At 37.3% G+C, this 243,793-nt stretch overlaps 5 protein-coding genes and 1 long non-coding RNA gene across 13 annotated transcripts; 3 read left to right on the top strand and 3 right to left on the bottom strand.

The window, feature by feature from the left end:
* Window positions 1-1,826: 1,826 nt before the first annotated feature.
* PLEKHH2 (pleckstrin homology, MyTH4 and FERM domain containing H2) lies at window positions 1,827-59,244 on the top strand. The gene is made up of 30 exons (XM_075146928.1): window positions 1,827-1,903; window positions 6,314-6,443; window positions 21,042-21,104; window positions 22,153-22,302; window positions 22,753-22,836; window positions 24,338-24,419; window positions 26,257-26,439; window positions 28,189-29,177; window positions 30,701-30,776; window positions 31,249-31,343; window positions 31,978-32,122; window positions 34,327-34,463; window positions 35,519-35,629; window positions 35,892-35,978; window positions 36,495-36,653; window positions 37,333-37,413; window positions 40,989-41,168; window positions 41,981-42,089; window positions 42,193-42,305; window positions 44,561-44,740; window positions 46,568-46,665; window positions 47,140-47,317; window positions 49,001-49,156; window positions 50,587-50,684; window positions 51,076-51,217; window positions 51,949-52,094; window positions 53,471-53,600; window positions 55,087-55,173; window positions 56,890-57,027; window positions 58,123-59,244. Exons 2-30 carry the CDS (start codon window positions 6,321-6,323, stop codon window positions 58,303-58,305), a joined length of 4,503 nt encoding a protein of 1,500 aa, XP_075003029.1. The 5' UTR covers window positions 1,827-1,903; window positions 6,314-6,320; the 3' UTR covers window positions 58,306-59,244.
* Window positions 59,245-63,645: 4,401 nt separating this feature from the next.
* DYNC2LI1 (dynein cytoplasmic 2 light intermediate chain 1) lies at window positions 63,646-88,339 on the top strand. Of its 5 annotated transcripts, none has more exons than XM_075146924.1 (13): window positions 63,646-64,130; window positions 64,835-64,955; window positions 66,198-66,232; window positions 66,624-66,693; window positions 67,714-67,802; window positions 70,013-70,199; window positions 72,683-72,751; window positions 74,121-74,198; window positions 75,750-75,826; window positions 76,185-76,255; window positions 76,678-76,775; window positions 78,715-78,807; window positions 86,529-88,339. In XM_075146924.1, the coding sequence occupies exons 1-13, from the start codon at window positions 64,117-64,119 to the stop codon at window positions 86,592-86,594; spliced, it is 1,068 nt and encodes a 355-aa protein (XP_075003025.1). In that variant the 5' UTR covers window positions 63,646-64,116; the 3' UTR covers window positions 86,595-88,339. The 5 variants fall into 5 exon arrangements, with proteins under 5 accessions (XP_075003025.1, XP_075003022.1, XP_075003027.1 ...); XM_075146921.1 differs by having other exon boundaries at window positions 63,898-64,130; window positions 78,715-78,843; XM_075146926.1 differs by lacking the exon at window positions 86,529-88,339 and adding an exon at window positions 79,045-79,188 and having other exon boundaries at window positions 63,898-64,130.
* Window positions 76,277-76,693, bottom strand: LOC142080837 (uncharacterized). Its single transcript, XR_012673133.1, has 3 exons — window positions 76,654-76,693; window positions 76,508-76,566; window positions 76,277-76,298 (listed from the first exon to the last, which is right to left on the bottom strand). It is a non-coding gene; the product is annotated as an uncharacterized LOC142080837 (long non-coding RNA).
* A 455-nt stretch (window positions 88,340-88,794) lies between the features above and the next one.
* ABCG5 (ATP binding cassette subfamily G member 5) lies at window positions 88,795-107,755 on the bottom strand. The gene is made up of 13 exons (XM_075146927.1): window positions 107,634-107,755; window positions 106,770-106,891; window positions 106,176-106,312; window positions 105,854-105,952; window positions 104,696-104,828; window positions 102,985-103,124; window positions 101,700-101,829; window positions 98,797-99,010; window positions 98,336-98,541; window positions 97,299-97,437; window positions 94,262-94,447; window positions 92,496-92,608; window positions 88,795-89,016 (listed from the first exon to the last, which is right to left on the bottom strand). The coding sequence occupies exons 1-13, from the start codon at window positions 107,753-107,755 to the stop codon at window positions 88,820-88,822; spliced, it is 1,938 nt and encodes a 645-aa protein (XP_075003028.1). The 3' UTR covers window positions 88,795-88,819.
* A 352-nt stretch (window positions 107,756-108,107) lies between these two features.
* On the top strand, window positions 108,108-122,907 carry ABCG8 (ATP binding cassette subfamily G member 8). Its single transcript, XM_075148154.1, has 13 exons — window positions 108,108-108,290; window positions 109,702-109,806; window positions 110,574-110,730; window positions 112,718-112,956; window positions 113,372-113,504; window positions 115,208-115,477; window positions 117,401-117,566; window positions 117,655-117,747; window positions 118,595-118,794; window positions 118,921-118,997; window positions 120,362-120,629; window positions 121,178-121,305; window positions 121,790-122,907. Exons 1-13 carry the CDS (start codon window positions 108,219-108,221, stop codon window positions 121,925-121,927), a joined length of 2,046 nt encoding a protein of 681 aa, XP_075004255.1. The 5' UTR covers window positions 108,108-108,218; the 3' UTR covers window positions 121,928-122,907.
* Window positions 122,908-133,807: 10,900 nt separating this feature from the next.
* Window positions 133,808-227,533, bottom strand: LRPPRC (leucine rich pentatricopeptide repeat containing). 4 transcript variants are annotated; one of them, XM_075146929.1, is made up of 38 exons: window positions 227,380-227,533; window positions 216,868-217,073; window positions 213,785-213,907; window positions 212,961-213,082; window positions 212,812-212,870; window positions 211,982-212,068; window positions 211,371-211,497; window positions 210,188-210,332; window positions 209,260-209,402; window positions 208,867-208,972; window positions 208,681-208,788; window positions 202,647-202,765; window positions 202,024-202,117; window positions 198,184-198,253; window positions 194,383-194,410; window positions 192,025-192,082; window positions 190,788-190,894; window positions 190,498-190,575; window positions 190,099-190,152; window positions 189,273-189,386; window positions 187,944-188,074; window positions 186,423-186,508; window positions 184,590-184,794; window positions 176,398-176,522; window positions 175,650-175,756; window positions 162,297-162,365; window positions 161,942-162,032; window positions 158,562-158,704; window positions 158,359-158,446; window positions 153,805-153,928; window positions 150,295-150,383; window positions 146,695-146,899; window positions 144,337-144,476; window positions 144,059-144,174; window positions 141,065-141,139; window positions 139,425-139,509; window positions 135,626-135,768; window positions 133,808-134,317 (listed from the first exon to the last, which is right to left on the bottom strand). In XM_075146929.1, the coding sequence occupies exons 1-38, from the start codon at window positions 227,484-227,486 to the stop codon at window positions 134,261-134,263; spliced, it is 4,134 nt and encodes a 1,377-aa protein (XP_075003030.1). In that variant the 5' UTR covers window positions 227,487-227,533; the 3' UTR covers window positions 133,808-134,260. The 4 variants fall into 4 exon arrangements, 3 of the variants coding, with proteins under 3 accessions (XP_075003030.1, XP_075003032.1, XP_075003033.1); XM_075146931.1 differs by having other exon boundaries at window positions 216,868-217,070; window positions 227,380-227,525; XM_075146932.1 differs by lacking the exon at window positions 141,065-141,139 and having other exon boundaries at window positions 134,189-134,317.
* Window positions 227,534-243,793: the final 16,260 nt, after the last annotated feature.

Genomic DNA, 243,793 nt, shown 5'->3' with positions numbered 1-243,793 from the left:
TCTTGCGGTCTAAGCACGTCATTCACGTAGCCTTCGCTTCTCCTTAGCTCAGCGCACTCCGAATTCAAACGCTCTCCGCAATCTTGGGTGTATCTAGAGGGAACGTGTCACTACTCAAGGAAACGATATGGCCAAAGTTTTCATTAAACACCAACGCTAAATCATTTAGGATTAGGAACCGAATGATGATTTTTATTCTTTTGGCTAAATCTTTTAAGCTAGAAAATTTTTTTTTCAGTTAATTTGTTTTTAATGTAGCTAGAACACTAGACAGGAGGTATTAGGTAGAAAACAATTCACTTCTTGCTATACCAGCAATCATGTTTTTAATACATTTTTAATCGACGAGTGTTTAAAAAATACATGAGGCACTTAGGAAAGTATCAGCAAATGAAGCAGTTTCAGTGAAGTTGTTTGGATACTTTAAGGTCACTGCAAGTGAATGGAAAATTGGAGGCTGTACTGAACTGAACAGGAAAAAATGAAATTGTATGTATAACCAGATGGGGAATATTTGAGCTTTTTAGACCTTTTTTTTGCAAACAACAACAAAAAATTGCACTTTCACTGACTCACAGATGATTGTGAAAGAGCAGTTTACACAAGATGACTCTGCACACCTATGTTAGAAACAAACCCCAGGAGAAGGGTGAAGTGCAGTGTGTTTATGCGCCAGAAGAATCTGTAAAACACCTTGCCTCTCTAAATCATAATCCAAACAAAATACAATCCCCAAGTCTCAGTCCGAATCAGTGTGTATGAGGAAGATCCCTGTACGTCTCAGCCAAGCAACATACGAATTACTTTTTCCAAATCCTTTTTAATACTTCGGGCAGTTTTTTAGAAGGGACCGAGATGGCTGGTTACCCGAGATGTACTCACAGCTCTTTTCAGCCGGAGGGGACGAAGAGCCTGCTGCCAACATGACTCACCAGCACGTGCACCTGCTGCTTCACCCCGGTTAGTACTAAAATGCAAAGTGTGTCGTTACCTATTAGACACGGTAGCTCTGCAAGACCCGTTCATCCCATAATATCCCCACCATTGCCCCGGTGACTGCACGGTTCCAACCCTCGGGTTTACACTTGACAAATGACCTTCCACAAAAGGTGAAATTTAAATCGCTCTAAGCCCCAACGCTGGAGCTGACGAACATCAGGACAAGCGGATGCATCTGCTGAACGTAGTCTCCCCTTCAGGAGCACACACAAAGTCAGAGGAAGAGTTCCTAATTCACAAAGGAACTTAAAAACCTGGGTGAGGAAGGGAGTAAAGGCAGGCCGTCCCTTCCGACGAGGGGCGCGGAAGGAGGCAGAGGCTGGCGTGCGGCCGATCCCGTGCTGCACACACTCGGACCCCCTCTGTACGGGAGAGCCGCCAGCCTCCCGCCACCCTTCCCCGCACAGATCAGGCCGTGCCGTGGTTCGGAAGGGTGGCCCGGCGGCTCCAGCCAGCCTCCATCCGCCCTCCGACCGGGCGCTCCCTCCCCGGCACGCCGTCGGGGCCAGAGCACGCGGGTGAGGCGGTGGCCCGCCACCAGCGGCCGCCTGAGAAAGAAGCGGCGGGGCAGAGTCCCCGGGAGCCCACCCCGCCGGCAGGACGACGAGGCCGGGCCGGGCCGGCCCGCGCCGCCCGTCCGCATCCCGGGAAAGGCCCCCCGCCGCCGAACGGCCCCCCCACGCCGGCTCCCGCCGCCGCCGAGTCGCGCAGGCCCCGCCCGGGCGCCCCGCCGGGGGCGGCCCCCCGCTCCTCAGTGGCCGTCGCGGCCGTCGCTCAGGCGCCCGCGCCGCTCGCCGCGGGGATGGTGGGGCGGGCGCCGAGGGGCGCGGGCAGCCGCGGCCCCGCAGCGCCCACAGCCCGGACGGCGCCCGGCGCGGCAGCGCGGCGAGCCACGGCCGGCCAGGTTTGACCTCCCTTTCGTTGCCCCCTTCCCTCCCTTTGCGAGCGGGGCCGCGCCGGGCGGGCGGCAGCGTCCGGGCCGGCCCCCGGCTTTCCCCGGCGCGGTGTCGCTCCCCGGCGGCGGGGCGCGGCGGGACAGCCGACGCGGTGTCCCCGGGCGGCTCCGTCTCGGGCGTTGGATGGCGTCATGTTGCGGCGTCACAGTGGAGGGTGACGTTGTGTTAGGTCACCGCGGTGTCACTGACTGCAGTGCCCCGGGGGTGCGTCAAGCGGTGTCCCCACGGCAGGAGACTGACGAGCTTGAGGTCGCTCTAGGTCCCTTAAGGTCCAGGCTCCTCTCGTCCAGTTCGCAGTGCCGTTGCTGTATCCCTGCTATCCCCCCAAAAAGGAAAGCGAGAAGAACACAACTTCCAAACTAACATGCAAAATGAAGTTCTTTTTAAAATACCTACACCGTCAGCTTTCAGAATTTCGCATAAAGAGTAAACATTCGTACCTAGTGTGATGTCACACCACGACCTTAAAAATTGCTGTTGTCGGGAAAAGGACGTAAAACGATCTTCTGTGCTTTAATGCTGTTTGCTACCCGCATTTGACAGCGCTCTGCGGGTGCGCCATCGGTTGTGCCATTTCCCTGGGAAGGCGAGCAGGCAGTGGCTCAGTAATGAGCTGGGAAGGGGCAGCCTGGCCCGTGAAATTGGGAAGGCTATCGGGGTCTGTGCCCGGTCCTGGAGTGGGAGAGCGCTGGCTGACGTGTTGCTTCACGGGAACAGCCTCGTCAATATCTAGGAAGCAGCAGAAAAAACGTTTGTAAATCAGATTTTGAAGGAAGTTTTAAATAGCTTAGGCTACAGTTTGAGTGCAGAATTATGCAAAATGAGTCAAATGGAAAATAAAGTTACCAGTGTTTCAACATGAGTAAGGGCTCTGGCCAGCAACAAACCTGAGAATGACTTCCTTGATTCCCAAACAGGTCCACTTTGTGTCTCATCATTTCCTTTCTCCAGTCCAACCTTTACGACTCCAAAAATATTTGAAAGTGCCGAGTTTGGGTGAAAAGGGTGGAAGAAAGGGGCCTGAAATTCGAGACATATGGCCCAAATGCATTTGGGCTGGTGTAGGGAACCCACCATGTACTGCGCAAACCCACTCCTATGGAAACAGAAGGACTTGTCAAGCTTTCTCCAGAGAAAGGACATGCAGAACATACGGACAGAATATGAAGTGTTTTGTTAAACACAGCGTTTTGTTAAAAACAGAGGAAAACACTGACAGTGCGATAAGGAATATGTAAATTTTTAACGTGCTTCAAAAAGCTAGAACGTTGTTCCCTCCTTCCCCCTGAAATGTATTTTGATAATTTCCAAGCAGACGGCAAAGAAAAGGAAATTATATCCATCCCTTTGGGGAGAATGTGACATTCTGACTTCTTGAAGCCTATGAAGAGGTTTATAAACTTAAAAAATGAAAAAGACAAATTTAATCTTTCCAGACTTGTCAAACTTGTCTCAATTAATTTTTGATGACATAATTAGAACTTACTGCTTTAATGTGCGCTTTTTTAGTTTACTTCTCAAAAGATTTTATTTTTAAAGACTCGGGAAAACGGAGGGCTTTGCGGTGGGAACTGGAGCAGGAAGAAGGGGAGGACTCTGTGTAGGTTCGACTGCTGATTCAGAGTACTCCATTAAGCCAAGAGAGATGAACTCATTTTTTTCCTCCCTTGGGGAATCAAACAAACAGGAAGTCATTGATTCAAAGTAAGATCATTCACTCTGCAATTGTAAACAGCGCATTATGTGCCTGTAAATATTTCCAGAACCCATTGGCTTGTTGGAAAATATGAAGTAAATTATTATAATCTCTAGCAAGCATCCCACAATAAAAAGAGTTATTTTCAAACTTTTTATCTGTAATGTTTATACAGTGGAATATTAATTAGCTTGGACATTGAGAAACGACTTGGCTGAACGCATTGTTCGCTGCCAGAAATCCATCTACTCAAATGTTTTGTCTGTTGAAAGACAAACATTTTTAACTCCACCCTGTAATATTGCGCCCTACGAAAAAAAAGCAAAAATTCTTTCACTGCTTGATCCGTTTGTGTTTTCACTACCACAAACACTGAAATATCCCACTGTTAACCAGATGTTGGCTGAGTTTATCTGTGTCTTATCTAGCTGTAATTAGTCAATAAGGAAAAACATTATAAAAAATCCTAAACAGACAGTCTAATAGGAAATTGTCATTCCTCGTTACTTAGGACAGCAGAATCCAGGCTGCCTGTCCAAATCAATCTGCAGCTGAAACTTCTGCTTCCTCCGTGAAGTAGGAGAAGCTGCTGCTTGGAAGTGCCACCTTCTCCCCTTGAACGTGGGCGGGGGGACTCTGCACAAGGAGAGAGGAGCGAAAATTAGGGACAGGACAGCGGTGAGCAACCTGGTTCCCTGACAGTCCAGGGAGTTTTCTGCCAAGCTTAAAAGAAGGGGGGAAACGGTAAAAGACAGGGGTCACCCAGGCGGCTTGCGGTCGAAATGATTGTGTGCTTGAAGTTTAGAATTCGGGTGTTGTAGGATCGGCTCAGGAAACTATTTTAATAACGTGCTTAAATCCCAGCGATTCCATGGAGATTCCTGAATGGGGGATTCCTGAATAGGGATGGTTGTAACCTCAGGCTTAACAGCTTGAATCATAGCCTGCAGGACCAAGAGGAAGAGAGAGTCAAGAATGGAGCAGCTACCTTCAGACAAGTGATTGTGGTGATCCTCTTCTTCCTTTTCCCTTAAGATACAGAATGAAGGGAACAAAGCTTCGGGGTATGTGAAAGGAAGGAAAGTTTTGAGACAGTGAGAGTTTTTCACCTGCTTAGCTATGATGAACTTGAGAGTAATTTGAGACATGGAAAATTTAGAAGAGAACTAGAAAATATTAATGTATCAAGGAAAAGTTAGGACTTTTTGGAATCCTGCTTATTACTTTGATCTCTCTTGCGATGCTTTGCCTTTTCCTTTTTTCTTCCTGGTGTCAGGAGCAGTGGAAAAGATAAATCCATAGGTCCTTCCCATCTAGCTGATGAGAGCTTGGGGAAGGAGGGGAACTGGGGCTGCCTCCTTCGACAGTGGGAGGAAGGGGAGTGCTTGAACCCAGGCTTCTGAAGGACTAGAGTAGTCATGGGGAGGGGGGCTCTGAAAGACATCGCTTATTAATCCATGCTAACTAGGTCAGGAGTTGCAATATAGAAATCTATATGATTTTCCTGTGCCAGCCTCTTTCGTCACACTGAAAACGGTTGCTACTTGACTTTCCTTGTCAGTGTCTCATTGTCCATCGTCCAAAGGTGACGAACATGCAGCATAACCTCATGACTGGTAATTTTTTGTTTGTTGTGATCTTTCAGCTGCCTTCCACTGAATGGTGTTTTTATGGCTGTTTGTTATTTCGGAGATAAATTGAATACTTAGGGGGAATTCAAGCTTTATTTTCAAAGCCAAACCTATGTGTTCAGAGCCCTGCAAAGGCCAGGGCCTTTGCTCGCAAGGGACCTTCTCGGACTGAATGGTTACATTCAGCCATCCACTTACTCTCTATTAAGCCATCTACAAATAGTTGGAATACAACAGAGCCCAGTCCTTCTGCTTACACACAGATGATTTTCTTGGCTTCTCGGGCTCAAACCATGATGAGCCAGCTCTCATCCTGAATAATTTTTCCAGCAGTGCTTGTCCAAAAGGGCACTGAGTTTAATTTCCAGAAGTTAAATGTAGATAAAAGCACAGATTTGAACCTGAAACATGCATGAATCAGCATGTCCTGAGATCTGCAACAGCTGATATAAAGGGATTGTTTTTCCTGTGGGAGACCCATTAGGGACTGTTTGCTCACCTGCCTTTACATTTGGAACCATAAACTCCCCTCTGCATCTCATTAAGAATGTTAAATTTTAAAGGCAATTTGATTAAGCATAAGAATTTTAAAACACTTTTTAAAGAGTCATCTGCCAAACATTAAACTTGCGTAAAACCAAATGTGCTACTAACTCACAGGTAGTTACACCTATATAAGGCATTTTCTTAGCAAAAGCTCAGTTCGCTACAAGCCTCTTCTATGTAAGAAAGGATATATACAGTAACTGAAGATTATAACGGGATGTGTCTCTGCTTATCAAGGAAAACATATTGCAGCCCCAAAATAATTGAAGAAATTAAATTACGATAAGCCTAAATATCTTCCAGTTATGATAAGGGCCTTTGTAGATTAATGTACTTTTACTAAGTTTTATGGAGCTGTACATGTACAAAATTTGGGGGCATTCTTGAGGTTTATATGAAATAAGGTAGTATGTTTATTAAAAAAAAGTCAGACATTAAATACAGACTCAATTTGATGTGGGGATTTTTTCCCTTTCTTTTTACAGCATAAATATGGCTGAACTTTCAGAGCCAGAAGGTACTGTAAACTGGAAGGAAAGATGTTTAACTCTGGAGTCACAGTTAATGAAATTTCGTCTCCAGGCAAGCAAGATCAGAGAATTGTTAGCAGAAAAGGTAGGTCTCATGGTATGAATTTTAATGCTGTGTAAATGATTTTATTTGATGGTGAGGGCTGATCACATGTCATGGTTTGAGATTACAAGTACTGGTATTTTTTCAGGGGGGAAAAAAATAATTTAAAAACAAAATATATGGAAAACAGGTATGTTTTAATGCTGTGAAAGAATTTCACACATTCGATTTGCCAGCAAGAAATGTTCATTTTCAAATAAGAACACACTGGCAACTCCTGCAGAGGAAAATATGTATCCATAGTCACTTTTACAACATTGAAGTTAACATTTAACACATTTTCCTAAGTATTTAACATCTGATTTAAGACACAGAAATCATTGGGGAGAAAATCCAGAAGTATTATTTTCCCCAGTATTCCTTACCAAATCATATAATTTACCAGACTTGTTTTTCCTATAATAAGACATCTCCAGCTATGGCTCATCATATTTGAAATATAAAAAAAACACCATTGTATTTACCTGGCAACATTTTCACAGAACAAAGCAACTAAAAGAGTATAAGGGACAAAACATTCTAGATAATCTTTGGGACTCTTGTTATCATTAATATTGACTTCAGTGAATTTCTAGTCAAAAAGTTATTTTGTCAAAACTACTCTATTCTCCCTAGAGCTAAATTTTCCATCAATTGCTCCCCCAAAAAAGAAAAATAAAATTCAGATCCTTTTATAGTATGTTAGAGTGACGATACTTTTATTTCATACATTTATGTTAATGCTTCTCTTTTCTGAACTTACCCAATCTCCTTTTGAAGCCATAAATACGTATAGCATCCACATTTAGCCCTCTTTGAATCATTCCGATGTTACTATATTTTGGTGGGGCCAAGAACTAAATAGTATTCAAGCAGGAAGAACATGTATTCTTGTATTTGTGAAGAACCGTGGATAATGTACACAGTTATGTGCTCCATTCCTTTCCTTATAATGCTTAACATTTTGTTTTCTTTGACAGCTAAATTAACCGTCGAGTATATTTTCATGGAGATGTCTATCTTAATTCCAGGATCTTACTCAAAGTCCTTCAGATTTCTATGTTATGCATCATTTGTTACTTTATTGACCAGTCAGTAAATTTGGTAAGGACCTTCTTGTAAGTCTTTCTAGTCAGAAAGCTTCTATTATCCTGAATAACAAAATACCATCAAGAAACTTGGTCACTTCACTGCCCAGTGCCCATTTCCGAATGTCTGTGATTATGCTGAACAGGATACGCCCTGAACAAATCTCTGCAGATCTGCACTGATAGCCGCCGGTCGCTGTGGGAGGTAACCAATCACCTACTATTTTTATTGTTGAGCCATTTTTTTAATTCATGGAGGGACATTCCCTCTTACCCTGTGGCTGTTTGCTTCCTTTAAACACTTTCCAAAATCGAAATAATTATATAGACTAGATCTCCCCTATCTGCAGCCTTGCTGATCCCCTCAAAGAACTTCAATAGCTTTGTGAGCCAACACTCCTTTTTATAAGGGCCACTTTGACTCTTCCCTCATCTATCATGCTTATCCACATGCCCCCTAATTCTGCTCTTACAGTTTTCACTAATTTGCTCACTACAGACATCAGACTTCTAGATCAATAGTTGGTTCAACTATATCATCCAGTCGTTGACTGAGTATTGTTTGGCAGTTTGTTACTATTCATTTTATCTATTCGGGCCTTATGTCTTCTATGGAGGTACAAAACCTCAATTTGAGATGGAAAAAAATTGAATAAAGGAACTTAGTATTTTCTAGATTAGACTTTTTTCATTAAGCAGGTCTTTTTTATTAAATTGAGCATGAAAATTTACACCGATGTAAAATCATTGTATAATAATACTGACTTCCACTGGAATTGTGTTTTTACAGTCAGTACTCCAAATATCTCTGCTTTGGCATGACTAAAACTATTGCTGTTAGAAAACAGTGTAGTTGAAAACTCTTAATTTTTTACCCAGTCCTCCAATTTTTTCTGTATTGCAAACTCTCATTGAACAGGTATTGCAGAATATTGGGTTTTGAAGGTGTGACCAGGTGTACAAATGCCATCCTTTGACATTTCATTTAAAAATTAAAAAAAAAAAGGAAAACTACTTGTGTCCTTCCAGTTAGCAAAGCCCACAGATGAGTTAATAAACCATTATCATTAGCCTTGGAAGAGAACATCCATCAAAGAGTACAATACTGTCTGGTGCAACACTCAACAGATTATTGGATGCTTACGCAGTTGGGGCTGTTACATGTTATATCTCTCTTCTGTCTCTTTACCCCATTTGGATCACTGCCGTTCAGGATGAAAGTCAAGTGGCCAAACACTGGGCATGATTTTTCTAGGGACTTTCCAGCAGCCATAACTACCATGTTTTATGCAGCTGCTGCTGATTATAGTTTTGGCAACCAGAAAGTTAACATTCATGAACAGCACTTCCCAAAACTATCTGGGTTTAAAAAAAAAGATTTTAGAAGTTTGATTGCTTTTTATTTGACTTTTCACTTTGTTCCTTTACTAGTTTGCATTTATAGGCTCTTAACTGCTAGAAATGTCCTCTTAAATTAATAGAAATGTATGGATAATCATATAATTTCAGAAGTCAACGTTTAAAAAAAACAGTAAGAGGGATAAAATCACAAATCTTCAGCACTGTGCCTGAAACAAAGCATTCGAAGGAAAATTACTTATTCTCTCTCATCTGTGAGAAACGTGACTCCAAAATAGATTAAAAAATCTTACGAACTTTTCATGTTACTGCCCTCTTGTTTTAGTTTGCCTTAGCTTTCTCAGAAAGCTTAGAAAAAGTGAAGTGTTTACAGGAGGTAAAAATGGGAGAAATACTTTCTGTTGAAGACCACGGGTCCAACACGTATTCAGTTGGGATAATTTGATGTATTACTCTCCAGAGCAGAGCATTAGCAGACTTCATGAAAAATGATCCTTCTCCTCACTTTGTCACTTTGACTTTTTAATATGAATCTTTCATTCATAAACTGGAATTCAGTTGGGACATGCATCAAAGACTGGTTAGCGCTCAACAAAATTAGACCATATTCATCTGCAGATTTATCAGTCTTGCACAATTCAAAACCAACAATTTTCAAAATGGGCACTAAAACCTTAGCTGTATTTATTTGTATGTTGGTTTCATTTGTAACAATCCAGTGGTTATTTTTCACATATTTTTATTTTTAAAATTCCGAATTATACAAACAATTCTCGGTATTTGTAAAGGGAAGAATACTCTCGCACTTGTTTGAGATTAAACTGCATGGAATTGTTACTCAAAAATATGTTTGGGAAATAGCAAAGTAAATAACGAAGACCTGATCAGCCAATACTTGATGGGCATCCTGATGCTAATGACAAGAGGAGAATACAGTTGATGTCAGTCTTTATAGGTACTTTCTAGATTTGTTACCTGTTATAGAGTGAACCAAATTTGCAAAGCACACAAATATTTCTCATTCTTACTTTGATTAGCACAGGCCTTTATTTGTGGTTTTGTTTACAATCATCTCTATGCTATGAAATGTGTACTAAAACATTGAACAGTAGCACCAGACAGTGTTCGACTTCCAAATAGCAACAGAAATCACAGTACTACGGCAGGACAGACATAAAAAACCCTCATGGGTATGAAAATATGTAAACGTTGTAGAAAACAGAGTGATACTATGACAAAACAGGTGGTCTCTGCAGGAAGGTGAGAGAAGTGAATTGGTGGTAATTCTCCCGTCTTCCTCCTCTGTGTGTATTTGAGAGGTATCTCTTCAAGACAGTGAATCAAGAAAAGGAGTTTACGTCCTATTACACTGTGTGTATGACTTGTCAGAAACTGCCATTGGGTTTTTCCCCATATATTTGTTCTATAACTTAGTCTAAAACCAGATTTTAATAAGGGTTTGCTTGGATCTGTCCTTTTTCAATATTTGTGTCTGTGACCTATGTGCTTCTGTAAATATATTCGGGCAATGGATTAATTGAGATACTTTCCTTATACACTGGAAATCAAATACCTTTGCAAAGTTCTTTTATTTAATAGTGCCCCTGCAAATAAATGAACGATCAACATGGGAAGTCTTCAGTATATTCTTCTAATAGATGTGTTCTAATTTAAAAAACCAAACTATTTACTGGGTTTTGTAGTCCAGCAAATACTCATCCTTGAACCTTAGTGGTTGAAGAAATTTGCATTATAAGTGCATTTCAGCAGTATGGCTACCAGAACTTTAATTTTGTAGTAAATTTGGGGAGAAGAAGAGAGGGGAGCAAAGGAATATACAATGTTTTCAGAAGACTAATCCATTCCTGTTGTTTATTTGTTTGGGTTTTTTATTTGTTTTGATTTTGCCAAGTGAAGAGTCTATATTTATAAATCTAACATGCAAAGAAAGAGACCTTGTTGGAGTTTTAAGCAGAAGCTGCTACTGTAAGTGGGAGAGGTCTTTACAGGAATTTAAGGAATGATGTAGAAAGTATCCCTAGTACGCCAAATTTAGGATGGCTGTGGAACTGAGTTTTAAGTAGAAGCATTTATTTTAATGCATCTTGAGTCTTACGCATATGAAGAGTTTACTAAAAAAAACTTCGCTGAATAAACGATTAGAGTATTCTACTGCAAGTTTAGCTCCTAGCTAGCATTTCATGTCACAGGAAAAGTTGGTGACCCTCATCTCTTCATAGTGAGTACATTTTTCACCTAAAATGTGTGTGCAACATCAGGTATAAAGTTAATGTTTTTCCTATCACTAAAAAATCATTTTAGTTGAAGAACTACATAGCTATGTTATATTTCCTCTTGGGCAGCCTCCACTGAATTTCTTTGTCATCAGACCCCGTAAGGACTGAATATGGCACTATCCCAAATGTTGCATTATGGGCTCAACAGTAATGCTCAACATTCACATGAGTGTCTCCAAGTTTGTTTCCTTCAGTGCTGAAGATCATTATTTTATGCTTTGAATGATTTTCAACAAATATAAATGATTAAGAGAGAGGATTATTTTCTTTGTTTGCTTTTAACCTTCCATTTGGATATTCTCTGTATACATGCTCAGCTGGCAACCGAGTGTGTACATGACAAATGCAATAATATTTATACTTTATGTACAGATTATGAAAATTGAATGATAACTGATTTTTAGGCCAAATACTATTTCCGGTATATTCCAAAGCTTAACATATTCCTGACTTTGTCTTACAAACCAACAGCTAAATCCATGTCCCACTGTATTTTTATTCATTTCGTAGGCATATTTATGGTATGCCATTGACATTTCAAAGTGAAGCAGATGCTTCAGCAGTGTGTTTTGTTATCTGTGGCACGACAATTTCAAGATTAATGTTTTCAGAGGAAAAGTCCGTAATGCATTTGACTTGTGCAGTGATTGCCAATATGAAAATTGTAAAAAAGCACAATGAGTATTTCCATTTGCATTCAAAGGATTATGAAGGGTAAAGTTAAAAGGAGCAAAGTACCATAGTACCAAAATAATTAAAATGAAGGTTATTTTTCAGTATTTCAGTTGCTCTTAAAAAACTTCTTGTCATGGAAAATAATTCAGATGCAATTAGGAACTTAAAACAGGAGAAAGTGAGGAGAGTTAAGGAGAATAAAAGTTAAAAGTTTATATTGTTAGAGTCTTAGGTTTGTTTATGCCTTTTTAATACCTATACCTTTTTCCCTATAACTCTATTTTTATTGCTTGTCTAAAAGTTTATGCTATGCCTTTTTATAACAGTGGGGGGTTTTTTTTTGCTTTACTGTTTTTCTACGTCTTAAACCTACATTCTTTCTAGGGAGGGTGAAGATGGGGGGGGGGGGGGAAGAAAAAAGAACTGAGGAAGCAATAAATTAGCTGTTCTTGTAGAGGCCAGGCTGGGTAATGGCATGAAAGAGCACAGCCCTTGCCGTGAGGCCAGAGGGTGAATATCTTCCCTCTGGGGGTACGGAGACGAGGGCATCCGTACTGTTCCAGCCCACCTGAGATGGGTAAGTTGATGGAAGTTGTGGAAGCTGTGATAGTGGGCAGGCACCTGTGCAGATTCTTAGCTCATCTAGTATTTGTTTAGCATTTCACTTGTAGGAGCTACAAGGTGTTTTTTCTCCATTTTTTGTGGAGGGAACTCTTTTTGCACTTAGAAATTATGCATTTACTTTTCATTCCCTCAGAAAGTATTTTCAGGCTTAAGTATCTGTTGTCATGTCTTCAAACTGCATTATGCTGCCTTACATATATTTCTGGAATCTCTTGCTCCTTTACCCTCTGTGTTTCCTAGGTGTCCTATACACTTTAATTTCATTAATAAATTCAGTGGCAGTCAGTGGTACCTTTGGTTCTGATTCTCTCAGGCAGTGGCATGGAAAAAAGGCCTCCTATTTCAGATGTTCATGTTGCGGCTCTAATCAGAACTCACAATTCAGTGAGACAGAAGTAGCAGAGTTTCCACAATTGCACTACAACGTTCAAAACAAAACAAAGCAGGCAGCTGCCTTTTAATACAGATGAACAACCAGTTGTTGATACATTCCTCTTTTCATTTTAAGCACTTTGTGAGACTTCTTTTTCCTTGCCTGCCAAAGTGCTTTGGTACATTCTTCCACCTTGCTAAAGAGTATCTTCACTTCTTTCAAGATTTTGAATGTTATAGTAATGTCTGTTAGTGCTAGAGTGGCGGTCTATATAATTTGTATTTGATTGTGTCTCTGCAGCTTAACTATCAAGACAAAATGTGAGTTGGAAAAGACGACAGCCAGAAAGAGTGAATGTTCCGAGTATTTTACCAGGCTTAGGAAAGTCCTGTGACTGCTATTGGGAAAAGCACAATTATTCAGCCAACATTACGTGCTGCTCATTTGACCTTTACTATACTGCCTCCCCAAATCCCACTGCTGAATTTAACTTTTTTAAGTCTGTATATTTACTGGCAGCTGTCCTAAACTACTAATTCTGGGAGAGTTCCCTCCGCGGGCTTTTCTGTTTCATATTTTTAATTTATAATAGTTTCCAGAAGAAATCATTAATTTTACTATGAGGAACTCAGCTGAAATGTGAAAGACTGCTTTTTCATACGTACTTCTCACACATTTAACGAGCAGTCGGAAAACCTTTTGAGCTAAATAATTATTCTTAAAATCATGTTCAAATATTGAAAAGAACTTGAAAGAAGTAAAATGAGACCAGTTTTACCACTGAGTTGTATGTCATGGAGACTGATAAAAATTTTGAGCCTGATCATTTTGGAAACTGAGCAGATGGAGACTGATAATTTTTGTAGGTTTCATTTTGTTCCAAGGAAAGGCTTTTGTGCTAAACATAGTTCATGCAAATGAGCTGAAGAGCTAAAAAGGAGAGCGAAGAGAGACTTGCAATTAAGAAGTGCCTTTTGCCTAACTAGGAGAGCAGTGCCAGAATTTGCTGTAGTTAGAAGTGGACAGGATTGTGATTCTGCACATCAAGACTGTAGAACTACTAGCCATCTTCAGAAGAAGCAGGAGGAGTGTATATATGTGTGCGTATACATACATACATATATATAAAGTTGGCATCAAAGACCCAAATTGCTTTTACACTCCGTATTTCTGACCACGATTGAGGCAGAGAAAAGAGATAATCCCTGTGGTGAACAGTCTGAACAGGGAAAGAGATAAAATGAAGAGGAGGAGTTGGTTAGATGGCAAATTTGCAGAGGCATAGTTGACACTGCTTTGTTCATGCGAAGAATTGTAGCCTTTTACTTTTTAATTGGTATTAAAAATGAAGAAGACGGGAGAAGGGAAGCACTAAACTGAGTTTTGCAGTAGTCATAACCTAGGTGGGCATTCAGGTGGGATTTGAAGGAAAAATAAGGCTGTAGCTTTTGGGTTTTAAGCCAGATAACTAATTCTTTCATCTTAAGATTTTTTTTCATGTAGGAAATAATAACAAACAGTAAAATTCCATATACTATGAACCAATAAAATAGTAAAGAAAATTCACCATGCTTGATCTGTGAGTAGCCTAAAGAACATTTGAGCCCCATTAAGACTTAGCCTTTAGCATTAGCCCTTTCGGGGAGATCTACGACGAAAAGAAGATTGGGTTCAGAAAGCAGTTCTTCATGACTAAATCCACACCATTGAGAAATCTTTTTATACGCTTCATCTTGTTCTAGGGAAAAGCTTTTGTGCCAAAGTATTCAATTTCATTTTTTACTGAAGGCATATTTAATTTTATAAATATAGGTAGGTCTGAAGTATCACTTCCTGGATTTATGAGACAAGATGGATTTCTATTAATTAGATAAAATGTAAAGCTGTTCTATAAAAGATAAGTCTTTCTAATTATTGTGTTGCCTTTGGGATAAAAAAACCATCCAGTAAAGAACGAAGTGTATCTTGCCCAAGGCATGTGCTAATTCCTTCTTCACAAATTATCTTCTTGTTTATTTTTCCTGTGAAATATTAATATCTTGATTTTACATCTCTATTCTTTAGGTGTTTTGTCTGTGGCTTAATTGGTCAGGCCATATTTTAAAGTTTGTTGTAGTTTATAAAGATTTAGCACTGTCCTTACGGAAGATACATAATACGTAGAAGAGAAATCAGTGGCAAGACAGAAAGAGTAATGTTTGAAAATATGGATGGAACATACCCAGTCAGCTTTTTAATAAATGAGTTACAGAAGTAGGAGGAATATTACTGTGTCTTCCTACGCTAAACCACCAGAAGACAGACCTTTTTGTAAAAAGAGTAAATCATGCTTCTAAAACAGTTTTACCATTGCTTTTAACTAACAAATGTATGCAAGGCTTTATACATGTATAGATTGGGCATAGCATATTTTAAATCTTGAAAACTGGTGCTCATCAAAGCCACTGACAAACAGATGACTTGCTTTTAAGCAGTACTGGCTCTTTCCCTAAGGAAATGCAGAGATTTGTTGAAATATTTGGGTTTAAACATAGGAATACAGAAACAAAAGGGGCAATCTTGGTCCCATGCAGTGCTCTGGAATAGCTGGCAGGCAGATTCTTCAGACCGTTTATAAACTTATCAAGCACCACATAAAAAGTCAGATCTTTTGCATTTATTGCTTCTATTAGAAGGCAGTTCCAAAATCTTTTTCAGTCAATGTGGAAAATGAGGGTCTTCTAATTTCCAGCCTATGTTTTTTCATCACCTGTTTATATCTGCTTGCACCTTTGAAAGACAGTTTTAGGTGTGTTTATCCCTCACTTGCTTCTCCTATTTGTTTATTTATGGAAGAAACCATATCCCCATGTTTCTTCAGTTTTGGTAAGTCTGATGTGGTGTGAGGACTGATAGTTCACTAAATCTAAAAATGGACAAATTTACTACTTTTTATGTGGAATATTATTTTTCAACCACAGATGGTTTGGGCCTTTTTTCAGATGAGGAAGAATTGAAAAACTGAAATGCAAGGAAAAAAGCAGACTCTAAACATACCATTCTCAAGTCACTGGAAGTTCTGCACTTAATCAATAGACAGGCTGTATTTCTGCTTCAGAAGGTTGTAACTCCTTTTTCCTTTTTGAAAACTCTGACCTATTATCAGCACGCTTTGAAAGGCTTACAGAGAAGTGATGCTTTTCGTTCATTAATGGTTGTATTTTTTCCTGTATTTATGTCAAAAAGATTTCCAAAAAGTCTACGTGACACAACTGTGTTATTTATAATATTAAAAATTAGGAGACAGTGTATTATGCACTGTTTATAATGTAAATTTTAAATGTGAATGGGACAAGTTATTATGTTGAAAATTGACTTGGATAAAAAATTAGGTTTTTGTTCCCATAAATAACATACATTTTCAGATCTCAACAATTTTTATTTTTAAAATAAAAGATTTCCTTTAAAATTATTAAATAATTATTTCAAATATCGGGAAAATTATCAATTTAGTGCTGTAATTTCTCTCTAATGCGCATTACACGATCAATGATCTGTGTATATATATATAAATGAAAGTATGTATACACACATAGGCATACAAATGGAGTATTTTTTGAAATTTATGAGTGATGACTTTTGAGTTTATACCCTTTGGTGCAAAAATAGATGTGATTTCATGCAATACATGTTTTAATAAAATGAAAATTTCTTGCACAAAAATGTACGTTGAACATTTCTGAATACAGTCAAGAAACTTCCAATTGAACTTCGAAAAAGAACCCCTATATGATTTGCTTTTGTATTGTAAAAAATTCCCAATGACTGTGTGTTGTGCTTCAATGTCCAGACCTCCGAGGCAGTACACCTCTCTGTTTTTATTGCTGCCATGTTTCTTCAAAGCATTCAGTATTTATTCACATGTGGCATTTCTCTGTTCATTGTTTGAACAAAAATAGCTCAATTTGATGACTGTCAGATGTAGAGTGGTTATTTCCTTACTAAGTTTAAAAACAAATCTGTTTCTAACAACAGATATTATTCTCCTTAATTCATTAACATGTTTTCTGGAAATTATAAGAGGATTTTTACACTCAAAAAGAGGAGAAGAAAGTGAAGGTTAAAGTAGCAGTCTGTTCTTCTGTACCTATGTTGATATTGTTCTTTAGCCAGTATGCGTGTATTTTTTGTTCATGGGCCTAAAACATTTATTCTTTATACTTAAGACTGTAAAACGAAAACCAGTATAGATTATGACAGGACACTTCTGAATCCTTAATAAATTTTGGAAAGAGTCTGAATCAATCATAGATGTGCGTGACAAGAATATTCCTTACAAGAGGTTTGTTGAACTGGGGCGTTATTTCAAGTTACCTAATTCAGGACATGATAGAAAATTAAGCTTAAATATACTTCATGTGCCAAATGTTATCAATGACATGCTGGTCCTCCATGTTTCTCCTGGGAAGCCAACTTTATGTCTGTTGATACTTCACAGGCTACAGTTCATTCAAGAAATGTCTAGCCTACCAGCTGATACATACCATTTAATTCCAGTGATAGTCGTGATTTGCATAGATGTATATAGAAAGAAGCTGGTGGGACAGAAATCTAATTCAACAGACTTTTCTGTTTTTCTAATCACTTTCTGTATAAAGTCAGAGTTGGTCATCAATATTCAAGTTGCAGCCATAGGTAAGACTTCTTTTCTTCTGTGTCTGTAAAGCACACTGACCTTTGCCTCCAAATGTGGATATGGCTACAGTTACCTGCCACTTCCATCATGAGTTAAGTTTAGGTATCATTTGCGTGTTGTTTTTTTTTTTTTTTTAATAATTTGAGGATCTTAAGCTATCTATCCGTGGTCTGAAATGGTTTTCATAGTCGCTGGGTAAAGAGAATTCACTGCTGCATTTTATTCCTGAGGAGTTCAAAGTATGACGTTTGCTTTAAACAATTAGCTACTAGTCCAGTCACATATTTTCACCTTCTCTCGCTCCTCTCTCTCGCTCGCTCTCTCAGTAATGCTGTGCTCATTGTTATGAAAACTCTTACTAACTTAAGAAGAAGGTTTAAGGTTAGGTTTTCTTTGTGAAGAGAAATCCTTCCCTTGGAACTAGTTACAATCTTTTGCCCAACAAGTTTGATAGCCTTCAGAGTATCCTAAAGCAATCATTTTTTCTCTTTAACTTCACAGGCCTATAAAGTAGCAAAGCAGTCAGAGTATACGTGTAAATCTCATTTTTCAGGCAAAACCATTTTGTGGGTTGGCTTGGGATTATTTATACAAATGGGAAAAAATTATATATTTTTAAAGTTTCATCATTGTTACAATAGACACCGCAAAACAAACCTATATAAACTCTAAATAAAGGGAAAATCAAGACTTATTTAGTAATTGTTATGTAGCATCAAATTATTGAAATGCTGGCCAATTTAACTGTAATAGGAGTGTTCATGTTTGGTAACTATGGTATTCCATTCTTGCTAAATAACATAGATGATTGCTTTTTTTTTTAACAGGAGCCTCCTAAAATAAATTGAAGACCCTTTAGAAATTTTCCAAATAAAATATCACATTTAGTTGTTGCCGGGAAACTGACTGACGTGTCTGTATTGTGAGATCACCCAAAGCATACCTTCTTGAACTAGTTAAATCTTACAGAAGCAAAAGTAAACCTTGTACTTCCATTTTTAATCTCTGAATGCTGTTTTTCTTGGTAATATTCTCTCAGCTCCTTTGGCTCCTAGCTTTACATTCATCTTAGCAACTGCTTTATTCAAACCATATTCTGTGTCCCAGTAGTCTACATGAACATATTATGATGTTCCTGGTCCTGTGCAACAGTATATATTCCTAGCAAGAGGTGCACTGTACAGTTTCAGTGCAGAAACGCGGAGGGAGCGTAGGTCTGTAGTGCACTGTATTATCCAGAACTCAAACTGTTGTGTAGAAGAGCAGCACTACTGCTTAATGCTTGTACGGTGGTTCAGTGGTCACTAGATACTGCTAGAGAGACTACTTGTTTTCAGGTTTAAGCTGAGTCAGAGCTAGTTGAGCTGCACTGGCAGCTATGTGGACCTGGCAAGCAGAATTTTCAGGTTCTATTTCCATTTACTAAATCTGCCAGGTTTCTGATACAACCTTGCAGCTGAACTGAATTTTATTTATGGAACACAAAGAAATTTCCAATTACTGCCATGGCAATCGCGTGCATTTACAAATTGTTTGACTGTGAAAATGGATTAACAACTTGCTACTCATCAACAGTGAATTTCACATTAGGAGTATCTGAAGGAGTTTTCTGTCAATGTCATAGAGTATTAACAATGTTCATTATTGATACAATAGCTGCACGTTTATTTGGTTTAGCATAGTGCTTTTACTACAGTGAAATTTTAGCTGACCATATATTCAGAAATAACCTCAATTTCTGAATTGCCAACTCACTAAAAAAGAAATGTCTTTAAAACTATATTAAGGGAGTCTTGTAAACCAAACTTCTATTTGAACATAAAACCAAAAAGACAGATAGAAAGTAACTTTAGAATTCAAAATTCTAAAAATTAAATTCAAAGTTAAAATCTCAACATGAAGTTGTACAAATATAAAATTAAATACACGTGACCAGAGAGGAACAACGAAGATTCATCTCCTCCTGTCCGTCCGTCCAGACTGTTAGTACATGAATGACTGGGATGATCATTTCCTTAGAACTGTTCTTGCAAAACAACTCACTGGGGACCCGACCGTAACTGTGCGTATTGTGAAATGTTTGTCGCTCTTGTATCAACAGTGTGTTGTGGTATTATGATGTAGACTTTGGGTTTTTATATCATATGAGAAAGTACTAGAAGGTCAGTCACAGCTTTTTTGTATGTTAGTGAAAACTCATTTTCTCTGTTTTCAGTTTTTGATTGATAGAAAATGATGACTCGCTGTCCTTGTCTGGATGAGGTGCTAAAAGTACACAAAACTGATTCATGTGATTGACAACATAATTGCGGAGAAAAAAAAAAGAAGCATCGAAAAAGAAACTGAAAGAGTACAAACAGGACAGAATGATTATTTTAAAACCAAGCAGTAAACTGGAAAAGGAATAAATTATTTTCATTTGCATTATTTCTATCATATGCTTTTCTATGAACAATTTTGAAGCTGAATATTGAGTATTCCGATGTTAAGTATTTGATATTTCATCCTCTTCAGATGAACGGAGGTCTTAGCTAGGTATTTCCTGAGAACCAATAAGTCCTTAAGTGAAGAAATAATATATTAATTTCCTTAGGTACTTTCTAGTATGATTTCAAACCTCAGTTTACTTTTTAAAGAGTCATAATGGTATCGTTCATCAAAATCAGACTAGAGAGCTCTTACCAAAATGTAACAACGTGTTTTTAAAAAGTTTCTTTCTGGCCTCCTCTGTTCCACATTGTTGGAAAAGCCTTCAAAATAAATCATGTGAAATGCAGGGGTTCTCTGAGGCACGGGGCAAAGGTTAAGCCTTTGATTTATTAGGCATCGTTATAGTGCAACAGATCAGGGTCTCTCACCTCTCAAAGGGGACCTGCGCTCACTCCTCATGTTGTGCTGGGCTCTTTATCCGTTTCTACTGTGACTTTTCACATTTTTTTTCTGCGTAGCGCTTGAATCCACCATGTCTCTTCTGCCACATAGCTCCTTCTTTCATGCAGAGGGTGGAGGAGTCTGGGACAGGCCTCGTAGCACAATTCCTCCCAAAAGCTAAATTTGCCGACTTCAGAAGAATTAGTGGCCAAATTGTATAATGTGCCGAGTACCCTTTACTCTTGCCAGTTTTGGAAGGACATGAAGGAAGTTAGCACTTTCTAAGACTATGAGCCTGCATGAGGAAAGTTTCAGGGCTATTGTCAAAGGAATTTCTACTCTTGGTAGCAGGGAGAAAAAGCAGTATGTCATATAGCAGCCACAAAATTGTACTATGTAGAAAAGTTGTTTTTTTTTTTTTTCTGTAGAAGAATCTTAACAATGTTTTAATACAGTCATAATGGTGAATTTTCTTCCCAGTCTGACATGCTGTTTATCATTTTATTTATTTTTATGCTCCTGCCAACAACCTGTCTTTTTCTTTTTCAAAACAGACCATGAAAATATGTTTCACTGTGGTATTTCTGGCGATGGGCAGAAGGCATGGCCATTTTACTATATGTTTTTATGTATCTGCAGATGCAGCAGCTTGAGAAACAAGTTATAGATGCTGATCGCCAAGCAGAGAGAGCTTTTCAGCAGGTATATATATAAGTTGAAAAATAACTCCACTAGCTATGTGCGTGTTACTGTAATGAAGGGAAATTCAGAAAATTGCTATTTTTCTTAAGTATTGCTCAAAAGGGAGAAGACACTTCTTTTTACATCTATTGATTTGTCTTACCAGAGATGTTCTAACACCTTTCTCTGCTCACTATCCAGTTCAGTTCAATAAAGTCAAAGGTAACAGCACAAATCAAAAATAGATACATGTAAGGAGCATGCATCATTGATGCATCACGAGTCTTTGATACATGAAGCACATGGAAACAAAAGGGAGAGGAAACAGTGACCTATTTTAGAAAATCGGTAAGAAGATAAAACGAGGCTGTCAAATACAGTCTCTAAATAGGATTATTCTACGTTGTTTGTTCTTCTTGTAAAAGTTACATTATCTAAAGAATGAGATCCTGGCTAAATATTTAACCAAAGTTGCCTTTTGATTCCAAATGGCAGATACAGCTACAGCAGACATTTTATGAACATATCTGGTATTCCCTAAAAACCCTTCGTATCCTACTGTGAGACAGATAGAAACTGAAAATTGTAAGAACAAAAATGTTCATGTACTAATTTGGAGTTAGAAAACGTTCCTGACTACAAGCCAAGTACTTTTTAGCCATTTTTTAGAACGCTTCTGATAATTTGTTGGGGTTTTTTTACACTGTGCAATTGTTTATTTATTACGACGTCATTTATTAAGCCCAACAACAGCTCCCTATACATAAATTGCATTCTTCCCATACTGGTGTTTCTAACAGCTTGTGTGTTGCAAACCTAGAAGCCTCTCACTAATACTAACAAAATCTGTATAAGGTCTATCAATGTTTTGCCAGTCCCATTGGTATTAGATGCATAGGGAGACATAACGAACTGTGGAATTTCTTCTCAAATAGGCTTCAGAACTTTGCAGGGTTATCTTGAATCTTAAGTGTGGGGGCAATATTAACAGTCCATTTTGTGGTTAAATTACTGCCTTTAGCTTCGAGTATTATGTTTTTTAAAGTCTTATGTTTGACCTTCCAAATAGGTGCAGGTCATGGAAGAAAAATTAAAAGCAGCTAACGTTCAAACGAGCGAATCAGAAACCAGGTTGTATAAGAGATGTCAAGATCTGGAGATCCTGATACAAGATAAAAATGACATAATACAAAAATTGGAGCAACAACTTGAAGAACAGGTCAGAAATAATGGTGTTACAAAAGATGAGCATCAAGTCTACTCTTAATTACACAAAAGGAAAATAAAAATTAAGATCAATAGAGGACAGAAAAATTTAGCATTATTTCTATTGTTTGATTAAAGAGGTTCCCATTAGAAGTATATAATTTGAATAAGGTTTATTTACTTGCAAATTATGCACTGGCTTCCTTTGAAAGAACACCTAACTTTTAAGAGGGGAAAGATATTCATCCTCCTCACTGTCTCCTCAGAAGAGCTTTCATTCTTCCTAGAGGAAAGAGGAACAGCAGCCTCTGTGAAGGGCCTATTCATCATCTTTTAAAAAATCACCATATATTGCCCAGGATACTGAATTACTTCAAGCAATCTTAGGATTTGTGTCTGAAGATACTACTCAGGCAGACTATAATACTCAGTGGAAAATATGCTTATGTCATTTTTTTTCCAGAAGCAAATAAGACTGCAAGAAGCAAAAATCATAGAAGAAAAAGCAGCTAAAATAAAAGAATGGGTGACAGTCAAGCTCCATGAGGTATAACTCTTGCTACAATACTTATATAGAAAATATAATGGTGTGACTGGATATCCCTTAGGCTTTTTGGCTCTTAAAGGGCTTTGTGCTATAGTAAAAAAAAATGCTTCCCAGTTTCATTGATCTATATAGTTATTTGCTTGAAAGAGGAAAAATGAAAACAACAGCACAGAGGGCAGATATGCATGTCACTTAAATTCTGATGTCTGATTTGGTCAGCTAGTATATCTGGGTCCTCTTTATGGAGGAAAGGCCCAGAACTGCTCTCTGGAAGGTGTACTTATCTCCACTAATTGAGAGAGATTAGCTGGCAAACTGAGCTTGCTCAAGCAGATGCCTGAAGTGTGAATAATCCCCAGAAAGCCGACCAAGTCTGCTGGGGCCTGGCAGAAAGAAGGACTTGATCATTTTTTATTTTCCAATGCCCACAGTACTCTTAGTCATGAATAGTTTCGGGGGCACCAGGTCTATTCCCAAAAGAGACTAGTTGTCTCCCATGTTTCTCTGCTGCGGTGAGATAACCATGTCTTTGCCCTGCCTACGGCTGCCAGTTTTGGTGTGCAGCTGTGCTTTCTCCTCCTTGCGTGTATAAAATCTGAAGTTGTCTGTAAAAGTTAAAATCCTACTCTGTTGTGGTTAACTGGAAATTATACTCACTCCAGTTGAAAAACAATTGAATTATTATTTTAAAGTAGGAAACCAGAAGTAACATTTACTATTAGTCTGCGAGGGGAGTTTTTGAAATCTTTTAATAAAAATGCAATTAAGTTTAGCTAAAAATATCTTGAAAAAGTTTGGACAAAATCAAATATGACTCAAACTATTTACTTAGTTTGAAATATGGAGAATCTCAAGCCAATTTCACAGAGGTGGCTAGGTGTCACCCAATGGGAAGCGGAATTGCTGGCTCCCCTCTGTGTGATACGGGATACTCCGATTCACATCTTCTCTTTGCCTAATTCGGAGCAGGAGTTTGAACCAACATGTTTTACCTCCTCGTAGTGGGCTACAGCAATGAGTTGTTGGGTTTTTTCTTCCTGTAGAGGTCTTCTGCTCTGTATAAAGTTTTTTGGTACCTATTTTTTTAATTTTTGCTGTGGGATGGTAGGAGGCATTAGCACCCTCATTCCCTCTAATTCCACTGCTTGCCTTTGGGTTTGCCAAGTGGTGCAAAAGTTTGTAATTCTAGTCCTCTGCTTTTATTAAAAATGCCAATGCAGATTTCTTTTTTCATAATTATTAAGGCTTTTTAAAGCAGTCTTGGGTTTGCTTGGTTAGGGGAGTGGTTTTAACAGAAGTTGAGCAAATAATCATCGCAGCGAGTTTCATTGTTCAGAATAAACAAATGCCTAGACTGGCATTAAGAGAAGTAGCAGAGAGGAGCTTACCATTTGAACTAGCTTTATCCTTAGATAGGTAGAAATTCAGAGAAAATCTAAATGATGTAATGACTTTAAAAATTGCTTCACCGATGGATGAAATTACATTTATATGCTTTTAGTTAGAGGTGGAAAATCAGAACCTTCGCTTGATCAACCAAAAGCAAACCAAAGAGATGAAAACAGTACAATCTAAACTGCAAGGTAAATGTACAAATCTTTTAAAAACTTCTCTATATGTGGCATACTTCTTTCTATTCCCTGTTTAATTTGTGCATCCACATAATTGAAATATTCTGTGAAATCACAAAGATTTCAGTTAGTATGAATTGACATCAGAGTGACTGTACATGAAGGTGCTAGGCAAGCAATAATTTAATTTTTATTAAAAAGACACGCAGACAAACCACAGCTGGTTTTTTTTGGGTCAACAGGTATCTCTGTTATTTAAGAGGTTCTGCAAATAGTAAGAATTAACTGGATTTACGTCAGATCTTTGCTTTTACTTCTTTATAGCATAGGTAGTCCTAGCACTGTTAAGGAATAGATGAATGTCAGTCTGCATCTGCTTTTTCTAGCAAATGCTCAGCTGGGAAGCAGAATTCTGATCAGATTTTTTTAATTACTACATTTGAATACAGTGATCCCAAAACCTTAATTCAGCCACAGTATCATGAGGTTCCTCTCCAAGTGGATATAGTTAATTTAAAAATCATAAAATGTAAATATGGGAAAGAGGAATATCCCCTCCAAAGAGCATTATTTCACATTAATCAAAGTTGAATTTTATTTGCCACCGTGTTGTCTGTTCACCAACTTTATTAAGATTCTCTGAAGGTTCCCACAGTCCTCTCCATACTTGGTTGACCTGACAACTTACTGTCATCTGAAAATCTTGCTGGTTTGCTACCCAGCCCTCATTTCTTGATAATGTATCTCATGTATATATGTACATACACAGACAATTAGAAATGTGTGTATATGTGTGCATATATATGTGTGTGTACACATGTAATATGCATAATATATGAAAATATAAATATTTACAAAATACATACATACACAATATGAAGCTTTTAAACTAAGATGCACCTCTCTGTTAATGAGGAAACTGGATTGATTTGTTTCTTTGCTATTTTTTGATCAGTAGCAATTCTATATACTTCAGCACTTAACAGCTTTAGTCATCCTCTTCTGAGAGATCTTTTCAAAGGCTTTTTGAGACACTAAGAATTTGTCAGCTGGTTTTCAACACACATTTACTGATATGCTTAAAAATATTAAGAAACTTATTACCATTTGCAGTGTCCATGCTGGCAACAGTCTATAAATTATGATCATGTGGTACTGTTTTAAACAGTTTACAGGTATGGATAAAGGGCCTTTTGTTCCTGGATCTGCCACAGAACTTTTTATAAACAGGAATGGACAGCATTCTTTCATATCAGTTTCTGGCAGAATAGCTGTCCCTAAGGACGGATTTCATATTCTCGAGGCAGTTAATCATTTTATGCTTTCACCTTCTCTTGAAGCCCTCCATATATACCTTCTAAGCCTGGTAACTTACTCCTTTATATTTGCTGTAGCACCTATTACAGATTCTCGTAATATTTTTCTCTGAAGGGAAGGCTGCCACATATTTTAATACTATTGTTCTACAGTCTTTCCCATATTATATATCCTAGACCAATCTGTAGGTTTAAGTTCAGCCACAGCAGAATAAAATCAGGTATTTGCACTAGGCTTTCATTCTGTGTTATGTGCATGTTTTATATCTTACTGCTGTGAAATTGTTAAAAGAGATTTTTTTTCTTTCTATACTAAAAAATCAATCTTTAAGAACTAGAAATGCAGCTCTGGGTTTCTTTTGATATGAGGAGGTATCAGGTAGATTTTTATTCTTATAATAAATTTTTTATTATCTTTTGGCTAAATTTTAGTTATCTTAAAAAAAAACCAACTTTACACTGCAGAGTAAAGAGACAGTAGCGTAGCTTGCTGTATCCCATTAACACAAGATTTCTGAATTACTATTCTTCAGAAGCTACGGGCAAGAAATCTGTTACTTCAACACAAAAACCTGGAGAGTGTCAGCGACTGAGCAGTTTGACTTTTGGATGCTTTTCAAATAGAGCAAGAAGTCCTCAGCCATCTCCTAAGTTTGAAGAAATAAGCAAGTCTTCATCTAAAGACTCAGACTACACTGAAGGCAAAAACATGCTAGGTACTTAGTCACCAGAACTGCCATGTTATTCTGACACAGGTGGAAAACTAAAATCGACAACTATGTCAGTGTATCCAAACCAGCTGTTTTCAAAGTACATAGCAGTACTCTCTCCCTCTTTAATGCTAGTCTCTATTAGTAGGAGGAAATCCTGTTGAGCACTAGAGTCTCCATAATACCACTAACATATTGTTTGGTATCATGCAATGGCTGACGGGTGCTTTGGCTGCAAAGGAAAGAATTTGTTGTAGCCCAGGTTTGCTCCACAGTAGCGTAAGGAGTTTAAGGCTGCCAGTTCCCCAGGACATTTTTATGCCTGTGTAGAGTCTCACCTAAGTCCGGTTTCTGTGTATTTTATCTATGTTATCATCACTGGTGTCCCAGTGTTCGTTTTATGCCCTAACTCAACAAGATCAGCTCCGTAATCTTTCATTAGTATGATCAAGGTCAGAAAAAACAGAAGAGTCTCAGGCATCTTTTTGCACCATTGTTTCCTGTCCAAGGAGGGAGAAAACTCCCTGATCAGTTCATACGATTTCCCCAGCAAGCCCTGAAATCTGGCAATGCCAGCAAAGTGGCGTGCTGTTATGCTATTATAATCGTGAGCAAGTCCGTTGCAGCTTGCTGCCTCCCTTAAGCGATACCAAGCCCAGGAAGCAGACTGTTGCTCTCGTCCTTCGCTTGAGTCCCACAGGGCTATTCATGACTTCAGCATTTTCTCCACAGTTAATCATGGTACCCAAAATTGCAAGTTGAGATCTGTAGAAAATCAGAAACTGAACTAGTTCCTATTAATATTTTGTATATTTATATGACACCAAGTTCATTATAAAGGTGGGTATATATTATTATTTCCATTTTTATAGATGAGGAAATCGATGTAAGAATTTTTTTTCAAGGGAAAGGATAAGAAGTAGAACCTAGATGGAAACAGATCAACTTTTGTTGATTATGTGGACTAAATTAAAATCTTGGCTTATCCAATCCACTTTAACTTCATACAGCTATTGAACATTAACTTTTCCAAGTGTCTGTGTAGAAGAGCCCTAGTTCTTGCATCTGTTTTAACTCAGGGGGAGCACATAGGCCTCACTGACACACTGCAAGCTATAGCTCTCCCTTGCAAAACCAGGTAAAAGCAAACAGCGTAAGCAAAGCTATTTTTAATACAGTGTCTTTCCCTAAGCATTTTTCATAAGCCTGTCTTGTGTATCTTAAGCATTCACACTGGGAATACAATAATAGCTTGCAGAAGAAATTTCCGTATATAAACACTGTAGAAATGCTCAGAATACCTGATCTGTTAATGTAAATCTCTTCTGGCAAGCCTTTTACTAAACTTTGATTTTCCTTAGATTTAATAAAGCAGCTAAATTTATATGCTCTCTTGAGCCTTTTTTTGGTTTTTTGTTTTGGGGTTGGTTTTTGTTTTCATACATCTCTGGTTTACTTTAAAATATGGCTTCACTCTGCTCATCTTTACATTTATTGCTGTTTTTAGTTTGGCTCAAACTTTGAGTAATGTCTGTTACAGCTTTTTGGCAAACATCATTGCAACGTCAGTTGCATTCAAATATTTATAATAATTTTCTTAAGTTTTATTATTTACAATATTCAAAAAACTTAAATGTGCTTACACATTTGAAATGATTACCTACTTACTGTTTGCACGCGTACATGATGACAAAATCCTTCAGCAGTCAAGTTTGCTAAAGTAATTTTCTCATGTTCATTGTATTTCTCCTCTAGAGAAGGATATCCTGGAAACTACCTTTACTGGTCCTGCACATGAGAGCAATACAGGTCAGAAGTCATTGCAACAAAGTTCCTCTGGATCAGGGCAGAACAAAAATGTGAGAACAAGCTGTTCATCCAAAGACATAGACAGCGACATGTCAAAGAACTCCTGCACTACCGGCAGTGACTGGAGCTCAGACGAGGATGGAGGAGAGAATAAAGGACTGAAATCCAGGTGTGCATCGACTCTCTCAAGCCACACATCTGAAGAGAATGCACGGTACAGTAGAATGGGGAGTGAAATGTATTTGACAGCATCTGATGACAGTAGTTCTCTGTTTGAAGAAGAGGGTTTTGGTGTTCAGAGGACTCAGCACAAGAAGTTATACTCCTGGCAGCAAGGGTCCCAAAGAAAAGGCCAGAACAATCCAGGTGGAAAGTGCAACTCTGATTTCACAAGTAAAAAGAAAGACCAAGATAGTTCTTCAGATGAACTGAATAAGAAATTTCAATCTCAGAGGCTAGATTATTCATCCTCATCCAGTGAGGCAAATACCCCAAGTCCAATTTTAACCCCTGCTCTGACACCCAAACATCCAATTCTAGCAACTTCTGCAGGTTCTCAATGCACAACGCCGTCAGATTCTCCCTCAAATTTGCCACCTCCGAAGTTACGGACTCCTAATGTGTTTAGTATAAATTCAGCATTAGCAAAGAAACATCTAAGCCAGCCCCAGCTGAGTTCTGACAGAATGTTTGGTAGAAATAGAAATGCCATAAGCATGATACGTCCGTGGAGACCTCAGGAAACAGACATCGATCTGGTGGATGGAGAAGATACTGATATTTTAGAGAAAATGGAGATTGGCTGTGGTGAAGGAGTGTTTACCTATGACTGCACTGAAGCACAAAATGCTGAAGCCCAGGAACCTTGTGATACGACAAAAAAGGGCGCTAGCAACAAACCTCCAACCCCCCCATTACATCGGTTTCCTTCCTGGGTAAGTGTAATGATAGATATTTTTTCTGCTGGTGAAACGAACTCATTTTTGTGCTTCTCTTCTATGATTTTTGTTGCTTCTACCTTTCTCATTCTATTTTTGATGACAAGATGGAACATTACCTTAACTGCAGCTAGGAGGACAAACTCAGAAGCAAGTTTGATTTGAAGAACAGCATTTCTGCTGTTGAAAAACATGGTCACTATTTTTGTAGATAAGATCAATGTCACATCTAAGTTATGTATGTCTTTCTGAGTATACCCAATGAGGTAATGCTTGCGACTGCATTTATTTATTTATCTTAACACCAATGAAGCCTAAGAGTGCTGGTGTCAGTGCCTTTGCTATAACCACTCACAACCTATACAATTAAGTCGCCAGAAGACAGCTACAGACCATGGAAGTTATCGATCACGTTTCCAAGTAAAATTTTAAAGCCATTGTTGTGGTTTAACCTGGCAGGCAGCCAAGCACCACGCAGCTGCTCACTCACTCCCCCCCTCCCAGTGGGACAGGGAGAGAATCGGAAGGGTAAGAGTGAGAAAAACTTGTGGGTTGAGATAAAGACAGTTTAATAGAACAGAAAAGGGAAAATAATAATAATAATGATAGACTATACAAAATGAGTGATGCACAATGCAGTTGCTCACCACTCGCGCTGACTGATAACCAAGTAGCAATTGCTACTTCCTGGAACACACCTACCATTCATATACTGAGCATGACGTCACATGGTATGGAATACCCCGTTGGCCAGCTGGGCTAGCTGTCCTGGCTGTGCTCCCTCCCAACGTTTGTTTTGTTTTGTTTTGTTTTGTTTTTCTTGAACTGAATGTCCTTGACTAGCAGGGTACTTAGCAACAACTGAAAACATCAGTGTGTTACCAACATTCTTCTCGTACTAAATCCAAAACACAGCACTAGGAAGAAATTTAACTCTATCCCAGCCGAAACCAGGACAGCCATCAATCAGGGAACTAAAGTAGATATTAATACTTCTTAGACAAAATCCAAAATTAACTGTGTCTAGACTCACTGATTCTGTAGTTCCACAGTCAGAGATTTATTAATGATTCAGAGATGAATAATGCGTTAATGTAACAGCTTTTCTATGTATATATTTTAGTGCATATTTTTTCATTATAGATTTTCTTAATGTGGCATACAAAACTGTTGAAAAGTTGCCTCCATAATGGCATTTCTCTGTTCTTAACATGCAATCTTCCATTAAAAAATATTCTCGCTATAGCTTCTTTGGCCCCTGATAATAGCATTTTTAAAAAGAAGTTGCCTATAAGGGCAAGCATTGTGTGAAAAAAGGTTGAAACAGACTATGGGTGTAGTGGGTATGGCATATAAAAGAAGGATGCATTTTTGAGCTGCTACTGATGACACCATTTTATCACCACTTCATCCCATGGTTGTGCTAAAACAAAGACTGGGAGGCTATGGGGAGGCTAAACAGAAGAAAAGCAATTGTTGTGTTTTAATTATCTACCATCAAATCCATTCTGCTTATATAGGAAAGCAGAATTTATGCTGTAGCCAAATCTGGTTTAAGGATGTCTGAAGCTTTCACCACGGAATCTCTTAACAAAAGTAAGTGGTTTAGCTGTTCATTGTCTCATGAACAAAAATTCTCTTTTTATGGTGATTTGTAAGCAAGAACCAAATGTCCCACGTTCCTCTAAGATACTAAGGAGATTTAGTTATCTGCTATTTAACACCTAGACGATCATTGGTTATCTTTCCATTGTCTTCTATTACCTTGCCTCTTGACTTTGTGCTGAATTTGTACTTTGTTTACTCCAGTTTTCTTTGCAATTCACTTTGAAGATTCTATACCAGGTACCAAGGTAAGAGATTTTACTTTCAATTTTAAAAGGGTTAGTGGTCATGACTACAATTTACTTATACTCCTTAAAACCATTGTAAATTTCAAAAAGCTATAAATCTCATGTCCAAAACAGTTCAGGAGTTAGTTTGTGTTTCATAGCAGTTATACAATTAGAATTGGGTTAATTGAGGGGTAAATTAGGAAGGTCATTTATACAATATGTTGCTTTTTTAGGTGCTGTTTCACTAACTTCGTACTCCATATCTGGATTATATACATCTCTGATATATAAGAACATGACCACTCCTGTTTACACCACTTTGAAAGGGGTAACTGTATTACTATTAAAAGGAAATTTTTAAATACCGTTAGGCTTCACATCCAGGAACTTGCTGTTTCACATTTGATGCTACCATGCCAAATATGTCATAAGATGATGTTTAGAGATCACAGAACCCCAGAAGTAATGGAAATGTCAAATAGCTGGAAAAAAATTATTGCTGCTTATAAAATGTTACTAGCCCAGGTCAGTTCTTCTTAGGTTCCTTGCTGATGTTTTCCAAAGGCTTGTTAATTATTAAACAGAGCCACATGGTGTTCAATGCCATAATTAAAAGTGTGTGTGTGTGTAGAAATGTTTTTGTGTCTGTGCCAAAGCTGTTTATAGTCAGATAGCCAGCAGTAACTAATCACAGCATTGTTTGTTTTCTGGCAGCCTTTTGTGATTTGGAAAGACCCATGCCTTGAGCTACCTCAGGTTTCTGTTTTAAAGTGTGGGGGTGGTTGAGGATACAGAGGGCAGAGGGAATTCAGTTTTACCTTGATATTTGTGTGCCAAAACTCACAACCCAAGTAAGAACAGCTTTGAACATTAAGAAGCTAGCAGAGCTCTGCTACAGTATGAAGGAAATGGCTGATACCCTTTATGCAAGGTATCAAAGAATGTTGTGTTAATTTCTGCAGAAAGCAACTCAAATAAGCAACAGCCCATTTATAGATGAGTCATCAGGATCTGAGGAAGAAGACAGCTCTCGGTCCAGCTCAAGGACTTCTGAGTCTGATTCTCGAAGCAGAATTGGTCCGGGTAGTCCTCGGGCTATGAAACGAGGTAGGCAAAAACCGTAAGAAGGAGTAACTTCCGGGAAGTTTGGAAAACTAGGCAGTTTACATGATCTTCTTAGAAATTGATTTCTTCCTTAAACAGCATGGACATCTTAAATCTAGGCTTTTATATCAGCTATCAAAGCCTAGATCTATTATTCAAGCAGGAAAAAGGGCTGTTGCACATGGCTTCCTTTTTATTGCTGTTATTATAGATACTTTTTTAAGGCATTAATCAGGTAGCTGGTTGTTGTCAGGAGGGAAGAGTGACTTGTACATCTAAAGCAAGAAGCTCTATTCTATCTATACTGTGTCATGCCAAGGACTTCCTATGACCTTTAACTGTAGGTAGGTAAAAATGACCCAGAAAAAAGTAATTGCCGTCAGAAGAAAAACCCACATATATTAAGTGTATAAAACAAAGTAACAGTTTCATGTGATCAGAATGCAAGTGGAAAAGTTCCCACAACAGAGTATTTGGTTCTGTCATCTCATGCAGTAAAGGATTTCTTTCATTTTTACAGTGATTGTCTCAAGGTCCTGTTCAAAGATTTAGTTAAAACACTTGAATCCAGTAATGTTCTGTCTTTTTGTGGAAGACAATCTCACAGCTGTAGGTAATTGTGTGTTTTCCATCTGCAGAATGAAAATAATATGCTTCATAACATTGAAAGATACAATGCTTCCTCATGGGGTGACAGTATCAGTGTTATATCCCTGTGAGTATTTCTTCACTGGGTAAACCAAGTGAGACTAAGATCAAAGATCCCAGTGTGGCTGAGTGTTAAGATCCTTTGCTATACGTTGCTTTAGAAATGCAAAATGACGTTATTCAGTAGTCTCCGTTATACATGTTAAAATCCCTGTTAGCAGGAGCTCCACTCTGTCACGCTTGAGCAGGTAGATAGAGCCACTGGTTCACTAGCAGTTTTCCAGTGCCAGCCACACATGGCGTCGAGTCCTCTTTCCAGTGATGCAGTTACAGTTTTGCTAAATTAGTGTGAAAAGCACCCATAGTTCCTGCTTCCCAGCAGCTCCATCTTGCTGAGCAAAAACCAGTGCCGTGGCTGCAGATGCATCTCATGTTACATGCTTGCACAACAGGAAAGATAAATTAGCTAATTTAATAGCTGGTTTCACCTACAATTTATATCCGTGTCTGTAAAATGGAACCATTCCTTTTGTTCGTGCTTTCTTCTCATAAAATTGTCCTTGCATTGTTTCATGCATGGAAACCTTTCTTAGCCACAAAACACATATGTACCTATCTTTGTTGAGATCACATTGTTTAAAAATCTAGGCCGACACAAATTTCACTAGGCGCATAATTAGCTTGCTGCATATTTGTTATTAAAGATCCTACATGAGAAGAGAAAAACCCACTCTGAAAGCCCAGGTGGCTTTCAAAAGCAATAAATGAGAAAAGCTTTTTTTTTTTAAATAAAATTGGCAAATGAGTTTGGAGATTAATGAAACAAAGGAAAAAAGGCATCTTCATTTCAATCTTGGAGAGTAACCTTTCAGAGTAGAACATTAGTCCTTACAAAAGGACATGTTCACATGTTTGAAAATCATTATTTCAATGATGAATAAGGGAGGAGTTTTAATTTTTATTGCTGATTCACTAGAATTGAAAACAGGGTACCTTTTTTCTCAGGATTAAAGCTAATAAACTCTAAAAAAAATACTGAAATCTGGAATTCAGATTTTCAGAAAACATCAGTATAACAATTCATACTAATTGCAAAATAAGGACAGTCACCTACAGCTTCAACATTTAGCAGATCTTGAGCATAGCTTCTTAGTACACAAGCAGTTGCATGAGAAATCCAGATACCAGAACGAATGATAGAAAGGGGAAGGGGAAAGTTGCTTAGTTTAATTAAAGATCCTGTATTCATTTTCTAGGGAATGAGTATGATGCATGGCACTAACTCCCTCCTTAAAAAAGCTGTAGTAATATAACAGAAGACATTTATTTGTTGTTTCATTCACTTCATTCACAGACTTAAACTCTGTTTAATTACGAAGAAAATGGGGTTCAGATATTAGCACTGTGCTAATAGTTCGATATGTTGATATTGGTTCCTGATGGATTTATGTTGATACTTGTGTTTGCCTGGAGATCCTACTCAGATATTCTTTCTGCATGGATATTCTGATCTCATTTTTTTCTAATGTAATAAAAAAATATTTCTTCTTTTAACGCAGGTGTGTCTCTGTCTTCTGTGACCTCAGAAAGTGATTATGCTATTCCTCCAGATGCATATTCTGTAGATACAGACTATTCAGAGCCAGAGCAGAAACTTCCTAAGACCTCTTCCTCATCTAGCGATAATGGAAAAAATGTGAGTACTGAAGTTCTGTGAAGAAGAAGTGTACCTGTGGTGCTGTATGTATATTTATGTTCAAAGACTGCTACCAAATCTCTATATTCAGTCTTGCTGACTCAGAGACTGCCTTAGGAGCACAAATAGCAAAATATACCAACAGTAAGTTAGCCGTGTAAGACTATAACAATTGAAGGAAAGTGGAGGATAATTCTGAGCTTTCTATATAGTGAATGGAAAGAGGTAGACAACTCCAGAAGACAATTCAAAGCACTTACGAATTTCCTTTCTTGAAACCATAATCAGCTTAAAATTATTATTTGAATATTCAGGGAATAGAAGGGCATTCCACTGAAGGAGTTGGAGGCATCAGTAGAAATCTATGTGCGTTTCTACAGTTTCCTCATACAGGGAAAACTTGACGCGTCGGAGAAATCATAAGTAGAGCAACATGCGAGGACAGGTCAAAGAAACCAAACCATTATGGGGTATTGGTCTGTCTCTGGGAGTTTTTTAATGGCCTGTGTTAGTGTCTTAACATTCAAGTGGATTGACTGCCTGGTGATGAAGATAGTTTATTTTAAGGTTTCTTCAGAGGGCAAAACTGTGAACTCTGTTTAGTGTACATACTAAAAGTATGTCTGTGTGGAGCTCTGAATTACACTGCCCTGTATTTGGTCTGCAGGTTAGGCCCTGAAGTTAGGAAAAAAACTATATTTACGTTGTACTCATTTTGTTCCTTGTTTAATATAAATAATCAGAAAATAAAATCAGGAATCATCATATTCTTCATTCTTTTGTATAGTTCTGGGCAAATCACTTAATCTCCTTCATGTACTATAACTGTAAGTAGGGATATTAATTAGTTATCCCATGTGCATGGCATTTGTCTTAATTGATGCTTGTAAAAACTTTGTCATTGGACTAAAAGTCTCATGAAATACTGTAATTATTATTTAGCATGCTTTTAAGTCATTAAAGTATCTCTGTGTGTGTATATTTATACATATCTCTGAGGGGTATAGGTATATATTTGTACCTAACTACTTTTTATCTAACTTCTAAATAATCAGGAACCTTTGGAAAAATCTGGATATCTGTTAAAAATGGGTGGTAAAGTAAAGACCTGGAAACGACGGTGGTTTGTGCTTAAAGGAGGCGAATTACTATACTACAAATCTCCAGTAAGTACATGTAACTTATATGCTCTTTAATATTAGATTGTTTTTACTGAGAATGTAGGGCTGCTAGAAGGAAGAGAAATGCATTCCTGATGTCTGAGCTGTTAGAGAGTGATTCATGACTCAGTTCCTCAAGAGGTATACAAGGTACTCAATGTCTAACTAGGAAGTATTTATCAAGATTAATGTTTAAATGACTTCTATAGTTAGTTATTGCTATTGGTTGGTAGATTTAAAATATTTTTTTCCCATTCTTTCCATACAGAGTGATGTAATTCGAAAACCTCAAGGTCAAATTGAGCTAAATGCATCTAGCCACATTGAAAAGGGTGATGGAAAACAAACAATTCAGGTGCCTGCTTTTCTCATCTGTGTTTCAGTGGGTATTTATTTTCTCCATCCCTAAAACCGACCCCCTGTTCCAGTCCCTATTGGACTGGAAGTTCAAGTGTGGACTTGGAATTAATCAGTGCCCTTTGTTTGAAATCGAAGGATCATTTCAGTTATAGAAACTATAGAAAGGACGACACGTAGTCTTGTTGCATTGCTGCAAAGGTCAGATCGTCACATATGAGATATAAATAAAGAGAGTAGTCTTGGGGCCAGCCATTAAGAGTTGAGAGAAGTTGTTTGAAAGGAGATAAATCGAGTTTTCTCAACTCTGCTGTCCTGGAACTTTTCAGATAAAGCCTTAGAAGGCATGAGTCTGTCTGCTCTGCCTGGCCACCGCATGTTTCATTAATGAAAAGTGATTTGGGAAAAATAAATCCCTTAAAGCTGTGACACTACACTGGGTACTATATGTTACAACCCCCACGGTCGAATGTATAATGTTCTTAAAGCTCAAGACTCTTCTGTTACTACATAGCTGACCACAGAAAAACGAACATACTACTTGACTGCAGATTCTCCCAACATCTTAGAAGAATGGATCAAAGTACTACAGAATGTTCTTAAAATACAGGCTGCCAGTCCACTTTTCATACAGTCTGAAATCAAGCCAACCATGAAAGGATTACTTACAAAGGTAGGAACACTTTTCTTCCCCCAAACTGCTTTATTCCATATTTCTTAAGAATAGTATCTAGATGAAAATGGCTCTGCAATAAAATAAATACAAGCAAAACAGATGTGTATTCACTTTCCCAGTACTTTACAATGTGAACAATCCAGAAGGACTACCAACTCACCTACTTCGGGCAATATTTTTATTCTGGTTGTTTGATTTGATTTTTCTCTTTGTCTTTTTAATTCATTAGTTCCTGTGTTGAGTTCTCCATTTGCGCTTCAGTGGTATTCTAGTTCAGCATGGTTCTTTGACATATGCATAAGTTTCAGTATTATTTCAGTGGAGTGCTCTCTTTTTCAGTATTATTCACTGGGACAGATTATTTCAAGAAAATAAAAATACTGTATAAAAGGAATTTTTGTCTTTCAGTTCTTTATTTTCCTCAGCTTCCATTACCTTAGGCCTGAGCCAAAGCCAAATGAAAAACTCACGTTGGCTTTACTGGGCTTTGGACCAGCATCTAATGCTTTAATTCTTATGCCCTTAATGGAGTTATGCAGTTTTAATTATTTGTCTAGTAATGTGGAAAAGAATTTGAGCCAAGACATTTATTCCCAACATCACCGAAGTTCAGAGATGGTGAAATGTAGTCTCTGTTTCTCTGGCTATACTTGTTCCTAATGTTCTGTAATTTCAGGTGAAACATGGATATTCCAAAAGAGTTTGGTGTACCCTAATTGGAAAAATTCTGTATTATTTCCGTAATCAAGAAGACAAGGTAGGTCCCTTACTTGTTTCCTCAGTGAATGGAAGATAACATACTGAAGTAGATTTTAAACCATAAGTTACAGCTTTATTAAGGTACAGTTGGCCTGGGTAGTTGTCATGGTTTAACCCCAGCTGGCAACTAAGCCCCACACAGCTGCTCGCTCACTCCCCCCTGGTGGGATGGGGGAGAGAATCAGAAGGGTAAAAGTGAGAAAACTCGTGGGTTGAGATAAAGACAGTTTAATAGGCAAAGCAAAAGCCGCGCACGCAACCAAAGCAAACCAAGGAATTCATTCACCACTTCCCATCGGCAGGCAGGCAGGCCATCTCCAGGAAAGCAGGGCTCCATCACGCGTAACGATGACTTGGGAAGACAAATGCCATCACTCCGAACGTCTCCCCCTTCCTCCTTCTTCCCCCAGCTTTATGTGCTGAGCATGATGTTATATGGTATGGAATATCCCTTTGGTCAGTTGGGGTCAGCTGTCCCAGCTGTGTCCCCTCCCAACTTCTTGTGCACCCCCAGCCTGCTCCCTGGTGGGGTGGGGTGAGAAGCAGAAGAGGCCTTGACTCTGTGTCAGCACTGCTCAGCAGTGACGAAAACATCCCTGTGTTACCAACACTGTTTCCAGCACAAATCCAAAACATAGCCCCATACCAGCTACTGTGAAGAAAATTAACTCTACCCCAGCCAAATCCAGCACAGTAGTATATGCCCATTTTATCTTGATTACCAAACATTTAAACTTGACAGATTGTCAACTTGGAAGGTTCCTATCTAATAGACAGTAATCCAGGGCACGCTCATTGGTCTCCTTCTCCTACGGGACATGATATATATTCTGCATCTTCTTATCCCTAGCCGAAGAGGGTCGCTGATTTGCTGACAGTCAAGTCTCCCTTTCTGACAGGCGTGAGACTCATCAGGAAAGACCTGGCTGTCATTTACTTCTGGAAGCTGACCCTTTCTAATGTATGTTTGCAATGGGCAGTGACTGCAAGTTTCAAGAAATTAAATGTTCTTTTTATCCCTCAAATGATTTCCAAATCCTGTTCTTCGGTATGTCAAAGTGCCTCCACAGTCCTGCAAGGAAAAAAAAAAAAAAAAAAAGGCTAGCAGGATGCAGAGTTTGCTGCTTTGCAGATGTGTGTCTGTGGGGGGGATCTCTTCCTGCTCCCCATGAGAATTATGGAAAAGGAGCTCACTGTCTACAACTGATGAGGTGCACAGAAATGGAGATGGAGGATGGCAAGAGAAAGGGAAGAGAAAATTAATTCTGAACTTTAGGGAAAATACTGTTTGAGAAAGAAAAGGAAGAAATGGGGTCTAATCAGCTTTAAGTTAACCTCCCAACATCCCATACCCTGTAGGATACAAGGAGCTGAGAAAGAGCAAGACCTGACTCTTCCACATTGGGCCTGACCTTTAGTTCTCTGCCCACACTTCTGAATATTGTCGATCCTAATATTTCCAGTCATATATATGCACAGAGACAGGACAAAGGACACCTCCCAGTCATACTTTTCACCTGTCCTTTTGCTTCCAAGGCATTGCATTTTGCCATCAAGAAACATCTTTTTAATGGAGGTGGGTCAGGAACAAGATTTTGGAAACGTCTACAAGAATTCTTGTTAATACTGCTGAGGTTATGAATATTTGATTCATAACCTTATTACTTAGCCCTAGTAAGACTGCTGACACTTGACAAAATGGTAACAGTCCGCTGAGCCATTATAACCCATAACAGTTCAAAAAAATACAGAAAATCTCATTTATTACTTCTAATCTAGCCAAATAATCATACTGGATCCAGTAATTTATAGTCTCTGTATAAAGCTAGTTATTCCCTTTGTTATCCTTTCCTTTTTTAGCCATTTTTTAAACATTCAACTAAACCTTGTTTCTAGAACTATATGAGTAAGAGAGTAGTAATGATCCATCAAAAATTTTTATTTTAATTACTCTTTAAAAGTGTAATACAGGGCTGGGGAATCAAATTACTAGAGTATTAATCTCTAGCTCATCTTACAGAGACATTAAAATTAACTTGCATTTGCTCCTATGAAGATACCTTTTTTACCATTGAAGATTTTGGGGTTTTAGAACACCCTTTAGAAGCATCTAAGAAGTTTGCTGGATTCTTGTGAATAATTCCCTCACATTTGGAACAAGTTTTGCTTCCCTTTTAAAGCAAAATTGAAACTAATTTGCCAGCTTGTAATAGAATAAGAATTTCGCTTTTGTAAGCAGAATAGGTATGAAAAGTTTTCCAAAGCTAGTTCATTTCTAATGTTCAACAATTTGCTAATTAAAAACATGTTTGCTGTAGCTGAATGTGACTGTGCAGAAACAAATTACACAATCTGCAGTGGTTAATACAGTAATAGAGTCTATTTAATTGGCCTCCTTTCAAAATGGAACTCAAATTAAAAAATCAGCCAACTGTGTTTTAGTTAAACTTAGTGAATAAATCAGTCTTGGCTATTTGTATATGAAATGACATCTCTTAATTCTCAGAATCTTATCTTGTTCAAAAAGTTGAATGCTTCAGAAGCACCACAGAAAATACAAATCACCACATGCATCTTTAAGCCTTTCTAGTGAGAGCACTGGAATAAAGAGCCACCACTATGTGATGTTTCCTTCAAAATGATTATATTATTAACTGCTCACTTTATCGAATCACTATTCAAGAAACCCACCCTAGATTGAGTCAAACTTGCCAGCTACTCTCGAGTATCGTATTTTCAATTTTTAAACAGTATTATAGAGAAGCTAAGAGTCAGCCTCATATAATTTTCACCGTTGTTGGTATTTCTTCAGGCTTACACTTTAATGTGGCACAAATAAGATGCTAGTTACTGTAGTGCCCTTCCATCCTCCTACTAAAGGGAAACATCCCTCTCTTTCTGCTGAATCACTAAGCATTGCTAGACATCACAAACAATACAGAAACAATAGCATGCTGTATTTGTGTTCGTTGTGCCTTCCTGTTGATAATGACTATGAAATAATTACTTCTGTGAAAATTTCCTTTTGAATGGCTTTTCGTATAAAATATTTCCTGATAAATGATCATTATACTACATATACAACTTAACACTCAAGTACTGTGATCTATCAGACTGAAGAATGAAACCAGCTGAGAAGGTCTACCACACAAAAAATTTACCTTGTGAATTTATAGCATGAACAAAATAGCTACATCAACACTACGCTGCTGTCCTTTGAAATGACAAGATTATTCTAGGCTTGACCCAGGGAAGTTTTGCTTGGAGCCAGGTGTGGAAACTCTGAAGAACTACTCTTCTTGCCCTAACAGACATTTATTGCATTAACTAGGTACAGAAGCACACCTGGAAAAGAATTTCTTACTTTCAGACTTTGGTACATATCATTCTCCTGCTGCTGTCTGCAATAGCTGGCTTATCTGACATTATTTGGCTGGACTGAAAATTAATAAATACAAATGGGTATTGATGGTAGTTCACGTTTTTCTTTCTATTTGTAGAATAAGAAATATAAAATTAGTGTGCACTGAAGCAAATATTTGCTCCCTCACCACTTCTGATACTTACTTCTAGTTTCCCCTTGGTCAAATCAAGCTTTTTGAGGCGAAGGTTGAAGAAGTTGATAGATCATGTGATTCTGATGAAGATTACGAGGCTAGTGGTCGCAGTTTATTATCAACACATTACACTGTTGTTATCCACCCCAAAGATCAAGGACCCACTTATCTTCTTATAGGATCCAAACATGAGAAGGTAACAAAAGAACTTTTTTATTGAGTTTCAGTAACACATCTATGAGTATGGTGCTGTGATATGAATATTTCTTAAAGAGGAGGAGGAGGGGGACCTACAAGTCATCTGGCTTGTAGTTTGATATAATAAGCAAGGAGGCGGTCCTGCTTCATTACCATCAATCAGAGTTTGTCTGCAAACTAATGCTACCGAGGCTATTCCTTTTTAAAATAGATGAAAATAAGCAGGCTTGCCTACAGAAGGAGATGGTGCAGAATATCAAATATGCTGTAACTGGAGGATTTTGCTCACAATACACTAACTTGTAGACAGACCTGTAGCAGACCTTCTTGAGACGTTTTGGGATACTGTTACCCATTTTCACTGATAAGACTAACAGTAGGGAAGACTGCCCTACTGAAGTGAAGGAGAAATGAGAAGTATGGTTAAACCATTTTTATTATTACTACTTTATTGTTCTCAAGGAATCTTGTAGACCTCGTTTTGCTTTCTGGCCTTATCCCCAGGTTAGCAGGATCTGGCAGTGATAAAAAGGCACTTACGTTAGCCTTCTGAAGAGGAAAGGAAGAATGCCCTGATAATTAGCCATGATTTCTGAGGGTAAAAGACTTCTGATGAGAGTCAGAATGTCCAATATTCCTTGCTTAGTATTTGTAACATAGAGACCATAAATATAGGTGTATTCAAACAACGGCAAACTCCTTTGGGCTTCAACGGGAGCGTATGGCAGTTTTAAATTGAGAGCAAAATCTTGATGAAGCAGCTCCTTCCAACACAGAATGAGTGAGCTGCTGTGTGTTTTTCTGCTTTAGGACATGTGGCTTTATCATCTGACAGTTGCAGCTGGAAGTACCAGTGTAAATGTTGGATCTGAGTTTGAACAACTTATTTGCAAATTATTAAATATGGAAGGCGATACCAGTAAGTTTGTTTTTGTTTCAGCATACTAATCTTCTAATACTTATTTACTGAATGTACTTATGAACTGAATTAATTGCAAAACCTACATATTTTATTTGCTTAGCTTCTCAGATTTGGAGACATCCTACCCTTTGCCACAGCAAAGAAGGAATAGCTTCCCCTCTTACAACATTGCCATCAGAAGCCTTGCAAACTGAAGCAATTAAATTATTTAAGGTAAAACCATAGCAGATACCTTTTTTATTAACTGACTTACTATTTTAACTCTTAGCTAAAGAATGGCTATTAGTTGGCTTACTGGAGATGTTCAACAGATAAGGAAAAAGAAAAAAGAAGTTTACTCCTATCTTTAGTGGAGGTAACTAATGGACAGTAGCAGAATGTCCCCATATTATTTCACCAAAAAGTATCACTTCCAATGTAAAGAGATCACTTCTAGCTGTGAGGGAGCAGTTTAGGCTTCAACTTTTGCCCTTTCTACTGAGGTTATTGATAAAGTGCAAGTTAGTAGAAAAATCCATGGCCATCATGGATGATAATAATTTCATCATGAAGTTCATAAACCCCAGCGAACCTAACAGCATGGATGGATCTCTGTATTCAGAGAACTGTATCTGAAATACTATTTTTTCAATTCAATTTCAGGAAGAACAAATGGTAGGCAAAAGTTTTGTTGTAGATATATTTAAATCAGCTAGAAGACATTTTAAAAATCTGAAGAAAAACAAAGCAAAGTTGAAGTTTAATCAGGTCATGGATTATTTCAAATTGAGATAGAAGGCAGAAATTCTACTGCTCTTTTTGATAAAAAAATCTTTTCTTCATATAAAGTAGCTATTCTTAAAAGACTGATTAGGTATTCTAGTAATGTAAATAGAGAAAATATTACAGAGCAAAATTATTGAAACTATTTCACAACAGTTTTTGTAATTCACTTTTAAAGATTTTCATACACCTTTAAAAATACACATATGTATATCTCCCAGTAGCAGTGAAAAGGCTTTATGATTAAGAGATACATAATGGTTCATAACTGCTGTGCCGCAGCTAGTTTCTTGAGAATTTTTGTATGGCAGTAAGACCTTATATCTTTCCCAGTGAAAGGCCAGATAGGTGGTTGATATCTATGAGAGGGAGTATGCTGCAATGCCATTAATCTTTGTGCTCTCTCCCACCCTCACCCAGGTAAAACTACTCCTGAATGTGAACTAATAGCCAGGCTATAAAGTCTATTTCAGAGGCAAAATAAAATCTTGCTGTTCCTCTTTCTGTACGTTGTGAAACAAATTACAAGTTGGAAGGCATGGAGCTTGAATAAAGGAACTTTCTCCACAGAACTTATACAAGTCTAAAGATCAAATTTCGTGAAGCGTCAACTATCTGGAGAATTTTGATGCGCAGACCTAGAAAGGAATTCAAGACAAGCACCATATGCTCAGTCACAGCCACTTGTAGGCAAACTTTCCAGCTTGTTTCTCTGAAATGTTTGAAGCACTTTAAAGAAGTACATCCATCTTATTTTCTGCAATCTTGCAGCATGAAAATTTAAAAGGGAATGTACTTCTCTGATAAAAATAAATTTACATCTATTTGGAAGTCACTTCCTGAAATATATTTCAGACCTAATTCAAATCACAGACACTTGCCTAAAATAAATAAATAAGAGATTACTTGTATGACCTTTATTGAAACTTTGTATAAATAAGTTTAAAAGTCAGGTAGGGAATTGATTTAGAAGCAGATGAAGTCATGTTTCAGTTATTCCATTGCTGATAAAAATTAGTCCTGTGCATCCACATATTTTCAGATAGAGTATAAATAGATTGGGCTTCCATCCATTTCTTGTATTTTGCTTATATACCTTGAAAATTCATCAACTATTATATAGAGTAAATGCAATGAGCGATACGTAAGCTTTCTTGTAATACAGCACAATGAATTCTTAACACCTGGCTTTCCTAAGACGGTACTGGGAATAGGAACGGTTATACTTACCCACAGTAAAAATACTAGTAAAAGCCAAGACATAAAACAAATGGCTCTGAGTTATGGTTTTCTTATCTGTGTATATTCTGCCGTGTTGTGCTCACTACTTGCACAAGCATTTTACACTAGCTGCCACTGAGAGCTGTACACCTTGCATTTTAAAGTCCTGTACAGGGATAAGCTATGTTCAGCATGTCCTTAAACTTGCCTACCACCACAACTGTTGCAACTCCTGCTAGAGCTCACTCCATTAGATATGGAGTGAAAATTTTAAGAGGTGTTTTTATCTTGTCTCTCTACATAGCTTTTCATCCATTCTGGCCCCTTTTCACGCCTTTTTGCAGGGCCAGCTGGGTTTCCTTAGTCTACCGGTAAACTGACTAATTGTGACCTCAACTATAGCACACTTTAGTTATACAGAACGTCTAAAAGATTTGTTGGAGCTTTTTGTATGTAAACTCACTTGTTTATTATTTTGTATCTAGACCTGCCAGTTGTTTATAAATGCTGCAGTTGACTCTCCTGCCATCGATTACCATGTATCTTTGGCCCAAAGTGCTTTGCAGATCTGCCTCACACATCCTGAACTTCAAAATGAGATCTGTTGTCAGCTTATTAAACAGACTAGACGTCGACATCCACAAAACCAGGCAGGACCGATACAGGTAACCAGTATTTATTTTAATGGTATCTATTTCAACAGCACAGACTGTTTAGAGTGGTAAAGGGGCTCCACACTTTTGTAGCATTTGCTTACTTAAAATCAGATAAAAACCTGAAATAACATCTTATTACTACTGTGTCTTCTTGAAACAGTGCTGATGCTATCCTCCATCTAAGTACTTATATCTGATGACAGGGTGTATCTGTGCCTGTGCTGTTTTTAAAGGCTGGACATACAATGGGCTGTCTGCAAGTAAAGTGTTAAGTAAGACATCATGTATAGAACCTAGTTCTCTTTTACTGCATCTTTTCTAAGAGAGGTGTTGCATCAGGAAGCTTGGTGGGCTAAACCGCATGGCAGATGTCTCTATAGCATGAGCGTGAAGAAAAGCTGTAGAGCCATGTTGTGGAATCTCAGATAGGCTCAGGGTTTCAGTAGGTCACCTCTTGTATGTTATGCTGTTCTGCATGCACCCTGCATGCTAGATTATAAATACATACTTAAAATTCTTCACCTTTGTCCATTGCCAGCTATTCACTGGTATCAAAATTTGTAACTATTAAATGATCTGAAATTGAAAGGAAAGCTAGTACTTACAGTTTGTGTAGATTTAACAGAACTGGAACAATAGTGCATATAATGGAGGAATACCTACAGGACTATGAGATGGATCAGAAAATGAGAAAGGAAATTACCACATTAAGGCTTTTGTAATAGACACATTTTTCTCTTGCCATAGAAAGTAGAACATGACCAGCAGACATAACTATTATCTAGAAACAGCCCGTATCTGGGATACGGCCAGTATGTGTGCATCACTAAAACATCCACAAAGCTTTTATAACAGATGTAGCACATTCATGTCAATTAGCACACACTGAAGATACATACGGCTAATGAAATTTAAACTAACCATAATCCTTCTTTGGTACTTTTGTACCACTGGCAAGGCCTTCCCTCTGATACAGATAAATAAATTATTGCTATCATAATCCACTGGCATGATTTTTAAGCATTAACATGTTCAGTAAAATGTTTGTGATGTCACACTAATTTTTTTAAGTCCTAAATTCATGCTGTAGTCTCCCACACTTGCTTCTACTGCAGTGTCTTCCTGAAACAGAGCCAATGCTATCCTCCATCAAAGTACAGGTATTTAATGAAAGGGAAATCTCTGCCTGTGCTGTCAATTTTCTATTTAATACCAGGCAAGTCAGATAAATCAAGATAGAGAAACCCCGTTTTCTAAATTTCAGTATGATGCATTTATACAATTGTGAGAAAAGTACTTGCAACGTTAGTAAGTGTAAATCCAGAGTACATGAGAGCAGTCTGTATTATGTGAAGCCTATGGATACATATTGAGTAATGAAAATATACCAAAATATTGAATAATTGTTTTTTCAATTGTTACTATCTACTTGGTAGGAGGAAAATGTCTTATGGATTGCTTCATTATATATATAACAGGAGAGGTGAATTAAAATTGTACAGGCTTCTCCTCATTTCTTAGTGCTTGGCCTTGCAGCCTTAGGTTTTTTTTTCCCGTGTATTAACTGCTTTTTATAAAAACTGATCTACTTTCCCATTTCCAGCCCCGAAAGAAACTTGCTGTACACAAGTAAATAGAAAGAAAGCATTTTGGCCTTCCGATGAGGTGCCGTGCTTATTTACTCAGCTTTTTCTCTGTGTTTTGGGTTTTTTACTCCTATTTAGAGTTGTCTGTTACTCGACTTGGCATAGTAAGCTGCACTGCTGGCCAGCAGCTGCAGCAGGAAGTTTTACTTTGTAAGATGTTTAAAACAGTGAATGTCTTCCTTTTGTCCAGGGCTTGCAGCTCTTGGCTCTCTGCGTTGGACTCTTTCTGCCCCAGCACCCATTCCTTTGGCTTCTTAAACTTCATTTAAAGAAGAATGCAGATTCCAGGTGTGCCTCCAGAGTATTACCCAGCTAGTCGACTAGTCTTTCTGAAGTATCTTATTTCCAATCTTCCATTTAATATTTCAGATATTTTGACATATATTTTAAAATAAATTTGAGTAGAATTGTGCTCCACTGCTACTAAAATGTAGTACACATTACTTCTATACATCACTTGGGAAAGTTGTCCTTTGTTTTGAAAAATACTCTGCAGTGGAACTCTGACTGTATGTTGCAAAACCATGAAAACCAAAATATGGCAGTTACACAAAACACTGAGTTGTGTTCATCTTTGGCACAATTCTGTTGGTCTCGGTGGACTAATTCTCTTTATAATTCCACATGGAAAAATGTGTTGGAAATCTCGCGGAGTGAAATCTGAGTGCTGCTCCCATTTGGCACCCCCAGAGAGATTTACTCACGGTTTACTATCCTTTCAGTCAGTCCCCAAGAATTGCCTTATTTCTCTTTTTGACACAGGACTGAATTTGGGAAATATGCAATATATTGTCAGCGATGTGTAGAGCGTACCCAGCAGAACGGAGACCGAGAAGCCAGACCTTCCAGAATGGAAATCCTTTCCACTCTTTTAAGAAACCCCTACCACCATTCGCTGCCCTTCAGTATTCCAGTTCATTTCATGAACGGCATATATCAGGTAATGTCAGGTAGACCACTAAATCTAACTTCCCAACCCCTTGCTATTAGCATATATATGAAGTAGTATATCAGAAATAGAACTGTAATTGTTAAAGTAAACATGGTTCAAGTTTCATCCTGTGTCAGTGCTAGCAATGGCAGGCACAAGGTAATTGAATCAGATTTGATCAACAAAGAGTAAAGGTTTAGGGAAAAATCTTTAAAAGAAGAAAAAAAAACCTAAAACCTCTTAAGAATGAGAAATGCTAAAGTTCTGTTTCTTATTTAACCTGACCACCAGATGAATGAATTAGACTGAAGAATAGGGAAAGGTATTAAATTCCACTTCCTTTCATCAGACTTGAAAGTTAAATATCTCACTGAAGGCCTGGAAGCACAGCTGTAACTCCCATTATCAGTCATGAAGGATAACCATATTTGTTACAGAACAAACACAGCTTCATTCTTAACTCTTTTGGGACTTCATCAATCAAAGCCTGTAGGAAACTCCCCATGGGCTTCCATGCATACTGCTTCACATCCTGGTTTGTGTTTCTAACCGTGAGAGCTGGCTGAAAAAGTTTTATAACAATTCACAGTATTCCTAGACAGAAAGCAAGTTTTTATATGAAATCAAAACTGTATCAAATAAACTTTTCATTTCAGGTCGCAGAACACCTCTGCTTTTTTTCCCCTCTGTTTCTTAATTGCTTGCTGCTTGCCCAGTAAAACAGAAAAAACAACATGTATTTAAATCATCCTAAAAGGTTTCAAAATTGAAATTTGAAGAAGAAGAAGAGTAACTGCTCATGTAACTTAAGGGTTATGAAAATTGTAATTAAATAAATAAATTACTTCAGTGGGATCAGCAAATAACCAATTATAGTGGTATTGAAAATTCTTGTATTCATCTCTAAAGCTAGATTCAACAGATTTTTTTTTTTAATTCCAACCACTGAGAATCCCAAAATAGAAGTCCAAGATCCTTTTTCAAGGTATTTCTTTACAAGAAACAGGTAAGGGGCCTTCTTCAACATATCAAATACAGGAAAACATCCTCCAAGTAGGTAAAGGTGAACATCAGCAGCTAGTATCTATATAAAAGCCATCTCCCATCTCTTGTTAAAATGCTTTACTACTAGTAACAACAGACAAAAATTCATATATTACTGGCCTATGTAGTACTGACAGAGCAGCATTTGTAAAATATTTCGGATCTGCCAATGTAGATCTGCCAGTAAATACCCCTCTGAAGTTGCACATGATGAAAAATGATTAATTGATCTCATTTGTTTCACTACCATCTTGAAAAGTGTAGGAAATTACAGTTTTCTTCATTTTTCAAGTAGTATCTGTCACAAAAAGCTCAGCTACTAGACTGCTTTCTATTATATAAATTCTGTAACAGAAATTCAAGTGTAGCAAGTGCAAAGAAAAGAAAACCAAAAATACTACATTTGGAAGTTTTTTGGTTGACTTCCCATGTGGAGATCTTGAATCTTTTCCAAACCCTTTATGGAATTTTTTTATTTCCAATGACAGTAAGTTATTCACAGGTGATGGAATGGGTCTTATATTGCCACTGTTATTCTAGAGATACTATCTTTCAATATCTTAGATTTTTTTGGGGGGGTGGGGAGGGCAAGGGGGTGGGGTTTTTTAATAAGTTTAATAGCAAAATACATTTTGGCTGCTTTTTTAGGTTGTTGGGTTTGATGCCTCTACCACAGTGGAGGAATTTCTGAACACCCTCAACCAGGATACAGGAATGAGGAAACCAGCTCAGTCAGGATTTGCACTGTTTTCTGATGATCCCTCTGGCAAGGATATTGAGCACTGTCTTCAAGGAAACATCAAGGTAAACAAAAACCTTTAATGAGCTCTGCATATAAAACAAAAAATATCTTCGTTTTACAGAGCTCTCTTCAGACAATGTAAAGGAGAACATTTTTCAGGCCGAAAACTGTCTTTAGGGTTTTTTCCTCATAATGTAAAAGGAAAGATTAAAAAAAAAAAATCCCTTTTTCAATTGCTGAAATTCATTCAGTGAACTATATTTAAAAGCTTTGTCGAGGAGACTGATATTATTCATTCATAGAAGTAGCAGCTGGGCTAAAAAAGAAACAGTAAGTTATTACTAATCACAGTCCTTTAAAACTAAAAAGCAATTGGAGTTCAAGATGCATTTAGAGATTTCAGTTAACATTTCTTGTATAGCTTCAAAAAATGACCATTTGAGGTCCAAAAAGTCATTCATACTGGGGTGGAGATCCTGGGGAAGAAAAAAAAGAAAGGGTTCCTTATCTAAATATAGAATAATTAGGGTTCAGTTTAGGAAATTTCCAATGTTTGGCTTATCATTGTTCTGAATTCTGAATTTTAGTTCCCTCTATTGCTAGAATTAAATTCTTTGCAGTAAAAATTGGCAAAATGCAATATAATCTATACTTTAATAAAATGTTAGGTTTTTTCCAAGCTTTTTAGGAACTAATGAAAAATGAATTTTTTGTGCTTCTATCAAGTGGTTCTTTTTGCACCCTTCGGCCGATGTTCACAGCTGCACTTTGAGTTACAAGGTGTGGTACAACCAGACCTTAGTGATAAACAAAAAGCAGGGTCATCATGATCAGCTCTCTTCCCCTACGAGAATAATTACCATATGGAAAGCAAAATGTATAAAAAACGTACTTATTTTCTTGGTAAATGCAACTTCAGAAGCTGGTCATGTTACTGCTTCCAGGAAGGCTTTTTAAGGAAGGAACGGTGACATGAAGCCCAGCAGAGCGCCCAGGACCTCCGTTCTATCTCCTCCCCATCTGCCCACCTACCCACCCACAGCGCTTGTTGTGAACCACTCTTGCTGCAACTTCATACAAACTTCATAGCAGTTACTAGAAAGGACCTGAAAAACTCCAGCATGCAGCAGAAACAGAAGGCAGAGATCAAAGGCATTTGATTAATTATATAACAACTCACTCTGTAATTACACATTCATTGGCTGCTGCTAAATCAAGTACCTGGCCTTTCCATATAAGCATGTTATGGCTCGTTTCCAAAGGTAGTGTGTGTGTGTTGCAGGATAAACAAACAACAAAAATGTTAATTATTAAATGCTTCAACTAAGAAATGCAAGTAAAGTTATCTTTTAGTAAGTTTAAAAATTCAAGGTATGTATGTTTCTGATACGTAATAGGTAAAAGATATTAAAATAAGTAGACAATTTCCATTCAAAGGTGTTTTCAAAGAGGAATACATGGCAAAGTCAGTTTTGTATTGCTTTCCTTCTAGATCTGTGACATTATTTCAAAATGGGAGCAAGCCTCCAAAGAACAACACCCTGGGAAATGTGAAGGCACAAGGACTGTCCGCCTTACTTACAAAAATAGGTTTGTATAGCAAGCATAACATCTCTGCCTTGTCCCAAGAGTTGTTTTTAATTTATGCAGAGTTTCTTCATCTGAAAAATATTGGCTGACTTAAAGCTTGCAACAAAAATAGTAAATAGGTGTAACTGGAGAATTTAAAAAAAAAAACCTTATAGTTAATTTTTTCTAGTTCTTAAGAGGTGAGCAGGTCTGCCAAAAACAATAAAAAGCAACACTGAACTCAGAAGACTGAAATTAAATATTTGCTTACTGGTTCAAGTACAAGTGTTGCTCTTCTAATGTGTTTTCATGCTGACGTAAACAAGTCACATTCACAGCAGATACTGCTAATCCTCAGGGCTAATGCATTTCCCTATCTTCTTTATTTAATAACTTTCTGTCTTTTCTGTAGGCTTTATTTTTCGGTCCAAGTCCATGGGGAGACAGACAGAGAGAAGCTGCTGCTAGTATATCAGACAAATGATCAAATAGTCAATGGACTCTTCCCCATAAACAAAGAACTAGCGATGGAATTGACAGCTCTATTAGCTCAGGTAATCCTTGTGCATTAGTGAATCACACAGCAGTTTTACAGGTGAAAAACTTGAATAAAGAAACTGGTCCAGGATTGCTTGACAGTCAAGTGATCTCCACCTTTTACACGTAATAGGGCTGGAATCTGTTTGTAAGGCTAATTCTGTACTTCAGTGGAAATGCTTTACAGCATATGCTGCTATTGGCACCAGTACGGATAAAATGTGCTTTACCTCCTACACAGTCAGGCCCTCTTTGATGAAATATCATGTAATCATGTACCATTTCTTCATTCACTATTCCTTACGTGATTCCTGCAAGTTAATACACCAAAGTAACAGCTGTTTAATGAAAGCCTAAGACTCCTTTACTAGACATGGTCTTGATAAGATCTGTTTTATTTTTAAAAAATGAAAGGCTCAGGGGAAGGTTATTGAGGAAGTTATTTGATGGTGTTATGTAATAAATCTAAACTGGTTTGTGTCAGCTGGAGATCTAGCAATCTCAGAGCAGAACTAGTATTATATTTGTACAATTTATACTTGATATTTATCTTTTTTCCATGGTAAATATAAAATAAGAAAAATAAAATTACTTGCATGACTTTTATATCAGTGAAAAATATACATTAATTGACAAACTGTTTTTCATTTTATACTTTGTAAGACAGAGGAGAAGACAGCTCAAATACCCAGCTATAAAATTACTCTGGAGTAAGAAAAAATTTTCTTCTTTGTGGTTTTTCCCTTAGGTAGAGATTGGAGATTTTGAACGGCCTTTCTCAACTCCAGCAGGGCAAGTCACTTCCCAATCCAAGTCCAATCAAACGTTAAAACAAGTTTTAGAGAGATTCTACCCTAAGAGATACAGGCATGGTTGTTCAGAGGAACAATTAAGGTGAGATGTATTTTGCAATTCATATTCTCTAAAAATCTAGGAGTGAAATGAGGAGGTTTTAAATTGTCATTAGGTACAACTTATTGTTATGCCATATTTGCCTAAACCTGTGTTTAGGTAAATATGAGTATTCTTGCTAAATTGAAGAACCCATTCCCTCTGTATATTTCTAATCTAAACAGAGGACCATCATTAAGCACGCATTCCAGCAAAAGGCGGTACAAGTTGCTACACAGTGTTACAAAACCTATTAACATAAAGAAGAGCAGAACAGTGTGATAAATAATCCAAAGTCAATGATATAGCAATTTTGAAGTCAAATAAACATCATAGAAATGTCTTCCTCATTCTTCACTGCAGGGTTGAGAAGGTTTAATTATTGTATGTGCATTATCGTATGCACAAGGTAACATTATTACATACTCAGAAGATAATAGGCACATTCAAAAGTATGCGCAAAACAAATGGAAAGTTACGCAATTAATTTCAAAGAACAAAATGTAAGAGGTCCTAGATTAGACTAACTCATGGAGGATTAAGTCAAACACCTGTTGAACTGTTCAAGTAGTCCCTAAACGACCAATTGCCAGAGCTGGAATTCTTCGGCAGGGAAAGAATCACTCTATACCTGCCCTGTTTCTTGTATTCTTTTGCTAAGGGTACAGTTTGACTTTATAAACTTCCAGTAAGAGTAAGCTGCAAGAGAAAGATCTCCCTCTACTACACGTTCCCCCTCCCTTTTCTTGGGCTGCATCTAATAATCTTGTGGCTGCCAGGTGAGTCATTCCTGCAAGTCAATGTGCTAGAAAGGTATTCTGGGTTTTTTTTTTTTTTGGAGGATTAGTTTTCCATAGGATCATTTTATTGAACCAACTCACCATGGGCCCACAAAAGAAAAAAGCCAGTGTGAACGCATCATGCATCAGAAGCACCTTTTTTGGTAGCAGCACCCAGATACACTAAAAAAAAATAGTGTTAAGCTGTATCTTCCACATCTGCTACTAGCCACTGGTAAAGATATGTGCTAAGCTGGATGGATTTTTGGAATGACAACTGGCATAGCTGTTGAGTACTGATAAAGATAGATTGATCATCTGTAGAGACACATTAAAAGCTGTACTAGACTTTTTCCCTTTGTACTGCAACTGCTACATCAATATTTAATCATAATGTTGCAGAAATTAGAAGATACTTCGTAATTTTCATGTGCAAAAAATATTAAATGATGTTTTGGATTTATTTAATACTGTATAAGTGATAGTTGTTGTATTAACTTTAATTATTTTAACAAATGGATTTTTTTTTGCTCATTAAACTCGCTATGGTAAGCATTTAAATTCCTCTCAATAACTAAATTACATATTTCATTTCAACAGACAGCTTTGTCAGCGATTGTCTACAAGATGGATGGCTCTCCGGGGGCACAGTGCTGCAGACTGTGTGCGCATTTATCTCACTGTAGCCAGAAAATGGTCTTTCTTTGGTGCTAAATTGTTTGCAGCAAAAGTAAGAAACTTCACTGAGTTTGAGTGGTGGGATTTTTTAAATATAATTTGCAAACGGTAATACCTTTTTGTTGAAAATGGGAGTGTTACACATGTGCTGATTGAATCTCTTGTCAAATTACTAACTTGTTTAAGCCATATACTGGTGAAATGTAATAGCCCTAGTACTAAGTATACCATAATAGTAACATTCTAATACACTTATTTCTTGTTTTACATTATTAATCTAGGTGGTATCTTTTCATTTTCTTGTATCTTAGTTTGAGAAAGCCTTTTTGTTTCAGACTTTTTTTACCTGATAACTAGTAGAATATTGAAAAGGCATCATTAACTGGCTATGGAAGCTGAACCTTGCAGAAACACTAAATGTTGTTAAGGGTATTTAAAACAGTCCCTTCTGTGGTGGCCTCTCTCAATTTCTCCTAAACCACTAGTATCTTAGAATCATAGAATCATTAAGGTTGGAAAAGACCTCTAAGATCATCGAGTCCAACCGTCAACCCAACACCACCATGCCCACTACACCATGTCCCTAAGCGCCTCATCTACACGTCTTTTAAATACCTCCAGGGATGGTGACTCCACCACTTCCCTGGGCAGCCTGTTCCAAGGCCTGACCACTCTTTCAGTAAAGAAATTTCTCCTAATGTTCAATCTAAACCTCCCTTGGTGCAACTTGAGGCCATTTCCTCTCGTCCTATCGCTAGTTACTTGGGAGAAGAGACCAACACCCACCTCGCTACAACCTCCTTTCAGGTAGTTGTAGAGCGCGATGAGGTCTCCCCTCAGCCTCCTCTTCTCCAGGCTAAACAACCCCAGTTCCCTCAGCCGCTCCTCATAAGACTTGTGCTCCAGGCCCTTCACCAGCTTCGTTGCCCTTCTCTGGACACGCTCCAGCACCTCAACGTCCTTCTTGTAGTGAGGGTTCCAAAACTGAACACAGTATTCGAGGTGCGGCCTCACCAGTGCCGAGTACAGGGGCACGATCACCTCCCTGCTCCTGCTGGCCACACTATTTCTGATACAGGCCAGGATGACATTGGCCTTGGCCACCTGGGCACACTTAATTCTCTTGATTCAAATAACAGCTATGTTAAACAGAACTGGCACCTCACCCCTTATGTTTTATTAGGTAATCCCAGTATATATATATAATTGCTTATCAGCACTCTGTTCTTTGCATATGTAGACATATGACCAAACTTTAAAACACCTGACTTCTTTTTTACTTTATTAATGAGACTATACATTTTATTGGACTAAGCATCAGAGGAGGCTTCAAGAGTATTAGGTTGAGTTCATAGTTCTGCCCCTGGCCGCCTACATGGCTTTGGGCAGCTACTTCAGTTCCTTTACATCAGTTCCCTCCCAGAGTAAATCTCAGTAAGATCTGTGGATGGAGAGAGCTCTATTATAGCTGAGAGTTAATAATTATTTGCATATTGCCTCATTTTGAAGTAGTAATTAAAGAACATTTCTCTTTGTAGCCTCTAGCAACCTCCTCAGTTGAGAAACCCTTCATATGGTTTGCTGTACATGAAGATGGCATAAGCATCCTAGATTACAGCTCTATGGTAAGTGAAATTTCTTTTTTAATTTTGGTCAAAGTAGATTTTAATACTGAGTATATGCAGAGATGCACCACCATGCTACATAAAAGATGGCATTAGCCTTCCATGCTAAGTTATCCAGTCTTTCTCTTAAAGCAAAAATTAATTCCTTTCAAAACGCTTTAATGTTATCATCATCATAGTAGCACTAATAATAGAAATAAGTAATGAATTCTTTGCACAGAATTTATTTTTGTTTATCAGATACAGTTTTCATATCTTTTAATGAAATGTTAATGTTTTAATCATTCAGATGTCAGGAGATCCATAGTTACAGTTCTTACAATAACATTAATTTTCTTTTCCTGGAGACTTCATTTTCCATTATTATTCATAATAGATACACTCTGCAAAAATTAGTTACTTTGTTATTTTCATTGTATTATTTTTGTTTAATAGTAGGTAATATAACCCAGTGTTATTTAATTATGTAATTTAGGCTCTGATTTTTCTTTGATTTGCAATAAAAATTTTCACAGAAAACGACTCATGGCAATCAGTGTAAAAAAGCAGTGCCTGAGAAGATCCCTGCTTTAATTTATATCCTGCAAAAAAACAGAACGGCATGGTGCTATTAGCAAGTGCTAATATTGAATATCAGAAAATTAAAATCTCAACTTTATAATTGTACTGATACGGGCCTTTTCATTACGTTTCTGTGCAGTTAAAGAAATAATAAAACAAAGAACATGAGGAGAGCAAACAGCAGCTCTGTTCAGAGAACAAGCAAAATGAGCTTGCATCGGACTGGAGAAAGCTCTGTGAACGTTATCTACTCATAGAGCTAGCTATGGCATTTCTGCAGAGCACTGCCAGTTTACAACATCAGCAGGCCTTACTTGCCATTCAAAAAATGCTCAGTTTCCAGGGAATATTCTGATTTTCTGTAGGAAGGATCAAGGGTATCAGAAATGATGTTGCAAGGGGTAGTTAAAGAAAACATTATTTCAAAATAAGGGCAAAAAGAGGTTTAGTAACTGAAGGACATTAAGTCAGTTATTGTACAGATATTATCTCCCGATGAATTTTAAATGTGGACATCTGCAGCACATTAATATGAGTTGTAATGATAAATTAAATGCTAATCATAGACTCAAAGGCCACTAGTGTGGTGTTGAACATTGAACAGTAAGAGACGAGGCATGGAAAGCAGAGGGGCCTTGAAGAGCATTTAAGTTTCATCAGAGATGTGAAAAAAAGGGAACAGAATTTAATTTCATTTGTGTGTATGTAAACTACATCACTGCACAAAAAGAAGTCCTGGAGTTAAATTCCTTTAGATGTCTCGTACTCTGCCATTTAATTTATTTAGACACTGCTTTGATTTCAAATGGAATTCCTGAGATTAACTTGTCCCAAAGTCAGTCAAGACTTGTGTAAATTGAATTACACACTTGAGTTGAAACTTGCTTATAATATCTTTGATCTAATTAATTTGGAATAGAAACAGAGGTCAAACTTACACGAGTTATCTGCAATGGAGATTCCTCATAGTGAAGGTCTGAATGAAGCTATCCCAAAATCTACAATTAATTTCAAGATTCATAAGAGGCTAACAACAATATTTTGAGAAATACACATGTAACTATATTTTTGAAAGAAGTATTTGTCATAATCTGCTTTTCCTGCATTGTCCTGCTTATAGTTTTGCGTTCTGTTTTTCTGGTTTTCTTTTTTAAGCGATTAACAGTTACATATACATATAAGAGTCTGATGACTTTCGGAGGCTATCAAGATGATTTCATGTTGGTTGTTAACAATGCTCAGACAAAGGACAAATCAACTGAAAAACACCTTTTTGCCATGACAAAACCAAAGGTTGGTATATTACCTGAAATAGTTTCCCACCATCTGCTACTTTTCTACTTTTTCTAGTGGGTAATCCTTAACAGATGTGAAAGATGAAACACCTTCTTTATTCCTAGCATTCTCAGATTATTAACTTTTGCCAGATGGTTTTAGAGAGTAAAACAATTAGTAATATAAGACCTAACAGTGACAATACTGATGTGTTCCTATTCTTTTCATGTCCCTGTCTATAACATACCAAATTTTTCATAGAAGGACAAAGAAGGCTGTTAAGGACAGGAAGTATATGTGGTACCTAAAAACTAATCTGTTGGCTTAATCAGCACCAGAGATAATTTTTAAGAAGGTACATTTGTGTTCTACAGTGGAATTGTAGAACACAAGATCGGAAAGATCAGTCACTTCTTAAAAATCCTAGGATATTTTTACCTTTGGTAAAGAAACTGTTCGTGCTTTTTAAACCTAGATTCTCTCCTTCACTGGTAAGATTGACTATATTTTTTTAAAAAGCAAAGATTTCGAAGTCTTTTGCTGTTAGTCAGAACAATTTATGAAACAGTATACAAAATTCTACATATAAACGGGTCAAAACACGCCTTCTCATACAAATACGCATAGCAAAATACATCTGTTCAAGTTTCCCTCAGATTGTGCAAGGTTGTGTGGATTGCAAAGAGAAAATACGGTAAAAAGCTCCCAGAAGTCTTTATTCCTTTTATCTACCCTGCACCTCTAGTTCTCTGAGCACTAGGTATTTTCTAGCAAAATTGAGGGAAAACATCATGAAAGTTTTTTCTAAAAACGTCATCTTTCGGACTTCAAAATCTCTCTCAAAGTGAAAGAAACCATCTGTTTAAATCATTGAAGATTGTGGAAGACAAAGTATCCAGCATACTGATGGCAATAACATTATATTATTGGCAAGGAGCAATAGAAAAAAGCTCTATTAGGCATCTCCTCTCTCCCCATCATTAATTTGTTTGATAAAGTACAAGTACTTTTCCAGTTGATGGTGACTGTCATTTGCTAAAAAGTTAGCTATTTTTTCAGCAGTCAAAACACATCACTGTATTTTTCAAAGAGTTTTGTATGTTCCTGTTATAGATTCTTGAGATCACTCTACTGATTGCCAGCTATATTAACAACTTTCATCAGCTGAAAGGAGCTGCTCATCACCTCTCTGCTCCAGCATTACTGGCACCTCAAAGTGGACAGAAACTCAAGGAAACGGGGAGTCAGCCACTTCTTGCAAACAACAGACCAACTAAATGTCCCACTTTGTTATGAAAGGATTATGTATCATGATAATCCATCTTTGTTACAGGGTTTCTACACTGACTGAAAACTTTTTGATGTATAAGACATAGAGCATAAGCAGGTCCATAACCAAAAGAAAGGCGGACAGGTTTACATTCATTTCAATGGTATATAACAGGAGGAGCCCTTTAATTAAAGCCCTGGCCTGAACTGGAATGATGATGAGTGAATTCAAGGATTATGCTTTACTGGTGGTGGCTTGTGCCTACAACTCAAAAATGTGTCTGTGGATAGTGATGGGGAAAGGTGGCCGTGGGAAAAATTATATAGATTTTAGTTGTTTTCCAGATATTTACTCAGGGACCAAACTGTCTTCATCTCTATTTTTCAAAATTATACAAGTTATATAACCTTAATTTTGAAAAGGAATTTTTGTTTTAAAAAAAAAAGTCAAACACAGAATATTTTCCACTTCCAGCACCCATCCTTATTTGCAATACAAGCACCATGGGACTAAAAAGAACAAATTGTTTGATTTGTATAATTGTTTCTCCTTTAAAAAAAATACAAACATACGCACATCATGTAACTATTATAAATCTGAAGAGTATTCTCATGATACCCTCTAGCCTTTGTTATACAGCTATTTTACTTGGCAAATCTTCAGCCTTGGTCTGGTAAATTTCTAAATAATCCCTCTCTGCCCCAGCCTTTTGGAAAAATCTAAATTGGACAGGCACTGTATTTAGTATAGTTTTATTAAACAAGAGCCTGTACCTAATTTCTTCTTTAATCCAGAATAATAATATAATACAGATGCAAGAAAGACTCACAATTGAAAACACAAGAAGAACACAAAGATGTTGCTTGAACTGTTGTGTTTAAACTTGGAGACATGTGACATATAAAATCCATGTATAATGTGTATAATGTATAGACAATAATTCAAATAATATTTTGTAAAATATGTGCTCTTTGGTTTTCATTTGTATCTATACATTTCATATTATAATACTAATACAGTGTTCTTGCACACTGAAGACATAATGCTGGATCTGCACTACTGGACTTGGGAGCACTTTCCAGTTGCCTTTTTCAGCTGCAAGCCTCAGTGCTACATAGGGTCAAATATATAGAAATTACACCCATTTTTTTCTTCCAATCCTCACATTTTCGTTTCCGTGCAAAGAAATCACTTCTGCAGGCTCTGAAATGGATCATCAGCATGCTCTAATAGATAATTTAGGTCCAACCATAGAGAAGGTAGTCAAACATAAATCACTGATTCATATACATTTCACAATTTCCACTTCTGCTCATGCTAATGATCATGGATCATTAATCCCTTATGGCTAGCCCTCATCATTTGGGGTTTTTTTAATTACTTAAAACTGAAGTAATTTCACAATGATGAATTTTAATATTTGAAGGTTGAAAATCTCCTTTGTTTTATGACATTTAAACATTTCAGATATATACACGCTCATACTGAGAGAAAAAGAATTTTCAGCTGTTTGCTCTCTATGAAAGACAGGCTGTGAAAAGAACATGCTCTTAAAAAGTGGAAAGACAAATTGGCAAGCTGACTTGATAAATACGTTTCTTCTGAAAGCTCTCGAAGTCTCAAAGTCCTGCCACAGCTACTTAAGTCTGCAGGACTCAAGCACTATTTTATGAATGGTACTATGGGCCAATGCTTTGTCTTGAAAATGACAAGCAAATAACAAGCATATTGTATCTAGATGCTTTCACATTTGCAGTGCGGGAAGAGCTTGCCGGTAACTTTTACCCATTGGTGGTGGTTGTGGCGCTAGATCTTTCTCTTTCAACGAGGCAGGGCCAGCAGCAGGAGGTTTACCTCCTAGTGGGCGGCTGATCTCCTGCCGTCATCAAGGAAAGCAAAGTGGAAGCTACAAGAGAACCTGGCACCAACTGCAGCATCTTTTTGTGCAGCACCCCCTGTGAAGTGATGCAGATAGTGTGGTGTAATTGGGCTAAGAAATAACATCCCTTTGCAATCAGCAGAATAGTTAACTTTCAGCAGTTTGAGGGGGGGAGTGTTGTGTGTGCAAATTCAAACAGATGCTACTGCATCAGTTAGACACAGGTCATAGTCTAAAGCTTCTCAGATATGATGATTAGAAACTGCAATTCACAAATACAGAAATTTTCATGTCGTCATGAAATTATGATAGCCATCAACCTAGAATACTCCAACTAGTAATTCTTTCCTAATTGTCCAGTTTTAAATGAATGTGGCAGATCAGGTTCTATTAGAAGGCAAAAAAAGTGGAGCATGTTGCTAGTGAGCTTGTTCATGAAGTTTTTAAAATCTTTGTTAAGTTTGGAGACATGATCTACAATACTCACAGCTGATGTGCAGATTTTGAGTCTTTTGAACAGTTTTCATTAACACACAGCTTCATAAACAGCTGTTTTGTAAAGCAGTATACAAACTATGAAGTATAGTATGACGTTCCTGCCTGCCTTGGGTAGATAACTTTAGACATTGCTTTGCTTTTTAGTGTTAAGCTCTTGCTGCTGCAGTATACCCCTACATCATAGTGCCAGAAGCAATTCATGCCTTAGTTTCCCTTTTCGTGGCAGCACTTTCCAGACTTGCTACCACCAACTGCTCATTATAGGTCACCATTAATCCCATATAGTCACACAACCAGAAATGCTGTGTTAATTTTTATGAAATAAATGCACTCAGAATCACAGTTACCATGTCAACACTACACTAAATAATGCAGTTTCTTCCAGGATTTTCATTAGCAAGAGTGAGGTTTCCGTAGTATGATAGTAACCTCCTCAAACAGACTCTTCCCTTCAAGTTAACAGAGTCGGCAAGTAAAGTCTCTTACACATGCAAGTACACTTCAACAGCTCAGCTTGCAAACACAGCTGTGCAAGTCTTGGGAAACTTGTTCCATGTTAATCTAGCTCCAGAGCTACTTAGAGGATACCACACAACGAAAGACAGCAAAGCTGAAAATTTCAGAGTCCAGGCAGATAACCTGTTCTGCCTTCCCCTCCCGGCCCGAGCCTCATGAACGATTCACATCTCAGTCTTAACCTTGAGCCATCCACCAAAACAATTCATACTGTGCTACCTAATGTATGACTAAAGCCCAGGTAGGAACTAGACCTTTCTCACCTTCTGATCTTCAGCAGTGATGATACGATGGGAGCTGTCAAGTCAGCAGTGACCTCTGGGACTGATGCTGAAGAACTTCCCATGCTCAAGGCTTGCAGAACCTAGGCTGTAAAAATATTCTCAGGATGAGACTAATGTGTTAGCACATGCAAGGAGACTTCACCTTCTACCACAAACTTCAGAACATCTTTTGTGCTTGCTTTGAGCTAGCGGTCAGTAACAACAGTCAGTATAAATGGTCAATGAAACTGAAAGATCACTGGTAACTCTCTGTATAAACAATCACATTGATCTGAAAATAATATTTGGAATGCAATGTAAATTAATATATTACTTGAATTTCACTTTGCCTCGTCAATTTTTGTGCAGCAGTATTAGTAAGCAAACTGCTCATTCCTAAACCAAGCAAGACCTATTTACTCCTGTAGTACAGCAGGCAAATGATAAAGCTTTGAGTTTTTAATACAATCCACAAAATTACTATTTTTCAGTTATTTTAGATTAAAATTTGGTTTATATTTAAATTTAAAATAGAGGCATAGATTTCCCTATAGAATAAGGGTGATAGGTATTGGGTGTTGGAGTGCCTTGTCAGACTAATACAGTTTTTATAGGTTAGATCCTGAAGGAAAAAATTCATCCTTGCATAAAGGAATGCACCACTTAAAGCTTTCGGCAGAGTTTATTAGTCCATACAGCTTAGTGCAATCCATTAGTTTGAGTTAAATTTAACTAAGGTGATTAGTAACTCAGTAATAATGAATTAGGAAGAAAAAAGGTTTCTACAGTTTCTTAGGGAAAAGGAAATGAAACTGAGTAAGGTGAAACTTAAAATACTGAGAACTCCAATTTCATTTCCAGTACAACTTACTAATTGTACAGCCTTACACAGTGCTTCCCAGCTCAGATTTGTACTACAGCATCCTCCAGATTTGCCACCTTTTTGCCAGTGAGTAAATCACTGTAAAAATACTTTGCTTTTTAGTGTTACACTCTTGCTGTTGCAGTAATGTATGCCTAGATCACAGTGCCAGGAGCAATTCCTACCTTAGTTTTGCTTTCTTTGGCAGAGCAATAGCAGCTTTGTCCAGGGTTTTCACCACCTCTAACTGCTGATGATAGATCAGCACTGGCTTCAGGTACCAAGATAGCAGAAACGTTCTGTTAAAATGAAACTGATGAAAGAAATGCACTTAGAAAGCCATCAGCACGACCTGCCACTGTACAATACTAAACAATGAAGTTTCTTTCTGGATTTTAATTAGCAAGACCAGGGTTTCCATAGGGGGTTAGCAAATGCTTTAGAAGATCCCTGGAAGTAAATAAAGACAGGTGAAATTAACAATATGAAGTCTTCTGGAATTGAAACTGAGTGATTATGCAAGTTAAACTTAGAAAAACCTCTTCTTTAAAGAACAAGTATTACTTAGGGTCTGTAGAAGGCTACATAAGCCGCCTTTGGGGAAGGAAGAAGGAACAGTTAAAATTAATTCTGAGTTAATCATTATGAATGAGGCCACTTTCCCGGTTTTGATCAAACAGATAAGAGGATTTTACTTAGGTTTTTCTATCTCTAGTCTCTCAATATGCAAAGCAGCTAATCAGCTACAGAAGATCAGCTGCAATTGCTGTCCTGGATTTTGGGTCACTTCCCTGACGTAGGACACTTCTGACTTGTCGGATTCACCTACATCCTATATCCCTTTCATAAGCTGAGTCATCCTGCTGTTTTACTGCGCCCTTTAAATCCTACTTTCTAATCTAACCGTAACATGATCTTTGGATTTGATCTTTGATTGATAGATCTTATTTGAAATAAATCTAGCCCTTGTCTCCTGTTTGTTACATACAGCATCTTACTTTTGGTTACATTTATAATAGTTGATTTGTATGCCCCAGTAACTACAAAATAATTACACTGATTTTCCTATACAGCAGTTCACTTATTAGGGGGTAGGAACCATCTCAGGTCTTGTTTCATTCCCTCCACCGTTAGCAAAGCTATCTTGGGAACCATGAGTTTATCAAGAGCCCATGCTTAAGGCTGAGGTAAAATAAAAGACTCCCGCCATTTATGACTTGTTTGTTCACCCCTGGCTTTCTCCACAGCTGAAGTATTTTGTCACTTCACAAGAAGGGCTACAGTCGAGGTCCCCCAAGGACCCAGCGACTCCGACACCCCTCACACCAGCTCCGCTCACTCTGGTATTAAGGCGGGTCGCCATTTTCACCACCCGAAAAACAGCAGCAGCTGCGGGTCCCACGAACAACTCCGGGTCCCCGGGGGCGGGCGGGACCTTCGGCGGAACCGCCGGGGGCCTTCACTCACTCCAGGGGCGCGGCGGCCGCGGCCCCCGAGGCGGCTGAGCCCGCCGCAGCGTAGATCAACCGGCAGAGAAACTCCCGCCCTCCGCACTGCTGCCAGCTACGGGGGGCGCCCCTGCACCGCGCACGCTGCCGCGGCGGGGAAGGCCGAGGCGAGAACAGCACCACCACAGCAGCCGCCGCCCGCGCTGGGCCGGAACGCGGGGCGAGTCCCCGGCACGGCCCCGCTGGGAAGCGGACTCCGTCCCCTTCCGCCCCCCCCACCCCGCGGAACTACACCTCCCAGCGTGCTCTGCGCGGTTCCCACGGCGACGGGGAGCCAGGCCCGGGGAGCCAGGCCCGCGCCCCCAGGAGCGATGCCTAAGGCCAGGTAACGGGGAGCCCTGCCCCCTGCCCCAACGGGTTCGGTGAGGGGGGTTCGTCCCCGCTGCCATGTGGGGAAGGAGCCGGCGGCCGGGGAGGACAGGCTGGAGGAGGGAGGAAGGCGTAAAAGGGGCCGTTTCGGCCTCTGCCCCTGAAAGCGATCGGGGCCGCGGGCGGGATGGGGGCACGCCTGGCCCTTGGTGCGAGGAGCCTGTTGCTCCTGTTAGGGACCCCAGAGAAAAGTGGGAGGCCTAACCCACACCCACCGCCCCGCAGGAGGACATGGGGGAGCCTGAGAAGGGGAAGAAGCCCTCGTCGCTCCGAGCAGTATCTTCCCCGCGGCGCCGAGGGCAGGTCCTGAGCCCTCCTGAGCCCACTGACCCGAGAGCGGTTCCTCCGGTGCTGTGAAAAGCCGTAATCGTTAGAAAACCTTTTAAAGGTGTCTTAAACGTACTCAAAACAAAGCCTCCCGCCACACGGCTGGTATTTGCTCAGCGTGTGCCACAAATGGCTGTTGGGGTTACCTGAGGAATTTTGCTTAACCTGGCTTTGTTAGAAGTACTTCAACAAGCAGAGGGTATGTGATGTGAAAGAATAATAATGATAATAATAATAAACCTCAATACCCTTATCTGTTTAGGTATTTTCAGGAATCATGGTCTACGGTCCATTGTTTTTCTCTAATTACACTCTTACTTTGTTTTTTCCCAGTAGTGATACTTTATGGGATCTTGCTATAGCTGAAGTGGAGAACAGAGAAAACCCTGACGATGATGGCAAGCATGTGGAAATTTGGGAAAAATCAGTATTATTTATGGGAAACAAAAATGGGGTAACGCTAAATACTGTACAATTCTGTGCTTTTCAAACATAGTTTGTATCAGGGAAAATATCTGATATTTTCAGTTATTAAGGTCCACTTAATTCTTCTAAAGTCGAAATATGTCATGTTCCAATTCTGCAGAGAGTGGGCTTTCCACAGACTGTGGACCAATTAGACATGATTACAATCCAGAAGTTTATGGTTTGGAGAGTCGAAACTTCAACTTGTTGATGATGTGCTAATTCTTTGAGGTTTGGCTTCATTAATTTTTGTAAAAGTAACTGCCAGAAATAATGCTACTCTCTTTAATTGTTTGACATGTCAAATTTCTCCTTGTGAAGGTTTAACTGGTAACAATCCAATTTAAGTGCATTGATACCAGTTTTGTTGTAGATAGCGGCCTTGACATTCTGCTATGAATTGTGTCTGTATTATGTCAGACCTATTTGAACATGCCTTATCAGTGATTGCAAACTCACGATTCTACATGCCTAAGGCTGTTTTAACTCATTGTCCCAGAAGTTTGGTCATTAGTAATTTCATATTTTTCTTCTGTTAGCATTTATTTGTGAAGTAAATAAGGAAATATTTGCCTTTTTGACCAAGTGAGTCATACTTTTAAGACTACAACTTTTATTTTAGAAGGATTGGTATATGTGCAACCTCTTAATCAGCAATTTTAAAAATACCTTTTTCAGGGAAAATACAATGACTTTTTGGATTTACCTGAACTTCAGTGATTTTTGAGATAGGAGAGGACACAGGAGTAAACTGTAGAAGTGCTAGCCCCTTCAGTGTGGCATGGTACTCAGTGTCTGAATTTCAACAGTGTAAAGACATATTTTTCTGTATGTTTGTATTTTAAGCATTCTTTTTATTTCCATCTCATCAATAATAATAAATTCCAGTGGAAACCAAACATTACATAAATGTATTATTAATAATTAAAAACCGTTAAACAGTTTAACGGAGTTGGCCAGATTGATCACTAATGTCTAATTTTAAGCACACTATTCCTATTACTGTATTTGTCATGTCTATTAGTTTATAATTATAATAATGGTAGTGTAACTTGATTCTGACAGAAAGTTGGCAGTTAAGTTTCCACTATAAGGCTACAAACAATTACATGAGTTTACACTTTTCCGGTACTTTATTATTGGAATGTTAAATGAGTGAGTTCATTTAGCGATACAACTTTTATGCTTTAATGACAGTACAGTAGGGATGTTCTTTGTTTTTCATTTCCAGGGAAAGACCACTATTATACTGAGGTGTCTTGAGAGGTATGTGTTAAATGTTTAAAAGTAGTCGATTAGAATTTTACATAAGTAGTTATATTGTGTGATAATTCATAATATATGAATACAGATGTTGTATTCTGTGACTGGTTGATCACTTATGGATAAACTTATTTCCCTTCATTACTACCTGTCATCTGACCCCTTCAGTCCTTCTTCTCCAGTATTAGAGAGTTTAAATGGCCGTCTCTTCAGGTTGGTGCTGCTACTTCTCCTGTCTTCAGCAGCTGAGACCTCTTGACTTAAAGTGTCCTCTCTGTGCTGCTGTTTCTGAGCCAAGTTCTGAACTGACTGATAAATATGATTTAGTAACTGTAGTATTAACTTTCTTTATTTAGAGGATCTTGACAAAATGAAGTTATTTTTCCTTGCATAGGGACGAAATTCCAAAGCCAACATTAGCCTTGGAATATACTTTTGGAAGAAGGGCAAGGAGGCACAATACAGTGAGTATCCAGAAAGTATAGTTTACGTATCTTTTTTTATATATATACACACACAAAAATAATGTATGTGTTTTATGTATAAGAATCTTAGGTTTTTTAGCTTATTGTTTGTGAAACAAAAAGGTTTTTTTAATATAATTTTATTTAAATTAGCTAGCGTAATTTTGTATTTTAATCTGTAATATGTTTTTCGCTCTCACTAGAACACAGTAGATCAGAGACCAAAGTATAACACAAAGCAGTCAGATTCACCTATAAAAACTACCTTGTTTGTCAAGTTTGAGTGCTTTTATTTTCCTATTATAACATAGTATGCATGCCTTTACCTTTGTCTTTAAAACGCAAAATGAGTACAAACTGATGTAGATACTTTACAATCAGTTTTATGAGAGAAGCAGTCATCTTAGAGGATGTTAAATCATAATTATATTTTTGGGTGATGTGTCCATATCGCTAAATTTTGCACTGCAGATTATGTTAACAGAAATATTGAACCCATTTCCATCACAGCATAACATTGCCCAGCAGCAATAACTATTGCTGCAGGTAATTACTGTTTCTATTACTGAAGCAGGGAGTGGAAAATCTGAATCTGAAAGAAAAATCACTTAAAATTTTTCCCAGAAACTAAATGCGAAGGTAGAGATTCATTACTTTTCCAGTCCCAAAATTCTCAAAAAGCATTACTCTTGAGCTGCCATAAACAAAAAGAAAAGGAAGAGAACCTGATTTTTTTATGTTTATCATTAATGATGCTGCTTCCTGACTTTTTTACTTTACTGTAGTCATTTATCAAGACAGTCATAGGCATGCCAGGAGTCTTTCGTAAGAGTTGTATGGGATTTCTTGAACTTGGGGAGTTTTTTATTTGGTTTTGTTTTTCAGAAAATACTCATGAAATAATATATGTTCTTATTCTGAGTCACTTGCATGAAAAGCCAGTTTATCAGATGAAGATCTTCTCTTGGTGTTGCATGGAAGCACACGCTTCTAACATAACATAAACAAACTCTTTTACAGCCCAAAGATATAGCTCATTTTTGGGAACTAGGTGGTGGAACCTCATTACTCGAACTGATTCGAATACCGATCACTAGCAACAACATAAGGTAAGTGATTAATATTGCAATTCAAAAGTTAATTTCAGCTTTCCTTCAAACATAAGTAAAACTCTAGACCTTTTATTGTGGAAAACTCTTTCAAAATGTAAGATAGAACGTTTATGATTTTTTCTAAAAATCATTGTAATACCACTGATACTTTGCTTTGACCTTCCTTTTCACGGTTCTCTCCTAATAAGCCAAGTTCTTAGCAATCTCCAACAACAAGAGAAAGCGGTAACGTGAAGGAAATAGGTTGGCCTTAAGTAGATAGAACAGGAAATACAGAAAAAGAGAGGACATAGTATCTTTATGCTCAGTGAAAGAGCAGAAAAAGCAGCTTGGTGGCATACGAAAAATAGAATTTTGCTTCCTACTTCTGTATGCAAACATAGATGCTATCTCTGTGAGGGGCAGTATTTTAGGGTGAAAAACAAGGCAAAAAATCGTCACAAAAAAAATCTCTGGATTTTTGGAAAGTGAAGTGACCATCTGATAAGAAGATCGTACAAGAGAGATGATGTTTCTGAGAGGGACTAAAAGTATTGAAATGATTTGAAGACAAAAGGAAACAGGAATTTAGAGAGAATTAAGAGAACGTAGTGAGGAAAATCCATAAAAGTGATGTAATAGCGTAGAAAGAAGAAATGCATGAAGAGTTGCATGAAGAAATGAGAAGGTGTTGGGGGGTGCGTTTTATGTGTTTTCCGGTTAGGGAAGATGGAGTTGAAAGTGGAAGGGGAGAAAAAGATCAAAAGATACGTTTTGTATAATGATGCATTGCTTTATTTCTTTGGTAGTGAGCTTTAACTTCTGTGAAAGAAAGAAAAAGAAATAAAAAAGGAGGGGTACGATTTTTATCATGTACATTTGCTACTGGTTTGGCTATTGAGATAATGCCATTATTTAGTGAGAGGCTAATACAGAAGGAATTAAAAAAAAACTGGCTTCACTTCTGGCATGTGAAGCTTTTTGTTTCTAGAAGAGCTTGGGGGAAAAAAATCAACTATAATTTTTCAGCTATTGTCTAACTGGACTTAACTGACTTCCACCTCCATCAGTCTTTTCTTCCCTTTTTACTGATGAGGAATCTTCTGATGTGGATGATCTTAAGGTTCTTTGATGGGATAGCAACATTGTTCTGTAAGACCACTTCTGTTCATAAGGCAATATTTTAACATGCTAGTAAAAAATTCTACCATTTCAACTTAAGTATAAGTGCTTTTCACTGGTTTTCTCATCTGTCTGTAGTCAAGCAATTTGCTTATTTAAAAGTTCCATGAACTATATCTAGTTTCACCAAGAGACTTTTCACCAGATTTTTTTCCCCATAGCATTTTAAAGTGAAATTGGTCAGTCACTTTGCTTTGTAGACTTTCTAATACCACTCTGGTCTGGAATCTCCTTTTTCAAGTCAGGATGGGGTGTGAAAGAATGATTGCATCCATTCCAATGGGTGCATTTGCAATGTTCTTCTTTACAGTTGCACTTTAATGCAGTTAGAGTTTTGAGAGGCAGGGTTTTGGAAGCAGAGGAGTTTATATGTTTAATATGTATATGTATAATTTCTCATTATAATCCACCTTTAAAAGCCTGGTAATTGCTAATTATGTCTTGAGCACTCTGACTTCTTCTGTTTATCTTCCAGAAGACTTTCTCATACATCCATTTGAGGTTCCAGCTAATTGGCACAGTCCATGGGAGAGAATATTGCCCTTAACCAGTTTTTTCCACTTTGTATTACAAAAGGATAATGAAAGTATAGAATGTCTAATACATTAATGGTTAGGAAAGATCCTAACCATTTGCTAACATTGCTTCATCTGGGATTGTAGAGTTTTGAGATGGCGGGGATACATGAGAGTAGAAGTGCCCAGTCATACAGGAAGAAGGAGCAAAATGGGCTCAGGATATTTGCATATTTTACTGCTTTGAAACAAAGTCTCCAGAAACAAATTTTGATATATACAATCCCCCCAAAACCTCTGATGGAAAGTTGCCGAAGTAATAGTTCTGAACAAGAGACAAGGGAAAGGTTTCTTCAGAGCTCAGAGTATCCTTAAAAGCCATCTTCCTTTGCTGTCACATTTAATTCTATCTTAGCATTTGTATTTTCACATTTGTTGTTTTCAGCATTTGTACTACAGGTATGGTTGTATATGAAAATGTTGATTGTCTCATGCGCTAAAGATTTGACCAAATAATGCCTTTTTTAATAGGTCGTTTGCTGTAGTTCTTGTATTGGATCTGTCCAAACCTAACGAACTCTGGACTACTATGGAGAAACTTCTGCAGGTTACCAGGAACCACGTGAAAAAAATTTTAACCAAATTAGAAAAGACAAATCCTGAAGTAGCTACTGAAATTAAACAGAGGATGCGGAACAATCTGCAGAGGGATCATCCAGTAAGTTACTTCTAATATTTTCTCCAGATGTCACAGGCCTTTATACAGTTAAAGATAATGCTTTTGAAAATCATAAACAACTCTTTTAGATTTTTATGCATGACTGAAAATCCATTTGAAGTAGATGAACCTGTTCACTGGAAAATTATAGCAATTTAATAAAAATTCAATAAGAGCAGAAACAAGGAAAGAAGGTTTCTTATATCTTTTTGTTAGATATCTAATGTGATTGTTATGGCATGTTACACCAATCAAAAGAAATAGTTTTAGAGTAGCAGTTTGCCTTTTTTCCCCCCCTCATCTTTTTAAAATGAAGATGAAAACTAGAATGTACAAAAGTCATCTAGCAAGAGACTAGCTGAAGGTACAAATTTAAGCAAAGAATATAGTTATAACAGCCATCAACATGACTATATACTTTGCATTTATTTAAATGTCTATCACAAACTCAATGCCTTTTGATAATCTGACAACTAATTAAATTATAAAGTTTCAGAAATGTTAACATCAGTCCTTTAAACATAATTGCTAACTAAATCTCTGGAAAAGCTAAACTAGATTATGCGCAATAGAAATGAAAAGTCATTGTGCATTAAACCTCTGCGAATGTTGTGTGTATATAATGCATAAATAAGTATTCAACAATTCAAAGACTTGGCACATAAATCTAGTTACTGTAACGTCTATAAAATGCTACAATACAGCAAATGCTTATATAGCTCAAAAATTTAAAAGTAACTTAAAATTTATGAGAAAGCAACATATGCAATACTCAGTAGATTTAGAGTATAGGGTTTGAGATCTGCTGGATTATGATTTTGTTTTTTACTTTTAGAGAAGGTAATTCACAAAAAGAAAATGCCTACAAGCACACTTGGCAATAAATCATGACCACAGTGTCAAGTTTGCATATAGGCGCTTACATATCAGAAAACGGCAAGCTTTTTTCAATAAGTAAAAATAATAATGCCATTAATTGTTAAGAAGAGAAGACTTGTTATACTTGCCCTGTGGGGAAGTCTGAATTTCTATTCAGATTTCATTATCAAAACCAGAAAGGGTGCAAACAAAATATTTTGTTACTTCTTGGTTCTCTTTTTACTTTCATCGTTGTTCAAGAAGAAATTATGTCAATTTTGTGGGAGGAAATACTATCTTTTATAGGCAAAGTAAATGACAGTTTACGCAGATTTTTATTTGCCTTTTTATAGCTAAACATATTTTTATGATAAACAGGAATCGATGAGGTTCTTAGAGGGCTTTTTTAAGGATTAGATATATTCCATTGGCCTGGATAAAGAATTATTGGCTATGATGATAAAGCATAAGTATATCAATTGCAGAGCTTGTTTAAAAAGGCTGGAGGCCCCTAAAGTAGTCCATAGTCAAAAATTAATTCCATAGTCAAAAGATGAACAGGGTTCAGTATGCCAGTTTTAATGTTTCTGATGTTATCCTGAATTAATTTTTTCTTAGTTAAGAAACTAAAACTAATTTTTTTTTTCTGTTCTATATTCTGTACACCCAGTTTTAAGTTATGATAATTTTGTTCAAAGCTTTTGCCTTGACAGTATATGAGTAAAACCATTATTTTTCCTCTCAAAGTAGAGGATTTTCATTATGTGCAGCTTCTCGCTAATATACTGACTGTCATTTAACCTGTATGTGAAATAACCAGTTTTAGAAGGGAACAGTTAGGTCAACCTCTGCTACAACACATCTCTTTTTCCACTCTGCTGCAACCGAAGCAACTTGACTAAATAACTGTGTGAACACGAGGGGATTGTCTCATTTCATAAGGACTACAGGAAAACCTTCCAGATAACTTGAGAATTATTGTAATCTACTTATTAAAACTTTTATCAGAAGTTAGCTATTTAACACTTAAATCTACACCCCCAGAGCTGTTTTCGTCCCTTGGTATTGATTTGCATTTTCATGGTTGTTAGGTGACGTTTCCTCTTTCTGCTGATATCAAACATTTGAAAATCACATTAAATATTTTTTAAGAGTTTGGAAAACGTGATGTGGGGAGGACAAATATGTGACACAAGCAAATCATTCAGCTTAATTTTCTTGAGCTTTTGTCTGTATTACTTTAGATATGATGCAAGGAGGGGGAATGTGTCAAAAAGCCAGTTCTACTAACCCAATCTGGCAGTTGTTCTGTGAATATATGAGGCTTTTCCTCTCTTCCCTTCCCATCTAATGTTGGAGCTGGAGTATATAGTGTAAAAGCCCTTTTATGCCAGTAAGTGTTCTGACTGCTCAGAGGGATTATTTCCTGACCATTTATGAAGAAAATGAGAAAACTGTAGAATATGGCATGGATATAGCATTACAGTTTATTCATCTAACTTAAGGTTTTGAAAAAATAGAGCATGTCTTCTGTGAATTAATTTTAACCCTTTTCAGTTGTTTTAACAGTTGCAATCTTCTACAGTTTGTTTACAGTACTTAACTGTTGTACATCTGTTTAATAGGATTATGAGTTAGTTGACCCTTTTCCAATACCCTTGGTGATAATTGGAAGCAAATATGATATTTTTCATGTAAGTAATACTTGAATTTTTTTTTAATAATTAAAAGATTCCTGGTAAAGATTCTATATACTAAAATCTTGGTAATAAAATAGTAATCATTTGAACAAAAGTACGGCCAGTCAGCCTTCTACCACAAAAAAATCTTTCCATCCAACAGCATTATGGAAGGCATATGTCGTTCCTTCACAAAACACTCCCAAACTGATGATTTTTGAGATGGAAAATATTGAGATGTAAGTTGCTGCAGACTAAAGAGGGAAGCAAGAAAACATCATGTTGATGACTTTCTTTTATAATGAGAGAAATCCAGCTCCATGTGTCCCTTCTGACAGCAGCTGTAAGTTTATGGCAGTGAAAGAGGGGCACCTTTCAAGTCGGCTGGTCAGATTTTTTGGTAGTTGTGGCAGCACAAACAGTAAACTATCATTTCAGTCTGGAACTGTTTGGGTTTTTTTAAGTACTTCTTAAGTTTTTAGAGACAAGTGAGTAATTGCATCTTTTAGCAGGAGAAGGAAAGAAATGTCATAGTACTGCTGGATTCTCTCCCAGGACATTAAAAATCCAAACAAATGCATACTCAATTTTCAAGCAGCACTTGATTGTGAGAAACTAGAACAGTATGTTTGATTTTTAGCTGCCGTGCTGGCAGCTTGTGCTTCTCTGGATGACTACATAGTGCATTGATACTTGGCTGACTCTTTGAGTTACTTAATTCTTTATTAATAAGGTACTCTGCCTTCTTTCATACTGAGGCTTTATGCTGAGCGATGACCTCTTTAAAAATCGGTGACTCTCATGTAATAAGCACAGAATAACAGCCTAATTCCATTGGGGTCTATGGACAGACTCCTGCAGGCTTCACTGGGACCAGGTTTTCAATGACTTTATCCAGGGAAGGCCATCTGTGTGATCTTATATTAAAGAAACATTGATGAAAAGGTATTTTTATGCACCTTTCAAATCTTGCAGGTATTAGAATTTAGAAAGCATATACCCAAGGGTTTACTGAAAGTTAAATATTTTCACAAAAAGAAAAAATTCTTACTCTTCTACTAGGCAGTATTTCTACTTCTAAAAATTTAAACCAAAATGAAATAAATTAATTGGAAATTGAATACACATTCCCAATTAGGAAACCTTTTCTGGACTAACCTATTGCCTGAATTAGGCTCCCTCTGTAAAAAAGAAACAAAGGGAAATTGTGACATCTCTTTTCAGAGTAGGCTGTTACTGATTCTGTCTTAAGATATAATTACGCTGACAGCTGAAAGCCTCATATATTGTAGCCTAAGTGCATTGCAGTTTATACAAAAAATGAAAAGTTCTAGCTGTAATTTTTTTTTTTCTTACATATATGTTCCAATATGAACTTTTTCAGGAGTTTGACTCTGAAATGAGGAAAATAATAAGCAAGACACTTCGATTTGTTTCGCATTATTATGGAGCATCGTTAGTGGTGCGTATATTCACTTTCTAACTAAGGATAGAGAGGATGAGCAATATATGTGTTACAAAACAATATTTAAAAAAATAGAAATGTAAAACTAGAGAAAATGGGATTTAATTGATTTTACAGTAGCTTTCTTCATGAGCTAATCTGTCAAATGGGTTACAGGTATTGGCAGGGGACGGATGGATATACCTTATGAACAAACAAACTACATAATTTCCAGTATCAGCAAAAACTAAATAAAAATAGTTTTCTGTTAGCCAACTCCGTTCCCATATTGAGTTTACTGCATGTCTGGCAAAATTTTTTGGTATAAAAAAGGAGGACGGGAAAAAGTGATCGTCCTAGATAGAATTAGAGAATCGGCCTTTTTGGTAGAAGCATGAACTTATGTCTAGTGACCTGGCTTCAGTAGATTTAAAAACTTAGATCCAAGGGCTTGTCTTCACAGCAGTTTAAGCATACCAGATTATCACACTTACAGTGTTGAAGAATAAAGGCAGGGATTTTTATACAGTAGTGAGTAGGAACTGCCAACCATGAGGACAATGAAGTATTTATGTGGGTATATAAATTGATTTTGAGTTTGGCAGATCATCTCCTGAGCAAAGGCAGAAACATGCGTGCTTAGGTTCACAATCCAAAAAAGCTGCCTCTTGGGTTCTCTCTATATCAGAAGATGGTTCTAATTGTATCAACCATCATCGGTGTAATAAATAATATTTAATAGTGGCTTATTTTGATTACCAAACAACTTATTTGTTTTGAATTGTTATAATCACAGCATGTCCTTTTGCATCCATGTAAAATTGTACAGCTTTTGTACTTTGATACGTGAATTCATCTTTTCTTAACTGAGAATACAACTGTCTTGATCTAAAATTTTTTTTTTTTTTAAGTATTTAAGCATTATTGTAATTAAAGATGAAGAACTAGGAGCCTAAAACTCTTTGGCTGCTAAATCCTGATTCCCACTGAAACGAGGGGGAGAAACTTCATTTCCCACAGTAGGGATCTGACTTCTTTCTCGTGAATCTGTTAGGATACAAAAGCCCTTAGACAGGAATAAGCATGCTGTTTGAGAAGATATTCTGGGAGCTGCTTTCTGACAAATCTGTACCAGTTCTGCCACTATCAAGCTGCTTTTATGATGTGTGAACAATTTTAGTTATTCATTACATTTCTAAATGTTTATGGTATTCTGGATAATTTTTAATGCAGTTTAAAATCTTAATAACTCATTAGTCTGGCAAAAAATTTGTGTCTCTTAATGTGCATACTTCAAAAGCTGTGAAGCAATATTTTAAGATTTATTCTTTAATCTTTATGCTATTTTTCATTTAATCTTTCTTGATCTATATATTCAGTGACAAATACATTCACGTTTTGGGAAGGGAGGGTGAGATTTTTATTCTAGTAAATTCAGTGCACATATACCAAATTTATTGAGGTCAGGAATTAGCCGGGCTCTATCTGAAATCCTCTATGCATATGACATAATGTAATATTTCTGTGATGGAAGATCATAATGTATATTTTGTTTTCTGATTCATTTAGTTTACCAGTAAATCTGAGGCTCTCCTGCTGAAAGCACGTGTTCTTATTAATCACTTGGCATTTGGCTATGATAAAAGGTAACATAATTGTTGTCCAACTAATAAATGTCTTGCCCAGAGTCTAAAAGTATTTAATAAAAAATATTTTAATCACCAAAACATTTCTTTTTCTTAAATATGATCTCTGAAAGATTCTTGTTCATGGACTTTTACTCCTGTATTTCAGCTGCCTATCTCTGCACAGGACAGTGATAACTCCTTGTTTTTGATCCCAAAACTGATGGATTAGAAACATGGTCACCACTAGAATTGAGTAGATTTTTATTTATGTGTATTTGTATGCAAAGTCCAGTAAGAGTCTAGTCTTGGCTAGAATAATGTCATTTTTCGTTGATTGCTAAATGCTCACTTGATACATTTTCTTTTTTCTGTTTAGCAAGTCTGTATCAGTGGATCACAGCAAACCCCTATTTATACCAGCAGGCCTGGATTCGCTGAGCCAAATAGGTTAGGACATTTCCGGTTCATCGTGTTTGTTGCTTAATTGTTTCTGAAAACAAGAAAAAAATTTTAAGCAAATAAAAAATGAAGTTAAATTATAGCACATCAGCATCATTTTTAACAGATTATTGAAGGAAATGGCTTAGAAAGTTTAAAATTACTATTCAGTCACTATTCAATTATAGTCAGTAATTTGACTACTTCAAATAGTAAAGTACCAACAACCTTAGATCTGAAAGAAAATATAATATACAATACCACTCAGCCCGTTTCATGGTGGGAGATTAATGTTTTTCCAAACTTGTTGCAGCTTGTCACTGTAGAAGATAAAATATTAAATCAGATGGATCATTATCCAAAATGCTTTGATAATTTATGTTGTTATGACAACATACTTGTATTACTTTGTGCTGTGCTGTAATCCTTAGGGCCACCGCCTGCCTCTGATAGTGATATTGGAAAGATGCGTGCAAACACACCGTTGGAACTGTGGAAAAAAGTATTTGAGAAAACATTTCCTCCCAAGGTAGGTATTTACATGTCTGCTGCACAGCTTTTCTCATGGAATTGTAGTAATATCGCTACTAATTTTTGTCTTTCAAGTCCAGTCACTGGAATTTTGTTCTCACCTAGCGGTTCTGTTTCTTCCAACCTCTTTAATTTTAAAAGATACAGATTTGTATGTAGCGGTGCTTTAATTATTAGCTTCTGCATCTTCAGTCACCTTCCTACATTTAGTAATAATGAAAGTACTGATGTAACCCTCTGTTTTTTCAAAAGTTATATCATTGCCTTTCATTAGATTGAGAGACATGCTATACTCAACGTTTTGGGAATTTTATAAGGTGACATATCCCCTAATGCCTAAACCAAGTGACAGTGATGTTCCAAGGTGAGAGCTCTTCCTGGCTGTAGCAAGCTACTGATCCTTGTTCTCCTAGGGCATGAAGCTTTGAATGAGGCGACTGTGTTAAGAGTTCCTTGCCAAAATCTGTCATTTTGCTATAGGAAGTGTTTGGATTTGCAAGGTAATTAGAATCCCTTGGCACCTACGTAGTGATAAATCTTGTACATATTTCAGAAATTTCTGGTCCCAAGAGGCAAACCCCCAAATACTTCTTTTCAATAAAAGTAATTGCTGTTGTTAGGAAATCAAAATTCTTTTCCATTTGACCTGAGCAAATACAGGCTGCTGCTTTCTCCTCGTGTACTAGACTGTATCACAGTTCTTTATCCCTGGCCATTTCCTGCCGTACGGCTTACCTGGGCAGGCAAGGAAGTCAGTCAGGGCTATGAAACTATGCCTCAAATTATGGTGCACAAACTGGGCTTTTTCTAGTTTCCAGTCTATGGAACTCCATTCTTGGTGAGGAGGAGTCTCAATTCACCCTTTCCCACTCACTTGACTGCTACATATCACAGCCTACAAATTATTTCAGGTGGTTTGTGACCAGAAGAAATTGTCACTAAGATGCCGTTCTCAGTACAGTATGCCCCAACATGATAAAGACTAAATTTTACTTTTCAAAATCTATACAGGACTGTTATTTTTCATGTAACACTTGCTCATAGCCTTTTAAAACACAGTAACAAACCTTCCCCAACCCCCCATGCCATAACTCCTGAATTCCTCCTGAAACAGCTGGATAAATGAATACATTTCTCATCTTGCAAGCTCCGTCAGTGTTCTAAGGTATCAGTCTAATTAAAGAAGATTTGCCAAGTAGATTCCCAGTCTTCTGTTTTGGCTCCAAAATATGCTTTAAACTTTAAAGCTGTTTTTATGCATTGTGAATTTCTTTTTCCATCCCCTCATCTAATAATAATTATAATTCTGCTTTATTTTATTCCATCATTTGTATGGTTGACTTATTGCTACTTCCCATTTTTTATGAGTAAGGAGAAATCTGCAGGACAACATTTAAAAAAATTTTTTTTAAAAATTCTTATTTGATAGTGTTTCTTTCTTTTAGTGTATTTACTTCTTTGGAATTAAACTTAAACTTATAGTTCCCTCAAGGTTAGTAACTGAAATTTCCAGTGTTTGGCAAAAAGATAGAAATCAGTTTCTCAGATAGTGAAGCAATGCTTCTAGTAACCGGAACTGAATTCCAGTCTTGAGTATTAAATGCTCTAGCAAGAGCAACCTTAACCCAAATGTCATGGGCCAGAAAGGATATTGTCATTTTGAGGAGAGAATAATAAACAACTACCAAATATGAATATTTTCTTTCCTTTAAGATCTAACTGCATTATTGCTTTCTCATCGTTTTACCAATCTAAGATGATATATACTATATATTATTTAATCTGTGTCCTATAGTACAAAATTCTTCCATAAATGCAGGATTTTAATACATTTGTATTAAAAGCAAAATACTTCCATTAGATCTAGAGAGTATTTTCTTGTTAAAAGAATAGCAGATAAATTTTATCATTTGGGTTTTTATCATTTCTTCTTTTAGAGTTTCTGCGATTTACAAGATACCAAGGACCCTGCACAGGATTTACAATATGCTGAGTATGAAGTTGATGTCATGAGAGCTCAGAAAAACCAGGTGTGTGGTTGTTCTCCAGCTGCTGTTCACAGTCAGGTATTCCAGAACCACCAGCACTACTGAATTAATACTCGTAGCCCCCTTTTTGCCTTTAAATAACTTCAACTTTAGTTTTCAACTTATTAGTTTGGGGTTTTTTTTCCATTGGTAGACATTAAGCAGGTGGGGCATTGTTAGATCTCAAAGCTTTGGCTCTGTGGTTTCTTTAGAAATGAATAATTCAAATTTTCCCTCTAGCTCTTTTCCAGAATTATTTCACTAAAATAATATTGAAGCAAAGCTGTGAAGCTTTCTTGGCAGTAATTTCTTCATTTCTGCACCCTGTACTCTCATTTGGGTGTTGACTAGCAGGAAGTCTAGGAAGCGGTATCAAGGTTTGGGGTGGGGGCTGTTTACTTTTTTAATTTTTGTCTTCCACCTTCAAAACTTTTTATTTAAACTGGAAAAGTACGGAGATGATAACATTTCTAACTCGAGTTTGCAGGCTATGTACATTTTATCTTAAACAGAGTGAACAGAATTATTCCACATAGTGATATTTGGCTTAACCCCTGAATTCCAAGACAGACCTTTAGTGGGGAAAGGGTCTTTTATTTTTTCTTATTAAGTTTGAAGTGTTTCTGCATTTCCCTACATTTGTGGTGAATTAATTTTATAGAAAAATTCTGTGTCAAACTAGATGAAGGTTAGAACATTGCCTTATAGATATCAGTGTATAACATCACGTGAGTAGAAATACTGTATATAGTCCTCATCAATATCATACGTATGGGTCTGTTAAAATCGATTCAAGATTTGTGTATTTTTCTTTGTTTGGAAGAAGTATCACATACTTATTCTGGAAACTCTATTTCTTATAGATTCATTTGTTTCACACACAGAAAATTCTTTGCTAGAATGACTGAGAAACATTCCACTCTATTCTCACAGCTTATTTGTATGCCATTTCACTTCTTTGTGGGCCAAGTTACTGCAGTTAAAGGAGGTTTTTCTAACAGTGCTTAAGATGATGGATTGTACCAAACTAGATCTCACATGCTTTTACAGACCCGCACTCTGAAGATGAAAGGCAGTTTTATTGAATTGCACTGCAGTTAATCTCAACTAACCCTAAAATACCATGGCAAATTTCAACCTTTTGCATGCTTGTAAAAGAAAGCCAAAGGATTAGATTATTACTGCTATCACGTTTTTGTAGAGTTTAGTTAGATTACATAAGCAGTAAACCTGTAGTTACCTGATCCAAAGAAATACATTAATAATGGAGAAGAATAAAGCAATTTCAAGAATCCCCTGCAGTCTTTGAACTTGCACATTACCTGTAATATCCTGTTAATATAGGCATCAGTTCTGAATTTCTGTTACATCAAGAGCAGTCTTAGAAATCATTAAAAGGATTCCAAAAGCACGTTGCTTTTGGAATTTATAATGTAATCTCATACTCAGTATATCTGTATATCTCAAAATAACTATATGGTGTACTAGGTTTGTTATTTTTAGATAATACTTAGGTCTTGCAAAAGAAGATACTGGTATGCATTGATTAAATCATATAGGAAATTATTAATTTTCTGTTTTTAAACAAAAGAGACAGGCCTTTAGAATCTTAATCTGTTCAAGGGCATTGCAAACCAGCGTAGCTTCTTTTAGTTGGACTACTACAAGTAATTTGAGCATTAAAGAGAAAATTACTTTTGTTATCTGCAGCTATTTCCTAAACTTCTCTATCGTGAAGTTCAATTATTACAAGATTATTTGCACATCATTAAAATGTTTTATATTCCAAGAATTTCATTCAATTTGAAATGCACCAAGATAGCAATATACATCTAAAAGAAAAGAACTCTGTAGTTGCAGTGAGCCTTGAACTGTCTTTGGATTTCCCAGCTATATGAAAAGTGGCACAAAAATCCTATTTTTAAAGCAACATTTTAAATGCATCATAAGTCTCATGTTTTTTATAGAGTCTCGTGATATCTGTTGTGTAGGAGGAACAGTATATTAAGATGTTTAATATGCAACATGTGGCTAATGAAATCATGGGACATAATGCAAAATGGAAGTTTCATATGACGACAAGGTATATTTTTAAATCATTTAAGTGCACGTTATCATTTTTCTCGGTTACTTTCGGTTAATTAATAAGCCACTTTGGACTCTAGGTGATAACCAGTTTGCTTGTTTATCTCAAAGATAAGCTTTAAAGTCTCGGTCAGCACTGCTCAATAATACTATAATAGATTTATAGATAACTGTGGCAATACAAAGTTTAATAAAATCAGAGCTATTTCTCTGTGAGGAACCTTTTTAGTGTCCTAGCACTTGATGTCTCAAAATGGATCCTTGTACTTTGGATAATATATTCCTATTCCAGCGATTTCCAACTTTGTAACCTTGGTTGAAGGGTTTGTCTGCAGCTAGGGTAAAAGAGTAAAAGGTTAAATTCTCAAGTATAAAATTAGAAAACAGTTTTTAAAAAAAAGTACAGAAACAAGGAAGGACCTGGCTTACTCCCATGTACTAGCTGTCAGCTAGTATTTATTTGATACGCTTTTTGGCTGTAGCAGTTAAGAGTGCAGCTCATCAGCATTCTGTTACAAGAGTGTTTTCTTTTAGACCAGATTATTTTGCCTCCTTAATATTTTCAGTTAACTATGAGATGTACCACTCTCTTTCTAGACCTTTTTGCTTCGGAAAGCTTTCTGAGGCTATTTTTTCCTCACTGTGCCTTTGTTCAAGATAGAGCACGTGTCTCTCAACTATGTCTTTTCAGAATTCTTTTCGTAGTTCTGACCCCACAGACATACAACGTGCAAGTTTATATCAAACAGTGCTGTTGCAATTGTTTAGTGCTTTTCATTCTCTGGAGTTAAGCTCAGAGAGAGAATACAGCACCAGGGACCTTTTTGGAATTTACATTTTTAATGTATTTCTTAACTAGCAGATTCTCTCCGGGAATGACTGGAACTTTGTGCTCTTTGAAGGGCTTTCAAGAGTCAAGAAAAACATTCATTTCGCATATGTATTAGGCCTTAAACGTGTAGCTTGTTGTTAACTCTTCATACAGCCCACATAAAACATAAACAAGATGGCAAACTTGTCATCCATTTTTCTCCATTCTCTGCTAGCTTTTTGGCTTTTGATGCTTTAAGGTCGCCTTAATTTCATTTTAGGTACACACATAACTTGAATAAGAGTGAAATCTTTTAAAATAATATTGCTGATTAGAGCTGCACATATATCACCTGCATCCGTGAGCACCTAGGAGTGCATGGAAGTCTTGTTCCTTAGTTCCTTCTAAATGTGAGATGGCCCATGGGGGTGTCTGTTCTGTTTCCTTTAGAAATGCTCTCTACCACAGAGGTAAGTACTCTAAGATGTCTTTTCGAAGGTTTTCTTTGTTTCAGGTCTTAGCTATCCTGTTATACCTTGTACTGCTAGTACTCAAAATAGGTGCTTGGACCTTTTTCATCGGGACATTTGACTGCAGCTTCATTCATTGAAGCAAATGATAAAGCTAACCTTGAGCTCAAAGAATTGGATAGCCTCCCAATCAGGTGTAACACAATACCAAAGTTCACACTGACTGGTCCTTGTTACACAAAGGTATTACTTTAGGGATTGGTGCCAGTTTTAGCTGAAGCCTAATACCATAAACTTTACTAAAAACAAACAAACAAAAAAGGTAGATGCCTGGTGCCGTTTGGTGTTGGCTAACAAGAAGTAATGGAAGCAGATCACAATGAACAGGGCTGTAACTGTTAAGAATTTAACAAGTCATAAACAGAAGAAGGGGAGGTTCTATAACATCTCGCCGGGAAGCATAGTCCTATTTCCCCTAAAATAGGACTAACCTAATTAGCCATGTTATTCACAACTAAAAATCATCTTGCTGTCAGATCTGCAGCTGTCTGACTGAGACTGGGTCTGTGTTGGCCAACAGAATGAGAGCCATATTTTTTCAGCATACTTTTCTGACACGACCATATTGCAGAACTTCAGGAGACAATTTCAATCTCATTCAATAAAATAGAAGATTGCATATTGTGTGATGAACCTCCTTGGTCAGCCCAGTGTTACTGGGCAGAGAAGTATGACAGGCACCTTAACATGGGTAACAGAGCAGTAGCATCTTTCATTTTCTCCAGAGGAGGAGAAGTGCTGGTCTTCATATTGTGGAGAAAAAGTTATTTAGGATGTTTACTCAGCTGCCAAGAATAAGCTTTCTCATTTTCATATGAAAGCATGTCCAAGTGGGTACGAAAGATTTTTTTTTTTTTTTAAACCAACTCAAAGAACATTATTAGAGCACTGTTATTAAATTTCCTATTGAAGTTTAGGTACTTAAGATTTTTAATCCTTGTTTCAGTACTTGGTTATTTTTACCATATACCAGATCGAAAGCACTTTCAGTAAGAAACTGCATGAAAAAGAAAGTTAAAGTCCTCAGAACTGAGGAAATGCAACAATTAAGGCTTTTCCTACAATCTTAATTTTTCCTCCTTGTTTGTAGACATTATAGTATTGTCTTTAATTACATGATCATATACTATTTTGCTGATGTCTCAATTCAATTGTTCAGTATTTCTTTTCATCATCCTTATTCTTTGTGTACCTTATTTCTCAACCTGCCATTCAGACACTTCAAAGAACGCAAAAGTATTAATTTTTTTTCTCTGAGAATGTGTGGTAATGTTATCTTATCTGAGTGCCTCACAAACATCAGTTAAGTCTTTCTTCCCAATCGCTTTATGAGATTAGGTGTGATCTTCCCTATTTGACAGATGAAGAATTTATAGAAACGCTTTTAAAATCCACTTTATGCCAGTGTTGAGATATCTAGGACAAGTTGCTAGGACTAACAAAGTTTAAAGCACCCAGAGCACACTGAAAGCATATTTAAATGGCAATTGTTAATTCTTTGTAAATCTGATGTGTGCCCCCTACACTTGGTACCCAGAAAACAAAGGAAGCATAATGCTAGCATGAACATTTTGGTGTACTTTGAGATATATTCTTTCGTAGGATCTTCTTTCAGTTTGGAGAGAGGATCTCTTAGCTGATTGTATAGTTACAGTATATTCCAGAATCCTGCTTATGTTTGTAGTATAGGACTTTATGAGCAGGAAGGTACCCGTTTTCAAAAAGGTCTCTGGAGTGATCTTTAAGCTGTATTTGAAAGATTTTTTCCATTACATTCCTGACTTACGGGGATTTATTTTACTTTCTATTTTACATGAAAACTAAGGAAATTTACTTTCCTGACAGCATTTTTCCTCCTGAATCACTGAATTTGTTAAAGATGATTTTTTTGTAAATATCTTCCCATTTAATCCCTTTTTTTTTCTTTCATTTCCCATTATTTAAATGTTAGTCTTACCTAGATATGTCTCGAAAATAAATATTTATAATTTTGTTCTGTACTTCTGTATATAGCGGTATAGCTATACAGTTTTAATATATGCTGTGGTTTTGATACTTTGCATTTCTGTATTGTTTTGAATTACCTTTACACTGAATTGCCTTCTAGCTAGCTAAAAATTACAGCAATATAAATTCTGCTAAATTATCTGCCTCTTTTTTGAAACAGTCAGATGATAAATCTGTAAGGCTAATTATTTAGGCAGCACCTGTAGACACAACCCCCAGACAGCATTGTCGTTATATGTAAAACTTCATTGTCTAATTTTACCCCTTTCCATAGCCTTTGGGAAAGTTGTTAGAATTGAAATTATTTACTTAGCATAAATCAGGTTACATGTGCTCCTTAAAATATCACAGTATTCTTTCTATTCCTAACTGTTGGCAAGTTTCCAACAGTTCATAATTACTTCCAAGATCATAATTACTTTATACTAATAATGAGAGAGTGAAAATACTGAGTAAAGACTGGGTTAGAGAACAGTTCAGTAGTACTAGAGCAATATTTAATAATGCAACTTACTAGATTTAGACTAGGCACAATATGTTCTGTGTCAGTCATCTATGAGTTACTTAACTGTAAAACTAGTCTCCTGCAAGCATCATGAAGAATATGCACTAATTAAAAACCCTCTTACTGCTTATAAATCTATGGTGCTTTCTGAAAATTTTGCACTGATGACAAAGCTGCTGAAGTTATTTCCTGAGAGAGAGAAAATTCCAGTTATTACTTCCATAGAATTTTTAGATTATGATTTCTTTGTTGCTCTGCCTTTTATTTTCTTCTTCCTCCCTCTGTGCTCTGGATTGAGAATTAATACTGCTGTTAAATTCACCAGGTGTGAATTTTGTTATTTTTGTCAGTTCTGGTATCTGTTTAACTACAGTGAAACCTCCCTTACTCTGTTAAGTTCATTCTGTTAATTTGAGAGTCTTTGCTACATTTATACTAATCACTGGTTTATGTCCACCTCTTTTTCCTTTATATCTAAGTAAGATATAATGACTTTTTTTGTATTGCAAGCCAGTACATGGTTAGGTCTAGCTGTACCTCTTCAGAGTACTGCAAATACGTTGGAAGACTTCTTATTCTTAAATGAACGAAAAGCAATCATAGTGCTTTCTAAATTAATTTTTGCTGAAAAAAATCTTCAGAAATAATTCCCAACAGTATGCACTACTACATAAAATTCAGAAGATGAAATTGTTGTTTGGTGATATTGCTAGAACCTTTTATTACAGGCTTCAAAATTCCCAGTAGCCCTTTTGACTGAAACAAGGTCATTTGTCTACCATGCTAGTACTCAGCTGATGTCAGGTATAGTATAATGTAGATTGCCTCATCTTTCATACCTAATTCGCTTTATTTATACCTCCACGATTTGAGCCTCTGTTTGCTTTTAATAATTTAATTACTATCTAGAAGATGCATAATTTTAATTACCATATTGGGTTTGCATTTTATTTTTACACACAGATGCTAACTTTTCAATCTACTAAACAGTAGCACCTGAAAGAATACTTTAACTACTAACTGAAAAACAAAACAAAACAAAAGTAAAAGCATGGCATCATTGTCTGTCACTTCCTGAAAAACCTCAAGCAATGATGAATAATATTTCCACAAATATACAGTACCATAGATTGAATAGATATGGTACGTTGATTTCCTAAACACCCATTGCATTCCTCTAAAATATATTTCTGCTTACTGCTTTCTGCAGGGGTTTCTAAGGTCCACTGGTAGCTCTCTAAATTATCACCACTGGTGACATACAACCTTACAGAAGTTCATTTCAGTCCTGTGCTTTGGGGGAAAAAAAAAAAGAAAGAAAGAAAGAAAGTAGGCTTTGTTTTTCCAGTTTCTTTTCTGTGATCTTAAGGAATTACCAATTCATTTTGTTTCTTGAAAGGCCCTGACTTCGTGTGTGTGAAACAGTAGTTTCTGTTGGTTAATTCTGATTTCTGTTTTTAAAACACAGGTAGTGTTACTTTTGTGTATGTTCATAGGAAGCCTGGTTTCTCAAACTTAATGTGTAAGACCCCACCCAAAATTTCTTCTAGTTGCCTAGAAAGCAACTATCTAGGCCTAAATAAATAAAATCTAGCTCACTATGTAAGAGCAAGTGTGGCAAAATTTATAGCACTTTTAGTATAATTTTGTTAAAAGTAAAAAACATATAGGACATTTTTTGTACAGTGAAAAAATGTTTGGACATGCTTTAAAGGTGGCTAATGTATGTATCTTATCGCTTTTAATAATGAGATTAGATTAATATGTATGTATGTTTCTGTTTTAGGAACTTGAACAATACAAAAGAAATGCCTCTAAATCCTGGAAAGAAATGGATTTTGACCCTGATTGATGAACTGCTATAGGTGTCTTCAGTTTAACATTTACAAAATTACTTCAATCATTTTAACATTACACTAGCAATTTAATCTGATGCAATTGAAAATATACAATATCAAACTACAAAATTAATATTTATTAAGCATTCCTGTTATTACTTTTAATAAAAATAGCTGTTTATTCGTTCAGTCCAAATTTAAATATATCTTGGTACTGACAGTTTTAAAAAGTGGGGAGAAAGGAATTCTAGACTGTTCAGAGATGGGTTTGAATGTGAAAACTGCCACTAGTCAGTTCTACCTATTTTATAATTTATAACACAATATTTGATTTATTTTTGTAATGCTTCTGCCCTAAACATGTATTTAAATATAAACAATTTTTCACACCCAAAATATGAAACTGCATAGCGAAGTATGCTAGGCATTCTTTTCCTAGTTTGTTGCATATATAATTCAAAAGCAAAGCTTAAGAATATATTTGCATCACTGTTTGATGTATTTGAATAGGATAGTTCCACAAAAGGTGGCAGAATAAAGTGGAATTAAAACCAGGTTTGACCTGATCTGAAATTCAGAAGTTTGCTTTATCTCTCTTTCAGTATCATACAGTTTAATACAGGAATTATTTCTTGCAATGTATAATGTTGTAATAACTTTGCACAGAATTCAGAAGATGACATTTCTGTCAAATATTCAAATGCTAGGAAGTCAGTCTAATGAATTTGACAGATATTTGGTTAGTGGTGGAAGTATAATTGATTCACATGCAGCCTAAGCTGGTGAAATGCTAACCTAAACAAGATACGGCTTTTTGTCCATGGACATCCTCACTATTATGAGATGGCCTGAGTGTTTTGAGAAGACACAAGACAAGATCTAGATTAAAGCCAGAGGTGTCTCTTGAGAGCTAAGACTTGTTAGACAATAAATGTCTGAACAGTCAGTCACTTGGCAGACCAGATCGTAAAAATAGTCCCTGATGAACAACCCTAGATGCACATAAAAATGGGAAAGACTACCTCATGTAGCATCTTTCCAGCTCTTTAAAGTTATTTTTAACATATTTGTTCATCAAGTGTTTTTCTGATGTAACATTGGTATCTTAGGATATTATACATAAAGATACTAGAAAAAAATTGTGGCCTCACACTTAAGTGGAGAACTTGCATTAACTTGAGGGTTTCAAATTCTTTGTTACAAAGTGCATCATCTCAAAGCTATAAAATTAAACTAATTATATTATTATGGAATTTTAAGATACACATATACTTACCTCCTTGAAGAAATCTCTAGCTATCCCTCTGTAATAAATAATGTCATGAAACATGCATAGTATATTATAAAACTTGGGAATTCTGTGTCTGTTAGGCTTTCAATTTTGAGAGGTACTTATATTGAATAAATGGATAAATTAGACTCTCTTGGCATGTTAGTGAGCCCATGAGAATAATTTCCAAAGATGCAAACTACATCACTTCCAAGAACTGGCAAACAACTTTTATATTTTTTTTCCCTAGCTAAATTGACATTTTATTAACAAACAAAAATTTGTTCTAGTAATTCATAAACTGCTTCCAAAACAAGATTTAGAACTTGGTAATGAAAAGAAGGAACAGATATAAATAACATAATTGTCTTCTCTGATTTACCATAATTTACAAGACAAAGACATGTTGGGTAACTTTTATATTGCTTAAAGATCCTGTACTCATTGATTGTAAAGTATGCATAAGATTAAAGTGGAGTGATTTCTTCATTCTGTCTTTATTTACACGTGTTTGGTTTGTTGCGTTTCTACAAATCCCCAAAATGGTATCAAAACAAAGCCCAGGAGTTAAAATACAAGATATACTAGCAATTATACCTCTCTGCTTATTGGTAATGGTTAAAAAACAAAATAGTGTGAAAAAGATTAGAGCACCATTGATACATTGTTAAAAATTGATAGCAACAGCTGACTAAATTAAATTCAAAAAGTCCTTTAAAACATGTAATACTGTTGATTATGGCTGATTTGGGAGTGGGGTGGGAATACCAATAGCAGGAAGCCATTCACACTCTTAAGAGAACATTGTTTTTCAAGATGGAAAACATCCAGTTAGAAACAAATGTGAGAAGATGCATGTGTTTCTATATGTATAATCACTTAAATTCTATCTAAAATCCATCAATTTAAGCCTTCAACGATGATCAAGTTAAAAGTGTATTATTAGACATGGTTAGCACTGCTACTTTTTTACTGCCTGCCAATAATTCTCTCTCTTATTTTGAAGCTCAGAATTGCTATAATGGCAAGTCCTGGTAGAAAAGCATAGAGTATTAAGAAATCGATTGTGAACCAGGACAATGCACCAGGAAAGTTTTGTTCAATGAACTGAACACCATGAGAGAAAATACACACAGCATTAATTGCAGTGGAACTGTTGGCTCCACCTGTCAAAAGAAAAAATTAATTTCTTTAGTAAGTGAATCAGTAAAATTAAAAATCAGGCTTTAAGTATCTATCTAGCTCATACATTTAATATACCTAGCCCTAACGTTATTTTAATGATGAACTATACCCACAGCAATATTTCCCATCATTTTGGAATAAGAACAGACAAGCCATATGTTTCTGCAGTTAATCTATGCCATATTTTTTGAAGGGAAGAATAAAGGGTCACCAGGAGCTTTCTGTTTTGTTCATGCCAAACAAAAGAAGATTTATGGCTTTTCAGACACGTTATCTGGAGGGGCCCTCAAGAAGCAAGTTGCCCAATGTGGTAGACTTACAGTGTTTGTATTTGTTGAGTGCTTCCAAAATGCAAGAAATGGAGACTGTCTGAAGGGCACTTTAAAAATCAGCTGTTTATTATTACTACCAAAGTCATGGATGCATTTTCTAATGCTTGCCATCTATGCTCTTGTAATAAAGAGGGACAGGAGAGATTAATGGATAAAGAATGCATAGCCTTGGAGAGGAGCACAGACACCTGGCTACAAAGCCCAAAATATCTTCGGGTAGGTCCAAAGCTGTAAGGTTTACCCCCCTTGATGGATGTTAGCTACTAACCCTGCCAACCTGATTGATTCTAATGTTTTGCCAGTTATCATCTGGCTCACAGCCTGGCAGATCCAAGCTGGTCAATATATGCCACGGTAACATACTTGACCTGAAGCCTCACTAGTATGAGAGGAAACATCTGCACAGGTGTTACCTGTCAGTGCTCCCTGCACTGATATTTGATCTTATATTGTGCAATTCCATTGATCTTCTATTTGTGTAACACTGCTCTGATAAGCATATAACAGGCTGCAAAGTTTACTTTCCAAAACACCCCCAAAGGGGGGATAAAAAAAACAGGTGAAGAAGAGAAAGATGAAAAACTGAAAGAATGAGAAATGGTTGAAAAAGGGCGTCAAACTTTTTTCTAGCTTGTGGACCCAACAAGGAGAGCTGCTATGCTGGACCTTGCTCTCACCAATAAGGAGGTGCTGGTGGGGAATGTGAAGCTCAGGAGCAGCCTTGGCTGCAGTGACCATGAAATGGTGGAGTTCAAGATGCTTAGGGCACCAAGGAGGGCGCACAGCAAACTCACTACCCTGGACATCAGGAGAGCATGCTTGGGCCTCTTCAGGGACCTGCTTCGTAGAGTGCCATGGGATAAAGCCCTGGAGGGAAGAGGGGCCCAAGGAAACTGGTTAATATTCAAGCATCACCTCCTCCAAGCTCAGGAGCCTTGCATTGCCACAAAGAGGAAGTCAGGCAAAAATGCCAGGAGGCCTGCATGGATGAACAAGGGGCTCCTGGACAAACTCAAACACAAAAAGGAAGCCTACAGAGGGTGGAAGCAAGGTCAGGTAGCCTGGGAGGAATACAGAGAAATTGTCCGAGCAGCCAGGGATCAGGTTAGGAAAGCTAAAGCCCTGATGGAATTAAATCTGGCCAGGGACATCAAGGGCAACAAGAAAAGCTTCTATAGGTACCCTGGTGATAAAAGGAAGACTAGGGAAAATGTGGGACCTCTCCGGAAGGAAACGGGAGACCTGGTTACCTGGGATATGGAGAAGGCTGAGGTACTCCATGACTTTTTTGCCTCGGTCTTCACTGGCTCAAGTGCTCAAGCCTCACTGCCCAAGTCACAGAAGGCAAAGGCAGGGACTGGGAGAATGAAGAGCCACCCACTGTAGGAGAAGATCAGGTTTGAGCCCATCTAAGGAACCTGAAGGTGCACAAGTCCATGGGACCTGATGAGATCCATCCACAGATCCCGAGGGAACTGGCGGATGAAGTTGCTAAGCCACTATCCATCATATCTGAGAAGTCGTGGCAGTCCGGTGAAGTTCCCACTGACTTGAAAAGTGGAAACATAACCCCCATTTTTAAAAAGGGAAAAAAAGAAGACCTGGGGTCAGTCTCAGCTCTGTGCCCGGTAAGATCATGGGGCAGATCCTCCTGGAAACTATGCTAAAACACATGGAAAACAAGGAGGTGATTGGTGACAGCCAATACAGCTTCACTAAGGGCAAATCGTGCCTTACAAATTTGGTAGCCTTCTATGACAGGGTTACAGCATTGGTGGATAAGAGAAGAGCAACTGATGTCATCTACCTGGATTTGTGCAAAGCATTTGACACTGCCCCGCACGACACCCTTGTCTCTAAATTGGAGAGAGACATGGTTTTGACAGAAGGACCACTCGCTGGATAAGGAATTGGCTGGGTGGTCGCACTCAAGAGTTGCGGTCAATGGCTCGATGTCCAAGTGGAGACCAGTGACGAGTGGCGTTCCTCAGGGGTCGGTATTGGGACTAGCACTGTTTAACACCTTTGTGGGCGATATGGACAGTGGGATTGAGTGCACCTCAGCAAGCTTGCCGACAACACCAAGCTGTGTGGTGCGGTTGACACGCTGGAGGGAAGGGATGCCATCCAGAGGGACCTTGACAGCTTGAGAGGTGGGCCCGTGCAAACATCATGAAGTTAACAAGGCCAAATGCAAGGTCCTGCACATGGGTTGGGGCAATCCCAAGCACAAATACAGGCTGGGCAGAGAATGGATTGAGAGCAGCTCTGAGGAGAAGGACTTGGGGGTGTTGCTTGATGAGAAGCTCAACATGACCCAGCAATGTGCGCCTGCAAGCCTAGAATGCCAACCGTAGCCTGGGCTGCATTAAAAGAAGCATAACCAGCAGGTTGAGGGAGGTGATTCTTCCCCTCTACTCCACTCTCATGAGACCCCACCTGGAATACCACCTTCAGCTCTGGGGCCCCCAACATATGAAGGACATGGACCTGTTGGAGCGAGACCAGAGGAGGGCCACCAAGATAATCAGAGGGCTGAAGCACCTCTCCTATGAAGACAGGCTGAGAGAGTTGGGGTTGTTCAGCCCGGAGGAGGCTCCAGGGACACCTTATAGCAACCTCCCAGTACCTGAAGGAGGCCTACAAGAAAGCTGGAGAGGGACTTTTTGCAAGGGCATGTAGTGATAGGACAAGGGGTAATGGCTTTAAACTGAAAGAGGGTAGATTTAGATTAGATAGATATAGAAGGAAGAAATTCTTCACTGTGGGGGTGGTAAGGCACTGGAACAGGTTGCTCAGAGAAGTTGTGGATGCTCCACCCCTGGAAGTGTTCAAGGCCAGGTTGGATGGGGCTTTGAGCAACCTGGTCTAGTGGAAGGTGTCCTTGCCCATGGCAGGGGGGCTGGAACTAGATGATCTTTAAGCTCCCTTCCAACCCAAACCATTCTATGATTCTATGATATGGCATTACAGTACATCTTTCTCAATTAATAAGCTTTTTTTAAGAAGTTATCATCTTTAACTTATCAAGATACTTTTATTGTATGTAGAAGGAAAATAAGCATTGACATGTCATTAAAATTATTTAGAATGGATTTAAAGGCCTTTTTTTTTTTTTGAACACTTACCACATGTGAAGTTTAAGCCATAAAATTCATTGACTATAAGAATCTCGCTGGTGTATTTTTGAAAGGTAAGATAACTGAGTATTTTAAAAGGTGTCGGCATTTCTTCGATGGTCCTTAAAGAAACAGAGATGTTAAATTGGCTTTTGCTACATTCCAAGAGCCAATTCTACCCCAAATTAAAACAAGTTCTCATCTTTGGTTGCAGCCTGTTACAGAAACAGTTCTTGGCTGCACATGTAGGGTTTTCAAACATAAAGTCCATTTTAGTGCTAAATGAGGAGACAACCATGAAGGCTGCCTCTGGCTTTAGTACAGTGTCATAACGTTCATCCCTGACTTGTTTATGGACAGTCATAAATAATTCTATGAAGTTTTTTGATATTCACATTGCAGTGATAAACTGAAAATGACAGACCCAATATAAAACTTAGTTGCAAAAATGTGTTGCTTCCAAAGTAAGAAACCACCACCCCCTCACTCCATCTTCAAAACCAAAAAAGACTGAATATCAATTCACCAGAACAGTAATAACAATACAAAAATAAAGCAAAGAGTAAAGAGAAGAGAAAGAGCATGAAAATTTTGAAAGAACATTATTCAATAAGACTGGGCAATTTCTGCACCTAAAATACTGCAAGAATTTATAATTAAACAAATGAACAGAAAAAAAATGCAACCCAAGTCTCAGTGCTATTTTTAATATCCTTCATTGCCTATGAAGTTTAATCATCAAAGAGATTCACAATATTAATTAGCAATGTCTCTACTGTAAAATAAGGTTAGAAACCACTGTAATACTTTTTTAAAGTTATCATTAAGGCATCAGACTATGGTAGCGGGAATAACTGTCGTGTCACTATAAACATACATCTTCCTGAAATTAGGCAGGGACCAAGTTAATTAGATATGAACTTAGTTTTATTTGATAAGAAAGTATTAGCTTGAAGAGGCAAAGCATCATCAGCTTTGTGAAGACTCATATGCTTTTCTTGAGACAACTTGATGTCATCTTTTGTTAGGCTTACTTCATTTTCATTGGAAAGATCTCAGGTGAACATATCATATTTTCTCAACATCTCAAGAAAACTTTTTTTGACATATCAACTTTTTTTTTTTACACGTTTCTCAAAAAATAGTAATTTCAGTATTGATAAATACAAGAGGAAAACTGTTCAAAGTTCATGCAGTTACAATGCAAAAATATTTATTTGCACAGCAATAGAGCAAGTGGATCAGATTTTCCTGCATTTATTATTTTTATGTAGTTAAGTCTGCACAGATAGAAAAAGTGTCTGAAAAGCTTGAAGACTAGACTGGAGAATAACACTAATAAGATAGTTGAGAACAACTTTTTTTTAAAAACCATCATTCCTAGTGTTTAATACCTCATAAGTTCCAGCAGTTACTAAAAGTTGTAAGATTTATTTTTTTTTTTTTGGTACAATCCTCTAATATCAGCATAAGTAAAAGAATTCAGCTGAGCTGATAGATATTAATTGCTTAGTTTTATCTTTAATTTATTTGCAAAAAGTGAAAAAAAGTTAATGATCTTTGATGATATCTAAAGTTATTAAGTGCCTTTTTTGTGTGTTTAGTACAAGGTCTAACATGATTAGGCAGTTCTACTTCTGAAAGATAACAGCTGCACTTTCTTTCCATTGCTACAGTGCTTTATTGTGCTTCAGCAATACAGACTGTTCATGAAACTCTTCTATAGGTAGATTATTTTAACATTAACACCATAATGAAATAAAACTTTTTCCTACCTTACTAGTCCCGTTCCCACTATCACACCTGCTGAATTAAGTAGCACGACTCCGCTTTGGACTATATTTGGGTTTTGAACCACTCCAAGTATAACAAGTGTTAGTAGTTCACCAATTATATGAGATGCTAAGACAACAGCAAAGAAAATTCCAAATCTGGAAATCTCAGGATACAACCCTGCAGTCCTGTACAAAAATGAGCAAAAGAACATTTAAAAAACAGTGTTTGGGTACTAAACTTGGAACGTAGTTTTTATTTTTGTTTTTATTTATTTTTTGCAATTACAGCTCATTAAGTGACCAGTTTATGCCTTAGTTCTTAGTATGTTGTTTGGAGCCTTAACATAAAGGACATCCACTTAGTATTGTGACATAAGTGCAGATATATCAGGTTTTCTCCATCTAGATTAAAGAGGGTTATGTAAAGATATAATTGTAGCAGAAGTCTGTGTTATTTCAAGATAACCACTGTGGCTTTTACAATCCCTTAAACTAACATCCTCCTCCTTTCAGAGTCTATGCAGTGGGAGTTATTTATGTAAGTCAGTCACATATTTAAAGAACATCTTTATGCAGATAATTAATAGATGGAATTTTGCACTTCTGATACTGTGCATGCAAATGTAAAAAGGAATATACTCAATTAAATGGAAGGCTAATTGAATTCACCACCCATGTAATTCATCCAAATGCAATTTCCTCCATACTTCTGCACTCTTTAATACAACACGCTGTTCCCAGCTTTTCCCTAGCTCACCTAAGGAAAAAAGTCCCCTGGTGCCCCAACCTGCACTAAAATGAAAAAGTTAAGAGAGGCCAGCAATTGGCTTGGCAAACTTAATTCAGCCTTACAGTGTATATGACACATGACAAAACCTTTTATTACATAGTGACATATTACTCTTTTTCCAAAACACCTCATACAAAAATTGCCTCACGCTAGGTACAGACTGCATGCTTTGCTTAGCTAACAAGCAGCTATTCAACATTTCATTTTCTTTTTCATTGCTCAATGCAAGGCCCTATGTCTTTTTTTCAATCCACCATGTTCGAACATGGTCTTAAAATAGAAGTATTAATTTTCTTACAGGTTTCCTGTAGCATGTTTTGCATGTAATACCAAAATAATCTCTATTATAAGTAGATGGCTGAACATTGACTTCAAGTGTTAATCATTCGGTGAGCTAGCAGGTATTTAACAACCTTTCATCACAGATTGGTGCAGAAGAAACAGCTCTCCAAAGTCCTAGCATAAAAGTATCACCTTCTCTGAAGTGCTCTAATACTTTACACGGAGTTATGTAGATACAGACTAGTAAATCTGGGGTAGGAATAGAAAGAGAAGAAAGCCTAAAAGAGAAGAAAAAAAAAAAAACTCAGAAGAGAGAATATTACAGCAATAGAATGGTAGGATAATAAAAACTGTTAGAACATTTCCCAGAGGTATCTTTAGCTGGGAAAATCTGCATAAACAGAGTACATTTACTTGATTGCAAAAGTGGCTGTATTTGTTCTTGGCCAGAGCTGCCTTGTGTCTGATCAGGTAAGACTTTGGGTCTGTCTAACCCAAACTATCTGACCCTACAAACACAAACTCTGAGAGAAATGGCTTGTAAGAACACATACTAGAGGCTATCAAAGCCTCTCCAAAAGTTCGTCCATCCAGGAAAGTTTAGTCCTGCACAGATACAATCTTCAAAGTTTCACAGAGAAACTGCCTACCCTAAGAGGTCTAAGGGCACTATGAAATCACTCCGACATGTCACTGATGGCTTCCAAACAACCACAAGATAGCAAAGATATGCAGAGGCTAATACCTGTAAATATTATCCATTAACCGGAACGACACTATTGTTGACTGTGTTTGAAGCTACCAAAGCACAAGGGCAAAGTCTCTGCCCATACATATTTCCTGTTCGTTAAGGAGTGGGCGTGACAAACAGTGGCTCGTGATCTTCGGGAGCTCCACAAACCTTGCCTCATTGAGCCTGAAAAGGTGCTTTCCAAATGGCTGCAATCTCAGCAACCAGCTCACTAGTAGGCAGAAATGGAAGGGCTCTCTCTGGTGAGCACAGTGCATCCTCTAAATGCTTAGGGGAGGGGGGGTAATTTCTGTTTGTCTGTGAAAAAGGACTTCTCAGGGAGCATTGCCTGAAGCAGGCAGCACTGACAGCTTGCAGAAATAAAAGCCTAGGTCGTTAAAGGGACACAGTGAAAGATGGGCTTGCTTGAACAAAACTTTAGTGCACTACACACCACTGCTTTCATAATTGGAAAAACAGAAAACCCAGAAAAAGTTTGAAGGACAGAAATTGGTCCTTATTACTTTGCTATTAGCTTATGCCAGCAGCCATGGACTGTATTAAGTTCAGAATAAGCAAGTGGAAGGTGGGAAATCAATGGAACAAAAATGAAGAAGAGCAGACCTATATGACAGATAAGGCAATGAACAGACGAAATATTTCATCATCCCATTCTGAGGTACTACTTCACAATGATGCGAGGAAATGAATGTACTGGGGGAAAAAAAAGGAAGCTTTACAAATCAAACCCTTCCTCCCACTATCAGAAATCCACTTTAGTGCCTTTCTCTGGAGGGTGGAAGAGAGGGATCCAGATCTCATCACTTCCATATGCTGTAGCTAAACCTCGAATGTCCCAGGAAATATGACGCTTTGTTACTGTCACATACCTACTGTTGTCTTCCTCACTTTTTTTGTCTTATTTCCTATCTTTCTAAATGTAATGTAAAATGACACTTCCTGCTTTTGGTATGATGCAAGAATGATAAATCTCCCAGGCCCATGAAAACTTCCCAAGTTACCAAGAGAATTGGTAACTTACCCTCTTACTCAGGAAGTGTTTTAACACTGCCTGAAAGAGAAGGGCTAAAATTGTGTCATCTTCCCTTAAGCTTTCTTTGTAATCATTCTGAGAGGCAATAGCAGAAAGACATGCCAAGAGGCCTGTTGCCGACATGGGAATTGAAACTGATAACAAAAAGAAGAACAATCCAATAGATGGTACAAGTGCTTACCAGTATATAAAGGTGCTGAAGATTGCCACGCTGATGACACTGAAGGGCAGGAAATGTACTATATAAGCTAAAAGCATTTGCCACTTCTTATACAAGCCGTCTTTACTTTCTTGGTCACTGATAGCACGTAAAGGTGGGACTGGATTAAATACATAAGAAATAAATTAAATCACCATTAAATAAAGAGACCAAGACTTGTTGCTAGCAAAAATTACCTGAAGCACAGAGAAAACTTTGAGAATATATCAGAAACATTCTGTCTAAACCAGTCTGATCACTTTTTCCACTATAAATACAAAACATGCTCCCTGCAGATTGCAAAAGTTGGTAAGCATAATGAGAGGCCTAACTAGGCAGCATGCAGGACAGCCTTCTCTTTTTGCAGATACAAATTAAAGACATGAAAAAACTGCCGTCAGTGGATAATTTCTTGACGTGCTCTGATCCCAAGGTGATGGCAGCAATGTATGTTCCCTACATGAGCAGAACATTTTTTAGGACTGTAAATAGGAACTACTGTTGGTCTTAGTATGGCAGCTGTAAGAGAAACACCCTCTAAGAAAAATGTAATTATCACATAATACTCTTAAATCTAATTATCCTTAATTGCTGCCAAAGCTGTTTTGTACTTCTATCCTTTCCATGTCTTTGGTTTTGATCTCACTTCAGGTGTTAACTACAGACCTATACTTTGTCCTGCCTTTATAATGCTACACGCAGGCAAGTTAAGGGCTATTGCACAGTTCAGAATGAAGCCCCTATACACAGGCCAGCTGCAAAAACAGAGAGGCAGGGATCAGGGCATATTCCTTCATGAAGTGCAGGGAATCTGGAGTCCCTGTGATGAGCTATTCTTTTTCTGTGGCATGAAGCTTCCTGTTGCCTCGCCTTTGAATTTCATGCTTCTGTATCAGCTCTGACATTACCTAAAACTGTTAAGATGCTTTAAATTACTACCTTCAAAAAAGACTTTTTCGTATTTATAAAATAGTGGCAGCAATACCTGCTGCTGTGCATAATACAGGACAGAAACTCACAAAGGGCAACAGCATTGAGCATCCCTGTGTAGGGGGGGGCACTCACGCACTGGTAGACAAGCCCCACACGGTCCTGTACAGCTCCTTTTACCAGGTCATCCCTTAGTCGAAGAAGGAAAAATGCTACAAACAAGCCAAATAACAGATTCTGGAGAAGACGCATGATGATGCCTATCTTATCTCTGGAGAAGTTTCTTGTTGTCCTCCTGATAATGAAACAAAACAATAACAATATACTTGTTAGATATGACTGACCACATGTTGGTAGGATATTTAGCTTTGAACAAATCTTACACACACAGTGTCCACAAAAATGTAATACATTAAAAAAGACAGAGACAAGTACATTAGTAGATCAAAAGAACCAAGAAAGTGCATTTATATATGGGGGAAAACCCTAAAAATTAGTGGATAAGAAAAAAGATTTTTCTTAAAAAAAGAGGGGAAAAGAAAAGTCTTACCGTAAAAGAATCCATAATTTGTAAAAGGCACTGGGTGAGTCTTTGTTTTTGAATGGTATTGGTGGCAGCTCTTTCATACACTTTGTTCTTTCAATGGCTGCCAGTACTTTGCTAAAGATCTCCGAGTTTTTGTAGGCTGATACAATTAGCTGAACCCTACTGTAGGTTTCAAGTTCACGTTCCTTGCTTCGTGTGTCCACAGATGTCAGATCCACTGTAAATTTACAAAGTGTTTACTATATATACACATCACTTTCCCTTCATACCTCTTCGCCCCTTGCAGCTAACCTTTCCTTGTCTCCATCCTAAAATCTTCAAAGAAAAGGTCCATTGAAAGTATTTAAGATTTCTTTTACTCCTCCCTTCTGTTAGAAGCAGCGTGAATGAACAGCTGCGCAGCCACAATAAATCTCTGTGTTTGTGGCCTCTGTAGGACCCTGAAGTTCGAGTCCTTTATCTGGAAATGGAAGGACTGAACGGTGTGTTGGTCAGACCTTTAGCGTTCTCCTTGCACAGCACAGAGCTGTGCCACCAGTGAAGTGCTACTGCTGCCAAGAGCAAGACAGAGCACCAGCTGAGGATGAACACTGATGAGGATGAAGAGATTACTTTCTGGTCATGTATTTCTCAGGTTTTCACGCAAATGGTCAGATATGGCTCCCTGATTCCCCCTTGTCCTCTGCCTGCTCCTCCATAACCATGGAGCTTTATTTTTCAGTTAGTCCGAGCTCATGCTGCAGAGACACTGCTCTTCTCTACTTAAGCTGTTACTGCATTGTTGCACTGGGTTTCACCCACCTCCTTCTCAGGCATACTTCTGTTTTAATGTGAAGTCAGAGGATGCTCAGCAGGCCAAATTCCCCTAGCAGGCCCAGCCCAAACTGAAGAAAATATTACTTACTGCCATGGAACTTATGAAAGGTAAATACTTCACAGAGATAATGTTCCTTTCTAGTAAGTCCACCTATACCTACTCCTGACACAAGCAACTCTTTTATTGGCAGATGGGAACTTTGTGTGTGCTACTTGTACTTGTATATGTCATACGGATTCAGCAATAGTGCTAAAATGCAGAAAGTTCCCTTTTCCCTAATAGCAATGAATCATCTACAGTTTCAGAAACTGGATTGTTGTTCTCAGGAATAGCTGTTCTTACAGATTTTTATATTACTCTTCTACATCTGCTAAGATGTTTTTATCAGTTATTTACTCGTAAGGTTTCTGTCATCTTTAGCTTTCAGTTTCCCGGTATTATGCTCCATGTCAAAATATAAATTGAACAAGAGAAAAAGAGCCCTTGTCCAAGATTCTTAATTTGTCCTCAAAACCTGAATTAAGCTTCTGAATACTCCCCTGGTGTTCTGAAAGCTGGAATTCAGCAGAATTGTCTTTAATGGTAAACATATCCAAAATGAAGTCATCACTTCTGTAAATATGAACATACAAAATGCAGACATGCTTTTTAAAACTTGGCCAGTGTGACTTGCTGGAAGTCACACGCAAAATAAATGGCAAGCAGGTGTGTTTTAAAAAAATAACAACGCCGATTAGTCACTAGCCAAATAGCTAACGCCTACCATGCATTTGTACTTTTTATATAAACACAACATGTGACATTCAATTATATAATCCACACTCAATACATAGGATCTATTTTCCTCTGCTGTTGGTGTAAATGATATCAGAATCCGTCCTTTCATTCACATCATTAAATCACACAAAAAATATAAACTACCAATTTTCCAAAGACTAAATATTCTGATGATTCTTTGCTCTAAACTGTATTTTTTGTTTTTCTTGTCACATTCGAAGGTTGACATTTGACGAATGCAGTACTCTCTTTACCAAGCTTTTTAAAAAGTGGGTTTAAATCTCGAATCATCTATGCTTTTCACAACTATTCAAATTCATGAAGACAAAATTATCCTCACTGTCACACCAGTATTTTCAGCTTCATCCCATTCTAGCTTCACGTCAACAACCATCCTCACTTCTCTCTGAGTTTAGGATGCCATCTAGACAACAGAAAAACACTGCCTCCTCTGAAAGTGCCATATTTCTGAATACAGCTTTTTGGATTGGTCAGATTCCCTGGTTAACACTCAGCTAGTGTCATCAGAAGTCAACCTACATACTAGATTAAGAAAAGATAGATAGAGAGATGTACACACACACAGACATATGTATGTACATATATAAACACATGTGCGCATGTTCTTCAAACATGTATCTGCATGGATCAGGTACACAGATGCCCTGCAGCAAAACCAAGCTTAATTTCCAAAATCTCATGCTGACGCTTTCTTTCACCCTGAATTGGTAAAACAGTACTCTTCAGCTTTTGCCAATAGCTTGCTATCGTCATCTCCTGAAGCATCCATACGTTCTGCTCCACTAGCTCACCCTGGTACTAGCAACTTCCCAAACTTTCTGAAACCTCAAATTGTGAATCTCTGGAAATTGGTGCCTCAGTCATCCTCTATTTATTCTACATGTTTCCCTTTGGGCAACAACTGTCTTCGGTTGCTTGACATCACTGAAGTCCATAAAAGCATGAGACTTTCCACAGTTTTGGGATCAAATTGATTCTCCAATGTCCAGTGGACAGCCATAGGGAGATGCCACCAGGAATCCACAGCTTTCATGATGCTGAGATTCCTTTTTTATTGATAATTTACTCCTTTCTGCTGTGTTTCAGTCCTACTGCAAACTTTTTCTGCTTTATAGAGTCAGTGAAGGTTACACGGGCCTAGTTCTTTCTCATCTCTGAGCTGAGCACAATTACAAAGCTTGGAAAGAATTAAAACACAGTTCTATCTCTGGAAGAACTTTAATTTGGGGAAGAAAACTTGTTTGACTAAAGGAAACCCATATTTTTACCAAAACAACTTAGACAAACTTACCATAGAAGTCAAAAGGATTTGATTGCTCAGGACAAGAATAGCCGCAGTTGCTAAAAAATGTAATCATTTCCATAGGGTTCCCACAGAAAACCATTTCTCCAAAGCTCATGATGGCTATTTTGTCAAATAACTGTGGGGAACAAATTAATATATCAGCAATACATACTGAGAAGCAGCACATTAATTCTTGAGTACAGCTACTGCCTTGGTAACAAAAATGCTTTGACAGGAAAAACAGTTTTGACACATTCAAACTTCCTTAGTATATTTCTGTCAAAGGAAGTTTGTCCTTTCTATCACTCCTCTCAGTGGTTATGCAAGATGACACATTTGTAAGCTCTTAAAACTAGTGGTTCTCAAAACTGTCAGCAACAGCAGCATACAGAGATAATCCACAAACAGAAATGGGAGCTGCGGACTTCTGACTTCGCTTCTAATGCACCTTCACTTGCTGACAGACCTCCTTTGGCGCTTAATAGCTCCAGTCTGTAAAATCCCCAAATCGCTGGGAAGATTATCCTGAAGTGCTTAAGGACTTTGACAGCACTGCTCTTCAGGTGAACATTTGCCAGGGCAGGGTTCCCACCAGCTATGATTGACCCATATTCCCAAGGCACCAGGACTGCTTTCAGTCCAGAAAACCACCGTCACTCCCCTCTGGCTTCATGACCACTTACACTCAATTCCGTCAGCCAGGGAAGAGGTGCCTTGCATTCACGTGGTAGGTGGTGGATGTGTCAGAAGAGCAAAGTGCGAAATAGTAATGGGAAGGGAGAAATGCTCTCCCCAGCACAAGCCCTGCAAGGCAGGCCTGCCCCACCACATCACCAAGGTGTACTCACATCACTTGACACAAAGAGGAAAAAAGAAGATTTTTTTCTTTTTCCTTTCCATTCCAAATCATGGCTTTATCTGTCTCAAGTTGCAAGTGTTACTGAAATATGAATATGTAACGATAAATAAAGTACTAGTTTTTACAGTGCCTGCACACATGGGGGGGTTTACATGGCTTCCACCAGTGCTTTTGATTTGGGTAGCTACATAACTCAAGGGTTAGGCACACAGTCAGTGTGCATACTATTTTCACAGGGCAGTATGTGTCCCAAAGAGCCCTATGATTGGTAGAAGGCCACAGCTGTAAAGTTCAAGACACACCTGTATTTATGCAGGGGGGTTGGAAGAGAGCCTTTGAAGGCAATACCGGATCTTATATTTTTATCCTGAAAAGAACCTCAGTACTAAACTGTCCGGTAAAAAAAGCGAATAGTGAGTAGATATCATTTACCCTGAAGAGTTCTGAGCGAGGCTGATGAATCGTAATAATCACAATCCTGTCTCTGTGTGCAAGCTCTGAGAGCAGCAAGACAATCTGGTTTGCAGTCAGGCAGTCCAGCCCTGTCGTTGGCTCATCAAGTAGCATGACCTCTGTGAAATAACAAGGAATAGCATTAAAACTCAGGTAAAGGGAGAGCAAAGGTTATAGCTTCTGCCTTTGAAGCTCATTTGGCAAATAGTATAGAAATTATTTTACATGTGAAGTTCCACGTGTAAAGCAGAGTATGCATAGATATTGCCATGATGAGATCTTCCAGTTTTAGTTAGCTTCAGTGGTTCAGTTTCAATGACTAGGAGTAAGGACATAAAAAACTACTGCAGGATCAGAGCATAATCATTTTTTTCTAAGTTCAGGTGAAATCTGAAAATTACCAAAATAGACTTGATGTATACATCTGCTTCTAAGAACAATAATGATAACTTTCAGCATGTATACAAATGTAAATATAACTGACATAATTAGCTAGAAGCTATAATCTGAATTAAATACATATATACACACACACACACAGAGACTTTGTTATGAACAAATCAAGAGTTGTTAAAATACAGCATAGGTCATTCCATAGATGAGAGAGGTAGGGGTTTTTTACTGCATTTTCTTCATGATTTCATTGCACATAGAAGGGTAAAAGTTACAATCACATCCATTATTTTTACAGAGATGAGACATAGCACAGAAGAGGGCAGTTCAACCTTGATCAGGATAAGGCGGGAGGAGAGCTTTCTCTGTAGGTTTACCTCCACAGAATTACTTTATATTTACTATAGACTTTAGTGAACTTACTGAGCAATAACTATAAACAATTAACTCTCCAGGAGACACCAGTAGCACACAGTACCTGTAATATACCTGACTTTGCTATTTAAATGTTCCTTTCTGCCTGGTATGCAGTCCTAGCATATCTGCACTGCTACGAGGACTCCAGAATCCAATAAATGCGTGCTATCCATTAACTCCGTAAGAGTCTGGCACCTTTAAGAAACTATCTCAAAACTGACAAAATTTACAGTGCTGTTTCCCATGGCTAATCCTTCTAGTTACTCTGCTTTGATTTTCATTCATTGGATTTTTTTTCTTTACAGTAAATCTACAACCACATATAGAAGTGTGGTATTCATCAATATCTGGTTTCTTATCAAGGGCAATGCACCATGAGGACTATTATACTTCTGAGCATTTACTTTGTTTTGTTTATGTCTTTTCCAAATGAGCAAATCTCATGTGCTGACTACCTTTTTGGCTCTGGAATGTACATGGTGCTCACACATACATGGCTCAATGGCAGTTGCTCCACTACAAGGCTCAATGCTTGCGTATGTATGGCTCTAATGCGCTCAAAACCCTATAAATTAATGTGCCACAACCAACATTTCATACACGGGAAGGGCGAGCCCAAAAAGACTTAAAATATAAATGCAAGTCTAAACCTATGTTCAGTCCTTAAGATTTTAAAATGGTCTTCTTTCCAAGATCGACTAATAGATTAATGGCAGACCTGAGTTACTGCTCATCCTTTTCTGTCATTACTAGACTAGCTTTTGCTGAATTACAGAATATAAATGCTTTTGTATTTTAAAGTGGTTTATGGAGGTCCATGTTGGGAGCGCAAAGTGACACTGCTTTGTTTAATTTTGAAAATCCATGCAGTGGTACTTACTGGGATCTTGTAACAGCTGAGCTGCAATTGAAACACGACGCCTCTCACCCCCAGAAATTCCTACAAAAATACGGCTTCCAATTATTTTGTCAGCAATGTGGCTGAGACTCAGCTCAGCCATAACTGCATCTACCTGAAAAATAATTACAATTTAGAAATTTAGAAATAATTACAGTTTAGAAAGACTAAACACAGTCCAACTCAAATACCTGTGTGCAAAATGAAAAAATGAAAGAAAAAAAGACATAATTTTAAGTTATGGTTTTCCCAATATGTTGCTCGCATCCATTCTAGTTGGAAATATCTGGCCTCATTTCTATTTGATTATTTTTAATATATTATTTCAATTATTATTTTTTAAATTTTGTTTTCATTTATTCTGAAAGTATATAATATATACTTATATATATAAGTAGAATTTTAGCTTCAGTTGACATTAAGAGGTGATGAGTTCAGAGGTGGGACTAGAAGTTAAGGTATGAAGCACAATGTGCTGGTCTGGCTTCCAAAATAAGGGAGCAGAAAGGCACATCAGTTCTGGGGATGTACAAAATGCTGAGTTAGGTGAAGAGGGAAGATAGAGAGCAAGAAGAGCCTTTGGTCAGGAATATCCAATCTTTACTCTCAACAGAGGCCAAAAAGAGTCCTTTAATAGATCTCAAACACAGCTATTTTATCAAGAAAGTAGCTTGTAGGGGGCTTATTAGACCAGTGCTTTTCAGAGCTGTTCTGGTTAGTGAGAGATGTCCTACAGGAGCTAGAGTAGTATCAAAGTCACCTCTGCTGTCCATGAGACTTGCCAGCACACATAGCCCTAAACGCTCCAGAGAACTGGGTTTCCCAGCTGGGGAAGGGGAACCGACCTTGATACCAGTAGCAGCATCTCCTGCAGCAGTAATTGCTGCAGCTTTGGGCGGGAAAGTTTTGTCCCAGCATAATGGTGATTCTCTGGGGCATCAGCACAAGCCCCTTGCAGAGGCGGGGAGCACCAGATCGCTTGTGTCCTACTCCTCAGCAGGAGGATTTCTCCCCATTTGCAGAATGAGGATTACAAAACCTTATAAACGTAAAACACAGCCATGGATGGAAAACGCTGCTGGTGAAAGCATTACATGACATCATGTCTGCCTTTCTGGTTGAAGACGATAAAATACAGACCTTCTTTTTGATGAAGTTGTTGGAGCATTTCTGAAGAGTTAATAAAGCAGTGTAGGTCAGAGACTCTTGTATGGTGAGGAAGCTTAACAAAGTGTCACTCTGGAAAAAAAAGGTGAAGAGGAAGAAGTAGTTAGTCCTGTAGTAATTAAGATCTTGCCCCTGCTCGCACAACTTTCATTCATTCATACAATTTATTAACCTCTTTGTACCAAATTTACTAGTAAAATCACAGTCAGATTACATTACTCCATTACACTACCAACTTTACTTTCTTTACATGAGAGGAAGCACAGTGCACAAAAATAAATGTAGAAAAATCAACCTGTGGCACATAAGAGAAGCAATCTCTAAACTGTTCCTTTTTCAGCTGGTGCCCATTCACATACACTTCACCAGAGAAGTTGTCTTTATGTCCCAGTCTTCCTGATATTGCATCCAGAAGTGTTGTTTTCCCAGATCCTGTCAAACAAAAAAAATTAATCATGTGATGAGATGAATTTTATGATTTCAAGAGCGGTAGCCTTGCTTGGATGGAGATGTAGGAAAAGAATAAAGTACTTTTTTTCTCAAAACTTTTTTTTCCTGTTAATAGGTCCTGAAAATGCAGCTAGTTAAGGGAAAGTAAACGGGAAACCTAGAATGTGTGTAAATTAGCATTTAATTCATACAAATTTACACTTCATAGTGAAACATTTGGGTTTAGAAGTAACCTTATCTTTTATTGAAGTTATAATTGTTAGTTAGATGACAGGAGATTGAACTCTGAAAACCGAGCACCACATTTTTACAAAGCAGGGGTTAAAACCAGCTGCAATTTCATTATTTAAAACACAGACCTCAGTCACATTCATACCACTGTGGAAGTCACCGGTATTAACTCCGATCTTATTTCTTTTACAGTACTGGAACAACTTACCAGAATTTCCTAAAATCCCCATAATCTGGCCACTCTCTATGTGAAATGAAACATCCTTAAGTATTTGCCGGGTCCATTTTTTATGATATAAAGAAACATTCCACCATGGGCCAACACGTTCTCTTGAAAAACAAACATCAAAAAAGATGAAATAGAAAAGATTTAAAAATTTTACATAAACAAGTGAATGGTTTATAGCTACTTGCATGTGGAATGGTGTGGTGGTGCATTCATACCCCCCACCATCTTTGATGGTGATTCTTTAAGCAGCCTCTAAACCACTCATTCATGACAAATGAGAGCCTGTAAGGATTTTAAAATGTTGGGGGCGGGGGGGATTCCCCCCCCGCCCAGGCTTTAACTTTTTAACTTTAGCGTTATCTGGAAGATAAAACAAAGTCTGAACAGATACTTCCAAATGACTGCTAGGAGGCTTTTGGACTGCAACCAAAAAGCAAAACTTGAACTGAGGCTTTAGTTGTTGACGATGTTTGCCAGCCATTAATCCACCTGACCATTTTCTCAAGGAGCTCACATTATCCTTCTGGCAGCAGTGAGAAAGGCAGTGGGAAAGGGCACAATCTTTGGAAATCTCCTTTAAAGCATCTCCTTCAGAGACATGTGAAGAAGAACTGGTGAACCCTCTGGAGGAGAGACCGGCTCTGCCTCCCTCAAGCTGTGTTCTCTACCCCTGTGGCGGGCGGCCCAGCACCGTGAGGCGGGCGGCCTGGCAACATCCCTCCTTCTTTCCTGGGCTGAAGCCAAACTCACAGCCCAAGGGTCCCAGCCCCTCTCCCCTCAGTCCCTGGAGTCAGAGCAGCTCCTGGTGGGCAGGGGCTCACCATGCCGCCTTCCTGGCCCTACCTGATGGTGTAGGAGATACCCCGGACACTGATGCTGTCAGAGGGCTGCGCCGCGGCCTTCGCCTTGCCTGTCTGCCCGCCGCTGCTGCCCCTTTCTAGGGCAGGAGACCCTCTGCCCGACATCCTCCGGTGCTGGGGCCCCGCAGGCTCCCTCCCTCACGCTGCTGGCCAGGTGCCCGACACTGCCACCACCATGCCTCCCCTGGCGCTGGGCAGGGGCAGCTCCCCGCTGTCCCCGGGTCAGAGCAGGTCGCTGCCCCCGCTGCTTGCCACCCAGGGAAGCGCCTAAAAGAAAATAGAGGGGCGCTCAGTTCTTTCTTTTTCCTGAGAACAACTGACAGGCGATTAGCTGAAGCTGCTATCTGATGTACCTTTAGCCCGAGGTGTTACTGTCCCAGAGGAGGGGAATATTTCCCTGTCCACAGGGTCATGCCAGCTGCAGAGACGCAGCGCGCCAGGAGAAATGGTGCTGCGGTGAAGGTGCCGAGAAAGGGCTGAGCTCAAAACCAAGAGGAGAAGGATTTCCACAGCTTTCAAAGAGCTGATAGTCAAACCACCACAGGAAGCAAGACCTTCCACTGCCGACATGAAGGAAGCCACTGAAAATGTCTCCCTGGACGGTGCTGGCTGGAGCCACGTGGCACGCAAGGACTTGCCGGTGAGCGAGACCTGCGGGGAGTGGGGAGAGACCCGGTGGGCTCAGCCACCCCGCAGCTACAGCGCTTGCCCAGGAGCTGGGAGAGGCGGGTGGCCAGCCTGCCGACCAGGCTTTTGCAGGCAGCGAGTCCTTACCTCCTCCAGCTCTGAAACGGGGAGCAGAAAGCGTCCTCACCCCCCACAAGAGCACACTGGGGATGAGGCTGGTGCCATGCAAGCTGCGCTCAGATGCCACAGTGGTGGGGCTGAGGGAGGGGATCTTCAAATATGTGGATGGAGCAGAAAGTCCCTGAGCATGGCCTGGACTGGCTTTCCCAGGACATGCCTTTGGGATGTAAAACTGGCTCCCCACATTTGCTGGGGACCACCTGTTTTTTTTAAAATTAAGTTCAACGTAAGCTAGAGTGCAGAGTGCTTTGGCAGCGGAGGCGGGGGGCTTGGAAGGCTTTAATGTGGCTTTTCAGGCTGCTTGGTGTCACGTTGCCTTCCCCTGTGTATCTAGACTGAAAAGATTAATCAGCCTCGTTTGCTGTGAGGGTAGGAGGTGCACACAAAGATTGTGGTCGCCATCTGCCAAAGATACCACAGGCATGGACAGGGTCCGCCACACAGGGAACAGGTATGTTTGCCTTGGCTAGGGTATGAGTCTGACTCGTAGGAAAGGCACAAGGCTGTGGGAGAGATATGGCTGCCTGGAGTGAAAACTACAGGCATGCACACAGAATTAACCCCAAAGCCAGAAAGCTGCCTCAGCAAAGACTTCTTAATTGCAACTATATGCAAAAGGTTAACCAAGCCAAGTGGAGACTCTGTTATTTTAACTGATATCTCAGAACACTAAGTTCCAGTTGACAAACTGAATTTAAAAAACAAAAGAGGAGAAAAAGAGACTGTACTTGTGATTGCACACCTACTTGTTCGTAAAGCCTTCAAGTTAACGAGTCCCTGTGGAATTCAATAACGAACATACTTCCAGTGAACCTTAATTTTTACCTGTCATAACTTATGAATTTCAGTATGCACCATTTTGATCCAGTAGGCTAACATTGCTGAAGCAGTACATTTTTTTCTCAAAAATAGAAATAGAGTCCAATCTCTTTATAGTGGCATGACATTTATCTCCATTTTGAAAGTGATCCCATTTAAACTGAAAGCAAATAGAAGACCATAGCGCAGCATGTTTGGCCCTCGTACATGCCACTAGAACAAAGTACATTTCACACTGATTGACAACTCATTTCAACCCTTTTCAGGTTTCATTTCAGATTTTTGCACTACGGTAACTCATCAACAATACTGTTATATCCCATAAAATGTATTACCCTTTGTGCTTTGCCTTTTCTGAACTCAAATTTTAACAGCATGTTAGGTATTGTAATTAACTATTGTAATTAACCTAATAACTTTTCCAGACCAAGGCCCAGGATACTATTTTTTGCTCTGAAGAAGATAACAGTCTGTATTTCACATACAACGGAAAATCAAACGTTCTCGAGGTCAAAGAACTCAACTACCAGGTAAAAGTTGTAATTTACATACCTTCCTTCAGCAAGGAGCATATCCAGCAATGCCTGTTTCTATATGCAAGCCATTTTAAAAGCTAAACAAAGTTGAAGTTCACAACACAAAGTTCACACGACCATGGCACAGTCAAATACACAGAAGTTTTGTGAGCAGAATCATGCTCTTGGCTGCAGTATTGAGAGCAGGCTAAACCCTCTATTGCAAACGTATCTAGTAAAGCTAGGGGATAAGACAGGAAAAGAGGTCTGTTTCTAGGCTCTGTTTTTTCTCAGTCTTGAGCCAAATTATTCCTCTGCGGGCTGGGGCAGAGGGACTTTCTGTCCAGCGAGGGATGGTGGGAGCTCTTGCTGGCAAGTATAGGTATGCAGAAGGAGACAAAGAGAGGATAACTAACAAGGAGGATTTCAGGAAACCAGCGAAATTTTTCATCTCCCTTTGTGCCACCATGGCATCTGAAGTAGATTTCACAATTTTCAGTTTTGCGTAATTTCAAATTATATTAAAAATTTTAAACATTTAAAATTTACAATAGCAATAAATTACCAAAGTAATAGAGGACAGAGATAGCTTTAGTGATTAACAGAATAAGAAGCAAAGCATGAAAACCATACTTGGCTGTAAAAGAACTTTCTTCCATGTATTTCTGAAGATTAACAATATTATTTTAGCATATTCTCTGCTTGCAACATCATAACTTTGAAGATATTTATTGCTAAATAGTTTATTGTTTGAATTGAAGGGACTTGTTTCTTTCTGTTAGGTTAACATGGCATCCCAAATTCCCTGGTATGAAAAACTCGCGCAGATGAAAATGCCATGGACCTGGAAATCGGATCCCCATTCTCATGTGTCAATAATCCAGAACCTGAATTTAAAAGTTCAAAGTGGTCAGATGCTAGCTATTATAGGAAGCACTGGTAAGAGCAACCAAATTTCATTATTTGACCAACTCTCAGATAAAACGTACACAGCCAAGAGCAATGCTCTGCAGTCTTTTGCATGGCAAAATCTAGTTGAGAAACAACAATTGGAAATGTGTTACTTAAGTACATTCTTAAAATGTCTGAGGAAACAAGGTGTGAGGAAACAAAGAATGATACTGGGGAAAAAAGAATTAAAATTTATTTTCAAAACCAATTTTGTTGTGACTTGTACACATTGGTTGTTTGTTTCCTGAGGTGTAGTGGGGTATTGTTATAACTGTGGCCTGCAGTCCCAGCTCTGCCGGACATGAATCAGCTTCATGGCTCAGATTCAAAACAGGCCAATTGCAGACCTTACCCAGTAACATAGCAGACAAATGGGGCCAGACCCCATAAGAAAGATCAGTGGCAACTTGCATAGTCATAAGCAGGAATTCCCTTCAGATTGAAACAATTCTAACAGGATAAAATATCGCATTTGGATTAATTAAGAGAAACTTACAGAGAAGAAAAGACAGTTCCTCTTCTGTTTGGCTTTAAAATGGGTCTCTGCTTTCCTCCATCTTTTTTTTTTTTTCCTTTCATTTTCTGGTGGGACTGGTTTAATCTTCTCCAGGGTGAGGCCGACTAATGGAGAGATAACCTTTACCCCATGTGGTTAGTTGAGTCTAAGCTCATCTAGGGGGATAAGAAATAGACACATGACCTGTTAAACTGAAGTAAAAAGTACCCATACTGAAGTAAAAAGTACCCATACTTTGGAGATAAAAACTCCCATGCTGTGTCTCCACTAGACTCTTACATCAGGTTAGCTCAGTGATTCAGTGAAGATACTCTCTCAAAGGCAAGGCATATTTGCCAAAGAAGTTTTAACTTTATTTCTCAAAAGAGGTTTTTCTTCCCCATTGCCATGGGAATATTTTCTTAGCACATGTCCTTAATGTAATTGAAGTTGTACCTTAGAGATTCTCCTGATAATAAAAGGAAAAGCTTGTGATGAAGTAACGTATTGAGTTATAGATATAGCACTTTTGTAAGGTAACATACACTGAGCACAAATCCCTTTCAGCAAACTAGTCAAACTATTTTTAAAAGCTGTTTATCATCTATTTCATCAAATGCCTTAGTAAAATGGATTAAACTGCTGATGGGTTTCACGTTGTCAATGGCAATCAATATGTCACTCTTAAATAGAGCAATACGTAGTTTACAGATGGATGGGTTTCTTTTTTAGAATGTATATATTAAGAAACAAGTGTGGAGTTAATCTTTCAACAGGGAACTAGAAATAAATGACATCTAATCATAATACGGGAGCTCTGTGTGTTTACATACAGTATTATATAGCAAAAAGGAAAAATTCATTTGCTATTTAATTCCAAATCAGGTTTTGTTTTCATTGTTTTACTTTTCTTACCTCTGAGTACAAGCCAGCTTTTCTTAATTATTTAAATGACTTTTTGTCTTATTTAAGTAATAATAATTTTTTATTTCAACCATTATTAAGATTCTTATTGTCTGTATAATAATTCAGCGCTTTAGTCATTCAGCTGTTCCAGCTGCCGTTTCCCTCCACAAAACAAGCTCTTGCCGAGCATTTAGTTGCCAGCCCTGCAGCCAGCGCAGGATACGACCTTTCACTTATGTTTCAAAAGTGAGAGGTAACAAGAGGACAAAGAGACCTTGCTTCTTGAGTTCATGGAGCTATCCTCAATGCCCAACTACCCAATTCTGCTGAGAAATGACAAAGGTTAAAGCCACGTACTCCATTCCAGAGGAGAGAGATTTCCTGAATATGAGCTTGTAGTCGGGTGTCAGTATTTTCTTTCAAGACCATCCCGTCTCTGTGGCTTTGGAAAAGCTTTGGGAAGGGTTGGGGAAAAGATGGTAGGAAACGAAAACTTCTATCCTCTGTGACTAAATCAACTTTTCAACATAATCCCCTGGAAATTAATTGAATTTTCAATTTTGATTTTTCTAGCTGGTGGAAAGACATCTTTGCTTGATGTGATAACTTGCCGGGATCATGGAGGCAAAATCAAGTCTGGTCAAATCATGATCAATAACAAACCCAGCACTCCCCAGCTTGTTAAGAAATGCATCGCACACGTGCGGCAGGATGACCGACTGCTCCCCCACCTGACTGTCAGAGAAACGCTATTGTTCGTTGCCAAACTGCGCCTTCCAAAGTTTTTTTCAGACTCACAAAGGAAAAAAAGGGTAATTAAACTGTTGGAAAAAAATAAAGTTGTCAAAAATGTGTCTGACAGGAATTATCCAAGAGATCCTGTGTGTTTGGATTCAGAACAGCTAATCTGGCATTTTTTCATGTAGATTATGATATAAACCTTTTTCTTCTTTCAAGATAGAAACCAGCAATTGTTCCAAAGCTCATAAAAAATGACAATCTAGAGAAAGCATTAGAGAGCCTGAAAGAAGAACTAAATTGCTGATCGCTGAGCCTTTTTTAATGTTATCTCTAAAATCAAGATGTGTTTTCAAGTGTCTCTTGATCAGATAGCACTGAAACATCCAGATGAATTTTAACCACATTAATCATATTTTCAGCTTTATCTATGCATGAATGTGCAAATAAACCCTTGCTTTATCTCTGTTACCCTTCGGATCCCTCCAGGTAGAAGACGTTATAGCAGAACTACGCTTGCGTCAGTGTGCAAACACCAGGGTAGGGAACGAGTACCTCCGCGGTGTTTCGGGAGGCGAGAGGCGGAGAGTGAGCATCGGTGTGCAGCTGCTCTGGAACCCGGGTGAGCAAAACCCCGACACCTTCCTTGTGCCCACCACAGACCACTGGCTGAAATGGGGCAGTAACTGAAGATAGGAACTTTCAGGGAAGAGTCATACACACAGTTGCCCCTGAGGCAACTCGATGAGTTCATACTCAGGACACTTAACAGGTCTTGCACCACGCTCTGCCAGAGGTTACCTCTCCATAGCAAAGTTAGGCACAGTGACTGGGTGCTGGTCCATTTGCTTAAATTGAAATCAGTGCTGATCACAGATAATAATGTAATTATTACAGTAATAATTCTGTAAATGGAGCCAGCCTACTTTTGCTTCTGCCACCTTTGCCAATGGAGCAGCAGAGCCAGGCAGAGTCCCCCTGAGAGCCTTCACCCACCGCTCTCTAAAACCACCATCACACAGACTTCTGAAAGTTGCCTGAAGTCACCCTTACAGCAGAGCTCTGGTTTATGCATATCAGCATGAGGTTTGTTTTTTATCTGACCGCACGACACAAGTTACTTTGGAAGGCTGCTGGCCTATTATAACATCAGGATTGTTTTCCTTTCCTCCAACCCAGCCCATTTACATGTGCAATGTTAACAGGGAAGGTCATTTTCTTGGCTGCATAGTCAGTGATTGTGGTCTTGTGCAACTCACTGACGTGGCTGGCTCATGCCGCAGGTGAACTAGAAATTTCCATCGTCTTCAGCAGAAGCAAAACAGGAGGCTAAATCTGCAGTTGATTTTGCAGGATTGAATCCCCTATCTGCTCTTATATATATATCAAAAGCACTAATAGTCTTGGCTGAGCCTCTTGTTGAGCAATAATTCCCATCAGCTCTTCCACTGGGAAATGGATCTGAGAATTTTTTGCTTGTATAAAGTTATATTTTTGTAATTATGGGGAAAGCAGAAGTCTTTTTTTTGTGAGAAGTGATGCTCAGGAATAGACGTGCTGGTACTGAAGTAAAAAAAAGAATTAGTTCCAGGAAAAATAAGTAAAGTTTTCTTTACATTTCAAACATGTTTTTTACCCCTCAGCACAGAAACCACGTCTGTGTACAGACATTGCCTTGCTCTGATTGAAGTCATTAAGTTCTATAATAACACAAACACTGCAAAATAATAAAACTCTTTCAAGTTTGTAACAACAAATTGCAAAACAAACAAACAAAATTCCAAACATATATATATCTCTTCATATATATGTGCGAATAGGTGCAAAACAGAGCACAGTTTGGGAGGAGGAGCTATCTAAATTAATACTGTGTGAATATTTACACATGACTAATGCACGAGGTTTACATATCGAGCATTTAGGTTAAAATATTTCAGTAGGCAGGATACAAAACTAATACTATTGTATTAACTAATACTCAGGTATCTGATTTTTGTACGGGCAAAGTGCAAAAACTGCAGAGAAGAATGTGAATTTAATAAGGATCCTAAATCTTCATCCCAATGAAAAATAAAAAAAATATCTTGCTTCCAGTGGGAGCAAGATAAGATTTAAAATAATTACTCTTGGTCATCATGTTCAGTAAGATAGTGCAAGAAATTGCCATTGTTGCATATTATGTGATGCTGGTATGAAATATACTTTGGACTTTAAAAAAGAAGGAATATATCTGTGCGATTTCATGCACTAGCACCATTTCACTTAGAACATATTTTCCAAATCAAACATGCTGCTTTCCACAGCTAAACTTATTGTCTTTGGCAGGAATACTCATACTCGATGAGCCCACATCTGGACTGGACAGTTTTACTGCACATAACCTTGTGATAACATTATCCAGACTGGCCAGAGGAAACAGATTAGTTCTTCTTTCACTTCATCAGCCGCGGTCAGATATCTTCCAACTGTTTGATTTAGTTCTTCTGATGACTTCTGGAGTCACTGTCTATTCTGGAACAGCTAGAGACATGGTCCCATATTTCACAGAATTAGGCTACCCCTGCCCAAGGTACAGCAATCCTGCAGATTTCTATGGTTAGTATTAAGCACTGCCATAAAAAAGGTTACTGGAAATCATTTGCTTTCATAAGTGTATCAGGTAACATTGATTTTTATTGACTATAACTGTCTTAGAAATGCCTTATAACTGACTCAAATCAATACTATAGCAAGTTCAGGTTTTAATAAGATCGTTATTTGTCAGTACAGGAAATGTAACAAAAACAAGAGGTACGGACAAAATCAATTTTAAATAATCCTCCTTTTAACTCTGCCAGGTGTAGCAACTCTTCCACATGTTTAGAACACTTATTCCCATGTTTTAGCTGGTTGAAACGTTTACCCATCCAGACATGGATGAACTGATCAATTGCTTTCTGTAGCCAGTTCTCTGACTTCTGAATTAAGAAATGTGGGAAGCTAGTTTCCCAAGGTGAGGAATAATACACATCTGGAACAGTAAAGGGGAAAGAGAAGTGCTGCCCAACAGAGCACATTGGAAGGGAAAAACCCAGAACAGCAATCCTTTTATTCCTGTTCTCAAAGAAAGTTAACTACATGGTTCCAAATCCATTCCTCTTCTGTTTTTTGCAACATGCACGGGGAATCTGGCCCTGTTAATCTAATGGCAGTAGCCTCTTACCGCAGAGGTTGGTTCAGTTCCAGCCCGGAGGTCTTTGCACTCGAGTTGGCTAGGAAACCTTGTACAGACACCAACCTCAATGCTCTGGAGTAACCTCTTCGTCTGTGTCTATGTGGCAAGCGGTGTCAGCTCGTATCAGCTGTGCAGAGATAAACAGAAGTTCACCTCAGTGTCAAGCCCTGCAAAACGACCTTTGTCACCACCATGGTTCAGAGCAGTCCTCAGCCAAGCACAGCCTTGAGGAAGGCTTGCACCACCCCTGTATGGGAATGGAGAATATGAGGCAGTCCTGGGGAAACTTGTAGCTACAGCCTGTGGTTACAGAGACAAACCCCTATGACATGGAAGCGGGGAGGGATGAGAAAGGGAGGTGGAAGACCATTTAGCAGTATGCACAGAGTCAGTACCCATAGGAAGAGAAGAGAAATATGGGCAGCAGGAAGGTGGAAATGGGACAGGATGGTAGAGTATGCCACAGCATGAAGGAGCACCTGCAGAAATGCACGAATGCTAGCTGTGTGTCCGACAGAGAAACAGGAGACTACGGCACAAGGGAAGAGGTGGGGCAGGTGGCAACTAATTTCTGATGGACTGCTGCTGAAGAGTGGCTGAAGAGAGATGATCAGCCCAATGTAAGGAGTTATGAAATGTACAGCGATAGTTCTCTCAGAAAGCATCTGCAAAACGTCAGCTATTGTCATGCTACGCTGAAGGTCAGCATTGGAAAATACTATTAAAAGTTTAGATTTAAAAAAATCATTTTTCTACGTATAAAAATAATGCTAAAAGTCAACTATTGTTGCTGCTACTATGTTGTCCTTGGATAATATCTGTCCTGAGCTTTCTCAGTTTCAGGTAAAGTTTATGGCACCTTTGTAAGATACAAAAAAAGATGATAACTATCGTTTTGCAGATGGAGAAAAAAACATGTGATTTAAGTCAGATTCACATAACAGATTGTAAATGCCTACATGCCAGGAAGGGAATTCAAACTGTTTATCCTCAGCACCCTGCTCAAGCCACTATTAAATTTAGAAAAATCTGAAATAGTAGTTTACAATAGTCTAACAAACAATTATGAAATCTCTCAGTGATTCATTGAATGACTAGATAAGAAACATCTCCCAAGACAAAATACACATTAACAATCTGTTCTTCTCTAATTACCTAAAGTAACTGATAAAGTTTTAACCATTGTAGCTTAATGCATGCACACAGGTCATACTGCCTGTTCACAATGAAACCTCTGATTCTAAACACATCATAAAGTTATCACATCTGTAGCATATGGACTCATGTCAAACAATGTCTTGCAGTTGATTTGACCAGTATTGATAAACAGACCACAGAAAAGGAGATGGAAAGCCGAAAAAGAGCAAATACTCTTGCCAACTTGTTCCTAGAAAAAGTCAAAGATTTTGATGATTTCTTATGGAAAGTTACTGAAGGAGATAATGTTGCAACCACATTCAGCAAGCAAAGGTAAAGAAAAGAGTGTCATACAGCAGATCTGGAATAACAGCTACAGCCCGTGATAATTTCATGGTTTTTTCTCTTTTCTTTTGGGCAGGTCCCATGTAAATTCAGAAGAAGCTATCAACATGCCTCACTATTCAAGTGATCAATTACCAGGAGTCTTAAAGCAGTTCACTATATTATTAAGGTAACCTTATCTCCAGCATAAACAGTTACGTATCATGCCTATTTGTATTTTAAAGCATAAGAAAGAAGCACAAAATGAGAACTGAGTGCATGCTGAAAGTGCAGAGCTAGCGCTAGGCCTGAGCAAGCTGTAGAGCAGAGGTGTTGCTATACCGGCTCACCCCAGCCCCCTACGCAGGACAGCAGCCAGGATGTATGGCCCCACCTTTCTGCCCCAGGGCTCCTTCCAGACACAGTCACCTCCAGCTCACATCACTGGGAGCCCTCAGCTTTAAGCAGCAGCAGGCTCCGGAAGGTGCATCCCAGTTTTGGATACTGCTGTCCCGATACCCATGCCAAAGTGTGGTGACTCAACCCTCAGCAAGCCCCGGCAGCTGCGTGGTAGGCTCAGGCATAGCCAGTCTCACACCTCTGCCTCAGATTTGAAGCCAGGAGGCTTCAGTGATTATAGCCAGCATAGATGAGTATTGTAGTTGGGTCTCAGGCTTGTGTACTCAAAAGAAACATGATCAACTGGTTCAATACATGTAGAACATCACTACCAGCATCAGCTGTTATTAGCGTATGCTACAGTAATTGCTTCTGTGTCTCCGAAATCAGACCATCCCACCCCCATTGCCTTCCTTCAAGCTTTCAGGATTTCAGACCTGAAATACTAGGCGGCTACAGACGCTCAATAGCTTTGATTAGGTAAAATCCTTTACAGAAACTGACAGCCCAACTCCTGTCCTACTCAAAGTCAGCAAGTTCCACGAATTTATTTTAGCAGGGCGTTCGGGGCAACGTATCTGAATATAACCGGCATTAGTAAGTACTATAACTTATGGTCAATGTTGCTGTTTTCCTAGTCGTCAAGTCTCCAATGACTTCAGAGATCTTTCAACGTTATTAATCCATGGATTTGAGGCCCTTCTCATGTCATTATTAATTGGATTTTTGTACTACGGCCATGAGAAAACCAGACTCTCTATTCGTGACACAACAGCACTGTTGTACATGATAGGAGCACTAATCCCATTCACAGTGATTTTGGATGTTATTGCCAAATGTAAGTGTCAGTTTTCTTTTACATGTTATAAGCAATCAAAGTCAGAAAATTCCTAAATGAATGAAAAAATTATACTTATTAATGCAACCCTAGGATGAAACCAACCTGTTTGTTCCTACTCTGCAGGTCACTCGGAAAGAGCTATGCTTTATCATGACTTGGAAGATGGAATGTACTCCGTTAGCCCATACTTCTTTGCTAAGGTAATTGGTTTTGTTGCCAGGAAATACAAACAGCTGACTTTAACATTGAAAACCACAAACAAACCAAAGCCTTGTTGTATAAATGATCACATTCATATCAGACTGTGTTCTTTTGTGTCTGCCAGCTAAGGCTATCGTTCTTGCTTCCTTGGCATTAATGGATTAAACCTCACACTACTTTAGATCTGTTGCCATAAGTCATGGCTGAGATCCCACCCCAGAAAAGCCAAAGAAGAATCTTTCACTGCGTTGTTTGGTCAGAATTTGAGAAATCTCAAACTCAAATTTGAGGGTTTAGACAGTTTTACATACCTGCATATTGCATTCACTGAAGCATCTTTGAAAGTTTGATTATATGTCTTGATCTGTAAAACAAAATATTCATATTAAATGCTAAAGAAAAGGTAAAACAGAAGTGACAAAATGCTAACTGTGACATTTCCAGTAGTTGTTTGGGCCTGTACTGGTCAGAGATAAACAACCGTATTAAATGCACGAAGAGCCAAAGTTTCTGAAAATCAATTAGAACTTTTAAAAAATTACATTCTCTTTCTCACAGATTTAGAATAATCCCTTCTTTGTGATGTTGCCACTGTTAGATGAGTTCTGCCTGCCATGGCATCTGTAATTTAGGTTTCCATTTCTGCACAAGATTTTAAATGCTTATTAGTGGTTGCCAGAGAAAAATATTCTTTGCATTGTGTCACAAAGATTGCACATTATTCATAGAGAAATCGATGTAATTTGTTACAACCTTAGTATTAGAGGATAGTAGCAACCCTCTTCAGAAGAAATAATCATAACAGTCTCTATACTTATCTTCAGATATTTGAGAAAATCCTAAGCGTGTTTTTTGTTTTACAGTGAGTTAAGTAGTTACTAACTGGACTGCCTTTGGGACACAGTGGGGAAGTGACCAACAGCCAAATTTGTCTCAAATTTTATCTCAGACTAGGTTCAATCAAATTTGGACAAAACACACAGTTGCCATGAATCAGTAACAGTATTACTGTTAGCAAGCGCACCAGTTCTCAGGGAAAGTGTCCTAAATTCTTAGAAGCTGCCAAAACCGTTACAAAACAAGACATCTAATCTGTAACAAGAATCCTCTCGTTTTAAGAATTAGTTATAGGAATTGTCACAGCTAGAGAAAAAATTAGTAAGGATTTCAATTTTTGCTGTGGATTGCTTTTGGATGTCACCAACACCACCTAACAGGGAGGTGATTGCATTCTAACGGAGTATTTCCTGTAGTTTTTATAAACAGTCTGTAAGTACGTTGAGGTACATCTCAGAAGGCTTTGTGATTATCATTCAACTTATTTTTCTCTCTCTCTTCCCCCCCCCCCCCCCTTCCTGAATAGATTTTGGGGGAGCTCCCAGAGCACTGCACTTTTGTCATAATTTATGGGGTTCCCATCTACTGGCTGGCAAACCTCATTCCTGAACCAGAACATTTCCTGCTGAACTTCCTCTTGGTATGGCTGGCTGTATATTGTGCCCGGGCGATGGCACTTTGGGTGGCAGCACTGCTGCCGACTTTACAGCTCTCAGCCTTCTTCGGCAACGTCCTTTTCACATCGTTCTACCTGAGCGGTGGTTTTGTGATAAGCTTGGAAAACCTCTGGACGGGTAAGACAAAGCTCCCACCATCCCTCCAAACTGAAACATCAATGGTTTTCATTAGTGACAGGTTGTTGTGAGGCTGAATGTGTCCTGTGCAGGAAAATTCGGCTTCATTCTTACCTGTGCAATCATCTTCTTGGGTGATGATGGTGGAGTCAGATTGTTCATTTTAAATCAGTTTCTCCATCTGAAAATGAGGTAACAATAAATTTGGTCAAAAAAGCACTTAGTGAAAGGCTCGATTCTTACATGGTTGTTAAATTTTTCAGTAAAAAGAATTATATTCAGTAGCTGAAGATTGAGCTGCAGTGAGACTTGGTTGACAGTGGGAGTTTGATGGATATTAGCTCTCTCCTAACTTTCCATCTCCACGTAATAATATAAAGTATATCTGCCATTTTGCCCAATAATAAAATGTGGTATGTTTACAGCCTCTTGTTGTCAAGAAATTAGACAAACCTGCTGTATTTGGCAGCAACACAGCAGTTTTTGAGGTCTCAAGTAAGTTTTGTGTATGTATATCAATTTCTTTCTTTCTGCCATTTTTTTCCCAGTTCCATTTTGGGTTTCTAAAATCTCTTTTCTCCGATGGAGTTTTCAAGGCATGATGCAAATACAGTTCACTGACCTCACATATGAAATGACTGTGGGAAATACTACATTTCAAATACCAGGGAAACTTGTAAGTCACCAATAAAAATTGTTACAAACATTTGATAACTAATTAGAATGCTATTTATATGCCCATCATATTTAAGTAGATGCTGTAGGCCTCAAATTTGAGAAGCACTAAATCAATATGCCAAGTCACGTTACACTTGGTGTATTTTAAATTTGTCCCTACAGCAGTCACTCCTTTTATCCTTTTCTTTTTAATGGAAGATAGAAAAAAAGAAAACAATAAAGGGCAACTATTTCCTACATAAGCCCCAACTATGTGCTTGCTGAAATTGTTCAGAGGCTGAACCGTATTCCTCTGAAATACCGCAGCCCCTAGACGTGGCGTAGCTGTAACCAGCTATCAAACCACTCTGAAAGTCGCATCCAGCTGGAAACCAAGGGAAAAGGTGGCAGGGGCCAGGGAAGCTCACACGTAAAACACGCTTCACAGATCCAGCATGAAAATTTTGTGTCCGTTCCTAATTTTGCATTATCTGTGGTTACAGGTCACTCAGGCTCTGGACCTGGACTCCCACCCTCTCTACGTAAGCTATCTCGTCCTCGCTGGTATCGTTTGCAGTTTCCTCCTTTTGTATTATTTATCTCTGAGGTTCATCAAGCAGAAATCACAGCAAGACTGGTAACAGCAAACCACGCAGAGGCGGCAGCAAGGACACAGGGAAAGCCCACGAGCTGATTTTTGGTCACCTCCGCAGCCGCGCAGGGGGAGAGCAGGTCCCTGCGGGGAGCGGCGGGTGCCGCCAGCCCGGCTGGCCACGGGATGGCAGCAGAACACCGGGAGTCGGCAGGCAGGCCGTGCTCCTCCACGCAGCCTGGGGCTGGCGTCGGTGGTTGTTGTTGTTTGTTTGTTTGTCGTACAGTTTTTATAGGTGACAAGACGCTTATGAGTTCTCCACACCTTGAAATATGGGCCACTGATTTAAAAGGACCCATCCCACTTAGTAATAGCTGATGTTTTAGTCCATAATGTTTGAATGTATAGTGATCACGTACTTAATTCGGAGAGCTCAGAGAGAAGTGGGATCAGCACGCACACAAAATGCTACTTTCTGTAGCATGTATAACATTCAGCACTCATAAGAACAGTGTAGAGGAAAGCAACACTGACGATTTTACTGAAGCTTCAGGAGAAATGCAAGGATGGAAAACACAACTGGTAACGATTCTGTGTTGTTTCTACTTGCTTACGTGTTTTACGGCTTTGCCTTTATGTTCCAGTTAGATGCTGTTGATGCCCAAAATGGGTATTTTCCCACTGTACAGCTGATTTCTTGTAACAGATAATTTTATCTCACCTTCTTGGATTTATTTCTACAGTATCAATACATACCGATTGGTTGTTATCAATCACATTTTTCTCCATAGCAATACAAATCACAGACATTTGCCAAGTTTGGTTCCTAAGATTCTCAGGTAGAAAACACCAAACCTGACCCTCCGGTAATTAAAAATCTAATGGTGCAATCTATGAAGTGCTTGTAATTGTGCTCCTAGTTATGCTCAGCCATAAGACACAAATGGTCAGAAAAGGAGTAACAATAAATAAACGGCTATAATTCACACATAGTCATGGTAAGTGCGTGTGCAAATTAGGTGTACAGTTGTCCCAAGCATTTTACAAGATTAGCTTGTTTGATTTTAAATGTTTGGATGCATATCTCTGTGTTTATATACAGAGACCCAAAGCACATCGTCCACTTTCATTTACATGTTGCACACAGTGGAAAACTACTAGTGTAATCGGCTATAATGCCCCGGATACTGTTATGTAAATACCTTTTTTTTTTTTTTAAAAGAAATAAGAATGAAAGAACATTAATATTTTATTATTCTATTTGGCAGTTAGGGCTGCCACATTACTTTCCACAGGTTCCACGTGGCAATAAATTCCCAGGAAGACCCTAGTCTAAAGATGTTAAGCAGGTCTGATGATAAAGTAACAGCTTCAGCCCCAGGCAGCAAACACTGGACTCCAAAACACTCCAAGGTTTTTCTAAGGTGAATTCTACCACTTCTTTCTGGTTCTGCTGCATGTGATTTAAAAAAACAAAACAAAACAAACCCCAAAAAACCAACACCAAAGCCCACACTTGATCTGATCCTAGTGCCATTTTGAAATGATCAGATTTTCATTGCCTTTTAATGGCAAAGCCAATTCTTTCAGTCCAATTCAGCATCATTAAATTGTCAGAATAGCGGCTTCTTGTTTGATTCTTAATTATTCCTTTTTATTATATTTAAGACACTGAATTTTTTTAAAGTGGTTTACTCTTCTTTGTAATGATCTGTTGTGATTAGAATCTCTTTTATATTACACTGAAGTTTTAAGGGTATATATTGGTACTTCTAGTCTAAACCGCTATTTTCAAGGTATTTAGAGGATTAAATTCTAGGCTGACTCTCTGTTGTGAGTTCACTTTGATGTTTAATAAAAAAAGGAGAGACACAATAGGAGAAATTAAAGACATAAGGGACAGCTCTGAATTTTAGGGGCATATTGTCATGCACAGAAATCTTCAGGCATCTAGATAAGAATATACCATAGCCTTAACTTTGAATTTCCTTCCTTTTGTGAAATTAGTCAGGCTGCTGACATTACTTAAACAGCCTTTTTCAATTTAAAATTCCACCCTCTTAACATTATGCAGCAGGACCAAACGGTGTGAGTGTTTCAGAGGTGGTGTTATGACAAGGATAGATGTATACATAATGGGGACTTGAGCGGTGAGCCTAGGAACAGCCATCGTATGGAGTGTAGGAAGAGCTATCATAGGATGTGGCCAGGCCCGTGTTTACATAGAAAAAGCTCATATTCTATATACTACAATTACATTAGCACACTGCCTGTGATCATATCTTGTTTCCTTGATGCCTAGAGATGGGGAATATAGGCTGTGATTATTGTTACAGGCTTTAGCAATAAGAAGATAGGAGCCTTGAAATACAATTAGCAATTAGCGTTCATGTCTAACAATAGCATGCCGTGGGGCTGTGTACAGAGAAGAGCACGGGGAAGAGTGGGTGGATGACACACAACCTGCCCAACTCGCACCACCAGGAGATGAAAAATAGTACAAGTTTAGGGGGAATTATGCACCCCTCAGCCAGTGAAGGTCACACTGTATGCTTTGGCCTCTACGTTCGTGTCCTGCTTCACGCTTTTGTGCGGAAAACGTTTCACACTTCCACAGCGGAGCTGCGGCTGCTGCTGCAAAAACAAGTGGTTAGCAAGGGAATAGATACCTTCCCGGGAGTTTTAACCAAGGCTAAATGTCATAATTTAATTTCAGCACAGCTTTGCCTTCCAAGTGTCAGAGTAGCCGTTCCTTTTCCTTAGACTCCCCCGTGTCAGCAGCAGCTCGGTGTGCCCGCCTGCCTGCACTCCCTGTAACGGTATAACCAAAGTTACAGCAGTCCACAACAATCTCGACACAGAGATTAAAGATCACAAGCGAGACACTGCACGAAACTCATCCTACCGTCCGCTCCACACACAACAACGTTTAGTTTGTTTTGCGGTAAGGGAGATCTGCCATTCGAGCAGAGCACTGCCCGCCAGTCCGCCGCCGCCGCCGTCCCAAGGATTCACCTGCTACCGTCTTTGCTCTCCTGTATCCTCCCTGGCCAGGTTCGGAAAAGCTCTCCTCAGCTGTAAGTCATGTCCCCGCTACGGCAGGCCACCAAGTCAGTGCAAAACTGGTTTTGAAATGGCACCACGTTTAATCGGTTGCAGAGTTTCCAAGTTGTTTTGCCCAAGCGCTGTTTGAACTGCCCGGTGCACGACCTAACTGCAACAGGCTACGGGGTTTCAGTCTGCATACACATCAAATTTGGGAATGGGAACATCAAATACAAGCAACAACAACATTTGCAAGGAAAATTCCCCAAATTCAGAATCAAAAAAATCTGTGTGGATTACATGGATACTATAAAGTACTGTGTGGACAACAGAACTGTGTGTTGTTACAACACCTCTATGTACTAGAGGTGGTGTGTTATCTGTAAAGAAAAGGTAAGAAAAATTTGTCTTTATGACTTAAAGTATTTAATACAGGGAGAGGTGGGAAGTTCTTCCCCAACCTCCACTCCAAGTTGATGCAGCCTCTCCACTTGGCAAAAGGGACAAACTTCTTTAGCACTGGAAAATGGATTTCAGAAACACTGCGTTGCATATTGGCTCGTGAGTAGTGCAGTCCTCCAAAATACGTTTAACTCGTCATTTGGAAAGGACTAGCTTTCACTCTGGCCAAGCTAAATTAATAAGTAGCTGTTGAAAGTTTCATCCTATATTTGTTCATTGCATTCAGAAATGCTAAATCAGTAATAAATATCAATAGCCATTCCTTTTTGTTAAACCCCCCCCTGAAATTCCTTTACAAAAAAAAAAACCAAACAAACCACACAGACAATACGCTACGCAAGGAGACTATGGGTAAGAAGTCACAGGTGTTGGTATGTCCACTTGTACCAGAAATGACAAACCTTTCAGGTTTTAGCCACAATGATTAATTTTAATGGCAGTAGACAAGAAACAGTGTACATGGAGCTCTGTGACATGCCGCTTCTTTTTTTTATACTCTGAGAGCCAAGACAAGCCCTTCATATGTTAGCAGCTATTAATTAAGGCAACAATGTTTAAGAAGTGGGTTGAGGTAATTTTAAAACTGCTTAACCCTTTTAAGAACTGACAAGCTTTAAAAAGCATATATATAATGTGCGTGTGTTCATATTAATATGTATATGTAGAGGTATCTGCATGAATAGATTACATACATATGTATATACACACAACTGTAATGCCTACGATATCTCTCAATTTTTTTTTCAGGGAATATTTAAAAAGCAATTCAGATCCATAATTTATAAAAGTGCTGTTGCCAATTTCTATAATTAATTATAAAACTGTTTGTTGGTGTTTATTTTGTCATTAAATCAAACTTATGGTTATTTTGAATTGCAAATTTTGTTGGCATTATTTTGCTTTCATGGTCACAATTTGATACTTTTAATGCTTTCAGTGCCAAGAAACTGCAACTTAACAGACCCCCGCAACCTTCACATCATGGCTCCAGAACCAGCATCTCCCATCAACAACACATTTGGATCTTTTGCTCTTTTTTAAGCATAAATTTTAAGCATAATCATATTTTGTTAAGATTCCTAGCATATCAGCCTCACCTTAATTTTTCATATTTAACAAGTGGGTTTAGAGGCATAAATGTTAAAGTACTGGCGAGAACCCATAAGGTGAGTAAACAAATAATACCCACTTGCCTCAAAAATAATTTGTATTTTGTACACAAGCAAATTAGCCCACAAGATAGTCATCTACTACTTCAGTACTGAATTTTCAAGCAAATGCATAGCACTTGGAAATCTATGAACATTCACAAATAGTCGAAAACAAAACGTACGGAACCTTGCAATGATATACAACTGTACCAGTTAACATCATCATTCTTCAAGACAGTACCTTTGCTCACTTTCATTTACTGGGGGCTGAGGGGAGAGTTTAGAAAAGAACAACAGAAACTTCTTTAAAACAAAAAAGACTTGATGTTTCGCTGAGAAAGTCAGAAGAAAAACTAAAAAGTAGCCTCTCTGCTATGCCAGTCCAGCCTCCAACTGCTGCTCCTCCCTGACACAAACAAACATCTTCCTTCTCATGATGCACGACACAATGCTGAGAAGAGTGCCCTAAAGGAACGGAGTATTATCTCAATGATTGCTTGTCAACAAACACCCAAATCTTCTACTACTCTTAGTTAAAAATAGCTAATCACCTCGTGGCAGTGCTTCAACTAATTGTAGAAAGGCACGAAGCCAAAACATGGAGCTCCAAACCAGGCAACAACAAAATGTGCTGCACAAACTGAAAACTTTGAAAACCAGGACATGCGCTGCCCTCATTAGCTGCCTCCAGCTGCAGGATGCTACCTTGCACAAGGCAGTCGTTACACTTCCAGGTGGGTAAGTCGGAGGTCAAACCTGTGGTAGCCATCATCCCAAGAGACTCTGACCTCTGCTGAGAAAGGCAGAGCGCAAACAACTTTTTTTGCTCTTTTAGCATCCCCTTAATAAGATCATTTCATAAACTTTTTGGCTTGTAATTCCTAGCAATACAGGCACGCGTTGCCACCCCCCGCAGAGCTGCAGGGGCATTTCAGGCCAGCGAGAACAAGACGCTGGCACCCCCCCACCACTCCTGCAGTAATTCTGCGCACGGCCGGTGGCTCCGGCCATTCACACCACGTGCTGTACCTGCTTTCCTGCCTTCCCCCTGAACCCACAATTCCTACGAGTAATCGTGTAAAAAAGCATTTTGTCCAAGTATTATTGTTACCTAGAAAAGCGCGCTGTCTGATTACAGCAGAGCTCAACACTGTCAAACGCTTTGGAGACGCTTGCTTCGGGTTTGTCCCTTCTAAAAGCAAGACGAAAGGTGAATGAGTATTTAGCTGTGTATACTTCATAGGGGATTTCTCAGTGCTTTTGTATTAGAAAAATGCCTTGCAGCTTTGTAGTACGTTCAGTGCCAGGCGCGTGATAAATTTCCACTGGAAAAAACTCTCGTACATGACTGACAATAGTAAAGCCACAAATTACCGTAATTTTATGCCCCCCGCAGCTAGTGGTATAAAACATAGTTTTCAACCTTGTTTTTACTTGCTGAATTTAGACAAATTTATAATGTTATTGATGTCAGTGAGAAAGACACTCAAATGCAGAAATTGTATTCCTGGGCATAAAAACAATTGGAGCACAGTATTTTATATGTACTACAGATGATGAAAAAATATGGCTGTCATTAAAGCTATAAAACAAGATGGAAAACTAAAGGTTTTTCTTTTTTTAATTAATTTAACATTCTATATATTTTTATATTCAGCTATCGCACTTGATCAGGGTTTTTTCCTCCTCCCTGAAATGCTGAACAGTCAACCAGGTGCGACACGTGATATGACTGGCTCTCTCACTTCGAACATTAATGTTTGAAATGCAGGCTGAGTCAACAAAATCATGAAGCAAAGCAAAAACCTTAAGCAAAGTCTACAGATATATGGTTCCTAATGGATTTTCCAACGAGCATACACTTTCTATCATAGTTCCAATTTTTAGAGTGTAATTTTATTTACAAAGGGTTCCGATTTCCTAAAAATGGACAATTGCTAGAGATGATCAAGATTTACAGTTGAGCTAACCTTCACACATGAACTGTTAAAGCTACTAGCTAAACTAATCAGAGGGAAATCCCAGAGAACTCGGCAAGTAACAAGGGCAATTGCTTGATTTATTTTTGGTTTAGGCAGAGTTTTTCAGAGTATGGCTAGGCAGTGGGCTCTGCAACCTAACACAGTTGCTTTGGTTGGAGCCTCACCTCAGGCGGCAACTTCCCTATCAGAACATGCAAAGAAGTCGTTAACAGCCCCGATGCAAAACACCCTCCTGTGTTCGGGCTCATCTTTAGAACCACCCTAAATTACACTAATAACACACTTGTTCCTACAGCTGCTTTCAAACTTGAGAAGTGTGAGGTTTAAGTGGCTGCTGCTGGAACAAACTTCCCTTGGGATTTTTGGCACATGATGATGCTCCTGTTTCTTCAGTTACCCAGCCGTAATTACGGGACTAGTACCACCATGACTCTCCATGGAGGGAAGGCATGAGAGGACCAGGCCTGGCTCAGCAGCTCTGATCAGTCCTTCACAGCCTCTCTCTTCATCAAGGTGGGCTTAGCGACCAACTCGCCCTTAGCAGCCCTTGCTGCTGCCGCTTCTTCCTTCTCCAGCGAACCTCAAGGAGAAGTGGTTGAGGAGCAGACGGTGGGAGCCATGAGAAAGGCCAAGATCCACAGTGGTGTGTCATCAACCCCGACTGCCAGCGAGTTGAGGGCTGCTCCTTCCCCTCATGGTCATTCACTCCCAATCCAAGCAGGCCTAAGGCATCACGCTGAAGCTGCTAGCTTTGTCTTCTTATTGCCACCCACAATACCAACTCTCATCCTTCCCACCTAGGTATTTTCCCAGTACTTCCAATCCCTCCAGAGTTCCTCTGCGGCAATCCCGTATTTTGACAACCACTCTTCATAGCCCCTCTCCAATAAATAAAAATCCAGCACCCAGCAGAACGGTCTTTCAGAGCCTTCTACGACAACCTCGAAAGAGGTTGGCCAGGCCAACCTCGTCCTGTCCACGCCAACCTCGTCCTGTCCATGCCCCCCTGCTTTCCCTCCAGCCCAAACTGTTTTCTATCTAAAAGTCCACCTTCCTCTCCTCCCCTGAAGATTCATCTCTGCTATCTACAACTCTTCCCACAACTCCCCTTTTCAGATTTGCCCTGGTCTCATGGACCATGTGAAGAACAGAAGATTGCAAAACCAAGAATTAACTCTGCTGCTAGTTTTCAAGACTCATCACTTTTACTGTGAGACGCTGAGGTTCGTTGCTTTCTGAACCTGGAGTTCATTGGCACTTAGAGGTGAGTTGAAATAACTACAAGAAACACAGAACTACAAAGAGGTTTGGAGCTATCGCTGCAGACAATAGCAATTCTATAGATACCACTGCTTTATCACAGTGTAATAAGGGTAATCACATGAGAAATTGTGAAGCATTAGCCAATTGTAATACAGAGGTTTAAGAGTATCAGAGAGAAACCTTGCATTAATATTTTTATCTAAAAGTAGATCAATGTGGAACCCCCATCTATAGCAGGCACTGAATAAGACAGTTTCTATTATCTCATTTTCTTAATTACAGGAAACAGTAGAGAAAACTCAAGCCTCAAGCTTCCGTATCTGCTCTTATTTCCATATCTAATGGGGAACCCAGAACTTTGCTCCTGTAGCTGAGGATCTGCACACTCATACTCGGAAAGATGCCCTTGGATTACATTACAGACTCAGTTGGAGCCACTAACTTAAAAGGATTTTGGGTTTCCTCTGATTACTGATTCACAGAAGTACAAGCAAACCACCAGAGGCTGCAGCCATTCTGGAAAGGAAATACCTTTTTTGCAGTTGACTTTACACAGAAATTATGAGAATAATTTTAAGAGATGCAGAGAAATCTTTGCTAAAAAAGGCTAAATTCAGTGACAGTCTCAGCTATTTCTTATACACTCACTTTTTTCACCCTTACAGCAACAATATACCGGTGTGGGAAACGGGACGTTCCTTCTATATGCTGACAGATTTCTCACATTGAATAGCAAAGCCTCCTGGTCACATCCATCACTTCTGCCACTGTGTTCCTGGAGAGTCCGGAAGCATCACACCTTTGAGAAAAGCAATAAATACGGTAGTACTCTGGTGAACATGCTTCCAAGTCTATTTCTCTGTCAATATGTGCACTCGTGATCCTACCTTCACTGTTAGGATCATCCCTTGCTACTGCAGCCGGGATCCTGCTGACTCAGGCATTCAATCTATAAAAACCCTCTGAGCTGCCACTGCCAAAGACACGATCTGTTCAGCTACTCCATTTTCAACAGTGGGCACATATTAAGGAAGTCTGAAGACAGCTACTAACCTACCAAGCTACATTTCTTGCTATAGAAAGGGGTCTCAGGAGACAATGAGTTGAACGAACTGTTTCAGTAGATAAGGACAGAACTACAGCATGTAATTATCACGCTGCAAAATGACTATATTGTAGTTAACAAGGAAACTTTCCCCATATTGAGCTCAAAAACCTAAAAGCACCCTCTTCCTGCCCCTACCTCAAGGAAAGTGGGGGAAAGAGGCGAGTCCATAATGTGGCGCAGGGCACAGAAGTGAGATTAAGTCATCTCAATTCAAGCAGCAAGCTTTTTCCAGTCTTCTCAACCCCAATCAAGACACACTATTATACAAACATGTACACACTCACACAATTTGCTTTTTACAGTAACATGTCAGGTCATTTCATGTCAGCACACTCTCAGCTTCCCACAGAGGCCTCTGCAAAAGCGCACTCCTATCTCACACACACCGCACCTGGCCTGGATCTTGCACAATCCCAGTTATCCACTAGCCGGTGGCTAATAATTCTTTTCTGCTTTAAAGGGATAAGTGCTATGGTCAGTATGACAGAGTACGTTTGGTATCTGGACTAAGGAATCACCATGACAAGTTTGCAAGATTGCCATTCTGCATTTTGTCACCTTACAGGTTTCTTTCTTTGAATATGAAGAAATAAATAATGAAACTGCCTACTTATTTGGTGGAGAAACGCTAACCACCAAAACCGCATTTTCCTTCATGCTTGAAATGGCTGAATCTCAGCACACCAATGCACAAGAAACATTATCATTTCAAGCGTATTCTAGAAGAGTCAGCACAAATGCCGATTCTGCAAAACCTTCCCAGTATAACCTTGTTTCAGCCCGAGATGATTGTGTCCCGGAGTGGCACAAATCCCTCACTGTCCCACATTCTAAAGACAGGAGAGAGTGCACTCCTCTATGTAATCATTCCTTAACTGTACATGAAACGTTTACTGGAACAGAAGATCAGAAATATTATCACACAGTGGCAGCCCTTCCCTATCCTTTGAATAACCTCTGCTTTCCCATCTCTGCCTGAAGACTCCGTGGGCCAGGGCTATTGCAACGTGATCCCAAGTGGTCAGCGTGCACCTTCACCCATTACCCTACCGCTGCTGCCACGAAACCCTGGTACTGTTTGGTCTCACGCTCCTGCAGTGCCTCACTGATGTTTAATCGGCTCAGCAGCCGGTTCTTTCAGACCATAGCTTTCCATGTCACTCAAAATGCAATTCCAGAGCTGAAAACAATTTAATTTATATTCTTCAGTTACAGGCTATCAAATTTACTTTCCATTTCCACAATTGCAACTATAAAATCATAGGACATTATTCTGTTAAAAGTTCAAGTCAAGCAAGTTAGAAGAAAAAAGTGTAGATGCTAACTAGGACTAATCCTGCATGGTCAGACCTCACACGTGGGCACTAGCAACAGGCAGTCATGCATCTGGCTGCGGCGCTGCGTGCTGCTTTACTGCCTCAGAAGGCAGCAGCCAGCAAACACGACCTGCCAGTATCACAACACAGACTAATGACGGATGCAGCACCTGACAGTCAATTGCACCTGGTCCACGACCACATGAGCTTCCACCTCCCTGCCAAAAAGGTAGTTAAGATCTACAAATCTGCTGTTAACTTCCTCTGCAATGACCTGGTGTTTGCTTCAAGTAATACTCATTCTCTTCCTTATCCTATGTGCCAGCTTAGCTCAAAAAGCATACAGGCCCACTGCCTCCAGCTATGCTCACATCACGGCTAGCGCTGTGAAACTGAGAGATTCACGAGACGGCCTCTGAAAACAAGAGCTGTGGCACTAGAGAAAAGGTTGCCAACCAGCTGACACAGTCTTCAATTATGCTTCTATTACACTGAAACACATGTAATGTAGCTGTAGCTTTAGAAAAAAGAAGCACCTCCATTTGTGAACTGAAATAAACTAAGTACTCCTAGGCTTGCTTTCAGATAGGGCACACAACCATTAGGCTATGAATGAAACTTCAAATGTTAATGCCTTATCTTGACAACCCAGGAACAAAGGGTGCCAGACGGTTAGAGCCATGTAGGTGCAGTATGCTGTGGAGTCTACGCTCGTGAAGTAACGAAGGTCATTGTAAAACCACACCACCAATGGAGCAGACACAGCTAGGATTCATACAGTTTGGAAAACAAAATTTACCACTCATCTCAGCCCGGTTAGTTATACCTCATTTTTTGAGTAAAGCAGGCATTTTCTGTGTATTTATAAATATACTAGCTAAGGAATTGGAAATTTTACTTTAAAAAATTAGGTCCCAATTTCTTCCCAGCTTTGACACATTCAGATTACTGTACAAGTCTTTCAAAATTTTGTCAAAACCTTGTGTGCACACATGAATTTTTAATTACCACAGTGTTGCCTATGTGGGGAAACCTAAGAAAGATAAAGGTTAACTAACCAAAAATTTAAAGATCAACCAACAAAGTTATTAAATACACAGAAACAAGCTTTCATTTCACTAAAACCTGTTTGAAGTACTGCGTAGGCACAATATTCCATTTGTTATACCAAGGTGTGCATTTCTGAGTTTCCATCATTATCCACGGAAATAATGGATGTGTTTTCTATGTATTCTTTCATCTTTGTAACTTGTAAGTGTCTTATTTTCATGATCCCACAACTCTGGAATGTAAAACTTCACATCGGAGTATGTTTACTCCCACATTTATACAAATAAAGCATGCCCACCAGTCTCCCAACAGGTAAACAACTGCTACCTCTGCAAATAATGGGCACTGCTTTGTTTAAAAGGCATGTTTTCATGGATATGCAGTTCTTGTATCCATAAAATTAACTGGATTAACAGTTCTGAGAATGAATTAAAGATGCTATAAAACTACAACACACAAGCTAGTGTAAAGGGTAGAAGTATTTTGTCTTTACCTGTAATATCGAACACCCTAACGAGATATTTAACACAAGAGAAGTACATTTAGGAGAAATCTAAAAAAAAGATGTGTTTATTTTCTGTGTAGATACAGGTGAATCCTGAAGATGTTGTTCTTTACCCTTCTACTTTCACCGCAAAGTACATCCATCAGGCAAAGAACAACAAAGGATAAGACAGTTTGCTTAAGTTACAGTTACATACCCCTCTAGCAACTTTCTCGATATACATATATTTGGTGAATCAACAGGAGCCAAAATACAGTTCAGGTTATAGCAGATCATACATCAAAACAGAAATAGCCTAGAAAGTTGCATCTTGGTATTTCATTAGCAATTTTAACAGCATTTCTATTAATAAATGTTTCTATCAATTACAGCTATAGCAAGTGCTGTTTAAACACAGATTTATATTAAAAATTACACAGAACAACATGCTTTTTAAAATTTTTATTGAATGTAGTATTTAAACAATTTCATAAACAACTAAAGCATAAAAGACTGTCTGTTCATGATGCTTCCAATCTTCTTTTCCTCCATTTTTCCACATAGAACTTGAATGTCTCCTATAAATAGAGTGGAATAAACAAGTTCAACATTGTTTCAAATGAAAAGTTACTAATTCTGAACAAAGTCTTATGTTCTGACAAAAGCAAAATCTATTATTCTCTGTCATGCAAAACTAGATCTGTAGTGAAGTCTGTATAATTAAGAGAAATACCAGAGAGAGAATAAAAGGAAAAGGAAAACCTTGCCAAAAGTGCATAATGAAGCTTCTATTACAAAATGCAATAATATAATCAATTTCATTTTAAAAATGAAAATACTTTTTAACTGCAATCTGCAATTGTGTCAAAAAAATTTTGAGACACTTTTAAAGACCAAGCTGCATTAGAGAAAAATTGAACAGGGAAATCGGAAAATGAATCATTTCAGTGACTTTGAAAACACACTCTTATTTTTACTAGCTACATGTAAGAAAGTCATTCTAAGTTTTAAATTTACACAGTCCAAATAAAAATTCAGATTATAAATTATTTGCAGAAAAAACTCCACAGCTGTTAAAAGGCTAACCCAAACATTTTATGCCAAAATTTTCTCCAATTCTTTGCAAAATGAGAAAAGAAAATCACATTTATCATGAAGCAATATGGAGAAACAGCATATAATCAGGTCTTTACAGAACTATAGAAAAACACTTATTTTAAAATATAAAAAGTGGCTAGAAAATGGCAATAAAAAGTTTTCTTAGAGAAAGTATAAGTAGTCTTTAAAGTCTGCTTCGCTAAAATGTTACTAGCAGACTATTAGTCAAAGGAATGATGTGAAAGAAGTATTTACAGTCTTGACAGATTTAGTGTCATGCCACTTGTCACCCTCAAATAAGATGTATTTGCACAGTTGCATATACCTATTGGCAAGGCAGCTAGAAGAAAAGCTGCAGTAGAAAAATAATTCCTACAGTTCTCAAATCCCATCCTACTAAAGCAGCAACTTGTACTAGATACAAAGCAGGTAATTAATGGAAACTAAACCCCATTAATTGTTAATGAAATACACATTCTATAAACCTTTTAAAGTTCAATTGCTTAGATAAATGCCCCAAGGACATTTGATAAAGGTACACCTGTAGATGAGAGCCTGATAAGGATCAGGCAGTTTAAATATCGTAAGCCCCAAGAGGTTTTATTTCCTCAAGTCAAATCCCACGCAAGATTACGATAGCTCCTACAACACTCAGTACTTCATACTGTACCTCCTTTGAGGAGTCTCTGCAGAGATCTAATCCCTTTGTAATTATTCATGCAATCTGTTTTATTAACATTGAACATATACAATTCTGCACATCTATTTCTTAATTAGGAAATACTCACAGGGGGTTCAGTGAAAGGGACAGGCTCTCCTACTTTCTTCAGAAAAGCTGCTAAAGATTTCAGAGATAGCTCGTGCAGCTGTATATTCTTTGCTTTAATTTTCTCATACACAGCCTTTACAGAAGCAACATCCCCATCCAGTTCTGAGGAAAAAAATAAAAACCAAAAAAACCCCCAGTGGTTAGATGTTCCTCTTTTCACCTGTTTCCACAATGTCACACATACCTACTACTTGCCAAAACATATTCTAAATATTTTAATGTACAATATTCCAAATATTCTGGATATTCTTCATATCCTACTGACAATTCACATAAAAAACCAGAACATAGAGCCATTCTAGCTTTCCTTTTTATTTGAGGCTGGATGATCAATTCCTTCAAGAATGCGCTGGAACCACAAAGGAGTAGGAGCCGCACAGTGAGAACACACCACTCTAGGATGTGAGATACAGAGCCGTATGCCTCTTTCTGAAGCAAATGATAAAAAATAAAAACAAAAGCTAGAACAAAAGCCACTCAAGTTCAGCATGTGAGCAATCTAGAACAGAATTTAATTCCCTTCAGTAAGGGCAAAATATTGTTATGGTTACAGGTGCTGCCTACATCAAAACTATAACCTAAAGGAACAAAGAAAACAAAGGTCAGATGCTCATTTTAGAACACAAAGAAAAACCCATTTCATCCTATTCAGCAGGAGAAAATTTTTGCTGACCCACCAACACTATTACAAACCTTAACTGCTTAGGTAACCAATAACATTCTTCTGGATATTCCATAAAAGGCACCATCCCCTGCAACAGGTTCTAACTAAATCATTCTTCATTTATTTAAACCACTATTCACTTCTAGCTGTAGAAGACTGGAGTATATTTCTCCTTCCTCTAAAGTGGGAGAGGGGAGAAACTCCTCCTTCCACATTGACTCATGCTTAACCATAGACTTTTCTGCTGCTCAGACATTTCTGTTAGAAATATCAGGATGAAATTAAAGTGACTCCTGACAGTTTCACTGTTGTCCTCAGGGTCCTAGAAGCAGTACAACAGTTCTTCACACCTTGTGAGCAACAAGGAAGCCATCGTGTCCAGCTACATTCACTTTGTTGCTTGGGAAAATGCAAACACCTGCAGTATGGGAGCTGTCTTGGGTTCTTACTTGTTCACATTTGGAAACACCATCTTCACAACCATAAGGGCTACAAAAACAATGGTTCTTAAAGGAAAAAAAAAGCTTTAATTATGCAGAAACGGATAGCTTGTGTCCCTTTCTCATGAGAAAAATCTTCCCACTCACATCTGGCAAGTGGCTGAGCTCCTTTTGGAATGTGGGAGGCTACTGCAGAAACTGCATGAAGTGATGGTTTAATGATTTCTATTAGGCTTTCACTAACTTTCTATTTCTTTAAAATAGACATATTTATTGTATGGAAAACAAAAAAAAAGAGCTAATACTTAGATTGTGTTTAATGGACCACGCAAATGTGATTTTACATATTTCCTTTTTCAGAAGCTGCACAGCAAAGAATTATGCACCTCACCAGATGAAGGAAATCTAGTCCTGGCAGTGGATCACATCTCAGGACAAGGAAAGGAGTAAATGTCCCTTTATTTGTTCAGTCATGGATGTCCGATATATGATCAGACTTCTTTCAGCTGTGATCCATATTCTACTATATCTTTGCTAAACACATGAACAATTATAATTTTATTTGTCCATTTATTTTGATAACTAGAAATAGTAACCAATTGTAGTAATAGTACTCTGTTATCTTTCATTCCCCTTTCTAACTAATTAAAAATAACAATGGGCCTGACAGGAGAATCAATTGTTCTCTACAAGGTTGGACGTGGCCCAAAATGAGAAATCATGTTTTAAAGCTTACTAACTGTAAAATGAAAAAAAAAAAAAAAAATCTTTTATTTAAAAGATCTTATTTCTAGCCCTCTTGGCTAGAACACAACCTAAGCACAGCCTTCTAAATTTCAGCTGTGCTAAATATTTCGCTGATGATCATTTTAACAGCCAAATGAAACTAACATACTCACCACTGCAGAACGTATCAAAAATGGAAGAGAAGGGATGAGGGGAAGAGGTAGCTAAATTGCTGCTCATGTGTACAGGTCTGTACATACTATGCACGGTGGGGACAGAATATAGTAAATGCTCCCGAATATCCTAAGAGTAGGACAACACCTTACTTCCTTAAAACAGAAAGATGCAATAGAAAATGCAAAGATATCCTAGTATGACTCATCTGGGCCAGCCCTGGTAAAGTGGGTCAAGTAACCGATGTGCACTCTTCTACCTGATACAGGAGTGGAATCAATGTCTCATACAAGTCAGATGCTTGTACAGAAAAATCGAGGAACAGCTTTTAAAACTCTTCATGCTGCTATGGAATGTCTCCTCTAGAACTTGCTATGAGCCAGCTACGTCTCTGCCTGAAGAAACTACAGCAACCACCTCTTCACACACAGTGTGGCTTCACATGTTCAATACACTCTAACCACTGTTTTAGGTATAATAGAGCAAGTGATTGTTTCTTTGCCACCTCTTTATTAAATTGTTGTACTATGATGTAGTTGGAAAAGATATTGAAAAATTGATTAGTTCACTTATGGAATTTTTACTGAAATAAAAGCAGTAAAGGGCTAATGATAGTGTAAAGCAGCAAGTACAGTGCTGGTGACAAAAAAGCATTTTTTTGCTTTATAAAAACATGTTAGAAAACTTACCCTGCTGTAAATGAACCTATGGGACTAAACGATTTTGGCAGTGATTGCTGTTTTGAACATTACTAAGCAAGTGAATTTTGTAGGTTAGATACTACATCATGAGAACTTCTACAAGTTGATTCAAATACAGTGAAGTTTGTATTCCTTTAACACCATACCTTCGATTTGGGTTTGAAGTGTTTTACTTAATTATTCCTATTTATCTCCTCTGTGATAGATTGGAGCACAAGGGCTTCTGTCATTATATGGTTTTGCTTGTAATACACATGTGAAGAGTATTTACTCCTTGTAATAAGACTAGAGGACCATACCAGAGTACACAAGGCAAAGGACCCTACAGCACAGAGATGCAAGCTTCCAACTGAGTGTTGCCATAGGGGCTATAGATCCTGATTTTTCAAGGCTGAGTGTTGCAAATAAACATATTTAAATAAGTAACTTGATTTTTTAGAGCTGTTCCTCTCCGACTTCAACTATAAAGAGAACTGATTAGCACTTCAAATCAACTATTTCAGTAAATCCAAACGAAGGCATATGGAACATTAACTTTGGCTACATTAAAACAGGTATAAAGAATTTACACTAATAAAAATAAGGTCCTTGCACATTACTGATAGAACTAATCACTTATGATTTTGAAACACACACGTAAAAGGAACCAATATACTTACTACATGGTTCGGGGGAAAAAAGCTAGATTCATTTGAAAAGCCATTCATTCCTACAGTATTTCTCTCCATGGGTTAGGACGGATTCTTTTTTATTCCACGGAGCCCCTACTTAGCCTCTATTGTAGCAGTATCCTTTAATATAATACAGCTCCTTTTGTAAAGGATTCAAGGCTTGGGTCAGTCGGTTGCTTTTCCACCTAACAGCTAGGACAGTATACAGACCCAACAGACTTAAACAACAAAAACCCCAGACAAATCCCCCACCTCTTTGTGGCTCAAACTGTAAAGCAAGTTACACAGCATAGATCCTACTCCCCTTTCTAAGGGTTTCCATGACCTTTCTGAATATCTCAAGAGTTCTTACTAAAAAACTATCCCAGGGAGAGTAAATTACCATAACATCTCATGAGGTAACGGTATGCAATTTCCATATCAAGATGCTCAGGAATCAGTTCTAGAAGTGTCTTGATCTTCTTTGCCTATGAAATTTAATGCATAGACAAAAAGAGCATTAACTTCAAATCTTAAAGAACAAAGTAAAATTGCCAAAGTTAGAATAATTATTTCAGATCTTTTAAGTGATATGAACTGTACTGATAATAAGGAATGGACTGTGCAACTGAAAGTAGACATAATAACTTCCTTCACAAAATTTCATCTGCAGATAAGAAACAGTCAAAGAAATCAGGCACAAAATAAAACAAAAAAAATACGGGACTAAAATCCATACTCAAGAAGCCTGAATATTAGTTTCTCAATTTTTTTGAAGGAAGCAATTAATGTATTAATGAGAATATGTCAGGATTTCAACCAATTTAAAAAAAATGCAAACCACTCAGCAGCCTTCACTGACCTAGAGGTCAATGGTAGCTATGATCAGTGCTTAAAAGAAGTCAGATCCCTAACTAATGTGCTTAAATTTGGAACCTCCCTCCCTCAACCTCTGATTCCAGTTTCAAAAACTCTCAGGTCTTGAATTAAAAAAAGTTTATAGAAATTAATAACATCTTTATCACATACTAACTTCTATGTGTTATTAAAATTTCAGCTTGAAAAGTTAGAAAATTTTAAGTTTTTTAATTTCTTCTACAGACACCAAAAGATGGTTTTTATCATCCTCATATTTATCACCATCACTTCAACAGAAAACTTTTAATCTATGAGTATTTAATGGCAATTTCCACAAAACATAAATGTGCATTTTCCCTCATTTGAAAAGTATTTATTCTAGTTTGTGTATTAACTGTCTCCTGATGCTGCTCCTCTATGAAAGAGAAATCAATGTGGTTTTGCATACGTGTGTGTGCGTGTGTGTTTTGGGTTTTTTTTATTGTTGTTCAGTGTTGGGTTTTTGGGGGGGTTTGTCTTTTGTTGTTGGTTTGTTTGCTGCATGTGGTGGTTTTTTTTGTTTGGTTGTTTTGGTTTTTTGGGGTTGAGGGTTTTTTTGGTTGGGTCCCCCCCCTCCACTTTGAGGGGGCTGTGTAAGGAGGGATGGACAGGAGTAGAGCAGGCACATAAATGAGAGCATTTCAAATTATAGGGAATGAGCACAAAGCCAGGAATCTAAACAGATGCTCAAACTAGATACATGCCCAAACCACCATAACAAGTAAAATGAAATGTGTCTTTTAATGTAAACATAGAGGCATTTTATCATTAGAGAGAAGCTGAGGTTTTAACTTGCATTTGTATTCATACAATGTAGCCAACAAAAAAAGTACTCTCAGGTTGCGATACTGAACTGGCTAGTGCAGTAAAACATTTAAAGCACAATGTTTGTAAGATATACAGTATACCATCAAAAATGCAGGAAATTACTGAAAGAATAGAAGAATACTAACTACACCTTCCTTTCCATCATGCTCCATAAAGTAAACTTTAAATGTAACCAGCTCTGCAAATTAACCTCCCCCCTCCCCAAGAAACACGATAAAGCTGTCAACTGTGAAGTTCAAGATCCAAAACACTTCAACAAAGGTTGATGAAATAGTATTTTGCTACATATAGAATGATATACATGAAAAAATATTATACCTGTCCAGGTTTAGATGCTGATCTAGCCATAAAACTCACTAAAGTTCTCTTCTCCTCAACTAATGCACCACACCTCTAAAGAAAAAGAAATAATTAATGTAGCAGTCATGAGTGGGTTAGTGATAAACAAAATGACTAAGGTGAAAATCTCCAATTACAGATGTTTAAAATAATATACTACTATATTACCTATTTACAAGGTAAATAATTGACCATTAGTTTGGAAAAAACAAAAGCCACCACTGAACACAGGAAACAAGTTCATTTCATGCAGCGTTTTGGTAAACATTGTTTTTAAAATGGTAGATATAAAGTTTGTTTAAAACAAAAGGGGGAAGAATTAAACTAATACTTCAACATACCACAAAAACGAGGTTTAGGACTGCAAAAGAATGAAAAAGAGAAACACTATTCCTCTCCAATTATACTGCCAAGCATTCACAAGTGAGCTAGGGATCATAAGGTTAATTATACATTTAATAAGGTGTCAGGGAGATAACTGCTCGTTTCTTTATAAAAATTAAAATGTACAAAGCAAGTTCTCTTTAAAGTATAATTACCTACACTTATGCATACAAAGGACTGATTTCAATCTCTCTATTTTATAAAAGGCTTCACTGCAATAGACAGCGTTTGAGAGAGAGACAGAAGTTGAACTTAAAGTTTGAGACAGACCAGATAAATCAAAAATCTATGTTACTTCAGAAACAAGGGCAAAATAAAATATACAAGACAATATTTTAGTCTACGTTCCTCAAAGGTGTCAGTCTTAAAATTCTTACAATGCATAGTGCTTTTTACCAGCTGTAAGACATTTTATCTGTACCAAAATGCACAGGAAGAAGAGAATATTGTGCATATAAAAATACACATACCATGAATTTACTACATTCACTTAGTATTTTAGACGTATGCAAACAAGAAATTTTGGTTTATGCCATTATGAATGTACTGTATGTGTAATATGGTTTGACAAGCTCTTTAAGGTCCAGGTGAAAGGGTGTGAAGCCTCACTCCATCAGGCAAACTGAGACAAAACTGTACCTGTAGTGTTCTGACAAAAAATTGCTTTATGGTGATAAACGGAGGCGAAATATTCATGGGAGAAACTTGCAATGTTTTATTTACTGATTCTAGCCATTCTCATCTACTGTCAATATAACAAATAAGGATGCTCTGAGGGGAAAGAGACAGCCTAGTTGAAGAAATGTTTTCCACAATCCCCTTTCATGCTGAAATATCAAACCACTTTTGACTTTCGTCAGTAAAAGCATTCTCCCTCCAAACAGTACAAAAGACACTGTTGCTGTTTCTTGAACTTTTCAATAGACTCTTAGATGCATTTTTGAAAGGAAGTATTCTCCATGTGTATACTAATATTTCAGATTATTACAAGCAAAATAATTCATTTCGATTGTGGTTTACTTTTCAAAATAACAAGCAATGGACAGTGATTATTACTATCTTCTAGTTACCTATTAGTAGAATACTTGATCCACAATAGCAGTCAAGAATGTTTAACACAACTGAAAGTTTTTCCTGCACCATATAAAAAAACAAATTTTCTGACGTATGCAGAATTTCCAACTCAAGCTTATCTGTGAATGTCCACTTAACATGAAATATTTTAAAATTCTCCCCCAAGATATAGCATACACAAGGTTATTTCAAGTATGCTATAGAGCCATGGATTTAATTCCAACAGTTGGATGCTGTTATAATAAGAAATTTTAGGAATGTATGAATAGAAATTATTCCATGTTTTGAAAAATTTTAAGAACATGTAGATTTTACTTAAAAATGCAAAACTCCCTATCTTCACAAAAGCCAGAAATCGTAACCGATTTTCATTCAGTCATTCCATTTCATTCATTTCAATCAAAGAGCAATCAAAAAAATCAGGAAGAGTAAAATAACTTGAGATTTTTTTGCATTTTGATGTTTCATGCTATATAGCAAGACGGTTTTATATAAAAATTGTAGTCTCCTTTTAACACTCAGATGACCTGTTAGGCAAAGCAATAAACAAAGTATTATACAAATAATACACCTCACACTGTAGCAGAAGCAACAGAACACATTTGTTGGTATGCATTCTTCTCAAAAAATGGTCTTGGAATATCTTAAAACATCTGATGGATGAAGCAGAGCTTTTTCTTTAACAGCTTAAAATACTTAGGAACAGGTAAATGCGTAGTATGCACTACCAGGAGATGGTAAGAGGCCTCCATTTGAGGCAGGAGCGTATGCACACAGAGCAATCTGCAGAATCAGCATGACTACTGGACTGCCACCTGCTGGGATAAGCCTCCCTGATGGAGCCTGTCCATGCACGCTGCCAGCGGCAGCTCCCGTCACCGTTCATCCCACCTCTGGTTCGGCTTTGTCTTTAGCTCTGTACAAATGGCATGAATGCAGTTGTCCCATTCCCTGAAGATCGCTAACTCAGTTGAGACTGTGGCCCAGAGACCAGCCTTTGTCTTTTTATTGCCTCTGTGACACTCACGTGAATAGAACGCAAATTCAGCTCTTAATAAACCTTGAATACAGCACATACAATATAGCAACCAAGTGAAATAAGGTTCATGAAAAGCAAATGTTGCCTGCTTCTGGTTTGCAAACTGTACAGCTGTAAAGATACTACTCGAGAAGTTGCAAGCAAATGGTTTGCAAGACGCAACTGCTGTCTAGCAGAAAACTTATAAAAGAATATTTGTTTTGGATGGAATTCCAAGCAATATACAAGTCTTCCCTTACTTCCCTCAGGCTGTTAGAAGACAAAAAACCTTCTGACTCTGGCACCCACAACTACTATTAGTACTAGAGTACTAGCTCATGGTTTGGAATAGTCTAAACTGTGCTACTACTACTCGCACTGTAATTCAAAAGCATACTAGTACAAGCCCATGCTATAAAACACCACTTTTTGACAATTTCTCAGTTAACCTTTGAAGAACTCCAAGCATTTCTGTACCTCTCTTGTTATGTCATTACCTCTATCAGTGATCTGGCATCATCCACTCTGTCTGCACTGACATATTGAAGAAAAAGATCTGTGACAGGTCTGTAAATTCCAAACTGACTGGCCAGTCGTTCTGCCATCACACCAACTGCAAAATAATGGGTACATAAGGAAAATCTTTGATTGAAAAGCCCCTTCTGCAAACTTCACAGGCATGATTTATGCTGACTGAGCAGGTTTTACATGTAATAGCTCTTTCATAACACCTCTGTCTAGTCAGAATATTTAAATATCATTGCAATTAACTTACATTTTTCCAAAGCTGGTTCTAATCCTTCCTCAGACACCTTTCTTAACAAATAGGAAATATTTCTGACAGCTTGATCAGGATTCTGTGCACCAGAGATAAGCAGAGGCTCAAGGTATTCCACAGCAGCATCAAGGTCATTACTAGGAAAACAGATTGAACTGGCTTAGTTTCTGAAATCAAGATTTCTAAACCTAAGGAAGTAATTATATTAAAGTTTTTGTTTTCCACATTAAGGTTTTATTTCCCAGGAATGTTGAGTACCTATGACTTCATTCAGATACTGTAAAAGTGAAACCATTTATGACTGAATTAATAAATTAACCCATAAATAAAATTTTTTAATAATCTTTGACCTGTACAAAGCCTAAGTAATTTTGACACACTTTCTTCCTCATTAAGAAAGAAGAGTTCAGATAGCCGCTTTAGGAAAATGTGTTCTGCAAATCTAGAAGGCAAAATCAAAACATTAACGGAAGGTATCTGAATAATTAATGCATGCAACTCAAGTCTTTTTTTTTAAATGCTATTCAATTAATTATTTACCCAATTTTTCCCATGCCTACCTTTTTGGATGCAAAGGACAATAGTAAACGCCATTTGGTCAGCACCTCTGTCTAAACACTTTTAATCTTATGGCCTAAGTATAGCAAATGCTAATAAAATAATGCAGGAAGTATTCACCAAAGTGTAGACTCTACTTCCAGCATTCTAAAAAGTTCAAATGACAACATCTCTTATCACTCCACTCTAAAAACTAATTTAATTGAAAAAGAAATTGGAGCACGATGAATGCTTTCAGGTGAAGCAGAAACGCAGCACATTTGAAAGCTACGAAAAATGCTTTGAAAACTGTATCAGAAATATGAATCTACCAATAAATGAGCAGGTAAAATCATCTGTAAAATCATTAAAAATATTTGTAAAAATATGTTTTTCATAGTACTCAAGGTGCAGCTTGCAAGATATTTAAGAATATATAAGGTGCATATTATTTATGCTGCTGCTAAGTCTTTTCATACATCCAAGCTAGTTTCGGCATGGGAAAAGAAAAGTCGATATTGCTAAAATAACTTGTGCCTGCATACAGCAATTTATTTATTTATTTATTTATTCTTGTCACCAATCTACATCTTAAGAACATGGCATGACTTTGCAACACTTATGACATGGAAATATAGGAAAATATGCAGCTTATGAGAGAAATCCTCAAGTATCTCTCCTATCTGGAGCGTTTAATTTAGGCAAAAGTCAATGCAATAGAACTGTGTGCCAAGGATCACTCAGATCTAAATATTTACAGGATCTGTCCTTTACAGACAGATTGTTTTTCAGTGGCTGAAAATATAGTGAGCTCGCTACTGGAACTGGCCTGCATGGTCCTCCTTCAATTCAAGTCCTCTTGCTGTTCCAAACACTTCAGTGACTATTCTCTCTGGTCTGGCATGCCTGAGGGGATTAGGTATCTGCTATGTACTACACAGGTCTACAGCTTTCCTGCCAAATTAGACACAGGAGCTCTACCTGATGAAACTGGTTTGAAATAAAATAACAGAATATGTAGGATTCCTGAAGACTGGTTCCTGCAAACCATATTTGAGAAGTTCATAGTAAGCCCTTTCTCTCAGAAGTGCTTCCCCCATGCGGTTTTATGCAAAGGGTAAACTAGCACAGTACCAACGTACCAACTAAAACAAAAATGCTAGGCAAAACATGACAATGAATTAAACAGTTGAATCAAAGGATACTCAAAGTGTGATGATTGAAACTGTGGCTTAAAACAGCATAGCAGCCAATTTTTTTATTCTGACAAAAAAAAAAAAAAACCAAACAACAAAAACCTCCACAGATATATGTCTGGCTTTCACATTTTGAGGGTAAACACAACAATATTTTGTCATTTCAACTACTGGAACAGTAGCAGATTTTTGTTACCAAACAAGTATTACATGCATAATCTGTGGGTGCTAAGTTCCAAGATTTTTTACACTTATATTGGTGAAGTAATTCAATTTTACATTCAGATTTCATAGGGCTTTTGATCTAACACCAAGGAGAACACTTTACATGAGGTGTAATAGGTTAGAACAAAAGGTATCAAAGCTAAATTACACCATCAGAGAAGACCTTATGCTCTCCCAAATGCTTCATAGCTATTCCTGTATTTCATTAAATGATTTTCAACCCCTAATGTGTTTGGGAAACTATACCAGCACAGAACTGAATAGCACATTGCTCGACTTGACCAGAATTTTAACATCTAGGACACTAAGAATGAAAACAGAATGAAATAGATAACGCAAGTGATTTCCCACCACTCTGCATAAAAGAATTACCTATACCAGTCCTAGAAATACTTACTTCTTAGTATGAGCCAATGCAATAGCATTAGCGATTAGTGAGGCAGACACACCAATTGATTTTGTGATGTCTTCCAGCATGTTTTTAAGTGCTTGCAGGTTCTTTAAATCTCCTTTTTCTGCCAGAGTCTGAGTGAGCGCAATAACTGCTGGTCTAGTAGGCGACAAGCCGCTGTCAAGCATTCCTTTTAAGACAGCCATGGCATCTAGCAATGGTAAACAAATAAGGGAAAAAGAAATCAGATTTTAGTTCAGAAGGCAACCATGCTGCTGGTATCATTAATCCTACCCTTTTAAAAACATGTACAGAATTGTCTTGCTGAACTTAAGCCCCAAAATTGCTATAGTGAATTATAACTTGAATATATACACACAGAAATAAAAACTTTCAACCGTAATTCAGGTTAAAATGCTTTAATATTTGCTCAGTAAAAAGTATTAAGTTAACTTTTAACATTTAATTAATTTATTTTAGTATCCAGCTCAAGGAAAGCAGCTGCGTCATAAATGTCCCCCCTTATGACCTTAAAGTCATGACCTTTTCAGCTTGTTTTTTTCTCCAAACTATAATCAATTTGCCTTACTAAAAATAAAAATGTTGCATACTTAAGACTAAATATAGTTTAAAAATGGAATTAATTATTGAAACCGCTAAAGTCTAGTATTCAGATTTGTCTTTTTAAGTGTGCACCAAAACTTTGTTTACCAACATTTAATTTTTAAATGAAAGCATGGGACACAAGTCTCCATACGACAACAAAAATAAACTCAAAACTGGACAGTTACCTCAAGAACTCCTAAAATTATAGCAATTACCTATGTTAAAAACATACAAAATCAATCTCCTGTCCGTCCGCCACGAATTCCCCAAACCCACCGCAGATGCAGTCACCCTCATTTCTCTAACCAGAATTCTTGTCAATTTACATTATACATGAGCAAACACACACAGAAAGACATGCCCCTCTGGTAAAAATCTCTTACTCCTTACCAGCACAGGCAGGATTAATCACAGATAATAATTATAATACCAAGGGATAACACTTCTAACATAATATACACCCACTTGAATTCCACAGCATTAACATTCCAATTCAATATGCAGGTACTGCAGAAACCGAATATTACCTTTTACAAGAGAGGAAGAAAAAACATCCTGTATGCTTAACCTTCCTTCACAGCAAGTTTTCTTTCTGCGTCCTGCCCCCTCCCCTCCCCCTTTTTCTTCTCCTTTCTTTTTAGGGGAAAAAAAGGAACAATACATCAGGGGCAAGATTCCCGAAATTTAAAAAGCAAACTTAAAGCACATGCTAAGTTCAAATTCTCTCCTGACTGTAAGTGTGGACCTCCCTTTAGCATGGGGCATGACCAGCCTTCTCAAGAACAAGGACAGAGAAAGATTTGAAAGTTGCATGTGTGCAGCACTATTGCAAGAAATTATGTACTAGTTGCATACTAGATAATTCTGCTATCTTTTTTTTTTCTTTATGCAAAAGCACTCATTACTACTAATCTGAATTCATAATTTAATCCCTTGATCTTTCAGTACTTAAAAGTAGGTAACTATGTGCTTGTGAAAACCGACCATTTATCTTTTAAAAGGCTTTCCTATAAACTCTGCAAATTCCATCCCATGAAACTCAAGTTCTGACTCTTAAAGTAATCTGGGTTTTACCAAGTTCTGGCTAGAAGATATTAGAGCTCTTATGAGTATACTTGGGGACCTACATAAAAAACTTTTAACTATACCACATTACAGAGCCAACAATGATAGTGAACTATATGAGGAAGTGATAAAGCAAGCAAGTTTTACACAAGTGAAAGCCTTCAGAGGATGTAGATCAAATGGAGCTCACCACCAAAAGATAACAAAAAGACTGTGCCCAAAAATTTTTTGGGTAATCTATGAGCCTCAGAAAATGACCAGTATGGTTGAAATATTTAGTAGCTTGTATTTTCAAGGCTTCATTTACAAAAAGAGCAGTATCTTTCAAATTAAAATAGAAACAAGGATCAAGTCTGACTATTCAATTAAATTACCAAAGTAAAGCTTGTTCAATGCCCAAGATAAAGGAAAATATAATTTTGCAAACCAATGTAATTCCACAGAGTTCTTGACAAACTTTGTATTGTGCAAAAAGAAACATTTTTAAGCAAAGGAGAGGGTTGACGTGGCAGAGGATTTAGTATGCTACCTAAAACGAAATCATGTAGTTAGCGCAAGAGATTGGCAGAATACAGAAACATCAGTGATGTTCTGAAGAAGGGAAGATTTTTGGTGTGCAATATTTAGGAATAACTGGCAAAACTTTGTGGCACACTGGACAAGAAAAAGCAGAAAATTTATTAGAATACAATCAGACAGGAAAGTCAGGTGAAGAACTTGAAAGCTGCAAAAACTTAAGACTTGCCAAGAGCAAGAGAAGCAACTGTATTCACCACAAATACTTCAGTTGATGACACCTGGTAATGATGTCAAACTGGAGACTGAATGGGGAAGGAATTTGAAAGAAGACAAGTTTATCAGCTGCAGGAAAGAGTACAAGTGAGAAGATGCATCTAAATGCTCATCTTAGAGCATTTTAATGTAGCTGATGTTACATGGGTATGGGCTACTACAGCTACGCATAATGGAATGAAATAAAATTAACTGATGGAAGAATCAAAAATGGATTTTCTGGTATGCCTTCTGGTATGAAAGTAAGACCCCATTCAATGTAATACGTTTTCTTCGTAAGTAGCTGCTTTAACACTTAAAGGTACTGATGAAAATACATATCAACACTGTACTTATGCTTGCACAGGGATAAAAGACACAGCACTGCATGTAAAACTACATGCTTGCAGAGTTTCCCTCTCTCACAGGAGTTCTACAGAACAACTAAATGTAATGCTGTGGAGCTGAACTCTAGGCTGCAAAACAACCAATGCCTAGAACTAAAATAACACAATTATAAACTTTATCCACCATCTTGTTGAGTACCCTTACATACTTTTCAGCCACCATTTTCTTTTCTATCATCATTGTTACCTTAAAAAGACAACCACACTGAATATTTTGTTACTGTTGGTATTGAGAACTATTAAAAAGTATTTGATTAAGTTTTTAAATCAATATTACAATCATTTTGTGCACAATCAGGCACATTTAACAGTCAATTTAACTCATCTGGTATCTCACACAACCAACACAATATGCAAGAAACAACTGCTGGGAATTGTTTCAGATGCTCTAAAGTATGTTAATTTCCAAAGCAAAATGACTTGTGCTGTGAATTTTAACGCACTTGAAAGCCTGTACTTTCTCTCGTTCTGGAGCACAAATTTTGCATGTCTGAAGAGCTGTGATTCATCTTAAGAAAACCCATCTTGTGTTAAATGGAATGGAAACTGGACTAAGTGGTCAAATGACAAGTACATTCATATTCAAGCTGTATTATAAATGCATGTACAGTAATTTACGTCTCTCAGCTACCACAAAAGGCTCTTGATAAGCAGGTAATTTGCTAAATGGACTCCTTTATCCAAGTATTCGAAGGGCGTTACAAGAAAAATCTGCAGAGGCATTAATGTGACGTAAAGGTCAAGCATTGTGACATACCTTTCAAATAATCCCGCCTAACTTGCGATATGATGAGGAGGCTGCTGGCAGCACTGTTCAGTGTGAAGCCCTTGATGTGGGTCTCAGCACTAAAAGAAGCAGACATTTAGAAAGGAATTACTGACATGCTTCTGATACGATAATAAATGGTTGAGCACCAAGGTGAAATTATAAAAACTACTGTTCGTATGTTAAAAATATTGCTGCAAAATATCGACCTGGAGACAGCTTTTGTGTTATCCTGTCAATGGTTATAGAAGGATAATTTTTTTTTGCATTCTGACAGATGACAAAGTTGGAAGTGAGCAACAAAAGAAACAAAGTACAAGATTTTTTTTAAACAATCGGTTCAGATTCTTGAATGCTGACATATTAGATGACTAAAATAACTGCATGCCCTGCATTGTTCTGTTGTATCCTAAGCTGGATACTTTTTCTTCTTTTTTCAATAGTCACCATAATTATAAAATGTAAAACTATTCTTTCAGCAATAAAAATGAAACATTTATTTTCAGCACTGTATATTTTAAACATAAACTAAAGCATATTATGAACTAACACCATATCATTTGGTTGATTAATTTTCAAATTTCTGTCATCTAGATGTATACAGGTTTTTAAAGTGAACATACTACATTTGCTGCCTTAGCCATGTTAAAATTGTATTTCACTTATCAATTCTTTATCTCCTGTAATACAAAACTTCACGTATGTATAGCAAAGAGAATCTTTACTTTAATAACACTGCTAAAGCTTTTCTAACACTCTGGAAATTAGTCAAGAGAGACTGACCAGCAATCACATTGATCTCATACTACAAAATGTTCCCATTCTTAAATGACATATAGCCACATTTTTAATATATAAGGATAACTTTACAAATGTTCATTTCTAGATTACAAAATCTCTACACAGAAAAGGGGGGCATTGCCATTTACCATATCAGCAATCAAGATAAACCTCACTGATCATCTTGTGGCAAACAACTGAGCAGCCTACCTACTTGAACTTAGAGGCTGAGCGGATTGGGAGGTAAGCAGGGTCATTGCTAAATTATTCTCATCAATCCCAAGAAAATCCTTCACATCGTACACAATATGACTATCCTCTCAGTCACTTTCAGCCTCCCAGGCTCACAAATGCAGTCACTGGACTCGGGATTTTCTTACTCTCCCAACCAATCCTCTTAATCCCTGCCTAAGCACTCACTGTTCAGTTCCGCCTTTTTTTTTCCCTTTGTCCCATCTGTCAAAGCCCTTAAGTCAACAATTCATGCATGAGACTGTAAATTACATATAACAAAGGATTTACTTTCTCCAATCTTCCAATCTTTAGTGTGATTAAATAGATGTTAGCTACTATTACAGAACTAATCCATCATTCTAATACTCCTAAATTTCTATTTAAAACTTCTTGGACTAAATGCAGTAAATATTCCTCAAAACAGTGCTAGAATGCCAAAGCAACTAGACTTGGGTTGACCAACAGATCAGTAACCTTCTGGGTTGTTTGGTTGGTTTGTTTTCTTTCAAACGCAGAGTAGGAGTGCAATTTCCTTCTACACATCACTTTCTCATGGAAGTTTCTCAGTTCTGATAACAGGAGGGAAGTTTTAAAATTATCTGGCCTTTTTAAATAAAAAAATTACTTATTTTGTTGCCTATGCTAATACTCATACTAAGGTTCTCTAAATATTATTTAAATTTCAAATTTGGCTTCCAGCAGAGTAGAAAGAAAAAGATGTTAGCTTTTATAAATGAAGGTAGCTTTCCTGTATTTTACAAAAATATTAGGAGTTGCACACGTTTCAGGCCACTGCACACATTTAGGCTTTGCAGGAGTAATCTCTTTGTAATATGAGGTTGGAAAAATTGTCAAGCATGCAGAAATGTGTGCGAAACACACGGATCTGCTATTCCTCAACCATGTGTACACACACAATCACTTTCTCTATTTCAGTGAATAATTTAAAACTTACAGACTTTTGAAAATGCTTAATGTAAGCATGGTTTAGTTACTAGAAAAAAGATACACAGATAAACACCATGAACACTGCCAATATGAAGCATTTTCTGTCTTGATGCAACAGTGAGCTTCTTAGAACAGGCTAGTTACAGTCGTCTTAGAATTTGACATTTCTATGCTACAAGATGGAGCATGAGAGTTCTGAAAAGCACAGGGGTTGTTATGATGGTTGGCTTTGACCAGTGACCAAGAATAGAACCTTCCATTAAATCCTATTTTCTTTTTTCCTAAATATCTCAAGGTTCAGAGGCTTAGTCCTTTCGACACATGAATATTTTCTGCGAATGTTTAACAAACTACCTAAATTTTATCAACATTCTTTGTATTTCTAAAACACGTCCTTTCTATTCTTCTATTTCCAAAGATTTATCAGTTACTTCCATTTCAGAGAGCTTAATTTGATAAACTGTTTTAGTTTTTCCTTGATATAAGCCATATATCCATCAAGCAAAAACATTCCTTATCATAAAGGCCAGTTACTGAGACCTATTTGAAAAAAACATTATTTGTTCTTCTGAATGCAGAACTCAAATACTTTTTGAATGAAAGACATTTATTCAGTCTAAACACTTTTAAAGAAAACATGAAAATAATAAACATCATCATACACTATACTATTCCCAGACATCAAAAACTAAGTCGACTCTAAAAATTGTTAGATTTTTATAGTGCCCTATGCATCATGTAGGTTACCTACAGGCACTTTCAAATTCACTGTATTCAGTCAGAGGACGCACTTGATGACAACCACTGTTCTTGTTTTAGCTGAAGAAGCTGAAAGACTTAAATTACTTAAACTTACTTTTTTGTTCTTCTTACCTCTACATTGATGAGCAGTAACACTTTTACTTTGAAGCCTATAATCTGACCAGAACGCACATTACATGCAATAATTAAAGCAACTGCTGTACCATACAACTCACTAAAAATTAATTCGATTCGCGTGATTCTAATAACACATGACAGCAGGTTGGATTTATTTCAGAAGTGTAAAAGTTGGATCTAAGGTTTATGGTCATCTCCTAGCCACTGGCATCACAGTCAAATGTACCATTTTGCATTTGGCTGGCAGCCAGCTGCGAGGGAGCGTGGGTAGGGTAGGACAGCAGCAGGGGTGGGCACTGAGGGAAAGACTCACAGGCATTTAAGTGAAGGAATCTTGTCTGTTTGGATATTGCTCTACAGAGGAAAAGGCAGACTGCCAGAAGGGTAGCCTTTCAGTTCTGATGCCAAGTACATTTGTTGATACTATTAGTTGAAATGAGTTATTAGCAATACATACTGTCACTCTAGTGACTCTTTTTAATATATGGCATATCGCCCTATGAAACACTGGTATATTTCTTACCATAACTCCTAATTACCAGTCATGACCTGTTTTTCCACTGAAAGATAAGGACTTACCTGAAAATGATCCAGAAATTTAAAACGCCCCACCCCCCACCCCCCAACAATTAAAAGCTCCCAAATACAGAAAAGCCTTACATGTGTTTCACTTCCATGGCTTCTTCAAGACAATTCTGTGTTAACAATGCTTTTATAAGGGTGCCATAAGAACGATAATGAAACTCATTCTTCCCTTGCATTTTCAGGAAAATATTGTAGGCTTCTAAGAAAGAAAAAAAAAAAAGCCGAAATGAAATGTCATATTGCGATGATGTTGATCACAGAAAGAAATCACCTATTCATTTTAAAGGTCCATCTTAAATGTATTTATCCTCTGTTTACATCTTTGAGCCCAAAACTGTTGGTCACAGCTTGTTCAAAACTGCTTGTATACAACAATCAACTGACACATACCTCCACAGAACAAAAAAGTTTGCTACTGCTGTTTTTCTATATGTGGCTGTTGCTTAAATACCAACACAGCTGGCTAGAAGGGGAAGACTCAGAATTTTTAAAGCAACACCTAATTCTGGGGTATATAGCTACAGTGTCTGGTGCATGATCACAACAGCGTTTAACAAATAATATAGGAGGTGACTCCAATATGGGAAGATCAAATTATTTGGCTACGACAGGATTTATACAAAACATACAATTTACAAATATACAGAAATTTAACAAGTAAACTACGCTGCATTTGTTTGACTGATTAACAGTTTTATTTCATGCATTCACAATAACTGTCAGTGTATGAAAAGATGTTACCAAAACAGGGGAAAAAACGATAAGCACACTTTTCAGTCATTTATTTTCCTGAAACAAGATTATGCAGCTATAAACATGCAGCTAAAACTGCTATCCAGGCTGTAACATATGCTAGAAAGCTGTGTTAAGAACCACAAATGATCTTTTACATCTGAACTGTGATTGTATGTTCCATTTAATGAAACTCAAAAAATAATCCCTTTGCTAATTCAAATAATAGCCACAATAACCTTGAAAACTTTTCAGAAATACTTGGACTATCACTACAAATTTCACAGCTAAGCGTTAAGTTTTTTTTCTTATACTTTGAAAGTAAAGATGAAGACAATTCATTTGAACCTTACTGTCACAGAAGCATCACACTCATAGCACATACTACAGTGTGCTGCAGAATTTTAAGCTGTCATTCCCCAAACCAAAACTGTTGGTGTGCCTTTTGGTTTGAATCTTAAACGTCTTCAACCAAAGAATATACATAAAAACCTCCTGAAATGTAGGCACAAAAATTACTATGCATAAAATTTATTATTTACAACACGCAAACTCTTACACTGAGTTAATAATTAGAATTAACATCGCCATCCATAATCTACTTTGGATGCTTGGAGCTACATTAAATATATATATATGAACAGAGGTTAAGGATAAGAATATCACCCTAAAAATTAAATCCACTTCTGTGTATGTGAGTTTCACGTATATGAGAGAGACAGAGACACACGAGAGAGAATATGCCTGATGTCTGACATTACAATAGTGATTGCATTGTCCACCAAAAGACTAATAAAACAACTACAGGACGACACAGGAAAGGTCTTGAAATCCTCTACCACGTTTACTTATAGGCCTGAGGTTAAAGCTTGGCCTGTTGCAATGTGCTGAACTCTTGCCTGCTCAGATGCTGAACACCAGCATTCATAGAGTGTTCACACTTAAATTCAGTGGGAAAGACATTTTTTCTTCCACTTTTCTGAAATCTGAGGTACCAGTAAACTAGCAATCACATTCAACAACAACAAAAACCCTTTCGTTGGTATAATCTATTACAAGTGTAACTAATTATTTCATTACAAAAATGTAGCTGACTGGTGATAGGTTGGTTCTTTCTGCTCATGAAAGCCTGTTTAAATTATATTTTTTTAAAGCCAAAAACTTCTTATGTTTGGAGACTCCTACAAAAGCTCTGCTGTCTTCAGACTGAACTAGGATTTCACCCTGTGTTTGAATATTGCTTTCCATTGGTTGGGTACAGAAATGGACCTTGCCACCAGTGGACATGATGTCAAGCATATGTTACCATCAAGTATCACAGTCCACAAAATATAAGATCTATTTCTACAAGGAAATATATTTAAATTTTTTTTGTAATGACTAGTTCAATGAAGAATTAAAAATCTTTGTTATCAGTTTTGTTTTCCCGTTCTAGGATGTTTTGTTGCATATGTCAGTCCCGACCTCGGAATGATTATCCTATTCAGATTATTTAGTTAACTTTATTTTGCATCAGTGCAAGTAGCATGTTTGAAGTATACCTAGATGAGCCTCAAATTGAGACATATGCCTGATCAGGTATTATCAGCTTATTACTTCTTCAGATGGCATCTAAAATTACTGAAGTATATTAGCATTCAAAAGAGAAAGTTCTTGGTTTCAAAATCATATTGTGTTACACTAGCTATTTCAAGTAGAAAGATTTGTTAGAAAAGTGACAACTTGCCAAGAAAGTCTCAGTTCTCAAGACAGTCAAATTTCTTTCAGCAATTGCAACTGTTTGGGATATGTGTAACATGATCCCCTAGAGTCAAGTTCTCACACTGAGGAATCAAGATAAAGATGAAAATATGACTTTGCATAAATCAAGCACTTCAAAGAATAGATTTTCAAAACACCTCCATGTCTGAGCTGATAAGTTCATGAAATTAGTTACATAACTAGAATAAGTTAATCTTTTTCCTATCAAAAAGCTGATGTTGATAAAGTGTTATATTCTGCCCTATTACGTTCACATCAAAATTACATTATACTATTATATAAAAGTGACAACTTAGTTTTTATAGTTTTTTTAAGACAAAGAGAACTGTTTCCCAACAAGAGAGGAACTGTTTCCTAACGTTTGTCTTTTTTCCCCTTAACTCCCAATAGCTCTAGACCATCTCCTCTCAAATACTGCACCTTTAAATAAAAGAATATGCAGGAATAATTTACTGATAAATTCACTATCAAATGTCATCATAGACTGTTAGCAGTTACATTTTATATTTTTGTTTTAAACTAGTCTCCCTGCAAGGTCCAAGGCATATTTAGTTTCCTTCTGCTCTCCACTTGATCGTTTATGATATCAAAGGCACACAGGACACTTTTCTAGCAGTAATGTTATAAAATGCATTCCATTAATTTTGCGTGGTTTTCAGTGAAAATATTTCTGCGTTTCTCATTTTCTTTTGATTCCCAAAGTTTACCAGCATGAAGAATTTCCTGAAAACTTTATGTCTGTCATAATACAAAATTCTTAAATTCATATACATAACACAAGATTGCACCCCCTACACAAAGAATACCCAGATTCCACTTTAGACTTCTAATCAGTGCTCCTGTGACTGAACAACTCTGGTAGGGTCATTTCACTAACAACAGAACTTAACTGTGTGAATGACTGACAGATTCTTCTTTTAAAAACTCAAAGCTTAAAAATCTGTGTGTTCAACCTGTAAATACACTGATAACACTCAGAGAAAAAGATAACTAGGTACCTTGTAATTTATAATTTTTCCTCATTCAGCAAAATTAATTTTTTTAAACCTATCTAATTCTATTTTCTAATCTGCTTTCAAGTGAGATACGTAGTTATTTGTCACAGCATAGGTGAAGAAAATAAGGATTTTGAGAATATTCAAATGCTCTGCACCTTGGCAAATGCTAGAAATGGACTGCTTTCCTCCCCTCCTTGAAAGGTCCAATAATGCTGGTTCTGACTCTGTGACTCTGCTTTGGGATGAGATGGCTAGGAATGGATTTCCGATGACTTACACGCAGACTGAGCCACAGGAACTGCACTGAAGTATACCCCTCCTTTCTATAGACAAAGGTAAATACCCATGCATAAGTTAATTCTGTTTTTATCTGAGACAGGGAAGTTTGCACAGAAGAGCTATTCATTCTTCATAGCAGAACTGATCTGAAATGATCTCTCAAAAAGGCCATTTTATTTGTGGAGTGGCACCCACAGGCACAAGGGTTTGGAAACAGTGAACTGTGAGGACACAGATTTTGATCTTTTGTTTATAATCTGTGCATTTCTTTGGGGGAGGAACAACAGGAGGAAAAGTATGCAAATTCTACAGAGAAACATGGACAACTTTAATCTTAGTTGTAAAGAAGCTAAGGGCACTACACAACACATTGAATCCTCCCTTCAAATAGAAATAAATAGCCTTGCAACATCAACAAATAGAAAATAGACTAACAGATAAAAACCATAGGAAGACAGCAATGATTATCTCCACAACATAGTCCCATCTCATTTAATCTCATCTATTTAATTTCTTTGCTAAATCTATAGCTTGAAGTATACTTTGGAACCATATCTGATTTTATTATTAAGACTTCAACAGCAGGGGCAAATACAAAATCTCTGAACAACTTCTTTTAATAGGTAATTACCTTCCCATAAACATGTCCCAGCTATTTCACTTGATATTAATCTTTCTTCTCACTACACTTCTCATGTCTCACACCATAAAACTTGTGACCAAACAGCTAGATTTTCTGGGAACCACAAGAATGCTATTTTTAGCGTCAATCCTGTACATAAATTTAGTTTCTGGTGTTTAATGGATACAGTCTTAAATTAATGCTGAAGTGGGAAAAAAACAGTGGTTTTCAGTTTACCTTTTGCATTGTTTTTCTTGCAAAGCATCCTTATTTTTCTTTCTTCCACATTAGAAGTACTTAAACTTCTGGTATCTTCATGTCTAACCTTTAAAACAAACAAACTTATTTAAATTACTGTAATGCTATCTGTTAACATTTTTTAATAGAAAGAAATACATTCAAAAAAGTGTTGTTAGCTAGGAAAGTTAAACTCCAGTTACCTTAGGTACCTCAAATGGAACAACCTGACCATTTTTCTCAAGTATGTCAGCCAGTAAGGTTAGTGTTTTCTCACGAGGAACAACGTTTTCTTCTTGAATTTTAGTCCAAACAGCTTCAGCTTTTCCCCAGTCACCATTGTTCTCTGAAACAAGATTCAAATCTTCAGATAGATAAAAGCACATTTAAAGTATACATACATATCTAAAATGATTCAAAAAAGATATCTTTGGAAAATAATTAATCAATTAATCATGTATTTCTGCTTCATATGATCATCAACTTGAAAAGTTCTAAACTAGTTTTAATACACAGAGGACACTAGAAGATGCAAACAGAAAAAACCCAAAAGGATTATATGAATTTTCAAATGAAAGAGAAATCAACTAAAAAATATTGCAGAAGTGTTCCTCCTAGCTCATCAGTTCTAATATTCTTGATTGTTAATTGTAAAAACAATTACAAAAATTTCTAAATTATTGCAAAACATTAACACTTTAAGGTACCACTTCTAAGTTCTATTCTGAAATTCTTGAAATGGAATCCTCTGGTTATGTTGCTACTGAGTTGGAGCATCTACATCCTAGAACTTTACCACTTTCAAGTCAAAGAAGTGTTCTAAGGCCTTCAGGTTCTCATTTTGCTAAGAAAAAAATCATCTCTGAAGACTGTAAAAGTTAAGTTTTCTGAAAGAGAAAAACTTAATAAATTGCTACCAAATTCACAGAATAATTCAACTGTTTTCAACAAGAACAGCAATTTATACATGCACCACTACACAAAACTGCAAACAAATACAAAGCTGGACTTTGTGAAAGAAAACAGTTAATTACTATTTGACTACATACAGCAGGTGGTTTTCTGTGTCTGCTATCATAAGTCACCAGAACAACACTGGCTTCTGGCTGTAAGTCCTACTCACAGCTACTTAACCCCAACCTCTGGTAGCTGTAATCTGTCCGTTCCATGGTTTAATTCAGAATCCCAGAAATGAAGAGATGCAAGGCAAGAAGGCAGAGTCAGAAGGTGGATGATGGAATTAATTGTTCACACGGCAATATCTCAGCCTGTAACAGCAGCTCTTCAGCTATTCTTCCACTGTTCAGTTAAGGAACTTCAGCTGTTCTATAGCTCAGGCTCCACTAAGTCATAACACAAGGAAGCAGCCACCTGGAAGCAGCACGACGCACTTGGATATTCTCTCGAACTGATACAAAATGCTGCTTTGCAAACAATATTGCAATGCAATACTGAAATGTTACAATGCAATGTTCTCTTCTTTCCAGGTGCAGCACAGGTTTAGGAAAACACACGGATATGTAACTGGGCTGGTTCAAGATCCAAGCCCACCTTCAACAAGGTTCTGGCATCACTTCAGCTTTTTAGAAGAGGCAGCAAACTTGGTAACTATCCTAAGTCAAATAAAATGGTCGGTTTTAAGGACTAAATACTAAATGCAGATAATATTTTAAAGCAGATTATTATGGCAGTAAACAGAGCAGGACAGAGAATGTCTTAACAATTTTTCAGGTGTTTGTCCCTATCTTTGACACTCATGAGGCCACATCTAGAGGACTGTGTCCAGTTTTGGGCTCCACAACTATAAAAGAGATGCTAGCAACTGGAGCAAATTCAGCCATCAAGACAGCCATGGGGCTGCAGCAGATGAAGTAAAGGAGGAAGTTGAAGAAATGAGTTTTGGGCAGCCTGGAGAAAAGCAGGCTAACAGGGGATCTAATTGCATTCTTCAACCACCTAATTGACGGTTACAGAGAAGAGCAAGCCAGTCTCTCCTTGGAAATGCACAGCAAAGGATGAAGGGTGATGGTTAAAAGTTGCAGCAATGGAGTATCTGAGGATGATCAAACCCTGGAACAGGTTGCCCAGGGAGGCTGTTTGATTTCCACCCCTGGAGGCACTCAAAACTTTACTATACAAGGTCATGATCTGATCTAACTCTGAAGCTGGGAAAGAGCTAGGCCTAAAACTCCTGAGGCTCTCTCCAGCATAAATTATTCTGTGATTCTACAAATCCAAATGCGTTGTTTTCAACATTTTTGATCACAGCTTGGATTAGATGGTAGGTTCTTTTTTTATATGCTTAAAATAGAACTGAAGTTGTGGCTTAGGTGCACAATGACAACTCTCTACTGTACTTGTGCATGGGGCAGCTTTTATAGATAATCTAAAATGGTGGAAAGCAGGAATGTGCATGGTTTTTGTCTTTTAAGGTGCCAGAAACCTACAAATGTTTTCCTCTTCTTTGAATAGATGGAATTGGTTTTGTCTTTTGAAAGAAGACTGAAGATTTTCCATGACAGAATTAAATAAATTGTATCTTCTTAGATGCTCTTCCTAGCAGGCACACTGTCAGACTTAGTCACTGCCAGAGGCTGTTCAGGAAATGGAAAGGAAAAAAGTTCTCAAGGGGTCTCTGGTCTTTTTTTTTTTGTGGAAGTACTCATCTCTTCTGCTTGTGGCAAGTGCAATGGGGAAGAAGCCTCCTTCATTACCATATGAAAAGAAAAAGGGGATTCGAATAATATTTTATTTAGCATTAAAACATTGCTAGTTCTAGTCAACCAAAAATATACATGGGGAACAGCCTAAAATTACTTCAAGCTCAAATGCAAGTTTTCCCATGACCATATACATCAAATTGCTGTAATGGCTCATTAATACATAAACACATTACCGAAGTACATAGCAATCCCTGTAATGCTTTTTTTTATGTCCCAATTTAGTATTTAGTGCTCCATATCCAATCTGAACACAAAATGTTTTTTCAAGACTTTAAAATAACTACATCTGAAGTTTCCAAAATTTTTATTATGTATGATAGAGTATGATACACTGAATAACAAAACCAGCACAGACTGAAAAATACAGAAAAGAGGACATGAAAAACACTATAGATACATCCTACACTAAGTCTGTAGCACAGAAATGAACCTTCAATTTTAATAACTGTTCCACTCCTATAAATGATGCAAAAGTTAGGTTGCAGCTGCTGAAGAACTGGTAGATTTTTTTAAAAATCCACCTTTTAGAACCAGATCCAATTACAGGAGATTCCAGATCTTTATCAGTTATGAAGATACGACAAATGAGCAGTTTTTCTTTAAGCATTAAAAAACAGAACAGAGTAAACTTTCAAATTAGGACACAAGACAATAGCATGGATTGGAAGACTTGTACTATATAAGTTCTATGTAAGTAAAAAAACCTGTACTCTCTCCCCTGCCCTGCAAGATGTCTCAGAAACAGTATCCAGGCTAACTGCGTATCAGGATAAAACGTCTCTCCAATTTAGGGTTATTTCTCATCTCCAACCACAGAAGAAAACAGATTACAACATGAAAAAGATCGCAAGCTCACTTACCACACAGTTGAAGCAGGTAGTAGTACATCTCATCTCTATCACATTCAAATAGATTTTGAGTTAATTCTACCAACTGTTCCAAAGTCTCCATCTTTAAAAAGGAAGGAAGAACATAGTTATACCTCAGCCGAACAATTATTTTTCTATATATGTGCACTTACATGCTGTGTGCATTCAGCTAAAATAATATTTCTGTTTAAGTATACACCAGCATTTACACAGAGCATTAAGTTCACCTCATCAGCCTGTCACATGTCCTTTCACAAACATAAAAATCAAGCAATGAAGTATTTCGAAACAATTTTTCTTGGAATATAATGACAGTTACATAGAAGACATCATACGAGCCACATACCTGATTACTTGATATACACTTTTTTGCAAACCACTGCAACCTTCCAGAGTGTGCTCTCAAGCCAGGAGTCTGTAAAATATTTCCACAAGAAGAAACACATTACTTCACATAGAACATTCTTAGGAAAAGTAAACACAAGACATGTATTCATAATAAAAGCTCATAGTTTTTGTTTGTTTTTTGAAACCCAAGTAAGACTACAAGCTCATAAATAATCAAGTTAGGTTGCATTTACGAGAGACTTAAAAATCACAGTAATTTTATTCAAGAAATTTTTAAAATACACTTCAGATAAACTGAAATGTTAAATCATTTCTATCACCACAGTAATAGAGTATTACTGCTATTACTCATGGTAAAAAATTACACCAAATGTTTCGAAACTGTTTTCACAATGAAATGTTAGTATTCAACACCACTGCAATGTGTTAGCAACTAGAAAACCACACCTCTCAACCGCAACATCACTATTTAACATTAGCCATTTTCTTACAACTATTAATACCTAAAAACAATAGTCTTTTTAGATATTGACTTCTCTTGCTCAGTAAGAAAAACAGGAATTTACAGAGCAATAATTGTTACAACTGTAACGCCAATGCATATGCCAGGTATGCTAACTGTAAGGAAATTCCTGTCCCAGAGCGGAGCAAAGGCTTACTGTTAAGTGCATGTACACGAAGGAACTGATGTGTAATAGTTAATATGCCATAGTTCTTTCTGTTACTAATTTTCCCAGGTTTGATGAGCCTTTGCTTATTAATTTCTTCATTGTTTCGAGCGGACTACAGCTACAGAATACACATTCTCAAAAAGGTTTCAATCCTTGGAAACTCCATCTGGTATAGGCTACCACATTGTGCCTTCTCAACACCACAGACCATAATCAAAATATCAGTTCCTCCACTTAAACAAATTCTTAAATAAACATAGGAAAATCCAAAGTTTTTAAAGAACCATGTTACAGGCATGCCAATACTTATGTCCAACATATCTAAAAAAAAAGATACAAAAAACCTGCGTGCAAAACATCCATCATTTTAACCTCTTACCCTTCCCTCCCACAGAGTACTTGAATTTACTTCCTTTATACTCTCTTGTTTTAGCACAAGGATCATTTACAGAGAGAACTCTGCTTTCATTTCAGGTGTCCAGATTCACATTAATATAGCTCAAAGTGATTCCAAGGAAATGTCTGTTCATCCCTACAGAGAAACATGTGTTTTGACTCTTGAAGGCTTTTAGCTGTTAATATTATAAGAAGTCTCTACTGTTTAAACATGAAGTGCGACTTCCAAAATTTGAACACGACTTCACATAAAAGGTAGGAGGCAGTTTGAAAAAAAAGCTGTGAGAAATATTGAGTCTCAGTTCTAAAGCAGCGGAAACAATTATAATTGAAAAAGTCAGTTTACCTTTTTTCTTTTTAAAACGGATAATTTCCTTTTCCCATATTCTCCAAAAGCAGAATTATTACCATTACATCTTTCAGAAATAATTCAGCATACACCAGAAAACCAGCATGCAAAACTTGAATAAAAAATGTTAAAATTTGCTAAAGTTATAGGAAACCGTGTTCTGCAGAGTAACTGTTAAGCCATATAATCCTGCCAACCATCCAAACCATTTTATGCAATCATTGTAAGGTTGTTAAAAAATAGGACGCTAACCCCCCAGTTCTTCAACATGGACCATCTTTTCTATGCATTTAACTGTACAACAAAAATAGTCTCAACCCAAGAGGTTACAGGAAAAAAAGTGGCTTCTCAAGTATTCAAAAATGGTATATATTAAACATAGTTTTGCTTTCCAGGTATTTGCTTTTTTCCCCGATTAGGTTTTTTCCCCACAGTTATTTATGTTTATAGGTATCTGTTCAGTGCTTTTTTAAGAGCCACCAAGCAGCTTCACATAAAATATGCTGAAAACTAAGTCAAGAAATAACATCTTATACAACAGGCTCTTGAAAATGAAAAAGAAAAAAGTATGTTGCCTGCATTTGTAGCTAATCCTCTTTAGGACATGGTAAAATTCAAATGCTGATTTCACTTACAACTTCAAATATCATTGCTGATCTGAATGCCAATGAACTCAACAGCTCCAAAGCTACAAACTTTTTATAGTAAATCCTTTCCTGTTCAGAAATGATTGATGCGTCTGTCACTATAAGGACAGCTGAGTTATACAACAGATATCCTTGTGTTTCATTTTGAAATTGAGAAGTGTTTTCACATACTGCAGGTCTCAATCATCAAAAGAACATCTAGGTCAGATTAACTAAATCTCCAGGGCTTGCCTGATAGTCCATATTTGCAGCTTATCCCTTACCATCTTAGGGAATTTTAAACATTGCATTTAGCAGGAAACAGACTTTCTACAATACAGCAGACTAAAATACAGAATAAAAAAGAAATGCAAGGAATGAAAAAAAAGGGTAAAAAACTTACTTTAATTACTCTTCCAAATTACCATTTAAAATTTTGATCTTGCTTTTTTCAGTGGATCAAAAAAAAAAATCTCTATTATTGAGTCATAGTGTTTTGTTTGGGTTTTTTTTCCCTCTATTTTTAGGGTATTGACTGCTATAAAGAATGAAACAACTACTGAGAGTCTCAACAATTCCTACAGCATATAAACTAAACATGGAGGTTTTCTGGCTTTTAAATTCTCTCAGAATATAAAACAGCTGTACTGTACCAGACTAAAGGTTCATCTAGTTTTTTATCCTGTTCCTAACAGTGCCTGTAGGAAAACCCAGCAATACTTCCCCCTTAGTGCTCTTTCACTCTCCAACTACTTAAGGTTCAGTGGGTCACGCTGTTTCTAGTACGTGATTTCTCTTCCACAAGCTTTTCTGGTTGCCCCTGGAACCCCGTAAGATTTATCGTTCACAAGACCTTTTGGTAAAGGGTTGCCTCAATTATCTTCTGCAGAAAAAAGCCCAAAATACTACCATTTTTTGTTTGTTTTCAGCCTAGCTTCTACCAGCTTCATGGGATGCCCCCAGATTTTGTATTGGAAGACAATACACAATTGATTTCTCTTTATCCTCTCTGTTTCATATTAATTTCATGAGCAATATATATAATAATTCCCTGTTTCACTGTTTCTTTTCCAGACTAAGCAGAACTCACCTACTTAGTTGTATCTCCTATAGAAACCATTCCATACTTTTGATCATCTTTGTTACTATCTTTCTGAGGCTCAGCATACAACCCTATACTAATTTCGCCATTGATTCTATACTTTCACACACAGAAAGGAAAACTAACCAGAAGGGGAAAAAATATGCTGCATCTTTAGAAGTAGTCTTGCCAAGCAGCACTCAAAAATCATGTGAATGCAACAATCCTACACACTGAAAGCATCTGATTTGTCCTCTTCCTTCCTAGAACCAGTCACGTCAGACGGGGTCCAATCACCAGAAAAATCTGTTCTGTACTAACATTCTTATTTGAGCCAATTTCTACCTATTACAACTGAAGAAAAACAGATTGTCTGGGAAAATACTGACCTGTCAGAGAATATTCTGTTTGATGTTTTTCCAGATTTTTAGATAATGATAGAAATATTCAAATTTCGTTTACATTAGTGTTCTGTAACTGTTACAGCTAATAGACCACTACTATTTTTTTACTTTTAAAAAGCCTTTTTTTTAAAAAAAAAAAGTTCAGTAATTTACAGAAGACATACGGAAAATATTTATTTACTTCTCTCTACTTGCCTAAAGCAACCTTTTTCTCTTTAAACACAAAACTCACTTAAGGAGGAAAAACCACAAAACCCAACATAACAGACCAGAAACCTTGTGGTATTGTTCAAAAAGAGGGACTTTCAGAAAACTAGGAGTTGAGAATGTCCCAGAATAGTACCACTTTTGCTACAGCTGCCTTAGGATGCATAATTATTTAAAAGCCAGCAAAAGTATTTTTCATTTGGCATATACATGACATGAGGTGGATTACTCTTTTGTTTTAACCTTCCAACACTGAGGAAGGTTAAACTGCTTCAAACTGCTACTGTGCACTGGTTGGCAAAACAGAATCATAGAATAGTTTGGGTTGGAAGGGACCTTTAAAGGTCACCTAATCCAACCCCCCTGCCATGGGCAGGGACATCTTCAACTAGATCAGGTTGCTCAGAGCCCCGTCCAACCTGACCTTGAAGGTTTCCAGGGATGGGGCATCTACCACCTCTCTGGGCAACCCGTTCCAGTGTTTCACCACCCTCATCATAAAAAATTTCTTCCTTGTATCTAGTCTGAATCTACCCCCTTTTAGTTTAAAACCATTCCCCCTTGTCCTGTCACAACAGGCTCTGCTAAAAAGTTTGTCCCCATCTTTCTTATAAGCCCCCTTTAAGTACCGAAAGGCTCCAACAAGGTCTGCCTGGAGCCTTCTCTTCTCCAGGCTGAATAACCCCAACTCTCTCAGCCTTTCCTCATAGAAGAGGCATTCCATCCCCCTGATCATTTTCGTGGCCCTCCTCTGGGCCCACTCCTAAACAGTACTGGCTCCGATATGGACGCCTGCGGGACACCACTCGTCACGAATCTCCATCTGGGCATTGATCCGTTGACCACTACCCTCTGGATGCGACCATCCAACTAATTCCTCATCCACCGGACAGCCCACTGGTGGATAAAATAATTTTTACATATTCTGGACAACTTATTCTAGCCTTTCACAGTAAAACTTCACTGTGAATAACACATCAATTCTAACCTTTCAAGTTTAACTCTGTCCTCCTTAAGTGTTCCACGTTTTCTTCTAGATCCTTACATTTCCTCCCCAAATTTCAGTCTTTTCTTAGGGAAACAGTTCTGCTATAATCACCAATACATACATATTGGAAAGAAACAGCCAAATTTTATAAACGCTATCCATGCTGAACTTTCTGATGGTATTTTTTGGACAGGTAGATCCATTCATTCCTCTCTTTGCAGCTAAAAAAGCCAGTAATAATAAGAGACAGCTAATGCTGCTAAGGAAGAAGAACATTTCATAATGAGTTACATCAACAGCCATAACAGACTTATGTTACCAGTACCAGAACCAGTTACCGAGATTTAGATGCCAAAGCAATGTCTTGCAAGAAAATGCATTACTTCTCCAAACCGACAGCCTTAAACAGACAGCTATAAGAACTGATGTATGTCAGTTCTATCATTTCTAACCGCTCTCTCCAACATAAGCATCGGTGAAAACAGAACATTTGATGGAAAGTTCTTAATTTAAAGACAGATTTTTCCGATTCCACAAAAATGTCTATAAAATCTCACAAATTCCATGCAGCTTCAATGAAGCCTGGTATATTTTTGCATGGCAGCTTACTTGAACAGTTTTTTACAATAGAAACATTGTATGCTATGCTTGAATCTTCCCCTACATTAAAACTCTTGGCAGAAGTCCTCATTTCTATTAAGCAGTAGGTGTTCTGCTTAATCAGAAAGTTAAAAGAATATGGAGATATAAGTTTTTGTACCTTATGTAGCCATCTAAATCTAGTTGATAGATGAGATGGTTAAAATTATCTTACACTTCTATTGTATCTTTGCCTCTTATTACATACTCCTTCACCTTTAAATAGCAATGCATTAGTTTTAAAAAATACCAATTGAAACATTTATATTAAGATTTTTTAAAATAATCTTAAATCTGTGTTCATATGCATGAAATAAGGATACCACTTCGCTGTATTTCTTACATTATAATTTTTATAGCATAATGTAAGTGAATATCCCACCATAGTGGGATTTATAGAAAATACAGGAGATTGTATGTTCAGAGCCAGTAATCAAAACAAACTTATACACAGTATTCCGTAAGTTTATAAAAGAAGCATCTTTAAAGACTGTGGGATCTAAAAATAATCTCTGCATCAAAAAGCAGAGATTCCTGTTGCAATCATATCAGCTATCTAATAAAATACAGAACCTCCCTCTAGCTCTGCTTTTTTTTAAGTCATTGTACTACCAGGATAACACTAGAGCTACATCTGTATATGGCAGGCAATGGAAAGAATACTTTTCTACAAGTTCATTTTCCACCTTGAAAGAAGTTTAGCTCTCGTGGATTTAAAAAATGGTCTCTGTAATGATGGTATGGAAAGATATCCTTATTCATTTTATTCTTTCTAAACAAAAAGAAAACCTAGCAAACTGCTTATAACTAAGATGGAATTTCTCTAAAAAAGGAGTAACTGCTTTTGTTTTCTGTAAGCAATTTTGCCCAGAAATAAATAATATGACTAAACACACCCCAACCCCCATAATACTGATTTCTTTAATGAGAAGCTCATCTGAAACATCCGGACACTTGCACAACTTTTTGGGTAAGGGATAACTGTATGAAAGCTTGAATACAATTAAATCTGTACCTTCAATATGACTACTTTTCAAGTTTGATAACGAGGGCAAGTACTCTAATATAGCATCAGAGTTTTGAAAATTATGAGTTGCTCCATTGCAAGTTATGTCATCAAAAACTACACAATTGTAGTGTATTTGATAATTTATTTGCACTACCTGATATTTAATGAAAGACATAAATGGACATGTCTACATATTTAACCTTCCTAACTCTCCTGTTGGGAGTGATTACGATTCCAGCTCATGCTCTCCTTTCTGCCTATCCTACAATCACCTGAGGTAGCAACTAGCCTACTCGTACTAGGTTAATTTTTACATAAAAGGAGCATTAGTTCACAATAAGGAAATGCAAAGCTTACAGTCTCTACTGGGAAAAGTCACAAAATATCAGTTTTTACTTTTTTTTTTTTTTTTTTCCCCCCCTGAAGTATGTATTTGCCTCAAAGCTTCTGTCGGTTACATAGTTCACAAACTACCAACACAATTATTATCTGTTGAGTAAATACTCATGATTTTATTTATTTCTCTTGAAACAGGAATATATGTTGCTTTATGTTAGGCATACATTGCAAAAAATATAAGCAAACTGATTATTTTCCAAAAATACCAAAATAAAAATAGGGAAGAGCTTTACAACTGCAGCATTACTCATGACAACTGAGACTGATGTATGTTTAACTACTATTGGAATACCCTACATTTACCAGTAAGATTTCCAAGAGAAATTATGCAGTAAAGTATTATTAAAAAAAAAAATCATTAGACAATAAGAGAACTTCACAACAATAATCATGCTGGAGGAAAAGATGACATTAAAAAAATGTGCAAAACCCCTGCTCAAAACAAAATCCTCAAGGATGTTCTAGGCTCAAAACAGAGCAAAAATTTGCTCTTTGCATTGTAATGTGATTTTACGTTGTATGATGAACTCAGAAAGCATTATAAAACTCAGTAGTATCTTCCCTCTAACACAAAGTCCCTGGAACTAAGAAAGAATGCACAGTTCTTACCACGATGCCACATTCCAAACACATTACCCTCTCCCTTTCTGGAAGGAATTTGTTCAATAGTCATCTCCTTTACGAAATTTACTTATTTGAAACATATTCATTTGCTTTCTTTCAAGAAAGCAGTACTTAAGAACTTCTAAGTAACATTCACTGAACTAGTAAGTACCCTTTTTTTTATTAACCCACATACACACATGCACATATCCATGGACACAAAATCCAACTTCACTAATAGCTGTATCAGAGTCCAGTTTCACAAGGAGAAGTAATGCTTTTATTAGACTAACAGGACTCAATAGTAAGGGGAAAAAAAAAAAAAAAATCTTTTCTTGTAATTATTGGGCTTGCGTGCCTAAAAGCTCTTCAGCCTTTCCCCTCCCTCTCAGTTCTATAGGGTTACTCTAATAAAAGGTATTGCACCCCCTACAAACTACTCCTCAATCTCAGACCACCATGTTGTCTAATACAATTTGCATTCAACATTCACAAACATTTAAATTTTGTTCTAATCACCTCCACTCTTTTCTTCATTGGACCAAAAATAAGTCTTTGTACGTAAATTCAGACACTAGATATAACCATCATTAAATTACACATTAAAAAAACCCCCTAAATCCTGCTGTCATAAATCAAGAAAGCATCTTCTCCCAATAGTTTATCTCCAGCATAAAATCAGCAAAACTCAATTTTATGATGTAGATTCTTAAAAAAAGCAATCTGGACGAAAGAAGGTTGTAATCTCTCAGTATCAAGTAGAAATATTCTCATTGTTTTTATGGTAGATTAAATCCAATGGCAACCGGTATCTTGAGGTCTGCTGACAGTGGATGTCACAATTCTTTGCTTAAATCTATTTACCTCCTGAATTAACTTGACATCTGTTGATAGATATATTCCTGTACACTAAAGTCACCCAAAACAGTTCTTTTGTCAGGTCCTGAATTTCAGCAGCAAATGCCTTTTCTTGCATTTATTCACAACCATTTGTCCTTCAATTCTTCACATAAATGTCTTGAGATATGCGAGATATGGTATGATATATTTAATTATTAAATATAAATTATATATTTAGTACAAGAGCAGAAGATGAGGAAAGTATCACACTTAAAGCCTGGTTAAAAGAATTCCGAAGCCATGCACTATGCATTGCCATTTTCAAGGGAGGTTCCTCTAGTGATAGCTATCTTGTACAGGTTGGTCCTTTACTAAAAAATTTTGCCATACAAGATCTTTCCCTATATCCCAAATACAGTAATCTTTCCTTAGCCTTCATTTCTAATAAAACTATAAACAGAGCAGAAACTAGAGCTTTTAGTCTTTCATTGAAGGAACAATTTTAATTTAATAGCTGATATGATTTGATCTAGAAAGATTTCAAGAAGTATCTGTCAAACAACAAAAAACGGTCGAACATCTCTACTAAATCCTAGTTCCTATCAGAGGCATTCATGAGCTCCTAACTAAAAATGCCAGCGACCTGATACCCTTTTTTAATGTGGTGCTTGTTTTGGTTTTTTTACAGAAGTATTTTGCTGTCCAATGAAATATAGTTTAAGGTGTAAGGATTTTATCAATACAGTGCAGAAATAGATTTAACACCAGTTTAAAACCTTGCATACTTTATACATAGGTGTCAAGTGTCCATTTCTAGTTCATGAAAACATTGTTTAGACTTTTGCTAAGGAGATTTAGGGAAGGGCTTTCTTGAACCTCTGCTGCAGGACCGTTACAGTACTTAATAATATATAGGTCTTGTGACTCTACCAGAAAGAGCCAAGCATGGACATGGGCTTAGTTACACCCAAATTCACAGACTATTTTGATAATTGCATTCAGCATGAATAATAAATGAAGGAAAAAGGGTCAGTCTAGAAACATTCAACCATCATGCAGGTAAAACAGCTGCAAGTATGAGATCTCAGTGCAAAATTCAGTTATGACCAAATAATTAAAATTGGATCAAAATGACAGACAACACGTACATTCTAACTACTTCAGGTAGTGAAATCTTTAAACCTCCATGCAGCATGCAAAAAAACCCCCAAAATAACAGGTGAAGGGGGGAGGAAGTAGACTCCTCCAAGGTGGTGTAACATTCCCTTTTTCATTCCCACTCTCTGGATGACCTTCACATCAGTCCAGCTCTCAACCACCAGCTCGATCAGGTTAATAAAGTAGCAGTCAACAACTAAGTAAACATAAGGGAATTGCAATTGTCCAGTTATGGCAACAGGTAAGAAGCAGTAGATAGGAGGGATTTGGGGGACTAGGCTCGAAAGTTCTCTTACCATTTATATACCAGACTTGAAAGAATACTAGGCCAAGCAACTCTTCCAGACTCTCTGATCTACTATCTGGACCTCTGGAGCAACACACATGAAGAGTTACGTAAGATCTCTCTCCAGGAGAAAATTTGTATTATCAAAATAAGACAACATTTTAGAAGACAGTACCTTTCTAGAAGGTACTTTTTCCCTAATCCTATTTATTGAAAATTCATATCCCTTTTTTAGCCTACAATAGTTTTAACATAGTTTAATTTAGTTAAAGTCAAAATGTATTGACTTTATTTTCTTTCTTTCTTTTTTCTTTTTTATGAAAAACAAAACTGAGGAAAAAAAACCAATTAAACTGCCTTTCCAAGTAAGGGAAAAAAACTTGAGTAACTAGAGCTAGATTTGAGGACATAGAAGTCATGCTGTGCCACTCCAAGGGAAAGCAAGCTAGTATGTGTATGTGACCTTATGGTAAGGGGCAAGAAGAGAGATGTGCCAACTTTGTTTTGTCATGATCACCTTTGAAGGACTCAAGACAAAAGCTAACTCATCAGTTGAGGTGCAATTAAGAGCTGAAGACTAAATCATGCTTCGATGTACTACAGCACCCAATAGTAAAACCTGTTCCCAGTGGAAAGCGAAAGAGCATCTATCAGCACATTCATCTACCAGCATAACTTCAAGGGCTCAGGAATCTCCAGGCACAGCTAGAATAAAATACGGTTTTACTTCACAGAGCAGCCAAGGTTACCTCATTTGGAGGTATTGCCTCAGAGAGGCTTAGTTCTCTAGCTACACCTGCCACAGAACAAATGAGAATAGACTTTCAAAAGCTTAACAAGGCAGTCCAGCAACATTGGAAACTGTTACCCTATCAACCAAACTCTGTGAAGCCTTAGAACTTAGCTGCATTTTCCCCACAGTCTTCTCAATCACAGCTTCTCTTCCACTTAGCATCACTTCAAAAGACACTCACACCACCAAAGTACCACATGCTTCAGTTTACTTGTTCTGGTATCATTCAGGTGCATTCTTTGCCTCATCTCCTTCCTATTCACCTTTTGTTGTCTTTTACACTATTGTTCTCTACTTAGTCTTGCTGTCCTTCCAGCAAGCAGATGAGCCCCAGAGCTTTCAGCTTTCTTGCTATGACAATATGCCACAACGTGAGCTTATATATATGCATGCCCAACACATTTGTGACCGGATAATGTACGTACACAACTCTGACCTAATTTTTATAATCTCACTCAAATATTACCCTTCTTCACTTTCCTACTATTGTCACTCAGTTGTATTTTACCAAAGATACTTTGATATTTTAAAGTTATTTTCTTATTCCTGGGGCTTTGAGTTGCAAGTTTTTCAAAGCAGTAGTTGTCACTAAGTTTCACATAAGCATCTAGTGTACGTCTGATTTCTAAAAATAGCAAGAGCAAGCAGAGGCAGTGGTCTCCAATGAGTAACACCCCATTCAAATGACCACATCCTCCATGGTCTTCATTTCCTTAGCTCCTAAGTAAATTTTTTTCCAGATTCATTACTACCCTTTTAGAAACTCTTTATTAACTCCGTAGATACTTTTAAAATAAATGATACCACTAAAATCAATTGACCACCATAATCAGCAATACATTATTCAAGTACGTGTTGAAAGGTAATCTACGTCTAATACGCAACAGTGTCGAAGAAGAGAAAGCAGCACTAATTGATCACCTTTACTGAATATTATTTCACAAGAAAGGAAGATAGAAAAACAATCTGAGATGACCAACAAGAGAAGAAATTTAGTAGCAAAAGCCACTGGACTAGAAAGGGTACACATACACCTTGTACTCCATCTTCCACATTATATTCATTAAGGCTTTGACTTCCCAACAAACAAAAAAGCAAACAGTAACTTGTTTATGGTTTAAAACAATAAAAGCTATTTTCTTCTTCAGCAAAATACCAATTTTAAGAGTGGTTTTTTCCCCCTCTGGTGGCAAAAATTTATTTGAAAGTACTTAACATATTGTCACATAATAAAAGCATACTTAAAATATAACTCACCATATAGTAATTGATTTTGTGTCACTTTATCCACTGGTAAAATACATGCATACTACTACTAGGTAAATTCCTATACTCCTAAAAATTCTGTAATTTAAAACCTCTTTTTCTCAACAGCATATACAAAGCTCTAATTCATATTTCATGGAAGTTAGGCAAGAGCAAGAAAACCTATTCTAAATAGCATAAAAAGCCAGAAAAACTTCCATTTAGTCTCCAGATATCATGTGTTCAGATTTACGCTCAAGTGTCTGTTTGTGGTTACTAGAATTTTATGATCAATGACCAAATACTGAATATTTACAGAGATAATTTGGCATCTATTAAGAAAATGACAAAAGTTTCAAAGCCCCAACAATTTGATAATTTGCTTACCATCCTATTCATGACTGCTGGACTGTAGCCACCAATGTTAGTTTTGAGAAACTAAATGCCAGTATCAAAGAAACAGCTGCTAAATCACACCAAGTACCAGTTTTATTCATTTAGCTTTAATTTTACTTCCAATTCCCAGATTTCATCCTTATATCTCCTATATGCTTTAATCTCTATAAAAAGAACTCAACTCCTCAGTATCGTCTTCTGCCAGATACTGATATTTCTATTCTTCTGTATTGTAAGACTATGAGCTCCAAAAACCCCTCTCAGAACAAAAATATCAATGCTTCAACATTGTGCTTAGCAATTTCCACACACCCTGCAGCAGGACAGTATTGTTCCACCACGGACAAACAAGCAGATCTTCAGTTAAGATTTTTTAAATGCAAGAATTCTATTAGATAATTCAAATAGGGATAACTGGTATCTCAAATATTCTAGGGGGAATCAGGAAAAAAGCATACTTTATCTTAGGAAGGAAAAAACCCAACAAATTAGGTTACAGAGCTGTGTATGTACATAACACAAAAACGATGAGGACAAAGTATTACTTTTTCTGCAAGATGCCTCCTCCCACACATTAACCCGAAAACTTATGCAGCATTTTAAAAACATACAACTGTGTTAAGAAGAAAAATAATCACAATCTGGGCAGACTCTGCAGCTGCCCCTTTGACTTATCAATTTCACTAAGCACAATTTCAATCAAGTCTAGATAAAATATACTAATCCTAAATAGACCAAGTTTGTCACCTACCACTTCCTATAAGCTGCTTACTATCCTGAAAAAGAGAGAGAGAAAAGAAATGCTAAATTAAATGCCAAACAGTAGCAGACAGCACTTGTTTGGCTGATTAACTTGTAGACAAGCATTACAAATAAATCTGAGCATGGTCTGCAGCAAATTAAATTCCAGTGCTTTTAAGAACAAAGAATTCCTTCGGAAAGAGGATTAGCAACTTTACACCCAGGAATGCCAGTTTAATTTAATTGTTCCACAATCCGATATTTAATATGCAAATATCATTTTGATATATAACAGCAAATTTGAAAAAGTGAGGAAACAATTTCAATATACAACAAAACTGTCTCTCTTCTGAACTGTAATCATACAAAATAAAGCTGGTCGAGGGTTTTTTTTTATTATTGGGATTGAATTCTATTAACATGAATCAGAACAAGTCTAATTAAAGGTTAAAAACTTTAAATGTTTCTAATTAAGAGTCTAAATAGCTGCACGATTAGAGTATTATAGTTAAAATCCCACCTCAATGACCTTCCTGGCCTCTTTGTATTTTCCTGTTTGCAAGAAGGCAAAGAAGAGATCATAAAGAGCCATCATGTCACCATATTCTCTGCTTATAAAATCTGAAACTAGAGAGAGAATAAAGCTCATTAATTTACTAAATATATTGAAACATTTTAATATATACATCAGATATTCTTAATACTAATATTTTCCAAGCATCACAAAACTCCAAGAATAAGCTATAGGGAAATAAATTTTAAAACATATGGAATGATTAGAACATATTACACAATTTGTTGTAGATTTGCGGTTGAGCGTATTTTAAATGTTTTTCTGTTTATCTGCACTACATTTTGAATCACATTCAACAAAATCGACAGACTATATATTGGCATTCTCTTGTAGAGAGTGAGGATATAGGATTTCTTAACTGCACAACTATTTGAAAAACATGTTGTTTTACTATTGTGTTGTGTTACTATTAAGTTGTTTCTTAATAGTAATATCCGTAGCTAGAACAAGTATTAATATTAACCTTTGAGAACTTGATGCTGTACCATCCAAACATTAGGATTCTTCTACTTAAAATTAATATCAATTTTCAATCTGAAGAACATAGGCATCACTTAAGTGCTTTAAAGTTACACATATAAAGACAATCAGTTTTTTTTCTTTCAGTTGAAAGAAATTACATACAAATCATGGAAGAAAACCCTCCAGAAAACACTCCATATAACCAGACAGCATTTGACTACATGCAACTAACCCTTTTGCAGTAGATCAGCGTCTCCTTTTTCTATCAGTCTACAGTAGATGTTATGAAGCTGAAGAATTTTACCATACTTCTTATAACAGTTGATTAAAGCTTCCAGAGCTGCAGGCATGTCATCCCTTGTAGAATGAAACAAAACAAGAATAAAACCAATCAAACAGCAGCAGTGCATGCTGAACCCACTTTAGTCTTGAAAATTTCAAGAAAATATTCATTCAGCAGTCTATAATCCAAGAGTGTTCCCCCCCCCCCACAGTATGCTACAGTTATTTTTAAAAAACAGGTAAAGTTTTCCTACAAACAAATACCATGTATGCTTGACAGCACATAAATGAAAACAAAACTACAGATTTATGCTTAAACCTCTTGGCTGTATAATTTTTGATTGCATGACCACTGTTCACCTCAAATTAACCAAAGGTGTGAATGCTCTTCATCATTAGATGCACTGAATTTTTGAAGTAAAATTCTTAAGTTCTGGTATGTACTATTGTGACAAAACCCCAATTCCATGGAAATTTCAGTTTGTATTTGAGTTCTATTTTTCTTGTTGATAAGTAATATTGTGCACATTATATTACCTCCAAATGTCTCTGTTCAGACATTTTCAATTTTTAAGCTCTTCAAAATTTTTCCACAACATTTTTATTTCAGTATAGATCTCTAGAGTTAACTAAGTTAACCACAGCTCTTTAGATTGCTTCATACTTGTTTTATACCTTAACAGACCAGCTATAAATCATCTGTTGATTTCCATTTTGTTACAATTGAAGGGCTAGCATTTTTCCATTCTATATAAAGGTCAGAATCCAATGTATATTTTCTGCAATAAAAATGTAATTTTTGCAATGAATTCAACAATATATTAAGGTACCAAAATGTATTTTATGCTGGAGTATCCATGTCACATAAAGCCATGGCACTGGCTGACTTCCTTAATGCACTTACTCAGGTGCCTTTGAGCAGTAAGTACCAGTAACAAGTACAGTATTTCCATTTTTGTTATCTCAGTTCTTTGCTGACTTTTTTTCCCTGCGTATACAGTATTAACATCTTCCGAAGTATACATAGTTAAAATGCAAAACTGAACAGCCATAAAAACAATCAGATCTGGAACTTAAAATAACAACAAATATAAATGAACATTCTACACCGTGCAAGTAACAGAACAAATTAATCTGCTGCAGACCCCTTTTCAATCTAAAAAACCAAACCAAAACCAACAGAGGACAACCACTGAAACACTGGTAAAACAGTATGTGAAGGTATTCTTTGAAGGGGAAGGTTTAAACTGAAATTGAAACAAACCAAGATGACATGCACAAAATGTAGTAAGTAGCCAAACAGTCAATAAGACTGCATTTTAAATTCCAAAAGGCTTATCAAATAGAGGGTAGTGGAAGTAGGCAAGGGGATAAATGAATAAATAAAATCACTTAACAGCAGCAGCTGAAGACCATAATAAAACTGACTTGAACTAATGATTTTACATTCCTGAAGCAACTTTATTATTGATCAACTGAACCTTAACAAATTAAGATATTACTGTTAAAACAAGCCAAATTCAGATTTCCGCTCCTCACACTGCATTTCTTGTGCAGCACAGATTTTGGTTTTTCAAAGAAAGAACTATCTAGACTACTATATGCTACTATCTTCATCTAGGCTAATATTTTAAAAATTTTAAGACTAAAACACAGAAGAATTAATTTTGTTCAGTAATACTGGCATTCTGAAAATGAACCTAAGATGATGGATTTCTACCTTATCCCCCTTACCGAGCCCTGTTTACAGTGCATCTTCTGGCACCCCATGGAGTCATTTGAATTTTTGTCATTTGGGGTGAAGACTAAATTACAGGTTAATTTCAAAACTGCAAGTAGATGTTGCAGGCTAGATTACTGTCATAAAAGAGAAATACTATGGTAGTTACTATAGACAGATATAAAGCTTTATATAATCAGTATTTTTCTCCTGCTTTAGATGCAAGTTCAGTTAACATCTAAAAAAAACAGTTTTACAGAAAACTATTCAATTTCTAAGAAGGCACAACAACATTTATACATTCAAATTAAAGTTTTCAGTGATAAATCTAGCTTTTCAGATTGATGCTCAAACAGCCGTAGTATTGTCTCGGTTATATTCCTAAAGGATTAAAGTGACTGTTTTTAGGTCAAAGCTATCAATAAGTGAATGAATAATTGGAATGTCATTCAAACAGGAACATTAAGAGTTTTCTAGTCCCTAACTGTATACTTCTGAAGGCATTAATACTGTATACACAGAGAAAAAAGTCAGCAAAGAACTGAGATAACAAAAATGGAAATACTGTACTTGTTACTGGTACTTACTGCTCAAAGGCGCCTGAATAAGTCTGCATTTAAGGAAGTCAGCATCTTACACACTAATTTACTAGACATTTGTTTTAAATCTATCCAAATCTGATATTTTTGTTCTGTTGCATTCAAGCAACCAACCGGTCATCCACAGTTTACTAGAGAATGGCATTTATAAAACAGATAAATGATAAAACTGGCAACAACCAGCTATAAAACAATAAAAGGTATGTAAGTTCAGCCTCTACAAAGAAATTGTTTGTACTACTACTGCAAAGAAAAAAACAACAAGCTTATGGTTGTATTTGAGTTAATATGATTTATTCAACAACCTGCAGTATTTCTTAATTATCACAAACTGCAGTTAATTCCAAGTAAGTACCAGCAACTACTTTTGTAAGCAGTTTTTACAATCCTGTTAGAAAAGTCCAATGAAAATTAGGAACTTACTGTCGGCTTCAAATTTCGAGTATAGGTAACATTTTAATGTGTTTCCTGTTACAACTCACTAACTTAAAAAAACAACTGCACAAAAAAGATTTTCCACATTTTAAGAAAAAGCTATTTAGACATAAGGATTTTAAGCTAATAAGCAGCTGTACATTTAAAAATATTTGACAGTCTTTCTGTATGAACTTACGCACTTTGAAAATGCTTTTATCTTCCCAAAGAATACTTACTACTCTACTACATTAAAAGCCTGGTCCAAAATTACTGTTTAATTAATATGGATCAAGTCAAAAAAGAAATAAAGCCCGTATACTCATAGCAATGTTGGAAAAATCCGATTTCCAGTGTCAGTCTGGACAAAATAGTATTTAAAATATGAACACAGATGATCCATGCTTTATTTTGAGTTGGCCAGATACTACAGCTTTAAGTCACTCACAAATATTACCTGTTCAGGGCTAATACCCATTCCACTTAAAGATTAGGTGTATTTTTCCCTGTCATTGAAACTTGTTCATTTAAAAAAGAAGATACACTATTATTTTTGAATGACAGAAGGAGCCTCAGTCATCACTGTATTATGCTTGGCCCTTAAGTAATCCCGGAAGAGTCCTACTTTGCCATTATTTTGCAACTAAATTGATGCCAGGGTTAAGGTATCATGGTTTTGGATTCATTTGGTTTCCGTTTAGAATGCCTATGAAGTCCAAGATACTATGGGCACAATCTTCCAAAATATTTGCATGGGCAATTTTACTCACACAAAGCTAGTTGAAGAGACAAAATGACTCAGATGTCTGAGTGTTTGCAGAACACACTCTGTAGCAGGACTGGCTATAACATGCATGGATATAACATCCCCCTTCAATTTCAACAAGCCACTCCCCTCTTGCTTCAAGAATGTAGCACTAAATCTAACCCTTTTACTTGTAATAAACAACTTTCCCAACCAGAGAGTCTGCCTGATAAAAATAAGACTCCAAATATTGATTTTAATTGGAATGAAGTGCTGCAACATTATGCATAAAGCTTTAGTGAAGTGGCAATTTACCTAAGGGGTTTACTGATTGAAAAGCTCTCAAACCTGAAATCACTAGAGAGGTAGAAAGAAAAATGGGACTCTCTAGGGTGGGGGTGGAGGGTAGACTGGTAAAACAAATCCCTCTCTACAAATCTGAAGCAGATGTTAGTGTAGAGGGAAGACAATTCAGCAAGGTACAATCAGCTTTACAAAAATTATTCTGTTAAAAGAAAACGGGCTCTTGAAAGAGCTAAATGTTTTTCTGTTCATTTGCTATACTAAGGAATCTTCAAGGAGACTGGTGTTGCAATTACAACTAATCCTCCCCAAAAAATTAACTGTGTTGAAGGCTTTGTAATTTCCCTAGGTACAATTTAGCTGTCACTTACTTTAAAATTTACTCAAACATGCGTTCCGAACAGCACTAACTTCACATGTCAAGTGCTTTCCAGCCAATTGAGTCTAAACTGGAAGTCGGTGTTAAACAACTGAATGATTAGACAAGATAGCTCATTTCCCTGCTCTTTTGTTCAGAATAAAATGCCACATTTACATTATCAGACTCAACAGGATTTTCTGACAGAGGGAGAAAAAACCCTAGTGAACACTGTCCGTACCAAGCACATGAAGCCTGTCATTTACCAATCATCCTTCAAAAAGCAATAGCCATGAATGTAACTTAATTACAACCCAATGATCCTTGACGAAAAATCATCTTATCACTGTCCTGTCCCCATAGGGCAAATGAGACACTTTTGTCCTTTGGCACTGATGATGCTAAAGTCCTAATTGCAATAATGGAGTAAGAGAGCCAAACATCCCTAATTTCATTGCAACACGTAAAGAGTTTTAATACAAATATTTGAAATAAAGCCGCAAAAATTAGAAAGAACTCTCCCCACTAGAGATATTTTTTCCCCAACTAAAAATATCACCTAATTTAAAAAGATGCCTATTTTTAAAAGTAAATTTAAAAAGTCAATTAACTTTCATGTGCTACAGAATCATCTCAAACAAAATTACAGGTGAATCTAGCTCTGTGAAAACAACAGGCACTGGATTCACGCTGTCTCTGCCACATAAGAAACTAAACAAAATGGGTTTATATGAGATTAATCACAAACCAGCACACAATGCTTTACTGGACAACGCTGTATTAAAATACACTGATCATTTTTAAAGAAACACAATCCAGCTATAGCCTTTTGATCGTTTAAGATACAGATATTAACTGCTTGCTTTCACTGACTTAAAACTACAAAATATTTTGTTCATGCAGTCTGTAACATAATGTTTTCATAGTTTACCTGCAACTTTTCTTCCCTCTGCTTAAGAGCACTTTTGATATAGGGAATTAGTAAATTTCATACCTGAAGATGTTTTGTTTTGTTTCTTTTCTCAGAGGTGATATTATTCAAGGAGAGCAGAAACAAACTTATGTTAATGAAAGCCAGGAACCACATCAAGTTTTTAAGATGTGTATTCCTTATGCAGCTTTCTTGGAAGAAGAAAAAAAAAAATCATCAGTAGTTACTGTATTTGTTAATTTATCATCCTGTAAATAGGTATTATCAAAGTATCATATAGCACAGGAGCAGGTTAGCTTCACAAACCTCTTCAGTTTTGTAAAATGGCTCATGTTCAAATAGGTTTCCCCTGACAGCTGGTAGAGAAGCTAAAAGCCAAAACTACAATCCTTAAAATCGTACAAAATTGTGTATGGTGTAGGTAACACAACCTTTTCCAATTATTATCAGTTGGAAGAACCAGTTCAAAAGTAAGACATGTTTTAAGAAAAAGTACAAGCTCTTCACATTCTTGCAGCTTTCAGAAACTAAGATTTTTGTCATACTGTCCAAGGCAGGTTTAATCACCTTGAATGACAGACCAAGATTCCACATGTGGACTGTCTCAATTTTTAATGTGATTTCACCATCTTGAGAAACTGTTCAAGTCATAAATAAAGGTCATACAATTAAAAGCAGGGGGGTGGTTCCCCTTAAATTTACTCAGGGTAAAAAAAATCCCAAGATAGTATGACTTCTCCCTCTAGTTACTTCAGTTAAATATTTCTCAAAATATTAAAGGCAAAATGTCCATTCTACTAGAATATTAGATTTTTTTTTTGTAACTTTTTTGATTTTGTAACTTTTGTCAAGTTACACTGTTCATCATCAACAATTTCTTTCTTTTCCATGCTCTGCTGCCAAATTGCCTTTTAACATGCACTAGGACTTAACAAGAATTTCAGAATATTCAGGACTGGGTACAGAGAAAAGAGGTAGATGAAAACATTTTATACCTACAATTGTTGAAATCTTCAAAAGCAAATCAGAGATTCCTTTACAAGCAATTAAAAATACTGAAATAAATTAAGAACACAAAACACGAGCACAACCACTGCTGTGGAACATTAAAAGATATCCCAGAGCTAATTTCAGAGGCATGCTGACAACCTGCAGCTAAATGACAGCATTTCAGCATGATACTTGAGCTGTAGGATGGCAAATAGTAAGCACTACTGCTGAAAGAAATGACTAACACTTATTTCAGTCACTCATAACTTTCGAAAACTCTTAGCATCTCCAAGACAAAAAAAAAAAAAAAGAAAAAAAAAAAGGAATCACTGAAATTCAGTTATTCCTCCCAAGGAAAAAGCTTCCCCCCTTCTGTTCTGTCTAACATTGGAAAGGAAGCAAGTCTCTCCACCCATAAGGCAGCAAAAAATCCCCACAGGAAATGAGCTTACTTTGTATTGTATTCACATATATGAAATGTATTAAGAGTTATACAAGTGAGTACCAATGACTTGTAGCCATACAGTTCCACAGTATGGAATTACTTTCTCCTTTAAAAAAATCTAGTCTCATCAAAAGTCCCTTTATTAAAAAAAAACTTTCTAGAAAGTTTTACTAAACATAACTCTTTACTGTCCCCCTTTGCATCCACACATGATCACATCTTTATTTACATCATCATATACTACTTTTCAAGTGAAAAGAACCCAAGTAGCACCATGTACAACTTGCATGTCAACGTGCATAAAGCAATTATGTAAAATGCAGCTGCTTTTACTGCACACTGCAAAGCATACCAGATATTTTTGACACATTCATTACAAATGATTGCAGTTACATTACCTCCATAAACATCTGCCTTGTCTTGTGATGTAATCAAGGCAGTGTTGCTGACTGAAAAGATATACACTATATCCTTCACTGTTGACCACTACACTAAAATACTATTTTTAGAAGAGAATGTACATGCATCTGCCAAGAGTTACATCTTTTTGACAAGAATTTTGAATACAGAAAATGTTATACAGACCTTGCATACCCAGAATACTTACAAGAACTAAAAAGTTTTACATTAACAGAAACATTAATATGCATCTTTGAGGCTGACTTACACGATACTACGAAAAATTCACTTATTTTATAGGTATTATATTTAAGCCAAGAACATTTCATATACATGAACCAAATGACAAGAAATTGACCAATCACTCTAGCTGCGAGAGATTAAAATCCAGTAACTACATAAATGACATAAGAAAAAAATAAAAGGACTGTGCATATGGTAAAGGAAGTGAAAAGGGACTCTTGGCTCAATTTTAGTAAGAAATCGTTATATAGTTCATACGTACATTAACTCAAACATCCTACAGCTCATAATGAAAATTTATGCAAAGGAAGAACATGACAAATGGAATTACAGATATTTCCTGTCAGAATGAATGTATGAACTTCCTTTTCTCTATTAAGTGGTATTAAAAGTATATATGGGAAAAAAAAAAATCACAATAGACAAACCAGACAGTTTGTTCTTTGAATTTTAATTTACAGCAACATAGCAGTCTACTTGCAATAACATCAAATTATTTGAATTATGTGAATTAAAAATATTTCAGTGTTCAACAACCGCCCTTCAACTCACCTGAGATGCACTGGATGGCACAGCAAAATAGTGCTGTTTTGATGGGAAAACACATACTACTTAACCACAAGAACTGAGAATATACCTATCATGCTCTGAATAGCTATCTTGTCAAACAGACTTTAGAACCAACTAATTCATAAGCGTATTCCAATGTACAGCCACTTCATCTCTGATGTGTCCATAAAACACAGCTGTTGTTCCCAGAGACCATGATGTGATGTGTACCTGATGAAAACAGACTTACCTAACTTAAGAAAGCATATTCCTTCATTACTATTCCTAGATCACTTAAGTATTATATGTGCGTGCATGTGTGCATGTTTACATGCACGAGCACTTTCAAATGTGCATGTGCAACTGTGTATAACATACACAGGTCATGTAACACAAATAAATATCATATCATAACCTGTTTCATCTGAAGCCCAAACATAGCTTACTTTTCAAGGTGAACTGTAATCAGAGTGGAATGAAGGACAGCAGTTTCTGCCAACCCCAGGTTCACAATGGTCTCATGTAATCGATTCACTGTTTCAACTTCACCTCGCGTGGCAGCGGCATTAAGAATGCGGAAAAAAGATGCAACTGTTCTGTCTGAGATAGGAACATCCTTCTCTTTCATCTCCGTTAGAATGTTAATAGCATCTACAATGAAACAACACAAAAGACCCTTAGGTAATTTCATGTAGGGAAAACAAACTGCTATTAAAACAGCATTTCAAACCCAGCAGGAATGTAAATTCTGGCGTATAATGCCGATTTCAAGTTAATTACTACTTGCATTTCTGAACGAGACTACAATTATAAATCCACAATAGCATGGTTTTATCATTTTGCTGCAACTTTGACTACAAATTATAGATAGGAACTGTGTGCCCACTCTGCACCACGTAACCCTGTATAGTCTGCCCTATAGCTGCAAGATTCTACTAAATGGATGCTTTTATCGTTCAATGCTAACATCTGCTAAATCACTCCATTGTTTCTTCAGCAGATGGCTTGTCACGAGGCCAGATAATAAAGATATGTTTACACTGTATATACAGCCAGACTAATGGTCTGATACCGATAGGGCCTGTTTGCTGTGTCGATACTAATTAGCCAAGGAGAGCCAATGAAAGCTTTCTAACAGACTGCATGTTAAAACATTAGGTTCATTAAGCTTCATTAGTAAGGCAGAAACAAACATCTTGGTATATGGAATAAATGCATTTTTATAATGTTCTTAATCATTGCATAGACAGAATGTTTTGACCACTTTACATTTGGCTACATTTATGAATTGTTTTATTTTCTGAGGGACATTTATGCTCTTAAAAGCAAGCAATCTTTTCAAACTGCTTTAATGTAGAGGTGGTCATGATCTGATTTATTATGATTTGGAAAACATCAGCTTTGTTTATTATTTTTTAACAGTAAGCTTAGTAAGAGGCCAAGACAAATTTCAAAGAAAAATCTTACAAGAAAAAAAACTGCATTAGCTTTTTTATTTTATTGTATAGTGTTTTATATAAAGCCATAACATTTTGTGTCTAGGCTTGGACCATGCTTTTATGGTGTTAAGTCTTCTACAAAATCATAGAACTTGATATTCAGAATCACCTTTTAAAGTTGATGACAGTCTAGAGTTCTTTTAAAGATCAACCAAATCATGTAAATTACAGAATTCTATTAGACTAAATTACAGAAATTAAAGAGCTAACAGCTTAAAGCAAATATCTAGAAATACAAAATAGGCAGTTTGCACAACACTCATTAAAAGCCAAAATTTCCAGGCAGTTTGACAGATTGACTCTAAAATTCAATAACAAACAGATAAAAAAAACTAACAGAAAAATATATACTTTATAAAAAGTTAAATGATTTTTTGCAGTACTTGGCTCTTATGAGAAGGTTATGTTTATAGGTTTTATGTTCAGCCTTCAGACCTTCTTAAGCAAAAACAAAGCCATTAGTCTAGGCACATACGCAATTTGTGCCATAAGTCATGATCTTCAAACTCAATCCAAACAGCAATGCTAATAAAAACTAGCTGCAGAAATGCAAAAAGCACTGAGCTGTGCAAATGTAAATGACAAGCTTGCCAATCCATTAAAACTAATGGCCTGCACTGTCCAAGCATCTCTGGTTGAATTCACATGCAAATTTGTATGCAAAATGTTCAAGCACTTTTCAGGACATGATATACCATTAATATCAACTCACAGTTCTATTCTTGAGGCAAGATACCTTTATTATATAGCAGAAACACACTATGAAAGCAAATGGATTACCTTGTAGTCTACCATGCTTTCCTAAGACCTCTACCAGTGCTATGTACTTTCCAGTGTCAAGAGCAACAGGTGAATTCTTAGGGAAGCTAGAAATTAAAAGATTAAGAATTGTATCAACAGAAGTTCACATTTTATGGATTCAGTTTAAAGATTTATTTTTAAAACTACGTAACAAAACATCAGCACTGAGAGCTAAAAGTTATAATAAGTATTAAAGGAAAAATCTGATAGACTTTAAAAGACACATCATTAAAATGTGATTTAAAAATATTTTCCACACACCTTCCCACCCCCAAAACCCCAAAAGTTATATCTTAAAATGGCTTAATTAATTATTTGGTAGTTATTCCATAAAATAGGGTATTTCCCAGAAGCCTGGGAAGAAAACTCAGTCCACATGGCTGGGGCAGGACTATATTCTTTTCGATAAAGAACATGAAACTATTCGCCTACAGTAACAAGTTCAGAGCTACTATTTTGAAGTTTCTGCTGTGTATTTTTTTTCCTCTTTTCTGGAAGTTTTAAAATTCATTCTTCTCTGTTGTTTCTTTTTGTAACAATTCAAAGAGTCACTTTTTAGCAATATTATGCTACACTTGAGGCAGATCAGTAAAAATGTGCTACTGCTATGAAGCTCCAGTAGAATACTCAATTTTACTTCATGCAAGCTCACTATGAGGATTGTGTGAGAGTGGTAGTACAGCCAAAACCAACACACTAATTATTTGCAGAGTGGCAAATTTCGTGATATTCATAGCTCAATCATTTCATGTAATTTCAAACACTAGCAAGGTGTAATGAGCACCTGCCTGCTAACCTACTGTAAAATCAAAGCAAATACTTTGAGTGCATATGAGATAGAGAACCTGAAAGTAACACATAACTTGTTCTATATTCACTGCAGTATCAGACTGAAAGGAGGCTTTCAAGGGAAAAAGGGAAGGGGCAAATAGGAAGATTATCTGTAAGAATTTGCTCCGGGCTAAGTCATGCATACCATGTTTTAGCTGGGAGCTAATTTTCACAGCCAAAATACAGAACTCTGAAAATAAAAATCTGAAGTACAAAGTTTGTTGACAATCTTAAAATAATGTCACTCAGAAACATTGCTATTCTAACGACAATATAGGTGCAGCATATTCTAAAGACATTCTATGTGCTATTCTAACACATAATACAGGTACTTTTTTTTCCCCTTTAAATAAAGCCAAACTTCAATTTAGACATTATGTATGTTTAAAATAAAAACAAAACAGATCCTACGTAGCAATTTGCCTTTACAAAAAAAAAAACACAAAAGGTAATTACTGACCATACAAAGTAGCTGCTTCTGATGTTCAATTACACAAAGCAAATTGTTGTTTTAAAAAACCACACCCTTGACTGTTTTAAATGCACATACATTGGTGGGGAAAACTAATTAAAAATGGATGAGGGGGTTAATACTCAACCTACTTAATTCAACAAGGTCTGTGTATCAGCATAAATCTCTGTGACATGTTTCAGTGCCGGTGTACTTACACTTTTTCTTTCAGGTTCATTGCCTCTTCTACATTATCATGTCGACAGCACAAATTTATTAAGGCTGCATAGCCACCGACAACCATGTCCGGTTCGTATTTGGCTTTCACTTCAAGGGCTTTTTGCATATTCTAAAAAAGGAACAAAGCAAAGATGTGAACTAGAGAAAAAGTCAATATGACATTATGATTCTTTTACGTTCAGTGTGCAGTTACATGACTGCTTTAGTGCTTTTAGTAGTATAAGATCACATTTGGAAACACAGTGTTGTACTGCTTTAGCGAATTTTAAGAGTGAATTCTGCAGAATTTAGTATTTTTCGAAAACACCTTTTAGATAAACTTGAGAGTAGATTTCTACATAAATTTTCTTGCTTTACATTTATATTTTTAGCATGTTTTAATGTAATACTTATTTTTAATCCCGACAGACACCATAAATATGATTAACCCAAATTCTAAAATAGTTCTTATTTATTTGGAATTCATAACAATTTTCACCTGGTACACTGCCAAACACATAACAAAACTACTTTCTAAAGAATAAGAAACTACTTCACGATCCCATAGAAAGCTTTTTTTTTTAACATACATTCCTATTCATACATTTGACCACTTTGAACTTACAATGGTGTTTGCTTCTAGTCTTATTTCACATGCAAAATCGTAGAGACAGACAGCTGAGAATCACTCTTTCTAAACTGTATTCTTAGCAACAGAGAATATTGTGTTATTACCTGCACGACTGTTACTGTTCCTATATGTACAGCTTTATAGGCAGGATCATACTGAACAAGAAACTGAATAAAAGTGTGGTGATACCCCACAAATTACAGACACACACTAAATGAATGTAAACTACAGCTGGACGCCTGCCGAATGAAGGCAAGAGACCCTTTATCTCAGAAGAGCTTTCCTTCTGCAGGAAAATGGAATTTCAATCCCTGCATTAACAACCTAGTAATATTTGAATTGCAAATGACTAGTGCATGTATCAGTTGCTTGACAATCTAGATATAAGAGACCGGAGCCATGGCTTGAAAGGACATTTGGCATGTATGATAAACCTATCACAGCTGTTACTATCATTCACTCTGCAGATTATTGTAAACAAACTTCAGCAACCCCAAAACATGCCATTCAAGGTGTTGCTGAAATTAGTTAACCTTTCGATTTAATTGCTTTTTGCACTTATGTTTGATTTATAAGCATCAAACCATGCAAGCATTGCACTTGTCTTTGCTTAACTATGTCTTTCCATAATAGTCATTTATGTCCCTTTAAAAATATAGCTATGTGTTTCCAATCATCTCTGCATTGCTTAAGATACCTCTTCTTCACAAAGAGCATGTATGAGTTGTTTCAAGACATCTGTAATAGGCTGGTTTTCAGCTTTTCGCTTTTCTAGTTTCTTCTCCAAAGCAGACACGTCAGATTTAGCACTCTAAGTGGAGGTAACAGAAAGAATGTCAATTGCAAAAACACCCTTCCCCGAACAACTTGTCGGATCACTTTAATAAAAGACAGACAAAATAATCCTTTTCTTTCATACTACAAGAAATTTTTTAATCATTTAAGGTGCTTTTATCTGTTTAAGTACTACATATTAATTGAAGATTTGAGTCAGAACACAGTGAAAAAAAAAAAGCATTAAGTAGCATATCTACAAAGGTCAACATTACTATTTCTCTTGTACTCAGTTCTTTGTGTTCAGGGAAGTAGGGAACAGAAGCCTGTTCCTTTTTCCATCTCCACTCTGCTCAGATCAGAGATGTAAAGACTTGACACTCCACCATTAGAAGCAGTATGGATTTATATGGTTCCTGCCACTCAAGTGGATCACTGTAATTTACAAGCATGAATTAAGCCTCACACCACCACTGCTAACTAGAACTTTCAAAAAAATATTTACCAGACAGGGAAACTGAGGCATGAAACCTCAGCCAACTCCAAGGTCAAGTATCAGGTCTAAGTGAAAATCTGGATAGCCTTTACACCTACTCTGGAAAGTAACCTTTGAACCTCAAATGGTAGATTTAAATAACCCTAATATACTTCCATGATCTGAAAGCTAGTGATTACACTTCATCTAAAACCCATATCCAAACATTATTATTACAGTAAGAACAAGCATAGCTATCTGTGAATTCACTTACTTCTGGAATGTTGTCTGTAGACAGGGTTTTTTTAAGAGACAGTAACCTTGCATCCTAAAACGTAGTAAGACAAAGATATCACTAATCCCCCCAAAAAGTTCAATCTCTAAGTAAGCTTATCATGCTAAAAATGTTCAAGTTAATTATATAAATGCAATATTAAAAAAAAAAAAGCTGTATTCTGCAGCATTATTACATTGACTTGAAAAAGCACTTATTAAATGTATCCCTCAAACTTTCACATATGAAATGAAAACAGCTTCAACAGTGAAAAATCATGGAAAGGTTAAAAGGCTTACATATAATCACTGCATAAAGATACTTATTTTGCAAAGAGTATATTCAGAGTACAGATACTCCATTTTTTAGGTTCAAAGTAATTGCTATAGAACCACAGACCTTAATTAATTCAGGAACTTGAGAGGAGTCCAGCAGTCTGCAAATGCCGCTGTAGTGAGTTGTAGGGATAACTATATTCTGTACCAAGAGGAGGGGAAAAAATTATATGAGTTTTGAAACACAACCAAACTGAAATTTGTCTAACAGAAATTATCTCAGATGTAATTCAAGTCTCCAGCTCTTGCATGTCATTGAGAAGTGGCCTGGTTGTACTTAAAAGCAGCAATTTCAAATCTAATAGATACATGTCAGGCAGGACAGGCATTATGTAGCAAAAAATGAAATGGTACCATCTTCTTCAGCTGATGGAAGTATTGTCTCAAACGCTCCTCCTTGGCCTGTACCTCTGAGTCACTCATGCTGTCAATCAAGTGATAAAGAAAATAGCCAACAGCTTCTGTGGAAAAAAACAAGAGAAAGCATTCCACTAAAATTACCGAGACTGTCATGTTATCAAGATTAATTTATAAGAAATCATTTTGGTGTGAGATGTCACCCTGATGAGAGGCTCTGAAATGGCAACAATGATCACTGAGGCATAGAGATTATGTGGTTTGGGAGCACATATCTAACTGGTGAGTGAAAGGAATATTAATTATTTTCAGATCTAGTGACAGCTTTTCAGTACAGAATCTTACTTCAATCTATTTTTTCCACCACTGTGTGACAGAAGTGGTACTGCCCAAGGCCTTCCCCCCCTTCCTTCCCGCTACCCCAAATAGTTGCCACAAATATTTTGTCATTGCTCAAAAGAAAAAACAGATTTCTAACACTTTGCATATTTATTCCGTACATTTTACCCATTATATTCCATTACCAAGCTACATTAAGTATTGTAATATTAATATAAAAACATAAGAAGTATTCTAACCATTAGATCAACTAATACTGAAGAAGTTGCCTATTAGCCAATGAAAATCAAGATTTACAAATTTTAGCAAACAGTCCTAAGTTTCTTATCCACGCAAGTGTAAAAATATATGGGGTCCTGTAGCCGAGAACAGGAAGAGCATCAATTATTGTTTTCTCAAAGGTTACCTTTCCCCATACTCCTTGTCTCTCCGGCCCTGACAGGAGGGGAAAAAACCTCTGTTTTTTAAAAACCAGATTACACAAAAAAAGTATACTTATTTCAAAAGAGAAGATTTGGTATGTTAAGTACCATTTTGCTTCACAAAATCAGAAGAGCTACTAATGGTAAAACTAGGTTGAAAAACTGCATTTTTATTTTTCTTAAAGTATTTAAGCACTGATACAGTGTTCATTCTAAATTTCTATTTTGGGTAATAAATTTAGAAAAATAAATTGTTATCAGCAAGATTTGTTTATAATTCTAAAAAAAAAAAGCTCTCATGGATCTCACAAAATATGCTCTGACTATTCGAATCAGGATTTTACCCAACATGTTTTCAAATTTCACTTTCAAAAAGAAGCAATCAGTGTTTACTGTTGTAATCCCTCAAACCCATCATTACACAGAAGAACGGATTTGTGGATAAGTTACAATCATAGAAATTGAAACTCTACCAGTTGGTCCTGGAGGCGTCAGGCAATAACGTTCATCCTTGTACAACAGTTCTGTTATCTGGTAAGACAGAATAATCGTACATTGCAGCCAAAAGAAGCAAGCAAGGACAAATAGTATCTGAAATTGAATTCTCAAAATAATAAAGCATTTCTCTGTTAAAGTATTATTCTTTACCACATCACAGTAATTCCCTAAATACAAAGAAGGTTTTTTTGTAAATAATAGGTTTTTCTTAAAAAAAAAATTGCAAACAGAAATGCTTTCTGAGGTATGGCAGTAAGACAGACATTCTAGTACTCTGTTCATGTATCATTCTACAGAAAGTTAGCTATCGTAACACATTGCTTAAAGGAAATCTTAACCAGTGTCGCTCCTGAGATGCTACAATTATGTTCCAATTTACTGAAAGGCTGACATTGGCCCTTAAAGCTTTTTTTTTTTTTTGAAAGAAGCAAATACATAAAGAAAATAGAGGAACACAATTTATCACGCTCTGCTAGATTTAAGATAACAAGTACAGCTGTTGCAAATAAGTGCAATTTTGAATGACAAAATATGCATCTATAAAAATTAATTGCATTTGACTAAATTTAGCACACGTTCCATCAGTCATACAAACTGAAGGAATATGTAGATTTTACTACATCAGAGGAAAAGAAGCATTTACTCAAAAGCCCCCACATCCTACCTAGAAATACTTTAACCTAAACTACATCACTTTAAAAACCCATTTGACTGCTCTTAAGGAAATTACATCATCTTTAGTTCAAAATTAAGATTTTAAGTATTTCAAGAATTTTGCTTTATCTGCCATGATTCTAGAACGCAATCTGAAAAAAGTTAGAGGGAGGTGCATTCCCACTGACAAAGTGCTGTGTTTTAAGTAATGACAAAAGAAAAGGAACCCTCAACTTCAATTGTTAATGAAAGTAACATTTTTTGTTTCATTTGTTTCATAAACAAAGCCAGAAAATACCAAACGTGCAACGGAATACCGTATCTATCACTTATCATTCTGCCAACAGCACGGACACTGTGCACAGTTAAACTACAGCTTTCTTCTGCCCTTTTGCCCTCATCCTCCTATGGCAAATCAACACAGAGAAGAACCTACAACTACAATAAAATCCAACAAAGTCATGATAACACACTTCTTCTGAATCAAATCTCAGAGAATACCAAAAAGGATGGCTTACAGAAAAAAAAAAAGAATGTGTGATATTATTTCTAATGCTAAGTACCTATTTATTTCCCAAGTTAGCATTTCTTATTTTAGACGGTTAATACACATATTTACTCATAAATTTAGCAAAGACAACAAAATATATCTTTCTTCCATTGAGGAGAACAGCAGAAGTAACTCTAGATACTACTTGATGTGCACCGTTACTTCAGTCCTCTGACTGTCCTTCAAAATTAATTTCATAATGGGAGTAATAAGAGATCCCCTTTTTTTCTCTCCGCACCCTCTCCTTTCATTTTCTAAATGCAAAAATGGAAGGATAGAGGCAGAGGACAAAAACATCCTCTCACCATAGTCTTCACAAAACAGAAAATGGTAGTAAAATACGAAAAAACCTGGCACCTCACAAGCTGTACCTGATCATTCATTTCCAAATTACAATTTCCATTTCATTCCAAGATTTCTTTGCAAAATCTAAAATATACTTGCAAGCCATGTACTAGTTTATTAATCAGCAGTTACAGTATCGAAGAAAAAAGATAAGAAGCACAGTGCATTCCTTCCCAAATTCTGTAACCACATCCCAGGCAGTATCTGCCAACATCTCCTCTATTCCAGTGCTCTGCAAAATTTATTGACCAAGTTATACTGCATTGTCTTCCTAATGTAGCTCATACCAGGGAGGGCAAGATGATCAGTCATTTCCCCTGGACTTCATCCAGGTGATGCCTTTTATCTGGCTTTGCCTTCAATGTTTTAAGTTATATGACTTTAAAATTCTAATTGTGCCTTATTATTTTATTAGTACTAGTGTGGGATAGGAAGAATGTTTAGGGAAGGCAGGAAAGGGAATTAAACAATGTCAGATTGCACAACTACGGCAGACTTTGTTCCAGAAGCTACAACTATATACTACCTTCAGCTTTAACAACATTGATCTAGAAATTAGAGTAGCATAAGCTACACTACATGGTAACATCACATTTGATTTTTCACAATTACACTTAACTGTCCAATTTGAAAACTCGATTTCATACACTTCTACAATCTGCCGCTGACAAAAGTCTTGCTCAGATTTATCAGTTCGACAATTATCGGGCTCAGAATTCATATTTACAGTAACACAGTGCCTAAAGAACTTGATTTTATTTACAGCATTATTATCTACACTTACCTTGCTCCAAAGATGTACATCATTTGAGCTGAAGAGGGCAGCAAAGGATAACAAATTAAAAGCAAGAAAATGATTTTACTGTTGTATCTTTTTTAAAAAAACAACAACAACAAACAAAACATAGATCATTAATACTGAGGATCTTATTAAATTATTTAAATAAAATTAAAATACAGTAATTGCCACATACTGTTTAAACCAACTTTGTACAGAATAAGTGTTGTACTTTTTAGTATACTGCATATGGTCATAGTTTCTGCTAAATAACTTAAAATAATGCAGCAATCCAAACAGATAACTAAGACTACAAAGAATATATTTTAGTTTTATTTTTAGTTCAATCTTTTAACATGTCCTAATTATACTTTTTTATTTTATACTTCATTCTATTTCGCATTTCAAGAAAATAAGCTTCACTCAAACAAGTCCAACTTTACATAGCAAACACTCAATATGTGGAATTTGCTAGAGCAAAAATCTAGACTCCTGTGCATTAAAATGAGATTTTTAGTATAGACAGATAACTACAGGCAGCTATTAATGCATTTATACCATGCAAAAAAGGAAGTAATCAAATCTCTTACTTAAGGTATAGTGAGTTAAATAGATAATACTTTAAAAAATAGAAAACAAACATAGAAGAACTCTAATTTCTCCCCTCATAGAACATGATGGAGAGCACTTCTCTGTACATCATCAGGTTACAAGTAAAGAGCAAATGTTAACCAGTTCACTAAAGCATAAAAAAACCTGACATTAAAATGTTAACCAGTTCACTGAAGTATAAAAAAATCTTACATTCTTCTATAATTTGTAGAACACCAAAATTCTCACTAGGAGCTATAACTTTTCAACAACTATAAAGCAGCATTAACCCAGACAAGGCTAAGAGAACAAAAACTTATGACCTTATTTTATCTTCCTGTAATTCTCACACGGGATAAATAAGATGTCAGTCTGAACAGCTGCATAGAAACTTGAAAACATTCATAGAAGTTTAGGATTTTATTTAGGAGGTTCAAGCCTATGAAACATTTATTCTTTTTGTGCAACTGCCACTTGTATTGGAAAACGAGTCAAATGCAGGTCCGGGGCTATCTGTGAGGTTGGTTAAGCTTTCCTGGGTGAACTCGCTCCACCACTGACAGCATGACAATGAACTGCAGATATCAAATGCATCAATTTCCTAAAGTACTTGACTCTGAAATAGTAATGGTACATCAGGCAGATAGAATGGGAATACTTCGAAGCAGTTACTAGAGAAGAGCAGCTTCAACAGAAATCCATAAACTAGTCTGCCACAGACATTGTTCATGTGTCCCTGCTGTCCCTACCCTGTACTTTTGTATGCCAGTCCTAAACTCCGCTCATTTGAACATTTGAGACCTACATTTAATCAAAATTTTGCTGTGGTCTTTACAAAAGGTACAAATATTCTTTTCTTCTATTATACACTCAAGCTTCATTTTCAGGCTGTTCTAGCCATTAAGTTTAAAATAGAAAAGGAAACAAGAATTGGCACGCTTTCACAATATAAGGGTGAAATTTAGGCACAGCCAACCTTGTACATAGCTTCTGAAGCCAGGTGGCAATAAAGGCAAACAAGAGAGATCAATATCAAAGAAATTAAAAAAAATAAACTTATGCCACACTTACAAGTGGCAAGGAGAGGGGGAAACAGTAAGCTGAAGTAAAACAAAACAAAACAAAACAACAAAAAAAACACCCAACAAAAACGAAAAAAAAAAAAAAACACCAAAAAACCCACAACCTTAATTTCTCTCAGAATTCCAAGTTTTTAGCCCAAATGTCCAATAACTACTGAAATCACAACAGTCGTTAGCTGTTCCACTGCTGAGGAGAGTAACTGTTTCACTTGAGGAGAGTATGATTCTTCTGCAGCAAGTTTTCACAATACAAGTTGATAACGTTTTATAGATACTTTAAATCACATTCTGAACACCTGCACAACTCTCCTGGTTTCGGCTGGGATAGTGTTAATTTTCTTCCTAGTAGCTGGTATAGTGCTGTGTTTTGGATTTAGTATGAGAATAATGTTGATAACACGCTAATGTTTTAGTTGTTGCTAAGTAGTGCTTACACTAAGTCAAGGACTTTTCAGCTTCCCATGCTCTGCCAGGTGCAAAAGAAGCTGGGAGGGAGCATAGCCAGGACAGCTGACCCAACTGGCCGATAGGGTATTCTGTACTATATGACATCATGCTCAATATATAAACCAGGAGGAGTTACGCAGGAAGCAGCAATCGCTGCTTAGGGACTGGCTGGGCATCGGTCAGCAGGTGGTGAGCAATCGCACTGTGCATCACTCGTTTTGTACATTCTATTATCATCATCATTATTAATATTATTATTATTTTCCCTTCCTTTTCTGTTCTATTAAACTGTCTTCATCTCAATCCACGAATTTTACTTTTTTTTCTTCCCAATTCTCTCCCCCATCCCACTGCGGCACGGGGGAGGGTGTGTAAGCGAGCGGCTGTGTGGTGTTTGGCTGCCTGCCGAGTTAAACCACAACACAGTGGTAGGAGTATTTCATGCTAGCATTGGTTGTGTGTGGTAAACATTGGTATGGCTTCCTTTCTAGTGTAAGTCCTACTTCAATTGAATATTTATCTATACTTACAGAGAGAAAGTGCGTTTCAAAAATTTGTTACTTTAATTAATACATCTGAAACGGATGATTCTGGGGCTGACTACTGAGATATATAAACACCTAAAAGGAATATCATAGCCCTGAAAGGAAAATACCCCTATTGGATCTAAAACATTATTTCATTTATCCCTTGGATGTCAAGGTCAGCTAGGGCCTAGTTAACAAACACAATTTGAACACTACTTTGCTTTTTCTCCTCCTTTTCCCATGGTAGAGCAGGGTCAGATAGAGCTAGACAGAACTTGCAGTTTACTAGGAAACTATTTTGGTCATATTCACCTGGTATGTTTTACTAATATCCAACCTAAACATAGTTATATCTCACAGCCATTACAAAATTTTAGGAAATAACTTAGTCAACAAAATCAGCCTTCAGAGACTGGTCCTGAGTAATATTAAGTGACCTCTCTGGTTCCCAGGGGTGTAGGTATGCTGCAAAAAACCCTCATCCACAGTCCTAAATGTTTGACTGGGGCAAACAGTGAATGATAGAAATGCTTGTTAATTCACATACACTTGCATAAGCTTAAGACAACCCTGCACGTTAGCAAGGAACCCTCCTTGCAAAACAGGATCATGTGGCCGTGAATACAAAGTCATGGCAATGTAGGACAATACTAGGTGTTAACTGTGAGCATTCAGGAATCGTATTAACCCCGAGGGCACAGAAAGATACCAGATGTAGTAGAATATCCCTGGCTCCTATTGGTATTTCATCTTCATTAAGCACCCATTTACTTTAATGGTTAATAGTAATAATCTTTAGGGAAAACTTACATTAACATAGCAGTTTGTAAACAAAAAAGTGAATAAATATAAAACCCCGAATGTTTACTACCCTGAGAAGTTCATATACTGTCAAATACCACAGAACAAATAAGAACAGTGAAGTTCTTTTTAATCTACTACATATAATACTTCAAAGATATGCTCATATATAGTAGAGGCAAGAGAATCAGGGACAGCAGAGAGGAACAAGGATCTGCTACGGCTGGAACCTACTCTTAAATTTTCAAACCTGGAGTGGGGGGGAAGGAGACTGTGCAGACTTGTGCTCAACAAGGCAAAAAGAGAGAGGGAACTTTGCTACAGAGTTAAAAAAAGAGGTATTCGTATAGCAACCTTACCTTTTAAAACCCAAAATAAGGCTGTTTCTAAACTGACGAATATCAATAGGAGGGGTGCTCGCTGAAGACACTGTAAATGAAAGAAATGTTTCTAAATAGCCATTGTAAAAAAATCCCTGAACTGCAACAAGTCAGTAGGTCACGTAAATAGGGTGTCATTAGAAGAACTATTCCGTTAGTTTAGTAAATGCTGACAAACTTTTGTATATCAAGATTTCAAATACCAGGGTATTTGAAACAGTCCTGGTTTTATCAGCTCTAAAGCTGCTCCATTTCAAAAAAGATCAAATATTCTAAAAGAGATTTTTCCCTCTTCATTGCCTTTAATGGCAATAGTTAATACATTAGTCTTTTATACAAATTAGTAATAGGAGTAAGCATTTTATCTGGAATAAAGTACAAGACCAAAGAAAATATTATGTTCCAAAAAGCAAAACAAAACCCAATCAATCCTAATCAAGAAAACTTGAGATATTAGCACTGGAACAAAAAAGATCCACCACAGGCAAATGATCTGCTAATTGTTTCAGACTGACATACCTGCCTTAAAATAGGCTTTACAATTTTGCCTTCTTTTTTTTTATTAAAAACAAACAAACAAACAAACAAAAAAACCAACAACAATGACACTTTCTTAGATGTTTGCTTCTGCCAGTGTAAATTGCCTGACAAGAAAGAAAAAATAGTTCCATCTAAAGTGCTATCCACTGAATTAAGTTAAACATAAGGGGAAAAAAGAGAAAGATACACAGTTCTAAATGTTGGTATTTACAATATTGGTTGAACACAAAGGAAACTATAAAATTACTTAAAATTACATGTCCCTGAGAGGTCGTTTACAGTTATGCCCTATGTCCTCATCTTCACGTCATTTCTTGGCTAAATATTCCAAATCATTCTACCTTCCTCCTCTAGAATTGCTGTCTCTCATTCCAGCACCGTAGTCCAGCAAAGAAAAAAAATACAGTAGTAGATGCATTTAAGTCCTGTATGGGCCCTTTCAGCACGGGCTGCAATATGGTGTATGGTAGAAGAGAACTGAAAAAAAACACCACCTCTACAGGAACCTGGAAAATAAAAGGCAGGAACAACATGCTAAAACCGTTCCTTAGTCTAACTCCAGGCATTTAGAAAATCTAAAGTTTTAAATGTTGGAACGTTTATTTTAGTTTGAAAATCTCAGGTAAAGTTGGTTTCAAGAAACCCGCACTACAAATCCTCCTCCAGTGGTATAATAAACTTTTTGCTCATAAAAAGACGAGCAGAAAAGCATCTTAGTATGCTCAGCTGCTGCTGACAATCGGCAACCTGGTTTCCTTAGCAACAAACAAGTCTGGGAAAATCAAGAAGCTGACAATGAAGTGGAATGGAACGGCATGATAAAGGGAAAAAGCGGCTCTCATGTACACCGCCTTATGCGCCCAGATTCCTCAGCTGATGCTTCGTAGTTTTCATCTTGTCAGTAGCAGAAATCTATACATTATAAGGTATGAGAAGCTGAATCAATACACCTAGATAGCAACCAGCATTAATAACCAACCTTTGCCTTCCCCGACTACACTGATGAGACAACCTTGAACTATTTTCCATACTGCATCTATTTTCCCCTCTTTGTAATACTGCAAAAGGAGCCAAGTCAAAAAAAAAAACTAAACAAACAAAAAAAATCAGCTGTTTAATATCTGTGTCTTATCATTACATAGGTGCTAATTAGATTTACTAGCATTCATTTCAGCTTGGTAAACTATTTACGGAAGTACCTTCCTTTAAAGCTCAAGTTCAAAAGAAATTTTGTATGTCTCCACAAATTATTAACCCTGGTCTTTGCACACAGAAATACCACTACAAGATTTAAATTCAACACACAGACAACAGTTAAATAATACACTATGTGAGACTAATTTCATGACAGTAAGACAGAATGCAGCCTACTATATGAGCCTGTATCATACTTTCCATATCATATACATTTACCACCCCCTATACCAGGCACACACGTATTTGTGCCTTATACCCCAATTAAAACCTGAGTATTTCAGTTAACCAAAATGAGTGTGCAGGGGTGGGTCTACTTTTTCATGTAGGCCAAAAAAAAAAACCAACCTATTTCACTTTCCAGAAGAGATTTCATTGCTCCTAATAAATAGTTATCCTTTCAAAAAAATTTCAAAGTTATTTTAGGTACTTCATTTTTCATGGTTAATGTTTTTTTTTTTATAAAAAGAACAAACAAAATAATGGCAGAATGTAAGGTGAATCTTAAAGATTCACTAATTGATAAATCTCCAATACAAAAATTAAACCACTGATTAGTAACTACTCATTTTCAACACAACAGCTTCCGAGGGTCATGGTGTATAAACTACATATTTCTATTTGTTAAATAAAACAGTTAATAACAATTGCAGCAAAAGACTGTTTAAGATTTTCCCTGAACCTTGGACACATAAAACTGTTGTTTAAAAAAGCATTCTGTAGCAGATTTAGTCCAAATTTAGGTGTTTTATTATTGTCTCAGTATACTAGGCAAAGGAAAACTGTATTTGTTTTAAATTTTTAAGAGAAACATATATTCCTGCTTCATCAAGCAAATCATCCCATACATTCAGTCAATGATATATATTAACTTTTCGTGCTGGTTTTTGCTGGGATAGAGTTAATTTTCTTCACAGTAGCTGGTATGGGGCTATGTTTTGGATTTGTGCTGAAAACAGTGTTGGTAACACAGGGATGTTTTCGTTACTGCTGAGCAGTGCTGACACAGAGTCAAGGCCTTTGCTGCTCCTCACTCCATCCCACCAGCGAGTGGCTGGGGTTGCACAAGAAGCTGGGAGGGGACACAGCTGGGACAACTGACCAAGGGGATATTCCATACCACATGACATCATGCTCAGCATATAAGGCTGGGGGAAGAAGAAGGAAGGGGGGGGACGTTTGGAGTGATGGCATTTGTTTTCCCAAGTAACCGTTACACATGATGGAGCCCTGCTTTCCTGGAGATGGATGAACACCTGCCTGCTGATGGGAAGGAGTGAATGAATTCCTTGGTTTGCTTTGGTTGCGTGCGCAGCTTTTGCTTTGCCTATTAAACTGTCTTTATCTCAACCCACGAGTTTTCTCACTTTTACTCTTCTGATTCTCTCCTCCATCCCACCGGGGGGGAGTGAGCAAGCGGCTGTGTGGGGCTTAGTTGCCAGCTGGGGTTTAACCACAACACTTGCAAGCACTGAGCATCAGAACAGTCTTTGGAGAAAACTCTTAAAAAGTGATTAACTCATGCTGTTACAACTTCATCACCTAATTAATCCACCAAATTTATACACATAACTTCCATGACCAACAGATCAGCAGAGCACCCTCAGGTTAACGTCAGTGCCAATCAGTTCTTTAAAGTTGGTTCTTTCATTAATAATCCGGTAGTACTTCAGAGCCATATTGTTAGACTAGCACCCTGTTGTAAGATGCTGCAAACAAAAACAATCCCCGCACCAACAACTTAACAGTCACTGTGCAAGGCAAATTGTTTCCTTAAGCTCTCTAAGTACAAGAGGATCATAATCATATCACAATCACAGCAAAGCTTTGATTTGTAAATATCTTATACATAAATCTTATGGCCAGGTTCAATACTAAAAAAGAATTTAACCATGACATGTTGTCCCGAATTGGTCGTTTCAAGCAGTCTGACATCTCATCAGAAAGGACCTCACATAATAAAAGCTTTGCTCAAGTTTCCCACATATCTTTAAACCTCATACATTAATATATGTAAATCTCAGCCTACAACCAATCAACACTACAGCCAAGTATGTAGTAACACGCAATATGAAAAATACTTACATAGAGAAAGAACATTGTTCAGTCTCCCATGTGCTGCTTCATATCTTATTTCTGCTACAGAGAGTCCAACAGTTTCAAACAGGCAGTCATTTTTCTAGAGATAAAGCAATCAATCATTGGAAGTACACACAGAGAAGACCTTCTGATTCTTTCTATTTTTAACTGCTTCCTTCCCAAAGGACATTGGCATTCCTGTATTGATAGCTGTCGAGAACATAGAAGGTGCTCTACAGAAGTCTACATAGCTAGCAAGATAAGTTGCTACTGATCAAAAACTATCCAGCTTTTGTATTGAAATCAATTGCAAGAGACAACATTACCGAAGGCAGAAAGAGTGGGATGGTTAGTCTGCAATTCTGAATTCTTTAGCAAGTTAAAAAAAAAAAAATTCACCAGAAACAATTGTAATAGTTCTAATCCCCAGTAAAAAAAGGACATCATTCATTTATTTAGTTTTTCACTTCAGGAAACAGAAAGACAGTAAGTCTTGTGCAAAATATTTTGGTTAGCTCTGAAAAGGAGAAATAAAAGCAGCAGGAGAAAAACACAGTAAGCACTACCGGGATCTAAAGGAAAACAAGCCACACAATAGTCATTTTTATGAATTCTAAATGTAAACTCACCTTCAGCTGGGCACGGGCAGTTTCACTATCAGCAAAATTTTTAAAAACATAGTCTGTGTATGTTTCTGTATCAATTTCCACCTCCAACTCGTGCATCACTTTGAGGACCTCAAAGATACCTATAAAGGCAAAATTGGTAAGGCTAAGCATTTCAGAAAAATGAAAACTTGAGACTCAACATTTAAAGATAAATGTTGCTTTTCAAAAAAAGGACTTGCCTCCTCAATTTCGCTGCTTGAAATTGCCATGCAAAATCCTGCATTTTTATTTTAGGTGTTAATAAAGTTCTTAATTGTGAAACTTAAAATAGATTCACTAAACTTCCTGTTCTGTACCGTACTATCAAAAACATGAAACTCTCAGCTAGTTTGGAAATTGCTAGTATACAAAGTTATTTTCTAACACAGTGAATATATGACAGTTACTTTTAATCACGTTTGCAAAACATCTTTTAGAGCTATGTATCACAATGTCCATATCATTGTGCATAAAAAACAAATCTGAAATTTGGTGTAAAGTATATAATCAAATTCAAGACACAAATGCATTCTTCAATACATAATACATTCTTAGCTTTGTTCCCAGTATCCAACCCTGATTAGCAAGGCAAACTTCCAAGATTTGTCTCTAAATTTGTTTAAAACAAGTAACATCTTTGTAAGCAAACAGGTTGATTACTCTATCAACGCATCAGCTTCAAACCGGAAATTCAGAGAAAGGCTGGAGTCTCCCAAGCCCCAGTGAAGCTACACTATAACTTTTACAGGGTTCAGATCAATTCACACAACTAGATTGTATATTACTACTGTAGATATGCATTTGAAGACAACAGTTACCAATCCTTAATAGTTCAGCAATTAGAGTGTAGAGTTTTGGAGTATATGTCATGCTTTTTAATTGCTCACACTCTTCTGATTTGCAGAAACTTCTTACAGTAACCCTAGCTAGCAAACTCTGAACCCCTGTCAAAACCAATACAGGTATTATAATTTTTTGCTGGTCTAAAAATGATTTGTCAGTTGCTGCAGGACACCAGTACCAAACAGCATATGTTTTTTTCAACTTGCATTTCATACTTATTACTTTAAAAATGTAAAGTTTCCCAAAGTCCCTGTCTTTGCCCTGGAGTGCCACCTATGGAAAAGTGACACTTCCATGAATATTTTATGCAGTGCACTATGGTGCAAATAATCAAATGTGAATTCCCTTTGAGCACTTGAAAATACATGCAGGCAAGTCACACTAGATTAAAGTCGCATCATCTGTTCAAGTTTGCCTTAAACAAAACTCTGATTTTGGCCTAGAATCTGAAAAAAAAATGAATAAAGAATTAATTACAGTAAGTCCTTCTTGATACCTTTCAAATTTTGACAGCTAGTTTCTATTTCATGTTTTCAACTTCCCAAAAAATACATTAAGTCCTCTTACGCCGAAACCTTTTCAAAAATAACTGTATCTGTATCACTAGAAATTATTTTGAAGACCGAGAACTAGATACCATAGTGAATAAAGTGTGGTAAACTAAGGAGATGTGAGTTCAAATTTGTATCTAGAACAGAGTAGAAAACGGGCTTGTCACAAATGTCTACTAGGGCACAGTTCCTGAGTAGGAAAGGGCACATATGAAGATTAGAACACCAGCACAACAGTGAGATGCAGATTAAGGAGGAATCCCAGTAACAATACTGCACATAGCCAAATTAATCACAAACTTAAAAATGCTGCCACACATTTCTTCATTTCTAAGATGGCTGATGTACAATTTTCTGGGGGAATAGCAGATTAATAAAAACCAACACAGAATCCTACAATTTTGCACACATTTCCTACCTCACTGAGAGCAGAATTACTTTATCATCACAGAAATATCTTCCACAATACAAAGCAATGAAACATTCCCACTTCAGTCAAAATACTATGAAATCGTCAAATACACGCATGAAATAGGATTTGAGCATTATGTGTGTGGACTTTTAGAAACTCTTTGCTCCTCATATGGGAAAATACACTAACCTCTTCTCTCTCCCCAAACCAAAGAACAGACTAAAAAAGAGAGACAGAAGTGCAGTCATGTTTATCTAGAACACTGGTCTCCCAAACTTTTTTGAGAACACACTCCCAATACACGTATATTTATTTAGGCATTATATACATGTACTACTGCACTGATATATTATGCACATTATAAAAGATACACAAAAACAGAAAGTAAAAAAAGATTAAATAATTTTTTTTTTTAATTTACTAACAGCCTGGTCACACCCCAGTGTATTGCCTTGCACACCCCACTTTGGAGATCCAGAAGACCGGGTATGACTAAAACCCACAGTAAAGTCTTCCAGCCATCTCCCTGCTTGATCAAGAACAGGTTTTTGAGATCTTGGGCTGAGATATGCAAGGACTGCAAGAGGTGAGTATCTAAAATCAAATAATTGAGTGAGTGGAGAGAGGACAGAAATAGGGAACAAAACACAGCCAAACTTCTGTTCTCCTTTTAGTCAATACTCAAACAGCACTCGAACACCCAACAAAACAGATTCCCGCCTTGAATCAGTATATCCGAGAACAAATACATGATGTATGATGAATTACAAGATGATTATAATATTTCTGTGGTAGAGCAGAGCAACTTGCTGCTTTTCAAGAAGTGAAAACTGAGATTTGCATTTTAGTTCACCTTTCATTTCTTAAGTTTCTCACGGTAAGTCGTGCCTTCTTCCTAAAGCAGTCCTATCAGAACAGGGGGGATTTCTAAGGCAGTTACATACAGTTCTACACGTGCAACAGCAGTAAAATTGGGCTTTAAGTAGTTTTCTAAGGAAACAAAAAAAATACCCCTCCAGTTTGAGAAGTGAGGTTGCCATCAGGAAAACAACATAATATTTAACATATTTTTGCTGTGCTGTTAATTTCAGATGCACTTAGGAAGTTCTTTGCCAGAAAAGCCTGTCTACAAAACAGTATTTCAAGCAGTTACTTTGTGAAATCACCATCCTTATTCCTCTCTAGACTCAGACTCCTATTTCCCTTATTTCCCAAAGTAAAAACTGAATTACCATTCACTAATCATGCTTTAGGTATGTAACCGTTTAGTAGAAAACAAAAGTGAAATACACAACTGACTTTTAAAAACTGTATTTAAAAATAACATGATTATACAAAGATGAAGGGGAGCTATAAAATATTCAGTAACACGTGTAAGTCAAACATTTCTGCTTATTTATACTAGGCCCTCCTGTTGTTAGTGTATAATCTGATACAAGATGAATCTCCGTGCCAGTAACAGTTTCCGATCCACCGCATATTGATCTTTTAAACCCTGCAAGCACTCTCCATTCCTAAAAGCCTAACAGCATTTACTTAGGTAAATACCATGGAAATAAGTAATTATGAACTTATATAACAGATGCGCATAAAAGCAAGAATGCCCCATCTGAAATTATTTGCCTATATAAAATGACTGAAAAAAGCTGTTTGCTATTTCAGAGTGTTTAAGTTCTCTACAATATATTTAAAAATGGCCTTGCTTAGTTTCATTCCCCTTAGCCCCACTTCACGGCTACTTTTCTTTCAAACTCAATTCCATAATACAGAAGTTAGTGAATTTCCTTTGATATCCAGTGTCAGCTTTTGTTGTAATAAACATTAGATAAACGTATAATTAAACATTGCTACTGTTTATGTAATTGTTTGGGTCACATTATACATACTGATTCAGACATTTGTACCCTGCAGTTCTAGATAGGTTGTTGTTTATATTCTACGTTCTTTAATGATTACTTAGTCCACTGTCTACCTCCTATCAGTTTTTAAATAGTTTTTCCTCAAAGTTCTTGTCCATTTTCAGCCTCACCTATACCCAGATGCAAAATTATACACATTAGGCTGGGCATTACTACTTTATAGAGAAAGGAATTATTACCTCATTTTTGGTCTGAGATGTGATACAGTGTCTATCTATACGTTTGTTCACACAGCTCTATTATTTTTTGCTGCTGGAAAGCACCATTCTGTTCATTTACTATCTGCTGTCACCTTTAGCTTCTCACTGCAGCATTATTTTTTGTTCTATTATTTCTATGAAACAATTTCAGGGTGGGTGGGTTTTTCCCCCTATTTACTTTCCTTCAAGCATATTGGTTGCATTTTTAGATAGTGGATATTATTTACTCATTTTTTAATTACTAAATTTCAAAAAAATGAATGTGAGCTAACACATGGGAAAGAACAAGACAACTTGTTTCACTGCAGCAAGAATAATTCCACTGATTCTTCACTGCAGAAGGAATTGCTTAGGTATCTTCTATCTTATGTATTTTAAGAATTGCAAAATCACTGACTTGTAGATATGCACACAGTAGTAACGTTCCCACCGGACAATTCAAACTCAGAGACTAAGTACCAGGTTACAAAAACATGTTTGCAAATCCACAGTATTATCATACAGCCATACACAAGCTTATGTATCCAATGCCTTCGCAGATAGAAAAAGAAAGGCTCTCTAGAAAATGGCAAAGAAAGCCAGGGTTCCTTCATCAGTTTTCTTCTCAATTTGCTTATGTGACTTCCAGCAGGAACTACTAGCCAAAGTATAGTCAATTTCTACAGTAGGAGGCCAAATTAAGACAACTTCTGTTCTTGCCAAAGACCAAGAGAGATAGGAAAACTTAAGTTTCCCTCGACAGTCAGATACTGCTTCAGTTTTGGGAGCTAACTCTACATCTAAAAATACTTCCGACGTCTCTTATAATTGTGTTAGTGAGGTGAAATTTTACATGGAGTAACAGAAAGCATGTTTTTTTCAGTAGACAGCATCCACTTAGAGAAGTATGACACTGATTTCAATTTACTTATTTTTGGCAATATTGTACTTCAAGTAAGTCACAAAGGACCCAACTAAAACAACGTTGCCAGACTTTAAAAATATCATAGAACTTTCAAGCATTTGAAAACCTGGGAGAAGATAAACTTGGGAAGTAGTCTAGCAGGAACAGAGCCTAAGGAGTTAATAAAAACTGAATATTGTTTTCACAAAGGCTTTTTGAAAAAGACTTGAGACATTTTTATAGCCAGAAACAATTAGGGAATACTTGTTTCAGCATTTCTTCCAAACTGGAATGTGACTGTATATTTAAGATAAAATTGCGATATGAAGAGTCTGCTAAAAGCACTTTTTTTTTGTTTGTGCATTTTGTTTGTCACCCAGTGTCATACTAACAACTCTGCATCTCATTCTAAAGCACATTATACTGTGAGATAAGATGAAAAAGACAGTTTTTTGTTTCCCCAAGGGGGAAGTACTTCTGTTAAAAGCATCTTTTTACAATACCATTCTTTCTGAATTACCAATAACGCAAACCAAAGAATTAGATACTGTACTCTAAAATTTAATATTTGTTCAATTCTTATTCATATCCTGTAGACATCCCCATGTGTAACAGGGGAAAGTATGCTAAATGCTTAAACCTACTTAAGAATCCCAAAGATTGAGCATTTCTGTCCTTCAATCAGTATGCTGTCAGGTCAGGCTCACACATTCAGCAATGGAAGTTCTCCTGTAGTTTTTATTATTGTAACAAAACTCATGTTTGGCTTATCAGGTAGATAATAAGAAGTTGGCTTGAAAAAAAGGATTTGGTTTGCAGTCCAAGAGGGCTATTATAACATAACCTTACTTTTAAATTCTTCATTCAGATTTCAGTTTCTTCAAGAGTAAACTCTGTAAAAGGTCATGAGCAGCAAAAAGAACCAGTAGAAGGCAGAAAGAATGTGAAGAGTTAAAAAGATAATTAAACACTCTCTCACATCTCTCTATGCAAAGCTAGACTTTAAATTTGTACAACTGTACCATGATTAAGTAAGAAAGGAGGTTTTAAAAAAAGTCTTTCTGAAGGAAAAATTGTTTGTAACAAAGAAATGCAGCAAGGTCTTCGTTTACTTTCAAGAGTCTGCTGAATCTCATAGCAATGTTTTAACAAAGATTTGTGCACTAGGTTTGCAATAAAGCTAGAGGAGCATTTATCAGATAACTAACCTTTAAGATTCTTCTCTTTCTGGAACCCAACTAGCAGTGGCCAGGAATAGTGAGGTCTGAGTGGCAAGCCTTCCTCTTTCATCATCTTCATCACATCAATAGCCAAGGCTAAAAACATTCACAAGACAATTAAACAATGACCAAGTACTTTAAATAAGCATATGTAAAATAACTAAATAAGAATACCTGATTTGTTGGCCTCCAAAGCGCAACGCAAAATAAACGGTAATGGTGCCGAGTGCATTTTTGCTTCTTTTAACTCACTACAAAATTGCTTCAGCTTGTTCACAGGCTGCAAAGAATTTCAAAAATTAATTTAATATATTTTTCCATTTCTCAATTTGTTAAGAATGTCAGATTCTTCTAATGTTTAGGAAATGTATATTACACATGCCAAACATGATTCCTTTGTAAATTTCAATTTACTATGCAAATTGATATGAAATATTAAAATCCTTCTTTTATTCTTTAAGAACCATACAAAACAAATTTACCATTTTTCATCTTCACAGTTGCATTAAACTATATAAATATACTGTTAATAGTATATTAAGAAAAAAGTATTACTATTCTGCATACCATATCTCTATTTACACAGTGTTGCAAGAAGAAGTTACCCTGGTCCATATTATCACGTGATAAATGATTAAGAGACTTCAAAATATGGAAACTTATATCTTCGAAGCCATGAGTTATCAGAGTCAAACACAGGTTCATTGCATCTAGCAATTGAAAAACAGAGAACAAGAAAATTAAATAAGTGCATATAACTATTTCGCATTAAACTACTAAAATTACTGAAAGCTAGGAAAGTAAATGTTTTACAAGTATCATTTGCATACTTTTAAACAACATTAACCAACCAAATTTGAGACCACCTTTTTCAGAATTATTTATATTATCAATGAAATTCACTTTTCCCATTAGAAGATCATGCCAAAAATTAGAGAAGCATCACCACTGCAGCATGACAGAAGGATACTAAATAAGAGAAACACATTTCTAGACACGTCAAAAAAGAAAAAATGGATGAAGTATAATTAACAGTTATCAATCAGATTATGCATACTGGGATCCAAAAGTGACTTTAACTGTAGATAAAGAAAACTATATTCAGTGTTTAGTCTCCCTTTTTATGATATTCACAAAGAGCTGTCACAACAGGAATTACAACAGTGTTTGAAGAAAGGACTCCACACTTACTGCTTTCCTATAAAATCTTAATGAATTTTAGAAGTTAAAAAAAATCGGTAGATTAGTTTTCCTATGTAAATTATTAAAATCGGTTTATATTTAAATTTTATAAAATGTGATCTAAAGCAGCACAAATGAATCCACAAACTAATGGCAAAAATATTATTTTCCCTAAGTATTCAAGAGAAAAGTACAAAATTACCTATTTTTGGTAAGATCAGTTATTGTTGGGGGGGGGGGGGGAAAAAAAAGAAAATGCTTTCCCTCTCCACCCTGAGTAGCAAAACACCTGCTGTAGTAACCAAGGACATACCTGGAATTAATTCCCTTTCAAATCTTATGCGTTCTTTAATATCTTCGATGTACTGAGGATATCCAGCCTTGGCAAGGCTAAAAATCACCTGCATCAAAATCCTATCCATAAGGTACCCTTCAGTCTTCTCAACCTCTTCTAGAGTCTGTAAACCAGAATAAATTTAACTTTAATAAACTCTAAAGTGACTCAAAACAGGATGCATTAAAATTAAAAAAAAAAAAAATCATCACAAAAAGCTGCGTTTTTTTCCTTTCTTAAAACCACGGGTTTAGATATGTGGAATATGGCATAAAGAATACCCAGGATCTATAGAGAGGGCCTCAAACACCTTTAGACTGTAAAAAAATAAAAGGGACAGATAAAAGGGATATAATAGATAGTTTCTCTCTAGTATCTAATAATATATGAAAACACCAGAGGTATTCCCATTGTGAGATGACTTTCAAAAGAAATTACTTTGAAAAGGGGAGAATGATTATTCAAAGTTTTTTATAGTATTTGGAAGAAGGTTGGTTGATGAAGATTTGTTTATTTTCTAAGTCAGAACAATATTATGTTTCCCACACCCTCTTCCTTGATTTGCTCCTCTCCATCAGATACTACTTATTAAACTAAAACCAATTTTCTTTTCTCATTCCTTTCCAAATACTTCTTTGATTTTAAAAAAAGTAGAAGAGAATACTTGAAAAAAAATCAGTTACACAAAGGGCTGTAAGGCAGCATTATCTTATCCACATTCCATCAATACCTAAGTCATTGGCATGAACTCTCAAAAAAAATTCAGTTTTACTGGAAAGACTCTGTGGCTTCAATGGCAGCCAAAGAATGGCTCAATGGCAGCAGGATAATCAAGGTTTATTTTTATAAATAAATACATAAGTATCTCACATGCACTATTGGTCTTTAAAAAAAACCTGAATTATTAAATCACTCACTGGCAAACATATCTTCTCAGAGTGAAAGGCAACTATCAAAAGACAAGTATTTTTCATAAAGTATGAGACTGCTTTCAGTTAACCAGCTATTCAGATAAAAAAAAAAAAATTGCTTAATTGCTGCAGACTAGGAGGAAACAAGTTATAAAATTCAGTATTATTCCTCCTGCATGGATAGAAAGCATTCCAAAGTTAAATTGAACAAAAGATCAAACAAGTTGTATTTAAACTCAGACTTGCAATACCTTTTTAATGCTATCAGCATCACCCTTTTCAGCATATACATTCAGCAGTGATAAATAGGTGTCTGGACCTGGTTCAACACCGGCCATCCTCATCACTGAAAGGATATTTTCTGCACTCTTCATATCTCTAAAAGAATTCGAAAGACCTTCAGTAGATTTAATCATAATAATGTTTATTGTGACTTCCACATTTCCGCATTAAATTAATTAGAATTGGAAACAAAGACTGCAACAAGCATAGAGAAACTTATTTTAACTAAGCAAATCCTGAAAGGTAGAAGTGCAAATCTTTAATTATTCTATCACTTAAAATACTCTTTGAACTTTAACAGTTGAAAAAGTTCAAAACTAAGTGCATCAAATTTCTTTTTCAAACAGTGCAAAAGTACAGTAATTTATCTTGAAACTCAAGATTTTCAGACACAAGAAAAATCTACTTCCTTTGTTAAATAGCCCTGGTTTGCTTCAAAAATGTATAAGAAGAGAGTCTTCTATACATTATTATTCAAAACCATCACACTATTCTGCACCATGTAATTTTTCTGTACAGTATCACTTTATATTGTACTAAAACTAAAAGAAAACAAAAGAAAAAAGGTATTAAACATTACCCTGATCTTGCATGACCTTTCACAAGGCTACTGAATACTGCCTCAGTGATTGGGAGATCTTTGTTCTTCATAAATCCAAGAATCTTACTGCAAAATACAAGACAATGAATGATTAGATATTTTTTCCTTCAAAAAGATAAACTACTGAGCTATTGCTGCTCTGCTAGACAAGTACTGTATCATCAAACAAAACCAAATCCCGATCTCACTGAGCAATTACATTTGGGGATGCTGCATAATATGCTCATAATTTGGTCATTTTCATTTTTTCAGATGAATTGTATTTGTCACTTTGAAATATGCAGACACAAGGGTGGGGCTGGGTTTTTTTATTTTTATCTTCCTTTTACTTGTTTCTCATGCCCAGCAATCACATTGTTGCAACTTAACCTTGCTAAAATTAAAATGTTAGATATGCAGCAAGCCCTGCGTAACAACAACAACAAACAGAATTACTACTATTTGCTCCTTAGCCCACTTTATTCTCAAATGCCTTTCCCAGTACCCATTTTTTACATAGGCAGTAAGCCTTCATAACCTCACACTTTTTCACGCTGGCTCTAGAAATGACAAAACAAGTTATTTTCTGAGCAACTGGAATATAATTTGATTTGAACACACTGGTCTATCACTTATTTTTATTTTGCTTGTGTAGGTTCCAGCTGTCTCTAAGAAACTGCTCTTCAGCGCTTTGTTAAAATATACTTAAACTCCCTCTTTGGTTTGCTCAATTTATAAGAATTACACTGAAATGAGTTTTTCATTAATGGTAGGGAATATGAGAAACGGATTTTGAGGAAATCCCTTTAAACATAAATGCAAAAGAATACCTCGCTCCTTCAATGTCACCCTCATTGCAATAAGCAGCAATCAGCCTTTGGTATGTCACCTACAGAAAACAAAAAGGGGAAGTTAATGATTTCCATCCAATAAATGGATACTACTATTAAGAATTAAGATATCATAAAAGGGTACCTACTCGATTGGGCTGCACATTAGCTTCCTCCATTCTGGCCAAGAATTCCGTCGGAGAAAATTTGTGCTCATTCTGAAGGTAGACTTTAAGTAACGCATTATAATGGCTTGTATCATACACAGCACCTAAGGAAATATTTCAACCACAGTCAGTGAATGTAGATTCTCTAAATTCAACATGATTTTATAGCTTTCTCAGGTAATTAATTTCATATCAATTTTATTCTGTATTAACTTCATGTATAATCAGACTGCTTCCTTTTACCTTTGAAATATCAGATACCTATTTAACAGCACACGTGTTTATAAAAGGCTAAAACATAACAAGAGCACAGTAACATCAATGCTCGTGTGCATGCTATTTCACAGACTCTACAGCTGTATTTATGTTACAGATTCAGCAATATTACTATCAAGAAGCAGTTCACCTATGCAACATCTATAGATAAATGACTAACTTAAAATAAAAAAAATCACCTGATAAAATAGCTACTAGGAACACTCAGCCCATCAGATATCAAGGTAACATCCAACAGAAAAGTAAAATACATTCTTACAATAATCAAAATCAAGCAAAAGTCCAATTTAAGCATCTTACAAAAAAATCTTTAGATTTATTATTAACACCCCTAGATGTCAGTATAACTCCCAGAATAGGAAACAGGTCTCTCACCTGAATAATAAAACCTAGCGTTTATTCAGTAATGAGTATTTGCTGTTATAACCTAACATTTAAACACTATTAAAATACATTCAGTCTTCTATTACAAAGAAAGTAACTAAAGCACATAGCTGTTCTTGCAAGAGGGACTAACAAAACCAACCTACCCAGTTCTTTCATCTTGTCCCATATCATATGGGCTAGTTCTGTTCTTTCAGGTGACAATACCTCTGGTAAAAGAGCACCACAACTTCGCAACAAAAGCAAAGTCTGATTACTCCCTGGACACCCTGCAAGTGGAACACAACCACAAATTTCTTTATAAATAATTATGCATTTAATGTTAGAAAACAGATTCGAGACTGACCCCCTGAAATATTTAAGCATTTTGTGTAGAACAGAATCTTCTCCAAGACTGAGGATTTTTACTGAACAGGATACCCAAATGATTAAACAATGACACTATTATGCACTATCATGAAAAAGTTTCACGATAAAACATGCCACTTAGTACAATAATGAGCTCAGCTGAGCAGAAATTTTAAAAAGTACAAAATAAAATACTAAACTCGGATGATCCAGTAGTTTAAACTTCCCAATCCAAGATCCATAGATCATTTCATCCTAACAGGGACAACACTTTCTGGTAAATTTCTAAAATGACAAAATCCTTCATACCAATTCCATACTATTCCAAAACTGGTGTTCAGAGACATTCCACATTTAAATTTCCATTTCCACTTCTGCCCATGCCCAATATAAAATAAATGAGATAATTTACATCTAGAGAATAGTGAAGGAAACCTTAAGAATATCTACCTTCTCCGACTTCTGCACTAGCCTCAGAATGTCGAAAAAGTAACTATAAACTCATCTGTCTTTCTTGGACTTCACTACTACCCCTACGCCTGAGGCAAAGTAAGGCAGAGCTACAGAATCTATCACAGATTACCCAATAAGCTGGAGACATAAAATTTTTTTCAATCACATCTTTATACGCAAACCCAGCAATTTCTAATAAAAAGGAGTTTTCTTAGAAAGCAGCATACTGTAAAGGAAAAAAAGAAAAAAGGCAAAAAAATGTTGTCTACTCCTTTCCTATCAGAGAAAGGTATACTTCAGAAGTAATTTCATCTAAGAAGCAGCAAGATAGATGTTCACATACAACGCAAATGATGAAAAAAATCTGTAAGGTTTTCTCTCTCCGAGACATACATGCAGACTTGAAAGATTCAGACTTCCAAAATGACTTGAAGGCTAAAGCATCACTAATGCTTTGTAAGTTATTTCCAAATCATCATGCAACACTCCAAAGTTGTGTACAGCCCAGCATAGAGGCAGAAGCTGTTGCCAGTAAAGGTACCTCTAGCTGCCGCTGATCACTCTAAGTGTAATTTTTACTTATACATAGCCGTAGAAACAGCTATAAAATAATGGCAAAATAAAGTAAAAAAACCTCAACAGCAGAAAGTTATATACGGTCTAGAATTAGATCTTCAGGTACCAAAAAGAACCAGCAAATCTAGGATACCACATAACTACTGTAAACTATGTTTCAAGAGCACAATCTACAGCAGAAACGTTATTTATACAGAGTAAACTCACCTGGGAAGAAAAATAGACAGTAGTGGGGAAAAAATAAAGCAATAACGAGAGAAGAAGAGAAATAAGTTAAAACATTGAGAGGGGGCAGGTACAAATTGCAAATGGGGATTTGAACTTCTGCAGACATAATGGAGTGGTGAGGTAAGTCATACTTGACTAACGCTTAAATCCCTGCATACAATTCGTTCATGCAATAAAAATGCCAACACATCTCCGGTTTCACAACGCCAGTAGTATACTAGTGACTGAGCACCTTGAAAGGCAAAAGAAACTGGAAAAGGTTTGGCATGAGTATGGAAAGATGCAGGACAAGAGATCTACAGCAAGCACCTTCTTGGGGCATTTTTCATGTTGTAATTAGAAATGGAAGAACAATACAAACACAGTCAAATCTTTTTCAGAAATCAACAGAACTAACCTTCTACACTTTTGCTAAATTAGTTTTCAACATTATTAATAAAAAAAGGACTGAATTTTTCATATGGAAATATTTGTCACTTATTTTAATCGCATACTATTTAAATCTCTTGTGCAGTTTTATGTTGGTTTTTTTTAATATACTTACATAGCCAAAGGAAACCACTATAAGCAATTAATCTTTCTGTTAATATGACTTCCTAAAGACTGTGTAACTGATCAAAGATCATGAAGAACTGTGATTTGCAGGTAAGTTTAGAGACATAAAATTCTTGCCCACCCACACTCGCAAATTATAAGTTTATACCTAAAGAAGACAAAGCAGTGAGAATCAGACAGGATATCCCAAGCAAAAAGAAAAAACTAAGAAGTTCAACAGAAAGAGAGCATGAATTGAAAACTCAGCTTTTAAACAGTGAACTGCAAAACTTTTAAAACCACCATCCCAGGCATTCAAGCCATTAACAGTCCAGAGCAATAATAGCAAAGTTTAAAAGAAAACAATCCATGCTGACATTGATAAATATTGGCAGTAGTACTTAGTGAGTATATTTAGCAAATATCTCCACTGACTCATCTTAACTGGTACCAAACTTTATCAATTGTGGTACCTGGTTTGCAAAATATTAATATAGTCTGGCTATCTTTAGCCAAAGGGGTATTGAATCTGTCAGAATGAACAATGCCTCAGCTGTTTATTTTTGTTTTATTCAAAAAAAGAAAGCTTTCTTGTCCTGAATAACCACAGCTACCTGGGAATGTGGAAACTTGGGGATCACCTCCACATTTCCCTGTATAGTTCCATTTTAAAGCCACCTCTTAAGGACAGCATGGTTTGTTACAGACATTTTAAAAATATACTGTGTAAAACAGACAGATATGATCCCTGTTCAGAGTGCAAAATACAGTTATATGAGGAAGGTATAACATTACCAGATTAAAAATCCACAATAAGCAATATGATAAGATTTCTTAAACATACACTGAATTTTTACAAGACTTATAAATTCCCAAAGACAAAAAACTTGGAAAAGCAAACGTGCATTCAAAACAAAATAACATCTCTAAAGCATTTAAAGTCTGTTCATCAACATATGCACCAGATTAAACAACACTCAAAGACAAAATATAAATCAGAACGCTTTCAATTAATTTCCTTGGTTTGATGAATCGTTACATTGCAGCTTTAAATTTAGCTTTTACTTTGTTTTAATTGGAAGCAACTTACCTGTTTTGCATATTTCATGGAAGACTTTTAGTAGAAGAGTTTTAGGGATACGGCCAGTTTTTCTGACAGAGTTATCCAGTTTATTTAATGCCCAGTCAAACTGCCAGGTCCGTCTGGTTTGAATTTCTGAAATTGGTTCTTCTTTAACACTTCCCTCCTGTTGAGGTGCAACTGTAAGGAACCTTATTTGGTACATAATGTTTCTGCTTAAATAAAAACAAACAAACAAAAAAATAGAGATACACTTCTGTGAGTCATTTTGCAACTACACTAGTCACACAACGTCAAAAAGATAATGCACTTTACTTCTTGCTGATGAACAGTTTCTCAAAAACATTCCATATTGATATAAACAAACAAATACAGATGATTCATTTCAGTGTCTTTCTACTTAAAAAGACATAGTCATGTATATTTTCTCACAGTGACAGCTGTTTCTCTGAGATTTTCAGTTGGATTCACCTCATGAGTTAAATGGTTCAAATACTATTCCCACAAAAATAAAAATTTTGAAGTCATCCAAGGGCTATAAAAGTCTATTGTCCCATTACGGCTTCTCACAAAAGCTCTCACATGCTTCTGAAAAATCACTCCAAGAACAGTCACGGACATCTCTTCCAGAACATAGCAAATCAAGGCAGCAAATCATACCTTTCTTTTCAATTAAAATACACAAAAACTAATGCAGAGGCCAGTGTTTTAGACAACAATGGCTTAAAGGACAACGGGATCATTCCCCATTCTGCAGAATTTACATTGACAAGCATGAAGCAGCCATCCTGTGATGTAAACCAAACATCAACACTGGATTTGTTTAAATATTTATTTTCTCAAAATAACGTATGACAACAAGAAAAAACATAATGAGAAAATGTTCTTATTTCTAGCAAAACAGTAAAAGCTTGCCAATTTTTTTTTTTTTAAAAGAGCAAGTTGATGTACTAAGAATATGAAAATAGTATTTGTGCCATAGCAAAATTGTGAACAGCCTGTGCAGGTAAAATTATCGTCACACACTAGCACTTTTGGAAGTCTGTTCTCAATTGTCCTTACAACTGCATGAAAGACACCAGACTATCCTCCTCCAGAATCCTATACAAAGGAAGTAATACATGCTGGATGGCAAAAAGAAGATTCAGCAACCTCTGAAATTGCCCCCCCCTTATCTCTGGCTCTCTAGACAGCTCTTCAGCTAAATTTCTGCAAGATCTCTAAACTAGTTTAAAAAAAACCTAGTTGTTGTACTCCCTGCTGTTACAGATGCTCCAGGAGTCCTATGCAGTAATGGCTGCACATTTTGTTGAAACAGCAGCCTAAAAGTGTGGAGTGCTGGCATTCTCTACAAAATGATTTCCCACATCTGGAGCTTTTTCACAGGTATATCTGCTGGTTGGTTTCTCACCAACTGGTGCTACTTTAAGGCCCTAGGAGAGGAGGTACAATGGAGGAGAAAAAGCTTGCTGGCAATTCAGTGTTTCAGCAGCACTGGCAGCAAGCTGCTAAACGGCAGAAAAATCATCAGTAGGGTGCATACCAGTGTGGTGGAAAAAACAGACAGGTGGTTTACCATCTGGTGGCCTCTTGTGAGTAGGAAGTAGCCCAAAGACCACCTTTCTCCTTGCTGTTTGAAATCCTGATTTGATAACCGAACAGGCTGTAAGTTCTAGGAGTAAAATCCTTTAAATAAAACCAGCCTGAAGCAGAATCTCTTTCCTAATGGAGCTGTGAAAACAGTTTAGTGGATGTTTGATTTTTGAAGACATTAAAAAAAAAAATCCTTCAATAATGAGGAATATCACTACCATTTGGCATTATCTTTTTCAAGCAGGCAAATTTTATACTGCCCAATCTCCTTGAGTTTCCTCCTGAAGAATTTTCCAGAGGCCAGCAAATTATCTGGATTTTATTTGACTAGGGAAAGGACAAGGAAGAAAGAATTTGAAAAAGGAAAAAAAGACTGCCAAAAAAGGAGAGATCCCCTCCTTCACTCTCAGTTCTACGTCCTTCTAGATGCAAGTTCCCACTGATTCTGATACTCGGATCCCTCTATGAGTTTATTTAATTCACTAACCTGGCACAACACCAATTCAGTCACTTCTACAAAAAAACAATTACTGTTTAGAGTAGAAACAGTTCACGATGTCCAAAAAACACCAGAATGAACCAGAAAAAAAGAAATGGAGTAGCAATAAGTGGCTAAAATCAGAGGAACTAGGAAGAAAAAGAAGAAACTGAAACACCACTTTTGGTAGCAAGCAGCTCGTCATATTAATGCTATCAAACTTTTTTTTGTTGCTAGTAATGTCATCTCTCACTACAAGTACTTCTAAGGGTGTCATTTTCCCTGATTCTTTCCTTCCTTCCTTCTCCTCTTTTCCTTCTACCTCATCATATAACCAGAGACAGGGTACTTTCCCTAAAACAGAAATCACTAGACTAATTAGAGTAAAATCCAGTAGTACAAGGTAAGAATAACAGTAAGATACTAAATCTTAAGTCCTCTTGGGTGTAACAACCAAATGAGATGTCTACAACTTAGATAAACTCTTTAATAACACATAAATAGCTCACACTCAACTATGAGCTAGCCACTGGATATCTGTAAGAATGATCTGTAATGATTGCAAGTTCTTTATCCATTTTTTCTTAAAGATATAGATAAAAAAAAGACAATGGTATCATCCATTCATATACCCATTAAAAAAGCTACTGGAAAGCTTTTCAGAATACTTCAAGTCAGGTTGGAAAAAATGCTTTGGAAGCAAGCAGCAACACAGGTCTTACTGTCTTTGTGACACAGAAATTTATACTTCGATTTCCATCAACAACCAAAGCACAAGTGGACAAAACTATGCTTCAGATTAAAATTGAAATGTCTTTTTCTATAAAAATCTGCTATTGTTTTATAATATTTTGCAAATTGTTGAATTATATCTTATGTCACTTGTAACCATAAACGAACTGGTATCTACAATTCTTATCTTAAGTCCTGTACTGTTTTAAGAAAGCATCTTTGTAAGATTCTCCATGTGTCAAAAGTTACAAACATTTTAAAGCACTTGCACAGCTCCATCAGATTAAGTATGAAGATAACAGTATATGCATACTCAAAATATTCTGGTTAACAGCCTGAGAGGACTCTAAAGTTTCATTTGTTACGAAACTCTCCCTGTTTAGCATTTAGCATGATGCTGTTTATAACATAAGTTTAGAATATTATACTATATCAATTGCTACAGTTGCACACTGTAAAATATTATACTCTTACATGAAGTGTTATTTTTATACACTAACTTAACCTTCTGAAAGATCAGCAGAATTGGGCATTTCTATTTACACACACACCCTCCAGACATTATCAAATATGGTACTGGTGTTTCTGTTAATTTATACTGATTAAAGACATTTTAAGGAATGGCAACACAGGAGTCTGAGTTTCAGTTTTAGACAGACAGGGGAAAACAGTATGAGAGTATAAAACAACCTGAGGAACTCTTATCCACTGGCATTCACCTAAATTACCATTATCAATCTGAAATATAATGTCTAGCGTAAGACTCGGGTGTACCTTACCATCTGTAGGTTTTCAGCATTTGAATAAATTACACTTTTAGCATGATTTAAGGCACTGTGTAATGCTAAGCCAATCCCATAGTACGAATTTGCTAAAAATAACTATGGCTTCAAAAGCTGGATGAAGCTGCAGGCATCTACTGTCTTGAATTTGGTTCTTAACACTATAAATCAATTTAGGAGAAAATGGGGAAACAAACAAAAAAAAACCCCCACAGAACCCACACACACACACACACCACTAAGAGCTCATTATTGTAGAAGATGAAAGATTGAGCAGACCAAAAAGACAGCTTCCAAAAAAAATGCAAACCTAAAAATTAAGATACACAGTATCAGGTTTGATTTCAGGCAATCAAGTGAAGGACAGAAGAATGCAGTAGACGACATACTTACTGAAAATTTATATTAATGGCACAACCTCCCCCTGAAACAAAAAAAGAAGCTAACAAAATGAGGCAGTTATCTATGCATCAGGAACCTTCAACAACCTTGTGCGATTCTTCTTTAATTTTTAGAATTGAGAAAGAACACATGATTAAGGGGAATAAAAAAAAGCAAGGATAAAAATCAAAGCGGCCATGTTAACCATTTCAGTCTGGAACTCACATAAAAAGGCAGCAAGAAAGGCTTCTAAATATAAGAAAGATGATTTTAGAAAACACACATACCTCTTAAAATGGAAAAAAAATACAGATCATACACTGTTTAGCTTTCAAAAAATGTTAATTGCAAGCGTACTATATAAATTTTAACCATTTTACCATGACTAAATTTTAACAAGTAGATGGGGGTGTAGGTGAGAATAGGGAAGAATGAGCTAAGTAATTTCTGGAAACATTAAGATATGTTGTATTAAAGACACATTAATGGACCTTAGTCAATCTCCAGTCCTTTGGAAATACCCTCAAAACATCATGAAAGTTTTGGGAAAAAATACAGACTGATATACAAGCTTTTGGCACTATGTTACCTGACAATCTCATAAGCAAAACAAGGAGATACAATGTACTTTTAGTTACAAAAATATGGGTGCAGTAGTTGTTTAAAAAAAAAAAAATTATAAAAAATTTAAAATGTGCTGATCAGGGTTTATTGCAAAATTGGGAATATATTTTGTGGGATTCTAAATTAAGCTATCTCCTGACCCAACTGGGAAAAGACTGGTACTACCCATGTCCATTCAATAATTTCATTAACAATTTGGATGACAGAAGAGTTAATACACTTATAAAATTTGTAGACAACATCATAATGGTGGCAAACTCTTAGAAGGAGAGCCTTAGACTTCAGAGTGATCTTGATTACTTGATGTAATGGTCTGAAACCAACAAAAAGGAAATTCAACACAGACCAAAAAAAGTTGTATGTTTTGGACAAAAAACAAATGCAGAAATGTAAGATGGTAAGATTTTACCTAGACAACAGTACAACTGAAGGAGTACTGAAAATGAGCCACCGCTAAACATGAAACATTACACAGCAAAAAAGAAAACTTCTATTCTTCAACTCCTAACAAACGCAACATAGATAAAATACAGAGAGAATTATTCTGCTTGTCATGGTGTGTTTATTCACAATAAAACGAGTTTAAAAGACTCAAAAGATTCATCTATCCCATCCCACTCTCCAAATAGAGAAGCAACTGTACCTAATCCATCAGACATCACACATAAATTGTTTTAGTATTAATTGTAATGAAATATTACAACAAAATACTTCAACAGTCAAATTTTCTCATTTGGAAGCTTATAAAGTAAAATTAGGACGGGAGAAAAAAAATAATCTATCACGCATGACCTTGGCATTTCTGATTCTGCCTCAGTGCTAGATGTTAGATTATATAGACTTACGATGTAACCATATTTTTTCAATTATTTTAATTAACTTTGTTCAGAATTAAATACTATGCTACACAGCAAAATGCATGATACTTCCCCAAGGGCTGCAATGAGTGCCAAGTATTTACTTTCATCAATTACCTTTAAACAGCATTTTAAGATTTTCTCCATGTGAAACATTGTATCTGCAAGCACATGAAGCTGCACAATAAACTTCAGATCTGTTGGAATTAGCAATCTGATTCTTCCCCAACATGTGTAATTTCTCTTTACTATGCTTCAGAACTGTGTCTTTGTACCTACCCAGAGAAGCTCAAAAGGATACATTAAGCCCTGTAAAGTGATCTCTCTCCTACTCCCACCATCGCAAGATTAGAAGTAGCCTTCCGATATTTGAGCCTTTACATAACTGTACCTTTACATCATTTTCAGTTTGTCTCTACAATTATGAGGATTGAAACTGTAGACCTTGCCTGTAAAGGAAAGGTTAACTAATTATATGTTTGTAATCCCAACACACAACCACTCGTTATTTAGCAGTAACTTTTCACCTCCAATTTAGCTTACAACATTTGGAAAGTAGTTGAAGACAAACTCATAAAAAACTTAATGCAGAGATGAAGTGTGCATGGGGAAATTTATACCAAGTCAACTAGTAAAATTCTTCTACGTTTGCAAGGGTTTAGTGAGAATCCCAGTACCGTACTAATGTATTTACATGTTTTCCATATTTCTAGAGCAGACTAAAGGCAGTGCCTTCAATTTCCTAAAGGAACACATCTTGCACATCAGTCTGAGTAAAAAATGTCCCATCTTTCCCAAAACTCAAAAAGTAAGTGGTTCCAGTGCTCTCCCTGGCAGCAGCAGAAAGTTTACTTTCTGTAAAACTTGACCAATTCCAAACATTAAAAAAAAAAATTACAAAGCCACCATATGGATATTTGCCTCCCTTTATCAGAGCCACAATAAGGTAGTTGCTATGCTTTTTCTAATAAAAGTACTGAATATTTTGTTCTTTCTAAACTAAATAGGTGAAAGGTATATGAAATAGCTTTCAAAATACAGGCCATGCTCAAAGTAAAATAATGGTAAACTTAAGAGAATTAAAATTCATTACTGTACATAAAAGCACTACAGACTTAACATTAGTTAAATTTACTAAATATAAGACTAAATATACCATCTGAGACCCCAACATGATTCGCATGAATGCTAAACAGTATTTCCCCTGACTTAGCTATGGTCACCTACAAAAAAAGGCCACAATGTTCAGGCCACTGTGTCCTTGTTTTCAATGAGATACAGTAGGATCCTACAAGAGAGAAAATTTTGTTTTTTCATGTAGACTGAGAAACCTCAAGCTTCTTGGAGAATATCTAAAAACTTTGCCTAAGTGATTCGTAAGAAGCAAAGCAGAAAAACTTTGCTTTGTGCTATTTCTTAGGAAGCCTCTAGACATTTTATGTCTGTCAGTCAAACACATAAAACAACTACAACAGTGCAGCTTGTGAAACTTTACTACAACAGAGCATTGCTTCAGTATTACCAAAAGCATGCCTACTGAATGCCTCCTCTGCATTTAAAGCCCATTAATTCTATCATTTTGCTAATGTAAAGTAATTAGGTATTCAATTTTACATTTTTGTCCACTGGTGATGGATTGCTGAGTACAACAGCGAATAGCCAAAAGCAACTTGTTTGCTGCTAATTTAAAAAAAAACCAAAACCAAAAACAAAACACCACGCATTAAACCATGAATCATTATGGCTTACCCAAAGCTCAAATTATATCCGTTCAGATCTGAAACAAGATTCTTTAAAAGGGTATTCTCCCTCCCATCTCACCAACATGCTTTATTCTTGTACAAACACACCACAACGTACCAGAAGTCAACAGTCTTTACAAGGACAACTTGAAAAGCATTGCACATGGTACCTGCTTACCAACTTCCTCAGCAATCACTCCTCTGAATAGGACACAGATCTTGCAAAAAGCAGAAGGTTTCACTACAGCACAATTTGCTGTTTGGGGAGATGCTCTTTGCTCCGCAGTCGTGAAAACCGACATTTAAACTCACAGACAAGAATCTCAAACTGAGGAAGTGACAGCAAGGCCAAAGATGCCTTGCGAGACTTGCATGTAGAGATTCCACTTCATTTTCCTCCTCAGCTATACTTTTGTGATCTATGCCTTAAGAGCCTAATTGTTCTCCTTTTCTCTGAGGACAGATAGGGTGTCAACTTCAGGATGGGTATCCTAGTACTCGCACATCTAAAAGTGCAGTTCAGCAACACAGCTGCATTGTTCTAATATCACACAGTCATCACGCAAGGTTCCCTCTTCTCCTTTTGCCCATGGTCCCACCTTTCTAGAGTTTATCAGATCCTTAACTGATCCAAAAAAAACCTGTTGATCTGTCAGAAAACTTTTCCCTTGCAGTCTAGCAATGAAGTCAGCCCAGCAATAGGTCCAAGGAGCACCCTGATTTAGAGCAGGTCAAGCTGGCCAGCAATGGGAGGGTGGTCAGTGCAGAAAGAATGGAGCCAATACCCTTCCTCCCAACACTAACTTTCCCACAGCAGCAAGCTTTAACATCAAACCATAACATAATCACCTAGAGTATGTAGAATAAAGTCCCCAAAAGATATTCTGATGTTAATTCAAAATCTACTCTGAACACTCGTCAATTGAGAGGTTTACTCCGGCATTCTTGGCAGTTAGCTACTAGCAGCAAATTTAAGCATCTCTTCCCTTAGTGAAGCTTCTATGAACAAAGTTCTAGTAAATAATTTGTACCAGAGAAGTCAGCGTAGTGCTAAGTTTGTTGCTGTAGATCTGACATTTGTTGTATTGGTCTGTCATACCTTATTTATCTTGTTGTAATTCCACGGCATGACAGTGATGACATATAGCTCAGTATACTTCACATTTCATACTTGAGGTAGTTAAGTGGAATAGTAAATTTGCCTTAGATCTGACCTGATTCGCTATGAAATGCTTCTCAACCATCCAATGCAACTGGATATCCACCTACTGTCCTAACCCATTTTCAGAAGTAGTTTAGATTAAAAGTCAGAGCAATACGAGGTTTTGATAAAATCTCTGCTTGAACGTGAATGGTTGCTGTTTCACATCTCTAAAGAAGTTAACAGATTTGCAACTTTTCTGTAACGATTATTGTAATGAGAGTCTCAAACCTGCCTCTGAACTGACTTTATGATGTTCAATGCTAAAGCAACTATACCACAGACATGTAAACATATAATGATTTACCCAGTTCTCTTGTGAAATGCTGGATTATTCCTTGTTATTTATTTACTCTTAAAACTGTGGGGTTTTTCCCCCATTATTCCAATTAGAACTTTATCAATATTCTCTGGAATTTACTGCATCAGGCTGCTTTTCATTCTCGAAATACCATCTCAAGACCTGAACAGCGAGTATGGCAAGCCTAAATGTTGTCCATATATTATTTTAGTTCTTCAAAAGAAGTCCATTTCCAGAAATTAAGGCTTAAGTAGAAAAAAAACCAACAATGAATAGTTACTTAAGGTTAAAAACGAAATGCAATTATATGCTTATATGTGCAATTTTATTTCATAAATGTTACCTTTGCTTTATACTTCGGTCCTAGATTATCATTTGTGCACTAGGATGCCTAAACTCACATAGTAAAGTGACAGTTAGACAAAGATTTTAGGTGAAAAATTATCTTAGGAATGAAATTACTGGACAGAAAGAACGCACAAATTTAGGTGTGCTGCTCAGTCTTACTCCAATGTAAGTCACAGCTTAGATCGAAACCTAAAAGCTATAAAATAAATATCACTGCTGTTTCCTGTGAATATGTTCTCTGCCAAGCACCTTTCTCACAATTCTCTGAGAATTAAAGAGTTTTCAGCATCATCATTACACTATCCCACACGTGACCCCATTTATACTTGAAAATATAGAATATAATTTGATGCAAGAAAAAAGTATCATTTGGAGGGGGGGAACAAAGGAAAAACCAAAACCCAGCTGTTAGTGCCAAATTATCATCACACAAAGCACTTTTCAAGTTCTTTCCAGAAACGCAGTTCTAGAAGAAAAGCGCTGTTAGTCCTTCATCAAGTCATACGTGAATTTCGGTGATATTACTTCTTGCAACAAACTAATATAGGAAATCCAGTTGAGGAAAACAAAAATCACCTGAATTACCACAAAGTAGAAAAGTTTATTAATGATTTGCAAATAACTAAACGTGTGGTTCTGTTGCCGACCATAGAGCAGATGTCTTCCCAAGAGACAAAAAACATCCCAAACATGGGGCTGCAGTGCACCACCACTGGAGAGAAAGCTTAGCTCTCCCAAAACTAACATGTTTTTTTCTTTTTTTTTAAAAAAAAAGTACTCATGTTAAGGAAGGGTTGTGTCTCCAAACTTCCTGCAGGGCACCAATCACGTATGAGTGCGGTCAGAACAGCGACAGGCACACACACAGGTGGGGCGTTTTCCGCCCTCCCTGCGTGATGGACGAGAGGGAACCACAGCAAAGGAATTAAGATATTCCTCCTGATAACAGACCCAGCGGAGTCTGACAGGCACAATGAAGAAGCCCAGATTCCCCCCGCGGCTACCCGCAGTCAATCACTGTTTATCTTCGCCTGGTCTCTCCCCCTTCTCGACTCCTCCTCTGCACCGTTTGTCACACTGTGGCAGCACCCTCCGCAGGACGCTGCCCTTTGCTCTTCAGAGAGAGGGGAGCGCTCTGCTTTCGTCCGAGCCCAACCGAGACACGGCTGCGAAGCGGCGCAGCGAAAGGAGCGGTCCGCCCTCGCCGACCCAGCCGGAGGGAAGCGGGGCTCCTCCACCGCCTTTGACCCTGAGCTAACCCTGCCCCACACAGGCGGCGAGAGGCCGCCGGGCCGGGCCGGGCCGGGCCGCGGGGCTCCGGCCGGCAGCCCCGGGGGGCGGCGCAGAAGGGGCCAGCGCGCGAGGCGGCCCAGCCGACGGTGCCCTTGGCCACGAGGACCGCCGCCTCAGCCGGCCCCAACGCCTCAGCGACCTGCCGGCCCACCGGCGAGAGCCAGGCGGCCCCGCGGCGTAGGGTCTCACCTGGCGGGGGCCGGCGGGCGGGCGGCGGTGGCGGGCGGGCGGAGGCGGGGCAGGAGGCGCAGGCAGAGCGCCCGCAGGCGCCCGGCGGAGCTCAGCAGCGCAGCCATAACCGCCGCGCGCGCCGGACGCGGAGGAGCACGTGAGCCGGACGCCGCGCTCCTGCGCACGCGCGCCAGGGGTCGAGAGGGCGGTAGGCGTCGGCGCGCTGCCTCCGCCTGCCCACGTGACGGGAGGAACCATTCCCCGCGGGGGGGAGGCGCCAGCCCCGCTCTTTGAATGGGTCCGCTCAGGCACCGGCGCGCTTCCAATTCCACCCCGTGCTACCGATGGGACATTCCACGCAAGGTCGGCGGCGCAGCCCCAACCCCGGGTTGGGTCGGTCGGCAGCCAACCCGGAGTCGCTCCAGCGGAAGGCGGTCGGGAGGGCGCCCTTAGCGGCTAGCGGGGGTAAAAGCGTGGGCTTGGCGCCTCTCGCTGCGCTCCTGGAGGCGGAAGGGAGCAGAGGGAAGCGCGGGCTTTCCCGGGGGGCTTTCCCGGGAGTTGGGCGCCGCTTTACGCCCCCTCCGTGCGATTCCGCGATAGGTGTCGGTTGGCCCGGGAGGGTCTCGCGGGTGGGTAGCACCCGCCCGTCTTTGCCTGCGGAAGGAAGTCACATGGGCGACGGGGCGCGAGCGTTGCTCGTAGTCCGCGCGCCGGAGAGGCGGAGCTCGGCGGGCCCTTGGCAGCCGTTGCGGGCGGCGAAGGGAGGGGCGGTCCGTGCCTGTGGGGGCTGGCGGTGCCCTGGAGCCCGGTGGTGGCTGGCCGGAGGGAGAGGAGGGCCGTTCCCGGCAGCTCCCGCTCGCTCAGGGTTCGAGGCGGGAGGGAGCTGCCGCTGGCTGCTGTGGGTTGTTTCAGACACCACTAAAAGGTGGCGTGCAAACGCGGAAAAGATCCCTCAGCCTCTTGTCGGTCATGAGAAAAACTGCGTCTTGACCGTGCCGCTGGTTGGTTTGTCCGAGTTGCTCGAAGAAAGCAATACTTGCACAGTTGGGCTGGGAAGGCCACTGGTGGCGGTCGGCCTTTGCAGGGCTGCAGGGGCCTCTGGAGTGTCGTCATCCCCGACTTCCCTCCCTTCTGGGAACAAAATGGGAGTGAGGGGCAGAGGGAAGAGCCTTGATTAAAAACTTCTTAACAGTAAATCTCTACCTGAGCGTGTTTATATTTTCGAAGGTGCCATCTGCATTGATGTTTCACTTTGGCATGCAAGTTAAAGCTGGTTCCTATGACGTAACACACTAAATTAGATAGGTACTTGTAAGTTAAGTGCATGTTTTCATACAAAAAGCATGTAATTATTTTTGCCATAGATTGCAAATAATTACTCCAGGGGGCAGACTGTTCATCAAAAGAGATGAGATTTTTATCAAATCAATTATGATCAGCCATTTCTAATTACACTTTACTTGGTAAGACTTGTAAAGTCTCCTCATCAAGATGCAAAGGGCCCAGTTTTTAAAAGTTATGAACACCCATTTTTGCTGTTTATAAGAAAGTCGTGGATGCTCAAGACTTAATAGTCAAGCCATAAGGCATGAGCTGCAGCTAGTAAGACAATATTTGGAATGTTACTGGTTATCATGGTTTCTGCTGTATCACAGTGTTATGGTATTTTGCAGAATACAGAGTTCAGTTTTAATAAGGAAGACCAAGATGCATTTTTTAACCCAAATACAAACATGGTAGCATTCATGCTAATTACTAGGTTGGCTTAGGTATGTGCTTACCAAACTTGATGATGGAGTAGAGCCCCTGGGAGCTCACTGTAACGACACAACACAAAAATGTCTACAGTGCTTACAATAAGGACCAGAAATGATAAAGCAAGTGGCTGGAAGAGTAACGGAAAATAACGAGATGACATTGCTCAGCGTAATAAATAGTAGGTTCTTGTTGCTGAGACTTCACTGCTACTGAATCAGTAAAAAACAGTTTTAAGAAGGAGAACAATGGCACAGATGCTCACCAGGTGTCATGGTTTAACCTGGCACGCAGCCAAACACCACGCAGCCGCTTGCTCACTCCCCTCCTCCCAGTGGGACGGGGAGAGACTCGCAAGGGTAAGAGTGAGGAAAACTCGTGGGTTAAGATAAAGACAGTTTAATAGAACAAAAAAGGGAAAATAATAATGATAGAATATACAAAATGAGTGATGCACAATGCAATTGCTCACCACCCGCGCTGACTGATAACCAAGTAGAGATCGCTACTTCCTGGAACACGCCTACCATTCATATTCTCAGCATGATGTCACATGGTATGGAATACCCCGTTGGCCACTGGGCCAGCTCTCCAGGCTATGCTGCCTCCCAGCCTCTTGTGCCCCTGGTAGAGCACGGAAGCTGTCCTTGACTAGCAGGGTACTTAGCAACAACTGAAAACATCAGTGTGCTATCAACATTCTTCTCATACTAAATCCAAAACACAGCACTAGGAAGAAATTTAACTCTATTCCAGCTGAAACCAGGACACCAGGAATTCCTCCAAAGGACAAAGAAAATGCAAAGGTGTTTGAAAAGCTAGTAAGTAGATAATAGGATCTGAAACGATGGGCTGCTCAGAGAGGGGTTGTCTTTTCATTACTGAGTGAGGGGTCGTAGGTATGATTCCGTAAAGACAGCTATTTAATGTGAAAAGGAAAGGAGGTCCCAAGAAATTAATTCAAAATGTGATATAGCTGAAGCAGTAGACGTAGGAAATAATATTTGCTGAAGTTCTCTGAGTGGATGGGGGGGGGTCTAGATCACGTTTATCAAGATCTGAAAAAGAAAAATTTTAATCGGTAAATTGAGATGTAATGTTTAGAGTCTAGGTGAGAGTTTTAGTTCTCTGGATGAAGAAAAGAAATAGATAAGTTATTCATGGAGAAAAATTATTACCTCGCGTATGCGAGAATCTAGAGAAAGCACTGTATGGCAGTGTCACCAGCAGTAGTTGAGAAACAGGAGGAGTTATTAGGTGAAGAGTGCAAGTTTTATTTTAGCTGTGCCACACTTTAGTTGATGAGTCATACACAAGATGTGAATGAGCACCGGGATTTCAGTATGGACAAAAAGCTTGAGACAGATCTGTCGGTCCTCAGCACTGTAGCTATGCTATATTTGTAGAAAAGATTATCCAGAGATGAAAGATACGGAAAAGGCCAAAGGCACAAACATACCCAAAGAGGGAGATGAAGATACTCATCTAGTAGGAGGATTGCAAAAGATGCACTAGGGAAAGGAAGGAGTCGTAGAAGCCACAGAAGGAGAAGCTGTGGTCAGCTGCATAAGGGACAAGTGCAAAATCTGATGTGAGTGAGTCCAGGCTAAGAGAGATGGGAAAGACAGACGTGTGGCAGACAAGGGACCAGGAAAAGGAAGCAGTCTAAGAAAACATAAACCATGTGGTTTGGTTTTGCAACCAAAAGAAAGACCTAACAGGAAGCTCCAAACAAGCAAAAGAAATCCTCTGCTGTTTTTTTCCTGGTTTTTTCTCTCTCTAAACAGGCCACATCCTCCAAGATTCTTGGCTGGATTTGTTCTGCCCAGGCAATTTATTCCCATCGTTAATAATTCCCAGGAGACTATCCCTGGGGATAATAATTAAGCAGTGCCATGTTATGGTCCTGGGCTCTGGAGCTGTGTCTCTACTACTGAATTCCTATTCTCTACAACATTTCAGCCTATGCCAGACAATTGCCTGGCATAGTTTGAGGAATTAGCATCAAACAGCTTGGAGCTGTTGCCAGTGGGCAGTTTGGCGATGGCCACGCTGTGCTGGAGGGTGGGAGGATTTAAAAGGGCTCTGGCCAATTTCTTCCAGTCAGCTTGAAGGCCACAGAATGGTTCTGGTTATTTAAGGTAATAGGTGGGCAACTACCTCTACTACAGCTTCTAAGTTCTGATAAGGTTTCAGCTAATTTCATAGAGAGTTTATCATAAACACTTCTTAATAATTTTTAAAACTTCATAGAAATGTGTCATGGAAATTTCCAAAGCAAGACTTACAATAACATGCAGTAATGAAAGCTTTCTTCACTTACTCTCCCATCTTTCAAATAAAACCCCATATGTACAAAACAACTTAAAAAAAAGTAGTTTATGCCACAGTTGGCTTTGGAAAATCTGGAAATCCAAAGTGAAAATGACACTACAAATGCCTCCCCAGAATTTGAGCAGTAAAAACTTTTGGAGTGAATGATCCAAGTTGTGTCAAAACGCCTTTGCAACAGTGGAGGAAACATAAGAGGACATGCAGAAGAGAATCAACGTTGGCCTAGGACTGTTGCCTTTAGGTGGTTTGGATGTGGCTGGTTGGTGTGTGTCAGAGTAAGATGATAACAGAAGTTGTGCCTAATTGCCTTTGTCTCATACAAGAGGTTTATGAGATGTTAACCTCTGAAAAAGTCAAACATGATCTGTGCTTGCAGGCTGTGCAATGGGGTCTAAGCTAACTCCATGATTCCTTCGGGGGTCTCAGAGGTGCCCTCTACTGGCTTGAGCTGTCTCATAGAGCCATCAAGTCCCTATTGGAAAGGGGACTCATTTCTAGAGTTTTCAGAGCAGGAGGTTTTAAGGTGGGCACAAAACATCTTCTGGTGTGTAGGGGGGACCTCTTGCTCCTAACCTCCTGGTACTTTTGCCTGTTCTCTCCCGTTCTCTAAATTAACATGGCCTCATCTAGAGGCAGCTCTGTGCAGATGACACCAGTGCAGTAAGACGTCCATCCTCCCACCAAGGTCATCATTCAGTGTGGTGCGTGGTCTATGTCATGCAATGAGGGGAGGCAAGATAGTTCCCAGTGTTCGTTTAGTGGCTGCATTCGTCTTGAGAAATCAGGAAGGTTTGCCATGGGGAGAATAATTTGGGGCATTTACCTGAGACTTTGGGGGGAGGTGGGACATGGAATTGAGAAGATGGCGAGATACATACATTTTTGTATTGTTAGTATCGCTACCGGTTTTATTTCTGATGGCTGAGTAAGGATAACCTTAGATTTCAGACAGTGTGGTGCTTAAGAGATTCTGGTATGAAGAACATGCATTCCTAATATATCTTGAGGGAACATGACAAAGAAACCAAAAAGTGACCTTTCCCTATGGCTTGTTCTCTAAACCTGACTGAAAGTGTTGCCTCAAGCCTCTTGCCTCATCTCAGGCATGCAATTCTGCCTGAAGCAGTAACGCCTCTGAAAGAGATGGCTCTCAAGGCAGTAAAAGATAGAAGGATAATGATGAATGTGGTTTCCTGTGGTTGAGATATATCTATATACAGATACTCTTCTGTGACAGCGAAGAAAATCTAAGTCTACATTCACACTTGCTGAGGTTTTTGTACACTTTTAATATCGCATTTCCATTTTGTTCCAAGAGGAGAAAGTGTGATCAGCTTAAAGTACTTGCATGATTGTTATTGCAAACCCTCACATTCTTCTGTTGAATCTCTTAATATTTCTCAGATCTTGTGAAAATGCATATTTCAGCTTCATTTGCAAGAAACTTAAAGCATAACCTGAGAACGTCTGATGAATTTAGAGAAAAAATATGTTAAAAGAGTGTTTTTAAAAACAAATGTGTGATTTTTAGCACTTGAGTTGCTTAATCCTAGCAATAATGTGATTTTCTTGTTTGGAATATTTTCCAAGATCCCAAATTGCCTCCAGCTTGTATTACTTCAGTGTTTTTCAGGTCTTGTAATTTGGCCAATGTTACCTAACATACAGCAAAGCAGGTGCTCCACAAAAAATCTCTAGTTGTAATAAGATTGAAGTCAACAAGTTTTCTGCACTAGCCAGGTTTTATTTTGAGAGGATGAAAATGAAGTAAGAAGTTCAAGAGCTATAAAGTGAGATGGAGATGGTACAAACGAACACATTGTTCCAAAGGAAAGTGGAGAAGGGTGACAACAGAATAGTTTGACAGAAAGGAAGGAAAAAGCTGTGAGATGGAATAACAGAGTAACTGGTAATGCTGCTGACTGGGTGGAAAAGGGATTGCTGTTCGTCTCCCAGAAACAAGATGAAAGTAAGCACAGCTCACTTGCAAGAAGACAGTGGGAAGATCCATGTATTTTTTCATGGACATTTAAGATTAAATTTTGTTGCTAAGCTGCCTTTGGGGGCTGTTTGCCTCTCAAGTGTCAACTGTTTCCCCTCTTCCCCCCCAACAAAAAAAGCTCCTCTCATCCACGCTGTAAATTTACTTAAGTTTAAGCCATTCTCATAATCTATGGAAGCCTGACTGCATAGCTTTGACGGTATGGCATATTGTTTTACTTTGTTCTGGGTCTGGCAGGGTGGTAAATCAAACTGAGGTACTGAAACAGGAACAAGCAGTAGCAAAGAAAGAATCAAAGAGCCAAATCTTAGGATTTGTAGGCGAATATCTAAGAGTCTTGTTGAAATGACAAATAAGGTGGCAAACCAATGAGCCAGAGAAAGATGGATAATAGACAATTTGAATTGAAAATTGCTGCTTGAGAGTCCTGTTGATTTCCATATAAAGCATGCTCAGTTTGCATGTAAAACAATTCCTTTCCAATGGCCAATGGTGACTTAATCTCTAACAAAATGCTAAATTAATTCCTTGTTGTGTCTATCTGTTAGTTAATACATTTCTGCAGGCAAAAGTATGCCTTTGCTCTTTTTTGATCCCACTCAGAATCTTTGATGAGCTCTTTTAGAGCTGTATTGCACTGTAAAATAATTATTTCCACTGAAGATGCAAAATAATTTAGCTCCCTGTTCTCAGCTCTGTGAGTTTTGCAAGGTTAGTAGAAATTTTAATAAGTAGTAGAGCCTTTATTTTTGTAACCAAGTCAGCAGATCTTATCCTGGCTATCTATAGGGAGTAGATCTGATGAGTAAGAAGGTGCTTTTTTTATATAGTTACTTTTCAGAGGATCACAGTTTGAAAATGGTTGTGACATAACTGGGTCACATCTGAAATTTTTCTATAAGCCGCATAAAATGAGAAGTTGAGGTAGCTGCTTTTGTCAGAAGGTATATTCTTAGAGCTGTAGTGAATCATATAGTTGAGAGATTTGCATATTGCACTGTTACTGAAAACTGCAAAACCATCATAAATCTGTAACTGATTAGTACTCCTTCAGTCTCTTAAATCTGTTGCTTTTAAAAAATAGCAAAGTAAGAATTAAGATATAGATGCATGTGCATCACATATTGTGTTTCTTCTGTCATTGCCTTTGTTTTACAGGTTTAATTGTGGGCATGCTGTACTACGAAGAGTATCATGTCTCAGGGTTTGGCTGTTATGAGTGTTGGAGGGGAGAAAGTAGTAAGATAAGGTTCAGGATTGGTAAAACTGTATTTCAGCTGCCGGTGGCTCCAGTATGTAATAAATAATTTTCAGATTTTAATGCATGCTTTAACTTTTGGTTGGAAGCAAGAATGGAACAATTCAGCGATCATGCAGATTGCTAGCTGGACTGGGAAATTATCATAAAACATGATTCATAAGCTTACAGGATTTACTTTAGATAAGAATCCTTATGCTGTTTTTGTATCAGTGGGCACGCTGGCTGATTCTTTCTGCCAAATTTCCTCCTATCCCAAACAATGAAAAAAATTTATAATTCTGGATATAAGACAGATCGAGTGAGAGCATCTAAAGTCTAGGCTTCTGCTTTGATTCAAAATATTTGAGCTTTTCTTACAGTTGTTCTCATTTATCTTAATGGTTATTGAACATTTTTTAGGAGTTGGGCAATTAGTCATATGTGATCTAGAAGGGTTAATCCAAAGGCCACTTAGAGTCTGCAAAACCTAATCCACTAATATTAAAACAAATGTTAAATTCCTTGGTGTACACATACAGTATATGTATACCTCACTTGTCTACCTCACTGGTATACATGCCAGGGACAGATACAGCATGCTGCTATACATTTGTACAGCTCATTTGTCTGAACAACACTTAATTTTGTTTCATTCAGGTCATTCAAATATGATATGGGTGTCTAAAATGGCAGTTGGGTTGTTATCTTTATGAACAATAATCAAATTCACTTTTATTGTGTTAAGAACTCCCATTTTTCTGTTTATTTCTCATCCCTCAGAATAAGTCCACAAACCTGACTGACCGAGAAGACAGAAATATCCAGAGAGGTGTAAACAAGCATTTTGAAGGGCAGATCAGTCATTGATGGAAAAAGTTTTTTATTTTTTTGGCAGCTGGTCTGCTTTGAGAGATTTTTTTTCTCTTGCTAATTTTTCCATCATTCCTGCTGGACATTTCTGCTCCACTGGTTAAGTCAAATGCCAAATCAAATGTTGGTATGGCTGTGCTCTAACTGAAGAGTAGTATTTCCAATTGTGAAGGCAGGGCAGAAACAAATTTTTTTAACTTTTTTTTTTAAGTGCAAGTACTGATTGTGTTACAAGACAAAACTTGTAACTCGTGTCAATCAGTCATGTAGAAAATTTGTATTGTTTCCCTGGCTTTAATTGTTTTCTGAAAGCATTTCCTCCTGAACTCCAGAGCTGCTGAGTTTAAAAAACAAATAGATATACTTACCATAAGTAGGGTTCAGTGGTGGCCTTTTCCATGTTGCTTTAGGCCCTTGAATGGGTTTTATATATATTTTTATGTGGCGTTATGCAAAAAATCCATTTTTTCTCAAGAAGTGCACATTTATAGTAAAACATCTTTCTAGCTAGACCTGTGTGCACACACACTGAGCTAGGGACAAAATGTCAGCTCAACGGAAATAAAATTTTCAGTTAATGAAAGTCAAATCCAAGTATGAATTCCAAATTTGCTTAACAAACAGCTTGAATTCTCTTTGTGGTTTCTGAATACTTTATATTTTCCTAAATACTTTATATTTTCCTAAATACTTAGCTTTTATACTACTCAAAATAAAGATTTATCATTAAATACTGCAGACTCTATTGAACAGATTTTTTTTCGTAAACTTCACTTAGGATGACTGGACTGGGTATCATTCAACTGGAGAGAGTAACCTGTTTCAGCAACATGGGTTGTGTTGTCGATATTTTCCCATTGCTGCAATGTGTGAAGGCTGGAAAGTTCAAATATTTCCCATAGGGCAGATACTGTCTGGATAAATCAAGATAAAATAGGAGTCGAATATATTGGGCTATCCAAGGTGTGGCACAAATGATCCCTAGAAAGGAAGAAAAAATTATTAACATTTTAAATATATCTCCTATGAAAATATCACTTTTACTTTTCCCTAACTTGTCTAATAAATTACTTTAAATACATGACTTCGTGGCATAAAAGTATTTGTGTATTTCTGTAAACTCATGTTTTAAAGGCATTAATCAAAAACATGCAAAAGAGGTGGTATTTTTAGCAGTGCGAAAAGAAATATTTCAGACATGGATTCACTCTATAAAATCCTCTGCTTATTATTGGCAAATATATGTTCTGATGAAGCCATGAAACACTTTTTGATTATTTCACTAAATCAGTGACTCGGACAAGAATTTCATGCTCCACTAAGTCTGATTTTGTACACTGAATATTGGCCTTAAAATAAAGTTTTAAAAAGAGCTTTGTCCTCATTTGTTTTGTTTCTTGATTGTTGCTATTCTTTGGAAAGTACCAGTAAAAATTGCTTATTTTCAGAGGGAAGAGCATATTGCATCTTTCACAGTGAGAATTTGTTCCCGCATATTTGTAGTATTTGAGCTGAATAAATGTTAGCAAGGGAAAAAATAAAATAACCAGTTCTTAAATGGTATGGCTAGATTTATAAACTTGCAGGACAAACTGAGATTGAAGGATTCTTCCTCCTCTTCTGCTTTATGCAAAGGAGCTTTTGGCTACATCTGATTCCTGGAAAATTTCTCTTCCATCCAAGAGACCAGATGTCTCTCCAACAGGCACTGTGCTAGGTTTGCGGCTTTGGTGAAAATCACTCTATGTTGCCTTGAATCCTGTTTGAAGGTTAGGCACTCTATAATCTTCAGTTATTCAGAATTTCTCAGTGGCCCAACACGTGATATATTGCCTTATTGTTATCCAGGTACTCTGTAGTCAACATTTGTAAACAAAAAGCAAGGAAGAAAAGTATGTTTACTGCTGTCTAATATTAGCAACATAACTATCAGGTTTAAACACAGATTTTGAAAAATATTCAACTACTTGTAGTTCAAAATGAAGACATTTCTCTGTTTTATTTAGCCAAAAGGTTTCAGGTTGCTTGTACAATCTAATGGCTGGGATCCAGTTGTTATATTAAAACTCTCATCCCAGAGACTGTTCTCATTAAGCACAAAAATAGGGAAAAGGAATTTTTTCATTACATGAAAAAAGAAGAATTCTGTTAGTAAAAGGTCAATTTCTCAGCATAAAAGGCAGAATTTTCTACAATGCAGAAAATGTAGAAGCACTTAATAATGTCATGGTTGTAATTTACAAGAAACCTGGATGCCTCCATATATATGTGAACAATAAAACTTTTTTGCCCCACAGTGAAGAGGATAAAATGGCTACTTTTTAGCATTAAGTATTTTTATGTAAGCAGGTTGAAACAATTCATCCCAAGAGGTTCTTGACAAACCTGTCCTGACTAGTGATGTTGATTTTAAATGAAAATCTGAGAAGTTCCAGAGAATCAGGAGAATTATCTGCCACTGCTGTAAGTGGTAAGACAGTTGACTCGGGAAATGAAATATAAGACAACTATTTAGGCACAGAGCTTCAGAAAGTAACAGGTCAACTGATCATGGACTTAATCAATAGAGAATTAAATGCAGAGAATACGGTTAATGTTAACCAGCACGATTTCACAGAAATTAGGTCTTGTCTTTGATACTGTTCTGACAGGACTGCCATTCTGGTTGATACAGGTGACAGCTGTGTTGGCACACTTTTGTAAGGCATTTGACTTAGTGGCACCATTTCAAAAATGATTGCTCTTCAACAACAGTAAATTCAGAATGGGTTAACTAGTAATACTCAAAATGTATTTGCTAGGAATAGCTAGCAAAATAAATTCTAATCTAGTGAGGTTATATAGAGATCATTCTCAGCTTAGTACTTTACTTAAAATCAAAAGGAAGAATCACTGTCTGAATTACTGAGAAAAATCATGGAGCAGTGATGGAAATGGCTCCCTTTCATAAAAAATTATTTGGACGATGTTGTCAGCTGGTACAGATGAACAATAACCGAGTTATTTCAGCACATGTAAATTCAGATGAGTGGTCACTGCGCAAGAGGACTTTCTTGGAAGGGCACCCTCCCCGGAGTTGTAGAGTTACCTCCTTGAGACCTGCCTGTGAATGTCCATCGTGTAGGTCAGAAGAGCACTAGGTGACGGGGAGGGAGATGTTGCTGGCACTGAGAACACCATCATGTGTTGTGATCTGCTCGATGTGTGCCTGTATTAGCTCCTGTATCTTTGCTTAGAGAGTGTCTTAAGACAATGGCATGCCATATCCATCCCCACTTCTCCGTTTAAATCCTTCTTCCATACGTTTCTTATTTAATGAACATTAGCATCCGATTTCACTGTGTAGCCCCAAAAATTCATGGAGGAAAGGCAAGGAGCAGGAGTCAGGGAAATATATAAAAGTTTGAAAGAATTTTGATTAATCAAATAAATAAGCTTAGCCTGATCTTTATCCATTGAAAAGTGCTTGTTCTGTTTGAGGCGATGGACTATGTATCAAAGTGTGAGGCTGTCATGTGAACGCAGTCTGATATCTGTGGGGGAATCGGTCTGTTACTGAGAGCTGAGCAACCCTCTGAGATAGGTAGCAAGAAGGATATATTAAAAATATTTCCCTTGATCTGTGTTTTGCTTCTGAGTCCTGACCCGCACCATCCTTTGGTGCTGGCACAAGTGTTTACATAGCTGCTTGATGAACCAGATGGGTGTATCAGTTTGGTTTAGTTTTAAGCCAGATCATCTCCCCAGTCCTTTACACTGTATAGCCACACAAATGTTTGTGCCAACGCAAGGTGATGACAAGGAGTGGGCCTGTGCAGAAATGGGAAGCTAAGAGACTGATGGTGCCTAGATGTCTTGTTTTAGCAATGATGCTATTTTATCCTGTCTTGAAGTGTTCATGAAACTAAAGTTAGATATTAAATTCAGTATTTAAAATGTGATATAGTGAGATATTAGTCCTTATTTATTTGCACATTTTAGTAGATCAATAATAAAATTGGTGCTAATACTGCTGACAGGTTCCAGTGCTTTATAATGCTGTAACTGAAGTCAGGCCAAGTAGAATATTTTCCTGACTCTTAGCTAGGGAGCGGAAGGGGAACTGAAGAGAAGAATCTCGCTGATGACTGTTAACTGTCCGTACCCCGGGTTCCTGTGTTAGATATTCCCTGGCTACGCAGCATGATCTTTATTAATAGATCTTACTTTGCTTCTTTCAGCATTGAATGCAATTCTGGAGAGAAGCTTGCTGTAATTTATCGACATTTTTAAACTTTTATATTGAAGTAAGAATTCCTTGAAGTATATAAAGCTTAAACTGAGAGTACAAACATACATCGTACAGCATAAGGGGGACTCCACAAAGATTTGGTTGGTGATACATACAGTGCTTTAAATTTACATTCTTTGTTCTGAAAAAAAGTTAAACATACAGAGAAATCTGTATGGTCATGGCCCAAAGTTGTGTTTCTGGTCCTTGTAGAACTTGAATGTAAGGGCTTCATCAATAGCATTTTAGGGTGTGCAAGGACTTATGGATCAGCTCAATAACATTTATATTTGTTTAAATTACTTCACTTGCTTCAGTTCAGTACTACTATACATTTTTCTGGCCAGGTTGTGTTCAAATCTTGGATAATTTGTTCATTCCTAGTTTAAAGACCGACTGGAATTACGGCCATGTTAAGCATGCCTACTTTCCTGCAGGTTCATTTACAGTGAAGTCTCATTATTTGGTCAAGACTGTCCATCTTCCCAGAGTTTTTAGTACAGGTTATCTGTATGTGACAAAATTCAAGCTCAAGCATCTAGAAAAGATTTTTACAAGAACAAATGGAATCAAATGGAAAAAACTTTTTACCTGGAAGACCACTTCCAACACTTTTAAATCTAAATCTGAATTTAGAAGATGCACAGTGAATTAGTTGGAATGCAGTAGGACTCCAATAGGAAGGGTTTCGCCTAGTGGCAAGATAGGTCAAAAGAGGAATGGGGCTGGTCCCTTATATTGAGGATCTTGGCAAGTTCATCTCTTACTCCCCCCCTCCCCAGTATTAGCCCTCAATTTAATTGTTTTCTTCTGTTTTTTTAGTCATGTGTATGTGTAACTTTTTTTACCCCTGAACTACACTTTATTTCCTCATTTTGGGGAGAAATTAAATTTTTTTTGTCTGGGTTTTGTTTTTGTTTTAATTTCTGCCTATAAACTTCACAATTTCACATTTTACTTTCATCTTTTTAACTACTCACTTGACAACTCCAGCCACTGGCTTAAATGTATCCAAGGCATATCTTTACTAAGATGTATGTGAGGATAGAGATATGCCCAAACATTTGTGGGGCGCAGACCCAGAAGTTCATTGAGCAAACATTTTTCCCTTACCAACACCGAATCCCATTGTGAATATTTGATACATGGGCGACCATATAACGTTTTTCTTCTATATCTCTTTGCATTTTCACCTCTTTCTCACTTGACTTTTACAAAACATTCTTTTTTCAGACTTATTCTATTGTATAAATTACTTTAAATATAATTTGAAAAAAAAAGAAAGCCCTTTTACTTTAGTTCTTTTGCTTTATCATAAAATTTATAAAAGGAGATGTTTTGTTTAATTTTTGGAGTAGCAGTCAGTGCCTAAGAAAACTCTGAAACATTAGTTAATCAGTATTTTTTGTCCTTAAGAAGAAGAAAATGTATTTTCCGTTAGGCAAGGTATAAATTACTTTCTCAGTTATTCAGGTTTAATGTAATCCATATAGCACACTAATCTTACCCTGCTCGCTGTTTAGCCATCCATGGAATCTGTGAAGAAAAAAGTACATGTGGCTTGCATTTCTAATGTAAGCAAATAAAACTTGGAATTTTTTTCTTTTCCATATTAAAAAGCATCAAAAAAGAAAGAAATATACTTTTTCCCAGTCCACTTAAAGTTTCTTGGGCTTGGTTCGTCATTAGATTTATAGCGAGCATGAATTTGGCCTCTGTATTTTTCCTATCCTACACGTATTTTTCCCACTCAAACCAGTCCTTTTTTTACTTTTTATTCCAAGTATTTGCTTCTAAGCCTTTTCCTGGCCTTCTCTTTATTGTCAGCATCTGTTTTCTTTCTTTCCTGTTACCTTTCCCTTTCTTTGAGTAGATCTCTTTAAACATTTACAGTTTCAGAAAGTTTCCAATCTGCCATTACTACTAAGCTCTTAAAAGAATTCCTCATCTAGAAACGTCTAAGTAGGACATTGTTACCTCATCAAAAGATTAAAATATTTTTCGAATTATGTGTCAATTTAAATTGTAAAGCTCTTGCAGAAATCCTTGTATTTGGTGGTCATTTCCTTAAATACATTTCAGTGAGAAAGACAGCAGTTACGAGCGTCAGCAAGATATGCCTTCGAACTGTTTAGGTTTGATTGCATTGCATTATAGAATGCTTCATTACTGGTTTAACCTCTCAAAGGTTCTCAGCTGCTGTTTTATTTAGCTATACCGACTACACTGCCTACAGCAACTCCAGGCAATGATTCCCCCAGTGGCATGCATGAGCTGCCCTGCTCTACTGCAAAAATACATTATGGCTGAATTTGCCCTCAGAGTTTGGAAAGATCTAAAGTCTTTGGAGACTAAAAATGTGTTTTTTCTTTGTTTTAGCTGGCAGTATGAGCCGCTGGCATTTTAAAGTGCAAGTCATTAGCGTCCACAAGGGTGATGTTAATATGTCTGTGTTTCAATCTCAGGACATTTTCCAGTTGCTTCTGCCACAACAATCTCTGCCATCTCAGTGCTTTTTAAGCCCCTTGTGAATTCAAGTAAGCTTTGCAATGCCAGTAAGAATCACTGTAGACTTCGGCTGAAACCAGTTGCTACCTGATTTATTCTTTTTGCAGTAGTTGGCAGTGAGGTTGAAAGTCATTCAGAGCTACGTGGCAGGGGGTGGAAATGAAGACAATGAGGGATGTAACGTTTAGAAGCATTAAACACAATCAAAAGTAAAGCTAGAGGATTTTGGACAATCTTAATTTTTTTAATTATTTGTATTTATTTTTTAAAATTGAGGCGCTATGATTTAGACCTATAATAATACGCAGCTGCACATACAAAATCCCAGCAATGGTGATAACATGGCATCCAGAAATAAGAGCAAAATAAAGGATCAATTGAGGCAGTCGAGAGCATAGCCTGAGGGACCAGATGACAGTCCTCATTGACGAGAAGGCCAGAATCTGTCAACAAAGGTAATGCCTTGCGGGAGATGCAATAAGGCAACACAGAGAGATCAAGGGCCGACCCTTTCACCCAGCGTGTAAGCGCCGAGTGTGGATGTACAGCGTGTTTGGTCAATTACTGCTTGCTTTCACTGGCAGGAATGTCAGAAATATTCCCCCTTCCCTTTTAGACCGCTTTACTGTATTCCCTCCAGTTCCCAGCTCAGGCGTAATCCCAGCTCCCACATTGGAGAAGAATGTAATCTAATCAGAGGGGTAGGGCAGAAAAGAGGTCTGAATGTGAAGACAACCGAGCGAAGCTAAAAACATAAACATTTTGGCAAGCGTTGCTATTTTTAGGCGTTTCAGTTGGTCTTAGGGAAAGCTGAGTACTATGGTGCCAAGTCAATAGTGCCCGGGGTTAGATCGCAAGGTTTCACAGCCGTCACTGCCTATCCCCACTGTGTAAATATATAAAAGGACTGGGGACTAAGCAATACGCTTTCTCTCTTAGTTTTCTTCTGATTCATTAGTGGTTTCCCCCTAAACGTCTTCAAATTAAGAACTCTGCAGGGGATTATTCTCTCCAGCTCCAAGCAGAGAGGGTCCCTCTGGCACAGGTTCCTGCCCACTCCTGCCGCCAGCGTCAGGCGCGGGTCTTTCAGAAAAGAGCGGGAGGGGTCATCTGCGCACGTGTGCCCACGTGCACGTGTCTGCCGTCTTGTACCCAGCCCGGTGGTGGCTCAGTGTGGGAGCTTGAATGGAAGGGATAATCCTGGATCACAGTATAATTACTACTGCCTGGCTGATTTGGTGCTTATAGAACCGAATTTCTTGCTCATGAAGTGTATGAAGAGTCCCGGAAGGGTTGTGGTTTGGACGAAGCCGATCCGGATCTTCAGACCTGCAGGTAGTGAGGTCATGGTGTATCGGTTAAAAAAAAAAATCAGTCCTGTTCACTCATTTATTTTTACATTAATTATCACATTTGTGGATAAATATAAGGCTATTGAGATGTTTTTAAACTC

This window comes from Calonectris borealis, chromosome 3 (genome assembly GCF_964195595.1).
Source record: "Calonectris borealis chromosome 3, bCalBor7.hap1.2, whole genome shotgun sequence".
NCBI lineage: Eukaryota > Metazoa > Chordata > Aves > Procellariiformes > Procellariidae > Calonectris > Calonectris borealis.
Note: the sequence above shows the minus strand (reverse complement) of the source record. Positions and strands in the feature narration are given on the sequence as shown.

Excerpts from the sequence above, each read along its gene's own strand:
- ABCG8 (XM_075148154.1), top strand. The coding sequence starts at position 108,219 with ATGAAGGAAGCCACTGAAAATGTCTCCCTGGACGGTGCTGGCTGGAGC. Across the intron at positions 117,567-117,654 it reads ACCACATTCAGCAAGCAAAG|GTCCCATGTAAATTCAGAAG; the intron begins GTAAAGAAAAGA and ends TCTTTTGGGCAG. Across the intron at positions 118,795-118,920 it reads TTTGGATGTTATTGCCAAAT|GTCACTCGGAAAGAGCTATG; the intron begins GTAAGTGTCAGT and ends CCTACTCTGCAG.
- ABCG5 (XM_075146927.1), bottom strand. The coding sequence starts at position 107,755 with ATGTCGGGCAGAGGGTCTCCTGCCCTAGAAAGGGGCAGCAGCGGCGGG. Across the intron at positions 105,953-106,175 it reads GCTTCTCTTATGTGCCACAG|AGTGACACTTTGTTAAGCTT; the intron begins GTTGATTTTTCT and ends TTTTTTTTCCAG. Across the intron at positions 104,829-105,853 it reads ACAACTTCATCAAAAAGAAG|GTAGATGCAGTTATGGCTGA; the intron begins GTCTGTATTTTA and ends ATTATTTTTCAG.
- LRPPRC (XM_075146929.1), bottom strand. The coding sequence starts at position 227,486 with ATGGCTGCGCTGCTGAGCTCCGCCGGGCGCCTGCGGGCGCTCTGCCTG. Across the intron at positions 212,871-212,960 it reads CTAATGTGCAGCCCAATCGA|GTGACATACCAAAGGCTGAT; the intron begins GTAGGTACCCTT and ends TGTTTTCTGTAG. Across the intron at positions 135,769-139,424 it reads TTACCTCATGAGATGTTATG|AACTGGATGGGGATGTTGCT; the intron begins GTAATTTACTCT and ends TTTTTTCCTCAG.
- DYNC2LI1 (XM_075146921.1), top strand. Across the intron at positions 75,827-76,184 it reads GCATTTGGCTATGATAAAAG|CAAGTCTGTATCAGTGGATC; the intron begins GTAACATAATTG and ends TTTTCTGTTTAG. Across the intron at positions 76,256-76,677 it reads GGATTCGCTGAGCCAAATAG|GGCCACCGCCTGCCTCTGAT; the intron begins GTTAGGACATTT and ends TGTAATCCTTAG.
- PLEKHH2 (XM_075146928.1), top strand. The coding sequence starts at position 6,321 with ATGGCTGAACTTTCAGAGCCAGAAGGTACTGTAAACTGGAAGGAAAGA. Across the intron at positions 6,444-21,041 it reads GAGAATTGTTAGCAGAAAAG|ATGCAGCAGCTTGAGAAACA; the intron begins GTAGGTCTCATG and ends ATGTATCTGCAG. Across the intron at positions 32,123-34,326 it reads TCCTCGGGCTATGAAACGAG|GTGTGTCTCTGTCTTCTGTG; the intron begins GTAGGCAAAAAC and ends CTTTTAACGCAG.